This window comes from Pinus tabuliformis, chromosome J, assembly GCF_031772625.1.
Source record: "Pinus tabuliformis cultivar Carrire ecotype Pingquan chromosome J, CPIR1, whole genome shotgun sequence".
NCBI classification, from domain to species: Eukaryota; Viridiplantae; Streptophyta; class Pinopsida; order Pinales; family Pinaceae; genus Pinus; species Pinus tabuliformis.
This window is the reverse complement of record NC_142295.1, coordinates 1,213,949,352-1,214,237,709: the sequence shown is the minus strand read 5'-3', so window position 1 is coordinate 1,214,237,709 and position 288,358 is coordinate 1,213,949,352. Positions and strand designations below refer to the sequence as shown.

The window sequence follows — 288,358 nt, the reverse complement described above, 5'->3', positions numbered from 1 at the left end:
GGAAATCTCAAATATATTACCTTTGACTCTCTTGTGAAAAAATGTGCTGAAAGAGAGAAAGCTTTTGGAAAGAAGGCAACCCCTGAATCTTCTGAAAAGGCTGTGTGCCTTGCTCATAAAGAAAAGAATCTTGCTCAAGATTCTTCCAGAGGAAGAGGTGGTCGAAGAGGAAGAGGAAGATATTTCAGAGGCACGGGGGGCAAACAATCTCAAGGAGAAAAGGCAGATTTGCACTGCATACGCTGCAAAATAAATGGATCACATGATGCCTCTACATGAAACTTACCATGGGACAAAATTGAGCAGCAAAGAAACCAACAGAAAGGTAAAACTAATGACACAGACAAAGGTAAAGCACCTGAATCCGCTCACTATGTTGTGGCACAATGTAATATTGGATTAAATGAAGATTTATTTAATGCTTCACTTGCTTCTTGGAAAAATGATTGGTTGCTTCATTTAGGAGCAACTTGCCACATGATTCATAGAAAAGATTTTTTTGAAGAATTTCCTGACAATGTTGATGGCGTAGTATACTTTGCAGACCAATCAAAAATCAAGCCATTAGGGCTTGACACAATCAGGCTTAAATTGTCTAGTCTTCCACACTTTCTTCTGTATCATGTTCTATATCTCCCACAACTCAAGAGAAACTTGTTGTCCTTGGTCCACATCCGCTAGCAAGGTCACTCCATTCATATGTTTGATGGCAAGCTTGAGGTGAGAAAAGCATCTGACCACTCACTTGTCATGAGGGTAATAGAAGAAGAAAGGCTTCTCAAGCTGCAAGGTACCTCTACTCGTGCACAACATTTCTCATACAATTCTCATTATGACGAAGGTACACTTCCATCAAGTTTATTATGGCATGCTAGATTTGGACATTTGAACTATGACAGCCTCCGCTTGTTGAAGAAAAATGGTGTTGTTGGTTTTCCTACAATACTTAAGAAATTTAAGCAATGTGATGCTTGCATACTAAGAAAGCATAGCAAACAGTCTTTTCATGATTCACATTCAAGAGCACATAGAAAACTTGAACACATTCATTCAGATTTATGTGGTCCAATGCCTGTTCCTTCTGCAAATGGAAATAAATATATGATGACATTTATTGATGACTACACCAGAATGTGTTGGGTTTATTTATTGAAGAACAAATCTGATGCTTTTCAAACATTCAAGAACTTTCATAAATGGATTGAAAATGATGCACAATCTCATATTGGGTCTATTCGCATTGATAATAGAAAACAATACACATAAATGAATTTGAAAACTCTCTTCACCAACATGGGATCAAACATCAAACAACTGTACCTTATAATCCCCAACATAATGGTGTAGCTGAAAGAATGAATAGGACAATCTTAAATATGGTACGCTCCATGCTCTTCTTCAAAAATGTAAAGGTAATGTTTTGGGCTGATGCTGTTCTATGTGCTGCATATATAAAGAATAGATGTCCATCTAATGTTATTAGAAACAAGACTCCATATGAAATGTGGTATGGGCATGTTCCTTCAGTAAAGCATCTCAGGGTCTTTGGTTCCACCTGTTATGCCTTGATACCAAAGGTACATAGAAACAAACTTGGTGCAAGAAGTCGTAAGTGTAACTTCCTGGGGTATTAAAACACCTCCAAAGCATACCGTCTCTATGATGAAGTCAATAAAAAGTTTTTTGTATCTAGAGATGTAATTTTTCTTGAATCATCCAAAACTGACAATGTTGTTGAGCAACAACTTGATCGCTTGGATAGATTCGCAAATGCAAAATCATTTCAAGAATTTGATAATCAGATTCCACATCTTGAAGGGGGGATTCCTATACTAGATCAACATGTGGAATCTTCTTCTGAAGAACTCTCTCCCCCGCATGAAACTCCAACAACGAATGATGCTTTAAGTGATGTGATTGATAGAATTGGGAGACTCAATCTTGATTCAGTCCCAACTCAATCAACGGAGCAGCCTGGACCATCTGAGAAAGGTCCCCCAAAGTGGCTGACAAAGACACTTGAAAGTGTTCATCCTGATGAGGTTGGAAAGACAGGAACTAAAAATTCAAACCGCAAAATGGAGGTGATGTAGATGACTCTAATTCACCTGTTGATATGGATGTTTCTTATGATTGTGAATTGAACTCGTCTACAAATTTTGAACCAACTTCCTTCAAAGAAGCTGCTTCTAATGATGAATGGAAAGAAGCAATGCAAAAGGAGTATGATGCCCTCATAAAGAACAGCACTTGGAAGCTGGTTGATCCTCCATTAGGAACCAAACCAATTGGCTGCAAGTGGGTCTACAAGAACAAGTATAAAGATGATGGCTCACTTGACAAGCACAAAGCCAGGCTTGTGGCACAAGGTTTTGCATAGAAGGAAGGGGTCGATTATGAGGAGACTTTTGCCCCCACAGCAAAATGGGCCACCATCTGGACACTCTTTGCCTTAGCAGCTCAGAACAGTTGGAAAGTCCATCAAATGGATGTAAAAACTGCTTTCTTGAATGGAGATCTAAAAGAGAATGTTTTTATGTCCCAGCGTGAAGGATTTGCTGTGAAAGGACATGAACATAAATTAAGCAAACTTGTGAAATCCTTGTATGGCCTTAAACAAGCACCGCGAGCCTGGTATGAAAAACTAACTGAGCATCTTCTGAAACTCAATTTCAAACATTATGATCTTGATGATGCAACTTTATTTGTCAAGAAAGTTGGAAAAACAGTTGTATATATTGTGGTATATGTAGATGATCTTTTGATGACAGGGAACAATGAAAGCTACATTGCATCCATAAAGAAGGAATTGGGGAAAAGTTTGTGAAATGACTGATTTGGGCTATGTTCATTACTATCTTGGTATTGAAGTAACTCAACATCCAAAGTCCATATTTCTTTCTCAAAAGAAGTACATTGGAGATTTGTTGAACAGGTTTGGCATGACAGAATGCAATCCTCTTACTACTCCAATGGAACAAAACTTAAAGCTCACGTCTATTGAAGGAAAAGAATTTGAGGATGCAACAAAGTATAGACAGCTTGTAGGAAGTCTCAACTACCTAACTACTACCAGACCAGACATTTCGTTTGTTATTGGAATCCTCTCCAGGTTTATGCAAAAGCCTTGTGAGGGACATTGGTCTGCTGCAAAAAGAGTTCTAAGGTACTTGAAGGGAACTCAAGACTTTGGAATCAAGTATACACGGGTGGACGACTTCGGCTTGATTGGATACTCTGATTCATACTTCGATGGAGACAAAGAAACTGGGGTATCTACTTCAGGATATGCTATGAGTCTTGGATCAGGTGCTGTCTCCTGGAGATCACGCAAATAATCAGTTCCAGCAGATTCCACAACAGAAGCAGAATACGTGGCAGCAGCTGAGGCAACAAAAGAAATTGTGTGGCTCAGGAAAATGCTTGAATATTTGCAGGTATAACAAGTACAATCAACTCCACTCATGATTGACAATACCTCTGCAATAAAGTTGGCCAAGAACACAAAGTTCCATGATCGAACAAAACACATCAATATTAAATATCATCTGATTCGACATCATGTTGAGGCCAAAACAATCCATCTCCGTCATTGTTCCACTAATGAGCAAATTGCAGACATCTTCACCAAAGCGCTTGGAAGAGAAAAGCTTGAACGATTCAGAATGATGCTTGGACTCACCAACATTCCTTCAGATTAGGGGGGGAATGTTGACACCTAATCATCAGGATTGGGTGAATGTAATTAATGTAAATAAATAATAAGAAATATGAACAGTCATCGGGAGATGAAGTGAACAGTCTCTCCCTCATGTATATAATAAAGACCAACCTGAAGGAATAGAATATGAATTGATTTGGTGGAGTTACTGCCTGGCCTGACATTTGTGTTGAAGGTGTGAAGATCGATCCAACAAGAGTTCAAGCAATGAAGACATTGTCCATCCCAAGGTCAAAAAGGTACATTCAATCTTTCTTGGGTAAGATTAACTTTGTCAGGAGGTTTATCCCAAACTTCGCAGAGCTAATGAAGCACATCACTTCCATGCTGAAGAAAGGATCAGAAATAAAATGGGCGGATGGTGCAAGAAGCTCTTTTGAAGCCATCAAGCAAGCTATCATGGAAGCTCCCACTCTAATCAGCCCAGATTATACCAGGGAGTTTTATATCTTTTCTTTTGCCTCTTATGATACACTTGCAGCAGTTCTATTGCAGAAAAACGATGAAGGTGTAGAGCACCCTGTGGCCTTTTTCAGCAAAACTCTGAGGGACGTTGAACTAAGGTACGACCTTATTGAAAAATAAGCTTATGCTCTCATAAAATCTTTAAAGGCATTCAGAATTTATATTCTGCATTTCAAAGTGGTGGCGTATGTACCTTCAGCCTCAGTAAAAGATGTCCTAACTCAGCCAGATATTGATGGAAAGAGAGCTAAATGGATTGCAAAATTCATAGAGTTCAACATAGAGGTGAAGCCCACCAAGCTTGTCAAAGGCCAGGGCTTGGCTAAGCTTATGGTTGAGGAAAATTGCAGTTTGTTAGACATCAATTGCGTGGGTTCAAATTTAGGTGGTGAACGGACAGAGGAAGCAACAGAAGAGCAAGAGCAGAATCAGTCTTTGGCTGAAAATCTAGCCACCTATGAATGGTATTCCAGTATAGTTCATTTTTCGCAGAAGCTAGAAGTCCCTCCAGGGCATAGCTCAAGTCAAGCCCGGGCCATTAAGCTCAGATCAGCCAAATTCTGCATTAATGAAAACCTGCTCTATTGGAAAGACCCATCAGGGATCCTCTTGAGATGTCTAGACAAAGGACAATCTGTGGAAGTCACGCACCAGTTCCATTCTAGCATCTGTGGAGGGCATCATTATTGGAAAACCACAGCCCACAAGATCCTGAGAGCTAGGTATTATTGGCCTACTCTGTTCTCTGATGTGTTTTCTTTTGTGAAGTCTTGTGACAAATGTCAGAGGTTTGCAGGAAGACAACAACTAAAATCTCTGCCCTTGAAGCCAGTGCACACCAATGGTCCCTTCCAGCAGTGGGGCTTGGACTTCATAGGTGAGATCAATCCACATTCCAGTGGCCGTCACAAATGGATCTTGGTAGCCACTGATTATTTTACCAAATGGATTGAGGCTATACCCACTAAAAATGCTAATCATCAGGTTATCATAAAGTTCTTGAATGAGAATATTTTCACTAGATTTGGTTGCCCAACTAAACTAGTCTAGGATAATGCAGCGGCTTTCAGGGCAGAAGAATTGGTGGATATGTGTGAATCCATGGGCATTCAATTGGTGCATTCTACCTCATATTATCCTCAAGGCAATGGCCTGGCAGAATCATCTAACAAGAGCCTTGTAAGGATAATCAAAAAACTGCTGGAGGACAACAAAAAGAACTGGGAGTCCAAGTTAAAGATTGCACTGTGGGCTGACAGAGTTACCAACAAGAAGTCCATAGGAAATTCTCCATTTAAGCTGGTTTACGGCACTGATGTTGTTTTTCCTATCCAGCTGATTCTCCCTGTGGCCAAAAGAAGAACAGGATGAAGAGAACGACATGGCGAGAAGAATGAGTAACTTGGTTGAATTACAGCAGATCAAAGAACAACTGGTTGAGAAGTCAAGAATTTATCAGAAAAATATCAAATAAACCTTTGATAGAAGGGCAAAAATGGACAATTTTCAGGTTGGTGATTGGGTTCTCAAATGGGATGCATTGAAGGAAAAGAAGGGCAACCATGGTAAATTTGATGTCTTATGGACGGGACCGCTTGTCATTGCTCAAGTTCAGATGAACAATACTTTCATTCTGTAGAATTTGGAGGGGGAAGGTGTTTCTTATGGCCCAGTTAATGGGTGGTTTTTGAAACTTTACTTCATATGAGGCTTTAAGGCCTTAATATTGTAATAGGGTTTTTCAATTTTTGTTTTTTATGCAAATAAAATCCATGCCCAATGGAACACTAGGAGATAAGTTTGTTTTGGTTGTTACTGGAAAGACAGTAGTCTGCAGTTCTTGAAACCTCACAGGGAGGCTTTCATCCCCAGAAGGAGCCAGTGTTAGCCCTGAGGTGCAGTGCTGCTATTTTAATGGAAATGTCCCCTGTTTTAGCTCCAATGGTCCTATTAGCCCTGAGGTGCTGATCCAAACGGATCCTAGAAAACCCTCTAAGTCTTCAAAATCTTCTAAACATTCAAAACTGTCGCCTAAGAAAAACCCTCCAAAAGGCGGAAAAACACTATCGGGAAACGAAAACATAGAGAAAACAGTGAAAAACAGAGCAACGGAGGCTTGAACAATGAATGCATAGCAGCCGTCAGATCTGGCCGATCAACGGTCCAGATCTGATCGGCAAAATCGCAATCGGCACAAGCAGATGGAGGATATCGACGCATATCATATATGAGTTGCGATGGCGATTGGCGGAGTCAATGAGGACCATTGATCAAGCGCGTAGATCGACGGCCCACGTTGCATCGCAAAATCGCAATCGGCCAACACAACAAAGCACTCACCAAACGACCTGGGGTTATCGCGATATGCAATTGCGATTAATCGCATCAGAGCTTCAAAAAGGAGTGGGATATATCTATATATATATATATATGCAATGCGATTAACCGGACCTGATGGGAATATAAATACTATTGTAAAGGATTTGAGATCCACCAAATAGCATTTTTTTATATATTTTCATATATTTCGTTATTTAACGAAATACAAAGGAAAAACACCGATGTGATAAAACCTAGACCCAAAGAGATTTGGGAATGAAAATGTATATTGTTTCAAGTCCGGAGGAAGCCATTTTTACGTTATTTTCAATGTTTTAAACGAATTTTCAAAATACAAAGGGAAGCCCTGGAACAAGGCCGAAGCGACTTGCGACAACAATTGAGGACGGACCCAATAGGAGAATAGACTAGATTTAAGGACTTTTGAAGTCTGGATGAACAGTGTTTGTGGCGGATTTTCACAGTTTGAATGCATTTCTCTATGTTAACAGAAAGCGGCCGTTTCAAAGATTTCAAAGGCCCGATGCACTCATCCGTGGCAGAATAGGTGGCCACCTCCCCTTAAGGCATTATGCAATGATTATTTAACGCTAGAAGAGGGATTCGAGCGGACAGAGGCTGGGAGACAGATGGCCGGAAGGGGAAAAGACACAGCACAATGCAGCCAAACTAACAGAAGTGATCATGGAGCATCGCTGGCACGAGCGAGCCACCTGACAGCGTGGCGAATTTACCAGAATTTGGTTACTATGTTGTTAGAAAAAGAGACCTCTAGGCTCATGTATGTCGAGTTATGGCATCAACTAGTTAAAAAGACAGAAGGGATAGATTAAGATTTCTGGAGCCTCAGAGGGTTCGAGAGTGTTGTAAAAAGCCTATAAATCGCTGAAAGTTCGAAGTAATAGGGGTTCAACTTTTGGAGACTGTGGAGACTCTACTCCTCTCAACGTCTCATCTTCCTTCCAGTAATACAAGCTTCTTTTGCTGTTATATGTTCAATCGCCATCTTTCCCTCTGTTCTAAGCTTGCACTTGAATGGGTTATTCATGTTTTCTTCTCTGTCGAATGCCAGATAACTATGATCTTATCTCTGCGTTGATAAATTACATTTGTAAGCTTCATTTGCTTTTTGTAGCTAGCCATGCATATGTGTTTATGTATGTATCTTCTGGTACACTTAGGATTCTCCATCTATTCATTGAATCTTTAAACTATTCAGCATTAGTGGTTGAAAGCCTTGTCAAGCTGAGGGTGTTCATGCATGTTTTGAGTGAAAATAGAGTTGAAACAATCATCTGACATGATCCAAACCCCAATCCATTCCAATAGTTCAGAGAACGATATTGAATATTTATATGTTTCCAGGCATCTCCGAACTACAACCTAGGAGAGCTTCCTGGAGTGCTAACAGGGCTAATAAGAAAAATTTAAGTAAATTGCTCTTAAGCATAGAACATACCATTGTTAACTAAAATTAACATTGTTAAAATTGGAAACTAGGGCCAAACTTCATGTGGGTCATCTTATTCATGGCTGATAATATTTTTATTAGATTCTTCTCGTCGAGAGGTGTAGGATTGATCTAAAGATCATCTGATTCCGATAAGTATTTATGGAGATATGAATTTATTTTGATTATGGAATTATTATCAAGCCGACCTACAACTCATGTAGGCTCAGAAGCCCAACAGTCACATCTATTCAAACATCAAAAATTGTGTATAAATATAGGAGGACTTTTCCTCATTTGTACTCACTCATCTCATCACATCTCTCTCTCTCTCCTGCGCAGAAAAGAGGCTCTTCTCTACTGCGCAGAAAAGAGACTCTCTCTCACACATGTGGAAGGAAGCTGCTGAACCTGAAGCTGCAACTGCAGATCCAAACTTTGACCAGCGTTGACCATCAAAACTCCTCTTCTAAACTGCGTCGTAGGTCCATCTGGACCTCCTCTGAAGGCCACATTTTTTGATGGTGGAATCAAGCCGATCCGACGGTCGGTTTGCGAGATATCGACTTCCCTAGTTTTGATGATGAAGCTGCTAATGCTGATGCTGCTAATCTAGGGTTTGATACTGCTAATATAAATCAGATTTATTGTACTATTTCTCTCTGCTGAATTATTGAAGATAAACGAAGATTTGATCAAAGGGTTTCCCCACACATTGTGGGGTTTGTCCCTGGCTAGCTGCCACATCTTGTGTCTCTTGTCTTGGCTTGTTTTTTGTTGATCATTTAATGTTCTATATGCACTTTACTTATGCACATGTGATTGCTAATCTATGAATAATAGTAAGAAAGAAAAGTAAATTGCTCTAAGCATAGAACATACCATAACCGAACATGGTATCAGAGCTGAGGTGAAGACAAAGCCCGAGCAAGAGCAAGAGCAATCGCCAAAGAGAAGATTGGCAAGGCTATCCTAAAAGAACCATGGGTCCTCATCGCTCTTTCCTGCCGAGGAAAAACTCCATGAGAAAGCTGACTATCACGGATGGAAGATGTCTATCGATCTAACCCCAGAAGATCAAGGAGTGTTGGACCATGTGAGAGGCAATATTGTTGAACCCCCATCAAATGCATCTGGTGCTGCTAGGAACAAATGGAAAACTGGAGAAGTCAAAACAAAGAAGATCATCCGGGACTTGATTGACAAGCACTTGGTGGCCTACATCTCCGACCGGCACACCTCCAAGGAAATCTACGATAGACTGGATGTATTATATGTACCTGACCTCAAAAATAACCTGGTGTCCACCTTGGCAATGGAAGACAAAGGCTACAAGGTAACCTTCAGCAATGGCAAGGTACGTATATGGAAAATAATGTTAAAGATGCCTTCACTCTTGGGTTTCGAGTTGATTCATTATATCAGGTCGGTGGAAGTCCGCTGGGTGTCATGTCTTGTGACACATCTCTTCAGTCCAAACTTTGGCATCGGAGGTTTGCCCACCTTCATTACAAATCTCTACCCGATGTAAGACAAATGGTAACAGGGATGCCCGAATTCCGAGTAGAGAAAGAAGGTGTATGTCTAGGATGTGTCGAAGGAAAGCTCAAAAGGGGACCATTCCCCTCAACCCAAAGCAAGACCTGCGATATATTACAACTGGTTCACTCAGACATATATGGTATGATGCCTGTGAACTCCTTGGGAGGATATTCATATTACCTTACTTTTACAGATGACTATTCTCGAAAGATGTGGATATACTTCTTGAAAAATAAGGATGAAGTGTTCTCTTGGTTTTGACACTTCAAAGCCTTGATCGAGAATCAAACTGAAAAGAAGATCAAAATCTTAAGGACTGATAATGGGACTGAATATGAATCTAACGAGTTCCATGATTTTTGTAAAGAGGCTGGCATCAAGAGGGAGACTAGTACACCATATACTCCTGAACAGAATGGTGTGATCGAAAGGAAGAACCGTACGATTGTGGAAGCGGTCTGTGCCATGCTCCATGATCAAAGACTTCCAAAGTTTCTATGGGCTGAAGCTGCAAACACCGTTGTATATGTGCAAAACTGATGCCCTCATCAAGCATTGGGTTCCAAGACTCCTGAAGAAATGTTCATCGGTAAGAAACCTGACGTATCTCATTTTCGAATTTTTGGAAGCCCTGTATATTTTCATGTGCCGAAAGAGAAAAGGAATAAATTGGGTGCATCTGGAAAGAAAGGAATCTTCGTGGGCTATAGAGAAAATACTAAGGGCTATAGAATCTATGTAGCCGGTCAAAGGGAAGTCGTGATTAGTCATGATGTCACCTTTGATGAAGATATGGCTCTTAGCAAGGTGGACAATCTCCCAACTTTGAGGAGCTCTCAAGAAGCGGACACCAGGGAACTGAAAGAAAAGGATGATGAAACAATGCCTGATGTGGAAGAACCCATGGATCCGATTGATCCTCCTCCACATGAGCCCTCCTCTTCTAGGAAGAGGCCTTCATGGCTTAGGGGGCTACTTGATGATGTTGAAGGACATGTTGCACCCCGAGGAACCTTTCGTGAAAGTAAGAAACCTAACAGGTATCAGGGATACCTAACCATCATGAGCACGATCATACAAAATGAGCCTTCATCATTCTCAGATGCCGTCAAGCATCAAGGATGGAAGGATGCTTGATCGAAGAATATGAGTCTAATATGAAGAATGTTGTCTGGGAAGTAGTTCTAGACCCCAGGACAAGACAGTTGTCACTTCTAAATGGCTTTACAAGATAAAGCATGCAGCAGATGGAAGTACGGAAAAGTATAAGGCTCGTTTTGTTGCTCGTGGCTTCTCCCAGAAGGAAGGTATAGACTATGATGAGATATTTGCACCTGTTGCCAGATATACAACCATTTGCTCGATCATAGCCCTTGCGGCTTCACAAGGATGGAACCTATGTCAGATGGATGACAAGACCACGTTCTTGCATGGTTCGATTAAAGAAGAGGCCTACGTGGAGCAACCCGAAGGATTTGAGATTTATGATCGAAAATCTCATGTATGCAGGTTGAAGAAAGCTCTCTATGGGCTAAAGCAAGCACCTCGACATGGTATGAGAGGATTGATAGATACTTGATGAAGCTAGGATTCACTAGTAGTGAAGCCAATCCTAACCTTTATTTTAAGGTTGAAAATGAAAAACCTCTCAAACTAGTGCTGTATGTGGATGACCTCTTCCTAACAGGTGCAGACCCTCTTATTCACAAATGTAAGAGGGAGTTGGCTTCTGAATTTGAAATGAAGGATCTAGGACTGATGCATTATTTCCTAGGACTTGAAGTATGGCAGAAGCTAGGGGAAATTTTCCTATCTCAAGGAAAATATGTGGTGAAGATATTGGAAAGATTTGGTATGGTAGACTGCAAGCCTGTAACTACCCCGATGGAGCTTGACTTCAAGAAGTTAAGCGGTAGTGTTGCTGGACCTGTTTTACGAAATGCTACCGAGTATCGGCAACTCGTCAGAGCATTAATGTTCTTAGTGAACTCCCGTCCAGACACATGCTTTGCAGTCAACACATTGAGTCAACATATGGTTGAACCTCACCACATACATTGGATTGGTGCCAAGAATCCATTGAGATATCTTTGTGGCACAATCACTATGGGTTAAGATACACTGCCGGAGTTGTAAGACTACTTGGATATACTGATGTTGATTGGGCGGAAATGTGGAGGACTGTAAGAGAACTTCCTGGTGTTGTTTCTCCTTGGGATCTGCTTCGATATCCTGGATGAGCAGGAAGCAGAAGTCGGTGGCTTTGAGCACTGCCGAAGCAGAATATATTGCTGCTAGCATGGCCTCCTGTGAGGCAGTTTGGTTGCGAAAGCTCTTCAGTGAGCTGTTTGGATTTACATTGGATACCACCGTGATCCTATGTGACAACCAGAGTGGGATTCGTTTGACATAGGATCTCATATTTCTTGATCGCTCCAAGCATATCGATATCAGGTATCACTATATTCGAGATATGGTGCAGCGGAGAGCTATAAGGCTCTAACATATCGGTATAGATGAACAAGTCGCCGACATTCTAACAAAGCCTCCTGACTTTCCGAGAACAACTTAGTGTTGTTCAAAGCCCCTCCGATGAGGGTCTTGTATGATGCATTGAGCTCTGGGAGCTCCGGGGGGGTGCGGGATGCTTCTTGGAGCGACATATGACCATAGGGTGACTCACTATCCTCCGGTGGTGTACATGTACACCCCGTGGAGACTATGTAGCAGGATGATTGGTTCTCCTGTGAGGTCTGGATGATGTGTTCTCCATGACGACTATGTAGCAGGATGATTAGTTCTCCTATGAGGCCTGTATGATGTGTTCTCCATGGCAATTGTGTAGCAGGATGATTAGTTCTCCTGTGAGGACGGGATTGATTAAGTTCTCCTATCAAGGCATCCTATGCATGCAGTCAAGGACTCATGGGAAGTACCTCTCATCTGATCAATGAGCAGGGAAATGAAGTTAGGGACCATAGTAGTACCGATGGACGCATCGTTGTATCTATCGTACTCCCTATGCTAGGATGACCGCCATTGATCTGGGATCAATGATACTGGTCTGGGACCAGTGGTAGGAGTTGTATCCACTATGACGCTGACTTTGGGTCGGTTGAGACTGGTCTGAGACCAGTGGTACACTCTCTGAGACTGCGATACTGATCTGGGACTAGTGGTACGCACTCTAAGACTGACTTTGAGTCAGTGGAGGATGATACTAGCTTGGGACCATTGGTAGGAGTTGTACTCACTATGACGCTGACTTCGGGTTGGTTGAGATTGGTCTGGGACCAGTGGTACATACTTTGAGACTGACTTTGAGTCAGTATGATACATCTTCGATCATTTCTTCTTCTTCATAATTCGGACAAAAGCAGAGCAAAACAGAACAAAGCAGAGCAGAGCAGAATAGAGCAGAGCAGTACAGATAAGTACAGGGCAGAACAAGACAAAACAAAACAGGCAGAATAGAGCAGAGCAGGGCAAGGGTCAGACTGTACAAGGCAGTGCATTTGATGGATGAATAGTAGCGACCGACAGACAAATTGCAGATAAAGTTCTCCCTAGTTGAGAGGGAGTGTTAAAATTGGCAACTAGGGCAAAACTTCATGTGGCTCATCTTATTCATGGCTGATAATATTTTTATTAGATTCCTCTCGTCGAAAGGTGTAGGATTGATCTAAAGATCATCTGATTCTGATAAGTTTTATGGAGATATGAATTTATTTTGATTATGGAATTATTATCAAGCCGACCTACAACTCATGTAGGCTTAGAAGCCCAATAGTCGCATCTATTCAAACATCAACAGTTGTGTATAAATATAGGAGGAATTTTCCTCATTTTTACTCACTCGTCTCATCACATCTCTCTCTCTCTCCTGCGTAGAAAAGAGGCTCTTCTCTACTACGCATAAAAGAGACTCTCTCTCACACATGTGGAAGGAAGCTGCTAAACCTGAAGCTACAACTGCAGATCCAAACTTTTACCAGCGTTGACCATCAAACCTCCTCTTTTGAACTGTGCTATAGGTCCATCTGGACCTCCTCTGAAGGCCGCATTTTTTGGTGGTGGAATCAAGCCGATCCGATGGTTGGTTTGCGAGATATTGACTACCCTAGTTTTGATGATGAAGCCACTAATGCCGATGCTGCTGATCTAGGGTTTGCTACTGCTGATATAAATAAGATTTATTGTACTATTTCTCTTTACTGAATTATTGAAGATAAAAGAAGATTTGATCAAGGGGTTTCCCCACAAATTGTGGGGTTTGTCCCTGGCTAGCCGCCACATCTTGTGTCGCTTGTCTTGGCTTGTTTTCTGTTGATCGTTTAATGTTTTATCTGCACTTTACTTATGCACATGTGATTGCTAATCTATGAATAATAATAAGAAAGAAAAGTAAATTGCTCTAAGCATAGAACATACCATAAGCGAACAAACATGGTATCAGAGCTGAGGTGAAGACAAAACATAAGCAAGAGTGAGAAGAGCGATCAGTGAGATCTATTGATCAAGGACAAGATTCAATGGCCTCCACATCCTACTTCAAATCTGATGACAAGCTTCATGGTAAGTTTGATTATCATGCATGGAATATGTCTCTTGATTTGACTTTAGAAGAGCAAGATGTACTGGACTATGTGTAGGGAAAGATTACTGAACCTCCTTCAAATGCATCGGCCGCCGCTAAGACAAAGTACAAGAAGGTGAGGTCAAAGCCAAGAAGATCATTAGAGATTCTATTCATAAGCATTTAGTTTCTTACGCCTCCGATTTGAACACATAAAGGAGATATATGACAGGTTGGTTGGCATGTTCAAAACTAGCAATGCAAACCAAGTCCTCTTTCTCAAGAACAAATTGAAGGACATAAAGAAGGGAAGAGGTGAAGATATTCAATCCTACTTCATGAGGATTATCGAGATAAAAATTGATCTACTTTCAATTGGAGAGGTTATTGTTGATAGGGAGCTCACTCTCATTGCCCTTGGAGGACTCCCTCGTGAATGGCACGTGTTCAACACTACTATCCTCAACAACAACAGGATCACAGGTTTTGAAGAATTATTAACTCGATGTTCCCAAGAAGAGAAAAGGACGATGGAAATGGGAATTCATTCAAATAGGAATGATGCTACTGCATTATCTGCTCATGCTAAAAAGAAAAACAATGCAGGTTCAAAGAAGCAATGTCAAGGAAGACCAGAATTCAAAAATGGAAGGAAGGGAAGATGCTTCATTTGTAACAATTTTGGCCACTATGCTAGGGAGTGTACTAATAGAAGGGATACACCTCATGATGATGACAACCACAATTTTAGGGGCAACAACAATCAAAGGAATGGCATATTCAACAACAAAGGAAAAAGGAATGCTCCTGCTACTCCAGGTATGATGAATCTAATGTTGTTAATAACAAGCAAAAAGAATTTTATCTTATATCTTCCCTCTCTACTTTCTTTCCTCCGGATACCTTGGAAAATTGGTTGATTGATAGTGTGCCTCAAGGCACTTCACTGGGTATAAGGAAGCTCTTTCAAATCCGATAGAAAAGGATACAAATTTGGAAATCATTCTTGGGGACAATGCCACCTATCTTGTGAAGGGAGTTGGGAATGTTACCCTTCAATTGAATCAAGGTAACACCATTCATTTACAAGAAGTTCTATATGTACCTGATCTAAAGAAGAACCTGGTATCTATCTCAGTGATGGAATACATAGGATTCAAAGTGGCATTCATTGATGGAAAGGTACGTGTTTGGAATAGTAGTTCCAAAGATGCATTTACTCTTGGATTCAGGGTTGATAGCTTATATCAAGTTGGAGGAAGCCCATTGGGAGTTATGTCTTGCGACACATCTCTCCAATCCGAATTATGGCCCCAGAGATTTGCTCATCTACATTATAAAGCTCTACCCGATGTGAGGAAGATGGTGACAAGTATGTCCGAATTCAAAGTAGAAAACGAAGGTGTTTGTCCGGGATGTGCTGAAGGAAAACATACTAGGGGACCAGTCCCCTCAAGTGTTAGCAAGACTACCAACATATTGCAATTGGTTCATTTTGATCTATATGGTATGATGACCGTGACATCTTTGGGAGGGTATTTATATTATGCTATCTTTGTGGATGATTTCTCTCACAAAACTTGGGTATATTTCTTGAAGAAGAAGGATGAAGTATTCTCGTGGTTTCGTTCTTTCAAAGCCTTGGTCGAAAATCAAACTGGGAAGAAGATCAAAATATTGAGGACTAATAATGGAATTGAATATGAATCAATTGAGTTCAATGACTATTGTAGAGAAACTGGCATTAAGAGGGAGACTACTACCGCATATACTCCTGAGAAAAATGGTGTTGCTGAAAGGAAGAATCGTTCTATTATAGTAGCCACTCGTGTCATGCTTCATGATCAAAGCTTTCCGAAGTTCATATGGGTAGAAGCTGCCAACACTATCGTGTATGTTCAAAATAGATGCCCTCATTAAGAGTTGGACTCCAAAACTCCCGAAGAAGTTTTCACCGGTAAGAAACTTGATGTTTCTCATTTTAGAATTTTGGTAGCCCCATATATTTTCATGTGCCAAAAGAAAAGAGAAGAAAATTGGATGCATTTGTGAAGAAAGGAACATTTGTGGGCTACAGTGAAACTTCTAAGTCATATAGAATCTCTGTGCCTGGTCAAAGAGAAGTGGAGATAAGTCATGATATCACCTTTGATGAAGATGTTGCCCGTGGAAAGATTAGTAACCTTCATTCCAAGGAAGGACAAAGAAACAGATACACGAAAACAGGGAGAACCACAGGATGAACCGATGCCTAATGTTGAAGGACCAATGGATCTCATTGATCCACCTCCTCATGATCCCCCCTCCTCAATAGGAGACCCTCATGGCTTAGGGAAACTCTCGAAGATGCCGAGAGACATGTTGCTCGAAGGGGGGCATTTCGTGAAAGTAAGAAGTCAAATAGGTATCAAGGGTACTTAATTTCCATAAGCACCATTGTTCAATCTGAGCCTTGCACATTCGAAAAAGCTATGAAGCACCAAGTTTAGAAGGATGCTATGAACGGAGAGTATGAGTCGATTATGAAGAATGATGTCTGGGATGTGGTCCATAGACCCAAGGACAAGTCCATTGTCACCTCAAAATGACTCTACAAGATCAAGCATGGAGATGATGGAAGTGATGAAAAGTTCAAGGCCAAGTGCTCAAGGCTTCTCTCAAAAGGAAGGTGTGGACTACGATGAGATATTTGCACCTGTTGCCCAATATACCACCATCCGTTCGATTATAGCCCTTGTTGCCTCACAAGGATGGAATCCACACCAGATGGATGTCAAGATCGCCTTCTTGCATGGTTCAATTAAGGAGGAAGTCTATGTAGAACAACCTGATGGGTTCGAAGTTCAAGATCGTTAAACACATGTATGTAGTTTGAAGAAAGCCCTCTATGGGTTGAAGTAAACTCCCAGAGCATGGTATGAGAGGATCGACAACTATCTAATGAAGCTGGGTTTTACAAGAAGTGAAGTTGATCCGAACCTTTAGTTTAAGGTTGAGAATGGAAGACCTCTCATCTTGGTACTTTATGTGGACAACCTCTTTTGGATAGGTGCAAACCCTCTTATTCATCAATGTAAGAGGGAGTTGGCTTCCGAGTTTGAAATGAAGGACCTAGGATTGATGCATTATTTCCTAGGGTTGGAGGTCTGCAAAAACCAGGTGAGATTTTCCTTTCTCAAGGAAAATACATTGTGAAGCTACTTGAAAGATTTGGGATGGTCGACTACAAGTCCGTGACTACTCCAATGGAACTTAACTTCAATAAGTTATGTGGAAGTGTTGTGGGGCCCAATTTGGGAAATCCTTATGAGTATCGTCATCTCGTGGGCGCCCTGATGTTCTTAGTGAAATCTCGTCCAGAAATATGTTTTGCAGTGAATACATTGAGTCAATTTATGGTCAAGCCTCATCAAATACATTGGATTGCTGCCAAGAATCTCTTGAGATATCTCCGGGGCACAATCACCTATGGACTGAGATACACTGCCGAGAATGTGAGGCTCCATGGTTATTCTGATGCTGATTGGGCTGGCAGTGTGGTGGATCGTAAAAGCACATTGGGATGTTGCTTATCTCTAGGTTCTTCTTCGATATCCTGGTTGAGCAGGAAGCAGAAGTCGGTTGCTTTGAGCACCACTGAGGCCAAATATATTGTTGCTAGTATGGCCTTCTATGAAGTTGTTTGGTTAAGGAAGCTCTTTAGTGAGATATTTGGACATGTGTTGGATACACCGTGATCTTCTCCGACAGCTAAAGTGGGATTCTTCTTTCTGAGAATCCCTTGTTTCATGACCGCTCCAAGCATATTAATATCAGGTACCACTTTATCCGGGATATGGTACAATGGGGAGCAGTAAGGCTCCGTCACATTGGGATTGATGATCAAGTTGCAAATATTATTACGAAGCCCCTGGGGAAGGTTAAATTCTTAACCTTCCGTGAATAGCTTGGAGTCGTGGAGAGTCCCTATTATGAGGGTCTCGATTGATTTGGATATTGAGCTCTAGGAGCTCCAGGGGGCTTGGGGTACTTCTTGGAGCGATGAGCGACCATAGGGTGAGTGCTTCACCTTCCCCTATTAGTGCACGATGTATAGGGTGAGTGGTTCACATTCCCCCATGATACCCATGATGGTTGAGATATGCATAGGATGAGTGGTTCACCTTCTCCTATGGCATATGAACAGGATGAGTGATTCACCTTCTCCTGCCGGTACATCCTATCCATGCAGTTTGGGACTCATGGGAAGTACTTCTCATCTGGCCAATGAGTAGGGAAATGAGGATAGGAACCATAGTACTATCGATGGACGCATCGTGTACTACCATACTCCCTATTCTAGGATGTTTGATATTGACCTGGGATCAAGGGAGGCGGACTTCGGGTCAGTGGAAAGTGGTATAATACACTCTCGATTATTGGAGATTGACTTCGGGTCAGTGGAGAATGGTATGACACATTCTCGATAATTTCTTCTTCATTATTTCTTCATGGTTTAGCATAGCAGAGCAAAGTATAACAGGGATGTCAGAGATGGTACAAATTGACAGATGGTTTGGCAGGTGGAGTTCTTCCTAGTTGAGAGGGAGTGTTAAATTTGGCAACTAGGGCCAAACTCCACCTTGGACAGCTCATATGATGAAGCTAATATTTTTATTGGATTCCTCTTTCCGAGAGGTGTAGGATTGTTCTAAAGATCGTCTCATTCTGACATGTATAAATGAAACTATGAATTTATTTCATTTAGGGACAAATTGTCAGGGTCGGCCAACAATCTAATGTAGGCTCAAAAGCCCAAAAGACACATCTATTCATCCTCAACATTGCATACAAATAGGAGCATCTAGCTCATTTGGACACTCATCTCTCACACATCTCTCTCTCTCATCTGATTGGGTGTACACATTACTAGGTAGCCTCTCTCTCCACACGTGCGAAGGACAAGACTACAATTTTTTGTTTTGGGCATTGACTGAATTACAGGAGGGCTTGACCAGCGTTGACCGGGCATCAGTTGACCGAATTTGACTGCATTTTTCTTGGGGTATATTCTGTTTGGGCAGGCCGCATTTCTGGGCACAGAAATCGAGGCATTCAGAGTTGTTTGACCAACGTTGACCGCAGGAAAGTTGATCGTAGGTTTCACCTTTTTGTTGATCGAGTTCGACTGATATTTTCTAGACTGTTTTGGGCTGATTTGGATTGCTGTTGGAAGTCGAGTTGACTGGGTTTGACCGAGCTGATTTGAAGGAGAAATTCTACCACATTGACCAACGTTGACTTCTTGGTTAGGCCTTCCTGTTGACTGCTATTTGACTGGACAAATTTTGGCTGTGATTGGGCAAGTGAATTTTGTATATTGCACTCTCTCTCTCTTTGCTAAAATTTTGAAGAATAATAAGAAGAATTGATCAAAGGCTTCCACACATTGGGGTTTGTCCCTGGCATGCATTACATCTTGTGTCCTCTTGTGTTGACTTGTCTTCTACTATTTTTATTTATGTTTTATTTGCATTTACTGTCATCTTAATGTGATTGCTAGTCTGGAAATTGATATTGGGCTAATAAGAAAAATTGAAGTAAATTGCTCTTAAGCATAGAACATACCATTGTTACCTAAAATTAACAGAAAAGACCTGCAACAATCGAGCATTGTTTGCGGTAGGGTAGGCGATGACTTATAGCGGGTGACCTATGGGTGGTAGTTTTAGTGGCGTTGCAGAAGCAGTGGCAATGTCGCGGAAAGTCAAAAGGCAATAGGGGCTGCTCTGAGTCGGAACAACAATTGAAAAAGTTCAGTCGGTGGCGAAACAATGGTGAGGTCGAAATACAACTCTGTACGGATTTGTTCGGTGAACCGATAGCGGTGACATCATTAGCTAGCTGCAGTCGCCACAAAGAAGGGTTTTTTTCAATTGTCAGGGCTGGTAAGCAAGCTGATGATGGTCTACGGTGGTAGCCCGCGAATGCGCGTGTGATGTGAGGCCGCATTTCTTTTTTGTTTTTATTTATGTAAAAAAAATTATGACTTTTACTTATTTGGTTTCGATTTTTTTTTCTTATTTTAATTTTCGATTTTTTTTGGTAATGTAATTTTTTTAAATAATATTTTTTTATATATTTTTATTTTTTAAATCCTTTTATTTTATTTTTTTATATCTTTATTTTATTTTAATATATATTTTCTTGCTTTTTTTTAAAAATCATCTTTCTATATTTCCTTTTCAAAAAAAAATTCTGAGTCTTTATCTTGATATATATATATATATATTTTTGTAATATATGATTTTTTTTCCTTTTTCCTTTTCCTTTTTATTTATTTTTTTAATAATTTTAATGGCCAAAAACCTAAGATTGCAGAATGGAAAAGCTCCAAATTTTGTGTAGCGAAACACTAGAATTGCACAACAACAAGGTTGACGGAACTTTGATGGCCAAAGGCTAGATCAAAGAGCATAGCTCCGTGGAGCGGCCAGAGGATCGAACTACTCTGATACCAAATGAAACGAACAAAGTTCGTTCTTCACATTAAATACTCCAGAAGACTTGGAATATGTAGATCTCCATTTAGGATACAATAATATATATTAAATGTATGAATAAGATTGACGATACAGTTGGGAGTGAGGGCCCTATATATATAGCTAGGAAGTACCCTTTCACGAAGAGTGATGTTTGTAGAGACATGCCTCTTTGTTTAACTAATTATTATTTAATTACATATTATTATGATTATTATTTATTATCTATATTTATTACTTTTACATAAATTATGTTCATAACATGCATGTTAAGACATTCATAGTGAAGGGCTTTGATGATGACGACATCGTCATCTGCTCGGTAATTCAGTTTAATAAACCTCTTAAATTTGTTTAAATAGGAATCAGTTCCTAACCCTAAGACACTAGAAGAAATTTAATTCTGCTGTAAGTGTAGGCACGCACACCACTGGTAGTTCGCACTTCCGATTTTTCGAAGTCTGGTTTTGTAAGTGTAGGCACACACACCACCGGTAGTTCACACTTTCGATTTTTCGAAGTCCGGTTTAACAATTTCAGCATCACTGATAAGCCCGACCCAAGCCTCAACACCAGTTTCGCCCACGATGTAATGTCCATGTGTCACAACAATGTCATCGGGGTGGATCTCGTGGTTCCAATAGACAACAGCGATCAAAAGTTCGGAAAACCAAAATAATTAATTAAATATTAAATCATAAAGTGAAAACATTATAATTTTTTTTTCTTTTAAATGTGTTCATTATCTTTTTCCACAATTCTTTATAAATGTGGCCATCCTTGATTTCACAAGTATACCACAAATGATAAGAATTTAAGAAATGATTCTTTTCCAAAATATTTATATAAAGTCACTTTAACAATGTTAAAAACCAATTCAAAATATTTATATAAAGTCACTTTAACAATGTTAAAAACTAATTCAAGTTAAAAAATCTACGGTGTAATACATGAGATTCGTACATCCATATGTTTTATTTTCGTAAATGTTATAGCAATAAAAAAAGATATGGTGAATTTCTTTGGGCAAAACTCGTTTGATTGGAAGGACAAATTTATAAAAGTTATTTTAGTTTTTTATTAAATTTTAGAATTGTTTAAATATATTATTAATAACTGTATAAAAAAAATATAAATATAAAAAACCCATTCAGTTGAGCTTCAAATAACATATAGAAAACCCATTCAGTTGCAGAATAAAATAAAAAAATTGAAAATGAACACTCAATAGATAATGTACCACTGTTGTTTAGACCAAACTTGATTACAAAAAAGTTTGATTTTATGAAAACCACTCACTCCACATTCCATTTCCAAACTTCTTTTATACGAATATGGCAAATTGGTATTGTTTGACTAATTATTTCACTACAAATTTATATTTTCTGGAATTTAACCATGGTCCATCAAAATATTTCATCTCTTGAAAGCATCTAACTGAAGCCTTTGCGCTGTTGCTGACTCTGCTCTATTCCAACTGCACTGCTTCCAACTCTGCACTGCGTTGCCCAATATCTGAGCACTACCAACCACTATATCTTTCACTCTGATATCTAGCTACACCATCTGCCATTGATCCATCCTGCTACCGAAATATTGTGGGCTCCCGTAGCAAGGTCTTGATTCAAGAGGTGGACCTCCTCAAGAATCCTGCCCATCCTATAGCTATCTGGGGCTCCAAAACGAAATCACCCCTCCTCACTCTTAGAGGTATATCGGTGATCATGGAAAAATCTTCCTCCAATATGGAGGAAAACCTATTGATCTCCGTGTGAGCTGCTGCCTGGTCATCTTTCTCCTCTTTGTCCTTCTTTTTGAGAGGACATTGAGTGTTGTAGTGGCTAAGATCACCACATCTAAAGAATTTGACCTTGGAAAGGTCCTTCTTCCTCCTGCGCTGCTCTTGTTGCCCCTTTGATGCAAGGGAAATATTCTCCTCTTCTTTCACTTTCTTCGTCCCATTGCTTTTGCTAATGCCACTGATGGTTCTCTTCACTAAATCTTGCCTCATCTCCTCCTGCTTCAAATCAACCCACATTCGATCCCACTCTCGCAACTTGCCTCTGCCCATAATACTCTGGACGAAGACCTGCCAGTCAGTTGGTCTCGAACATCCTGAATCCTAGTGAGGAAGGGATATATGCACTCCCATTTCTGCATCCTTGTACATCTCATCTTCTCCTCAAGATACATCTTCCACTGCTCAAAAGATCCCTGGTATAACATAGCAAGAGCTTCACACATCTTCCTGGCAGTATATTTATCGGCTATGTGAGACACCACATGATCTCGAACCCGATCAATCTCCTTCTTGTAGTTCTTCAGCGGATCTGCATCCTCGAGCAATGTCACATGGTTTGGGTTCGAGTTCGGGTTCGAGTTCGGGTTCGACAATGATTAAGTTCGGTTTCAATTCGAATTTTTTGATGAGGTTCGCTATTAGGTTCGTCTATATATATAAACATATATTAATTTAAAATGAAATATAGGATAAAATAGTAACAAATCAACATCAATAAACATAAAATATTCTATCACAAACTTGGAAACTGCAAGGATAAATTACAAGCTTGAGTTGTGACATGCAGTTATGAGTTTTGATGTATGGACTTGGTCAATGGCTATGAGGCTCTATGAGGTTTGTCGAACCTCAAAACATTTTTGAGGTTCGCCAAAAGTCAAACCTCAAGGTTAAAGTTCGATGAACCTTGTGACATAGTCCGCGGGTACAGCTACCACGCTATCGATGTAGGCTTTGAGATCATATTCATCTAGAAGACAAGAAATTCTTTCCTTCTAGATCACGTAGTTGGAGGCTCCGTCCAACTGATCTTGATCTCTTAGCCCTGTTGATGCCATCTCTGCAAAAAGTCGAACTCCTCCTCTTCTCCTCTCACAGCTGCTGACTGGCTCTACGCACTCCCTACTGGAGTGTACAAATATACTCACAACTATTGCCACTCTACAATGAAAATCGAACTTTTGGACTAGAAGTTCCCTGAGGAAGGAATTCCCTCAGTGTGTTCTCTTTCTTCCTCCTGACGCTATTTTTCACTAGCAAACTGCTGCAAAATTAACTACGTCCCAGCTGAAGATCTGCTCTATAAAGAAAATATTGCTACTCCCTCTACCTCTGGTAATCTTTGATCTAGAAAATTTGTTCTCTATCAACTCTCTGAGAGAAATAATTTTTTCTTCAAAAATTGACCCTCCTGGCCAAAGGAATTGCATTGCCCCTGAGGATTTCGAACTGATGCCTAGGCAGAGCTACGAAATTCCTCTTTCCTTCTGCTACTGAGCTCTCCGTCTTATAGTCTATTCTCTGATACCATGTCAAAATTCTGAAACTCGGAATCCTCTTGCAGCAACTGATGTTATTTCTTCTATTTGTGAATTTAATTAAACAAATTATTTGTTGTGTGCTACGACAAATATTGAAACAAATACACTACAACCTTCACAAATAAAATACCGCGGAAGAAAAAATGTTGGAAGAATAGATGCACACACACACAAATACACAGTTATTTTTTGGACTAAGTCCCCAGAAAAGCCCAACTTGGGAAAACTGATGCAGCAGTTGAGGGTTTTAATATTATGCAATAGTACATCTGAGTACAACACAATGGATGCTCAAATATAGCAATCCATAAAGAGAAATGACTTACAATAAATCTAGTGAGAAAAATCTCACTCCCGCTGGAGATCTGACACTAACCTTGGCTCAAGTTGAGTTGCTCGTTGATTCCTCTGTCCAGTCACTGCATCAGCCTACGTAGTACTGCATCCCACAACTTGGAATTGCTTCCCTCTCGCTATCCCCTTTGAAGCATTGTGTTGCCTCTGCGTGGCTCTATACTGCCTCTCTGCAGTGCACTCACTAGAACTAGAAAAACCTCCTTTGGCCTTACTATCCCTGCCCCTCTCTCACTGCTTCGAGTTCAATAGCTCTCTCTCCATCAACTCAACACTGCTACTCTAGAATTCGATTTGCCAATGAAATTGAACTGTTGGTGTGTGTTCTCCAAGCCCCATCAAGTTTCTTATAATCTCTCGTTGAGACATCAACGGCCATGATTAAAAATTAATCGATGGCTAAGATTAACTAGAACTCGATCCATGCCTTTTTCTAGAAGATTCTCACCATGAATTAATTAATAGCCTTTAATTAATCATATTCCCTACGTTTAGACTTAAGAAACATTAAAAACTGATCAATTATTTTAATTAAGTCGTCTCTCTGTGGAATTTCAAGAAACAATTTCTGGGTTCTGGAGAATACATGTATTCTAGCCTCTCCACCAAATTTTGTGGCTATAACACATCCGATGCTAAAAAAATAGCAGGCATAAGTTTCAAGCACATTTTTATCTGGAAAGAGCATATATTTTAGGCCCAAGAACTCAAAAGGTTCATCAAAAACCTTAGAAAAATAGTGTCGGAAAAGAAGAAATTGTCCTCCTTCCTAGAATTGTCATTAAATTTTAGTATTAGTTCTTTATTTATTTTAATGCTGACATTTACCTTTGTACTTTCATAATTTACAATTTTAACATTAAAAAGTTAAAGACACCCATTTCAAGACGTTTGGTGATAGAATCAGACCCATTGAACTTTACATAAAAAAAGATAGAAATTGTCATTTATGTTTACCATTTTTAATTTCTTGATCATTTTAAACCATTTTTCAAAATAATATGTTTTTTTTCCCAAGGAAAAATTGTAATTTTGATTAATAAATAACAAAATTACATGTTGTACTGGCTAAAAGCAGCATCATCAAGTCAGTGACCAAATGATAAGCAGAGATGAGCAGAAAAAACAAGATAATGTACATGGTGGGGGAAGCTATGCTTTTCGCCCCTTCTTTTTCTCTACCTTGCGCCATTCCCCTTGGGATGGCAACGAAGAGCCCAAAGCAAGATGGAGTCCCGCATCCATTTTGGCGTTGTCCTTGTCAGAGTTTGAGGTATCTAATGTATGAAGGCGCTTATTCCCACTAATGTCCCCCTCGTCAGGGAGAAAGTCGGCCTGTACACTGTGGTCCTTAGCAGCTGATCAGTCTTGTGGAGATCCCCCATGTGTTTCAGCTTCCATTGGAATCTGACTTTCCTCTTGTGGGGATGCTTCCTCCGGGGCTTCATCCTCCTCCTCTTCAGGTTCAGGTGGGGGGTATTGCCATCCTTTGGATTTTTTCCCTAGATTCTTTTTTCTTCTGGTATCCTTTTTTGCTTCTTGGCACAAGTTGTGTAAATGCCCTGTTTGTCTACAATTCCTACATTTGAAGGCTGTGTTCTCATAATCCAAACTTTGTGTCAAAATTCGCTGGTTGTGGATTAAATGGATGCTGTCTGGAAGGCCTTTGTTGAGGTCAACCTCAACACATATGCGTGCATAGGTGAAAATCCTTTCCTCTATTCTTCGGGAGTCCTTTTTTATGAATTGTCCAAGGCTGTTGCCAATACCAGCCAGAACTCTGTCCTCCCAGAAGTGAAGAGGGAGGTTGTGCATTTGGACCCAAACTGGCATCTTAGAGACAATCATGGTGTTTTCGTCGAACTTCGGGAACCAAGGAGTGGTGAACAGGCGGGTTGAACCCCAAAACCATGGTCCTTCCTGTAGTATTTTGTCTCTAGTTTCCGGGGATGGAAATTTAACAACAAAGAAACCTTTGGAGCAGAGGTGGATGTCGCAATCTAATGACCAATTTGTTAAAATCCAGTGGAAGAGATCTACTGGTTTGGGCCAGAAGCAGTTAAATCGACAAATAATAGCTAGAGATTCAAAGGAAGCGCATTGCTCATCATATTCTAGCATATCAATGTTTAATTCTGGGTTGTTGTTCAGCTGCTCCACTATATAAGGGTTGGGAGCATTTCCTGTCTGTTTGGATGGTTCAGAGGCTGTCTTTTTCCCCTGTAGAATGTTCTTGAAAGATAGACTCTCATGTGCTTGCTTCTGTTTTGAACCTGAGCCTGTCTGTGTGCTGCCTCCCAGCCCTGTTCTACCCTTCGTTGTAGCCCCCCCACGCAATCTCAGGTTACGAATAATGGTGGAGTCTGCCTGTATGTGATACTCCTTCAAGGGTTGGTGGTTCTGTAGTATTTTGCCTTTGAACATCAAGATCTATGAGTGGCCAAGGTATCTGTATTTCCCCATGATGCTTTGCTTCAAATCAAAAACTTTGTCTGTGTTATAGACCTAGAGTAAACCAGAGGCCCCTGCAAGAGTTTTTATAAAAATTTGAAAGCAAAATGGGCTTACCTGGTTCCCATAACCCATCTGTATCTTCCGGAGCAAGGAGGCTGCTTCCCCTTTGGAGGTTGGGGGTATCCGAGCTGCAGGGGGAGAGTTGTTCGTCGCCAAAGCTCGGTCCGAACAGTGTGTGATGGGCCTAACAGCTCGCGAGTAAGCCAAAAACCCAGGGCTACGCGTGCAGTGGCCATGGATTAGGCCACCTGCCGTCACTGTGTTCATAGGTGCGGTGATCTCGTGGAAGGTGTAGGAGCCGGCTTCCCAGCATCCAGTCTTCGAGGACTGGGGGAGTGACCCACCGGAGCCCATCTTTAGAGCCCAGAATCCGTCCAGGGCTCTCCATAGGTCTCCTTGCAGCCTGTCGTGGGTAGGTGAAATCCAAACCTGACAGACAGTGTAGTCGCTGAGCAAAACCCCATTTGAGTTCGCTTCCTGTGTTCGAATCTTGCCGAAAAATGTTGGCTGCCACTATCGCCTGGGAGCTGCGATCTGCTGGGTCGGCATGCAGATGTACCAGGAAAAACTTGGGGGGCTTTCTGTGAGGTGGCCATAGGGAGAGTTGGGAAGAGAAACCGCACAGACCCATCCCAGCCCTTGCCACCATGAAAGGGGGTCTTCATGTCTTTCCTTCGAGCCCTCCAATGAGTCGAGGAAGGTGGCTGAAAACAGGAATTCTTTGCGCTAAGAAACCCTAGCTCCATGTTTTCACCTTCCTTTTGTCGTTGAGTTCTGCTTTCAAAATAATATGTTGTTCATATACATATGCATTTTTTCAATGTTGTGCTTCCAATTTCCAAAAATTTTGGAGATCACATTTCCATGTTGTACTTGTTTCAAAAATTTGTACATGTTTCTATGTTGTGTGCATTTAAGTGAGAAACTTGCAGAGGGGCATCTTTTATTTTGGGTTTCGCTGCGCTAGGGTTACATTGTGCAAGGGTTCGGACCCGCTGCCCGTGTTCTGCAGTACCCAGTTTCTTGCTCACACACATCGCTACCATTGTCCTTGATGCCACCTTTTGACTGGCCAGTTCCATGTCAGGCCCTCCTGGGGAAGGGGGATCGCCCCCCTCCTTCAAATCCATTTTAACGACGTCCATCGCTCGAATGCAGGTTCCTCAACAAGCACAGGAAACACTAAAGGCAAACAACCTGAATCATCGACACTGGGAGCCCAATGGAAAACACGCTTGAAAGGTCGATGCCTCCCTAAGGCCACAAAAAATCCCTGAGTAGTAATCCTGAATCATCTCCTAGTGAAATCTAGGCAGTTCATGCAAGATCATGCCATCATTTGCAAATTCATGGACATTTGGCCCCGAGAAGCAGACATACTCCGTTCGATCCAACTCAAATGGCAGCCGAAAGCCCCATTTGACCTCCACCCCCGAGCGAAGGGCTTCTTCACAATCATCTTTGAAAACTTGGAGGACTGCTAGCGCATTCTGGACAATGGGCCCTATTTTATGATAGTGTTGGCCTATTTATGCACCATTGGGAATCTTGTTATAACCCAGAAAACGAACAGTTCCTTCCAACTCCCATTTGGGTGCGACTGTATTCTCTGCCAGAGGACTTTTGGGAAATGGACATTCTGGAATCGATTGGCAACTCAATCAGTGATTTTGTTCAAGTCTCAAAGATCACTCGGCGTCGGAGGTTCTCTTCTTATGCCCGCATCTGCATGTACATGAATATATCCCAACCCCTACTGGACTCCGTCACGAGTATAGACACCTATTTCGAGATTGCCCCCACCAGGTTGCTGCCCCACCTTTTGTTAAGATATGGTATGTTCTATGCTTATAACAGTTTACTTCTTTTTCTTATTATATTCCACCGATTAGCAATCACATGTACATAAAGTAAAGTGCAGATAGAACATTAAACGATCGACAGAAAACAAGCCAAGACAAGAGACACAAGATGTGGCGGCTAGCCAGGGACAAACCCCACAATGTGTGGGGAAACCCTTTGATCAAATCTTCTTTTATCTTCAATAATTCAGCAGAGAGAAATAGTACAATAAATCTGATTCATATCAGCAGTAGCAAACCCTAGATTAGCAGCATCAGCATTAGCGGCTTCATTATCAAACTAGGGCAGACCATATCTCACAAACCGACAGTCGGATTGACTTCATTCCACCACCAAAAGTTTCGGCTTCCAGAGGAGGTTCAGATGAACCTATAGCGCAGTTCAGATGAGGAGATCTTCTAGGCCACGCAAGTCAATCTTTGCTTCTGCAGTTGCAGCTTCAGTTTCAGCAGTTTCCGGCTTCAAACTAGGGCAGTCGATATCTTGCAAACCGTTCGTCGGATTGACTTCATTCCACCACCAAAAGTTGCAGCTTTCAGAGGAGGTTCAGATGAACCTACAACGCAGTTCAGATGAGGAGATCTTCTAGGCCACGCAAGTCAATCTTTGCTTCTGCAGTTGCAGCTTCAGTTTCAGCAGTTTCCGGCTTCAAACTAGGGCAGTCGATATCTTGCAAACCGTTCGTCGGATTGACTTCATTCCACCACCAAAAGTTGCGGCTTTCAGAGGAGGTTTAGATGAACCTACAACACAGTTCAGATGAGGAGATCTTCTAGGCCACGCAAGTCAATCTTTGCTTCTGCAGTTGCAGCTTCAAATTCAACAGCTTCCGGCTTCACATGTGTGAGAGAGAGAGACCCATTTCAGCGCAGTAGAAAAGAGACTCATATCTGCGCAGTAGAGAGAGAGAGATGTGATGAGATGAGTGAGTCTAACTGAGTAAAAGTCCTCTTATATTTATAAACAACGTTGGTGGGTGAATAGATACGACTGTTGGGCTTCTGAGCCTACATGAGTTGTAGGTCGGCTTGATAATAATTCCATAATCAAAATAAATTCATATCTCCATGAATACTTATCGGAATTGGATGATCTTTATATCAATCCTACACCTCTCGACGAGAGGAATCTAATAAAAATATTATTAGCCATGAATAAGATGACCCACATGAAGTTTTTCCCTGGTTGCCAATTTTAACACTCCCTCTCAACCATGGAGAACTTCATCTGCAATCTGTCTATCGGTAGTTACTATTCATCCATCAAATGCACTGCCTTGTAGAGCCTGACCCTTGCCTTGCTCTGCTCTATTTTGCCTGTTCTACTTTGTCTTGTTCTGCCCTGCACTGATCTGTATTGTTTTGTTCTGTTCTGCTCTGCTCTTGCATTGTTCTGTTCTACTCTACTTTTGTCCGAATTATGAAGAAGAAGAAATGATCGAGGATGTATCATACTGACTCAAAGTCAGTCTCAGAGTATGTACCACTGGTCCCAGACCAGTCTCAACCAACCCAAAGTCAGCGTCATAGTAAGTACAACTCCAATGGTCCCAGACCAATATCATCCTCCACTGACTCAAAGTCAGTCTCAGAGTATGTACCACTGATCCCAGACGAGTCTCAACCGACCTGAAGTCAGCGTCATAGTATGGTACAACTCCTACAACTGGTCCCAGACCAGTATCATTGATCCCAGATCAATGGAGGTCATCCTAGCGTAGGGAGTACGGTAGTTACAACGATGCGTCCATCGGTACTACTATGGTCCCTAACTTCATTTCCCTGCTCATTGATCAGATGAGAGGTACTTCCCATGAGTCCCAGACTGCATGGGTAGGATGCCTCGACAGGAGAACACATCAATCCTGTCCTCACAGGAGAACACATCAATCCTACTACAATTGCCATGGAGAACACATCAATCCAGGCCTCACAGAAGAACACATCAATCCTGCTACAATCGCCATGGAGAACACATCAATCCAGGCCTCGCATGAGAACTAATCATCCTGCTACACAGGAGAGCAAATCATCCTGTTCCACAAGAGAGAGAATCATCTTTTCCCACAAGAGAGCGAATCATCTTGTTCCGGTGTGCACCACCAGGGGAGGGTGAGTCACCCTGTGGTCATATGATGCTCCAGTAGGAACCGCAAGCCCTCAGAGCTCCCAGAGCTCAATGTATGCAACATGCAGAACCCTTATACAAGGGTTTCTTGCCGACTCCAAGTCGTTTGGGAAAATCACAGATTAGATCTTTCCTCGGGGCTTTGACAAGGTGTATCAACCTGTACATCATCTTAATGTGATGGAGCTTCCTTGCTCATCGACTTACCATATCCCAGATGATGTCTATCTGTTGGAGCAATTAACGAATACGGGATTCCTCAATAATCGAATCCCACCTCTGGTTGTTACAGAAAATCACAGTGGTATCCAATGTAAATCCAAACAGCTCACTGAAGAGCTTTCGCAACCAGACTGCCTCACACGAGGTTATGCTAGCAACAATATATCCTGCTTCGGCGGTGCTCAAAGCCACCGACTTCTGCTTCCTGCTCATCCAGGATATCGTAGCAGATCCCAAGGTGAAACAGTACCCGGAAGTGCTCTTACGGTCCACCACACTGCCTGCCCAATCAACATCAGTATATCCAAGTAGTCTCACATCTCCGGCAGTGTATCTTAATCCATGAGAGATTGTGTCCTGAAGACATCTCAGAAGATTCCTGGCATCAATCTAGTGAGGCTCAACCAAATATGAGCTCACAATGATAACTGCAAAACATATGTTCAGACGGAGGTTCACCAAGAACATCAATGTGAATGAGTTTTTTTTTTTTTTTGAAACTCAGAGGCATTTCCCAAGTCTGGTCGGACATCACTACCATATAACTTCTAAAAGTTAAGATCCTCGAGGTAGTCACAGGCTTGCAGTCCATCATGTCGAATCTTTCCAATATATTTACCACATATTTTCCTTGAGATAGGAAAATTTCCCTTGGCTTCTGCCACACTTCAAGTCCTTGGTCCTTCATTTCAAATTCAGAAGCCATCTCCCTCTTACATTTGTGAATGAGAGGGTTTGCACCTGTTAGAAAGAGGTCATCCACATACAACACTAGTATGAGAGGCTTGTCATCTTCAACCTTAAAGTAAAGGTTAGGATCGGCCTCACTCCTAGTGAATCCCAGCTTCATCAAGTAGCTATCGATCCTCTCATACCATGCTCGGGGTGCTTGCTTCAGCCCATAGAGAGCCTTCTTCAACCTGCATACATGAGATTTTCAATCATAAATCTCAAATCCTTCAGGTTGCTCCACATAGACCTCTTCTTTGATAGAACCATGCAAGAACGCGGTCTTGTCATCCATCTGATGTAGGTTCCATCCTTGTGAAGCCACAAGGGCTATGATCAAGCAGATGGTCGTATATCTGGCAACAGGTGCAAATATCATAGTCTATACCTTCCTTCTGGGATAAACCATGAGCAACAAAATGAACCTTATACTTTTCCATACTTCCATTTGCTGCATGCTTTATCTTGTAAAGCCATTTTGAAGTAACAATTGTCTTGTCCAGGGTCTGGGATCTACTTCCCAGACATCATTCTCCATAATAGACTCATATTCTATGGTCATATCATCCTTCCATAGTTAATGCTTGACGACATCTGAGAATGATGAAGGCTCATTTTGTATGATCGTGCTCATGATGGTCAGGTATCCCTGATACCTGTTAAGTTTCTTACTTTGACGGAAGGTTCCTCAGGGTGCAGCATGTCCTTCAGCATCATCAAGTATCCCCCTAAGCCATGAAGGCCTCTTCCTAGAAGAGGAAGGTTCATGTGGAGGAGGATCAATCAGATCCATGGGTTCTTCTACATCAGGCATTGATTCATCATCCTTTTCTTTCGGTTCCCTGGTGTCGACTTCTTGAGAGCTCCTCAAAGTTGGAAGATTGTTCACCTTGCTGAGAGCCATATCTTTGTCAAAGGTGACATCATGACTAATCACGACTTCCCTTTGACCGGTGGTGAACATTTCTTCAGGAGTTTAGGAACCCAATGCTTGATGAGGGCATCGATTTTGTACATATACGGCGGTGATTGTAGTTTCAGCCCATAGAAACTTCGGAAGTCTTTGATCATGTAGCATGGCCCGGACAACTTCCATCATCGTGCGGTTCTTCCTTCCCACCAAACCATTCTGCTCAGGAGTATGTGGTGTAGTAGTCTCCCTCTTAATGCCAACCTCATGTATGCCTGAGTAAACCAATTGTAATATATCGGAGGTCTTGCTTTGGCTTGAGGGGAATGGTCCCCTTTTGAGCTTTCCTTTGGCACATCCTGGACATACACCTTCTTTCTCTACTTGGAATTCGGGCATCCCTGTTACCATCTGTCTTACATCGGGTAGAGCTTTGTAATGAAGGTGGGCAAACCTCCGATGCCAAAGTTCAGACTAAAGTGTTGTGTCACAAGACATGACACCTAGCGGACTTCCATCGACCTGATATAATGAATCAACACTAAACCCAAGAGTAAAGGCATCTTTAACATTATTTTTCCATATACATACCTTGCCATTGCTGAAGGTTACCTTGTAGCCTCTGTCTTCCATTGCCAAGATGGACACTAGGTTCCTTTTGAGGTCATGTGCATTTAATACATCCTAGAATTTCTAGCCTTCTTGAATGCTTGTCCTCTTCCTTGATTCCCAGCTCTCCTCTTACCTTTGCTGTTGAATTTGTCATTCATTTGATTGCCATCAGAGGGATTTCGAGTTCACCACTGCATACTGTACCATGCTTCTCTAATCATGATTATCATCATGCTGCCCATGTCCATGATTTTATCCATCATGATGCTCATGAGCTTATACATAATGACTTGCTTTATCGCAAATGTAGCATTGTCATTTTCTTCTAGCCTTAGGTCTAGCCTTTCCTTTTGATTTAGTCCTGGAATTATTTCTTTTCTTTGCATGAGAAGAAAAGGCAGCAGGAGGACCTTTAGGCATGGGCATTTCTTGCTCTTCTACCCTTGATTGTTCTTGAATGCATCTAGCCATTAATTCCTCGAAACTAGGAATTACATTATTGTTCAGAAGAGTAGTCCTGAACACATACCATTCAGATGGTAATCCTCCGAGAGTTGTGAGTGCTATTTCTCTCTCAGTAATGGTTTCCCCAATAGATAGGAGATCGTTCTTGATCTCGGTGATTCTTAAGAAGTATGCTTGCATACTTTCATCTCTACCCTTCTTGATTTCCCTCAACTTATTTCTAAGAAACAAAACTTGATTTGCATCATTAACTTTAAATAAACTCACCAGTCTGTCGTAGATTTCCTTGGAGATGTCTAGATCAGAGATGTAGGCCACCAAGCGCTTGTCGATAGAGTCCCGGATGATCTTCTTTGTTTTGACTTCTCCATTTTTCCATTTGTTCCAGGCAGCAGCAGATGCATTTGATGAAGGCTCAACAATGTTGCCTCTTACATGGTCCAGCACTCCTTGATCTTCAAGGGTTAGATCGATAGACATCTTCCATCCGTGATAGTCAGCTTTCTCACGGAGCTTGTTTTCGGCAGGAAAGAGTGTTGAGGACCCCATAGTTCTTTTAGGATAGCCTTGCCAATCTTCTCTTCAATGATTGCTCTTGCTCTTGCTTGGGCTTTGTCTTCACCTCAGCTCTGATACCATGTTAAGATATGGTATGTTCTATGCTTATAACAGTTTACTTATTTTTCTTATTATATTCCACCGATTAGCAATCACATGTACATAAAGTAAAGTGCAGATAGAACATTAAACGATCGACAGAAAACAAGCCAAGACAAGAGACACAAGATGTGGCTGCTAGCCAGGGACAAACCCCACAATGTGTGGGGAAACCCTTTGATCAAATCTTCTTTTATCTTCAATAATTCAGCAGAGAGAAATAGTACAATAAATCTGATTCATATCAGCAGTAGCAAACCCTAGATCAGTAGCATCAGCATTAGCGGCTTCATTATCAAACTAGGGCAGACCATATCTCACAAACCGACAATCGGATTGACTTCATTCCACCACCAAAAGTTTCGGCTTCCAGAGGAGGTTCAGATGAACCTACAACGCAGTTCAGATGAGGAGATCTTCTAGGCCACGCAAGTCAATCTTTGCTTCTGCAGTTGCAGCTTCAGTTTCAGCAGTTTCCGGCTTCAAACTAGGGCAGTTGATATCTTGCAAACCGTTCGTCGGATTGACTTCATTCCACCACCAAAAGTTGCGGCTTTCAGAGGAGGTTCAGATGAACCTACAGCGCAGTTCAGATGAGGAGATCTTCTAGGCCACGCAAGTCAATCTTTGCTTCTGCAGTTGCAGCTTCAGTTTCAGCAGTTTCCGGCTTCAAACTAGGGCAGTCGATATCTTGCAAACCGTTCGTCGGATTGACTTCATTCCACCACCAAAAGTTGCGGCTTTCAGAGGAGGTTCAGATGAACCTACAACGCAGTTCAGATGAGGAGATCTTCTAGGCCACGCAAGTCAATCTTTGCTTCTGCAGTTGCAGCTTCAAATTCAACAGCGTCCGGCTTCACATGTGTGAGAGAGAGAGACCCATTTCAGCGCAGTAGAGAAGAGACTCATATCTGTGCAAGAGAGAGAGAGAGATGTGATGAGATGAGTGAGTCTAAATGAGGAAAAGTCCTCTTATATTTATACACAACGTTGGTGGGTGAATAGATGCGACTGTTGGGCTTTTGAGCCTACATGAGTTGTAGGTCGGCTTGATAATAATTCCATAATCAAAATAAATTCATATCTCCATGAATACTTATCGGAATTGGATGATCTTTATATCAATCCTACACCTCTCGACGAGAGGAATCTAATAAAAATATTATTAGCCATGAATAAGATGACCCACATGAAGTTTTGCCATGGTTGCCAATTTTAACACCTTTGAAGCACTGTGTTGCCTCTGCGTGGCTCTGCGCTGCCTCTCTACAGTGCACTCACCGGAACTGGAAAATCCTCCTCCATCCTTACTATCCCTGCCCCTCTCTCACTGCTTCGAGTTCAGTAGCTCTCTCTCTAGCAACTTAGCGCTACTACTCTGGAATTCGATTTGCCAATGAGATTGAACTGTTGGTGTGTGTTCTCCAAGCCCCATCGAGTTTCTTATAATCTCTCGTTGAGACATCAATGACCATGATTAAAACTTAATCGATGGCTAAGATTAACTAGAACTTGATCCATGCCTTTTCTAGAAGATTCTCACCATGACTTAATTAATACCCTTTAATTAATCATATTCCCTATGTTTAGACTTAGGAAACATTAAAAACTGATCAATTATTTTAATTAAGTCGCCTTTAGGTGGAATTTCAAGAAATAATTTCTGGGTTTTGGAGAATACATGTATTCTAGTCTCTCCACCAAATTTCGTGGCTAGAACACATCCGATGCTAAAACAATAGCAGGCATAAGTTTCAAGCACATTTTTATCTGGAAAGGGCATATATTTCAGGCCCAAGAACTCAAAAGGTTCATCAAAAACCTTAGGAAAATAGTGATAAAAAAGATGAAATTGTCCTCCTTCCTAGAATTGTCATTAACTTTTAGTATTAATTCTTTATTTATTTTAATGTTGACATTTACCTTTGTACTTTCATAATTTAGAATTTCAACATTAAAAAGTTAAAGACACCCATTTCAAGACGTTTGGTAATAGAATCAGACCCATTGAACTTTACATGAAAAAAGATCGAAATTGTCATTTATGTTTACCATTTTTAATTTCTTGATCATTTTAAACCATTTTTCAAAATAATATGTTGTTCATATACATATGCATTTTTTCAATGTGGTGCTTCCCATTTCCAAAAATTTTGGAGATCACATTTCCATGTTGTACTTGTTTAAAAAATTTGTACATGTTTCTATATTGGGTGCATCTAAGTGAGAAACTCGCAGAGGGTCAAATGCATCTTTTATTTTGGGTTTCGTTGCGCTAGGGTTACATTGTGCAAGGGTTCGGACCTACTGCCTGTGTTCTGCAGTACCCAGTTTCTTGCTAACACACATCGCTACCATTGTCTTTGATGCCACCTTTTGACTGGCCAGTCCCATGTCAGACCCTCCTAGGGGAGGGGGATCGGCCCCCTCCTTCAAAGCCGTTTTAACCAGCATCCATCGCTCGAATGCAGGTTCCTCAACAAGCAAAAGAAACACTAAAGGCAAACAACCTGAATCGTCATCGCTGGGAGCCCAATGGAAAACATGCTTGAAAGGTCGATGCCTCCCTAAGGCGACAAAAAATCCTCGATTAGTGATCTTGAATCATCTCCTAGTGAAATCTAGGCAATTCATGCAAGATCATGCCATCATTTGCAAATTCATGGGCATTTGGCCCCGAGAAGCAGACATACTCTGTTCGATCCAACTCAAATAGCCGAAAGCCCCATTTGACCTCCACCTCTGAGCCAAGGGCTTCTTCACAGTCATCTTTGAAGACTTGGAGGACCGCAAGCGCATTCTGGACAATGGGCCCTATTTTATGAATAGTGTTGGCCTCTTTATGCGCCATTGGGAATCTTGTCATAACCCAAAAAACGAATAGTTCCTTGCAGCTCCCATTTGGGTGCAACTGTATTCTCTGCCAAAGGACTTATGGGAAATGGACATTCTGGAATCGATCGGCAACTCAATCGGTGATTGTTTTCAAGTTTCAGAGATCATTCGGCGTCAGAGGTTCTCTTCTTACGTCCGCATCTGCATGTACATGAATATATCCTAACCCCTGCCGGACTCTGTCACAAGTATAGACACTTGTTTCGAGATTCCCCCACCAGGCCGCTGCTCCCCCTGACTCTCTCACCTGATGGCTTGTAGGAAGTCCTTAGGCAGCATCCTCCACCCGACAAAGTACCTCCTTCCCAAGCGCCATCAGGCCTAGCTCAGAACGCACCAGGCCCTTCTACGTTGACCCCTAATTGCCCATATTAGTCGATCCAAGCACGAAAGAGTAGCCAACAACACTTGTTGAGGAACCTCCACCCCAAGCGGCAATGGCGGTTGAGGTCGGTCCAAAAAACCCTAAGCAAAAGCATCCAAGTAAACGTAAGTCCTCGAACATGTAACCAGCAGGAAAAGAAATACTATAGGTTCTCGCCCAAGTTCGCCATGCCTTGGAGCATGATGCAAAATTGGACCAACTCAACTTTGATGAACTGGTAATGGTTTCCTATCTTCGCATCTGGGCCAAGGATCGATTGGCAGAAATCCCCGATGACCAGCTAGATCAATTCCACCAAATCTACAAGGACAAGGAGCAGCGCCAATGTCAATTGGATACCCCCCACTTAAGATGACCCTTGCCATCTGAGAAGGTGATGCATCTAGTAGAAGGGTGGAATCTGGATCGAATTCCAGGAAGAAAGGGAGGCTGTGAAAATTTCTGAATCTACACATCAGAAATCTTACTGCAATCACTGGTTTATCATCTCCTAATTGTTTTTACATTCAACAAGTTATTTAATTATATAAACCACGATGAAAACACTATTGCACACTACACATACATACATATAGATCATGAACTGAAAATAGAACGAGACAAATACACAAGGGACACCGTTATTTTTGGATAAAAGTCCCTAGAAAAACCCAATGCGTGAAAACCGGTGCAACATATAGAGGGTTTGTATTATTAAGTAAGTAGAATCTAAGTTCAACAGGTTCCCTCTCACACTGGCTAACCTTTTAGAGAAATCTTGGCAGCAAGAAATACATATGAGGGTTTACCTCGTTCTCTAAATCACCACTGATCCACTAAATGGCTGACTCCGGCAAGCACTGTGAAAATCCCAGCACAATCTGTTTTGTGTGGGCCAGCGTCTTGCCTCTAGGAAACTCCATCACTTCTCTGCTGGATCGATTTGTTCTCAAGAGCTTTGACTTCAGCCCTCCCAGCTCAAAACATCGAACTCCCAGAAAAATATAGAACTTCCTTCTTTATCTCGCATTGCCACTGCAAGAATCCTCTTGGCATGCGTCAGCTCTGCGTGAGCCCCTTCCTAAGCTACGTAGGCCTCTGCACTGCCTCTCTGATGCTACTGTTGCCTCTTTGCTTGGTACTCGTTGGCTTGAAACTACCCTCCGATCCAACTCTCTGCTACTGCCCCTCTCACTGCAACTTAGATCAGCTATTCAATTTCTTCAGCAAACCTCACCCTAGAAAAATCGAATTGACTGATCTCTCAAGTGTATCTCCAACTGACCCTCAAGCCTTCTCTTATACTTTTCCTGTTGATGAAGCAACAGCCAAGATTAAGTCCCTAATCAACAGCTAAGATTAAAATAGACAGAGACTTGATTGACGTCTCTTATAAAGTTCTCACCCATATTTTTATTAATACCCATTAATATTTTTTTTTCTAAGTTTAGACTTAGGAACCCATTAAAAATATTAATTATTTTAATAAGTCCTCATCTAGGTGGAATTTCTTCAAACGGTTTTTGGGTCTTAGAGATCTCATGTGTTCTAGCCCCTCCACAAAATTTCGGAGCTAGAGCACATCTGATGCTACCCAGAATCAAAACTCCTTCTTAGCAAGGAATGTGCTCTAGTAACACTTCTCAATAGAAGTACTACATCGATCCACTGCATCGGTTCTCTGTGCTGCTGATGCTTGGCCTGATGCCCTTCATCCACTGTACTACTGCAACTTGGACTATTTCCCATGATAATGCCACTGTCACTGCTACATGTGTACTACAGCTCTCTCTCAATATGCTGCATCATGCTGCCCATAGCACTGCCACTACTAACTACTGCACTGCAACTCAGTTGTTGAGAAGTAAGTAATTGAAACTTCACCCAAAAACTGACATGCTGGTTGGTCTCGATACCTCGTGATGCTGAATCTACCTCTGCTGCTAATCTGTGCTGACCCTCTGTTGCTGCAAACTGCTCTGTGCCTCTCACACTGCTACAACATCCACTGCGTTGCCTCAAACTTTGGCACTCTAGCTCTACCACTGTCGCTCCATCACACCTCGCTCCAACTGACACCCGTCATTTTGCTATTGTCATTAAGGGTTCCCGTAGCCATATGCGACCCAAAAGTTTGGGCACCTTAAGGATCCTAACCCCCATGAAGTCCTCTCCACTACAACTCCATGTCGCCCCACCTCTTCTACAGAGGCGCATGAGCACTCATGGCACAATCGTCATCCTCGCCTTCCCTATCATCTTTCACTGGAGTAGTCTTCAAGTCAGAAGCCTCCTCCTTGCCCTTCTTCCAGGAGCACTAAGTGGTGAAATGTCCAAGTTCCCCACACTTGAAGCATCTGACCTTAGAAATATCCTTCTTCTTTCTCTTTTGCTGCCCTTGTTGTCCTGTTGATCCAAGAGCTGCATCCTCCTCCTCATCCTTCTTGACCCGGGCTCCTTTGTCGCTACTCCCTGCCTTGGTCAGCCTCCTGATCTCTTCTTGTCAAAGAGTTGCCCACATCTCCTCCCAACTAGGGAGAGTAGCTCTGCCCAAGATACTTTGGATAAATGTCTCCCAGTCTTCGGTGACTGCATGCAGGCAGTCTTGGCCATGAACTCAGGGTCTGGTGTAGATCCCATGGAAGTCAACTAGTCGCAAATCCCTTGCAACCTAAGGAGGAAGGGATCGATCTCTTCTCCCTTCTGCATCTAGCACTATCTCATCTAATTTTGTAATAGCATCTTCCGTTGGATAAAAGTGCCCTAGTACAAGGTGGTGAGCGCCTCTCACATCTCCCTTGTTTCCTTCTCAGTAATGTGTGGTGCTACATGATCCTTGACCTCATCTAGGATCATGCACTTGGCCTTCGCCTGGGCCTCCTCGTACTTCTTTAATGGATCAATGTCGACTGGAACAACAACTCAACTACTTTCAAGGCATAGTCCTTGATGTGATGTTTGTCTAGGATTGCCAGGATCCTAGCCTTCCAGATGACAAAATTAGATGCTCCATCCAATCTGTCCTGATTCCTTAGTCCATTGACCGCCATCTCTACTAAAAAAAATAGGACTGGTTCTCTTTTCCCTCTTCGTCTGCTAATTCAACAAGACTCGGATCTGGATTTCTTTGGCACTAGAAATCCTCTAAGGAACAAGCTCCTCTAGACTCCCTCTGAGTCCTAATTTCCTTCACGAAAATCCTCCCGCCAAATGTTGAATCACTCCTCTCCAATCCTCCTTTGCTGTTGCAACTCGGATCTAGATTTCTTTGGAAAGAAATTTGTCAAGGCAATGACTCCCCCTACCTTGGCTTTGTCTCCACAGACACTGTTCTACACTAACAACAACAACGTTCCACTAGCTCCTCAAATCGAATCTGCTCTGCTCCTCCAGCCTCGGCAACAGACTATTTCGAGCCTCTCAGGCTCCGCACTAGTCCAGAGAGCTGAAGTAATCATTACATGAGCTCCTCTTGGGTTCTGCGTCACCCTCTGCAAGCTCGAAATGCTGACATAGGCACTGTGTGAGCCTCTGCGTCACTTTTCTGGCTCTGCGTCACACCTTCAGCTGCTCCTCTGCCTCTGAAACGACGCTGTCACTTGGGACAACTGCTTCTCTGCAGCAAATTCTCTGGATCTCCCAGCTGGTGTCTTCAGTCTCCTATGATCTGCAATGCTCTGATACCATGTGAAAATTTATGAATCTACACATCAGAAATCCTACTGCAATCACTGGTTTATCATCTCCTACTTGTTTTTACATTCAACAAGTTATTTAATTATTTAAATAGTGATGAAAACACTATTGCAAACTACACATACATACAGATCATGAACTAAAAATAGAACGAGACAAATACACAAGGGACACCATTATTTTTGGACAAACGTCCCCGGAAAAACCCAATGCAGGAAAATCAGTGCAGCATATAGAGAGTTTGTATTATTAAGAAAGCAAAATCTAAGTACAACAGGTTGCCTCTCACACCGAAAAACCTTTCAGAGAAATCTTGGCAGCAAGAAATACATAAGAGGGTTTACCTCGTTCTAAGTCACAATCGATCTACTGAATGGCTGACTTGGGCAAGCACTGCAAAAATCCCAACACAATTTGTTCTATGTGGGCCAACGTCTTGCCTCTGGGACACTGCATCACTTCTCTGCTGAATCAGTTTGCTCTCAAGAGCTTCGACTTCAGCCCTCGCGGCTCAGAACATCGAACTCCCAAAAAAATCTCGAACTTCCATCGATTATCTCGCACTGCCACTGCAAGAACCCTCTTGGCCTGCATCAGCTCTGGGTGAGCCTCTTCTGGGTTACGCAAACCTCTGCGTTACCTCTCTGATGCTACTGCTACCTCTTTGCCTGGTACACTTTGGCCTGGAACTCCCTTCCGATCCAACTCTCTGCTACTTCCCATCTCACTGCAACTCAGATCACCTATTCGATTTTCTCAGCAAACCTCGCCCAGAAAAATCGAACTGACTGATCTCTCTAGTGTATCTCCAACTGACCCTCAAGCCTCCTCTTATACTTTTCCTATTGATGAATCAACGACCAAGATTAAGTCCCTAATCAATGGCTAAGATTAAAACAGACTTGATCCATGTCTCTTAGAAGCTTCTCACCCATATTTTTATTAATATCTATTAATATTTTTATTTTCCTAAGTTTAGACTTAGGAACCCATTAAAAATATTAATTATTTTAAATTTTAATAACTCCTCATCCGGGTGGAATTTCTCCAAATGATTTCTTGGTCTTGGAGATCTCATGTGTTCTAGCCCCTCCACAAAATTTCGGAGCTAGAGCACATCTGATGCTACCCAAAATCAACAGTAGCAACCCACTAGCAAGGTGATTCAAGAAGCAGGGGCAATGTCAGTCAACACAGGACAGGCCAACGTCCTAACAGAGTACTATCAGCACTCTATCCCATCCCTTCCTCAATGAAGTTAGTCTCTTGGAACATAAGAGGCCTCAATTCCAAGGGTAAGTTGAGGTACTTGAAAGATCGGATCCGGAAAGAGAAACCATATATCATTATACTTCAGGAAACAAAAGTAACATGGGAAAATCTTAGCGAAATCACAAGCAAAAGCTGGCCCACGGTGGAATGTATGGCATTGGATGCAAGGGGTTGTGTCAGTGGGCTGGGAATCCTCTACGATTCCAAATTTATTTCCTTCCAGAACTAGATGGCCTCCCACAACACCCTTTCAGGTCAGTTTGAATGCATCAGCTCTGCTGAAAAAAATATGGCTTAGCGAAATCACAAGCAAAAGTTGGCCAACGGTGGAGTGTATAGCATTGGATGCAAGGGGTTGTGCCAGTGGGCTGGGAATCCTCTAGGATTCCATATTTATTTCCTTCCAGAACTGGATGGCCTCCCACAATGCCCTTTCGGGTCAGTTTGAATGCATCGGCTCTGCTGAAAAAATATGGCTTACTGGTGTTTATGGCCCGACGCTGCCAGGGGAAAAGATGGGTTTCTTAGGAAACTTGAGGTACCTAAAAGATATGTTGGGAAGTGCTAGTTGGATTCTAGCGGGGGATTTCAACTTGATCAGGGACCTGGGAGAAAAGAAGGGAGGATTCAGAAGGCTAGACCAAATCTCCTTATCTTTCCAAGAGACAATCCAAGATCTGGGCGTCGAGGACGCAAACTTTGTGAATGGAACCTACACATGGAACAATCGGCGGGGAGGTAAGCACCAGATTGCTTCGCGACTGGATCATTTTCTCATTTCTGATGATATTCTTCAGCAGGATCTCTTTTTCCAAGCCTCGATCCTCCCCTATCTTGGATCGGATCACTGGCCTATTTGTCTGGAGATCGATTTACGAATGGCCCCTCGTAATCATCCTTTCGATTCGAGTCCTTTTGGTTGGATAGGCCGGATTTCATGGCTAAAATGGAAGCATGGTGGAAAGAAATTAGAGTCAGGGGTAGGAATTTAATGGAAACTTTCCAACTCAAACTGAAGGAACTAAAAGGGAAAATCAAGGAATGGAATCGCCTGGATTTTGGTAATATACATCAAGAAAAAACAAGGTTGGAAAACTCCATGTGGTCAATCCAACAATGAATCATTCAGGAAGGGCGCTCAGAGGACCTGGTTGCCCAAGAGGGGGAGGTTCTAAATGACCTTGAAAAACGACGAAAGTAGGAGGAAATCTTATGGAGGCAAAAATCCAGGGTTCAATGGCTCAAGGTGGGGGAGCGCAATACAAAATTCTTTCATAGAACTATGATAAAACATAGACAGTTCAACCAAATATTTTCTCTCAATGGATCTGATGGAAGGAGACTTGTGCAGCACAAGGAGATAACGGACAAGATGATCGAGTAGTTTACAGAGCCGGTCGTAGACAAAAGCGATTCCATTGATCGCAACAAGAAATGCATCTCGAAATTGATCTTGGAGGATCAGAATGAGGCCCTCATGCGAGAGGTTTCCTATGTTGAAGTGGAGGAAGTAGTCTGGGCTCTCCCTTCAAACAAGGCTCCAGGCCTAGATGGGTTCACTTCTGAGTTCTTCAAAGAAGGTTGGCACTTCCTCGGTCTAGAAATCCATGCATTGCTAGAAGACTCGCACTACTCTCAAAAACTATGGTCAAGGCTCACTGCTACATTTCTCACATTGATCCCAAAAAAAGGCATGACCCTGGATCCCTGCGGGTTGCGCCCTATCGCCCTCTGCAACGTGATATACAAAATTATCTTAGGTATTCTGGTCCGGTGGCTAAAGCCTCTCCTAAAAGAGATCATAAAGCCAGAGCAGTTAGGTTTTGTGGAGGGCCATCAGATAATGGATGGCATCCTGATCGCGCATGAAGCTGTTCACTCCTTATCCACTTCAAAATTGTCAAGTATGTTGATTAAATTAGATCTACCAAAAGCTTATGATCCCCTGAATTGGAGCTATATTTTGTCAATCCTGGAAGCTTTTAGATTCTCCTCCTCGTGGATTAACAAGGTTAAGTCCATGATTGAAACCCCTTCCTACTCCATTATTGTGAACGGGGCTCCTTCATGCCCCTTTAGAGGATCTCAAGGTCTGAGACAGGGGGACCCTGTTGATTTCTGGTAGCATCAGATGTGCTCTAAGTCTTAAATTTTGTAGGGAGGCTTAGACACATGCATTCTCCAATACCCATAAACCATTTTGGGAAATTCCACCCAGGGACAGTTTTATTAAAATAATTAACTATTTTTAATGGGTCCCTAAGTCTAAACTTAGGAAATTAAAATAATTAATGGGTATTAATCTAAACTATGGGTGAAACTTCTAGAAGAAGGCAGAGATCAAGTCAATATGATCCTAACCATTGATTAGGATTTAATCTGGGCCATTGATTGATCAGTGAGAGGATTATAAGAGGAGGCTTGATGGGCACTTGAGGAACACATCAGAGAGAGATCAGAAGATCGAATTTCTCAGAGAGAGCAACACAACAATTCCCAGAGAGAGTTCCAACTGATTTCTTGCAGTGAGAGCAGGGATAGTATTCGAAGGGAAGTTTTCCTAGTCAGAGAGTACAAAGCAGAGAGGGAAGAACGACATCCAGAGAGAGTCTGACACTGGCCACATGGAGCTGACACAATGGCAGCACAGAGCTTGAGAGGGAGATCGAATTCCTATTGAGGAAATCAAGTTTTAGAAGCCACGAACCAGGGTTTGAGACTGGGAGGTTGAGGGCTGAAGTTTCCAGTTAGTAGAGGGTATGAAGGAGGTGCAACGTAGTCCCTGGCTACAGTGACGCAGGAACTGCGTGAGAGTGATGCAGAACTGCGGAAAGGCAGGGTTGAGGGGCATCTCCAATGCAGACTAGTGTCAGTTCTTCAAGTGAGAGGGTGAGATCTTCTCACTACTTTTTTTTCCAGTTTCTCTCTGTATAGGATTTCCAATTGGGCATCCAACGAATTGTACTCAGAATTACAACTGCATAATAATAAAACCCTCAGCTGCTACACCAATTTTCCCACACTGGGTTTTTCCAGAGACATTTGTCCAAAAATAACTGTGTAGATGTGTGTGATTATTATTTCTCTCCTGTGTTGTACTTAGTTTCCGCAGCTGCAGTGTATGTGTTTCAGTATTTTCCGTAGAAACTGCAAATAACTTGTTCAAGTAATTTAACAAGTAGGAGAAATATTATCAGTTTGCTGCAGTAGAAATCGAGTAATCGATTTTTCACAGACCCTATCTCCCCCTTCCTTTTCATCATCACAGCAGAAGGCTTGAGCAGGCTTATAAAGGAAGCGGTGGAGTCCTGATCCCTTCAAGGTCTAAAACTCTTCCGGGCAAAACCTCCAATCACTCACCAACAATTTGTTGACAACAACATGTTGTTTGGCAAGCCAACCCTAAGGGAAGCCAGAAAATTTGGATCTATTCTGGAGGACTTCCAACAAGCATCTGGGACATTGATCAATATGACAAATTTGATATTTTCTTTTTCAACACTAACCCTCATGTGCAAAGTCATCTCATTCGATCTCTTGGTTTCAGAATTGGCTCTCTTCCAAGCACTTATCTCGGAGTCCCTTTGGTGGCTAACTCCTTGAAAGTCTCGCACTGGAAGGACCTGTTAAGTCGTATCAACCGGAAGCTCTCCAGCTGGACCTTTCAAGTCTTAAATTCTCCAGGGCGGTTAGTTCTTCTGAAAGTTGTTCTCGTCACTATCCTGATTTATCAGCTCTCGAACCTTTCGGATCAACGTAGTATATACAAAGATCTCACAGAAAAATTTCAGAATTTCCTGTGGTTTGGTCCGCAGATCAGTCGAAAATGGGCCTTGATATCATGTGACAAATTATGCAAACCAAAAGTCTATGGTAGCCTCGCACTAAAGGATCTGGAAATTTTGTCCCAAACTCTCAGCGCTAAAGTTTGGTGGCGGTGGTTGCAAGGCGGACAGGAGATCTGGAAGGTGGTGTGGTCCTTTAAATATGGCATAGATGCTTGGCAAGACCCCCTAAAAGCTCATATCAACTTGCCGAGTGGATCCTCCATCTGGAATAGGGCTAAAGACAACCGAGCACTGATTTAGGACCATGGTTTCTGGGAGATCAGAAACAACAGTAAAGCCATATTTTGGGAGGAGGCCTGGATGCAGCACCCCAAACTTAATCTGGAGGACAGTCTATGTGATATTCAAGCCTTTACCACCCATCTGGGAGCGGAAAAAGTTAGACACCAATGCATTGACGAAGTGGAGAGTTTGGAATTCTTCGGATCATTGGCTAGTGCAGGATCCGCCCTTGGATTGGGAAGCCCTCACCCTGATCCTGCGTCAGTGTCCTATTATGAACAATGATGACCCAGAGAAGCTTCGTTGGGGGAACCTTCCAAAAGGTATGTTCTCTCTTAAAGAAGCTTATTCGATTCTTTCTACCTCATCTGACCAGGTTCCTAACCCATTATGGAAACGGATCTGGTACTCAAAGTTGTGGCCCAAGATTTCATTTTTTTTTGGCTCATCGGGCATGGCAAGCTCCTTATGTGGGATAAAATTAGGAAAAAAGGCTTCTGCGACCCCTCTCGGTGCCCCTTGTGCACAAGAGAGGAGGAATCAGCTGACCACTTACTAAACTTTTGTTCCAAATCTCATGAGATTTGGGACCGACATGCTTCATTGTTCGGGGTAAGTGACCGGTCAGACAATAGTTTGAAGGAATCATTAGAACAATGGCGATGGAAGCTCTTCAGGAACCCCATTGTTAATAGAGCATGGTGCATCTCACAGGGATTTTTCCTCTGGAACATTTGGAAAACTAGAAATAGGGCAATATTCCACTCAGAGAGCATCCAGACTGACCAGGTTTGGAAAACGGTGATGAGAAACATCAAGGAAACTATTTTAATCTCCCATTGGTTGGATGAGGATTGGAAGGCGGCAAACAGGGAAATGGAAATCTTTCTCGCGCTAGATCTTAACCTGAACTCTTCCACCTCTGGGCCTGCAGGCCCAAGTTCAATGAAAGTCCGCTCTCCCAATTCTTTCAGTTGCCTGCCATGGGGCTTCCTCAAATTGAACTTCGACGGAGCCTCCAAGGGCAACTCGGGTCCTGCTGGCCTAGGGGATTACTTTGGAATGAGAAAGGGCAAGCTGTGAATGTTTATGCAGCCTCATGCGGTAGCACCACCAACAACGTGGCCGAGTTTCTGGCGTTGGAAAAAGGATTACAAGTTGCAGCGGAACTAGGGGTAACTAAGTTGCATGTCACGGGAGATTCTCAAATAGCGATCGCCATGCTACAAAAATTGATAAATGGGTCCCCCCAGACCGAGTGATTAAGAGTTGGAGGTTGGAACTTATCGGTGAACATATTCTCTCAAGGCTATCTTCTTTCGAATATGTAATCACCAAGCATGCTGATCGGGAGGGCAAAAAAGCGACAAACAAGTTAGCAAACTGGGGTAGTGATCATTAGGACCAAGAACTCGTTAGGGATTGGCCCCCAAGATGAAACTCTTGAGGATCTCAGTAGGATTGTGGCCTTGGAAGAGGCCTCCCCGATGAGGTAACAAGTAGAGAGGATGGCGTTCTCGAGGGAACACGTGGGCATTCATGTTAGGAACGTGGCCTCAGGTGGGCAAACTAGTGTCCCTGCCCCCCCCCATAACACCTTGAGTATGGGAGAGAGTAAATTCTGATGTACAAGGTTTCATGTCACCTTGGGTTTCGATGGTGGTGGCGAGAGTTTGAACGTTATGGAGGGTGGCGAGGGTGTTCGTTGGGATTCTGCGTATGCACAAGTATTGGTGTCTGTGGTGTGGGCATTGTGGGAAGAAGCGGGAGTTGCAGAGGTTCCCCTATCCGGGCGAGGAGATGGCATCGTCATCAGCGTTTCCTCCCCTGCTTTCAGGTGTGCATCATTGTTAATTTCTGAATTGGGCTTTGTCACTGTGAGTGTGCAAGGAAAGAAGGGTATGGTTGTCTGTTTGGGGTGGTATTCTGCTGTTTCTATTTCATCTTGTGTGGTTTCAGTCTGGGTTGGGTGGGAACTAGTTTTTTTCTGGAACGGGAGAGTAGTAGTGGTCCTCTTCGGTCCATTTACAGGCTTCTGTGTTGCTGGGTGGAGCCATTGGAGCAACAATCTCGGGCTCTAGTTAGTGGGGCTCGCGGGTGGTCACTTCAGGGGAGGTGCATATTTTTGGCTCATGGTGGGTGGTTGTTTTGTGTACTGCGTGTTCTCGGTGTCGTGGGGTGTGGAGGTTCAGCCAGGGCTAGTGGTGTCTCCTTCTATGTGGGAAGTTTGGGCGGTATCGGGTAGGCGGTTGTTTGTTCATTCCAATGGTGTCGGGAATCCAACCATGTGCCTTGTTCCTCGCTCAGGGCATGCCTCCACCTAGGTGCAGTCCAATTCGAGCAGTTCTGGCGCAGACACGTCCAGGTCTAGGCTCGAGATGGCGAGTGGCAGCGAAGACTCGGTTCAGGGTGGTCGAAGTGGTGGTGGGTCAAGTCGCACGGCATCGGGGGGCAGAGGAGGTGGGTAGTAGGGGCACTCTGGGTGCGCAGGGCCTGCTGCTCGGGGTGGTAGGCACGAGGGCTCAACGTTGGGTCGGGGTGGTCACACTTCGCCTGTCCAACAGCAACGGGCTCAGCTCGTCGTGATGTTTCTAGGCATCATGTGCCAATGCGTCATGGTGGTCATGGTCAGCGACAAGTTTGTTGTGTTGAGCAATGTCGAGACTTGATTTAGTCAATTTTGGAGCGTCTAGAGACTTCGAAGCAGGTTCGATAGGAGGAGCATACTGAATTGATAGCAACTTTGAACAAAATTCATTACTTCCAGTGCCATGTCCAGGAGCGTGTAGTGGTGGTCTGGCGAGGCCAAAATTTGTTATCATAGAAGGTTGAGAAGTTGAAGGCCTGGATGGCCCATTTTGAGGAGCGTGTCCAATGCTCTTTTCGTCCTACGTCGCCTCTTGGAACAACCCCATACAACCCAACCTCCATCACTTCTGACAACTAGCATGGATATAGTTGTTTTATATGTTCTATCTGTTTACTGGTGCCTATGGCCTCTTAAGTCGTGGACTATGTCTCTTTATGTTTTTTTGTTTCACTATCATCTCCATTCAGCAGTGGTCAACAAACCTGGTCGGGTGAGACTACCTGCGTTTTTCTTCTGATGTACCTCTTTTTGGAGCCATGAATAAAATATTGACTTACAAAAAAACAATGCAGCTTTTACTTTATTTTTACAATAGCTTCCATATCTATAGTAAGGATGGAACGAAGCAGTAATCTTAATAGTTAAACTAAATAGTAAATACGGACCTGACAGCTTCAGGGGAGTACCCAATCCCATAATAAGTAATTGAGGTCCAAATAATTGACTCGAACAAGGACTGTGGAATCTTCAGAAGAATTCCTGGAAGAATGTACGCCCATGCTGGGTAGAGATAAAGATCCCTTTGTTTGAAGAAAACTGGAAGTCGTCTAATTGTCATCCTTAACTCTGGATAGCCAGCGAACATTATGCACATGAGTGAGAAAAAAAGAGCGCCAAGATAATAATTTCCATGCTCAAGGTCAACTTTCATGTGTGTCCGGAGGAACGCTGTCATTGCAATAAATGCAACTACGACAAGCTGCAATGAAAGATTAAGGCATAACTGAGTTAGCTAAAAGTTATACTTCTCTGGTAATCACTTAGATAATCAGGACAAGATGAAATACCTGTGTCATTTTGAAGACGTGAACAAATGAGTTTCTCTTCATAAGTAGCCACTCTCGATCAAGACATGCTTTGAACAACTCCCACTTAGTAAGTGAGTAGTTGCTGAAAGACAAGGCAGTTTTGTCGCCTTTGGAATTATCAAAAGGTTTAGAAAGTTCTTCTTTCAACTTCTGGCCAACATGAAACTGGTTGAATTTCTGCAAAAATTTCTCTGCTGAAATGTACCTATATGGCTTTTCACAATCCTCCCAATACTGTTCTTGATCCTTTCTAGAGGTAACCTGCACCATGTGATTGAAAGATGTGAGACAATTAATCTGACCGCAAGTCATAAAAAGTAGCATGAAGATAGCTATATATTCACCTCCTGCAGAAAATCTGCGATGCCCTTACGCTCTGGACACATGAAGCCACAATACTCAAAAAACCCGAGAACATGATCACGAGGCCCGTGGTAAACTATCTGTCCTTCTGACATTATGATAATATCATCAAAAAGATCAAATGTTTCAGGTGCTGGTTGCAGAAGCGATATGACTATTGTAGCTTGCTTGATGTGTGCAACCTGTTGAAGAAACTTTACAATCTGAAAAGTAGTAGAGCTGTCCAAGCCAGTTGATATGTCATCCATGAAAATAGTATTCATTGGAGACATGATCATTTCTCCTGCAGATAGAATGGATACCATTGAATCTCATTCAAAATTAAACAAAAATCAAACTTCTAAAAGAAAAATACAGAGATGCAATTTCATTCATTACCAGTTGTTACTCTTTTTCTCTGACCGCCAGAAATTCCTCTTATCATGGCATTACCAATTATGGTGTCTGCACAAATATCCAGACCAAGGATCTACAACAATAACATGCAGGCAGTTAAACATAAGAACTGCAACATCCTAAAGAAGAACACCAGAATAAATGAAAAAGCATTTAATGTGCGTGACAGTGCAAAGATTGCTATCAGACCAGTTAAAAGTTTTATTTAAAAGAACTAGAACATGACATAATGTTGACTGTCCCTGAATGAAGCATGGGATGAAAATTAAATGTCAGGGGCAAGAGCTTTTTACCTTCAAAATATAATCTGTTTTAAGACTTTTTTCTGAACCCTTGATTGAAGTTGCCTGAAAACAAAAGGGGGAACATGTGAATAATCGAATTTACAAAATAAAAATAATGTAGTAGATTTTGTACATTTGGGAGATGCACCATGCACTATGAGATGAGTGCCTCTAGATGCCTCTCACGCCCTGACTGTCAAATCTCAATAGTCTCAACAAAGTGGTAGCCAACCTAGCATTATGCTGGCCAGGTTGTGAGGGGGCAAAGAAAACACCACCATGGCTGGCCACTGAGTCCCCCAGTGTAGTCACTAAATGATAAAGCTCCAACAGTTACTTTGCCAATCTCAGAATATGACAAACAACAGGAGAATGATGGCAGGAAAATTAATGTCCCTAAGCTTGAGCTGCAGAACAAGGGTTGAGGGGGTGACCAGAGAATGACAAGGATAACCCACCCCGCTTGGGCCTCATCTGAGCTGTATCTTAATCTTTGTTGTTGTTTATCATAATTTTTCAACCTTTGTGGCATGTTAATTTTGAATTTCTAATTAAGTGGTAATATTTTGTACTTAGCTCATCTAGGAAATTTTGTAGACTTTAATGGCATTCATTGCATCTTGTTGGTAGCTTGTGCAGTGGTTCCACCCTTGTGGCCATTTTCTGAGCCCTCTTGATGTTTTCGGAAAGCTCCTTTGAATGTACCCTCCTGTAGGGGTTTACAGGGTTTAGTCTATGATAAAGAGAAGGGTTCAAGGGTTTGAAGTCTAAGTAACTCTTCAATCTTCTCAACATCTTTTTTAAGTTCTAGGGGTATTTGTTTTTCCTCAAGTTCTAAACTTTCTCCTTTAACCATGGAAGTTCAGATTTGTAAGCCCCAATCTGATTTGGGAGGTGGCAAACCCTTCGTATTGAATCCCAATGTTATCCTAGGGTATAAGGAGGATCCTCAGACAAAATTTCTCCCAGCAGAGAAAGCGAGCAAAATCTCTAAGCCTGCTATAAAGTCAGCATACCAATTAAGATCTAAGAAAGAGAACATTGCCAACCTAAGGTCTTTGGAAGGGAGTTTTGCCTTTGATCAAGATGACCTATCTGTACAGAGAAAATCTCAGATATCCAAAACAAGTCTCAAGCTAAACAGAAGGTTAGGGAGGGAAAGCAACAAACAAGTTGTGGGGCCCTTAGAGCAGGCAAGACTCCTAGAATGACTTCCAAATGAGTAGTTCTGTAACTTTACTCCAAAGGGGTTGGTGGCACCATAAAACAGCAAGCCCTGAAAAGAATGTAAGCTGCATATAAATCTGACGATTTGTCACTCTAAGAAACCATATGTGCTGGCCCGAAAGTGGTGGATTTATTGTCTTCTTTCCTCAAAGAGTGGAATTTATGTCCATCGGATGCTGATGGATTTTGGGGTGGGTTGGTTACAAGTTGGAATCCTATCTTTGTTGCTATTTCTTCATCTATTTTAAATGCAGGCACAGAGATTGAAGTCAGGTCGAAAGAATTGGAGTTGGGCAGAATCATTAACCTATATGGAACTATTACCCCTCATTTCAGCAGGGATACATGTTAGTTTATGGATTTTTGGTAGAATTGGACAAGTGTTCTAGTCTCAGATGATGCTAAGAGGCTAGGGAACACATGATCTCCAATACCCAGAAATAGTTTTGTGAGATATGGCTCTAAAACAGCTTAATTAAACTAATTAGCCAATAATTAAATTACTTCCTATGTTTAACTTAAGGAAGTTGGTTAATTAAAGTTAATTAATTAAGGATGTTCGAAATTGCTCTAGAAACTTCTATTGATGAAGTCTAATTTATCTTAGCCATTGATGGAGATTTAATCTTAGCCATTGAAGTCTCAACGAGAGATCGTAAGAGCAGCTCGAAGGGATGGAGAGTGAGACATCAAGTAGTAGTTAACATGGCGGATCAAGCTAAATGGTTCACAACTTCAGTGAGGGCACAGTTTGAACCAGAGGGAGAGCATGAGAGAGGGAGCAGCAGAAAATCAAAGAGTAGGATTCCAGAGATTTTTCTAGTATTTCTCTAGTGTTGGATTGGCAGGAGACAGGAGGTTGAATTATCTGCAGAGAGGGTCATGGAAGCTAGTGCGAATTGCCAAAAACCTTAGTGCAAGTTGTTCGAAGAACCACAGATCAGTAGCCAGAGGCTGGATCTATTTCTAGGAAGAGGTGCAAGTGGTTTCTAGTGACAAAGGGAGGTAGGATGGCTCACTTGGAGCCAATTTCTAGGCAGTACGAACTTTCCCAGGCCCAGCGGTGTGAAGTCCAAGCTGCGGTGCAAGTAGCCAATGTGGGGTTCGAGCAGGAAAAGAGAGGTCGATTTATTTAGCAGAGGAGTCTAAGATCTCCAGATTATTTTGGCAAGATATTTGCTGGAGGATTGCCAATTGGGCATCTAGTGTTTATTTCTGGTAGCATCGAATGTGCTCTAAGTCTCAAATTTTGCAGGGAGGCTTGGGCACATGTATTCCAAAGAACCCAGAAAGCGTTTTGGGAAATTCCACCCAAAAATAGTTTTATTAAAATAATTAATTATTTTTAATGGGACCCTAAGTCTAAACTTAGGAAAATAAAATAATTAATGGGTATTAATCTAACTGTGGGTGTAACTTCTAGAAGAAGACAAGGATCAAGCATAAATGATCTTAGCCATTGATTAGCTTCTAATCTGGGTCGTTGAATGTCAACGAGGAGATTATTTAAGGAGGCTTGAGGGTCATTTGGAAAGACACATAGAGAGTTCAGAAGTTCGATTTTCTAAAGCAGAGCAGCTGCTGGGAGAATTTCGATAGTGAGTTGTTGCAATGAGGAGCAGGGAGAGTTTGGTTGGAGAGTCTTCTCCTGAGCCAGGATACGTAGCAGAGAGGCAGAGAGACACTAGAAGGAGGCAGCGTAGTACCCAGGAGGGGTTGATGTTGAGCCAGAAGGGCTCACGCAGAGGCAACGCAGTTCTCCAAGCAGAAGTCCAAAAATTTACTAGGGTTTGACATTTTGAGTCGGGAGGGTTGATGTTAGAGCTTCGGGGGAGAAAATCGATCCAACGCTGGGGTGAAGCAATGCCTTAGAGGTTGACGCAGGGCCCACACAGGGGCAGCATAGAAATAGCTGGGGACATGTTGGTTCAGCTGCCGAATCAGCCGAGACTTGCTGGGTAGAGTGAGGTAATCTCACAAATTTCTTCTGCCAGTCATATTTCTCTGTAACTGGATTGTCGGAAGGGCATCCAGAAGTTGTATTTAGAAAACTACTGCATAATAATAAAACCCTCAGATCTGCTGCACTGGTTTTCCCGCATTGGGTTTTTCTGGGGACGTTTGTCCAAAAACAACTGTCATTTGTGTGTATCTTTCTCTATTGTTCAGTTTCTTGTTTCGACATATTATTTAAATGTAGGCTGTAGTGTATGTATTTCGATGTTTGTCGTAGGAAACTGCAAATAACTTGTTCATGTAAATCTAACAAGTAGAAGAAATATCATCAGTGTTGCAGTAGGAATTCTCGGGTTTAAGGAATTTTCACATGGTATCAGAGCGAGTGCAGGTGAAGCAAGAAGAATAGTGCCAAAGAACCCAACGCTAAGCAGAAAAGGAGATCGAAAAAAGCTGCAGGAGGCAGCAATTCGAATTCCCAGAGGTGTTTGCGAAGTCCAATCCGGGAGGGTAAAATTGCGAGGCAATCTCTCTCTAAGTGAGTCAATAAAGAGAAGAGCTTCCAGATCAAGATCTTGTCATGCAAAAAGGCGTAGCAGTGAAGCCTCAGTGTGAGGAAGAGCTGATGGGACGCAGTTTTTCCGCAGGCCATTTTGCTAGGCAGAAAGACGTCAAAAGAGAAGAGAAGCATTGTGAGGGAATTTTTTCCTCAGAAGACTTCCTGCCAAGAAGTCCGTTTTCTTATTGGCTGAGCAACAGCAGTAAGAAGCAGAGAGGAGCAGTTCGACAATTTTCGTGGCAGAGATGGCAACCAGTGGATTGAGGGATCAGGATAGACTAGATGGAGCATCCAACTATGTCATCTGGAAGGCAAGGATGTCATTCCTTCTAGATGAGCATGCTCTCAAGACATATGTCGAAGACGTGGTGGTTGTGCCTGCAGATGCAGATTTGCTGAAGAAGTACAAGGCTAAAATGGTGAAGGCAAAGAGAATAATCCTTAATGGAGAGAAGGATCATGTAGTCTGTCACATCGCTAGCAGAGGAACTACTAAGGAGATGTGGGATGCATCGTCTACGCTGTATCAGGGATCTTCTGAGCAGCAAAGGATGTACTTAGAGCAGAAGCTGAGATCTACTCAAATGCAGAAGGGGGAGTGCGTAGATCTGTTCCTCACGAAGCTTCAGAAGACCCGAGATGAGTTATCAGTTGTGGGGTCTACACCTCAAGATTTCAAGGTTGCTAGACTGGTCCTCAACTCCGTTTTAGATGAGTGGCAAGTCTTTGTCCAGAGTATCTTGGGCAGGGCAACTTTGTTGAATTGGGATGGGATGTGGGCAACTCTCAAGCAAGAGGAGTTGAGGAGAGACTTGGTCAAGTGTAAGCTTGATGAAAGCAGCAATAGTGGGTCGAAGCCCAAGAAGGAGGATGAGAATGCAACCCTTGCATTGAAGGGGCAGCCGGAGCAGTGGAGGCAGAAGAAGGACATCTCGAAGATAAAGTGCTTCAGGTGTGGCGAGATGTGTCACTACGCAACACAGTTTCCTCTCAGAAAGAAGGACAAAGATGAGAAGCACAATCCGAAGGCTACACCTACGAAGATTGAGGAGGAGGAGTTCGCCATGACAGCTTAGATACCTCCAGGAGGGAGGTGGGCTGATTTAGAGTTGTAGTTCGAAAGAGCTACAGATGGGCAAGATCCTTGAGGAACCCACCTCTCGAATCAATTCCTTTCTACGGGAGCCCAGATTAGAAGTAGCAGGATGGACTAGTGTCAGATGGTGTCGAGGAGTGCCGGAGAGACAATTGCAGTGGCTAGGAGCGCCAGAGGCTGAATGACACAGAGCAGAGTTGGCAGCAGTGCAGATGGCACAGAGCAGAGGTCAGCAACAGCGCAGTAGATTCAGAGGGTCAGTGCAAAGACTAGCAGCAGTCAGGCTCTAGCATTCACATGGTATCATATTGAACATAGTTAGCTCAGTAATTTGGGTTGTTTTTCCGTTGCTGATACAGTAGCAGTAGCAGTTTGCAGTGGACATGCCAGCAGCAGCACGGATGCAAAAACTCAGAGGGAGTTGCAGTATGGATGCAGTGTTGACAGTGGTAGGGTCAACAACAGTATAAATGCAACATTTGCACAGTGATTGTTGGGCAACATGTCAGACATCAGCAACACAGAGAGAGATGTTATAGAACAAAGTAATGCTTCAGTGGGTTGCATTACTAGAGCACATTCCTCGCTAAGAAGGAGTGTTGATTTCTAATAGCATAAGAAGTGATCTAAGTCTCAAATTTTGCAGGGAGGCTTGGGCACATGTATTCTAAAGAACCCAGAAAGCGTTTTGGGAAATTTCACCCAGAAACAGTTTTATTTAAATAATTAATTATTTTTAATGGGACCCTAAGTCTAAACTTAGGAAAATAAAATAATGAATGGCTATTAATCTAACTGTGGGTGTAACTTCTAGAAGAAGATAAGGATCAAGTAGAAATGAACTTAGCCATTGATGAGCTTCTAATTTGGGCCATTGAATGTTAACGAGGAGATTATTTAAGGAGGCTTGAGGGTCATTTGGAAAGACACGCAGAGAGTTCAAAAGTTCGATTTTCTGAAGTAGAGCAACTGTCGGGAGAATTTCAATAGTGAGTTGTTCCAGTGAGAGGAGGGGATAGTTTGGTTGGAGAGTCTTCTCCTGAGCTAGGATACGCAACAGAGAGGCAGAGAGACACCAAAAGGAGGTAGCGGAGTACCCAGGAGGGGTTGAAGCTGAGCCAGAAGGGCTCACACAGAGGCAACACAGTCCTCCAAGCAGAAGTCCGAAAATTTGCTGGGGTTTGACATTCTGAGTTGGGAGGGTTGATGTCAGAGCTCCGGGAGAGAAAATCAATCTAGCACTGGGGTGATGCAGTGCCTTATAGGCTGACACAGGGCCTATGCAGGGGCAGCGCAGAAATAACCGGGGACACATTGGTTCAGCTGCCGGATCAGCCAGGACTTGCTGGGTAGAGTGAGGTAATCTCACAAATTTCTTCTGCTAGTCGTATTTCTCTGTAACTGGATTGCCAGAAGGGAATCCAGAAGCTGTATTCAGAAAACTACTGAATAATAATAAAACCCTCAAATCTGCTGCATTGGTTTTCCTGCATTGGGTTTTTCTAAGGACGTTTGTCCAAAAACAACTGTGTCATTTGTGTGTATCTTTCTCTATTGTTCAGTTTCTTGTTTCAGCATATTATTTAAATGGTGTAGGCTGCAGTGTATGTATTTCAATGTTTTCCATAGGAAACTGCAAATAACTTGTTCATGTAAATCTAACAAGTAGAACGTCGACCATATCCTAATGATGCGATTAATCCAAAAGACATTTATATACAATATGGATCACAAAAGTATCAGATCAAACAAGTAGAAGAAATATCATCAGTGTTGCAGTAGGAATTCCCAACTTTAAGGAATTTTCACGTCCAGATTATTGTACTCTCAAATTTGCAGCATAATAATAAAATAAACCCTCATTTGCTACACTATTTTCCCTTCAGGGTTTTTCTAGGGACTTTTCAATCCAATAATATTGGTGTCTATTTTTATGTGTGTGCATCTATTTCTTAGTTCCTAATTTTACTTTCGCAACGTATTTTTATTGCGAAGAATTGTAGTGTGATTTATTCGTTATTTGTCATAAAACAAATAAATTGCTAATCAGCTAGAAGAATAAATTCTAGTTACTACAATTTAATGAAATTTTATATGGTATCAAAGATTTATTGATTAGATCAGAGGCGAAAGATCGGCAAATCGTGCAATTTCAGAGGGAGATATGAAGCACATGGTTCAGATCTGTGCAGGCTAAACCATGGGTGTGAATTGCAGAGGTAGAGGGTTTAATTTCCAGATCCAGTTCGAAGGAAAAGTTCGAATAGCCTCAAAGCAGAGTTTGCAGGTAGTGTGCTTGCCAGAAAGCAATTCTAGTGAGCAGATCAGTTGATTTGCAGAGCAAATCTGGGCAAAGAAGATTTGCAACAAGGGTTGCAGATGCAAATCTGCGTAGGGCAGGAAGAGAAAAGCACACAGAGGAAGAATTTCTAGAAATTCTTAGAGGGTTTCCAGCTCTAGCTCCAAGGAGGAGATCTGTGATTTCCAGTAAGAGAAGATTGTGCAGAATTGCCAGTCTATCTAGTGTGTGCTTCAAGAGCAGCAGATCATGTGTCATTCTGGAGAAGGACTTCCAGAAGCTAGAGCAAGCTACCCAGTAGTGGAGTAGTAGGTAGTGAGAGTCGAAGGACTTCCAGAGGCAAGCATGAGAAGATCTACACATTCCTAAGGGAGTGCGAGTAGCAGAAAAAGGCCAAGCAGGTAAGAGAAAAAGATTTCCAGATCTAGTCTCCAATTTATTTGATTTTTGCAGAAATTACCACAACACGACTTAGGGATCAAGACAGACATGACGGAGCCTCTAATTTTGGTGTATGGAAGGCCAGAATGCAATTCCTATTGGATGAGCATGGTTTGAAGTAATTCATGGAAAATGTCATGGCAAAGCCAATAGATCCACAATAGTTGGCAACCTTCAAGAAAGAAATGGCCAAAGCTAAGAGAATGGTCCTGAATGGTGTTTGGGATCATGTCATCTTGTATATTGTAGAAAAGAATATGAAAAAGGACATGTGGGATGATGTCATAAATTGGTACTAGGATTCGTCTAAGAATCGTAAAATGATTCTCAAGGAGAAGTTGAGGACCACTAGGATGCAGAAGGGTAAGGGCGTTACTTCTTATCTCACCGGACTTCAAAATGTATGGGATGAACTTGGAGTCATTGGAGAAAAACCGTTTGATGATGATCTAGTGCGCAAAACTCTAAATGGGTTTTCCAAGGAGTGGCATACTTTCATCCAAGTTATTTTTGGGCGAGATGCACTCCTAGGATGGGATCACTTATGGAGTGACTTCACTCAGGAGGAGTTGAGACTCAACCTTACAGAAGGTATTATTAGCGGTAGTAGCAAAGGATCAAAAGTGGAGGAGGAAGAGAAGAACATATCGCTTGCAAGTAAAGGGAAGGCGAAGAAGGGTCCCAGTCAGGGATAGAACTCAAAGGGAGGTGAGAAGAAGAAAAAGGACCTGTAGAAGGTCAATTGCTTCATATGTGCTGAATTTGGTCACTGCGTCACCTAGTGTCCCAATAGAAAGAAGGACAAGAAGGGGCAGGAGTAGACAACAACCTTGACAGAGATAGATGAGTTGACCTCCAGGTTGGAGGAGTTCCCATTGATAGTAGTTATTGTTCATTTGTGGTAGCATCAAATGTGATCTAGCCATGAAAATTGGTGGAGAGGCTAAGGCACATAAGATCTCCAAGACCCAGAAATCATTTGGGGAAATTCCAACCGGTTGGAGAGATATTAAAATAATTGATATTTTTAATGGGGTTCCTAAGTCTAAACTTAGGAAAATTAAAATATTAATGGGTATTAATATAAAACTGGGTGAGAATGTTCTAAATGACATGGATCAAGCCAAATCTAATCTTATTCGTTGATTAGGGACTTAATCTCAATCGTTGAAGACTCAACAGGAAAAGTATAAGAGGAGGCTTGAGGGTCAGTTGGAGATACACCAAATTGATCAGTCAATTCGATTTTCTGAAGTGGGGTTTGGTGAGAGAATCGAACTAGTGATTTGTTATAGCGAGGGGTAGTTCGACAAAAGGCCGAGAATACATAGCAGAGAGGCAGAGATAGTGCCAGAGAGACAACACAGAGCCTGGGAAGGCTGATGCAGATGCTTAGGAGGCCAACATGGGTTATGCAGAGGGCCAGGGGATTGACGCAGAGAGTCAAGTGGCTGACGCAAAGGCAGTGGTAGCTATAGAGAGGCTATGTAATATTCCTAATAAGCCATGGCTAATTGGAATATTCAATTTTTGCCTTCTATAGTTATTTGTATATAAAAAGTGAGGAAGGGGGACATAACTCACTTTAGAATAAAAAGTCGCTTCGTAGGTAGCACAACGTTGTGACTTAAAGGGGAGCCAAGGGGGCCAAAGGGGGATGCAGAAATGGAGCCCACGCAGACACATGGAGAGACTGTGCAGGAGGGAAGAACATGTGGCAAGAGGAGAAGCACGTAGGAGGAGGTGAGCCTAGGGATTGTGAGAGGCAGAAGCTATAAAATAGAGAGGAGCCCCCTCATTTTGGATCATTCAGTTATGTGCATTTTGAACTAGTCGTTTCGACTTCTGAAAAAGCTGGCTATTTAGCTAGTCTGCAGCACTGTTTAGTGCATTGACTGTCTCCATTCGGAGCAGTGAAACGGGAATCGGCGATTAATCGGAAAAATCGCGATTCAGACTCGGCTTGGCCATGAAACGATCCGAACTGAATCTTTGCGAGTCGGCTCGGCCATGAAACCCTAGAAACCACAGAAACCTTAACACCTGCTTCTCCATTTTTGTTTCCTTCTGGAATTTCGTCTGATCTGGGGACATTTAAAATGGGTATTTCGAGATTACTGTTCTCTGACCGCTTGGCCTTTCCTCTATAATTTTTCCGTTCGGGTTCCGGTTTTGGGGTTTTGATCTGTGGTTCTTCAAGGATTTCGCCGCAGCCGACTCTGATGTCGCCACCGGTGAGGGAAATCGGGGCGAACGGTCCAATGGCGAGTGACAAGCCGATCCATGTCAGTAAGATCTGCCAAATGCCGGGCAAAAGGCAGCCGTAACTGAAGATTAAGATTCCTGTTGCTATGCAAAATGCTGCGTGTTTTCTGTCGATTGAAGCAGATTGTTGGGGAGCGGGTATGGAGGATGCCTGCAACTGAAAACGTGGCCTTGGGTCTTCGTCGTAGTAATCCATATCTAAACTGAAATATCAGACGAGCATGTTAATATATCACTGATTGATCCGAGCAAATGCACTGGTTTTAAATCAGCGGGGAGTCGCTTTGGCAGATCAGAGACCTTAATGAGCGATAGTTTTAAATTCAACAGATTTTTTCAGAACTGCGTGGGTTTGCTTTGGCAGATCAGCATTCTCACTGAGTGATAGTTTTAAATTCAATAGATTTGTTATCACTCAGGTTGTCCCTTTTGACTCCTAAAGGGATACGGCCGAGGTAACCACAAACCAACTTTGGACTGCAGGCCCTAGCCTACCTGCAGTCAGAGAGGGCTCTCTCTTTATGATTTAGCTTTGTTGAAAGGGATGATTTTAGGCTAGATATGATGCACAGGGGTTTTGATTGAGTTTTGGTGGGAAAACTGACACTTTCAGGTAGAGAGGCAGAGTACAGTCTGAATCTTTCAAGCCATTGGGCATGGAGTCGAAGAGGGGAACTGCTGGTGTGTTTCCTTAATAACAGTGAGGGAACATGGAGCAAGATAACTGAGCTTGAAGCAATTTTCAGGTTTAAGGGATGAACTGAATGCTAAAGAAAGAGAGGCAGTTAAGAATCTCTCCAACAGATTAGCAAAGAAGGTAACAGGGCGCTACCTAGGGGCAGTTAAGAATCCCTAGGTAATTGGCCAACACAGGTGAATTGGGGTAAACATGAGCCAGAAGGAATTCAATATTCATAACCAATTCATTCAGAGGAAAACATCAAGAAACAACAGAAATTGAGCATAGAGAGTATTTAAACTAATTCTAGGCTATTCCTTTTTTCTGCTATTTAGATAATGGCAAACACATAAACAGAGATAAGAGGCACTTATTGCTTCAGGCCGCAGCGCAGGAATTCCATCTTCAACTCTTCAAAACATTCATCAACAACAGATAGTTCGCTCTCCAAGCTTTAAGCAATCTTTGATTACAGAAAAATTCAGGTATACACAGCGAGTCCCTAGTGAAAATTCTCAATTAACCAACCCTTAAAACTATACAGAGGGTGGTATATATAGGGCAAAAACTCTCTGCAGAGTTCCTTTATTACATCTTGACCTAATTTGGTCATAAAACATGACTACTTAGCCTAATCCTATCCAGAAATAAATGCAAAAAATATCTCGGGCCGTGCTCAGGGCCGATGTATCAAAACTGAATAAATGATGCTGTCCTTGGTGGCTTGCTGCAGTGTTTTCTGCAATAAATGAGTATGGGTTTCTTCTTTCTTGTTGTCCTGGTGCTTTGAATGCCTTGATGGTGATTTGAAGGCAAGGATGGGCTGATGCCTATTGATTTGACTTTTTGGGGGCTTCATCAATGTTCAGGTGCCTCGAGCCCCTAAAAAATCTTGACTGATACTTTCTGGTGTCTTTTCTTCCACTGATACTCTCTGACAAAATCTGGACTGCTGATTTGATGTGCTGCGGGTCTAATCACCAGTAAATGGCCGTTGTTCGGCCTCTGTATCATCTGGAATGATCTTTTGCTCCTTTTGGTATGCTCTGTGAAGAAAACGGATCATTTTTGCGCCTTTTCGGGCTTCCTGGGGCCGCATGGTGAGAAGATTCCTTAAAGATTCCCTGAAGATTCTCCATTTCGGCCTAAAAAATCCTGCAAATCGCTCATCAAAAACTGCCTCAGAATTGGATTTCGGGGCTCCGAAGTGCGACTTTCGTGCCTCTGCGCCCAAAAAAGTGCTGATGATGTCAGCATGATGTCAGCATTGTACGGCGGGTGACGTCAGCAGGGCGACGTGGCGGGATGATGTCAGCATGACGTCATCACGTACGGATGATGACATGGCAGGTACGGTGGCGGGGACACGTGGCAGTGACGTGGCAGGAGGCCACGCAGGCAGGTGACTCATCGGGTGACTGGACAAGGGGTGACGTAAGCAGGGACTGTGCAGGGGGTGACGTGGGGTATGACGTCACAAGGTGGTAAGCGGTTTCTGGCGCACCGCTTATGGGCAAAGGTGGTTTCGGGGGAGGGGGCTCCGCCACACCCCAGAGCCTGACGCGTGGCGGGAGTACGGCGGCAAAACCGCCGAACTCCCGGACGCTAAAGCCCGGGCGTGTCGGGGATGGGGATGCCCGCCAGCCGTTGATCTGTGGGGCGGGCGATCCAACGGTTGGCGGCGATCGCGAGGTAACGGCGGGTTAGCGGGTGGGAATATTCGCAGGAATATTCCAAGTTTGATATATCGCGGCGGATGGGTTTTAGACTTAGGTTTAGTGGGTTATGGGTTTTAATAAAGGGCGCATTAATGTATTTACAGTCGGACTTAGGGATATGAGTGAAATATGGGTTTTTGACATGCGGGGTTAATATATTATGCACAGAATGAGGGGAAAAAGGCGCAAAAAATGGGTTTTTGAAGGTTTTTAGGGGTTTTTGGTTTAGGGAAGAGGTTATTATTCTGACCAGATGTCAGAGTAATCCCTGGACACGGATGGGCTAAAAACAGTCCCAGATGGACTGTGATTTCCCTGACTTAGTGAATAATATGGCTATATTGCCAGGGAGGGGTATTTACATAGGGGAGTTTTATATACATGATTTAAATAGGGGAAAGGGGAAAATTGTTAGGGAGTTATATAATAAAGTTAATAGTTAATATGGAGATGAAAAGAGGGCGCTAAGGTATGAGACCTTAGGCCATTTTGGGGAAAAGAAGACTCACAAACACTGAGTGAGCAATCCTTGAGTGAAGCAGATGTTCACCAAGGCACATGTCATGGAAATGATGAAACTGAGAGGCTCAAGCAGATCTTGACCTCTTGGGGGATGAGAAGAAAGGGGAGGTTAGTGAATCTCCAGCTTGAGTACCTCCAATTGAAAAACTGCCTCAAACCGAAAAATGGATTGCTTATCAAAATTGGAACACAGCAGTGGCACTTAGACTAGCACCCTCTTATGGACACTTCTTTGGCCATCTGTATCAAATATGGAGCATTGCAGCATGCATAGTACGACATATTTGGCATGTAAAAATGTCGATCATGAAAGATGATTAACCTGCTGCAGCAGGAGGCTAACAAGATTTTTTCAGGACTACTTGTTCATAGGTAAATGTAAGTATCTGAATCGGAATCCAAGATGGCGCTGAGTTGAGAGGGCTCAGCCTTTAAGGGAGCTGGCGCCGACCTCTGAGGGCAGACAATCTTTGAATTTGAAGAACTAACAGGTTATTATACGTACGCGAAGTGTAGTTCATATGGGAGATCTAAAGCCATCTGGCTATTCGAGCATTGTCTATCATATGTATATGTGTCGTGTTGAAAAAATAAAAAGACCATGAGGTTAGGTTAGCTTTCACTCATGTTATTATTATTCAATAGTATTATGCACGATTTATTTTTTTAAAGCTTCGTCAATATATTTTTATTTATAGTTAGAGATACTACACGGTGAACTTTTCATATTAAAAACAAAACAAATAGTTTGGGAAATCATGTATTCAACGAGGGATAACCATGAGACACCATTATTAATTTATTATAAGAAGTCAAAAATTATCAAAGTGAGATTACTCTAAGATTATGCAAAATAAGGCAATTATAGCAGAAATGTTTGCAAATCAACCGCCTCTATTTGGCTCTGAAACAAACCCACTCAAAAGTGCAAAAATGTGCTCCATAGTAGCATTTCATAAACCCATTAACTTTGTTGAAGTCACAAATGCAAGAAAACAGTCTAATAACAGATGTTACAAAACCCTCAATCTTAAACCAAGCATGTAGTGCTTTAGGTTGTGAACTCAGTGCTTTGGATCATGTTTGGACTCATAACATATATGAGATACTTATTTATTCATGATATTTTGGACATCTATTGATATTATGCATTGTTTGGACATGCCTTTACCCAAGATTAATGAAAAACGGTTTTTTTAATTCAATATACAAGGTTGCACGAAACGGGGAAACGGGTACAAGTTTCTGAAACGGGAAGCGATACGAAACGTGACCTCCCCAAATTTTGGAAACGAGGAAACGCGAATATATATATATTAGGACATTTAAGAAATATGTGCAATCATAAAGCATATATGGTAACATTCTAATTTATTACATAATGATAAAATTGTCAATTGTCAATGCATAAACTATAATTATCTAAATTTACATCACATTTACTAATGAATAATCACATAATGAAAATAGAAATATCCAAAATCAGCCACGAGAAATTTCTAATTTTTTGTCTCGTGCTTGTCATAGTCGAATGACCTTAGTGCTCTTGATTAAATACAAGTTTCATACCCTAGTACCCTACATTCTCTTGATTATTGGGAGTCTCCCCTGCATAGAGGGCTTTGTTCTCTCCATTAAATACAAGTTCCATACCCTAGTACAAGATAAAATCCAATGGAAACATTGCAATCCCCCCAATCCTGAAATCCTGAAAAACAGATAAGTCTGCTGGATTTTGAGTGAGACTTAAAATTCTACTTTCTCCATATGAGATCCAATGAGGGTGAAACCACTCTCAAACATCCTGAGTCATTTCATGGTAATGTTAAAAATTTAAGTAAAATGATGAAAATGAAAAATAAAGGAGAATATCACTTTTACTTTAAGAATTTAACATTACCATGAACTGCATAGCAACACTAGGGAAAAAGTTCACTTTTATAACTTTAGACAGGCATCTGGAAGCAACTAGAAGTCACTAGGCTAATGTAAGAATAGATTTAGAAAACAAATAATAAAAAAATAAAAAAACACAAGTAAATGTTGAAACGTGGGTCGTACGGCCCTGAAACGCGTTTCAGGCCGTACTGGCCACGTTTCAGTTTCGTGAAACGTGGCAGTATGGCCTGAAACGCGTTTCAGGGCCGTACCAAACGCGTTTCAGCGTTTTGTACTCGTTTCCGTACGGAAACGCCCTCCTACCCCACGTTTCCTGCAACATAGTCAATATATGTGTATATTTTTATTTAATGAATTCAACGATTTTTTTCCGATTTTTTCCCGATTCGATTAAAACTCTTCTCTCTTTTGCCTCGCCGATTTATTGCCGATTCCGAGTCTGGTAACATTGGTTCGGAGATCTCACCCTTAGCCCCGGGGGACTTCGTGTGCCTGCTCGGGCAAGGTATTTCTATTGGCATTTCAGCAGTAGATACATCAGCATTTCAGCAACAGTAGTGGCAGCGTTTTGGAGGACTGCACAACACTAGGAGAGGGACGCAGTTCTGAAGGACTGCGCAGTACTGTGAGAGGGACGCAGTTCTGGTTTGGGGGTTTGCAGGGTGTGTTGTGCTAAGAGATAGATCAGGGGATCAGCCCTTGCAGCTGGAGAGTTTTTGGCAGGAGTTTCAAGCATATTTCTGGAGGGTTGCATTCAGTGGCAGCGCAGAGCACTGGGAGACTGTGCAGAACCCCAAGGGGGGGTGATTTTCGGCAGTCGGCCATTCTAGGAGAGCTTTCTAGGTTTTTTTGGGTTTCTTGAGTAGAGCCCGAATCCAGAGTTTCAGCTTTTTTCGAGGAGGGGAGCAGCCCCAAATCATCATTTGTTTCCTAGCAGCAACAACAACATCCACGCAGAGAGGCCATTCTTGTCATTCTGAGAGTATTTCTTCACTTGCCTTGTGCAAGTCGAGATGCCATCTGTCTAATCACCTCTTGTACTCATTATATTGCTCAGTATAATAAAATGGCTTAGCATTTCTCGCTGCATTTCTTGTGTATCTGCTTATATTTCTGGTTTACATTATTATTTGCTGTTCCACTGTTATTTTATCACTTCTCGGTTATTATATCATTTTCATATATTTGGTTGGAGTTTTTTCTGGGGTTTGAGGAATATTCTGGGTTAGGAATATTACAGTGGTATCAGAGCATAGATCTGGCTTAGCCTGTGGAGCTAGCAATCTATGACACCAGGGAAAAACCCTACATTTGTTACAGAGGTAGGAGGTATAGAGACACTGGACGTAGGTTGGAGAATACCTACAGGGAGGGAGACTGTGTTCCTGTGGTGGACGCAGAACAGGTGGAGCCTATGGTAGACACAAAACAGGGAGAGCCAGTAGCGGACGCAGGACAGATGGCCGACGAGGACGGGAAGAGATTTGCGGATAAGCTCCTCAAATCAGTGTAGGATCTGTCGAGGTAGAGTGAGGTGATTACGCAGAGATTCACGGCAGTTGAGGCCAGACAGCGTGAGAGCCCACGAGTTTTTCAGATTGGTGAGTGATTAGGTGCATCCCATCACTTGCCAAAGCAGCGTGATACTGCACAGCAGGTGGCCTCACATGCTCCTACACGCTCTACCATGCCCACTTTCTTAAGAGCAGACACGGGGGCCGTAGCCCAGCAGGAGGCAGAGCCCGAACATATGGGCGATTATTTTGCAGAGTACCAGGCCTATGGGCAGGAGTTCAGGGAAGCCCTCTCATTCAGAGATTTTGTTCAGCTCCAGTGGGATAGCAAACCCCGCGACCATCACAGAGGGTACCGGCATTACCATGATGGCGACACCCACCGTGCAGCGAGTAGATTCCACTTGCCTATGTTTGATGGCTCATCAAATAGTTCGGCAAAGTCTTGGGTGGAGAAGCTGGACATTTATTTCCAGCTTAACCAGATGTCGGAGGTAGAGGCCATCAAGGTGGCAACATTGCATTTGGATGGCGAGGCCCAGGATTGGTGGTTTCATGGGATGGTTACACTGGGGCACTCCACAGTGACGACATATGCCGAGTTTACCAGGTGATTGATGGAGCGATTTGATCGGACGGATCCAGAGCAGCATTTCGTTGAGCTGACGAGGCTCAAATAGACAGGGAGCCCAGAGACCTACATTGCAGATTTCTTGAGGGTCTCCGTGATGGTGCCAGACCTATCCACGACACGGAAGGTCTATATGTATGTTGAGGGGTTAGCAGAGCCACTTTGGAGTCTAGTCTGATACACTAGACCAGCCACACTCCAGGACGCTATCAACAGGACCCGGGACTTATAGGATGTATTACCCAGGACCCGGACACCTTACCCGCAGAGACAGACTTTCCAGTCTAAGGGGAAGGGCGTGAGGATTCCACCTCCAAAGGGGAATCCAGGACGAGTACAACTTGATGATGATGCCAGGAGGGAGCTGAAGAAGAAGCGGTTGTGCTTCATATGTCAGGAGCTGTGGGCAAGGGGACATAGGTGTGCTGCTGGTAAAGCGCATTTTATTGAGGTCTTCTCCGAGAGCAGTGGAGAAGAGGATGACGAGGATGATGGGGAGGCAGGAGATAGCCATGCCATACAGGGACCTTTACCACCTCCACCACCAGCAGCAGGAGGTGCATCATTTGCACCTACCGGAGGGGCCCTTGCAGCATTGCAAGGAGTACCCAAGTATCTGACGTTGCACGTACGAGGGACAGTACATGGCCAGCGCGTATCAGTTTTCGTTGATAGTGGGGCAACCCACAACTTCATCGACGCACAGATGGTTGAGCGGAGAGGTATTCAGACAGAGAGGTTCGATGGGTTTTCAGTATTGGTCTCAGGAGATCAGACCATGACGTGTGCTTGTTATGTCCCAGAGCTTTCAGTGACGATGGGCATCTACACATTGACTGACCACTTTTTCGCGATCGATATTCCGGACACCAACATGACACTGGGTGTTCAGTGGCTTATTACTCTAGGGAAGGTCACGATGGATTGGAAGACTCTAGAGATGGAGTGGGATGATGAGAAGACAGGGAGGCATGAGAAGATACGGGGACAACACACATCCGCCTTAAACTATGTCGGCTCATCGGATGGAGGTAGTCTTTTGGAAGGGAGACATAGAGTGGGCAGTGGAGCTGCGTGCATCAGAGGCAGGGACTACAGGGCAGACGGTACATCCAGAGATCCAGTCCATCCTTGATCGGTATGCCATAGTGTTTGGGGAGATTCCACTGGGACAACCACCGGATCGGGGGTTTGAGCACACTATCGAGCTTGAGCAGGGCATCGAGGCAGTGATCACCACCCCCTATAGGCATCCCAAGGCCTATCGGGATGAGATTGAGCAGGCTATCTAGGAGTTGTTCGCTTTTGGGCACATTCGACCAAGCACAAGTCCTTTTGCTTCTTCTGTGGTGTTGGTGAAGAAGAAGGACAGTACGTTGAGGATGTGCATTGACTACAGGGCCCTAAACAAGAAGGCCCTGAAGAACAGGTATCCCATACCCAAGATCGATGAGTTGATGGACGAGTTGAGAGGGGCATGTTTCTTCTCAAAGATTGATTTGAGATCGGGGTATCATCAGATACGCGTGAGGGAGCAGGACATTCCCAGGATCGCCTTCAGGTGTCACTATGGGCACTTTGAGTTCTTGGTTATGCCTTTTGGGCTAACCAATGCCCCAGCTACATTTCAGTCCTGCATGAATCATATCTTCCGTAGTCACTTGAGGAAGTTTGTGTTGGTATTCTTCGATGATATTCTCATTTACAACAGGACTTCGGAGGAGCATCTCCAGAACATTGAGATAGTATTACGTATCTTACAGGAGCAGCAGTTCTATGCCAAACTCTCCAAGTGTGAGTTTGGGTTGACGAAGATGTTGTATCCGGGACCCATCATAGGGGTGGACGGAGTGAGGGTCTACGAGGAGAAGATTAGGGCCATCAGGGAATGGCTAGAGCCGAGAAACGTGACGAAAATTCGAGGATTCATTGGCATTTGCACTTACTAACAGGAGTTCGTCAAAGGTTTCTCACAGCTTGCTGCACCCCTGACAGATTTGACGAAGAAGGGGGCATTCAGTTGGTCCGATACAACGCAGTGAGCCTTTGACAGGTTCAAGGAGGTTATGAGCAGCTACCCAATTGCTTGCATTGCCAGATTTTACGCAACCTTTTGTTTTGGAGTGTGATGTGTCGGGAGAGGGGATTGGCGTAGTATTGATGCAGGGAGGCCACCCTATAGCCTTCGAGAGCAGGAACTCCTTCCGCACGAGAGGTTGTATTCTATATACGACAAGGAGATGCTGGCCATCATAGATGCATTGGCTAAGTACCGACAGTATCTGGTGGGTAACAGGTTCAGGGTGAGCACTGATCACAGCAGCCTCAAGTTCTTTTTGGAGCAGAAGCAGCTACAGGAGAGGCAGCAGAAGTGGATCAACAAGATCCAAGCATATGAATTTAACATTGAGTATGTCAAGGGTAAGAACAACGTGGTAGCAGATGCCCTTTCACGTAGACCAGCCACGTTGTCTCTTATGAGCTTGGATACAAACTGGAGGGCTCGACTCTTAGTAGATTACTCCAAGGACAGGTTTGCATGTGAGATTCTGGACGGACAGGTGGCAGATGACAGGTACAGGGTGATCGATGAGATCATCTATTACAGGGATCGGATCTTCTTGACTGAGGGGTCTCAGCTCAAGAAGAAGATACTCTAGGCATCACATGACTCACCATTGGCGGGCCATCAGGGGTTTACCAAAACCTACAGGGCCATCAGAGAGAGGTTCTCATGGAAGGGCCTCAAGGAAGATGTACTCCAGCATGTCAGGGAGTGCGATGTTTGCCAGAGGAACAAGGGGGAAATGAGCCATCCTGCAGGATTATTGCAGCCTCTTCCCATTCCGGAGGAGAAATGGGAGAGTATTTCGATGGAATTCATCACAGGGTTGCCCATGGTACAAGGCAAGGATTGTATCTTTGTCGGCGTTGATCGGCTGACGAAGTACGCACATTTCTTTGCCATATCCGCACATTATATAGCAGCACAGGTGGCCGAGCTGTTCTTTAGAGAGATCTTCAGGCTACATGGTCTTCCTAAGACCATCGTCAGTGATAGGGACAGCCGTTTCATGGGCGGGTTTTGGTAGGAGCTTTTCCGATTGGTGGGGATGGAGTTGACACCGAGTACCAGTTATCACCCAGAGACGGATGGGCAGATAGAGATAGTTAACAAGTGGCTGGAGGGCTACTTGCGTAACTATGTCAGTGGGCAGTAGTGAGCATGGTTGAGGTGGTTGCATCTAGGGGAGTACTGCTACAACACTTCACATCACATGTCCATTGGTATGTCACCATTTTATGCCATATATGGGTATCATCCTTTATCTTTTGTTGACGTGATGTTTGGTGATAGCAGGGCTCCTAGAGCCAAGATTTAGATCCAAAAGAGTCAGGATATCCTCCGAGCTCTCAAGGATAACATGGCTACAACACAGAACTAGCAGAAGCTGTATGCTCACAGGGGTCGGGTGGAGAGGCAGTTTGAGGTAGGGGACATGGTCTACCTATGATTACAGCCATACAGACAGTCGTCACTGAAGTAGAAGGGGGCTGAGAAGCTCAAGCCCCGCTTTTATGGGCCATACAGGGTGATACACAGGATTGGACAGGTTGCATAGGAGTTGGAGCTGCCCCAAGGCAGCAAGATTCATAACATTTTTCATGTATCATGCCTAAAGAAGGCATTGGGGCAGCAGGTGACAGTGAAAGATGAGCTACCACCCATGGATGACGAGGGGCATTTGGTATTGCAGCCGGAGGCTATCATTGATACCAGGGAGAGGCAGCTGCGGAGTAGGACGGTCCAGGAATTCTTGGTGAGGTGGAAGAATTTGTCGGATGAGGATGCCACTTGGGAGAGTGAGAAGATCTTGCAGCATCCATCACTTCAGTTGCTTGAGGACAAGCAACATTTTGCCGGGGGAGACTGTAATATTCCTAATTAGCCATGGCTAATTGGAATATTCGATTTTTGCCTTCTATAGTTATTTGTAAATAAAAAGTGAGGAAGGTGGACATAACTCACTTTAGAATAAAAAATCACTTCCTAGGTAGCACAACGTTGTGACTTAAAGGGGAGGCAAGCGGGCCAAAGGGGGACGTAGAAATGGAGCCCACGCAGACACATGGAGAGACTGCGCAGGAGGGAAGAACACATGGCAAGAGGAGAAGCACGCAAGAGGAGGTGAGCCTAGGGATTGTGAGAGGCAGAAGCTATAAAATAGAGAGGAGCCCCCTCATTTTGGATCATTTAGTTATGTGCATTTTGAGCTAGTCGTTTCGACTTCTAAGCACGCTGGCTGTTTAGCTAGTCTACAACACTGTTTAGTGCATTGAGTGTCTCCATTCGAAGATCTCACCCTTAGCCCCGGGGGACTTCGAGTGCCTGCTCGGGCAAGGTATTTCTATTGGCATTTCAGCAGTAGATACATCAGCATTTCAACAGCAGTAGTGGCAGCATTTTAGAGGACTGTACAGCACTAGGAGAGGGACGCAGTTCTGAAGGATTGCGCAGTACTGTGAGAGGGACGCAGTTCTGCTTTGGGGGTTTGCAGGGTGTGTTGTGCTGAGAGATAGATCAGGGGATCAGCCCTTGCAGTTGGAGAGTTTTTGGCAGGAGTTTCAAGCATATTTCTAGAGTTTTGCATTCAGTGGCAGCGCAGAGCACTAGGAGACTGCGCAGAACCCCAGGGGGGTGATTTTCGGGGTTCGGCCATTCGAGGGAGAACTTTCTGGGTTTTTCTGGGTTTCTTGGGTAGAGCCCGAATCTAGAGTTTCAGATTTTTCCGAGGAGGGGAGCAACCCAAATCATCATTTGTTTCCTAGTAGCAACAGCAGCATCTACGCAGAGAGGCCATTCTTGTCATTCTGAGAGTATTTCTTCACTTGCCTTGTGCAAGTCGAGGTGCCATCTGTCTAATCACCTCTTGTCCTCATTATATTGCTCAGTATAATAAAATGGCTTAGCATTTCTCGCTGCATTTCTTGTGTATCTGCTTATATTTCTAGTTTACATTATTATTTGTTGTTCCACTGTTATTTTATCACTTCTGGGTTATTATATCATTTGCATATATTTGGTTGGAGTTTTTGTTGGGCTTTGAGGAATATTCTGGGTCAGGAATATTACAGGCTAGCAGAGCTAACGTAGGCCCAAGAGGCAACACTGGGTGATTTTCGTGGGGCAGATTGAGTGCTGGTGAGCTAACGCAGAGCTGAAGGAGGGTGATGCATTCTCTAGTGGGTGACGCAGTTCCAGAGGGAAGCTTGGAGCAGCTTTCGTTGTCCAGCTAAGGAACAGTCACTGTGGGGTTCATCATCCGGTCGCTGATCAGCCGAAATATCTGTCTCTGAAGAGAGGTACTATTGCTGAGGGCATTCTTTGTTGGGTGAGCCATTTTTGGAACCCTAGTTGTATTTAGAAACTACATAATAAGAAAACCCTCATATCTGTTGCATCGGTTTTCCCGCATTGGGTTTTTCCGGGGACGATTGTCCAAAAATAACGGTGTTCCTTGTGTGATTGTCTCAGTTATTTCAGTTGTTGATCTATATATGTGTTGAGGCTGCATTTGTGTTTATTTTGGTATATATATTTATAAATAACTAGTTAATGGAAAGAACAAGTAGGAGATAATAAACCAGAAAATGTAGTAGGAAATTTTGACGTGTCAAACTTAGAAATTTTAACAGTTATAAATCCAAATGGAGGAGCGTGATGCTTCAAAGTTGTAGGATCAGGCAAGATCTATGGAGAGAACATTATTCTTCACATGGATGAATTCCTTTGCTACGGGATCCCGAAGTATAGAGTAGTAGGATCAGTGTTCAGCAGGTGCAGTCAGATCTTGAGGGGCAGTGCAGAGCTAGTTGTAACCAGATATTATAGAGGCATAGTAACATTTGGGCGAAGTCAAATGCTCGATAGACAAAAGAGAGCTAGTTGTAGTCATAGACTCAAGGGGCAGTTGCAGAGCCAATTGTAGGGACACAATAGATCTATAGAGATTGAGTTTCCAGTTGCAGTTGCAGGAAATTGGTGTGATTGGAGGAGGCAGTGTGAATTGCCCAATTGCATGTCGCAGGTGCAATTCCAGCAAGAGCAAGATTCCATGAGGGAGTTTCCATCCTAGAGAGATTTTCCATTTCTGTTTTAGAGGGAGGTTAGGTCAGATTAGACTCACTTCTGCATTAATTGTAGCAACAGTGCTATATAGCAGTAGAGAAATTGCGGCAGCAATGTGAGATAGATCGTAGTATGCACAACAATTGATGGACAGTGTTTTCCAGTTGACTTCTTCACAGTGATTTCTAGTGACAGGGAGTCAAATCAGTATGAGATGTGAAGAAAGTAGGTGAAACTGATGGCAGACATCAACAACGTGTAAAAGAGATATGATGGGGAGAGAACACCTTCCTTGCTAAGAGAAAGTGTTAGTTTATGGATTTTTGGTAGCATCAGATAGGCGTCTAGTCTCAAATGATGTTAAGAGGCTAAGAAACACAAGATCTCCAATACCCAAAAATAGTTTCACGAGATATGGCTCTGAAACACCTTAATTAAATTAATTAGCCAATAATTAAATTATTTCCTAAGTTTAACTTAGGGAAGTTGGTTAATTAAAGTTAATTAATTAAGGATGTTCGAGATTGCTCTAGAGACTTCTATTGATGAAGTCTAATTGATCTTAGTCATTGATGGAGATTTAATCTTGGCCATTGAAGTCTCAACGAGAGATTATAAGTGTATCTCAAATGGATGGAGAGTGAGACATCGAGCATCAGTTATCTTAGTAGATCGAGCTACCCAGTTCACAGCTTCAGTGAGGGCGCAGTTCGAGCCAGAAGGAGAGCATCGGAGAGAGGGAGCAACAGAAAATCAGAGAGTAGGATTTTGGAGAGTTTTCCAGTGTTTCTCCAGTGTTAGTTTGGCAGGAGATAGGAGGTTGAATTATTTGTAGAGAGGAACGCAGAAGCCAGTGCAAATTCCAAGTGGTTTCCAGTGACAGAGGGAGGCAAGACAACTCACTTGGAGCCAATTTCTAGGAAATACGAATTTTCTCAGAGCCAACATTATGAATTCTAGGCTGCAGTAGGAGCAACCAATGCTGGGTTAGAGTAGGATAAGGGAGGCATATTTATTTATAAGAGGAGATCTGCGATCTCCAGATAATTTTGGCCAAATATTTGCAGAAGAAATGCCAGTTGGGCATCCAGATTATTGTACTCTCAAATTTGCTGCATAATAATAAAATAAACCCTCATCTTCTACACTGATTTTCCCATCGGGGTTTTTTCGGGGACTTTTCAGTGCAAAAATATCGATATCTACTTTTATGTGTGTGCATCTATTTCTCAATTCCTTATTTTGCTTCCGCAACGTATTTTTATTGTGAATAATTCAAGTGTGATTTATTCATTATTTTCCATAAAACAAATAAACTGCTAATCCATTAGAAGAATAAATTCAATTTAAGGAAATTTCACAATACATATATGCACATTTTCATTTTGGAAGCACCATTGTAAGCCCAAATAATTCAAGTCAAAAGCCTTGTAGGCCATGTGGAGGCTTGTATTATGGTATCCTTGGACTATTATGGTTGGCTCAGCTAGTTCTACAAGTACCCATTCTCAACTCCTTTCGTCCAATATAGGACTAGAGGACTTATGATGGATCTTCTAGGAATCATGGTTTAGAGGAATCATTGGTTTTGTAGGAGTGATCACACATTGTAAGACTAGTCCAATTAGTATCCCATGTGCACTTATGCCTTTCCCACATGGTTGTTTTAGCGAGTCCATATGCATTCTTTGGCCATGGTATATTCTTCATGTGATAGTTCTTCAACATGTTAGACTCATGTTTTCCAACATTTCACAATTCCCAGGACAATTTGCGAAGCCCAATGCATAGGGTCCCAGGGGTGAAAAATCAACAAATGCTCATCATGCTCCAAAAAATATGCACATGCCATGCTACGTGAAAATTTTGTCGAAATATGAAGGCAACAATGAGATTTTCTCAATCAAATTTGGGAATCCTCCTTTTGTGGCAAGGGTGGATTTAAGAAGTCATTTTAGGGTTCATTCATAAACAAGTGGGACATGCTTTATGTCAAAAATCATCTAAATTCCATTTGAACAAAACCCATGTGCCTAAATTCTCAAATTATTAAAGGCATTGAAGATCTATCATTATGGCTCATTAAATCAAACGGATGACCACACATGTGGGTCTTTTGAGTGCTTTTTAAAAATCCAAAAGTGATAATTGGACAAAGTCAATGAAGGAAAAGGTCAAATTACTCAATCAAAAATCAAATAAGCAAGCAAAAGGGTAAAAATGATCTACTAATCAAGTCAAAGGACCAAATCGACCTTAAAAGGCAAGCCCTGGGGCATCTAAAGAGAGACGTTGAGTGAGGAAAGCAAATCGTTGGGCCTCCCAAGGAATCTAAAATCTATTTCAAGTCAATTCCAAGTGGAATGTTTATTGGAGGTTTTATAACATGTTGACCATGCCTGTGTCAACAATTCCAAGACGCAGAGTACTTGTCAGAAGGATAAATTTTTTCAAACTTATCATCATCATGAAGCTTCCAACTTGTCAATGTAATCCCAAATTCTATTATTTTTATTGTAAAATTATTCTAGTATGGCTATTAAGCCATGTAACAACACCTAGGTAAGATATGATTCTTCCCAAAGGGTTTCACTCTAGGAAGTTTTTTAACCTAACCAAATTATTTATGTTTGTAAACATGAATAATTGGCAGCGTTTTTCTCCAAAATATACCCCAAAGCTAGGGTGGAACTCATTGTTATCTTTTGTAGCATCGGATGGTGTTCTAGTCTCAAACTTTGTGGAAAGGCTAAAACATAGGAGATCTCCAAAACCTAGAAATCGTTTCTGAAAATTCCACTTAGACACAACTCAATTAAATTAATTGATCGATAATGCTGATTATAACCCCATTTTATGGGAATCATCAGAATGCAACGGAACCAAGAACAAACTGTGCGAAACTGACCCTGATGATGAAATATTCCAAGCGAACTCCATCAGACCCCATAAAAATCCTCCAAAACTCTCTGAGCCCATTGATGATGTAATCTACCTCCCACAAACTTGGCTGTCACAATTATTGGAAATCCATTCTAATTACGTCATAAGGGAAACTGAAAATAGGGACATTAAATCTTTAATTTAGCTCTTATAGCTAAAATTTTAAGAATGATAGCTTATAATGAAGGCCTTTGGGGGAAGATAATGAAATCAAAATAAATAATTTAGGCTCAATAAGATAAATTTTTCCCAACAGAATAATATAGGCCTCGCAAGAGAAATCCAGCACAACAAAATCAATTCGGCCCAACAATACTTTCGACCCAGTAAAATAAATTTGTCCCATCAAGATCACTAATTTTGGCCTTGCAAACCAATGGATTTTGGCCTAGCAAGTCAACGTGCAATTTTTTCTTTTTCTCTCCCTAAATTTATGGCTCCAATGATATTAATCTTCAAACCCTCAGGCTGGTAGAAAAACCATCTCTAATACCCCTGTAATATCTTGTTTATTATTTTAGTAAAATTATTAAAAAAAATTACGTGGCAAATTCCATCCAAAACACCATACACATATGCAAAATTTAACACAATAGATGTTGCCAACAAATAAATCGAATTTGCAATAAACCCTGAAAGCAAATGAAAATGGTGCAGCAATAAACTCACCTTTATTATATTAACTGGAATAGTACAATACATGCCAATACATCCACAATTAGCTGAGTTGGGGAATAGTTGAGATTACCTCCAAAATTTTGCTGCAATTTTGATGTTGGACTCCCACAATAATATGCAACTAGAAAATATGCCCAGTTTGGAGGTTTGGATGATCCTCACTCTAATCCTCACATCTGCTTCAAATCTAATCTCTAGCTGATGCCATTGAAGCTCTGTGAGATTTCTAGATGAAATCTCCTCAACAATGGGTTTGGTTTTCATCCAACTCACACAAGGAAACCCAAGTGTTTTCATTCTAGGGCTTACTGAAGCTGAGAACCTTGCTCCCAAACCTCTTCAACAAGAAAAATATTCAACTCCAAGATGTCCCAAATGATTTGCTTCCCCTTTTTTAAAAGATCTAATGGATCCCTCTCCAACCTTCTAGAAGCACTTTATTTTATCATTTTATTTCCATTCTAGAAGGTTCTCCCCTTTACTTTATTAAAATTGACTTAATTTATTTAATTTAAGTCACTTTTCCCCTTCTGGCCTTTTTCTTTAATTAAGCACTTTTTCCCTCTATTATTTAATTAAGTGACTAATTAAAGTCACTTTTAATCTAGGAAAATGGTAAATCTGCCTCTACAATCTCTCCGGCCACTGAAAATCACTTTTTATCATCACATCCTATAGATCTCTTCATTCCGGTTTCAACGAGCTATTACACTAAGGTGTTCCTCCAAATAATCTGCAACCAATAACACCCCTAGTATTTTTTAATTAATATATGTTGATTATAACCCCGTTTTACCGGTGTATAATCATTCTCGCATGAGAGGACACTACTTTCAGGAAATCGAGAGGAAGAGAAAAACATGGAGCTAGGGTTTCTCAGCGCAAAGAGTTTTCTGGTTTCAGCCACCTTTCTCGACTCCTTGGAGGGCTCGAAGGGAAGACTTAAAGACCCTCTCTCATGGCGGCAAGGGCTGGGATGGGACTGTGTGGCTACTCTTCCCGACTCGCCCTATGGCCATCTCACAGAACGCCCCCCCAGCTTTTCTTGGTTCATCTACATGTCGACCCAACAGATTGTGGCTCCTAGGCGACAAAGGTAGCCAACAATTTTTGGCAGGTTTCGAACACAGGAAGTGTACTCTACTGGGGTTTTGCTCAGCGACTACACTGTCTTTCGGGCTTGGGGTTCACCTACCCTCGACAGGCTGCAAGGAGAGTTTTGGAGAGCCCAGGGCGGATTCTGGGCGTTGAAGATGGACTCCGGTAGGTCACTCCCCCTGTCCTCGGGGACTGGTGGCTGGGAATCCAACTCCTACACCTTCCAAGAGATCACCGCACCTGTGAACACAGCGGCAATAGGCAGCCTAATCCATAGCCACTCCACGCATAGCCCCGGGTTTTCGGCTTACTCACGAGCTGTTAAGCCCATCACACTCTATTCATATTGAGCTTTGGCGACGAACAACTCTTCCCCTGTAGCTCAGATACCCCCAGCCTCCAAAGGGGAAGCAGCCTCCTTGTTCCAGAAGACACAGATGGCTTATGGGAACCAAGTAAGCCCAAATTGCTTTCAAATTTTTTTAAAAACTCCTGCAGGGGCCTTTGGTTTACTCTGGGTCTATAACACAGACGAAGTTCTTGATCTGAAGCAAAGCATCATGGGGAAATACAGATACCCAGGCCACTCATAGATCTTGATGTTCGAAGGCAAAATTCTACAGGACCACCATCCCCTGAAGGAGTATCACATACAAGCTGACTCCACAGTTATTCTTAACCTGAGATTGCACGGGGGGGCTACAATCAAGGGCAGAATAGGGCTAGGAGGGGGCACACAGACAGGCTCAGGTTCAAAATAGAAGCAAGCACATGAGAATCTATCTTTCAAGAACATCCTAAAGGGGAAAAAGACAGCCCCTGAACCATCCAAACAGACAGGAAATGCTCGCAACCCTTATATAGTGGAGCAGCTAAACAACAACCCAGAATTAAACATTGATATGCCAGAATCTGATGAGCAATGCGCCTCCTTTGAATCTCTAGCTATTATTTGTCGACTTAACTGCTTTTGGCCCAAACTAGTTGAGCTCTTCCACTGGATTTTAACAAACTAGTCTTTAGATTGTGACATCCACCTCTGCTCCAAAGGTTTCTTTGTTGTTAAATTTCCATCCGCAGAAGCTAGAGACAAAATACTATAGGAAGGACCATGGTTATGGGGTTCAACCGGCCTATTCACCACTCCCTGGTTCCCAGAGTTCGACACAAACACCATGGTCGTCTCCAGGATGCCAGTTTGGGTCCGATTGCACAACCTCCCTCTTCATTTCTGGGAGGACAGAGTTCTGGTTGGTATTGGCAACAGCCTTAGATAGTTCATAAAAAAGGACTCCCAAAGAATAGAGGAAAGGATTTTCACCTATGCACGAATATGTGTCGAGGTTGACCTCAGCAAAGGCCTTCTAGACAACATCTGTTTAATCCACAACAAGGGAATTTGGACATAGAGTTTGGAATACGAGAACGCAGCCTTCAGATGTAGGAATTATAGACAAACAGGGCATTTACACAATTTGTGCCCAGAAGCCAAAAAGGATACCAGAAGGAAAAAGAACCTAGCGAAAAAACCCAAAGGATGGCAATACCCCCCACCTGAACCGAAAGAGGAGGAGGATGAAGCCCCGGAGGAACCATCCCCACAAGAGGAAAGTCAGATTCCAATGGAAGCTGAAACACAAGGGAGATCTCCACAAGATCGATCAGCTGCCAAGAACCACAGGGTACAGGCCGACTTGCTCCCTGACAAGGGGGACATCAGTGGGAATAAGCGCCTCCATACATCAGATACCTCAGACTCTGACAAGGACAACGCCAAATTGGATGCGGAACTCCATCTAGCTCTGGTCTCTTCATCACCATCCCAAGGGGAATGGCACAAGGTTGAGAAAAAGAAGGGGCGGAAAGCATAGCTTCCCCCACCATGTACATTATCTTGTTTCTTCTGCTTGTCTCTGCTTATCATTTGGTCACTGACTTGATGATGCTGCTTTTAGCCAGTACAACATGTAATTTTGTTATTTATTAATCAAAATTACACTTTTCCTTGGAAAAAAAAACCCCATTTTACGGGAATCATCGGAATGCAACAAAACCAAGAACAAACTATGAGGAACTGACCTTGATGATGAAATATGCCAAGAAAACTCCTTCGGACCCCATAAAACTCCTCCAAAACTCTTCAATCCCACTAATGACATAGTCTAGCTCCCATGACCTGGCTGTCACAAATCCTGGAAATTCATTCTAACAGCATCATAAGGGAAACTAAAAATGGGGACATTACATCTTTAGCTTGGCTCTTATAGCTAAAAGTTTATGAAAGCTAGTTTATAATGAAAGTATTTGGGGGAAGATAATGAAATCAAAATATATTAGAAAGATTTCCAAGGAATTTTGTTTAGCCAGGAAAGGAAAAGTGAGTAAGGTGGTTCTTTAGTTTGTAAGGCTTTAGTATAGGCTTTCCCCCTTAATGAAAAATGGGATGCATGGAAGATTGGCCGATGGAACAAAGTCTGGATAGGAAAGACCCCTGGATAGACAGAAAAAGGAATTATAGGCTGTCTAAAGCCTTGTTAACAGTTATTCATCATAAGGGGATTTACAGTATACACACTGGCGTATGCAGCATCAAATGTTGGTAGCAATGTTTGGTCCAGGGGTGGAAGCACAGCATAGAATCTAAACTTGCAAGGAGATATTCGAGAGGAGTGGAAACACAGTGTAAGAGTTCTCAATTCCAGTGTAATATGATTGGTTCAAAATAAAGATCAAATCAAGTAGTCTAAGAACCAGCAGTCTATAGAATACACTGCAAAGCTAGGTGATGCAGCGAAGTTGGAACAAGACCAAGCAGAGGCTAGACTTTGGTGTTGGTAGATTATCTGGAAGCTGGGAAGTCCCTTAAAGGAAAAAATATTTCTATCACTTGCATTAGATAATAAAATCCTTAAAGGAAAAAATATTTCTATCACTTGCATTAGATAATAAAATCTTGTCTTGTGACAATTGTCAAAAAAGGGAATATGCAGGGTCCAGGAAAATGCATTCTGTGCAAGAGAAGCGTGGAGATAGAGGATCATTTGTTCGTTCACTGCTCCATTTCTAGCGCAGTTTGGTTGGAAATACTACAGATTTCAAGTGGAAAGAACAAAATGGAACTCAGGACTCTGCTAGATTATTCTCATTCCTGGATTGTTGACAATTCTGAAAAGGCTTTTAGGGCCTTCGCCTGTTTGTGGCATGAGGCATCTAGTTATCAAGGAATAAAATGATATTTCATGGCATTAAGCTGAGTTCAACAGAAGTTGTTCATAAGATACGATGAGCTGGTGAAGGTTGTTGGTTGAAAAAAAAAAACAAATTGCAAGAATTTTTAAGGAGCCTGCTATTGATCATGGAAAGTCTTGGGGCTTCTTTGATGGAGCCTGCCAAGGAGATCCAGGGCAATGCGGGGTTGTAATTCTGTTTTCAGATCAATCTCATCATTTTCTATTGAAGTTTGCAGCTGGTCAAGGTATCAATAAAAGAGCAGAACTTAGTGTTTTATGACTTCTCCCGAATACTGCAATAGAAAAAGGGTTAACAAAGCTACAAGTATTTGGAGATTCTAAATTAATGATGAACTGAGTAAACAATCAGTACAGAATACATAATTTTCTACTTGTTCCTCTGATGAACCAATTCCTTGAGGTCAAGAAGAAATTTCAGGATATCTCCCTTTGCCATGTCTTTTAGAGAATTCGACACAATTGCAGACCAGTTATCTAAAGAAGCTCTTCTTTTGCAAAAGGGACTTCTTTATCAACAGGAGTTCAGACAAGGGACCCTCATTTCAGCTTCTGAATGGAATCCCTTCTGTAGCAAGGGGTCTTCATGGTCAATGTTTTTTTTATCTTAAGTTTTATGCTTTTAGCTTCTATTACTTCAAAAAAACCTACGGTCAGTTTGTAGGAGGATATGCTCCTTTTAGAGTCTGCCCTAAAGGAGCCATGGAAAATTGTAATAAGCAGTGATAGGGTAGATGCTAGTTTTTAGCAGCAGGATAGTCAAAAGACTGCTTTACTTTTTGAGCCTGCAAAGGCAGTTTGATGTATACTTTGATTTCATACTTCAAATATCGAATATAATGATATTTTCATGGGAAAAAAAACAAATTTGTTAATAATAAGATCGAATCATTTTTTTTGAAAATTTTTAAAAAAGAAATCATACATATCCTTTTACAGGCTTCCTTATACTGAAATGCAACAGTTCCAGGTAACTCACCTTCATATACGTGTCTACATCTGTCTCTGGAATAATGCCAGCTTCTTTTTCTCTTTTTCTTATTTCCAACAGAAGATCTACATGTAGGCCAAAAAATGAGTTCTTAGACCTGAGAATAAAACCTCAACTAAAAAATTATCATAAAAAGGTACAACCAGTAGAATAAAATATGACATAAAAGATGAGATCAAGTGGAAAATCCTCTATGGAAAATTACACACCCTGCCCGGTATCCACTCCTTGACAACGAGCCGAGAAATTAAATGTTTCCCTAACTGTCATCTCTGGCATATGCAGATCATGTTGGCCGATATAAGCTGATGTCTTCTGGGGGACAAACTCGTTGAGCTGGAATCCATTGTATGAGATATTTCCCCTTGTCTGCCAGCATATGCATTAAACATTGGTGAAAGTCTTTGAATAAAACCAAAAGTTTATACATGGATGAATATGACCATTCAACATTCTAAAAATTCCAATAGTAGTCTCCAATAAAAACCATCACCATAAATCATGAAAATTTTCAAGCAATAACCTTCAATGTAGGATCCAGTTTTCCTGCAAGAGCCAGGAGCAAAGTTGTTTTCCCACATCCTGGTGGTCCTACCAGAAGAGTAATCCTGCATCATGTTCACGAGTATCATAATAAGATTTATTTGTATAAATTAGTTGGATGTTAAAAACAGCATGAAGTTCATGTGGACAATCTTTTCTCTGTGACAATTTCTACTTATATGTAACATTTGCATGAGATCCAAGTTTGCATGTGATAGAAGAATAAATGGAATAGGAAGTTGAAATAGTATGTAGAGTTTTCCTTAGATCCAATTAAAGCAATAAAATATTTGAAAAATTCAGATGTTTCACAAGACAAGGTTTTGCATTGTTTATGGTTAAAACATACTGGTAATTCAGAGTGTCAGAAAGCAATTTGAAATAGCCCAGTATAAGCTATAACTAGATTTATTTGAAAGGATAAATTGTCAAATAAGAGTCACTTCAATGTCAAGATATATGGTAAAAACAGGTTAAGGCATGATAAAACACTCACCATGGTATGTCCATAACCAAGACTTGCTCACAAATTAATGGTCACTTCATTGAATTGAAATATATTGGAAATGGCAGTCAAAATTTTAAACTGCCAATAAGAAAAAAGAAAAGAAGAAGAAGCAAGGAATGTTATCTTAACATGATAAAATAAGTTTGTGTTTGTTTTCCTATTACTAAATATTTAATTGAAAAAAATGTATAGAATCGCCAACCTAAAAATGTTTCATTAGAATTAAATCTCTTTCAAACATTTATTTCCACTAAAATGTGGCACTCTAAGGCCAAATTCGAATTTGAGTGGAAAGAATCATGGGATCATGAGGATATGTGTCACATCTCCTAATTGTATTGTAACTCTAAGAAGACATGTGTCTTATCAGTTCCTATTTTGATTAGGACTTTAGAGGTAGAGGGAGAAATTCATGGACTCTCATTAATGAGATGGTTTCTCATCTTTTTGTATAAATAGGAGATCTTTCTCCTTCATTTGTTAGCTTGGCTTGGCTTTTAGTTATTTAGCTTGGAGTTTGTAGTTCTTCCTTGATGGCTTTTGAAAGCTTTGGAGAGCTTTGTTGTACTTTGTAATTTTGAAGAATTTGAATAAAGCTTTGATGTTCTCAACATGGAAGGAGATGTGAAGTAGATGTCATGGAGCATATTAGAATGTAAGGTAGAGTAGATTTCATTTTGTAATTTTTCTTTGATTTCATTATGTCATTTGATTGCTTTCAAGTTTGATAGATTAGATTTTCCATTCATGCAATTTTAATTCAAGTAAGTGTATTCAACCGGTTGATTGTATATTAGTTTTTTCTTTACATGCTTTTGTATCAAATAGTGACATGAGGTTTACCTCTCTGCTGACTTTTTTTTTTAGCTTTTCAATTTCAGTTATGCTTTGATTTCAGTCTTATTCATTTGCTTTGTTAGTTAGTTTAGATATTAGATTGCTCAAGTTGTTGATGATTACCTCCGAAAGCCATAGCGGGACTAATGGCGAGGGATCAGACTATGAATTGATGTGATTTTATTTTAAGTTTACTTTTCTGCAATTAGATATCATATTGTTCAAGTTGTTGATGATTACCTCCGAAAGCCATAGCGGGACTAATGGCGAGGGGTCAGACTATGAATTGATGTGATCTGATTTTAGTTTTACTTTTCTGCAATTAAATATTAAATTGCTCTTATCATTAACGGTTATCTCCGAAAGCCATAGCGGGACTAATGGCGAGGGATCTAATTATGAATGTGTAATTTGATTTTAGTTTTACTTTCCTTGTAATTTTTGATTTCTTTGAGTGCAATAGCTTAACTTTTATTTCTGTATTTAGAGAAGCAACAGAGACAGTGATTTCATGATCAATATTTTATCTTTTGCTTGATTGAAGTAGCTGCATACTTACATTTTTGTTTAAGTACTAATTCCATCAATAACATGTTTTAAGATCTTTTGGAGTGCTAAGTTTTGGGAGTTACCATTAGGGACATAGACCTTGTCTTGAAATCTACATCCATACTTGACCTTTAAAAGTATTCTTAAGACCTTAGAATAGGATTTCCATTTGCATTAGATACTTTAGGAGATCAGAAAGAACAAAACCCCAAAACAAAATAAAATCTATAAAACAACGAAGTAAGAAAAAGGTTAACTAAGCACATATGGTGCACCACACTTCATCAGTTTACGATACCCGGATTGATAATTTATGTAGAGAAATTTAAGACATTGAATTGACTAAACATTTTTGGCGCCGTTGCCGGGGAAGTGTAATTAGGAGACCTTATTTCTTACATCTAAAAAAAATTAATAATTCTTGAGTATGTTCTCCTCCTGCACTTTGTGTGATCTGGAGGATCAAAAAAAGAATTGTTAACAAAAAAAAATTAATAATTCTTGAGTATGCTCTCCTCCTGCACTTTGTGTGATCTGGAGGATCAGAAAAAGAATTGTTATGTAAAAAAAAAAAAAAATGAAACCCAACTGCTTTGATAGGTTCAAACTGTCCAAGATTGACTGGTTATGGTTTGTAGTGGTCCTCAAAACACTGTATCCTGTTTTAATAAGGTTTTGCAACTTAGCTGCGGAATGTGGCCTGATTCCGCAGCTAGTCGAGAATTCCGCAGCTGATTTCAAGGTTTAGCAGGTTATAGGCGTCCAATGAAGAAACCGACCACATGGGCATCTCCAGAATTGTCCCGACATGGATCCTATCCTACTCACCCAGCTCAGATCAATAAAAAAAACTAGCCTAAGACCTCAGTCAAAGTCCTGTTTTTAGCATGTTTTTCTTGAAGTCTTTTGCTGCCTGAAATTGAAAATCATTAATCTTTTTTATAAAAATTTACAATTTCAGAGAAAAAAAAAAAGAATAAGAAAAACAATCAATGGCTATCTTGAATCCTAGCTTTCACTATGGCTTCAACAAGAAAATCTGCATCCCTGTTCAAGTTTTGACCTTAAAATGAACTTGCAAAAACATTAAAAAATAAATAAAAAAATAAAATTGTTCTAGCTGTTTTGACCGATACCTGCTCAGAACTCTCATGATCTAAAAGAAAATAGACCTAGGAAACTTGTTCGTGATAATATTAAGGCAGCAAGATGTGTGTCATTTGTTGATCAGATTCCCCAAGTCCCATTATATCGACCTGACACAGTATGCACCATTGCTTGATGCTTATGCTTTGTAAGCATCAGATCCGTATGCTTCTATATAATAGAGGAAAGCCTTACTGTGAGAAATGGGTTGTAATTATCATGGGATAGATCCAGGGTTTGAATATTTACACCGGCGGAGAATAAGAGAATGTGTTTTAAGGGCAGAATTATCTCAATGAGATTAACAGGCCTTATGTGCCAGGAAAGGTTGACTATGCTGATGTTGCCCTTTGTAGACCTGACTTCACACCTCCTGGACATTCATATCCTTCACCCTTAGAGTCATCTTCAGTGGTAGGGTCATCTTCACTGTATTGGTACTGATTCGAAACTTTACAGGTCGAATGCAACAACTCAAGAAAAACGTAAACAGAGAAAAACATCAAAATTTGAGAGCACGATTTGGCCAAACGGAGACGAATCTGGAAAAAATAAAACATGGGTTTTTTCCCCAGTAGGGTCAATTAGATAACCTAGAAACCATTTTAAAATATTCGTGGTGGTTTGGGAGAAATTCTCAGTTCTTTGGAGCCCATTTTTGCAGGCCGCGAGGAAAAAAACGGGATTTGAATTAATTAACTGACAGTTGATTTTCGGCTGCTTCTGATTTGAAATCAATGTCATACTGATAATTAACTATATGTCTTCCACCCTTTGCCACCACGTCTCCTGCCTTTTATTGCCACCTGTTGACACCTGTAATCCCAATTGAAGACGGCTCTGCTTGTGAATTAATTCCATTACGTGAACCGGTTGAGTACGCCTTTGTCATCTTCAAACGAATTTCTCCACTCCAACTGTTTAACAGCTAAATTGGATAACTTGACCAAGTGAATATGACTCTTTTACATCCATGTTGCTTGGACTATGATAGTGGAGTTTGAGTGCATAATTATTCTATGTGGAGGAGTGATCGCTCTCGGTGGTAGAACTGCATGGTATAATGCGCTGAAATTTGATTTTATAATGTGTTAAAGAGGAGAATGTGAGTGCATTTCAAAGACATGAATGAAATCATTATCATATTTATTTACTCATTTTCTACTCTTAAAAAAAAACCATTCGCATGAACTTTATAAACGAATGAGTGGTGAAGAAGATAATTAGTGGATTATTCATTCAGCATAACTCTGTTTTCAATTGGTGATTACAGTAATGGGTAGCGTGGTACTTTCAAATTATCGCTGGTGAAAATGTGAATGAGGTAGACAAAATTGGCCAATCCGGATGATCATCCATATTTTATAATTAACAGGGCATAGACAATACAAAATAGAAGCATGACAGCAAAGGGAAACAGGTTGTTTTATGATTTAGAAACTGGAAGGAGTGGAGGTTTTATCATGATGTGCCTTCAGTTGTTTATCAAACTATAAGTTGAAGCTTTGTTTCTCATTTTCCTTAGCAGTCTGGTGTATTTCAGAAGTTTGATATAACTGCTACAACAGTGTAATCTTCGAAGTTTGGTCCTGAAAATAAGTTATGACAATCCTAATACACTTAAAGGCTCATTAAATATTATCTTGTTTGTTTTTCAAGTGAGATTTTGGGACTGTTTGCATGCTAATTATGGGTTGATCTGAATCATATCAAAGTCTGGTGCATGCTAATGGTATTCTTGAAATCATTGGTTTTCGTTTAATATTAAAAATAATTTATCATTTCTGCATACTAGCTCTTGCATAAGCATCTTTTAGTCGAAGTGCTCTAAAATTGTTCCATGCCTAATTGCTAAGTAACCAAAAGATTAAATTCATCTTCAAGGTTTATGATTCAGAAGGCAGTAGGAAAGTGACACTTCAAGTAAAAAAAATAAAAATAAATAATATGAGCAACAAAAGAGTAGGTACCCTGGTTTGCTCCATATGCCACTACCATTCACAGAGTTCCTACATGCAGACAATGAAGAAAATAACTTAAATCAGAAAACTGATGGTTGACTATTTCAGCCACTTTCCGCAGCTGGTTCAACTTTTCGCGGCTATTTTTGTTAAACTCTAGGTTGTAGGTGTCATCAAGAAAAACAAGCCACATGGGTAGCTGGGAAAATGTCAGTATATGGATGGTGTCCTATTCATTTGATCCAATTCGATGAAAAAGACCCCGGTCAAAGGGAAGTCAAGTTGTGTGTTATCACTGAGTCGCCACACTAAGTCACCACATGTCAAAAAAAATAAAAATTGAATCAATGAAATGAATAAGTTATTTGCTCACTTTTCTGAAGGTATTGATTAATTTTGGACTGATGATGAAAGATGAATGGCTAACTTTTTATTCAAGATTTTTAGCTACAGAAACCGTCGAATTCTGCAGCTAAAGACCAATTCCAAAGCAGGTATAAATTCTTTTGATTTTTCCTTTGAGAACTTGTTTCATTAATACAAATTCTTAGTTTTGTGTGTAAATATCATAACTAGAGAGATTGATCACCTCTCTCCTTTGATAATCTTATGTTCCATTGCAGAAGAAGTATTAGTTTTTTTTGCAGGTTCCAGGAGGAAGGACAAATGAATACAAGAGAATGTTGTCTCTCTAAGAGGCCAATTTGTTTCATAAGAGGATGATCAGCAACAAAGAGGAAATATGCTGATGCAAAATAAGATCCAAACACTTGAAAAACTTTCAGATACTATTTTCTCCATCACATTCATCCATCACATCCATACCTCATAATAAACCCTTCACCTCATTTCACTTCATACTTTCCATTTACATTCACATACGTTTTCCATCTCTTTTTGTCCATTCATAATCCACAAATAAAAGCAAGAGGTTCATTCACATGCTTATTGCCCATTGCCATTTCTACTCTCTATTGCCATCTTCCATTTTCATCTTCCATTCCTTGTCATTTTCATTTCGCAAATAAGCCTTGCTTCAATGCAAATTATTGAGTCCATAGTCCTTTGAGTCTAAGTTCTTTGTAAAGACACCTTGAAGCTTGCATACCTTAATGGCAAGTTTTCATGCTGACAAACAATGGGAATACATTAATGTCCTTTGTTCGTTAGATCTTCTAGGCGACTCGACATCGGCAAATTCATTCGTACCTAGCAAGATGTGTTTGGGTATCTTGACTCTCGTTGTCATCAATGATGAGAGTTCTCATGTTGACTAGTGGCATCCATTAATGGCTACTAAGTCAAAAATTTCCTACTATGTTCGACATCAGAACATTTTTTTCACATGGTAGGAATTGTGCCAATGAGTTTTGAAGACATGAAGACTATTATTTTCAGCATTTTGGAGCAGATTTAGCAAGTTTCAGTAGAAGCAATAAAAAGTCATCTTATCTCTCTATCCATGACTCCTCTTGTTCAGCCACTTGAAGGAGAATATGATTAGAATTTTTCAGCCACCACACATACAACTCATCCATTCCAAAGGGTAAGTGAAGGTACGTCATTTTCTAACTTTTGACCATAGAATTCCATAAAAAGCTAGAATGATAATTGTTGGAAAAACATTTCTCTTCCTCATTTCATAAAATTGTTAATACCATCAGTTGGGGGGGAATACATTCATCTTCATATGCCATATCCATATCATATTCAGGAGTCCACATACTTCCAACATATATTAACTATTACATTGTTATTATGAGCATACAATGGCTTTTCAAAAAGTGCTTAAAGGATAAATTGGATACAAACAAAATCATGGTTGTCACACAAGAACCAACAATCATGCAATCCAATAAAGATATACTTTGCAACAATAATCAAAATATCATTATGCAAAGTTCAAAGATCAAAATAGAATGCAACAACAACAAAAAAAATTGGTTGTAATACAAGAACCAACCATGTTGCTATTCAAGTAAAACACTTTGCAAAAATATGAAGTTATCAAATGATATCATGCAAAGTTAATCCAAAGCTCAAGGATCAAAAGAGTCAATGTAATATATATTGCATGAGGACATGCAATAACTTCAGTTGAGGGGTATGTTGGGTCTTGAAAATGTCATTCATTTCCATTACACTTTCAATATTATGTCCATTATATCACCTCCATTTCACCTCCATTTCATTACTATGTCACCAAATTCATCCCACTTTCATTATCATTGGGCCACATTTATGTTTTTCCAATCTTTATTAATTCTAAGCCTTTTAAATGAATTTGTTGTTAAAAGTTAGAAAATAATGTGCATATGATTATACCTAACAAATGGGTTGAGATTGTTGACATGTGTAGGTTGAAAGAAGACTTCTAGAAGACCCTTATGTGGCGCTCTAAGGCCAAATTCGAATTTGAGTGGAAAGAATCATGGGATCATGAGGATATGTGTCACATCTCCTAATTGTATCGTAACTCTAAGAAGACATGTGTCTTATCAGTTCCTATTTTGATTAGGACTCTAGAGGTAGAGAGAGATTCATGGACTCTCATTAATGAGATGGCTTCTCATCTTTTTGTATAAATAGGAGATCTCTCTCCTTCATTTGTTAGCTTGGCTTGGCTTTTAGTTATTTAGCTTGGAGTTTGTAGTTCTTCCTTGATGGCTTTTGAAAGCTTTGGAGAGCTTTGTTGTACTTTGTAATTTTGAAGAATTTGAATAAAGCTTTGATGTTCTCAACATGGAAGGAGATGTGAAGTAGATGTCATGGAGCATATTAGAATGTAAGGTAGAGTAGATTTCATTTTGTAATTTTTCTTTGATTTTATTATGTCATTTGATTGCTTTCAAGTTTGATAGATTAGATTTTCCATTCATGCAATTTTAATTCATGTAAGTGTATTCAACCAGTTGATTGTAGATTAGTTTTTTTCTTTACACGTTTTTGTATCAAATAGTGACATGAGGTTTACCTCTCTGCTGACTTTTTTTTTTTAGCTTTTCAATTTCAGTTATGCTTTGATTTCAGTCTTATTCATTTTCTTTGTTAGTTAGTTTAGATATCAGATTGCTCAAGTTGTTGATGATTACCTCCGAAAGCCATAGCAGGACTAATGACGAGGGATCAAATTATGAATTGATGTGATTTGATTTTAAGTTTACTTTTTTGCAATTAGATATCAGATTGCTCAAGTTGATGATGATTACCTTCGAAAGCCATAGCGGGACTAATGGCGAAGGGTCAGACTATGGATTGATGTGACTGATTTTAGTTTTACTTTTCTGCAATTAGATATTAAATTTCTCATATCATTGACGGTTACCTCTGAAAGCCATAGCGGGACTAATGGAGAGGGATCGAATTATGAATGTGTAATTTGATTTTAGTTTTACTTTCCTTGCAATTTTTTATTTCTTTGAGTGCAATAGCTTAACTTTTATTTATGTATTTAGACAAGCAGCAAAGATAGTGATTTCATGATCAGTATTTCATCTTTTGCTTGATTGAAGTAGCTGCATACTTACACTTTTGTTTAAGTACTAATTCCATCAATAACATGTTTTAAGATCTTTTGAAGTGCTAAGTTTTGGGACTTACCATTAGGGACATAGACCTTATCATGAAATCTACATCCACAATTGACCTTTAAAAGTATTCTTAAGACCTTCGAATATGATTTCCATTTGCATTAGATACTTTAGGAGATCAACAAGAACAACACCCCAAAACAAAATAAAATCTATAAAACAACGAAGTAAGAAAAAGGTTAACTAAGCACATATGGTGCACCAAACTTCATCAGTTTACGATACTCGGATTGATAATTTATGTAGAGCAATTTAAGACGTTAAATTGACTAGACAATGATTAAGAACTTGGTTTCTTGATCAAGGACGCACAGAAACTCAGCTTCATCTAATATTGAGAGAAAGAAAAGAAAAGTGACCTTCAAGCATTTATACATCAAAGCAAACGATGCAAGCTTATCGAGACAAATAATCTCTAGGACATTTCATTCATATAACATTGGCCCATACATTAAATTAGCTAAACTGGCTCAATTCCACATTTCAATTATGCAGCAACTAGCCCTAATTTTAGCAGTATGCAACAACAAGAATAACAACATCAAAATTTACTTACAACGTTATAGATTATATCCAACCATCATTTCTTTTACAAGACAAAGCTCCAAGAGAAGATAAATAGCCCAAATCCATACGTCAAAATTCATCCATCTCCAAAAAATCCAAGGAAAAAATGTGAACTTCTCTAATATTAAAGAGATCCCAAGTCAAGTGATGATCCAAATGAATGTATCTAACATCAATATATAGCTTCCTAAGGAGTTTGAATTAGCCTATGGGCCTACATTAGCCCCTAATGATAAAATAATGTGAAAATAAAACCCCTATTGGTGACAAGCCCACCAAACTAGCTCACAAGTGTAAAAATAAGCCTTACAAGGGGCCAAATAGTAATATGTACATGTCGTAGGGCCCTCTAAAGGCCTAATAATGTCTTAAAGTGCCACAATGAGGAATAAATTCCTTGGGATATGATGGAAAAGGGGTTGGCCCCTTGTTCTCCAAGTAGTAGACCTGTGGTGCTCCCAGTTTGTTTGAGGGCACATAAATGACCCCATGGGTCTCCATATGAAATGAAGATGCTTGTAGATCCTTTGCAAGGGTTCGAGTGGTGGAATGAATGATACCATGACATCATACAAGTCTTGGGACACCTGCCAAGAGTGTGGGGTTCTTGTGGGGGCCTATTGAGCATAATGTACCAAGCATATCACCAACATACCAAAAGTGGATTGCTAGTAGTCTTTGAGCATTGATGAAGATCCATGGAGTGTTGTCTACTGCTATGGAGGTAAATGGATCTCTATACACACCCTATATGTGCCAATGTAGACCTCTAGGGGTTAGGATCCCGTATAGGGAGACCAAACCCAAATGGAAACCACATGTAATCTTGCATAAGGTCCAATGCATCCCCTAGGCTTCCAGTACAACCAGTCATTAAAATAATTGGGTAAAAGAGTTTACAAATCATGGATAACAAAGTGGGAACTTCATAATGGCATGCCTTTCCGTAGTGGGCTTTGGCATGTGCTAGTGTCTCCAAGCTCCAATGGAGGTTAACCAAGTACCTTATTAGGTGGTTTCAACCCTTAAATGGGATAGTATGTCCAAGGTACATCCCTCTAATGGGGGTGGAAAATGATAAATAAGTGGAATGGAATAGGGAATGAGAGGGGAAATCCTAGGCCACATATTGGGGCATAGGGGTAGTTGAATAAGGGGAAACACGCACTTGGGTATGTAATGTGTAGGAGGGAGCAATCATGGTACATGAGGTGCCTCGACCTTGATTTTTCCACCCTTCATTATATGACTTTTGCCTTCTATGAATTTTCTTTAATTAACTGTTCGAGGCTCAAAAGACAAGAGCATGATGTGTATGACATAGCAGTGATTATCCCTTTTAAGGTAGGGTGGTTCATTGCCCTCCAGGGGTTGGGACAATCATGGGTTCTTGAATGATAATGGAGGCTCATCTAGGGCCTATGAAACTAGGGTGATGACTATGTATGGGGTAGAACTCATGTATTGGCTTTTGCCCATGTGCTAATTATTTTTGTCCCAATCATCTTTTTCATTTTATGGTACAATTTCCTGTTAAATGTGGCCAATTATGATTTTTTCTTTTTCTTTTAGCTGCTTCAACCTATGCGGCATCATTCTAGGCCTGACCCAAGGTGGGGACAATGGGATAGGGAGGTTGGCCCTATGTGCACCTAGAATGGAAATGTGGACCCAAGTGGGAGAAATGATGAATGGGGGTATAGTGAGTGGAAAGGGAGTAATATATATGGATAAAGGAGCGGGACCACACACCCAAAGTTGAGTTTTCTAAAGTATTACCACCCTAGAACCAAATCGTCAATAAAAGAGATCCCACGTGACTAAGATCCAAGGGTAACATCCAAAAGAGATCAAGGGGGAAAAGAGAACAAACTAAGCCCACTCTTTCTACCAAATCCCCCCATCAATCCATACCCAGAAGTATCCGTGATAAGTAAACCCAATACTCAATTACTAAATGACAAGACATACCTTTAGATTCGAGAGTCCCACCTTCAAGCATACGATCAATACAGGTGGGTGAGGGACCACATGGCTAGCTCAGGTGGCATAGAAATTGCACAACGAGCTAGTAGGAGGCTGCGAGGGTTTGTTGGATGCCAGTTGAGGCTCATCATGAAGAAAAAAATCTCCTCTGAATATCACCCACGAAGTGGTGGGTAACATTTGGCTCCAACTGGGATGTGATCTCTCGAAGAAGTGGGCGAGGTTGCTTGAATGGGAGGTCACGAGAAATCCAAAAATCCCTTGATCATCGTAGACCTGTTATATGCACATGTCAAAGATCAAAGCCACATAGCAACATGTTTTTCACGGTGTCTTATGATCACCCATGCTTGATGTTAGGTCATAAACCAACAAGAAATAAACTATGCAATTTTTTTTCTTTTTTTTTTTTTTAAATACAATCTAATCTATCATGAGAAACATCATATGCAGTCAATTCCAATGCAAAATTCATCATGCAATGCATCCTACCCTAACATGCATATAGTACAAAGTCAAGTGTCTAGGAAAATTGTGATGCGACTTATTTTGACCGGTTGAGACCAAAGTTCGTCGTTGAGTTTGGCAATGTAGTAATAGTCATCCCCAACTTTCCCATGAATCATGATGGGAACTAACTCTATGTCCACTAAGACCAAGTCCCCTACTTTGTATTATTTCTTTGGTTTCCACCTTTTGCTTGGTTTATGACTTGGTCTTTTAAGGATACATACCTCTTGCAAAGGGAGAATGGGAGAATGATTCTCGGTGTTATTGTGCTTCATAATAGGGTCTAGGCTCAATTACATGAGATAGATAGGTAGGTTCTCTATGAAGGATGAAAGGGGTCCCATCATATTGAGGGATGGTAACATATGATAAATCCATTTGAACGTGGTCCCCAACAGTGGCTCCCCATTTCCTAGATAGCAACATCCCCCAAACATGAGGAATAACAATGACAACAATGTCCATGAGAAGGGATATGTCAGGGTTCATTGCCAGAGAGACCTTAAGATATTTAATGATACTGTCCACTTCCACAGGTTTGGAGTTAAATCCACACACCTTCTTATATGGTCGGGTGATGCCGAGACCCAATTGCTTCATAACAGCTAAAGGCATGATGTTTGTGGAAGCCCCTGAGTCGAGCATACATTTATGGAGATAAAGGTCATTAATAGACAAAGTGAGAATAAAAGGTTCGTGTCTAGGGTTATGATTGGGAATGTGAATGTTTTGCAAGTCTTTAGGTAATTCTTTCTCTTCAAAACCCAAGGACTTCTTAATTCGTTGTTGTTGCTCGGGAAGTTTCGCAATTTCCTTTAGAGGGATAGATACAGTCATCTTTCCAATAGCAACATCCATGTCAATGTTAAGCCCAACATGTTTTCCCTTTTCTTTCTTTTTGGTGTTTTCTCCCTTTTGAGGGCCCTTTTTTGGTTCAACTTTAGTTTGGGAATCCTTTTTCGGAGGATTCCTTGAAAGGGATTTCTCTTTGGGAGGTTCTTTAGAGGGGACATTTTTGGGAGGATCTTGCTTGGGAAGAGAGTCTTCTTTGTTATGCTCTTTGGAGTTTGCAGGGTCTTTTTTATTGTCTCTTCGGGAATATTGGACCCCTTTGAATCTTCCACTACACTCATCAGTGTTTAGAATAGGCTCCTCTTTCTCGTCTTTGGTTATGACCTCATTGATGGGAGGATGAGTGTATGAACCTCCAAGTAGAATGTTGAATATATCGGATTCTACAAGGTTAGTTTGCTCATTTGTTTCATCATCATCACTCTCACTATGCTCATCTTCAGAGGATGAATCTTGGTCCACTAGATTGGTTGGAGCCAAGGTGTTTGGGACTTGAGATGAGCTAGGCTTATCCTCCTCACCTTCCTTTTTTTGAAAAGGCTTCCCCCTCTGAACAAAATTTGATTTTTGGGCTTTCTCTAAAGTGGTGATATTGTTCATAACAATTTGATCTTGTGAATGGACTTCCTCGGTAAGATTTTCCATTTTCTTGAGGATAACTAGAAGGGTTTCCTCATGTTGATCCTTTGATTTCTCCTTCTTAGTCTTAGTTCTGGCTTTAGGGAGTATTGAAGAATCTAGGGCATTGATTTCATGGGATTCTTCTTAGCATGATAACTATTAATGTTCATCTTATTAGAATATTCTTTAACTTTAGTGTGTCTTCTTTAGCTCATTAAATAGCTATCATAACAAAGAGACAAGAACACAAGATGTTGGCTCCAAGCCAGGGAAAAACCTCTCCTCCTGAGAGTAAAACCCTTGAATCTCTTCTTATAGATGTTTAGATGATGAATACCAAGACCTTGACAAAATAGACACAAGATTACCTCCAAGATGTTTGTCACTATCCTCTGCTCTATTTGGTCCACAATTCACTGTACTCCTTCTCCTTATGTCTTCGTTGTCCAGTCATTGTTTTCGATTCTTTCTTTTCTTGGCTACCACAGTTCTTTGTTTATGTTGTTGTCTTGAGACAATCCTTCATGCTCTTTGTTGGTTATGACACTGATAAGACATGCCACGACTGAGAGTTGTTGTTTTATATATCTTATATGGTCCACCACCGAAAGTAGAACGTTGTTGTTGTATATATCTTATACAATCCACCACCGAAAGAAAAATGTTGTCGTTGTATATATTATACAGTCCACCACCAAAAGTAGAACGTAGACACTGTGTATATATATACAGTCCTTTGATGACTTCTGAGAGCTATCACAACATATAGATGTATACTTCCGAGAGACTTCCAAGACCTTTACACGATATATGTATAATAGGCAGACTTCCTGAGATATTACTTGAGCTTATTGTGTATGTGTATCTTTTCTTCGCTGATTGTATGAAGAATGCTATGAAGACTTGTTTCATTTGACTCAATGTCACTCCTTATATATATGGTTCAACAATGGTGCATTGAGCTGACGTGAGTGCCTTAAAGTTGGGTCGACATATCATCAAGGATATCACTGTCTTTTTGTAGAGCCGACTTGCACGAGGATAGTGACATTGTTCTTGGAGCATAAACCTTTGACCTTATGACTTTTATAATACTTATAATGAAACATAAAATCCTAAAGACATCAAAGAAGAAGTCTTTGACCTATGGTAAACACATCTTGCTCATGAAACCCATGATGCAAGGAATAATTTTTTTTTTTTCTTCTTTTACATAACATTATAATTACAAGTCATAATGAAAACTGAACCTAGTTACATTTTCTTCAACACTCTGTCTTAACTAGGGAGGTATTCATTAAATGGTACAAGGCTATTCAACACTAAAGATATATCATAAAAAGATTCAGACTAGTAATCCATCAGTATAGCATCATTATAACCAACATTGTCACATAACAAGGACTTGACTAACAACTCTATCTCTTCATAGATCAGAGCACAATGTTGGCGAGACCAATGATTTATAGACACCTTTATCATTGTCTCTCAAGGTACATACCCACCCGGGTGTTCACTGAGTATGACCTTCTAGGACTATTCTTGTCTTGGGTTCCCAACCCTCAAAGAATATCGGTCCTCTTGCCTACTCTTGTCTTGGATGCCTTACACATCCTCAAAGAGTATAAGATGCCAGATTATTACCCAATCCTCTCATTTTTTTCTTCCTAAGTGAATACAACAATGTTGTGTCTATCTCTTGCTCTTAATTGAGGAAGACATGCCCAAGTTTCCTCTGACAATAAACTTGTCCAAGATCCTTTGTAATTGGGAACTTGTTATAACTCCCTCTTAGCTAGGGACTTGTCCATTCATCAACAACTTCTTCTTTGTGGGTCCTTTAGCTGCTTGATCTCCTTATTTTCTTTGATGTCATGAAGTCTTTGTTTGAACTTCTTCTTGGTAAGGCATTGGTCATCGATCATTTCCTTCCTGGCTTGTCATGTAATTTCTCCTTTGTGGAAAGTGGCCTTCTTGATGCATGTCAGGTTATTTCATCATCTGGCTACTCCTTTATCATTTGTCTATGCTTCATAATAATTATCACATAGATGCTTAGTTGTACTTGCTTGTTCCCATTATTTGATTTAGTATCCCTTCATGAATTCATCCTGATATTGCTCCAACATTAAATAATTCTTTTGTTGGATGGCTTCTTCATCATGACATCTTTGTAGAGTTGAATCAGTTATCTGCACCTTAATATCTCCAAGGCCTTCATAGGTGTCAAGGGTCCTTTGATCTTTTTCTTCCTTTGTTAGCATTGTCATGCCTTCTTTTGGGAGACGTATTTAATGGATCTTGTCAAATAGCGATTCTTTATGACCATGGTGTTCTTCACATGCTTGATCTCTTTCTTCATTTGCTTCTTCTTGATTTATTTAGATAACAACCTTATACTTCCTCATTAGAACACTTTCTTCTTTACTTGCTCCTTGGACTAGTTAGCATTTCTTCTTCATTTTCTTCTTAGTCAGCAATCTTATACTCAATAGAGTATTTCTTCTTCACTTGTTTCTTAGACTAGTCAAAAACCTTATACTCCTTATGTGAGAATTTCTTCTTGTTGACCTTTATTGGATGTAGTACATGTTCTTGAGTATGTCTTCAATGAAAGAGATCCTTTTGTATTTGATCATGTTTTTCAAGATAAAAGTATTGATATGCAACCATACGACATGACATAATAAAACTTAATTTGAAGCATACATATCTCATTTTACCTTTAGGTTGTCTAGGCTTCATTCAACAACTTCCTTGATTGAAAATAATTTTAACTCCTTGAACTGCTCTTACACCATCATATTAATGAACTCCCCAAGTTGGATTATCTCTTGAAACACTTGCTTCATCCCGGGGTTAGTGAATCTTCTAGTGAAGATTCCATCAAAGAATCTTGAGGATCTTAAAGATCCCTATTCAGCAGATGTTTCCCTTTTGCATGATGAGCCTTCTTCAAATGTTTGAATTTTGTAAAGTTGTAATCTACAACTTATCTTCTTTCATGGAAACCCTAAGTTGTTGAGGTATCTAACTTATCTTTCATGAGATATTGTTTCTAATACTTCCATGATGTTAGTGACACCCTATCCTCTTGAGAGTAAAACCCTTGAATATCTTCTTGTAGATGTTTAGATGATGAATACCAAGACCTTGAAAAAATAGACACAATATTACCTTCAAGATGTTTGTCACTATCCTCTACTCTGTTTGGTCCATTATTCATTGTACTCCTTCTGCTTATGTCTTTGTTGTCCACCACCAAAATAAGAACGTTGTCGTTGTATATATCTTATACAGTCCACCACCAAAAGCAGAATGTAGACACTGTGTATATATACACAGTCCTTTGATGAATTCTAAGAGCTATCACAATGTATAGATACAGACTTCCGAGACCTTTACACGATATATGTATAGTAGGCAGACTTCTTGAGATATTACCCGAGCTTACTGTGTATGTGTATCTTTTCTTCGTTGACTGTATGAAGAATTATCTGAAGACTTGTTTCATTTGACTCAATGTCACTCCTTATATATATGGGTAAATAATGGTGCATTGAGCCGATGTGAGTGCCTTAAAGTTGGGCTAACATATCATCAAGGATATCACTGTCTTTTTGTAGAGCCGACTTGCATGAGGATAGTGACACTATTCTTGGAGCGTAAACCTTTGACCTTATGACTTTTATAATACTTATAATGAAACATAAAATCCTAAAGACATCAAGAAGAAGTATTTGACCTATGGTAAACACATCTTTCTCATGAAACCCATGATGCAAGGAATAATAATTTTTTTTCTTCTTTTACATAACATTATAATTATAAGTTATAATTAAAACCAAACCGAGTTACATTTTCTTCAATAGGGAGGTCATCAAAATTCATTTTTGAGATACAAAGGTTTTCCTCAACTTGCATTGCCATCTCTTTAGCTTCAAGCAATGTGGAAGGTTTCTTGTCTCTTAAGGCATAGCCCCAACAACTTTGACAAACTTATCAAGGATGTTGGCATCAAAAGGCTTTAGGTGATCAGGGATGTCCCATATGACCCCGTAAAATTTTTGAATGAATTCCTGGAGGTCTTCCCTTCCCTTGGATATTTGATCAAACTTCTCGATGTTGAAGGTTCCCTGGGCATTGTAAGACCACCTTTTCATGAATAGGTCTTCAAACTCACCAAAGTCACTAATGCATCCAGGGGGAAGACTAAGGTACCATTCTCTAGCTTGTCCCTCAAATGATAAAGCAAACAACATCATGATTCTATCTTCATTAAAGAAAATCCTAGGGGACAATTGCCAATAAAATTCTTCAAAAATGTCACGGGCACTCATAGTGGCATCTCCTTTGAACCTGGGTAACCATCGGTTGTACCTTTCAGGTAATGTCTTGGGATCATCACTCATCTTCAAAGGAGAAAATACACTAACCAAATGTCTTTCATTGTTGCTCATCTTGTGGTTGTCAATGCCAAGGGTATCTATCATTTTCAGAGTGGGGTGACTAACTTTTTCAAATTTAGGAAGGAGAGCGATGCCAATAGGTGATGGCTCGCGCTTCCTTCTTGTAGCAGCCCTAGTTAAGAAGGAATGTTGTCACATTCAAGCAAACTAGGGGTTTTAACAATGAGTAGAGTCGCTAAAGGAATAATGAGAATGTCGTCAATGAATCAATTCCTCAATGATTCACTAGGGAGGAAAACTTGCTTCCTCCCCAGCAACGACGCCAAAAATGTTACCACTCAAACCAGCAGGGGACCTAAAAGGGGTTCCTAAGAGGGAAACTACTAGTTTAAGGGCAATGGTGGAGGCTTAGCCCATTGTCACCACAACTAAGTCTCCCTGCTCTTTATGGAATTTCACCGATGGGAGGAGTCTCAGTAGTGTAGGGATCACTTATAAAGCATATGCTAATGGATAGGTGGAAAGTGAACTTGGAAACCCTTCCCTAAGGATGGAGTGAAGAATGGAACTTCCTTGCTCACTAAGCAAGGGACTTGTTTCCACAGGGGTAAGGGGTGAGGATTGGAGGTTTGAGGCAGAAAGAATATGCTTATAGATGATGTTCTCAATCCCTATAATCCTTGGGAAACTTGGATTCCAAAATAGTCCTTGACAAATTGTATTTGTTGAGAAGTGGGACCATATGGGGCTAAGTGGACCCATTCCAGGACCGGGGATGGAATGTAGCAACCAATGATGTTCCTATCTCGGATAAGGTGAAAGGAAAGGACCAAAAAAAGAATATTTACTTCGAAAGGTTGAATTGATCCTGTTGAGATCTAGCATTGGGGATGCCTAGGTAAAATTCAATCCTAGAGATAGGGTTTGGGATTCCCAGAGATTCCACTGTTAAAATTTCCTCAAAATTGGAGGAGAGGGAGGGGACCCACCAGCACAGTAGCATGTACGAGATCACAAATTTTCCTTGGGTCAATTCCTGTGAAATTGATGCCCTAAGTGACCTAATGGGGCTAAACCTGGGAAAAAATGGTAAAAAGGTGAAAAAGGTGAGGGGGATGACCACCCGTTTTAGGGATCAGTGTCTAATTCACTTGGGGATATGGACTCAAGGATGATGATGAGTAAGAACTTGGTTTCTTGATCAAGGAGGCCCAGAAAGTCAAATTCATCCAATGTTGAGAGAAAGAAAAGAAAAGTGACCTTCAAGTATTTATACTTCAAATAAAATGATGTAAGATTATCAATACAAATAATATCTAGGGCATTTCATTCATATAACATTGGCCCATACATTAAATTAGCTAAAACATGATCAATTCCAAATTTCAATTATGCAACAACTAGCCCTAATTTTAGCAGTATGCAACAACAACATCAAAATTTACTTACAATGTTATAGAGTATATCTAACCAACATTTTGTTTACAATACAAAGCTCCAAGATAAGATAAATAGCCCAAATCCCTACGTCAAAATTCATCCATCTCCAAAAAATATCCTCCAAGGAAGAATGTGAAGTTCTATATGATTAGAGAGATCCCAAGTCAAGTGATGATCCAAATGAATGTATCTAATGTCAATATATAGCCTCATAAGGAGTTTGAATTAGCCTATGGGCCTACATTATCCCCTAATGATAAAATAATGTGAAAATAAAACCCCTATTGGTGACAAGCCCACCAAACTAGCTCACAAGTGTAAAAATAAGCCTCACAAGGGGCCAAACAATAATATGTACATGTTGTGGGGCCCTCCAAAGGCCTAATAGTGTCCTAAAATTCCATAATGAGTAATAAATTCCTCGGGATATGATGAACAAGGGGTTGGCCCATTGTTCTCCAAGTAGTAGACCTATGGTGCTCCCAATGGGTTTGAGGGTGCATAAATGACCCCATGGGTCTCCATATGAATCAGAGATGCCTGTAGATTCTATGTAAGGTTCTGAGTGGTGGAATGAATGTTTCCATGACATCGTACAATCCTGGGACACCTGCGAAGAGTGTGGGGATCCTATGGGGACATGCTGGGCATAATGTACCAAGCATATCACCATCATCCTAAACGTGGATCGCTAGTAGTCTTTTCGCATCGATGAAGATCCGTGGAGTGTTTTCTATTGCTATTGAGGGCGGTGTCTCTCTATGCACACCCTATATGTGCCAACGTAGACCTCTAGGGGTTAGGATCTTGTATAGGGAGATCAAACCCAAATCGAAACCACTTGTAATCTTGCATAAGATCAAATGTGTCCCTTGGGCTTCCATTACAACCAGTCATTAAAATAATCTAGTAAAAATGTTTACAGATCATGGATAACAAAGTGGGTACTTCATAATGGCATGCCTTTTTGTAGTGGGATTTGGCATGTGCTAGTGTCTCCAAGCTCCAAAGGGGGTTAACCCAGTACCTTATTAGGTGGTTTCAACCATTAAAGGGGATAGTATGTCCAAGGTAAATCCCTCTAATGGGGGTGGAAAGTGATAAATAAGTGGAATTGAATAGGGAATGAGAGGGGAAACCCTGTGCCACATATTGGGGCATAGGGTTAGTTGGATAAGGGGAAACCCACTACTAGGTATGTAATGTGTAGGAGGGAGAAATCGTGGTACATGAGGTGCCCTGACCTTGATTTTTCCACCCTTATTTATATGCCTTTTTCCTTTTATGAATTTTCTTAATTAACTGCTCAGGGCTCAAAGGATAAGAGCATGATGTGTATGATATTGTAGTGATTACTCCTTTTAAGGTAGGGTGATTCATTTCCCTCCAGGGGTTGGGACAATCATGGGTTACTAAATGATAAAGGAGGCTTATCTAGGGCCTATGGAACCAGGGTGATGACCATGTATGGGGTAGATCTCATGTATTGGCTTTTTCTCATGTGCAAATTATTTTTGTCCCGACCATCTTTTTCATTTTATGGAACAATTTCCTGTTAAATGTGGCTAATTATGCATTTTTCTTTTTCTTTTAGCTACTTCAACCTTTGGGGCATCATTCTAGGCCTGACCCAAATTAGGGGAAAGGGGATAGGGAAGTTGGCCATATGTGGACCTAGAATGGAAATGTGGATCCAAGTGGGAGAAATGATGAATGAAGGTATAGTGAGTGGAAAGGAAGTAATATATACAGATAAAGGAGTGGGACCACATACCCAAAGTTGGGTTTTCCCAAGTAGTACCACCCTAGAATCAAATGGTTAATAAAGGATATACTATAGGACTAAGATCCAAGGGTAATGTCCAAAAGAGATCAAGGGGGACAAGAGCACTAACTAAAACCCCTCTTTCTGCCAAATCCCCCCATCAATCCATACCCAGAAGTATCCATGATAAGTAAACCCAATACTCAATTACCAAATGACAAGACATACCTTTAGATTTGGGAGGCCCGCCTTCAAAAATACGATCAATACAAGTGGGTGAAGGACCACATGTCTAGCTTAGGTGGCAGAGAAATGGCACAACAAAATAGTAGGAGGCTGCAAGGGGCTGCTGGCTGCTCGCTGAGGCTCATCATGGAGAAAAATTTCACCTTGGATATCACCCATGAAGTGGTGGGTAACACATCCCACACCTTTTCTTAATACAAGATATAATGGGACACCTCTCCTTGCTTCCCTATGACTTGGATATCTTCCTTGGTTCAAGCCATCCTAAATTTGATATCTATGCTTCTAATTGCATACAAGAGGGTAAGATCCATCTGTTAGAAAACTAGAAAGACAAAAAGATTCTCTTATGTTGATAATTACTTGTAATATTCTTGTAGTCTTATTAAATTTTTTTATGTTCTTATTTTATCTTCTTTTCATCAAGTAATCATAAAATCAAAACATGAAGATCAACGACACCAGATATAGCCACTCAGCCAGGGCTAAAACCACTAGGGCAAAACCCTGTCAAACACTTACACTAGCAAATTCAAATCAAACTTGAGATAATCCAAGACCTTCGACCAGACCAAAAGACCTTCCTCCTCCACCATGTCAACTTTCCAAGATGATGAATCAAACACAAATGTCAACACTGCTTCAATCCAACTTCAAGTCATAATTTCAACCCCCAGCTTTTAGAATTTCGGCCCTAAAATAGATTTGAAATTTCAGCCTCCCTAAGAGCTTCAGAATTTCACGTGTGAGTCAAAGAGAGAGAAAAATAACTTCTTGCTTGAAAAATTACTCCTTCTCGTTCGCTAGGATTTTCTCCTTCTTCTTGGGAATTTCTCTCTTAATTTTTGCCTCCAGCTACTGCAAATCAAACTTCTTGGTTGGTGCTTCAAATAAGGTCGAATAGTTCCCAAAATATAGTGAATTTGTGAGGTCGATGATTTAGAGATAAAAAAATAGACTCAAAAATGAAAGTGCTCAAAATATCCTAAAACTAATGCCAACTCGTAGTGCTCATATTCCTGATTCCAATGCCTCTTGAATCGTCTCAATATGACATCATATGAGGAAGTTATGATGTTTTGAAGTTTTTTCCCAACAACTAAAATGTCAAGTTGCAGGGTTGACTCGGTTGCTGACTAGGCAGGTCGTACGATGATACCAATAGCTGACTGGGAAAACATAGTGGGTAGGATGGGCCAATCTTATGAAACCATGTGGAAATGCCATACTGGTTGAGGTGTCACATGTGTTAATCTATGTTGTCATTGATGTCAATATGGCAGTGTTTGTGAAGGCAAATTCTTGTGACATGTGTGGTTGCCCATTAATGCCCAATGATCATAATACTACTGCTCATGGAGGATCCAAGGATTGAATACAGACGTAATAGAAACAATGGAACCGAGGAGGAAAGATATCAAAAGCCATCAGAAGAGAAAGAGAAAAAATTAAGAGGAAGGGTTCATCGGAAGCCATTAAAGAAGTAGGTTATCGGAACAAGAAAAGTAGGTTATCGCATATGCCCAAGGGTAAGTGCTATCGGAAGAAAAAAGAGGAACATTACATCAGAGGAGTAGAGCTATCGGAAGAGTGGAAGAGTGAAGAGAAGTCACAGGAGCGAGAACCCAAGAGTAAGAGCCATAACAGAGGAGTTAACTATAATAAACTGTGAAAACTCTTTAAAGACCACAATGCACCGGAGGAATTATATCGGCGGGTTATCAACGACTTTATCACTTTATTATGTGTCACATTGAATCTCCTGACCGTGATATGTATTACAGACCCAATGGTTCCATAACAATATGCTCTATTGTTATATCACATCCGCCATTGCGGAACTGCCGCATCGAAAGTTATGTATCACAAAGAAATGTCACACCAAAACCTGCAATTTCGATATTACTGCGGACCCGACGTGACCTCTATAATATGACTCAATATGATATCACATCCATCGCATAATCACAAACCATAAAGTTTTATTATGTGTCACCTCTTAAAACCTCCGATCACAATATGAGTTACGGACCCGACTATTCCATTACAACACGCCCTAAGAAATATCGCACCGGCTGTATCAGAATGTTCATATCCCAAGTCTTAAGGGGATGTCACGGCAAACCCTCCGATTGCGATAATATTTCAGGCCCACGGGACCATTACAATTCGCCTTAAAGAAACATCGCATCTGCCCATTGGAATTGTCATATCTCAAAGTCTTAAAGGATGTCACATCGTCAATTACGATAAGAGTGTGGACCTCGGATCGCCAATTGTGATAAATCCAACATACCGTCGATTGAGATGGAGCTATGGACCTGACGGATTTGTTAACGATTGTTTAAATATTATATCGCACCCGCTCTGTCGGCATTAGGGAAATCAACTATGTTATGAGATTGCTTGTAAGAGACCTCCAAAATTTGCGATTGCGGGACTTTCACGAATTGCGATTGCGGGATTTAGGAAGATTGCGATTGCGATTTATAGCATAGCATGTGGGGCATCCATGTGGGCCTTGGATGAATATTTAAAAGGGCCTCTTCGATATATTATGTAGTAAGAGACCTCCGAATGTTGCGATTGCAATTAGTGGTGACGTGGTATGTGGGGACCACCAGACTTCTATTATAATATGGGTAGAGCCTCTCTTATAATGTGATTTTCGTAAAAAGGCTAAGTTATAACTGATTGAATATTAACAATAGGCCCTCCGATATATTTTAATATACCACCTCATGCACAAGTCGGCCCCTCCACTGATGAACGCGTCTTTTCGTTTATTGGAAAAACTCATATATATATATATACAAGTTGAAACGCTTCACTCGTGGTAGGCAATTCGGGCATCGATTATAGAGAGAAGAAGTAACAATTCACAACTCATGAACCCAAAGAAACAGAGGAAGCTGAAGATCGAGTGGGATGGAAGAAAGATGAAGGAACAATAGGAAAGAAGGAAGCCAAAGGATGAGAAACTTTGTTGATTGGGTTAACCTTTGAAAGGCTCGACCAGTAATGAATTAAATAAGTACAAAACGCAATCTAAAGAACAGTTCTGTGAAGGGAAAAATAAAGTTTCATCTGACATCGTTTGAAGGGAGCAGTAGCCAACACGAGCATTGAAGAGTTTGTGAGTTTGTTTCCGGGAAGTAAGAGATCACAACAACAAGAACAAAGAGAAGTAGTCACTCCTAAAACAATTACCACAATAGTAAAGAATGGAGGGTTGAAAATAGAGAATTGTCTTTGTGCAGACATTGAGGGCTTAATGCAGCTTATCAAAGATATCTTGTTGAAAATCATCAGCAGATCTTGGAGACATTGTTGGAGATCATGACAGCTATTTAAAATCATCATGAGGTAACTTCTGCAGACTCTGTTTGGGCAATATGAAGAGTTCTGAAGACTCCTTCATATGAAGACAGGTTGTCATTGATGTAGCAGTGAAGTTGTAGATTGATAGAATTCAGTGAAGAAGATTCTGGGAGCAGAGAATTACTATCAAACATATCTAGACAAAATATAGCATCGGGTTAGAGCCCAGAAGGTTGGAGCCTCGAACAAACAAGGTCCGTGCCTTGACAAGATAGGGTCAGAGCCCTTGGGGTTGGTGCCTTAGAATTGAAGGGATTGGTTTCCTTGGAGCTGGTTCTCCTAAATCTAAGGTTGGTGCCTTGACAAGACAAGGTTGGTGCTGTAGAGGTTGGAGCCTCACAAAAGACGAAGTTGGTGCTTGGCAACGAGTTGGAGCCCTATATATATTGTACTTGATTTTTTGTAAAGATTATATTAATAAAATCATTTATTCCTATTGGTCATTTTGTGTTCTAAATATAGTTGATTTAACTGGTAAAAGTAACAATTGAAAAGAAATACCAATTCACCCCCCCCCTCAGTATTTCCAACAATTGGAATCAAAGCTAGTACCTTCACACAAGGCCTAACAACTTGAAGGTTGATAAACTAGAACACAAATGGAAAAGCTAGGGAAGAAAGTCTCCTATCCTTCTAAAGATGTGTCTCCCTCAACCATCGAAGTTGAAATCAATCAATTTGTAAAGGCTCCATGGTTCAGTGGAAACTTTGATATATGGGAAGTAAGAATGAGGAATTTCTTAAAGACTCAAGGCATTTAAGTCTGGAAATCGGTGATTACTGATAACATGATGAATGAAGAATCCAAGGAGTACAATACAAAAGCAAGGAAGGCAATCCTGAATGGGCTACCAGATTCTATAAAGAACAATTTAGAAAATTGTTCATCAACAAAGGGTATATGGGACAAACTTCATGACCTTCACTTAAGAGGAGCATTGACCATGAACACTAGTCAAGAAGATGATGGAAATCATGAAGCAAATCTAGAACCCCTCATGGAAACTGAAAATGAGAATGATGCCATCAAGGACAAAGAAGATCTAGAAGATGAAGAGAATGAAAAATATTTCGAAGAAGATCATTTCACTAAACTTATGGCTGCCATGGAAGAAGTTATCAGTTTGAAAAAGGAAAAATAAGAACTTAAGAACAAATCACAAGCTGGTGACAAAGAACAAACAAGGAAGTAAGCTGACCTTGTCAAGCTTCAAGTGCAAGAAAGAGATGAAGAGCTTGTCAAGCTTAAGGAGGAATTTCATCAAAACAAAAGAAAGTAGCATGAAGAAATCATATCCATGACAAATAAATTGGATAAGGCAAAGAAACAAGAAGATACATTGTCAAGCCACCTTGAACAAAGGCATAAAAAATTGAACAAACTTGAAGCAGAGATTGGTCAATATAAGGAAGAGGTCTCCTCTCTTAAATCTCAACTAGAATAAGCAAGAAAGCTAGGACAAGGAGCAGAGAAGAAAATGGAAGAATTGATAAACATAGAAGGGCAGGTTGATGAAGTAGAGAAGGAGAGAAACACCATGATATGCCAACTAAAAGAAAAGGATGAAGAAATATTCAAACTAATCCAACCTCAACCTTCTCAAGGTCGAAACATGTGAAGCTACAAGGATCATGGAAGAAATGGAGAACAGTCTAGCTAAAGAAAATGAATAAATCTTCAAAATGAAGTCAGATATCATCTCCCTTAAAGTAGAAGCAAATGAAGCAACTTGTATCAAGGAATATATTGAGAAACAAATTTCTAAGAAGAATAATGATTGTGAAAAATTGGAAGAAGAGATTGTCTCCCTTAGGAAAAAGGTTGAAGGGATGGAAATTTTTTTGAAGAGCTCCCAAGCCTTGGGTGACATGCTCAGCCATCAAAGATCCCCATTTGATAAATCAGGTCTTGGCTATGAAGGAGAATCCTCAAGCAAGAATGATAATGCTTCAAACTACAAGGATGTGAGAAATCCAGAAAGAAATATTGATGCTCCCAGTTCCAGCAAAAGAAAGGATAAGAGTCAAGGAAACAATGAAGGAAATCCAATTCCAAGAAGAAATCCAGATGGTGTCAAGGATGTAAGAAGCAATGAATATCATCAAAGGACCTCAAGGAAGAAAGACTTCAGAAGTACATCAATAAAATATCCATCTCCCAAGTGCCAAAGTTTATTTCTTGGTTAGTTTTATGCTTGTATAGACTTTGGACACATGGTAAAAGATTGTAGGGCATATCACAAATATAAATATTATGGTCCCCCACAATCTCCGAGAAGCAATGTTGCAAGAAGAAGTCATGAATTCTTATTCATGAAAAACATAGAATGCTTAAAGTGTCATAACATTGGTCATATGGCATGTGATTGTAACTTAACTTGGGTTCTTGCACAAGCTAGAACCATGCCAAAGAATAAAGTTAGACAAGTATGGAGAAGAAAGCAAATACAATTTGAAAATCTCCTGAACTCTCCAGCCAAGAATACATGTTGTTGACTTGATGAAGATATCCTTGATATTCCGAGTGTTTGATGATGGGATTCTGCCAAAAAAAGATCATGCATATAGTTAGGGGGAGCTTGTGATTCTTGATCATTATTGGAGAAGCTATCCGTGAAAGGGTCCTTATAAAATCCTTGATGAGCTATATTAACAATCATTCTTTGATAGATCATTTCTCAAGAACACTCAATTGAAAAAACATGACTCTTATCTATCCAATGGACTGTTGTTAAAGATGTTTTCCACTTGATCTCTAAGCAGAAATTGGAGCAAAAGAGAAGGCCATCTAATGCTAATAAGTGAATAACTATGTTGCTGTAATTACAGAAGTTGAATATTTCGACTCAGGGATTTGATGTGAGTACAGGTAAATTATGGACATGAATAAAGGCAATCTTTAAACAAACATATACATCTGGGAATGAAGCTTAAAGCAAGAGCAGTTGGCAACATCTAACAAAACTGAAGCATTGCAAAAATATTTCAATCATTAAGAAGAATTTAAAAGACAACCAGAGATGTGATATCAAAATCTGCTAGTGAAGATAACTTGCAGAGATTTTTTACAAGAACGCAAGGAAAAGATGGCTCATCAAAATAAATATAGAAAAGAGAATGTTGTGCAGTCGAATATAGCTTAGTAACTTAAGGAGAAGCACAAAGATACAGAGGAATTCGAATCTGAAGAAAGATAGTAAGAAAGACAATTTCAGTGGCTTTTTCTCTTGTTTCGGACTATGAAGACCTCTTAAATCTGATTATGGAGACAACATAATATGGATAACAATCCTTCTATCCTGAGCAATAACAAGAGCACCATGATAGGGTGAGAAATTTGACAAGAGGAGTAGTTCGATAGGGGGAGTCCTTGTGCACTCCTTTGCCATTAATGTCAAAGGGGGAGAAAAGAAGAATATTGCCATCAATTACAAAGGGGGAGATTGTTAATCTAGGTTGTCATTGATGTCAATATGGCAGTGTTTGTGATGGAAAATTTTTGTGACATGTGGTTGCCCATTAATTCCCATTGATCATAATACTACTCTTGGAGGATCCAAGGATTGAATACATATGTAATAGAAACATTGAAACTGAGGAGGAAAGATATCGGAAGTCATCAAAGAAGCATGTTATTGGAGAAAGAAAAGAAGGTTATCGCATATTCCCAAGGGTAAGTACTATTGGAAGAACAAAGAGGAACATTACGTCAGAGGAGTAGAGCTATCGAAAGAGCGGAAGAGTGAAGAGAAGTCACAGGAGTGAGAACCCAAGAGTAAGAGCCATAATGGAGGAGTTAACTGTAATAAACTGTGAAAACTCTTTAAAGACCACAATGCATCGAAGGAATTATATTGGCAGGTTATTGAAGGATTTATCAATTTATTATGTGTCATAGTTAATCCCCTGACTGCGATATGTATTACGAAACCAATGGTTCCATAAAAATATGCTCTATTGTTATATCGTATCCACCATACTGGAACTACCACATCAGAAGTTATGTATCACAAAGAAATGTCACACCAAAACCTACTATTGCAATATTACTGCGGACCCGAAGGAACCATTATAATATGACTCAATATGATATCGCATCCATCGCACAATCGCAAACCTTAAAGTTTTATCATGTGTCACCACTTAAAAACTCTGGTCGCGATATGAGTTATGGACCTGACTATTCCGTTACAACACACCCTAAAGAACTATCGCATCCAATGTATCAAAACATTCATATCGCAAGTCTTAAGTGGATTTCATGTAAAACCCTCTGATTTTGATAATATTGCGGGCCTGCGGGACCATTACAATTCACCTTAAAGAAAAATCGCATCCGCCCATCAGAATTGTCATATTGCAAAGTATTAAAGGATGTCGCACCACCGATTGCGATAAGGGTGTGGACCCCGGACTGCCGAATGCAATAAACCCGACAGACTGCCGATTGTGATGGAGCTATGGACCCGACGGATTTTTTAATGATTGTTTAAATATTATATTGCATCCACTCTGTCGGTATTAGGATAATTGGCTATGTTATGAGCTTTCTTGTAAGAGACCTCCAAAATTTGCGATTGCGAGACTTTCATGATTTGCAATTGTGGGATTTCGGAAGATTACAATTGCGATTAATAACATACCATGTGGGCCTTGGATGAATATTAAAAAGGGCCTCTTCGATATATTGTGTAGTAAGGGACCTATGAAAATTGCGATTACAATTAGCGATGACGTGGCATGTGGGGACCGCCAGACTTCTATTATAATATGGGTATAGGCTCTCTTATAATGCGATTTCCGTAAAAAGGCTAAGTTATAATTGATTGAATATTAACAAAAAGCCCTCTGATATATTTTAATATACCACCTCATGCACAAGTTGGACCCTCTACCAATGAACGGGTTGTTTCGTTTATTGGAAAATCTCATCTATATATATATATATATATATATATATATACACAATTCACTTGTGGTAGGCGATTCGGGAATCGATTACAGAGAGAAGAAGTAACAATTCACAACTTGTGAACTTGAAGAAATAGAGGAAGATGAAGATCGAGCGGGAAGGAAGAAATCCGAAGGACCATAAGGAAATAAGGAAGCCGAAGGACGAGCAACTCTGTTGATTGGGTTAACCTTTGAAAGGCTTGGACCAGCAACGAATTAATCAAGTACAAAACGCAACCTGAAGAATAGTTATGTGAAGGGAAAAATAAAGTTTCATTTAACATCGTTTGAAGGGAGTAGTAGCCAGCACCAACATTGAAGCATTTGTGATTTTGTTTCTGGGAAGTAAGATATTGTGACAACAAGAAGAGTGAGAAGTAGTCACTCCTGAAATAGTTACCACAATAGTAAGGATCAACAGGTTGAAAACATAGAATTGTATTTGTGCAGACATTGAGGGATTAACGCATCTTATCAAAGATATCCTGTTGAAAAGCATCAATAGATATTGGAGACATTGTTGGAGATCATGACGACTATTTAAAATCATCATGAGGTAAATTCTGCAAACTCTGTTTGGGTAATATGAAGAGTTGTGAAGACTCCTTCATATGAAGACAGGTTGTCATTGATGTAGCGGTGAAGCTGTAGATTGTCAGAATTCAATGAAGAAGATTTTGGGAGCAGAGAATTACTATCAAACATATCTAGACAAAATATAGCAGTGGGTTGGAACCCAGAGGGTTGGTTCCCTAAAGATTGGAGCCTTGAACAGACAAGGTTGGTGCCTTGACAAGATAGGGTCAGATCCCTTGGGGTTGGTGCCTCAAAATTGAAAGGATTAGTGTCCTTGGAGTTGGTTCTCCTAAATCCAAGGTTGGTGCCTTGACAAGACAGGGTTGGTGCCCTAGAGGTTGGAGCCTCACAAAAGACAAAGTTGGTGCTTGGCAACATGTTGGAGCCCTATATATATTGTACCTGGTAAAAGTAACAATTGAAAAGAAATATTGAGTCACCCCCCCTCTTAGTATTTCCAACAACATGTTTATTGGTTGAAGGGTTGTGAAGTGGGCCAATGATGAGGCACCATGTGGCCCAATGGGAAGATGCCACATGGCACTCAATTTTCATGCCAAAGTTTTAGTGAGTCGGCAGAATGCCTTGGCAGGGTTTGACCCCATGACCTCACCACTATAACTACAATGACTTACCATTACACCAGTCAATTGGAATTTAACCATATGGTTCAACGACATTAACTTAATGTTGAGTTCAGGCGTGTTTGAGGGAAGGGGTCGAGCGGTTAGCCCTAGTCCCTGGTTACATTTGCATACCATGTGCCCAAAGCGATGGGAGCCCAACTAGTGGGGGTAGGCGGTTAGCCCTGACCCCCAGTCTTATATGCCACCATATGACCACAAGCAGAGGCAAAAGCTGTAGGGTCGAGTGATTAGGCCCCAACCTCGGTCCTATACAATACTACACAACCAGAGAAAGCGCTAAGCTGGTTGGGGCGGTTAGTTAAGACCTGACCACTATTCCCTTTGAAAACACATGACCTACACCCGCTGCTAAGGAGCTAAGGCTAGAGGAGTGGGTGTGTAGCCCAGGCCTAGCGACATGGCGCTCACGTGCCCGAGAGTGGGGCTAAAGTTTCGGCGCTAAGGCCTTATGGCACATTTAAAAAGGGTGAAAAATTGCACCATTTTCAGGTGAAATTATCGCTCGACAGTTAGTGAAAAGGAAGTATTTATTGCCTAGATAGCAAGTTTTTCCAATTTGCAAGACAATTAGAAAAAAAAAAACTTCCAAGAGGCATAATTTGGTGGATTTTCAGTCTTTTGGAGCTCACGAAGAGCCTAGACAGGGGTTTTTGACTGTTCTAAACTCAATGGAAGCATCAAATTTCTGATTTAAGCATTGTATGATGGAAGTTTTGCATAGCCAAGTCCTTTAGTGTTATAGACAAAGATTGTTTTGAGTCCATATAGAGACCTTCATGAGCATGGAAAGAGCCTAGATAGGGGTTTTGAAGCTTTCCAAATGTATCTACAATAGTTGTTACTTCAATAGAGCATATATTTTCAATATTTTGTCAGAGTTCTTATGGGAAAAGCTTTTCAACACTTCATTATGAAGTAGTTGTATGTTTCTGCTTTATTTATTTCAGGTGGAGTACAAGGACCTATTGTGAGAGAGTCCTTTTCTATTGACACCATCATGACTTGTTGTAGGGAGTCATATTTTTGAGTGAGATTTCTTTGTAGAATAATGTTTCTTTGTAGGAAAACAATGTCACTCCAGAGTCAACAATTTGTAATGTGCTCATTTGCTGTTGAGATCAATAAAGTGGCCTAACCATTGGAGTAGGGCTCGAAGACGTAGCCAAGGATGGGTGAACTTCGTTATCACTTGCTTGTTTCTTCTCTGCATGTTTATCATATTGAGTTGAATATGAATTTGTTTCACTTTTAAGTTCCTGTGAAAATTTAACCACTCATATTTGAAGGGGTTGCAAAAATAATTTTACCTTTAAAGACCCAAGTTTATCATACTTGAAAAACTGTGTCAGAGGAAAATCAAAGTTTAATTTTCAGGTCACATGGTATCAGAGCATGTTCTGACCAAATTGCAAGTATGGGTGAACTTTTGCATCATGCAAGGCTCCTAGAACTAGAGGAGATGAATTCTTCTCTCCAAGGGGAGAACATGGAATTGAAGAGATTGATCGAAGCAGAACATGATGAAAAGAAGAAACTGTGCATTATTTTGTAGAATGTCATTGAAGAGAAAACTGGGGAATGTTCATCTACCGAAGCTTCTCCCAAGACTGAACAAGTTTGTGGTCATGGAATGGCTGGTGATTGTACCCTTTTTCAGATGAAGAAAACTGCTTATATGTTAAACCACAAGAGTGGCTTTCTTGAGTCTTCATCTACAAAAGAGAAGGAGGAGGAGATGGCTAAGCTTCAAGAAGAGGACCAAGAGTCACAAGCAGAAAAGGAGGTAAAAGATACTTCTTGTTCAATTTATTCTCTTGATAATGATCATGCTTCTTTTGCATCATTTGAGAAACATACCAAGGGTATTGGTATGAAATTATTGACCAAAATGGGATATAATGGTAAGGGTCTTGGAATCCATAGTCATGGAATTATTAATCCCATTAAGGTAAGAGCACAACCTTGACATGAAGGATTGGGATATGTCTAAGAAGAAGTTGGAGAATGCTCCACAGACGTAAGGTCAAAGAATTCTTCAAGTGTGCAATTTGTGAAGAAAGAACTCCTTCAAGCTGAAGGAGAATCATGTCATGATGATGGTGTTGAAGGTAAGACATCTCCAAAGAGAGATGAGCACTTCAAAGGAAGAACTAAGTTAAGTTCTCTTCGCAAGGCTCATAATCAAAAGGACCATCATAATAGGTATAAATGTCCTGATTAGTGATCTAGAGGAGAAATATCTCCAAATGCATATCAAGATGGGTGATGACGAGAAGTATAGTGTTACTGGATTGGGCACGATTACTTTTTAGAGGGAGCATGGGGCTCCACTCACCTTGAAGAATGTTAGGTATGTGCCCAAGCTGATGAATAACTTGGTATCCATAGCCATTCATTAGGATAGAGGCTATGATGTGATCTTCTCGAAAGGAAAGGCATTCCTTTGACACATAGCCACGGGTCAAGTAAAGAAGATAGGGATTCATGTGAAGAATATCTATAAGATAGAGGTAAAGGAGTGTGTTGCTTTGAGCACAAAAGAAGAAAGGGGGCAGAGCAAAGATGTTGGCGAGTGGTGGCACAGGTGATTGGCCACTTACATCATGGGGCTTTGAAGATATTGCAACATATCTCTACCTGTCTTCCCAAAGGTACACTTGAGCAAGTTGATACGTGCAAGGGGTATACTTTGGGAAAATATAACAAGTCTTCCTTTCATGACAGAGATAGTCGAGCAGAGGCTATTCTAGAGCAAGTCCATTCAGATGTGTGTGGACCATTCTCGACAGCATCCACGACCAAACACAAGTATTATGTTATATTTGTTGATGAATTTTCTTGAAAATGATGGATATTTTTCATGCAGAAAAATGATCAAACTTTCACAAAGTTTTGTGAGTTTAAAACATTGGTTGAGAAAGGGTTGGGAAAGAAGGTTAAAGCTCTATCGAGTGATAACGGTGATGAGTATGTATCAAACGAGTTTAAGAACTTCTGTGCAGTAGAAGAGATTAAATGGGAGTTGACGACACCCCATAACCCTCAACAGAATGGGGTGACCGAGAGGAAGAACAAAAGCATAGTAGGGGTAGTGAGAGCGATGTTGCATGATTAGGGCCTACCACTACACTTGTGGGCTGAGGTATGCAACACAATGGTTTATGCTTAGAACCGTAGCCCACATTAGATACTTGAGATCAAGACACTAGAGGAGGCTTATTTTGGTAAGAGGCCAGATGTTTGTCACTTCAGGATTTTTGGGTCATCGGTATATGTCCATGTGACCAAAGATGCACAGAAGAATCTTGAGCCAAAAATAGATTTGGGGATATTTGTGGGGTACATTGATACACCTCACAACTATTGGGTGTACTTGTCGACCAACAGGATGACAGTGGTTTGTAGGAATGTCAGATTCGAGAGGAGAAGGCCATGTGAGTTTCCCTTGAGAGGGAGCTTGAGCTAAATGTGGATGAGGAGATTTTAGGTCCTAACGTTGACGAGCCTCAGATTGATGTGGAGTAGCCACATGCAGAGGATCCGAGAGTGAAGGCATCCACTCAGGTAAAGTCTTCCAGAGAGAGAAGAAAGCGCACCAGAGAGGCTGACGAATTGTTGGATGATGCACGGGAGAATGTGGGAACACCCACTTCTCAGCGCAGGCAGAGGAGGTCACCTGATAGGTACATTGGATACATGGATCATATGGGTGAATGTGTTGTGATAAAGGCATCTTCCTTTAAGGAAGCAGTGCAACAACCGGTTTGGGTTGATGCCATGGTGGAGGAGTGTGACTCCATAGTCCGTAACAATGTTTGGGATGTGGTCCCGAGACCAGAGGACAAGTCAGGGGTGAGATCCAGTTGGATTTACAAGGCACAGCAAGCTGCAGAAGGTAGTGTGGAGAAGCATAAGGCTAGATTTGTGGCTCGTGGATTTTCAAAGGTAAAAACAAAATTACCGATCAAACGGGAACTATTACCTCAAAACGGGTACCCGAGCCCAAAAATCCCCAAAAAACATGAAAAAACACCTTGAAATTGAAAAGTGTTGATGCCAGAATAAAGTTTTGTTTTGTTTTGTTTTTGCTTTTGTTTGTTTTTGTTTTTGTTTGTTTTTTTGTTTTTGCTTTTTTTTGTTTTGTTTTTTTTTTACTTTTTTCCTTTTTTTGTTTTTGTTTTTGTTTTTGTTTTTTTGTTTTCTAGTTTTTGTTTCTTTGTTGTTTTGTTTTGTTTTTTTGTTTTTGTCTTTGTTTTTGTTTTTTGTTGTTTGTTTGTTTGTTTTTGTTTTGTTTTGTTTTTGTTGTTGTTGTTGTTGTTGTTGTTGTTGTTTTTTTTTTTTTTTTTTTTCAGAGTAAATTTTCAATATTTTTTTAAAAATTATAGTAAAAAACAATAAAAGTCATTTTGTTTGGTGCAAAAAACACCTTGAAAATCGAAAAGTGTTGATGTCGGAATAATGTTTTTGTTTTGTTTTGTTTTGTTTTGTTTTTGTTTTCGCTTTTGTTTTTGTTTTTGTTTTGTTTTTGTTTTTTTTTTTTTTTTTTTTTCCAAGGTGCATTTTCAACACTTTTTAGTAATGACGTTAAAAACAAAATATCGTGACTCTGAAAAAATTTAAATTTCCAATGATTTTCAAGCATGACATTAACGATAAAATATTACATCTTTAAAAAACCCTTAAAATTCCAATGATTTTCAAGCATGACATTAAATTTAAAAAATCGCTTCTTTGAAAAACCCTAAATTCCAACAATTTTCAAGCATGGTGCTAAGAAAAAATATTTATAATTGTTTTCAGCCATAACATTAAAAATAAAATATCACGACTTAGAAAAACATTAAAAATCTTGACAATTTTTCAACTATGGAATTAAAACAAAGATTATGACTATAAATCAATCTTAAATTTTCAAAATATTTTAAGCATGACATTATGGAAAAAATTTATGACTAAAAAAACTTTAAAAATGAACTCCTGAATGAAAGAGTTATTATACCAAGAGTAATTTTTTAAAATGTCAAATGTATAGCGATTTTGAAATCTTAGCCTAAGACAACTTGATACATTGCGAAAAAAATTTAAAAATCAACTATCAAATTGACACGAAGTTTAGGTGAGCTCAACCTATTGTAATGAAAACTTAAAGACCAACCATGAAATTAACACATTGTGGGGCAGACTCGATTCATTATAACGAAAAAATTAAAATCAACTATCAAATTGCACATTATGAGATCAAGTTGCTAGAATATATCGACACGTACCATATATATATATATATAAGAAAACAAAAAATCAGATATGGAAAAAAAAATAAAAAAATAAATGTAATAAAACATAAAAAAAAAACATGACAAAAAAATCAAATATAAAAAATATATAGTAATGACATAAAAAAAACTATAAAATGTAAAAAAAAATTAACCATACCATGTAAAATAAAATTAAAAAAGAGAGAGAAAAAAAACAGTAAAAAAGACAAAAAAGAAAAGAAAAAAGAAACAATTACAAATGTAAAATACAACATTAAAAAAATTATAAACTTAAAAAGAAAAATAAAATTCCCCCGAGACCCTGACGCCCAACTGGCCAAAGGTGGCAAGGGGATGATTCATGAAAAAAATAAATTAAATTTCATAAAATATATAAAAAAAATCCATAAAAAATGGAAAAAAAAATCAAAATTAACTTGTAAAAATGAAAAATTTAAATAAATAAATATATAAAACAAAAAATAAATATAAAAATATAAAAAATAAACAAAAAAATTAAAAAATATATATAATATAAGAAAATATAAATAAAAAGTCCCGAGGGATAGCTCAAATGGTCGAGTTCCCGTTGCTAAGCACTTTCCTGGTTGGTTGGTCACGGGGTCAAATCTCCTCGACGCCCTCGGGGTTAGGCCTGATATGGCCAACCAGCAGATCCCTTCGGGTGGAACTGCCCCGCTTCTCTATGTGGACGTAGCGGCCACTCAGTGCCCGTGAACCACATTGAAATATATATATATATATATATATATATATATATATATATATATATATATATATATATATATATAAATTTAAAAAAGACCATTTTTAAGTTAAAAAAAATAACAAAAAAATAAAAAACTTAAATTATAAAAATAAAAAAACAAAATTTAAAAAAAAACATTCAAAAAAATTCAAAACAATTAAAAAAGAAATTATAAAAAAAATTAAAAATAAACCATTAAAGAAACAATTAAATTATAAAAAAAACTATTTAAACAAAACAATTATAATTATAATTATATATATATATATATATATATATATATATATATATATATATATATAACACATTAAAAAAAATTATGCCCCCTTGCCTCCCCTCTCACCTCCCTCACCCCCCTCCCCTCTCACCTCCCTCACCCCCGTCCTGCTCACCCTTCCCTCTCTCACCTCCACTCCCCACCCTCGGTCCTCCCACTCCCTCCCTCACCCCCCACGACCCTCCCACTCACCCCCTCACCCTCCTCCCCTCCCCGCTCAGGCTCCCGGCTAGCGGCCTCTTGGCCACTAGCTGGGCGCCTATGCGAGGAGGGGAGGGGGGTAAGGGGGGTGAGGGGAAGGGTCGTGGGGGTGAGGCAGGGGGGTGGTGAGGGGACTGGGTGAGGGAGGTGGGTGGCGAGGGGAGAGGGGAAGGGAGGGAAGCGGAGGGCTGAGATTGGGGAGGGGAGGAGAGGAGGGAAGGTTGAGAGTGGGGAGGCGAGCGGGGTGAGGGAAGGGGAGGCAAGGCACGAGGGTGAGGGAGGGGAGAGAGGAGAGGTCGGGAGAGGGGTGAGGGAGGGGAGAGAGAAGGGATCAGGAGGAGGGTGAGGGAGAGCAGGGACACCTTTTTTTTTGGTTATGTTTTTTTTAATGTGTTTTCTTAATTGTATTTTTTTTTTTAATTTTTATTTATTTTTTGTTTTATTTTTTATTTATATTTTGTAATTTAATTGTGTTTAGATTAGTTTATTTTTATTTATTTTTAATTGTTTTATTATTATTATTTTTTTGTTGTTTTTATTTTTAAAATTGTTTATTTATTTATTAATTTTTTTTTATGTGGTTTTTTTTAAATGTTTTTTTTTTTTTGTTTTTTTTTTGTAATTGTTTTTTTTCTTAAATTGTTTTTATTTTTTAATTGTTTTGATTTTTTTTAATGTTTTTATTTTGTTATTTTTTTTTGTACGTTATTTCTTTATTTTTATAATTTTAATTTAAAAAAAAATAATTCTTAAATTTTTATTTTATTTTTTTAATTTTTTTTGGTAATTATTTTAATTTTTTTTTTCTTCGTAATGAGGTTTTTTTTTAATTATTTTTTTTTTAAACTTAAAAAAATGTTTTTAGATTTTTTTTTTTTTTTTTGTGGATCAATTTGTTTTTCTTTCTTTTATGTATATAATTTTTTTTTTAAGTTTTTCAATATTTTTTATTCATTTTTTTATTTTTACGAGTTAATTTTGGTTTTTTTTTTTACATTTTTGTACCTTTTTTGTTTTTTGTTTTTTTTTCCCTTTTTATATATTTTTTTTTGTATTTGATTTTTTTTTGTCATCTTTTTTATTTTTATGTTTTATTACTAACATGTTTTATGTTTTTATATTTTTATGTTTTATTACTAACATGTTTTTATGATTTTTATTTTTGCCATGCTTTATGTTTTATGTTTTATTTTTACATTTTTATAGGTTTTTTGTTTTTATTTTTATTTTTTATATATTTTTTTGTATTTGACTTTTTTTTTGTCATGTTATTATTATTATTATTTTATGTTTTATTACTAACATGAAAATCACCAACATTAAAAAAATCATCCACACTTAATTCATTAGAAAATTTAAAGTGTAAAAACTAAGCCCTCTAAACAAAAAGGGTTGATGCTCAACAACACTTTTCAAAATCAAGATGAAAATCACTAACAAAAAAAAAGGTTCACACAGGATACATAAAAAAATTTAAAGTGTCAAAATTAAGCCCTCTAAAAAAATGTGTTGATGCTGCATCAACACTTTTCAAAATCAGCATGAAAATCACTAACATTTAAAAAATGTGTTGATGCTGTATTGACACTTTTCAAAATCAGCATGAAAATCACTAACATCGAAAAAAATGTTCATACTTGATACATAAGAAAATTTAAAGTGCCAAAAATATGCTCAAAAAAAAAATTTGTATTTTGGCATCACCACTTTTCAAAATTGGGTGATTTTTTGCTACCTCAAAAAAACGGGTACCAGTTCACTTTCTTTTTTGATCGGTAACTATGTTTAGAGGGGATTGACTATGATGAGACCTTTGCTCCTGTTGTAAGGTACTTGTTAATCATATCTATATTGGCACTATCAACACATATGGGTTGGAAGATACATCAGATGGATGTAAAGACAACCTTCTTTAATGGAACAATTAAGGAAGATGTGTACATAGAACAACCTGAAGGTTTTGAAACCTTCGACCATGAGTCACATGTGTGCCGACTCAAGAGAGCATTGTATGGGCTGAAGCAAGCACCCCGTTCTTGGTGTACAAGGATAGATAGCTACATCACTGGGTTGGGCTTCACGAAGAGTGAAGCAGATGCGAACCTATGCCACATAGTGGTGGAAGGTAAAATATTGATCATTGTACTTTATGTTTATGATCTCATACTGACAGGTGATGATCAATTTATCAAGTCTTACAAGGAGGACCTTGCAAGAGAGTTTGAGATCAAGGACATGGGGCTCATGCATTACTTTCTTGGCATGGAGGTATGGTAGGGAGATGGGGAGTTGTTTGTGTCTCAGGGCAAGTATGCCAACGAAATACTCAAGAGATTCCACATGGAGAGAAACAAACCCCTGGAGACTCCTATAGTAGGTAATTGATGGAAGAATGATGCTACTTTAGGGGAAGTAGTGGAAGCTACTGTTTATAGGCAGCTTGTGGGTTCACTCATGTACTTGGTGAACACACGAATGAATATGTGCTCTACAGTTAACTAACTTAGTCAAGTGATGGTTAGGCCTACCAAGCTTTATTGCAAGGCGGAAAAGCATGTGTTGAGATACCTCAGGGGAACTTCTTAGTATGGATTATGGTACAAACATACAAAGGGAGTGAAGCTTTAAGGCTTCACTAATGCAGATTGGGCAGGGAGTCCATCCGACTAGAAGAGCACATTAGGATGGATCTTCAGTATTAGGTCAGCGACAGTTTCTTGGTACAACAGGAAACATAGATTGGTTGCACTCAGTTCGAAAGAGGCAAAGTAGATGGCTACAAGTTAGGCAACATGTGAGGCCATCTGGATGAGGAAGATACCAGTTGGTTTGTTTGGTCAACAGATTGATCCAACCATGATTTAATGTGATAATCAGAGTTGTATCAAACTATCTGAAATTCCAGATTTTCATGATCGGTCTAAACATATTGATATCCGATATCATCATCTCAGAGATTGTGTATTGAGGTGGATTATGTTGTTAGAGTACATTCCCACGGAGGAGCAAGATGCTGACATTTTGAAAAAGGCATCATCAAGATGTAAATTCGAGTTTCATAGAGACAGGATCAGGGTAGCTGATAATCCTTTTCCTGTTGAGAGGGAGTGTTGAAAAATGGCAACAAGAAATTCCAGTTTAAATTTGTCCTTGAATTTAAATTGTGAATTAAAATCGAATTCTATTCTCATAGCAACTTGTAAATAGTTAATTAGGTTGAATTAACTTAATTAGCTTAAGAATTTCGAGTTGGAAGTCTTTCTGAAGTCATGTATATGTTCTCCCTAAGTTTCAGGGGTCCAGGATGAGTTTAAATTGAGTAGTAAATTAAATAACTTAGTTTACTCAATTATGTTCAATTAAATTAGTTCCAAACTATTTGTGGAACTAATAGAGAGTTAACAATCAGTTAGTACACTAGTGCATCCAAAAGTGTCACTCTAGTTAATTGAAGATTCCCTCATCGGAAACTCATGCATGTCGATTCTGAGAAAGACCCAGTTGAGACTAGAGTGCATGGATAGTGTACTATTAGTTGTATGATTTACTGAGTTGTAAATATCATGCATGCAATCAGAGAAGGACCTATGTTTGGATTGCACAGTTTTGGAAGCATGAATTCCCTTTAAATACGGTCTATTCATCCTAGGAATTACACAAGAGATTAGGGGCTTGGAGAGCTGTAGAATTGGCTAAGTGTTGGCCAAGAGCTTGCTTGTGAGCTGAGAGAGTTGAGCATACTTGTGCGGAATTTTTCTAGTGAGAACAAGCTTTGTATCTTCACTCATATTTTTGATATATGCAATATAGATAGTGGGGTTTTGAGAAATGGCTTTGCCCAGATACATCTTGTGTTATGTGCCATTGATTTATCTTCTTCTTGTTCATTTTGTTTCCATCGATCTATTGGCTTCTGTTGGTTGAAAGTAGAAGTAGATTCTTGTCCTTTGATTTAGTACATTGTATGAGCTTGTGAATTTACAGGAAAATTCTACAATGTCCTCCCAAGAATCTTGTCACTCTAAGATGATTCATCTATCCTTATTAATTAAACCAAATATATCCACCAATCCAAGCATGCTTCAAACATTCAACCTTCTTATGGAGATATCTGCACAAACACAACCCCAATTAGTAATAAAATTTCAATATACATGTTTAACACAAACCTTTGGGGTTCTTAATCATTCTAATGTTTCTTGTATCATCATCATATCAAACATGTTACTCAGAGGCTTCACTTCTTCAACTTTTCAGCAACACCAAACTTAGCCTTAACACTTTCTTCCAAAAACATCCAAGTTTTGTTCACAGCTTTATCAATCATGAATAACCCTCGGTATTGCTTCATCTATTCTCTGATTTCAAACATCCTCATGGTATTTTCATTAGGTTGTTCACGTCTCTTTAAGTTCCCTCTCACCTAGGGAGACATACACTTTTCTTTATCCAAGTAATTAGAGGACAAATTCATCAACTATCTTATTCTTCTAGTCACACAGGCTCTTCCTTTTTGCATCAACACTTCATCGGAGAATTTAGACCTTGAAAAATTTCATCATTCCTTCACATGGTAACGTGTTCATGTCATCAAATTTCTCATAACTCCCTCTTACCATCATGCTCCACATCATTATCAAATTATTATCAAATATGAGGTAAGCATGTTCATTAGTTTGAAGACTATGTACCTATAAACCTTTAACAACAAGCACCACCAAAAACAAATATATATGTACAAGAGCTTGAATCATATCATTACAATAGGAGCATACTAAATCCGATTTTAGACATTGAAGACCTAAACCTAGTTAGGTTTTATCAATCAGGAAATTCATCCATTCGAATTCTTGTAACAATATTTAGTAGGGTTTTGTCATACACCACAAATTTCATCATTAAACTAGATCATGTCAATATTCGAAAGCATTATACATCTAGGGTTTCATTATCATGCCCTAGAATATTAATATCTACTAGGGTTTTGTTACAAACCCTAGATTTCAAAAACTAAATCATGAATATAAACAATCAAGTTAACATACCAATGTTTCATTTCTAGGGTTCCATTCATTAGAGAATTTTTGAGGTCTCAAATGGGCCTCCCAAATATTATAAAATAATAAAATAAGATTAGATTACATCATCAAATTTTAGAGGGAAAAAAGAAAAATCTATTTTTTCAATTCGTATTTTCAACTTATCTCCCTACGATTTTACTCAAATTTCGAGTGGGAGAACTCGTTGGATGTGGAATTTAATTGCTCATCCAAGGAGTACCCATGTTGCATAACTTCAATCTATTTCTCATTTTTCATGTAGTATGGTACATAAAAAGTATTCAACATGTGTATTTCTTAGATGAATAATTAAATTCTGCATCTAACGAGTGCTCCCGCTCGAAATTTGAGTAAAATCGTAGGGAGATAAGTTGAAAATACAAGTTGAAAACATAGTTTTTATTTTTTACTCCAAAAATGTTGAATCATCCCCCATTGTTAACATCATCATCTTGAATCCTATTGGTTCTTATAAAGTTGATTTTGGTTGTACATTTTTGTTTTGAGGCCCATTTTTGACCTCAAAATTTCTCTAATGATGATTTCCTAGAGACTTATATATTCCATACTAGGGTTTTATCGTAAACCCTAGACACAAACATCAAACTCCAAAATTAGATATACAACAATTTTGATCAAGATGGGGTTTCAATTATATAGAAGCACTTATACCCAGAGATCCATGATCCAAACTTGTGCAGGAATGCAACAAAATACATAAATACAAATATACCCAGAGATGCAACAAAAATAAAACTTCATTTATTAATATCAAAGAAGTGAAATATGCTTATATACAAAAATGGAAATAAACTAGCTTAGGTGATGGTAGCTTATCTCTGAGAAGCGATCTGGTAGCTACATGCCTTTGAATTGTGTTACAGTGAGGCTCGAAGGCCTATTTATTATTTAGAAATAATGGAAAACCCTAAACATCTAGAAACCTAACCCTACGAGATGAAGCACCAAAAATATGGGCCCTGTTTGGGTAAATTGGTACATCATTTTCCTGGGGTTGTAACTTTGGCATACGATCTTTGTTTGACGCACACCATACCTCGTTAGAAAGATCTATCCAAGGACTAAAAATTTCAACTAAAAACATGAGTTCAATAATCACGTTGCCAATTTTCCAAAAAATGTTGTTTTGGGCCTCAAAACGGCTCCAGAAGTTCAAGGCCCGAAAAACTACCAAAAATAGTAAGTTGTGCTACAATTAAGGAGACTAAAAAACTAAAAGAAACTGTGGTGGGGGTCTTAGTGGAATAGGTGGGTGACTACCAATATCCACCTGGATCAGTCCTCCCCCCTTAGGAAGAAATGATCCCCATTGAATTAAGTGCCTCCATGAGATGGGGAAACTTCCACTGAACCTGGTCCCCGGTGAGCGACTAGCCTTGGTGCAGGAGTTGTCCAAATTTAACAACCCAATATAGTTGGATCTAATGTTGGAAAGTATCCTTTATCTGTGTACCCATGATCCGATCAGTTGTGGCCTATTCTATGCAGTCTGGGTTTAACTCTGTTGGTGTGAGTTGTTCTGCAATGTCTGATGTGTCCAATAATGGTGGAAAGTATGGTCAAAGGCAATCCAGATTGAACATTGGGTGCATACCAAGGAATGGTGGAATGTTGAGCTCGAAAGTGTTGTCCCCTACAACCTTAGTGATGGTTTAAGGTCCATATTGGAGTGAGTGAAGCTTACTGTGGGGCCCAGAGAGGCACTCCTTCTACAAATGTAACCAAACTTTGTCACCCACCTGGAACGTGTGTGGCACCCGATGCTGATCATGATGTTGCTTGTACTTAGCATTAGCTCTATCCAATATGTTGTGGACCTATTGGAAGATGTGATGAATGTGCTCAATGAAGTTGTTATCCCTGTCAGCTTCATACTAGACATGAGTCGAATCTGCCAGAGTAGCTACAAATGATATGGCCACATCAATGGGACATAGTGGCTGGAATCTGAATCCCACCTGAAAAGGGTTTTGGCCAGTTGAGCTATGTAGAGATCTATTGTAGTTGTGCTGGACATAGGGGATGCTTTTACCCCATGTGCATGGATTCTTCGAGTTGTAGATGGGCATAACGTGTACGATCATATTATTGACGACCTTTGTTTGGCCATCATTTTGGGGGTGGAAAGTCATGGACTTAGTGAGCATGGTATTGGACCGACATCAACGAGAGACTTGACCAAAATGTACTTAGGAACCTGTTTTCCTGATTTGAGATAATGGATAGTGGGATCCCAAACTGTACTGAAACCCATTCAAAGAAGAGCTTAGCAATGGCTTATGTTGTGATACTCTTCTTATAGGCCACCAGAATGGCCATCTTAGAGAATTTGTCGGCAACCATGAAAATGTAGTCGTTGCCATGCTTAGTAGAAGGAAGACCTGACATGTAATACATGGAGATGGATTCCCAAGGTCGATTAGGATTATATAGGTCTTGCTTCTTGATGGTCGGTTTGGAAATGGTGCAGGCAGTGTAGGATCTGATGTACTTCCCAACATCTTGTCGAAGGTTCAACCAATAAAAATACTTTTGCAGCACTGCCACTATTTTCTCTACCCCGAAATGTCGAACGCTTGCTTGAAGGAACACAAAGGTGTTGGCATTATGATTCAGGTGTTGTACTTGATGGCAAACGCTTTCAGGTGGTAAATCAAGAAGGACGCAGGAAATTTTGTTCAGCAAGCGCGTCCCCGCAGGTATTCCATTCAGAACCCGCGTCCAGGGACGCCGGCCAGCCGTTCAGAAGGTGCGTCCGCCCAGTGCACACATTTCAAGGTAGAGAAAAGCTCGTGGGGGCTTCTTGTGTGGTATCTAGCCGACGGTTGCGTGTTTCTATGGTGTCGGCTCGTGGTATTGTTCCACGCTTTGGGGAGAAGCTTGCCTATATAAAGCAAAGGAGTTCATTTGGATTAAGCATCATCTTGGTTGATCATCTCTTGGTGTGATCTAGTCCATATCTTTAAGGGTAAATCTTCTAATGGACTACGATCTGTATGGCGCATGATCAGATCTGTGGATCTGAGTGTTTGGGTTGGTTCTGAAGTCCTCTTATCTTCTATATCTAAAGGGACGCAGATTCAGTGAAGGGAAAGTGCGCCGGGACGCAGTACAGTGAAGGATCAGGTGCGTCTCTGAAGCGAAGGACGCGGCGCGACTGTGGTATTGGGTGCGTCTCTGAAGCGAAAGACGCGGCGCGATAGTGTTGATGTGTGCGTCGGTCGCAGACAAGCAAAAGGAACAGTGCGTCTGCACGCAGGACAGCATAAGGTATACTGCGTCCAGTCGCAGGCCACAGAAAGAAAATATGCGTCCCTGTCTTAAGATGATCTGTTAACTGTATATTTCTGTTCATAAGGTGTTCTGGGTTGTTTCTGTAATTACTGATCTGATATCTGTAGTAGACTGTATCTGTTGTATACTTGTTGATCTTTTTGAAAAGAAGTAGGGGGTTGTAGCTCCCTTCCAGGAGAAGTCTGGAAAACGAGAAAGAGTTGTAGCTCTTTGCAGGTTGCAGCCTGCGTGCTGGTAAAGGACTGCACCAGTACAAAATCATTGTAAAAAGAATTTCTTGAAAGAAGATAGAGACATTATTGCAGCAGGTGGTTTTTCTCCCGCATTGGGTTTCCACCTTACATCTTGTTTTCTTTGGTGTGACTGTCTATTTTCTTTATCCATGCTCATTGTTTTATGGTACTGATATGCAAGAATATTTCAAAAGATCAAATAAGGAAGATTTGGTAAATTGCTAGATAATACTGATTCACCCCCCCCTCTCAGTATTATTTCCAACAATTGGTATCAGAGCCAGGTCCTTCAGAACAGCTTGATCGCTTGAAGGTAGATCGTTCATCATGAGCAACTACGAGAGAGAAGCATCAATCAGGCCACCCGTCTTCGATGGAACAAACTTCAATTATTGGAAGGTAAGAGTTACTGCATATCTTCAATCTCTTGGTACAGAAGTTTGGAACATTGTAGAATCAGGCTATGCCTTTCCTTCAGTTACTCCTACAGATCCAGCTGAGAAAAAGCAGTATGAAACAAATGCAAAAGCAGTCAGTACTCTATTAGGAAGTATATCTCAAACAGAGTTCATGAAGGTCATGCACTTCAAATCAGCAAAAGAGATATGGGACAAAATGATCACTAGCTATGAAGGAGATGAACAGGTAAAAGAAGCTAAACTTCAAACTCTCAGGATTCAATATGAGACTCTCAAGATGTATAATGATGAAAGTGTGGCTAATTATTTTCTTCGAGTAGATGAGATTGTTAATTGTATGAAAAATTTGGGTGAAGAAATAAAAGAGACTATAGTAGTTCAAAAGATTCTAAGATCTTTATCCCCCAAGTTTGAATCTAAAGTATCTGCAGTAGAAGAAAAGGAAAATCTCCGTGTTCTCACTATGTCTCAGCTGCATGGAATTCTAACTGCTTATGAAATGAGAAAGGGAGGTCCATCAGACAGAAGGGAAGCTGCTTTTAAAGCATCAGGCAAAGAAGATCACTATGAAGGATGTCATGTTCCAGAAGAAGAGGAAGAAGAATCAAACTTTGTCAGAAATCTTCAAAGGGGTTCTGGAAGGTTCAGAGGTAAGCTACCTTTCAAATGTTTTGCTTGTGGAAGAGTAGGTCATTATGCTGCAAAATGCTCTTATAAGGATAAAGGAAAGGAACCAGTTAGATGGAACAAGAAACAGGGTACAAATAAGAAAAGCTACTACACCCATGAAGATAGCGATGGCTTATCAAACAGTGATGAAGATGAACAAGGTAACAAATATAGATTGTTAATGGCATTTGAAGATGATAATTATGAGGATGCTATAGATGTGGATAACCTTTATGATGAAATTACTAGACTCAAGAGATGTATAGAAGAAAAGAACATGATTATTGATACTCTACAATTTCAGATTGATGAAAAGGAAAAACATCTTGAAAAATTAGAAGGTGAAATTGTTGGTCTTAGAAAAGAAATTGAGAAAACAAAAACTATTAATCTCAAGTTTGTCAAAGGATCTGAAACGTTGAATGAGATTATCAGTGTGCAGCGATCTCCTCTAAATAAGACAGGTCTGGGCTACAATGGAGAAACTTCTCAAGCTTCCACTTCAAAAAGTTATCTTGATGCCGCAAGAAGAAATGAGCAAGAACACAAGGAAGATCATCAGGTAAAGCAGGGACAAACTTCAAACTATCAGGGGCAATCCAGCTTAAGGGTGAACAAAAGTCACAACCAGCCACAGGTAAAACCTTCTCAATTTGGTTCAAGAATAGATGAAAATAGAAATTACAATCAGTCGGCTGGTAGATTCAATAATCGCAGAAACTTCTTCAATGGACAATGCTTTTCTTGCCATAACTTTGGTCACAAAGCAGCCCAATGTGTTGCGTATAAAACAATCATGACTAGGGAAGCTCAAAAACAAAGAAGCATGACAGGGAATACAAAAAGGACCTATAACAATTTTTCAGCTCTTGAAAATGAAGTTGAATGCTCTATTTGCAATAATTTTGGACATGAAGATTTTGAATGCAGAAGCAGGTTTCCGGAAAGAAAGGTACAAGAACAAAAAAGGGAACAAACCTCAGGCACCAAAACATGGAAAATAAAGGAACCTCAAACAGAAAGATGTGGGATAGCATTCTATGCAGAAGGACAAGAAAATCTATGGTACATTGACAGTGGATGTTCAAAGCACATGACAGGTGATAAAGAAAAACTTGAATCTTATTCTAATTTAGAAAAGGGAAAGAAAGTCTCTTTTGGAAATGATACTCCTGCAACTATAAAAGGAAAAGGTATTGCTCCTTTAAAAGAAGATGTTAAGGCTGGAAATGTTTTGTTTGTTGATGGACTAAAGCATAATCTTCTAAGTGTAAGCCAGATGTGTGATCAAAGAACCGAGGTTATATTCAGATCAAATGGATGTCTTGTTCGTGATCTTGATACAGGTAAAACAGTTCTCAAAGGAAAAAGAACTTCAAATAATCTATACATTTTTGATGAAGAACAACAACAATGCTATTTAAGCAAGGATGAAGAGCACTGGTTATGGCATCGAAGATTGGGACATCTAAGTTTCTCACAAATAAGGAAAGCTTGCAAATATCAGGCAGTTCGCGATCTTCCAGATATCAAAATTCCTGACAACACCATGTGCAGATCATGTCAGTTTGGAAAACAGACTAGAACTAACTTTCCAGAGAAAGAAGGATCAGCCAGTATGCCTCTGGAGCTAGTACATACAGATGTATGTGGACCATTCAGAAAAAGAACACCTAGAGGAGAGGAATACTTGATATTATTTATTGACGATTTCTCCAGGTTTGTTTGGTTGGGACTTATGAAGCACAAAGATGAAGCTTTCGAAAAATTCAAATCCTTCAAAGCCTTGGCTGAAAATGAATCAGGTCACAAGATTAAGTGCCTCAGATCCGACAGAGGTGGAGAATTTACTTCAAATGAATTTTTCGATTTCTGTGATGAACATGGAATAAGGAGAGAATTTTCTACAGCTAGAACTCCTCAGCAAAATGGAGTAGTGGAAAGAATGAACAGAACAGTCCAGCAAATGGCTCGTGCTATGCTTGATGAATCAGGAACTCCTGCAACCTTCTGGGGTGAAGCTGCACATGCGGCAGTTATTATTCTCAACAAGACAAATGTCCGAGTGAACAGCACTCAAACTCCTCATGAGCTCTGGAGTGGTAAAACTCCTTCAGTAAAGCACTTCAAAATCTTTGGGAGCAAATGCTATATCAAAAATACTGAGGAGCAGCTTGGCAAACTTGATCCTAGAGCAGATGAAGGAATTCTTCTTGGCTACTCTCCACATAGCAAAGCATACAAATGCTACAATAAAAGACTTGGCAGAATTGTTGAAAGCATTGATGTAGTGGTTGATGAGAAAGGATACATTCCTAGGCAAATACATCGTGAAGACATTGAAGAAGATGAAAGCTACCCTCAAAGACAGAATGATGAAGAAGAAGAACCACAAGAACAATTTCAAGACGGACCTCACGAAGAAGCAGAAGAAAGAACAAGAATAGAAGAAAAGACTCCATCCAGATATGTTCAAAAGAACCATCCAGAATCTCAGATCATGGGACAAAAGGAAGCAGGTATACAAACTAGAAGAACAGTTGCAGAAGCTTCAAGTTATTTGGCATTACTCTCCTCTACTGAACCACAAAATGTGAAAGAAGCATGCAAAGATGAATGTTGGGTGAAAGCAATGGATGAAGAACTTGAGCAAATCGAAAAGAACAATACTTGGGAGCTGGTTCCTAGACCAAAGGATAAGAATGTTATCGGAACAAAATGGGTTTTCAAAAATAAATTGAATGAAAATGGAGAAGTAATTAGAAACAAAGCCAGACTTGTTTGTAAAGGGTATGCACAGCAAGAAGGAATAGACTTTGAAGAAACTTTTGCTCCTGTTGCAAGACTTGAGGCCATCCGAATGTTTCTTGCTCTCTCAAGTTGTCAGAACTTCAAAGTATTTCAAATGGATGTGAAATCAGCTTTTCTGAATGGAGACTTGGATGAAGAAGTGTACATTGAACAGCCAGATGGTTTCATTCTTGGAAACGATCCAAATCTTGTATGCCGATTAAAAAAGGCTCTCTATGGTCTCAAACAAGCTCCAAGGGCTTGGTACTACCGGTTGGACAAATATCTTCATCAACAAGGTTTCTCAAAAGGTTCAGCAGATAGCAATCTTTATATAAAAGTTGAAAATGACAAATTACTAATACTTGTTGTGTATGTAGATGACATTATTTTTGGCAGTAATGAAGAAGCTATGAGTCAAAGCTTTGCCTCAGTCATGCAGAAAGAATTTGAGATGTCCTTGCTAGGAGAACTGACATACTTTCTTGGTTTGCAAATCCAACAAAAGAAAGGAGGAATCCTTTTATCTAAAACCAAGTATCTCAAGCAGATTTTGAAGAAATATGGCATGGAAGATGCAAAACCAGTATGTACACCCATGGTTACAGGATGTAGTCTCAGTGCAAATGACGAATCTGCAGCAGTTCATCAACCAACCTACAGATCTATGATTGGAAGTCTACTATATTTGACAGGTACCCGACCAGACATCATGCATGCAGTTGGAATAGTTGGAAGGTTTCAGGCAAACCCAAAGGAGACTCATCTTCAAGCAGTAAAGAGAATCTTCAAATATCTTCAAGGGACTCAAAATTATGGCCTATGGTATCCTAGAGATACAGATCTCACTCTTCATGCTTATACAGATGCAGATTGGGCCGGAAGCGTGGATGACAGGAAAAGCACAAGTGGTGGTGCATTCTTTATGGGTTCTAGACTGGTATCTTGGTTCAGCAAGAAACAGAGTTCAATTGCCTTGTCTACAGCTGAAGCGGAATATGTTGCGGCTGCATCTTGTTGCACCCAACTTCTTTGGATGATGCAGACTTTGCAGGATTATCAAATCACTTGTACACCTCCTATTCCTATCTTATGTGACAACACAAGTGCAATCAGCATCTCAAAGAATCCGGTTATGCATTCAAAAACCAAGCACATACCAATCAAGTACCATTTTCTCCGGGAACAAGTACTTGAACAGAAGGTCAAGTTGGAGTATGTTCCTTCTAAGGAACAAGTTGCTGATATTTTCACCAAACCGTTGCCCAGGGACACTTTTGAATACCTCAGGCAAAAGCTGGGGGTTGTTGATGCATCATCTCACTGTTGACCATCTTCCTATTGATGGTATAGGCTCAGGGGGAGCACATAATGCATTGTTGGCATTATGGAGAAGGAGATCTTGGAAATAGCTGCAATATGTCTCTGTCTTCTTCATGATGGATTTCTGGTTACAATTCTGGAGAAGCATGAGCATAGGGGGAGCATACCCTTTGCTCTTGATGTCAAAGGGGGAGAATGATGAAGCTGAAGATTATGTGGTTGCCATCAAGTCCAAAGGGGGAGTTTGTTGGCATTATGATTCAGGTGTTGTACTTGATGGCAAACGCTTTCAGGTGGTAAATCAAGAAGGACGCAGGAAATTTTGTTCAGCAAGCGCGTCCCCGCAGGTATTCCATTCAGAACCCGCGTCCAGGGACGCCGGCCAGCCGTTCAGAAGGTGCGTCCGCCCAGTGCACACATTTCAAGGTAGAGAAAAGCTCGTGGGGGCTTCTTGTGTGGTATCTAGCCGACGGTTGCGTGTTTCTATGGTGTCGGCTCGTGGTATTGTTCCACGCTTTGGGGAGAAGCTTGCCTATATAAAGCAAAGGAGTTCATTTGGATTAAGCATCATCTTGGTTGATCATCTCTTGGTGTGATCTAGTCCATATCTTTAAGGGTAAATCTTCTAATGGACTACGATCTGTATGGCGCATGATCAGATCTGTGGATCTGAGTGTTTGGGTTGGTTCTGAAGTCCTCTTATCTTCTATATCTAAAGGGACGCAGATTCAGTGAAGGGAAAGTGCGCCGGGACGCAGTACAGTGAAGGATCAGGTGCGTCTCTGAAGCGAAGGACGCGGCGCGACTGTGGTATTGGGTGCGTCTCTGAAGCGAAAGACGCGGCGCGATAGTGTTGATGTGTGCGTCGGTCGCAGACAAGCAAAAGGAACAGTGCGTCTGCACGCAGGACAGCATAAGGTATACTGCGTCCAGTCGCAGGCCACAGAAAGAAAATATGCGTCCCTGTCTTAAGATGATCTGTTAACTGTATATTTCTGTTCATAAGGTGTTCTGGGTTGTTTCTGTAATTACTGATCTGATATCTGTAGTAGACTGTATCTGTTGTATACTTGTTGATCTTTTTGAAAAGAAGTAGGGGGTTGTAGCTCCCTTCCAGGAGAAGTCTGGAAAACGAGAAAGAGTTGTAGCTCTTTGCAGGTTGCAGCCTGCGTGCTGGTAAAGGACTGCACCAGTACAAAATCATTGTAAAAAGAATTTCTTGAAAGAAGATAGAGACATTATTGCAGCAGGTGGTTTTTCTCCCGCATTGGGTTTCCACCTTACATCTTGTTTTCTTTGGTGTGACTGTCTATTTTCTTTATCCATGCTCATTGTTTTATGGTACTGATATGCAAGAATATTTCAAAAGATCAAATAAGGAAGATTTGGTAAATTGCTAGATAATACTGATTCACCCCCCCCTCTCAGTATTATTTCCAACAAAAGGTGTCCTAAGTGGCATATAAATTCATCGTGGAGGTGAAAATTTGGTCCTTTCTTACATTCCAAGAGCATCTGGTATGTGCTACCGAATTCTAGATCGCTCTTGTAAATATTTGGCCACCTCGCAGTCTTGTGCCCACAAGAGTCAATCACAATGGTCAATGCCATGATCGGTGGTCGGCTGAGGCAGTCTGCAACATTGTTGGTGCTGCCCTTCTTGTACTTAATTTTCGAATGGAATGGTTTGAGGTATGTGGACCATTTCTGATGGCGATTGTTCTACAACTTCCCTTATGTCTGTATGAATTGCAGGGGTCAGTGGTGTGTGTGGATGATCATTTCCTTCCCCATAATGTAATGCTTCCATTGTATAATGGCCTGGAAAATGGAATACATATCTTTGTCATAGGTGGGATACTTTCAGTCTGTATATGAAAGTGTCTCACTATGATATGCCACTAGATGCCCCTATTGAGTAAGAATTGGACCAATAGCATAGTCGGAGGCATCTATCTCAATCTCAAATGATTTTTGCAGGTCTGATAATGTGAGCATTGGTGTAGAGAATAGGTGGTGCTTCAACTCAACAAATGGCTTCTGTTGGGATTCAGACCAAAAGAACTTTTCTTTCGCTCCTCCCTTGGTGACTTGACTCAAGGGCCAAGTGATATGAGAGAACCCCAACATGGACCTGCGGTAGAAGTTGGCAAGGCCCATAAAGATGCAGAGCTTTTTTAAAGTGGTTTGGGCTGGGAAATCCTGAACGACTTGTATCTTGGGTGGGTCCACATGCACACCCTGCTCATCAATGATGTACGCTAGATATTGAACCTAGGTCATACCAAAGGTGCTTTTCTCCAAATTGGCACACAACTTGTGTTGCCGCAGGGTTTGGAGGACCTATAAAATATGGTGGAGGTTCTCTTACTAACTCTAGTTGAAGATCAAAATAGCATCCAAATACACCACCACGAATGAGTTGTTGAAGTGTCTCAGGATGTCGTCCATCAACCTCACAAAGGTTGCGGAGGAATTTGTCAACCCAAAAGGCATGACCAGCTATTCGAAAATGCTCTCCTTGGATTTGAAGGTAGTCTTCCACACATCAGAGGGTTTGATCGATACCTGGTGATAACCAGACTTCAATTCAATCTTTCTAAAATATTTGGCCCCCTTAATCTAGTCTAGAAGGTCATCAATGCATGGGATTGGATACCTATTCTAGACAATAATCTTTTTCAGAGTCTGATAGTTTGTACAGAGTCTCCAGGTCCCATCCTTCTTCTGTACCAGCAAGATCAAGTTCCCACAAGGTGATGAACTTGGCCTAATGTGCCATTTATACAACAACTCATGAATCTACCTCTTGATTTCATCATTCTCTAGAATAGAGATCAGTCCATTGGGTAGAAGCGCGACTAGGGTCAGATCGATGGAGTGCTTGACTTGACTATGTAGAGGTACCCCTGTGGGTGACGTGAATATTTCCCTGTACTCCTCCACAATCTTGTCCGTCTACTACTATCGTACAGAGGAGCCCTGTCTCGAGGCTGTGGCCACAATTTTCTTCTTTCCCTAAGGGTGAATCATAAGGAAAAAAATTTCCTGGTCTAGGAAATGACCTTACTGCATTGACTGGTAGTGATAAAATAAATGGCGGTCGGCAGTGCTATCTCCGATATCCTATACAACTTATCACCCAAAGTAATAATAACCGTGTGAGGCCTAGAACCATACACAACATGTCACTTCCACTATATGGTTTCCCTAATAATACATCACAAACTTCAAGAGGACCAACATCACACAATACCTCATCCGTGTAGGGCTTAATGTTGTAGGGAAGGCACCACTGGTGGTTGATGCAGAGATCTCACACTTGATGAAGCTACTCGATGGTGTACAACTACAGGTGTGGTGTGGTCGGTAGGACCAACTGCTTCATGAAATCTGCTGAAATGAGGTTCTTTTGGCTTTTGCTATCGACAATGAACTGCAGCAGGGAACCCTTCACCCACATCTATGAGTGGAAGAGCCACTCCCCCTCCTCTGGATCTTCGGGCTCATCCTTCTGGATCTTGGTGATGGTAACAACAACACTGGCTCCACATCAATAATCTGCTTCCCTTTTTCATTCCCATTGTTAGTTTCTGACTTAGAGTCAGAACATGCATATGATTAAGAATCCTTCATCTTGCCACAAATAACTGCTTGGCTCAACACTCACTTGTGTTGTGAGTGGGGCTCTTATGGAGCTCACACCATTTTCTTGTGTCCTTCTTTGTCTTCGTGGTGTTTTTCTTTGCTTACAGCTTCAACAGGTTGTCTTGGGTCGCCATGCCTTGGCTTTTTCCTTTGTTCAGTGGCTTGGGGACACCTTTCCCTTACATCGGGTTCGTAGATCAAAAGTATCACTTCTTCTATTTAAATTTTAGCTCGATCTTGACAACGTATCGATAGGTGGTGCCAAGTGAGGAAATGTCCAGGAAATCCATCTTGTCTTGGATGTATTTGTGTAGATATCCACAGTACTGGAGTACCAAATGTCACTAAGAATCCTTGATACCCAGCTTCGTGCGAAGGGTATGGAAAAAATTTGTGAACTCCAACACATCTTGGTCCCTTCCCTACCGCATCGTGGTCTACTTTATGTATTTATCTTCATAGATACTGATAGGGAAATATTGTTCCTTGATGGCATCTCTGAAAGAATTCCAAGTGGGTGTGACCGAAAACAATGAGGATTCCCTCTCGTCCTTTTGTTCACAGTAGGTTTCCCACTAGTGCTTGATGTGTTGGAAGAATTTGAGAAGTGTAAAAGTAATATTTTCTCGATTAGAAAATTCATGAACTGAAAATTATCCTTCCGACAGATTTAACCATCTATCTATGAAGTATGCATATATCTAGCCTTCAAATATGGGAATATAAAAGTTAACTTGTACCTTAAAAGGAGTGGTGCCTCTAGAGTGGTTGTTGAATGAAGATGTGTCGCCTGTGGGTAGCCGCTGAAGGATTTGGGAAAAATTATCCATCATTGCGTTCCTTTGTCGCTCGAGGGCTTCCTCGAGCAATATTTTGAAAGGATCTCCTACCCCCTCATCTTTATTTTCTTCCACCATGGGAGGTTGTCAGGGTTTGTGAGGCTGGTCTTACAAAGGTTCAACCAGTTCGAGCCCTAACTCCTTATACCCTGACCTCATTGGGGACATGCAAAGAAAAACAGAGAAAGAGAAGAACACTCTGATACCACTGATCTGGAATTATGAGGGAATGCAACAAAATAGAAAAGTACACATACACATAGAGATGCAATAGAAATAAAACTTCATTTCATTAATATCTAAGAACTGAAATACGCTTACATACAGAAATGGAAATAAACTAGCTCACACGATGGTAACTTATCTCTAAGAAGAGATGTGGTGGATACATGCCTCTGAACTATGTTACAATGAGGCTTGAAGGCCTATTAATTATTGAGAAATAATGGAAAACCCTAAACATCCAAAGATCTAACCCTAGGAGATGAAGCGCCAAAACTATGGGCCCCTTTTCAGTAAATTGCTACATCAACTTCCTGGGGTCATAACTTTGGCATATGATCTCAATTTGATGTGCATAATACCTCATTAGAAATATCTATTCGAGGACTACAAATTTCAACTACAGAAGTGAGACAAAGTCTCATGTTTTGCTATTTTCCAGAAGAATAAAAAAATGTCGTTTAGGGCCTCAAAATGGCTCTGAAATTTTAGGACCCGAAAAATACCAAAAATAATAAATTGTGCTATAATTAAGGAAACTGAAAAACTGAAAGAAACAGTGGTGGGGGTCCAAGTGAAATAGGCGGGTGGCCATCAATATCCACCTGGATCAATCCATTTCTAGGATTTTATATTGAAGATTACAAGGGTTTAGTCATAATCCTTAATATACCAAACCTTAAGAAAAACTAGGGTTTCTAGACATCAACAACACACCTTAAACAACTAGGGTTTTACCATTAAATTCCTAAACATTAAGAGAGTGGGATTTCAATAAGAGATATAAACTTTATCCCTAAGAAGATTAGGGTTTCATCATTAGTATACCCTAAGCATGAAAAGGCTAGGGTTTTAAAGTGAACCGTAAAGGTCAGGGTTTCACTAAAATGAGCAAACAATAACAGATAGAATGATAAGGGTAGATTCATTCTAAATATTAATCACCTAAACAAGAATCTTAATGATTCAAAACCATAGATATGAAAGAGTTAGTAATATGAATCAAATTTCAAAATGAAGAATATCCATGCCTTCTTCTTCAACAAGTTAAATCAAATCAAACATACCTTGAGTTGTTATTTAACAAACCTTCTAAAGTTTCTTTAAGTAACATGCTTACTTTTAAGTCTTTCTTTGAAGGTTCCTCCATAATCCTTATGCGTTCCCACAAACTTTCCTTCTAAGGAAAATACAAAGATCTACATGTGTGGAGGAAAACAAACATGACAGAGGAAACAAAAAATAATATACTTATCTTTTGGTAAAATAGTGAAGGCTCCCTCTTAATCCAATATTTCCAAGGGATACCTATAACTTATAAAAAAAAACTAAGAATTTCTAAGAAGACATATTAGGTCAAAACATAAAAGACAAACTTTACAAAAACCTAAAACAATAATCTAGAAGGACATGCAAGGAAAGACTTAATAGTGTAAGTCTTTGACTTCAGATTCTTCAGTATTGTTCTTCTTTGGTGGAGCTTCATCAAAAACATTTGCATGTTCTCTTTCTCTCTTTTAATTCCTTGGATTTTCAGGACATTGACTCTTGTAATGTCCCATCTTATGACAATTGCAACACTTTTTAATAGATCAACTTTCTTCTTTGGTCCTTTGAATTTGTTGTATCCTCCCTTCTTCTTGTGATTAGCATAGTGTGATTTGGAGGTGTTGTCCTAATCTTCTCCTTCTTATTATTTGTTAACGAGATGTGAGTTTTTTATTAACTACAAGCATTTCACAATTGTTTGATTGGTGGTGTGTCCTTCCAACTACTAATACCTAACGAGATAGAGCTACATGATTTTGGTAGACCTAATAGTGCAACAATCACAAGTTCCTTTTCTGGTATAGCTTCATCAATGGCTTGTAGTTCATCTCTTATTTGAGAGATCCTCACAAAATATGAAGAAACAATATCATCTTTTGTCATCTTCATTGTTCTTAGTTCATTCTTGAGACTAGCTATTTGTCCAATGTTCTTGATGGTGAATAGTTTGGAGAGAGCTTCATACATCTCTTGAGAAGTATCTATGTTGGATATGTAGGGGATTAGATTGTCCTTTACTCCATCTACTATTAGATTCATGGCCAAGATGTTTGTTTCCCTATACTTTTCCTTTCCTGCATCATCTGTTGGTTTCACAACTTTTCCTAGAACAAAATCCAATACTTTGTGCTTAGCAAGGATGAGATCTATCCTCTTCTTCCATGCCCTATAGTTGGAGGCTCCTTCTAGCTTATTTTTAGTCTTCATTGTCATGTCTTCTTTTATTGATATAGATAGTAGGCCTTCCTCTTCTTATATGATCCTTTTTCTTTGACCCTTTCAATAGATCTTCAAGTTGCCTTTTTCTTTCCTTCTTTACCTTAGCTTTGATACCATGTTAGAAAATTAGAAAGGCAGAAATATTCTCTTATGTTGATAATTACTTGTGATATTATTGTAGTCTTATTAATTTTCTGTATGTTCTTCTTTTATATTCTTTTCATCAAGAAATCATCAAATGAAAACATGAAAATCAATGACACCAGATATAGCCACTGATCCAAGGCTAAAACCCATCTATAGGGGAAAAGCCAGTCAAAATCTTCCACTAACAGATTCAAATCAAACTTGAGACAATCCAAGACCTTACACAAGACCAAAATACTTTCCTCCTCCACCAAGTCAACTTTCCAAGATGATGAACTAAACACAAACAAAACATTGCATCAATCCAACTTCAAGTCAGAATTTCAGCCCCCAACTTAAAGAATTCCTACCCTACTACAAATATGAAATTTCGACCTCCCGAGTAGCTCCAAAATTTTGCATGTGTGAGCCAAAGAGAGAGAAAAACGACTTCTTCTTTCTTAATAAATGTCTCCTCCTTCATGTGAGAATTTTTGAGTCTACACATCAGAAATCCTATTGCAACCAATGGTTTATCATCTCCTACTTATCCTTTACATTCAAAAAGTTATTTAATTATTTAAACACGATGAAACACTATTGCAGACTACACATACATATAGATCACGAACTGAAATAAAATGAGACAATCACACAAGGGACATCGTTATTTTTGGAAAATCGTCCCCGGAAAAACCCAATTTAGGAAAACCGGTGCAACATATAGAGGGTTTGCATTATTAAGTAGATTTCTGAATACAACTAGGGTGCCAAGTTCTGCTCACCTAACAGAGAATAAACTTGGCAGAAGTAACTCTATCCGTAGACATATATTTTGGTGAATCCAATAACTGGATGATCAAACCCCAAATATGACAATGTTGTTCCCAGTGCTAGGCAGCGATGGTTGCTCCAAGCTCTACGTTGGAATTGCGTCACCTCCTCTAAGAGCTACATCACCCTCTCAGTGAGCCTCCATTGCTCAGAAAGAAGATACGCTGAACTTCTCTCTCTCTCTACCCCACAGAAAACGCCAGCGCTACCTATAAGGACCTACGTCAGTCCCTCTGGCTTTTGTGCCACCCTCTCTAAAGCTGCGCTATCTCTCCTGGTGCTGCTATGCCTCTCTGCTATGTATTCTCAGCCTTCGACTGAAGTCCCTTTGCCAAACTTCCCCTCTCACTGCAACTTAGATCACTAGCTCTATTTTCTCAACAAACCTCGCACCAGAAAAATTGAACTCTTTGATCTCTCAGGTGTATCTCCAACTGACACTCAAGCCTCCTCTTATACTTTTCCTACTATGAATCAACAACCAAGATTAAGTCCCTAATCAATGTCTAAGATTAAAACAAACATGATCCTCATCATTGAGAAGTTTCTCACCCATATTCTTATTAATACCTGTTAATATTTTTATTTTCCTAAGTTTAGACTTAGGAACCTGTTGTGGCCACCAACAACCCCCTCCTTATTTAGTATTATCAATAACACTAGGTAAGTGGGGATAAAAAATTCAAAAAAACCAATTAAGGCTTATGTATTTTACTCCTTAAGAAACATCGCATCGTGCAAAGAATGAGAGGACATTTCATTATGAGTAAAAATGATAAACTGCGAGATTGCGACGCGAAATCCATCACATCACATGCATTAATAAACACTCACATTGGAAAACCTTAAAAAATTGCCGATATGCCATATCGCATATCGCATATCGCAAAATTGTAGGAAAGACACATAACGATTATAACAATACTGCAACCCGCGATATTGCGATCTGCGATCTTGCGATAGCGCGATAAAGCGACCTTGCGATAGCACAGCACGGTGAAATTGCGGTAATGCGATAACAGAGAAATGCGATACAGATCGCAGAAACATTCCATTGCAAATTTTCTTGGCTCAATATTCAAGAAAAAGTTTTCCATAAACCAAGAACTGGATACGCGCTTTAATGATAATTAATGAATTATACGACAGTTGTTAATGAAAGATGATTTTGTGTTTTTCGAAGAGTCAGTTCATGTCAGGTGGCGCATTTTTGCATATCCGTAGCATTTAAAGCTTTCCTGTCGATTTTTATTATCATTACTCTCTCCTCATGTGTGAACCACAGGAACGAAAAAACAAAATATACACGAAGCAATGTGCAGGAAGCTATGAGGAAAAAGGGTAAAACTCCAATGTTCAAAGACAGAGAAAAGACACCCGCATGCAACAGAGCTGCAGATTCACAAAACGCTGCTGAGCCATCCATTACAGATCTTTCATTTACATCCATGGTTGAATGAGTATTGAATGATGCTGATATCAACAGGTAGTTTAATGACTCAAGGTCAAGAGCTCATGAAAGCATTATTTTTGAAAATTTTGAAGCTTTATACTCGGTGAAGAAAAAGGCGCTAAAGGCGAAAAACGCATCAGAGAAGCCCGGATCAAAGAACAGAGGCAGTTTCCGATGCGCGATTAGTGCCTAGAAAATTGCTAATCGCGCATCGCTGAGAAAATTGCTCAAAAAGCAAAGCCTCTAACTGCTCAGTCATTTGTAAAAGCCCGAAAAATGCAAGAAAGCAATAGTAAAGAACAAACTGGAAATAGAGAGCTAAAGAAAAAGGCAGAAGCAATTCAAAGGTTAACCAAGTTGAACTTGAATTATTACTGGGCATACACAGTACTTCTACATAGTCAGAGTATGACTCTCGAGTATATCATCAATTTTGCTGAAAAGTTGGTGCCAGCTCTTACCATTTCTGTTTTCTTAGCTCAACCAAAAGCGGAAGATAGTCAGCCGACTCTACCCAGGAAAATACTGAATGCTTGCAACATTAAGGAGCAAATGCAGAAATAGTTAGATATTAGATTTAATTTTTAGAAATAGTTTTGCTTAGAAAAAGGGAAGTCATTTAAACCGTATCTTGAATATGTGTAATTAAGTTATTTAGTTAGTAGTATTTAAACCCTTCTCATGCATTTAGTGAAGGGTCCAGAAATTTATGAAAAACTTGTCCTCAGAACATGCACTTTTGCACCCTTAGAGGAGGTTTTGGTGAATGAATGGGTCAAGATTTGTTGATGTTTGCATTTGATATCTGCTACTGATGTTTCACTTCTGTACTCTTAGTGGATGTTAGAGCAAGGAGAGATAAATCATTGTTTCTTGAAGCTTATGAGTAGGACTAGTCATAAATGGTACTTTTATCTCTTGACCATTTATGCTTATATGTTAAAGTGATATACAATTTTTAGTTGTTTATGTATTATTGCATGAATGCGTGAGTTATCATTTGACACTTTTGTACGGTGATAGTTATTTATTTATGCTTAATGTATGAACAACTCATTATGCGATATGTTTTTCACAACTGTTTCATATAAATTTTTATGCGAAGTGGTTCATCTGTATTGATTTCCTTTCTTATAATCGCTGAATGATCTTTATTACCAGTTGTTATTTGAAATCTCTTTAGATCGCATAATAGAAAAATTACATCTCGGGTTAGTATAGACTTAGATATGCTGCTTATTAGATCACGATAGCATAGAATTAGATTAAAGTTAGAATTAGAATATCTTAGATAGGAACTGTTAGATCAGCAACATCAAATTCTACACACACACACTCATAGATTGGGAAACTAGTCCCATTATCCCCAGTCGGACCCGCTATACCAAACGGATAAGGAGCTGCCAACCAAGGTCCAGACCGGGCACGTATCCCCCTTGTTGTCGACCCGATTTTCGAGGCTTCAACATATTTGGCACTAGAAGGAGGGCCCGAACTATGAATGGCAAGTAAATCCAAATCTGAATACCATTTTGAGAGTAAATCGCCCTCACCATCTCCCCCGAATTCTCCATTACACTTAGATCTAGAGTTAGAAATCGCTCGAGTATCAACCGCTGCTATGCACCCTTTCATTTCAGAACAATCTACTGTTGAACTTCCTGAAGTCGAATCTCTGATTCACAAAGTTTAGCGATTTTCCATTTCTCCTCAAAGGTCTGATAAATCTCAAGGCAGCATGACTTCACAGTATAACCCTGCTCATCCCCTGACCAGGCTAAAGAGTGAAAGGTTTGGCATTCAGCCAACCGAATTACCTCTTCCCACCAGGAAAAGAGCGAGGAAATCACCTAAAGAGTCCGACAGTGAGACTCTTTCGTCAACATCGTCCATCTCAACTTCTTCACCGCGAAGTCAACCATCCACTCCACCACTCCAGATCATCATCCATCCGTCCACTGGAACCCCACAACTCTTCTTCAATCATCTACAATCGTAGTATCCTCATCCTCCTAGCCACAGGGATCATCTTCTGCACTTTCCTCTATTAGCAGTTCAACAATGGCCCAGTCTCCATGGAATAACCCTGGGGCAGTCTTAATGCCTGCACCCTTGAGTCAAATACCGGCCCATCCTGAGAAATGGCTGCCTAAATTTAATCCCGAGGCAGGGATGCTAGCAGAAGAGCACATAAACAACTTCATGCTTTCCATTAATCTCAATGGGGTTACTAATGAAGATGCTATTGTTCGGATTTTTCCTTATACTCTGCAAGGAACAGTCGGGTCATGGTTTTTTTCATTACCCTCCGGATCCATCACAAGTTGGGACATCTTCCAGGAGAAATTCCTGACCAATTTTGGCGATGACAGATCTACGGCAACGTTAATCAACGACCTATCCAACCTTAGAGCCGAAACTAGAGAGCCTATCAAGGATTTTAATTTACGTTTTAATGAAATCTTCAACAAAATTCCTACTGCTTCCAAGCCCAGCGAAGAAGTACGATGTGAATAGTATATCACCGCTCTACCATCGAACATAGAAATATTCGTGGACAGGGCCAATAAAACAACCTTAGCCGATAACATGAAAGAAGAAATAGCAGTAGAGAAACGAATAATAGCTCTAGAAAAGAAATCCGCGATAGAGGAACGTAAATCCAAAAAAGTCACCTTCAAGGAAGACTCCAAGAAGAAACAAGCAAAAGATCCATTCGATTTGGAAGGATTGCAGAAAGTTCTAAAGACCATGTCCAATGAAATGGTCGACATAAAAAAGCAAGTAGCAGAAACTTCTTCAAAAAAGCCCTACAGAGCTTTTAAAATAGGTCCTTCAACGGATTCAAAGCCACCCAATGCCATTTCAAATGCTGAATCCGAGGAAGAGGAAGAGGAAATTGCCATTGAAGGGCAGACTGATGATGAAGAAGTTGTGGAATTACAAGGAATGTGGGATTTCATCCTCCCACAAGAGGAAGATCAAGAAGTATTCCCAGTTAGCACACGAAGCAAAAATCAGCTTGATCCTCCCCAAACTATCCCTAAGACAAAGAGCGCAAGCTCTACAATAAAGGATAAAGTCGCAACAAAGAAAACGACATCTAAAGCGACTCAAACCAGCCCAGTCCAAACAGACGAAACAACTCCATCTAAAACACTGATCGTGTCAGGTGAAATAGAGTACAATATTATAGAAGACATGAAGAATACTAGGGCTAACATCACCCTTTAGAAACTGAGCAAGTTGAAGCATCAACAAAAGATAATGATGAAAGAATTACATGCTGTGCCAGTTGCACCTTTGCCTGTCGCTGTACTTTCTCAAGATTCCCATAACATGGGAAGACCTCCAACTAACGCGATCAATAAGATTGATCCAAATGACATCGCTCTAATTGGAGGAAGATCAAGATGTCACACTCCCCCGTTTCTCCTTACTTATGAATTATTCAATAAAAATGTGCACAATTGTTTGGTAGATTCTGGTGCTTCATCGAATATTTTACCCAAATCCATATGTGCCAAGTTAAACGTTCAACCACAGAAATCTGCTGTGTGCATAGTTCAGCTAGATCGATCTCAAGTCGAAGTGATCGACGAACTAAATCAAGTAACCATAAGGTTGTCATCCAACCCAAAGGTATGTCAAGTTATTGACATTCTAGTTGCTGATATTCCAGAATTCTATGGCTTAATTCTTAGCAGGGATTGGTCAGAAAAACTTCATGGATACTTCGCAACCGACTGGTCGCACATGTGGCTGCCCTACAACGGTAAACCGAATCAAATAAAAGTTGAACGAGAGCTACACCAGAAGTACATAGTAACAGAGCTAGAGGGGGAGAATGAACCAGTAGCGTATAACAACAGCATTATTGGAAATTACTCGATAGATTCTTTCCTCAAAAATTTCAATGCTCATGCGTCACCCTATTTAGAACACTTTGTTTTGTCCCAAGTCGAAAATTTTTCTCGAACTGATGCCAAATGTATCAATTTTTTAGATAAACCTGTAAATAAATCTTTGTTTTGGAAATTATTTTTTGATGGTTCTAGATCTAATGAAGGAGCATGAGCAGGATGCATTTTGATTAGTCCAGAAGGAGATAAAATCATGCTTACATGCAGACTCAAATTTGATTGCACCAACACTACAGTAGAATATGAGGCTTTAGTCCAAGGCTTGTACAAAGCAATCGGGTTAGACGTCAAGTATATTCAAGTTTTCGGAGACTTTGAGATTGTGGTTAAACATGTACGTAACACAATACATTGCTTATCAGGTCATTTAAAACATTATCAATCCTTAGTTCAAGATTTGACTGAGCATTTCATAGCGTTTAATATTTCTTCAATCCCCAGACTCCAAAACGCAAGTGCAGACCTTTTGGCTAACGTAGCTTCTAATTTTATTCCTTTTGAAGATTTTAGTCCATATAGATTCTCAATAGAATTAATCTTTAGACCATCCATTCCTGATAACATCACAAATTGGAGAGTATTCAATGATGATCCCGATATTTTAAATTTCCTCACATCTGAAGGATCCTACTCCAATCAAATAATTGACGAAGACCAGCATGATCGACAATTGCAACAAGATAGCACTAACAATACTATACCTAAGTCGGTGGTCAAGTTAGAAGACTTGTACGATTTGAAAGATCGGTTTAAGAGGTCTACCAATTCAAAACTCCAAAGTTCAACCCTGAACTACGAATTAGTAAACCTAGGAACCGATGCTAAACCACAAAACATTAATCTAGGCCTCGGCCTAACCCCTGAAGAAAAACTAGCGTATATTCGTCTTTTGAGACAATATAAAAATGTTTTTGCCTGGAATTATGATGAGCTGAAAACATACGACACTTCCATCATCCAACATACTATTCCCATGATCGATAATGAAAAACCTGTCCAACAAAAGCTGAGAAAGATCCACCCAAATTTAGAAAATCAGATAAAAACTGAGCTCAATAAGTTATTGAAAGCCAGAATAATCTTTCCCGTCAGACATTCCAAATGGGTCTCCAATATGGTACTTGTTAGAAAGAAAAACGGAGATATTAGGATCTGCATTGACTTTAGAAACCTTAACAAGGCCTGTCAAAAAGATAATTTTCCTTTACCACCTATGTAATAGATACTGCAGGCAGTGGCGGGCTCAGAATTAATGTCTTCCTTGGATGGATTTTCAGGATACAATCAAGTGTTGGTACATCTTTATTATCAATTGAAAACCACATTCAGAACTAAATGGGGCACGTACGCATATCGAAAATTTCCATTTGGTTTGATTAATGCTGGTGCCACATTTCAGAGAGCCATGGACATCGCATTCAAAGGTTTAGTCAATAAATCTATAGTAATTTATTTGGATGATATAACAGTGTATTCAAAGAAGCGAAGCGACCATCTCAAAGACTTGAAACAAATCTTTCAATGGTGTTTAAGGTATGGAATTTCACTTAACCCAAAGAAATCTTTTTTCGCACTAAGTGAAGGGAAACGTCTAGGATTCATAGTGTCAAAATCTGGTGTTCACATTGATCCCGACAGAATCAAAGAAATTTATGAAATATCCCTACCTCACAACAAAAAATCCATGCAATCTTTCCTTGGTCAGATCAACTTTGTAAAGAGATTCGTTCCAGATTTTCACGAATCGTGTCTCCTTTGCAAACCATGATTAAAAAGAATTCAAATTTTAAATGGGGCCAAGATGAACATGAAGCATTCAACCTGATCAAACAAGCTATGATTAATGCTCCATCTTTAGAAACTCCGAATTTTTCAGAGCCTTTTATTTTATACACATTTGCCTTAGATAAGTCATATGCTGTGGTACTAACTCAAGCAAATCAAGAAAAAGCAGAAGCTCCAATTGCGTTTTTCAGTTCAAATTTACAGGGTGCTGAATTAAATTATTCCAACATGGAGAAACAGGCTTATGCCGTTTTCAAAGCAGTCAAATACTTCAGACCTTTCTTACTTAAACCCATACTAAGATTATAGTAACGTTTCCAGCGGTAAGGAATCTTCTAGTATAGAAGGATGTGGGTGAGAAAAGGGCCAATTGGGTTACTGCCTTACAGGAATATGACATTGAGATTAAACCAGCAAACATTGTAAGAGGTCAAGGCTTCTGCAAAATGTTGGCTGGAGCATCACAAATTTATGAAATTCCATCTGAAGAGATACAAATGTGCGAGGTAAGCATAAACGATACAGAGTCATTATACACTAATATCATTTATTATCTTAAGAACGGGTATGCTCCTTCACACCTTGATCATACTAAGAAAAGAGCTCTTAGGTTGAAAGCCAAACAATATCAGCTCATAAATGATATTCTTTTTAGAAAAAATTATGATTCTGTTCTTCTTAGGTGTCTTAAGAAAGCTTAAGCTGAAAAAGTCTTGCAGGAACTCCATGATGGGCCGACAGGTGGACACTATGCTGGAGATGCTACTGCACATAAAATCTTACATGCAGGATATTACTGGCCCACGTTATTTAAAGACTCGCACAGTTATGTGAGGAGATGTAAAATCTGCCAAACTACTGTTGGATGACAAAAGAAGCCATCCTTGCCACTACAGCCGGTAAACATCGAGTAACCTTTCAGTCAGTGGGGATTGGACATAATAGGTGAGATCGTTCCTCACTCTTCTAAGCAGCATAGATACATTCTCACATCAACAGATTATTTTACTAAGTGGGTAGAAGCAGTTCTTCTCAAGACGACTAATTCTGAAAATATCATTGAATTCATAGATCAATTTATAATCACCAAGTTTGGATTCCCATCCTCTTTAATGTTTGATAATGCATCATACTTTTCTGGAAATGCAATGACTGAATTCGCACTTAAAAGAGGATTCAAACTTAAATATTCGGCCAATTATTACCCGCAAGGCAATGGGTTAGCTGAGTCCACAAATAAAAACCTAATCAGGATTATTAAAAGAACAGTTGACCAAAATCATAAGAATTGGCACAAGGCTTTGATATATGCTTTATGGGCAGACCGAATAATGCAAAAAGCTTCTATCGGCACTTCTCCCTTTAATTTAGTTTATGGGAAAGAAGTGGTTCTTCCGACTCACTTAGCAATTCCCTCTTTGTCTTTAGTTCAATACATTGATGAAGTACCCACTTCCTCCTTATAGCTGAGACAAATGGAAATAATCAAATTAGAAGAACAACGAGAACAGGCTAGGAAAACGCATGCTCATCATCAAGCACTAGTAAAATCCTCTTTTGATTCAAACATAATGACCAGAAAAGATTTTCAGATGGGAGATTTAGTTTTAAAGTGGGATAAGGCTCATGAAGAAAAGGGCAAACATACAAAATTTCAAAGAATGTGGCTTGGTCCTTTTCAAATTGTAGAATTCATAGGTCCATCAACGTTTGTATTACAGGATTTAGCAGGTAAGAGGGATCCTTTGCCTGTTAATGGACAAATTCTCAAGAAATATTTTCCATAGAAGATTATTCTTCTATTTTTTGTAGAGTAGTTGTTTTTCTTTTTCATAATAAAACCAGTTGTGAGTGGTTACATTAGGCATTTACGAAAAAGACAGCAATTCTCTTTCAGATTTTGAACTTTTTTCTTGTATAAATAGCAAATGTTTTGGAAAACTGATCTTTATTATTGATAGATACAGTTAAAGACTCTAGCTCAGATATGATACTAGTTTCAACTTCAAAAAGTTTGATGAAAACAACCTTTAGTGAAGAAATTGTTTTATCTCAGTACAATGAAAGGTATCAATAACAAAATAAAGATTCTTTGTAGAACAGCTGTTTCCAAAAACTCTATTATTGTCGTCCAGAGCTATCTTAAGGAAACAATGACTTCCTCCCTGCTAAGGAAATCACAAATTTCAGAGGAACAACCCAAGGATACACTTTATCTTGAAGAATAAGAGGTCTCATCACGAGCCAGCTTATCATTATCACAGATATTATAACTTGCTGACTTTGCCAATATTGTACACCACAACAGGGTAATGACTCAAGATTGTTGCAATCAAAATACAAGGGGTCTCATCATGAGCCAGCTTGTTCAGCAAAGTTATAAATCAAGTGAATGACTGTGTCATAATTTGGCTACCAAACCAAGACACTATTCTTTAAGAATAAAAAAAGAAAAAGAAAATCAAAGCAATAAGTGTGGATATGGATTTTTCTTTGAAAGTTGTAGGCTGCCTTAAGTAGGATACAAGATCATTGCTAGGTAACCGGTAACCCTATCGAGGCTATAAACGCCTGCTGGCAGCAGAGACTCTACCTACGACAAATGAGCATATTTAAAACTGGTTTACAGAGGAGACTTTGTTTTATCTTTACAAGACCAAGTAATCAAAGCGGAAAATGGTTGAAACAAAATATCATTGACATGTTAGAGCATAATGTACTTTATCTTTCTATAATAAAGTTTAATTTTCTGTTTTGGAAGTTTAGAAAATTCAATAGAAAAATAGAGATAACTGGTTCTTCCAAGTGAATTGCCAATTGTTGTGGCCACCAACAACCCCCCTCCTTATTTAGTATTAGCAATAACACTAGGTAAGTGGGGACCCTTAGTAAAAAATTCAAAAAAACCAATTAAGGCTTATGTATTTTACTCCTTAAGAAACATCGCATCGTGCAAAGAATGAGAGGACATTTCCTTATGAGTAAAAATGATAAATTGCGAGATTGCGACGCGAACTCCATCGCATCACATGAATTAATAAACGCTCACATTGGCAAACCTTAAAAATCGCCGATATGCGATATCACATATCGCATATCGCATATCGAAAAATTGCAGGAAAGACACATAACGATTATAACAATACTGCGATCCGCGATATTGCGATACTGCGATCCGCGATCTTGCGATAGCGCAATAAAGCGACCTTGCGATAGCACAACACGATGAAATTGCGGTAATGCGATAACAACGAAATGCGATACTGCGATACAGATCACAAAAACATTCCATTGCAAATTTTCCTGGCTCAATATTCAAGAAATTTTTTTCCATAAACCAAGAACTGGATATGCGCTTTAATGATAATTAATGAATTATACGACAGTTGTTAATGAAAGATGGTTTTGTGTTTTTCGAAGAGTCAGTTCACGTCAGGTGGCGCGTTTTTGCATATCCGTAGCATTTAAAGCTTTCCTATCGATTTTTATTATCATTACTCTCTCCTCATGTGTGAACCGCAGGAACGAAAAAACAAAAGATACACGAAGCAATGTGCAGGCAGCTATGAGGAAAAAGGGTAAAAATCCAATGTTCAAAGACAGAGAAAAGAGGCCCACATGCAACAGAGCCACAGATTCACAAAACGCTGCTGAGCCATCCATTACAGATCTTTCATTTACATCCATAGTTGAATGAGTATTGAATGATGCTGATATCAACAGGCAGTTTATACCCGATGAAGAAAAAGGCGCTAAAGGCGAAAAACGCATCAGAGAAGCTTGGATCAAAGAACAAAGGTAGTTTCTGATGCGCGATTAGCACCTAGAAAATTGCTAATCACGCATCGCTGAGAAAATTGCTCAAAAAGCAAAGCCTCTAACTGCTCAGTCATTTGTAAAAGCCCAAAAAATGCAAGAAATCAATGGTAAAGAACAAACTGGAAACAGAAAGCTAAAGAAAAAGGCAGAAGCAATTCAAGGGTTAACCAAGTTGAACTTGAATTATTACTGGGCATACGCAGTAATTCCACATAGTCAGAGTATGACTCTCGAGTATATCATCGATTTTGCTAAAAAGATGGTGCCAACTCTTACCATTTCTGTTTGCTTAGCTCAACCAAACGCGGAAGATAGTCAGCCGACTCTACCCAGGCAAATATTGAATGCTTGCAACATTAAGGAGAAAATGCAGAAATAGTTAGATATTAGATTTATTTTTTAGAGATAGTTTTGCTTAGAAAAAGGGCGGTCATTTAAACCGTATCTTGAATCTGTGTAATTAAGTTATTTAGTTAGTAGTATTTAAACCCTTCTCATGCATTTAGTGAAGGGTCCAGAAATTTATCAAAAACTTGTCCTCAGAACATGCACTTTTGCACCCTCAGAGGAGGTTTTGGTGAATTAATGGATCAAGATTTGTTGATGTTTGCATTTGATATCTGCTACTGATGTTGCACTTCTGTACTCTTAGTGGATGTTAGAGCAAAGGGAGATAAATCATTGTTGCTTGAAGCTTATGAGTAGGACTAGTCATAAATGGTACTTTTATCTCTTGACCATTTCTGCTTATATGTTAAAGTGATATACAGTTTTTAGTTGTTTATGTATTATTGCATGAATGCCTGAGTTATCATTTGGCACTTTTGTACGGTGATAGCTATTTATTTATGCTTAATGTATGAACAACTCATTATGCGATATGTTTTTCACAACTGTTTCATATAACTTTTTATGCGAAGTGGTTCATCTCTATTGATTTCCTTTCTGAATGATCTTTATTACCATTTGTTATTTGAAATATCTTTAGATCGCATAATAGAAAAATTACATCCCGGGTTAGTATAGACTTAGATGTGCTGTTTATTAGATCACGATAGCATAGAATTAGATTAAAGTTAGAATTAGAATATCTTAGATAGGAACTGTTAGATCAGAAACATCAAATTCTACACACACACACTCATAGATTGGGAAACTGGTCCCATTATCCCTAGTTGGACCCACTATACCAAACGAATAAGGAGCTGCCAACCAAGGTCCGGACCAGGCGAGTATCCCCCTTGTTGTCGACCCGATTTTCAGGGCTTCAACAAACCCCATTAAAAATAATAATTATTTTAATAACTCCTCATCCAGGTGGAATTTCTCCAAATTATTTCTGGGTTTTGGAGATCTCATGTATTCTAGCGCCTCCACGAAATTTTGGAGCTAGATTGCATTTGATGCTACCCAAAATCAACACTCCCTCTTGGCGAGGAATGTGTTGTAGTAACACTTCTTAACAAAAGTACTACACTGATCCACTGCATCGGTCATCTATGCTGCTGATGCTTGGCCTAATGCCCTTCTTCCACTACACTTCTACTTCCTGTATTGTTGCCCATGACTTTGTCGTTGCCAGTGTTACATATGTACTACAACTCCCTCTAAAAATGCTGGCTCATGATGCCCATAGCACTGCCACTACTAACTGTTGCACCGAAACTCAGTTGCTAAGAAGTAAGCAATTGAACCTTCACCCAAAAAATGGCATGCTGGTCAGTTTGTATGCCTTGTGATGGTGAAGCTTCCTCTTCTACTAATCTTGTGTTGATCCTCTACTTCTACTACGCTGCTGCAAACTTCTTTGTGCCTCTCACACTGCTACAACATCCACTGCGCTGCCTCAGACTTTAGCACTCTATCTCTGCCACTGTCACTCCATCATACCTCGCTCCAACTGACACTCGTTATTTTTCTATTGTCGTTAAGGGCTCCCGTAGCTGTATGTGATCCAAGATTTTGGGCACCTAAAGGATCCTACCCCATCATGTAGTCCTCTCGACTACAAATCCATGTCGCCCCACCTCTTCTCCAGAGGCACATGAGCACTCATGGCACAATCACCATGCTCGCCTTCCCTGTCAGCTTTCACTGGACACAGCTTTGAGTTAGAAGCCTCTTCTTTGCCCTTCTTCTGGAGGCACAGAGTGGCAAAATGTCCTAGTTCCCCACACCTAAAGCATATAACCTTGGATATATCCTTTTTCTTCCACTTCTGCTGCCCTTGCTGTCCTGATGATGTGAGAGATGCATCTTCCTCCTCCTCCTTCTTGACCCAGGCTCCTCTACCGCTACTCCCTACCTTGGTCAGCTTCCTAATCTCTTCTTGTAGAAGAGATGCCCACATCTCCTCCCAACCAGGGATAGTCACTCTGCCCAAGATACTTTAGAAAAAAGTATCCCAGTCCTCAGTGACTACATTTAGGGAAATCCTGACCATGAAATGAGGATAAGGTGTAGACCCCAAGAAAGTCAAGCGAATCCCTTGCAACCTGAGAAGAAGGGATCGAACTCCTCTTCCTTCTACATCTGGTACTATCTTAGCTGATTTTCAAATAGCATCTTCCATTGGATGGAAGAGCCCTTGTACAAGGTGGTCAGTACCTCCTACATCTCCCTTATTGTTTCCTTCTCAGAAATGTGTGGTACTACATGATCTTTTACCCTATCTAGGATCATGCACTTGGCCTTCGCTTGGGCCTCCTCCTACTTCTTTAACGGATCAACGTCAACCGAAACAACAACTACTCTCAAGGCATAGTCCTTGATGTGATGTTTGTATAGGATTTCCAGGATCCTGGCCTTCCAGATGACAAAATTGGATGCTCCATCCAATCTGTCCTGATCACTCAACCCATTTATTGCCATCTCTTCTAAAAAAATAGGATTGGTTCTCTTCTCCCTCTCTTGTTGTCAATCTAGCAAGACTTTGATCTAGATTTATTTTGCGTAAGAAACCCTCTAAGGAACGAGATCCTCTAGGCTCCATATGAGTCTTGATTTCCTTCATGGAAATCCTCCAACCAAATGTCGAATCACTCCTTTCCAATCCTCCTTTTCTACTGAAACTCAGATCTAGATTTCTTTGGCTAGAAATTTGTCAAGGCAGTAACTCCCTCTACTTTGGATTTGTCTCAACAAACACTGTTTTGCACCAACAGAAACAATGTCCCATCAGTTCCTCAAATCGAATCGCATCTGCTCCTATAGCCCCAACAACTGGCTAATTCAAACCTCTTAGGCTCTGCGCTAGCCCAGAGAGCTGACGTAGTCATTGCGTGGGCTCCTCTCTGGCTCTGCGTCACCTTCTGTAGGCCCGAAATGCTAACGCGGGTACGACATGAGCCTCTGTGTCACTCTTGCAACTACTCCTCAACCTCTGAAACAACGCTGTCACTCAGGACAACTGCTTCTCTGCAACAAATTCTCTGGATCTCTCGACTGGTGTCTTTAGTCTCCTATGATCTGCAATGCTTTGGTACCATGTGAGAATTTCTGAATCTACACATCAGAAATCCTACTACAATCAATGGTTTATCATCTCTTACTTGTTCTTTACATTCAACAAGTTATTTAACTATTTAAACAATGATGAAAACACTATTGTAGACTACACATACATATAGATCATGAACTGAAATAAAATGAGACAATCACAGAAGGGACATCATTATTTTTAGACAACTGTTCCTTGAAAAACCCAATTTGGGAAAACTGGTGAAACATATAGAGGGTTTGTATTATTAAGAAAATTTATGAATACAACTAGGGTGAAAAATCCCGCTCACCCAACAGAGAATAAACTTGGCAGAAGTAACTCTATCCGGAGGTAGATATTTTGGCAAATCCAACAACTGGATGATCAAACCCCACAAATGCCAATGTTGTTCCCAGTGCTAGGTAGCGACGGCTGCTCCAAGCTCTGCGCTGGAACTACATCACCTCCTCTAGGAGCTACATCACCCTCTCAGTGAGCCTCCCTTTCTCAGAAAGTCGATATGCTGAATTGCTCTCTCTATGCCTCACAAAAAACCCCATCGCTGCCTCTAAGGACCTGCATCAGCCCCTCTAGCTTCTGCATCACCCTCTCTGGATCTGGGTTTTCTCTCTTGGTGCTTCTCCGCCTCTCTACTATGTATTCTTGGCCTTGGATTGAAGTTCCTCGAATGAACTTCCCCTCTCATTGCAACTTAGATCACTAACTCGATTTTCTCAGCAAACCTCACCCCAGAAAAATCGAACTCTTTGATCTCTTAGGTGTATCTCCAACTGACCCTCAAGCCTCTTCTTATACTTTTCCTGTTGACGAATCAATGGTCAAGATTAAGTCTCTAATCAATGTCTGATATTAAAACAGAATTGAACCTCATCACTTAGAAGTTTCTCACCCATATTCTTATTAATACTAATTAATATTTTTATTTCTCCAAATGATTCCTGGGTTCTGGATATCTCATGTATTCTAGCCCCTCCACAAAATTTTGGAGCTAGAGCACATGCAATGTTGCTCAAAATCAACACTTCACTACGATTTTCTCCTTCTTCTTGGGAATTTCTCTCTTCTTTCGATCCTCCAACTACTGCAAATCAAAATTCTTGGTTGGTACTTCAAATGAGGTCGAATAACTGCCAATATATAGTGAATTTGTGAGGTTGAATTCCCTTGACAAGGCCAACTTGTCTTTCTTTGAGGCCAACTTGGTGGAGTAGGCCTACATGACCTAATTTGCATCAAAATAAATTTCTTTCTTGATTGATGAAGCCTAAGAAGGGACTTTTACATGATGACAAGGACAAGGACTCAAGAAATAAACCCTAGAAGCTTACAACGGAGGCTTTTAATTATTAATCATTAACCCATGCATTAATAAGTCAATTTCCTTTAATAATATTTTTTGTTTTTTTCCTTTCTTTTGACCAATACAATTATGAAGACTGATACTAGTTACATTCTTCAACACCATCCATGAGATAACAAGGTAGGTTCTCTTTTAGGGTGTGAAAACCCATTTTAGCACCTTAATTATGATCTAAATAATGTACATTTAGTTTGTGAAGATCTTATAAGGGGTAATTTGATGTAAAGGTTTAGCACCTTTGAATACCTTCATTGTAACCTAACTTTGCAATATTAATAATTGATATACCTTCCATAATATTCTTGTCAATTTTAGATTAAAAAAATGCCAAATTCCCTTCTTGTTATTTTGAGCACCTAGAAAAAGTCAAATTTGTAAAAAGTCTAGACTACAACATTGTATTAATAATTAAATTTCACTTCACCACTTTAAGGATTTGAATTGTTGGTCAAAGGAAGTGGTAATATTCCCCGACCAAAGTATATTTATTTCCAAATTTTGTGGATATTTATCCCTTTGATAGAGTGGGGTCATCATGGCCATGTAAGTGAGTAAAAAAAGTCCACCTCAATATTGATTGTCTACATTGAGTAAGAAATAAAGTTTACTATTTCCATTGGAGCTAAAACCTCTTACATGTGGATATGGAGCATTAACAAAAGGACCAAAGCAACATTGTTGGCAAGGTAGCCACTATAATTTGATGTGTTATCATTTGGATATCATTTATAATAGACTTGGTATAGCCTATTAGAAGCTAAGGAAGAAATTGTAGGAAATCATTGTTGACCTTGAAGGACGTAAGGAATTATCATTAACCTAGGAGATCAAACAACCCACAATTATGAAACATAACGTCTAGAAATCTATCAATGGATTCAGCTACCGAGGGAATGAAACGAATCCAAAGCTATTATACTTAGTGACTCAAATATCATTATTTGAGCTCTCTTTAGTGACTATTCTACCTCATCAACTATCATATCCAATATTATGCAAAGTGCCTCATCCTAGTTACAACACTTAAGAAGGTGAAAAGTGATGAGATGTGAACTATTATATAGTATTTTATATTCTCATGTACTGCACATATATATTTTATACTTAAATTTTAATAGTTAATGGTTAGCTCGAGTGGTTGAGTTCTTTAAACTCCATGCATGAGGTGTTGGGGTCAATCTCTTAGGTGGGATACCTTTTTTTTCATTCCTTACATAATGTATCTACAAGGTTAGGTACCATAATAGCATTGATGGGTTCACATTGGGTACCATTTGCAGAATGCAGGGTAGTGCCTAGGATTTTTCCTATGAGGCTTTCCTTGAAAAACATTATCTATGTACTTTCTTAGAAGCTTTTATTTTACAAATTTATTATCTTTCATTATTGCACTTTCATAGAGACTTGGTCAACTTTGATCACTCTCCCATAATGCTATACTCCTATATATAGTAATACAATGGAGAGTGAAGATATGCATACATTGTTGCAATCCCACGTGCATACTTGTCTTTCCTCCTTTACTTGTGTGAGCACTTTTATATTGTTAATTATGCTCATACGAAGAAGACACCTAAATCTAGATTCAAATGTCATGGAAAATCTAGGTGGTACAATGGAATAAGAACTAACTCTATAGATGTAGGAGGGCCACCAAAGAGCCTTTTAACTTATTCCATGATCAAAGGGAAAATAAATGTAATCTCCCAAAGGCAGCAAGGGGTTGAGGTCATTGAAACAATTTATGAAAGGGAGGCTAAGATTACATTTGGGGATGTTTGAGGTCTAAAATGGGCCTCCTCAGAAAAATGTACAACCAAAACAAACTTTATAAGAACCAATAGGATTCAATATGATGATGTCAACCATGGGGGATGATTCACCATTTTTGGAGTAAAAATATTAAAAAATGATAAAATAATAAAACTACTTTTTCATCTCGTATTTTCAACTTATCTTCCTAATATTTTACTCGAATTTCAAGATGGAGTACTCGTTGGATGCAAAATTCAATTCCTCATCCAAAGACTACACATGTTACATACTTTCGATGGACTCTGCTACACGAAAAATGAGAAATACATGAAACAACGTGATTGCAATCACGTTTTTCATGTATTTCTCATTTTTCGTGTAGCAGGGTCCATCGAAAGTATGCAACATGGGTACTAATTGGATGAGGAATGAAATTATGCATCCAATGAGTGTTCCCGCTCGAAATTTGAGTAAACCCATAGGGCGATAAGTCAAAAAATACAACTTGAAAAGGTAGTTTTTTCCTTTTTTCCCTCTAAAATTTGATGATGTAATCTAATCTTATTTTATTATTTCCACTATTGTTTTATAACTTCCTTAGGAGGTCCATTTTAGACCTCAAAATTCCCTAATGAAATGCCCCTCATCATGCCACTTAACCTACATACCATCACATGCTAGGCTTAGATGTCTAATGTTTTCATGTGTGTGATACTTGTCACATCCATAGAGAGTCTTTACTCCCCGATCTTGTCCGTCGTCAATGTTGTAGGTTTTAACCTTGTACAAAAATTACTTGCAAATGAATTCTTCAAACAGAAAAATAAACAATGGCGAGAACAAAAAAATAAATATACACAAATATTTTCCCCTGGATCCCAAAATTTTGACTACCATATTGATTTTTCATTATATTCCTTTCAATGTTAGAATAGATATATATATATATATATATATATATATATATATATATATATATATATATATATATATATATATATATATGTTGAAGCATTCATAAACCCCAATCCATAACCCTGGATTAGAACATAACCATAGTTCCCTTGACCGGATCTACAAAATACCATGGGAAGAAAATCATCATGCCCAAAACCATGTGCAAAACCCATGCACAAAACCATGGGTAGGTTTGCCCACCATATTTGGGTCCGCCCCCCATCCTTAGGTTTGCATAAAAGAAGGATTTCCCAGGGCGCTGCCCTAGACCCCATGCCCACTGCCTGCCCTTGTGCCCGATGCAACATCTAGCACATGATGCTAGTCGTGGAAATAATATAGCACATACCCAACAAATGTATTATGAGATCTTCCTTCCTTAACTCACCCTTATTGTCTCCCTCCCCTCATGGCCTCCATATCTTACCTATCACCATCAATTTTGGTTTGGGATTATGTGATTTTGGTTAGATATCATTTTGTTTTGCCTTATTTAGGGAAGTTATAGCTCTAAAATGTTGCCTCAATTATTGCAATTGGAAGGTCCAACTAGAATCTCAACTGGCCAATTTGGATAGGAAGTGGCACTCACACAACACAATATAGGAAGGGTGATTGCAACTTATGGTGGATAAAGAGATGGGACCAACACCTCCATAGCTAGTATCTCAATGGAGAATATGTTGTTGAAGGCATCTCTTCCAACTCTAAGAGACTTGTTAGTGAAAATTACTAACTTTGTGAATTTTTTTATTCTTAATCCTATATGAACATCCTCATGATAGACAACATAATAACCTATCAAAAAACATGGTATTGAAACCTAAATATAATCTATGACAAATTCAATAATAAAGTTTTTAATTCTCTATAATTAGATTATGTTTTGTGATATATTTCCCTATTATTAGATTGTTTGACATAATACACCTACTATCTTTAGTCTTAATAAAAAGGAAAAAGAAAAAAACTTTATTGTCTTTGCTTAGATATTTCACATTAATAACTAGATAGGTTGAAATTATAAACTGTATTTTTTTTTAAGCTAGCTAAAAACTTCTTAAAAAAATATTTTTATAATATATATATGATTTTTATTAGATGGAAATATTTTGAAATTTAAATTTAATGTGAGTATAAATTAGACAATTTAAAAGAGACTATTTTTCATACTCTTTTAATTCAAGATGTTTTAGAAATTATCTAACATCTCATTTCAATTTAAAACTTATTAAATTTATTAATATTTTAATAAAATATTTAAGAACCATATATTACTATTAGGAATTTTTTTTTTTTTTCTAAATATGTCTAAATCTATTAATATAACAAAATGGTACAAGGAGGCACCGACCTCTGTAGTTCAGATATCAGAATAAGCTCTGTTTAACAACCTATATCTAAAAGTGACTGCCCACAGTGGGGAAACCAATCCAAAATTGAAATGGTTGCTGCCCACGTAGGGGTTACAACCTGGAACAGTTTATCGGACTTCACATTAAAATTTAACAATAATTGCATACAATAATCAACAAAATAGACCGCTGACAACATTTTCACAAAGGAAATGACAAAATCAACCACTGATATGGAAATCCATGAGCTCATGACCTGGCAGGAGGGTAAGCAAGGAATGGCTATGTGTCGTTGACGGTAGGTTCGAGGAGGTTCTTTGACGAACAAACATCTGTATTCCTCCATCTCATCCTCTGCAACCTGTTGAACTCTTGGGATTTCATCCTCCGCAACCTGTTGAACTCTCGACGCTTCCTCCACTGTCTTGGAGCGGGTTGAGGTATTACCTCCATGATCTGCGCCTTTGCGTTCTGGAGCGTCCTCCTGTCTTCTGCGTTCCCCTGAGCTGCTGCCAGGGGATTTCCTTTTGCCTGCAACTATCTTCTTCGAGATATGGCTAGCTGGGACGTACGTGCTTTGAGGTATTTCTTCGAATGCTACAGAAATTGTGGCAATTATGCACGGCCTGTCCAGAGTACACCGAAACTAAAATTGGGTTGAATGGCTGGGAGGTTGAGGAGCCTCTGCAGCACACCTCGAACCTACCGTCTGCGCGCGTCCTCGTCCGCTGCGGGTCGCAGGATATCGTCTTGTAAAGTGAGTTGCAGAAGAGGGGGAAGAACCAACAGAGGGGGTAGATTCTAAGCAGGACAGGGAGGGAGGCTGTATTTCTCTGCCTCTGCTGCCACCCCTCCGGCAGCGCATCTGATGGCACAGCCGAGGCATGCTAATCTGGCTTGAATTGGATAAACTGGGACGAGGATGAGCAGTGACAGGGGTGGAATTGTTGGAGGGAGCCGAAGGAGTAAAGGTATTCAAATCAGTGCCAAGGTTAAGGTCTAAAATATCAGAGCGAAGGCTATGAAGGAGGTTGTGCGAGAAATGGGCATTCTCGTCCAATTCAGTGCAACTCAGTAGCTGGCATCTTCTCCTCGATGTAGTGCGCAGGCTCAGCTCTACGGCAGTAGGGAGACATATAAGATTCAGAGGAGAAGGAGTATGGGGGAAGTGATCCAAGAGCGTCATATTAATCAATAGAGCAAGTCTACCTTGTTCTGCGCACTGCAATAAATCTCCATAAATTCCTGTGGTAGAGTTATGGAGGGAAGCATGGGTGACCAGTTGGCTTCACCAGTTTCCGTCCCTGTTTTGCTGCGCTATGACAATGCATTTAATCACCCACATCTAGGAATTACTATTAGGATTATTATTTACTGTAAGCATTTCTATTTCGACCTTGGGTGGATGGGGATTTGTTAGTTTTTTTTTTTTTTTTAATTTAATTGGAGGGTGGGATTCAATTCGGGCGAATATGCCTGGCATATGCTTCGTCTGAGTCGTAGATCGACACTATGGCGCCAGGGAGACCAAAGTGATAGAAACAAATTATTTAGTTTTGGGGCGGTGAAATTTGGTTGCTGCTCATAATGTGGCCCTGTCCCTTGGGAGCCTCTTGAGCCTTTGCAAGGCTTGGATCCGGGTTATTATATCAATTTCCTGAAAAAGCCACCTGACTGTATGGGGATTTGGGGGGGTTTTAAGGGTAGGAATCTACTCGACCTCGTTGGTGCTATTGACTTTCTCTTTTAATTCAGATAGATGGGAGGTGCAGTAGATTAAAGTTTTTCTAGCCATTTCACAAATCTTGAAAGTAATTTTTTTGGTATGGAGTTGAAAGAATTAACCAGAAAGAAAAAGGCCTCTGATTCCAAATCTTCCATCTCTAATAACTCAGATTCTGAACCAATTCCAAATTATTTTTTTGTACACTACTTATGTAAAATAATCCTTAAAAAAAATAATGTGAATAAGTTCTCACTGCCATTTAAAATCTAGAAGCCTCTTCACCATTGTAAATGTCTTGTTTGTTCCAAAGCATACATGTGTGCACGTCGAACCACTTTGCTTTCACTTTCACTTTTGTTAAATGGTAACAGAGACAATGTTATCATGAAATTACTATATTGCTACATTAATAATTGTGGTAAGGCAGTCATTTCATAGCATGACCAGGTGGTGGGGCTCAAAGAAAAGCAAAGGAAAGGAAAAGAAAGGCGGTGAGGCGTTGATTGTAGTGAACTGAGCTTCAATGTAAAATAAGAATGATAAGAGGAGGTGGCCAGGGAGAGTCAGTCTATAACACATTAAGGATTATATATTTAATTTTATAAATCTTAGCAAGTGAAAATCAAGTATGCTTCTTGTATGATTGTTCAAAATATTTTTATGTTAAATTTTAAATTAAATTATAGAGTAAAGATATTATTTTTTAATAAAAAAATTATAAGAATTTGTAATTCAATATATATATCTATATTTTTTTTCTTTCAAATATTCAACTAAATAATTAAAAAAAACATTGATTTAAGAAATCGCAAAATTAGAACTACATTCTTTAGCAGAGAAGAATAAAACACAAATGGCATCATCCAATAAAATGAACAGTCCCATGTCAGCTATCTACATATTTTTAGAGTTTTGGGGATGATGGTTAATACAAATTTTAATTCTAAATCTCTTTAGGATTAAAATTTGTAAATATTTTAACCTCGATCAGGGTGTGTGCCAGAGGTTGGCACGGACGACGGATATTTATGAAGAGTAAAGGCAAGGTACCACCCACCACCCCCCACATGCTCAAGGCGATGGGTGCAGTGGCCCTTTGCATGAGTACATGCAAGGGTGGTGGTAAAGGTGGCAAGCACGATAGGGACGAGGAGGGAGGTGCAACAGTTGATGTAAGATAGGTGAGGGCAAATTGTATTATGGTTTGCGGAGTTTGGATCTGGAGCATCAGAGCAGGAAGGCACTGACATCATCCAAGGAGTGAGAAAGTGTATGTATCTTGGCCCTACACCCCTCTTGCAATGACGACATGGTTTTTTTTTTTGCTGGAGGGATCAGGAAAAACTTGGGAAGGGGAATTGGGGGAAATGTTGGGGAAAGTTTCAGAGGCACTGCGTGGCTATTGTTTGGCTCTGCGTTCTGGCTATAAGGCATATGGGTACTGATCTAGCCAGTGGCTGTGAGGCCCCTTCTAAGAGTAGCATTGAGACCTCGAGCATTACTTGGGGTGGAATGAGAGAGGTTGGGTACTGGGGATGGGTAGATTACAACCTGATAGTAGAGGCTCAGGATAAATAGTTAAATGTATGGGTTGTTGGGAGGACCATCGGAGGCAACCTTGGCAAGACTTGGCGAACGAGGAGTAGGAGATATGCAGAGAAACCTATTAGGATCTCAGGGGGGAAGAATGGGTATAATAAGAGCAGAGGAGTGGTGCAGGCTGATTGGGCAGAGGGGAAAGGGAAGGCTTACCAGAGCACGGGGATACTTGGATGGCTGAGAAAGGGGACCGCCAACCATGTAGGGTATGAGCAACACCGGTAAGGGAGAAGAGAGAAGCCCGACATGATAAGGATACTAGCCTCGTCTTATGACTGGGATGCCACCAAACTATGCCTTGCTCTGAGAATAATTGGGTCAAGATAAGGAATAGGGAGAATTTTGGTAATAAGAACCAAAGACAGAGGTTAACACCTCTTTTATGTGAACAAGTTTCAAACATAGTGGAGATGGCTCATCTAGTGAGAGGAAGGGGTCGCGGAAGACGAGGGAGGGAGCCTGCAAAGGCCAAAGATCTGAGCACATCGGAACTGTGAAGAGGAAGGAAATCTGTCGAACATCTCATTAGTGAAGCCGCCGTGACATACCGAGAGGGAACAGATGTAGGAATCTGTAATCTGTTGGAAGAATAGGAGGAAGAAATTAAGCAAAACAGTGAAACAGAGGAGGAGATAGAGAACTGGAGGACATTAGTCCCAGATCATGGGAATACCAGAGGAAGGATAACCCAATTCAAACAGACCTTATATCTCTACTAGCTTATGAAAAGCATGCTGGGGAAGGCCATGGAACACATATCAGTGGGGATGGTTCTATCCCTCCAAGACATGCCCAACTACAAACAAGATTTTCAGCGAATCCAATTCTAGCTCCACAAGCATGACATCCAACTGGATCCAATTCAAAGGCACATCCCATGCATCATTGAATTGACTGAGATGCCTAGGGAAACTATCAAAGATCTAGCATCGGTGGAATCGACATCAGAAGAGTAGCAGGTATAGTTAGTTAATCTGGTTTCTTTTTGTCTTTATGCGGGTAGCATTTATTTACATTATGCATGCTTATGATAGATAGACATATAGCATCTTGTCATGAAAATGAGACATACTTAGCTTGGCTAGAAAGACTGAAAATTTATTGTTTTTGGATGGCTTATAACGAGGATAGGTGGCCAACAGACTTGGTTTCCCAATGGGCAAGTTGAGGCCACCTAGCATATATATGTGGTGTAAATTTTCCATTTATAAATAGAAAATGAAGGGTCCTGCCAAGCTTAAGAAATAAAGAAATTTGTAAATATTCTCTAAGAGAAATTGTTCTCATTAAAATTTAAAACTTCCAAAAATTTAATAGAAAATTTGATTGACTTCGTAAAAACACTGACACATCAAACTCGTCACTCATCTCCCTATGAAATGAACCCGAAGACCATTTGTTTCTTAGCATCAACGACATAGATTTCAAATTGCTTTCATATGCGACACATATATTTCGAATCATTTTATTTTAAGGGAGAAAACACTGATTTTATTTAAATAAACCTCATTTAAGTATTAATATTTAACGAAATATTTCAGACAAATTTGTATACATGTTTTTTTAATTCATTCGTAAATTCATATGGTGGATATTTGATATGAAAATTGTTATTGCAGTTAATTTTGTATCTATTTTGTTTGAATTTCACAATCATTGTAATGTTGTTTTTTTATTACATATTTTTTTGAGTTTACAAAAAAACCAAAATAATTAGTAAGAGGTTATGAGTGTAATAGTAAAAATTAAATATAATTGTGCTCCAATGATAATTTTGAAAAATAAACAACAAATATTTACTAAACCAAGGAAATGAAGTTATTTTTCTTTCTTCATGTCCATTATACTATTTCCCAAAAAATAACTAAACATAATGATTCATAGTTAATTTGTTGGGTCAATAACTTGTTGTATGTCATGACCTGGTTATTGAGCCGAGAGACTCATTCTACAACCCAGTATGAGGGGATGTGTAAGTTTGTTTATCCATCCGGCCCCCTTTAAAATAAAAATAAAAATACAAAAATATTTTCTAAATAGAAAAATAATATCGGCTATATTAAAAAAAATGAATATGCTATTAAGTAATAATAAGTAAAAAAATGTGTTAGTAAGTAAGATGTTTAAATATTGTACTTTTCAAAAATATTTTAACCAGGGATTAAATAAACTATTTGAAGATCTATGTCAACTAATTTATGTTGATATCAACTTCATATATATCTATATATAGAAAAAAATTGTTAAAATAAAATATTTTAATGTTGTATATAAAAAAATATTCAATGTGGATTATCAATAAAATATTTTAATACAAATTAATATTGACATATACTTAAAAATACATTAATAATAAAAAAACCATTTTAATTTGCGTTATAAAATGTCTCTATGTACATGTTATATAAAATATTTTAATGTCAATTATGTATATATTATATATCATTTTAAAAAAATTATGTATATATCATGAAAAAAATAAGTTTTTATGGTTAAAACGTTTATTTGGTCCTATATATATTCTATTTATCATTCAAAAATACAATTTAAACAATGAAAAATAACATTGTATTTTGCACTCTAAAGAAGTTTGCATGTGAAGAAATTTGATCCCTCTTGGCTCATGTTAGATCCATACTTAAGATGGATCTATGCTGGTAGTATTGACATCTAAGAAAGCTATAAGGAAGGTAACATAATTCTTGTTATCATTATCTCTATCCATTAGGGATCATGCTCTAATATCTATTCCTTCATGCATTTTTTCATGGTTTGAGCGATAAATTCAACTATTAATATCCTAGAAAATAATAACATACTTGATGGTATTCATTAGTAACTCCTTTTAGCTTTTCGTTTTTATGGATTTTAGGAAGCTTCAACTCATAGATTTCTTACAGTATATAATAAATAGTGGATGAAATTATTCTAGATATGCATGTACCTAGAGCCTTATAAAGTAAGTAGGCTCTCTTCATGGCTATTAATTTGTTTTAATCAAATTATCACCCTTCAACAAATGTCTCTAGGTTTACTATAAATTCTTATTTTCTAATGAGATCTAAATTAAACATGACTTGCACTGTTAAACACGATGGTGTATGCTCAAGATATGGATCTAATATTTAGTGCTCATGGATCATATGGACATAAAAAATAAATAAACTCTTATACATATAACTACAATCTTTTTCCCTTTGACATTGTATTTAAATATTTATAATTGTCATTTTTATTTTTTTTAACACTTTATCATTGTTATGGCTCAAAATTTATGAGCTATTATATTTTTCCTAGGATCCATGAATTATTATCATTAATTTTTTTTTTCTATTTTAGTTATTATTATTTAAGACTTTAGTTATTTTATTTAAAAAATATTTTGTTCTTTATTTTTTATTTGATATTTTCATTAAAAAATAATAATAATAAAATTAAAATTAATGTAATTTAATATATTCTAAAACCTCCCATGCCATGGAACTAGTGTGATGATGGTATTCAAACTATTGTAAAAATAAGATTTGGACTTACACCAAATGAAATTAAAATTGTTCTTTAACAATTTCTGGTTGGATTGTCGATATTTCTCTAATCGCTAGTAATAAAGACATAATATGACATTTATAGCCACTAATCCACTTACCAAAATAAAAAAGACACTTTTAATTCACAAAGCTTTATTATTATTAATTATTAACATCTATTTATAAAGATTGGATCAATTATTTTATTATCATTATTTATTAGACACTTTGGTTTATAATATCAATCCCTTGGGTGTATTAATCTAAGGGTTCATATTCTTAGGGTATAATATTATTCATAGGGTTTATAATATTAATCCTAGGGTTTAATATAAATCCCTTGGGTTTATAATCATTGTTAACCATGGTCCAATGTTATATTGTGACAAAAAATTTCTCAATATGAAAATCAACCATGGTTAACCATGTTCAATCATGGTCAACCGTGGTCCACCATGGTCCAATGTCACATCGTGAGAAAGATTGCCTCAACATTAAAATCAATCGTGGTCAATATGGAAATCAACCATGGTCAATTACAGTCAGTCATGGTCAACCATGGTCCAACATCACTGTGTGACAAATATTGTCTCAATATGAACATCAACCGTATGTGAACCATTGTCAACCATGGTCAATGACGTTCAACCATCATCAACCATTGTAAACCATGGTCCAACATCGCATTGTGACAAAGATTTTCTCAATATGAAAATCAACCATGGTCAATAACCATGGTCACATTGTGTCAAATATTGTCTCATGGTCCAACGTCACATTGTGACAACCATGGCCAACCTTTGTCCAACATCTCATTGTGACAAGTATTGTCTCAATATGAAAATCAACAATGTTCAACCATCATCAATCATGGTTAACCAAGGTCCAATGTCACACTATGAGAAATATTCTCTCAATATGAAAATTAATCATGGTCAACCATGGTCCAATGTTGCATTGTGACAAAGATTTTCTCAATATGAAAATCAACCATGGTCAACAATGTTTGTTTTACGGTTTTTAATATTTATCTTAGAGTTTATATAGCTTGGTTTTACAATATTAATCCCTTGGGTTTAATATTAATCCCTTGGGTTTTTAGTATTAATCCCTTGGGTTTATTAGTGGCTTGGGTTTATAATATCAATCCCTTGAATTTATTAATCTAAGGGTTCATATTCCTAAGGTATAATAATATTGATAGAGTATAATATTATTCCTAGGGCTTATAGTGTATTAGGTTTATAATGATAAATTCATTGGGTTTAATAATTCCTTATGTTCATAATAATGCCAATATAGGTTTGTGACAAAGACTTTCTCAATATGGAAAGAAATCATGGTCAACCATGAAGAACCAAGGTCAATCATGGTAAAAAATGGTCAATCATGGTCCACATTAGTCAAACATGGTCAACCATGGTCAACCATGGTCCAATGCCACATTGTGACAAAGATTGTCTCAATATGAATATCAACCATGGTCAAGCAAGGTCCAACGTCGTATTGTGAGACAGATTTTCTCAATATGAAAACTAATCATGATCAACCATGGTAATAAGCATGGCCACATTGTGACAAAGATTGTCTCATGGTCTGACATCACATTTCAAAAGCCATGGTTAACTATGGTCAACCATGGTTCAACGTCGCATTCAACTATGTCCAACCATGTTCAATCATGGTTAGCCATGGTCAACCATGATCGAACATCACATTCTGACAAAGATTGTCTCAATATGAAAATCAATCATGGTTAAGCATGGTCCACTCTCACATCGTGACAAAGATTGTCTCAATATGAACATCCACCATGTTCAACCATGGTCAACAATGGTCAACCATGGTTAATCATGATCAACCCTGGTAAGCCATGGTCAACCATGATCCAAAATTACATTATAACAAAGATTGTCTCAATATGAAAATCTACCATGGTCAACCATGGTCAATCATGGTCAATCATGGTCATCCATGGTCAACCATGGTCCAATGTCGCATTGTGACAAATATTGTCTTAATATGAAAATCAACCATGGTCAATCATGGTCAACTAGGGTCCAACATTGCACTGTGACAAAGATTTTCAACCATCATCAACCATCATAAACCATTGTTAACCATTGTCAACCATGGTCAAACATCGCATTGTGACAAATATTGTCTCAATCTGAAAATCAACCATAGTCAACCATGGTCAATAACCATGGTCACATTGTGTTAAAGATTGTCTAATTTTCCAACGTCACATTGTGACAATAATGCTCAACCATGGTCCAATGTCGCATTGTGACAAAGATTGGCTCAATATGAAAACCAACCATGGTCAACCATCATAAATTATGGTCAAACATGGTTAACCATGGTCCAACGTCGCATTGTGGCAAAGATTGTCTCAATATGAAAATCAATAATGGTGAACCGTGGTTAACCATGTTTTTTTAGGGTTTATAATATTTATCTTAGGGTTTATATATCTTGAGTATACAATATCAATCCCTTCGGCTTAATATTATTCCTTTGTGTTTTTAGTGTTAATCCCTTGAGTTTATTATTGCCTTGGGTTTATAATATCAATGCTTTGGGTTTATTAATCCAAGGGTTCATATTCATAGGGTGTAATATTATTGATAAGGTTTATAATATTATTCTTAAGGTTTAATATAAATAATTTGGGTTTATAATATAAATTCCTTGGTTTTATTAATCCCTTGTGTCTATAGTATTAATCCCTTAGGTTTATAATAATTCCAATATGGGTTTGTGATAAATATTTTCTCAATATGGAAAGCAATCATGGTCAACTATGCTCAACCATGGTTAACCATGGTCAATCATAGTCAACATTGGTAAAACATGGTCGACCATGGTCAATTATGGTGTACCATGGTCCAACACCATGTTGTGACGAAGATTGTCTTGATATAAATATCGACCATGGTCAACCATGGTCCAACGTTGTATTATGAGAAAGATTTTCTCAATAACAAAATCAATCATGGTCAACTATGGTCAACCATGGTCTAATGTCACATTGTGACAAAGATTGTCTCAATATGAAAATCAACTATGGTCAATCATGGTCAATCACAATCCACCATGGTCAACCATGGTCCAACATCGTATTGTGACAAAGATTGTTTCAATATGAAAATCAATCATGGTGAATCATGGTCCAATGTCACATTGCAACAAATATTGTCTCAATATGAACATTAATCATGGTCCAATGTCGCATTTTGATAAAGGTTGTCTCAATATCAAAATCAACCATGGTCAACCATGTCCATCCATGGTCAATAACCATGGTAATACATGGTAAACGATGGTCCAATGCTGCATTGTGACAAAGATTGTCTTAATATGAAAATCAATCGTGGTCAACTAGGGTCCAATGTCGCATTGTGATAAAAATTCTTTCAATATGAAAATCAACCATGGTCAACCAGGGTCCAACATCACATTGTGACACAATTTCTCTCAAAATCAAAGTCAATCATGGTCAACCATGGTCCAAAGTTGCATTGTGATAAATATTGTCTCAATATGAAAATCAACCATGTTTGTTTTAGGGTTTATATTACTTGGGTTTACAATATTAATCCCTTGGGTTTATAATATCAATCCCTTGGGTTTATTAATCAAAGAGTTCATATTCTAAGGATATAATATTATTGATAGGTTTTATAATATTAATCTTAGATTTTAATATAAATCCCTTGTGTTTATAATCCTTTGGGTTTATAATATAGATTTTTTGGGTTTATTAACCCCTTGAGTTTATAATATTAATAATCACATATCTTTATAATTAATTAATCCCAAGGGTTTATAATATTAATCTCTTTGGTTCTCAATATTAATCACTTGGGTTTTTAATATTAATCCATTAGGTTAATACTAATAATCCCTTAGGTTTATTAATCTTAGGGTTTATATTCATATGCTTTAATATTAATGCTAAGGTTCACTGTTATTCCTTTGGGTTTATAGTTCCTCGGGTTTTAAATATTAATGCCTTGGCTTTCTTAATCCCTTAGTTTTATAATATTAATCATGAGGTTTATAATATTAATGTTAGGGTTTAATGTTTATCTTAGTGTTTATAATATTTATCATAGGGTTTATATCCCATGGGTTTATAATATAAATCCCTTGTGTCTATGACAATTTTTTTTTCAATATGGGAATCAAGTATGATCAACAATGGTCAACAGTGATCAATCATGGTCAACATTAGTTAAACATGGTCGAACATGGTAAATTTTGGTCTACCATGGTCCAATGCCACATTGTGACAAATATTGTTTCAATATGAATATCAACCATGTTTTATAACATTAATACAAAGGTTCAATATAATCCCTTGGGTTTATAATCATGGTCATCCATGGTCCAACATCACACTGTGAAAAATATTTTCTCAATATGAAAATCAACCATAGTCAATATGGTCAACCATTTTCCAACATCACTTTGTGACAAAGATTGTCTCAATATGAAAATCAACGATGATCGACCATGTTTGTTTTAGGGTTTATAATATTTATATTATGGTTTATTTACCTTAGTCTTTCAATATTGATCCCTTGGGTTTAATACTATTCCTTTGAGTTTTTAGTATTAAACCCTTACGTTTATTAGTGCCTTGGGTTTATAATATCAATCCCTTGGGTTTATTAATCTAAGGTTCATATTCCTAGGGTATAATATTAATGATAAGGTTTATAATATTAATCTTAGGTTTAATATAAATCCATTGGGTTTATAATATAAATTCCTTGGGTTTATAATATTAATAATCACATACATTTATAATTTTTTTGTTTTTTATTTTTTGTGTAAGCTTGGCGGTACTTCCTTTTTCTATCAATCATTTATAGGCACGTAACAAAAAATATGTCTGGTGGCCTCAACTTGCTCTAGGGAAACCAGGTCTGTTGGCCATCGATCAACATCATATGTCGTCTAAAATTTAAACAGTTTGAGAATATCCTTCCATGTAAAATATACTATTGTATATACTGTATGCTTAATCCTTTGACTTTCAAAGTAAATTCTATTCGACCAAATAAACATAAAAACAAAAAGATATTTCTTTTTTCTACTCTACTTCAGTCATCAGATGACTCAATAGGGGTCGGGTCCTTAACACTTGACTCGGGCACTTCATTCTACAACAAACTTTGAATTTGTTTTTCAATTCGGCCAAAACAAACATTCTGATGATAATGTTGTACCTACATCGCCTGAATCTCCCTCTGGATTTCCTTTAGGCTTGACTCCTCTTGTCATGCTTGCATTGGTTCTTCTAGGTCCCTGTGTGTTGTCATGGCCCTGGGCAGTAGGTTCTTCATTACCCAGTAAAGCTGGACTGTCTGTCTAAACAACGTTTGTCGACCTCTGGTGTGTCCTGGATCTATGAGCAGGGGATCCCATTCCTTTATTGGAAGAAATTCTTTCCCTACCTTGGCATTTAGCTCTGCCTCCCATGTTGAAATTATGGTTTTTAACCTATGCTGGAGTTCCTCTATGGTATGTATTCATTAGGTTTTGCATGCTTTCCTTTGCAGTTTTCCTGCCCCTCTTTTGATGGGTCATGCTAGTTGAAGCCACCAACGACTTCTTTTTATTTTCTGTTTTTTTGCAGGCATGATGACCCCCTTTTCTTCCCAGCCTAGCTTCCACCTTCACCATTTTATTTTCCTTCTGAAATTCTTCCAACCTCCACCCCTCTCTAATTCTTTCCTGCTCTTGGTAACAAAGCGTCAGAGTTAGAGTGGCAAGAAAGTTAGATAAACCAGTCTCCTTCTGAGTCATTCAAGGTGATTTCCAGGTGTAGACGATGATCCCTTCTTGCGTAGGCCAGGTTCTCCCCTCGGCTTCCAGTCTCGTCACTTGCTACCCGTTTCCTCCTCCAACCTTGCATGCATGCAATGACCGCCTTCACCACCTTTCCGCCTTCAATACTTGCCAACCTACCCTTTTGTTTTCCCGACGCAGCCACCACCTTCCTTTCTCTCCCGGTACCTCCTGCCATGCTCGTGTGGGGTTCTTGGATGGGCCACCCACGTACCTTGTCCATTTGTCCTTCTATCATGTCAATGATCCAATTCCGGATCCCCTCTCCCATCACACCCCGATCGGGGGACACATACATTTATAATATTAATCTATTGGGTTCTCTATATTAATCCCTTGGGTTTATAATATTATCCCATTGAGATTGTAAAGCCAAGAGAATAATATTAAACCCTACGAATATGAACCCTTGGATTAATAAAATCAAGAGATTGATATTGTATACCTAAGGGGATAACAAACCAAAGGGAATAATATTAAACCCCAACAATATTTATGTTTGGGTTTGTAATATTAATAATCTCTTGGGTTTTTAATATTAATCCTAAGATTTTTTAATATTAATGTGGTGGGTTTATCAATTTCTTAGGTTTGTAATATTAATGATCCCTTCAGTTTTAATATTAATTCCTTTGGGTTATTATTATTCCACTGGATTTTCAATATTTATTCCTTGGTTTATTGATCCTTCGAGTTTATAATATTAATTCCATTGATTTCTTCATTCCTTGGGTTGAGGAACACTCTACAACCTAGTATGATGTGTAAGCGTGTCTGTCTGTCATCAAAGTTGAAATTTTTCTCATGTCGACCAAAAAAAAAAAAAAACCAAAAAATTAAAAATTATAATTTAAATGTTTTATATACTTATTCAGATTTAATGTATATGATAAAATAAGTATTAAATGCATAGGATAATTGTATTGGAATGGATCATAAATTTACCTTCGACAACTTTTTTTACTACATTAAAATTCCAAATTAGGTAAAATTTTAACATCTTTACTCTTTACTAAAGTCAAAATAATTTCCTAAAAAAAGTAAAAAGGTTATTTCAACACAAAGAATCCAAAATCCTACTCCAAAATCTCTTAATATTTCTCTTAATTAAATATTTGTAAAATGAATTAAGGAAAACCATATTCTATGGATATATTAAAATCTCTAAAGACAAATATTTCCACGTCAAAATTGTAATATTTGAAAACTGTGTTATCATGCTATGTAAAAAATATCATTAAATCTAATATTAATCTTATAAATTTAATAACTTAGGATTAATACAATATTAAATTTAATATAATATTAAATTTGTTATATTATAATATACATTAATATATCATGATATATATTAACTCTAGATATATATGGGAGGGAAGAACAAAGACATAGTGATAGAGGTGGAGAGATAGAGGGAATGAGAGGAAGGGAGAGAAAGGGAGAGATAGGATTTGAGAGACATGAGGAGAGAGGGAGGGATAGATAAATGGAGTTGGAAGGAAAGAGAGGGAGGGAAGAAGAATCATATAGAGAGAGAAAAGTGGAGAGAGAGATAGAGGGAGTAACAAGGGAGAGATGGAGAGAGAGTGTATATATTTTGGGTGAGATAGAAAAATAAAGAAGTAGATATAGAGAGAAGAGGGGGAGAGAAGGAGAGATATTGACATAGTTGGAAGGTGGAGAGAGAGAGAGAGACAAAGACAAAGAGATAAGGGGGAAATATAGAAGGAGGCAGGAGAGAAACGGAGAGAGACGAAGGAAGAGAGCTTGGATGTGAGAGAGGAAGGGAGAGAAAGAGGGAGCTAAGAAGTAAGATAGAGAGAGAGAAAGGTGGAGAAATAGAGAGGGAGTGATAAGGGAGATGGAGGGAGAGGAAGAGAGGAGAGCATGAGGGAAGAGAGATAGAAGGGGGGGGAGAGGGAGAGAAGGGGAAGAAAGAGAGAGAGGGAGAGGAAGAGGGAGGGAGAGATAAATAAATATGGAAAAAGAGTGTGTATGTTTTGGGGGTGATATAGAGAGAGATAGAGAGAGATAAATATATAGATGGAAGGTGAAGAGAGGGAAGAAGAGAGAGATAGAGAGAGAGAGAGAGATAGATAGATATGGAGGGAGAAAGCATGTATTTTTGGGGAGAGGGGGTGAGTTAGAGAGACAAAGGAGAGATGGAGGGAGATATAGATATAGATGGATGGGGAAGAGAGGGAAGACAAATTCTTGTACTAGATGCATTGATTTCAGTGTAGATGATGATTTCTAATCCTATTTGATTGCTTACATTGAAGGAGATAAACTGAAGGACATGGGAGAGGAGGAATGAAGAGAGAGAAGGAGAGGAGTGAGAGAGGGAGAGAAGGGTAAGAGAGAGAAATGGATACACAAAGTGGAGGGGGGAGAGAGCGGGAGAGAGAGAAGGAAAGAGAGAGGGAGAAAATGACAGGGTTGGAGGGAAGCGAGAGAGAGAGAGAGAGAGAGAGAGAGAGAGAGAGAGAGAGAGACGACTTGAGAGAGAGGAGGAGAGAGGGAGGAAAATGAGATGGATTTGGAAGGGGAGAGAAGGAGGGAAGAAAAAACATATACTTAGAGAAAAGTGGGGCGAGGGAGAGAGAGAGGGGGAGTGAAAAGGAAGAGATGGAGAGAGTGTGTGTATGTTTGGGAGCGAGATAGAGAGACAAAGAAGGAGAGATGGAGGAAGATATAGATATAGATGGAGGGGGGAGGGAGAGAAGAAGTTTTCTTGCACTAAATGCATTGAATTCATGGTAGATGGTTATTTCTAATCCTATTTGATTGCTTGAACTGAATGCATTAATTTCAGTGTAGATGTTGATTTCTAATGATATTTGATTGCTTGTACTAGATATATTGATTTCAGTGTAGATGTTGATTTCTAATCTTATTTGATTGATTGCACTAGATGAATTGATTTCAATGTAGATGTTTTCTACTTCTATTTGATTGCTTGCACTAAATACATTGATTCCAATGTAGATGTTGGTTTCTAATTCTATTTTATTGCTTGCACTATATGCATTGATTTTAGTGTAGACGATGATTTCTAATTCTATTTGATTGCTTGCATTATATGCATTGATTTCAGTGTAGATTGTGATTTCTAATCCTATTTGATTTCTTGCACTAAATGCATTGATTTTAGTGTAGATTGTGATTTCTAATCCTATTTGATTGCTTGCACTAGGTGCATTGATTTTTGTGTAGATGTTGATTTCTAATCCTATTTGACTGCTTGCACTAGATGCATTGATTTTAATGAAGATGTTTATTTCTAATCGTATTTGATTGCTTGCACTAGATGCATTGATTTCAGTGTAGATGTTGATTTCCAATCTGATTTGATTGCTTGCACTAGATGCATTGATTTTAGCGTAGATGTTGATTTCTAATATTATTTGATTGCTTGCAGGCCTGGAATTTGATGTTCCATAGAACGTTTTTTCGATTTTTAAACGTATTTGATGGGTGCTTTTTTTTTAAACGTATAAAATGACAGTTAAAAAAAAATCACCAACTGCAAATTTGACGTTCAGGTATCTAGGTTGCCCGTCATAAATTTTAGGGGGGAATGAGGGAGTACAGGCTCAGTCAACTTCACCTTAGCGGCTCAGCTGTAGATAATTTAAGGGGGAATGAGGGAGTACAGGCTCAGTCAACTTCACCTCAGCGGCTCAGCCGTAGATTATTCCATACATGATCCACACCATTGAATACTTGCAGAAGAAAGGAGGGCTTCGTTGTAAACGTTAAATGATTTCTTTTGTAAAATTAAATAAAGGTCAATAATTCAATTTTAAGGGCTGAAGGCACAAATTTCTTATTTTCTAGGGCAATAAATATTTTTTTAGCAGAGGAAGAACCGCCAAAGAAGACGACAATTTTGCCCCAATTTTTTGATTTGCGGAATCACTCTCCTCCTCTCCTCCTCTGATCTTCGAAAACAGTAGAGGTGAGTTTTTTTTTGTTTTGTTTTTGTTTTTGTTGTTCTTATCATTAGTTTTACTTTTGAATCTTTGTTCTTATCGTTAGTTTTAATTTTGAATCTTTGTGGTTATGCATTTAATTTGCAACCCTTTGAAATGTGTGGATTAAGATTTAATTTAAAGGTTAGCAAAGTGTTGGTTTAAATTAATTTTATAATTTGGAAAATTATGGATTTAAATTTAATTTAAAGTTTCATAGGCTGGATTTTGTTTCATGTGTGCCTGCCGTGGCATTTAAGTAGGAACACTTGCATTTAAATTTAGATTTTCATTGTATTTTTGAGTCTTTTTGGCAATGTATTTGAATTGAATCATTTGTTGTCTTTTACTTTTCAAATGATACAGTACACAAAATTTCTACCTTTAAATGTGTTTACATTGGTCTTTAGAGATGTACAATGGCCGTGTTCAGCTTCATGTGGGAGTTATTTATGGGAGGTACTTGATTTCAGGAGTCAGATGATATGCATTGTCTCAGGTTTGAAGCTTGTGTTTCTGCATAAATTGATTTCCACTGTAGTCTAAGATTTTGATTCTTGCTATTTTCCAGCCAAAATTGTGGCTTCGTTATAGGACAATCCTTAACATTGTGCCTTTGGCCCATCCCATTATTGTGCCATCTCAACATAGTGAAGAAAAATATAAATTAAGTGCGCCCTTGCCACTGAGATACGGTCAATGATATTGATTTACCATCCTATTTGTGGTATAAGGAGATTTTGACTCACCATCCTATTTGTGGTATAAGGAGATAGAGTTGAATGTTAGTTAATTACTATACCTTTCGGAGTTTTTTTATTGGTTTGAATTTGTACAAACAATTTTGATTCATATTTTCTAATTTTATTACAAAATTTTAAAATATTTATAGTTTAAAATTTAATTTTAAACATATAAATTAATTTGTCTTTTTTTTTTTAAACTTAAATATTTAAATTATGCTAAGTCCATGGTCAAATTTATAATTTGATTTTTTAAATATAATTTCATTAAATTTGAAAAGGAAACCGTAAAAACTTAAAACATTGTTTTTCATTTCACATGGATCCTTGTATTGATGACAAGAAAGAAATTCTAATTATTGAGAGTGATATATATACTATTTTTTTTGATTTGTTTTTTTTTTTAAATTATACTGTTTCATGCGGTATTTACGTTGAAATTTTTGTATGATTTTTTATAATTAAGCATGATTATATAATTTCTTATTAAAATAATATTTTTCTTTATTTAAATTTTAAAGAGTTTTTTTGGGGTTAAAATATTGTATATTACTTTATGAAATTAGAGATATATCATATACTAACTAATGCTTAGAGGGAGGAGGAAGCAAAACTCGACCTCTAAAGTAGTATGACTCTATTATAATGTGACAACACTGGACTCTTTGTCTAAGGATGGGCGGGTTTTATAAACTCTCTTATCTGGCCTTTTGCTCTCTTGTAACAATACAATTCACAATTTAGAGTTGGTTTCATTTATCACCTTTCAGTCTTGTTGAAAAGGAGGGATCAGACTCTAGACACAACATACATTCCAACTTCCCAAGTTAAACAAATGCTTTAGTCCATAAAGTTAGCATTCTCTTCTTTATTTACTCCTCTTATATTGAAGTTCATTTCTACATTACCCCTAATTCTAGGCCGGGTCGAGACTTAAAGAGGTATTACACTCATGGCCTCCAATATTGACACAGTCACAGACTCATATATGACACAACTAGGCTCTAATGAATGAACTTTGAGCAAGATTTTTTTATCCAGCGTTATTTTCTGGAACCTTAAATGTTCAACCTTGACAAGTAGTGGCTCATGTAACAATATGCTTTTGAATTTTGGAAAAATAATAATTTGTTGAATCTTTCCCATATATTTTCAACCTACTTTCATATCTGCACAAAGTATGATGGTTTTAGTCTTTCATATCGGAAAGAGTTTTCTCTGAAGCCCTCCTACCTTTGAAGCATGAAAATTTATTCCTCAGGAGGTCTCAAATTGCAAAAGTTCACCACAATCCATGGGCATGTTCTTACAAAAAAATCGACTTAGCATTTCTTTGCACTATTGTTCATATATTTAATAAAAGGCTCCTCAATTAGTTGTAAAAATTATCATAATTCTGCACTTGTGGTCAAAATAAATAACCTGCACTGCCTAGAATCATGCTTATCAAAAGTTAGCAATGTTAGTTCAAACCTTTTACAATGAGAATGATACTTTTGTCCACTTCATTGTTGTAACAAATTATTTATTCGTCCCATGTTGTAGATGGAACTTAGCAAATTTGAGAGAGATCACATGCACAAAGTTTAATACAAAAACATTAAAAGTACTAGTTTATGTCTTGATGGTTGCATTAACAATATATATAATTATTGTTATTTTAAACACAAGTTATCATAGATTTTAGCTAAAAGATCAAAGGTGTCATGATTGGGCTTGGCCAATAAATCATTTGTGATGGGAAATGGTTCTTCTACAACTAGTTACTTCCATTTAGTATTTTTCTCTTGATGCAGGTTTTCCATGTCTAATATGCTTAGAGGGATGCATAACACCATCTCATCCAATGATAGTTGAGGATCCTCATCATCCTAACTATGTGACCTTCTTTAGTGCCTTTCACATATTAAAATTTAAATATATAATCAAAACTATTAACCCAAAAAGCTGAAAAGCCTTATAAAACCTTAAAAGTGTGGATGTATGCTATTTCGAAGCACATAAGCTAACTTAGGAAAAAACAAGGCACTTTCAGAGAGATTAGTGAAATTTGAGATGCAAGAGTAGTTGAAAGAGAGTTTCCCTATAAGAGGAAGTTGACACTCACAACTTTGCATAGAACGTATAATGAAAGGCATGAAAAATATAAAAACATCATTAAATTTTCATTTGACGGGCAAAGGGGATTTGAAATTCCAGGCCTAATTGCTTGCATTAGATTCAAGGATTTCAGTGTAGATGTTTTCTAATATTATTTGATTGTGTGTATTAGATGCAATGATTTCAGTGTAGATGGTGATTTCTGATTTGATGTAACTCAATGTATGATGGTACATTAACTTAAAGTGAATGGATTAACAATGTGCATTGATTTTAGTGTAAGAACAAAAAAATGATTGACAATTTGTATTGATTTTTGTGTTATAGTAATTCAACATATTAATATTGGAGAACAAGAGAGAGAAGCAAAAAAATCATTAAAATATTTTGAAGGAAATAAATTATTTCAAACATTAGAAATGAAACAAATGATTTCAATAGTAACCTTGATGCAGTACATTATTAAAACTACTCTTCAAAATATATTTAGTAATACCTGGAAGGACACTATTAAGAATTATTAACCGTCAAAAGTTGTGATACCTAAAATTAAATGAAATATAGGTGTAGTATAAATCCTCTTGCAAACTATCGACAAGATTGTCTCCCTGGCAATGAGATATAAAGGTTAATGATGTAACCATAATCAAGCTTGATTACCTTAGCATCATAGACCGTAATTACACCTGTAATAGTAAGCACTCCATCTCATTATGATGAAACACTTGACTTCCATTTACACTAAGCTTAGATAAGGTCATTGCTTTCCACATAACCAACTAATTACTAACATTCAATTACATACACATATAGACATATAACACAACAATTGTAACATTCATGGACATTATCATCCAAATCCAAACGCATAAACACACAAACCAATCAAAGCATCCAAGCGCAAACGTACAAACCATTCAAGGCAAGCAAAAAAACAAAAACAGAGTTAAAGAAGAGAATGATATAGTCATGCCAAACAAAGAAAACATAATGTAAATTTCAAGGTATGAAATTTATCTCAAACAGATACACAATAATGATAATCTAAAAATGTGTCATTCAACTAGAACCAACCTAGATCCATCTAACTCTGGATATGTCATGCGCCGAGACGGATCAAATCGCTTGAGGTGCAAACATTTCCTCAAATTCTACACTCTAAAAAGAAGGTTTGCACCTCGAGGGATTTGATCCCTCTTGGTGCATGATAGATCCAGAGTTAGATGGATCTATGTTGGTAATATTAATAATCTTTCAGGTTTATGGTTCCTTAACTGATCCAGGTGGATATTGGTGGCCACCTGCCAAGTCCACCTGGACCCCCACCATTGTCTTTCTCAGCATTTTCAGTTTCCTTAATTGTAGCACAACTTACTATTTTTAGCAGTTTTTCGGGTCCTGAACTTCCGGAGCCGTTTTGAGGCCCTAAACGACGTTTTTTGGGAAATCTGGGGGCAACATGGGTCCATGGACCGATGTTGCCCTTCCCAAAGTGGTAGTGCTCGGATAGATCTTTCTAACGAGCTATTGTACGCGTCAAACAGAGATCGTATGCCAAAGTTACGACCCCGGGAAGTTGATGTACCAATTTACCCAAACGGGGCCCACAGTTTGGCGTTTCATCTCCTAGGGTTAGGTTTTGGAATGTTAAGGGTTGTCCATTGTTTCTCAACAATAAATAGGCCTTCGAGCCTCATTGTAACACAGTTCAGAGGCATGTAGCCATCACATCTCTTCTCAGAGATAAGCTACCATCGCCCTAGCTAGTTTATTGCCATTTCTGTTTGTAAGCATATTTCAGTATTTTCCATTAATGAAATGAAGTATTATTTCCGCTGCATCTTTGTGTATATGGTTATCTCTGTAATTTGTTGCGTTCCTGTTTAAATCCGGATCAGTGGTATCAGAGCGGTCTGCTTTTTCTCTGTTTTTCTTTGCATGTCCCCAACAAGGTCGGGATATAAGGAGTTAGGGCTTGAACTGGTTGAACCTTTGCAAGACCAGCCTCGCAAATCCCGACGGCCTCCCATGGCGGACGAGAAGAAAGACGAGGGGGCAGGAGATCCCATCAAAATCTTGCTCGAAGAAGCGCTCGAGCGACAACGGAACGCGATGATGGACAGCTTTGCGCAGATCCTTCAGCGGCTACCCAGAAGCGGCGCATCGGCTTCCAGTAGCTCCTCTGGAAACACCACACCCTTTAAGGTACAAGTTAATTTTGAAATCCCCATATTCGAGGGTCAGATAGACGCCGATGCCGTAGATAAATGGTTAAATCTGCTAGAGGGTTATTTTTCTGTTCATGAATTTTCGAGTCGGGAAAAGATTGTTTTTGCTCTTCTCAAAGCAGCCCCCCACGTCAAGGACTGGTGGGAAACCTACTGCGAGCAGAAGGATGAAAGTACTGGCTCACTGTTTTCAGCCGCACCCACCTGGGATTCGTTCCGGGATGCCATCAAGGAGCAGTACTACCCTGTCGGAAGCTATGAGGATGAATACATAAAGTGGACCACGCTGCGGCAGGGAAGGGACCAAGACGTGCCGGAGTTCACCAATCTTTTCCATACCCTTCGCACAAAGTTGGGTATCAAGGATTCGGAGCAACATTTGATACTCAAATACCGTGGCTGCCTGCACAAGTACATCCAGGAAGAAATACAGTTCTTAAACATCCCCTCGCTCGGCGCAGCATACCGGTATGCCGTCAAGGTCGAGCAGAAGTTTAAACAAAAGAAGCGAGACTTTGGATCTGCGAATCCAAAGCAGGGGAAAGGTGCCCCTAAACCACAGAACAAAGGACAAAGCCAAGGCGGGACAGCCCAAGACAACCAGCCGAAGCTGCAAGCAAAGAGCAACGCCGCGAAGCCGAGAAAGGACACTGGAAAATGGTGCGAGTTCCATAAGAGCTCCACTCACAACACAAGTGAGTGTCGGGCCAAGCAGTCACTGGTGGCTGAGCTAAAGGTTTCAGAATCAGATGCATGTTCCGACTCTGAGTCAGAACCCGATAAGGGGTATGAAAAAGGGAAGCAGATCATTGATGCGGATCCCAGCGCCACTGTTGCTACCGCAAAGATCCAGAAAAATGAACCCGAAGATCCAGAGGAGGAGGAGCGTCTCTTCCACTCCCAGATGTGGGTAAAGGGCTCCCCGATACAGTTCATTGTTGATAGCGGGAGTCAAAAGAACCTCATTTCGGCAGAGGTCGTGAAGCGGTTGGGCTTACCGACCACAGCACATCCACAACCATACACCATTGGGTGGCTTCACCAAGGGCGAGATCTTCGCGTGAGCCAGCAGTGTCGCCTTCCATACAACATCAAGCCCTTCACGGATGAGGTATTGTGTGACATTGCTCCCCTTGAAGTTTGTGATGTATTACTAGGACAACCATACTTGTGGAAGCGACATGCTGTGTATGAATCAAGGCCCCGTGCTGTTATTATTACATTGGGAAATAAGTTGTTCAGGATACCAGAGGTAGCACCACCTGCCGCCATCTCTTTGATTACTGCAAAACAATGCAGTAAGATCATTTCCAAAACCAGGAAATTTGTTTTCCTGATGATACGCCCTCAAGGGAAGAAGAAGACAGTGGCCACGGCCTCCAAACGGGGTTCCTCTGCACGGCAGCTACAGATGGACAAGATTGTGGAGGAGTACGAAGACATTTTCACCTCCCCGGCAGGGGTTCCTCTGCACTGTCAAGTCAAGCACTCCATCGATCTGACCCCAGGTGCGCCGCTACCCAATGGACCAATTTATCGGCGCTCCGTTCTGGAGAACAATGAAATCAAGAGCAGATTCAGGAGCTCCTGCAGAAAGGTCACATCCGTCCGAGTTCTTCGCCCTGTGGGAGCCCGATAGTGTTGGTACAGAAGAAGGATGGGACGTGGAGACTCTGTATTGACTATCGGGCACTGAACAAGATCACTGTCCGTAATAGGTACCCGATCCCGCGGATTGATGACCTCCTAGACCAACTAAAGGGGGCGAAATATTTCAGCAAGATCGATCTGAAGTCAGGATATCACCAGGTACCAATTGAACCCTCAGATGTGTGGAAGACTGCCTTCAAATCCAAGGAGGGCCTCTTCGAATGGTTGGTCATGCCTTTCGGATTGACGAATGCTCCTGCAACCTTTATGAGGCTAATGGATGACATCTTGCGGCCATTCACCAACTCCTTTGTAGTAGTATACTTGGATGACATTCTGATCTTCAGCCAGAGTTGGGAAGAGCACCTCCACCACATCCGACAGGTTCTCCAAACACTGCGGCAACACAAGCTATGTGCCAATTTGGAGAAATGCACTTTTGGCATGACCGAGGTTCAGTATCTGGGATACATCATTGATGAACAGGGGGTGCATGTCGATCCAGCCAAGGTCCAAGTCATTCGGGATTGGCCCTCTCCAACCACTCTAACAGAGCTCCGCAGCTTTCTAGGTCTTGCCAACTTCTACCGCAGGTTTGTGTTGGGATTTTCTCATATTTCTTGGCCCTTGAGTCAAGTCACCAAGGGCGGGGCGAAAGCAAAATTCTTTTGGTCTGAATCTCAACAGAAGTCATTCAGGGAGTTGAAGGATCGCCTCTGCACGGCACCAGTGCTCGCGTTACCAGATTTACAACAACCATTTGAGGTCGAGACAGATGCCTCTGACTATGCTATTGGGGCAGTCCTTACTCAACATGGACATCCAGTGGCATATCACAGTGAAACACTTTCAGACACAGTCCGGAAGTACCCCACTTATGATAAAGAGATGTATTCCATTGTACAGGCCTGCCGACAATGGAAGCATTACATTTTGGGGAAGGAAACGGTCATCCACACAGACCACCGACCTCTGCAGTTCATACAGACCCAAGGGAAATTGCAGAATGATCGCCATCAGAAGTGGTCTACATACCTGCAACAGTTTCACTTGAATATCAAGTATAAAAAGGGCAGCACCAATAATGTTGCAGATTGCCTCAGTCGACCACCGATCATGGCGCTAACCACCGTGCTCAACTCTTGCGGGCACGAGACTTCTGATTGGCCACTTCTCTACAAAAGCGACCCAGAATTCGGCCACACATACCAGACACTCTTGGAGGGTCGGCAAGTTGCAGATTTTCACCTCCAGGATGCCCTATTATGCCACCTCGGTCACCTCTGTGTTCCTTCAAGCGAGCGTGCCAAGATGATTTGGGAAGCACACTACAGTCGGGCTGCTGGGCATTTCGGGGTCGAGAAAACAGTGGCAGTACTGCAAAACTATTTCTATTGGCCGAATCTTCGACAGGATGTTGGGAAGTACATCCGATCATGTACTGCCTGTGCCATTGCCAAACCGACCATTAAGAAGCAAGGCCTCTATACCCCGTTGCCTACCCCTAGTCGACCTTGGGAATCCATCTCCATGGATTACATGTCAGGCCTTCCTTCCACTAAGCATGGAAATGACTGTGTTTTTGTGGTCGTCGACAGGTTCTCAAAGATGGCCATTATGATGGCCTGCAAGAAGAATATCACAGCAGAAGCCACTGCTAAACTCTTCTTTGAACGAGTGTGGGTGCACTTTGGGATCCCACAGTCTATCATCTCAGATCGGGACAGTCGGTTCCTCAGCACCTTTTGGTCCAGTCTCTGGTCAATGCTGGACACCAAACTCACGAAGTCCACAGCCTTCCATCCTCAAACTGATGGCCAGACGGAGGTTGTCAATAGGATGATTGTGCACATTCTGCGCATGTATAACTCAAAGCATCCACGCACATGGGACGAGAGCCTCCCCTACGTTCAGCACAGCTACAACCGAGCTCTTCACAGCTCCACTGGCCATAGCCCTTTTCAGGTGGGTTTGGGATTCCAGCCACTATGCCCCATTGATGTGGCCATGCCACTTGCAGCTACTCACATGAATTCAGCTCATGTCCAGTCCGAAACAGATAAGGCCACCAGCTTCATTGAGCGAATCCAACATATTCGCCAGCAGGTCCATGACATTCTTGAGAAATCAAATGCCAAGTACAAGCAGCGACATGATCAACATCGGGTGCCACACAAGTTTCAGGTGGGCGACAAAGTCTGGTTGCATTTGCAAAAGGAACGCCTTACTGGAGCCTATCGAAAATTGAGACCACTCCGATATGGTCCTTACACCATTACTAAGGCTATGGGAGACAATGCATTTGAGCTCAGCATTCCCCCATTCCTTGGCCTGCACCCAGTATTTAATGTGGACCGCCTTCGGCCATACTTTCCACCATTGTTAGACACATCCGACATTGCAGAACAGCTCAAACCCACAGAATTAAATCCAGATTGCATGGAACAAGCTGCAACTGATCGGATCATGGACACACAGATCAAGAACACTCGCCAACAGAATATCCAACTGTATCGAGTTGTCAAAGCGGGCCAACTCCTTCAGCAGGGCAAGTGGCTCACCAGGGAACAAGTTCAGCAGAAGTTTCCTCATCTCATGGAGGAGCTCAACGCAATGGGGACCATTGCTTCCTAAGGGGGGAGGAATGATCCAGGTGGATATTGGTGGCCACCTGCCAAGTCCACCTGGACCCCCACCATTGTCTTTCTCAGCATTTTCAGTTTCCTTAATTGTAGCACAACTTACTATTTTTAGCAGTTTTTCGGGTCCTGAACTTCCGGAGCCGTTTTGAGGCCCTAAACGACGTTTTTTGGGAAATCTGGGGGCAACATGGGTCTATGGACCAATGTTGCCCTTCCCAAAGTGGTAGTGCTCGGATAGATCTTTCTAACGAGCTATTGTACGCGTCAAACAGAGATCGTATGCCAAAGTTACGACCCCGGGAAGTTGATGTACCAATTTACCCAAACGGGGCCCACAGTTTGGCGTTTCATCTCCTAGGGTTAGGTTTTGGAATGTTAAGGGTTGTCCATTGTTTCTCAACAATAAATAGGCCTTCGAGCCTCATTGTAACACAGTTCAGAGGCATGTAGCCATCACATCTCTTCTCAGAGATAAGCTACCATCGCCCTAGCTAGTTTATTGCCATTTCTGTTTGTAAGCATATTTCAGTATTTTCCATTAATGAAATGAAGTATTATTTCCGCTGCATCTTTGTGTATATGGTTATCTCTGTAATTTGTTGCGTTCCTGTTTAAATCCGGATCATTAACTTTATAATGTTAGAGTTTTTGATATTAATCTTAAAGTTTGATATACTAATATATCAACTCAACTTATCATTCAATCGGTTCAAAACGCGTCGGCCAAAAATTTCTCTTATGTGATTTCTACCAGAAGGCTTTGCTTAATTCATTATGGATCATAGAAGCCTGATTACAGAAACTAATATATTAATTTAGCATATTAAGTTTATAATATAGCATATATTAAATTTAAACCTACCATTTATATCAACCACATTTATTAATGTGGTTGTACTAGTTACTATTATGTTATAATTATAATTATATATATATATATATATATATATATATATATATATATATATATATATAGATATATATATATCTATATATATATATATATATATATATCTATATATATATATATATATATATCTATATATATATATATATATATATATATATAAACTTTTTAAAAATATATTCCAATTATTCAATAATAATAACAAAAATAAGTTTTCTGTATTCAATTTTTAGTGATCCATAATGAATTAACCAAAGCCTTTTGGTAGAAATCACATAAGTGATTTTCTTTTTTTTGGCCGACTTGTTTTGAACCAACAAGTGTGATTCATCACCAGGACCAGATGAAGAGGCAGACCATGGCAAAAGCTTAAATAGAGAGCAATGTAGAGGCATAATTTCTAAGTAACGGTTATATTTTAACAATAATATTTAAATTATGATATTAATTTATTAATATATTCAAAACAAATATTATTAAGTAATGGCTATATTAAAGGGCTAGTTTTTGACAAATAATATTTATATAATGATATTATTTTATTAATTTATTAAAAATATTAATAGATAACGACTATATTAAATCGCTAGTTTTTGAAAAATAATATTTAAATAATTATATTATTTTATTAAAAATATTAATAAATAATCGTTATATTAAATGACTAGTTTTTTTTGCTAATGCAAGAGTCGAGCCTTCTATTTCAAATAACCAAAAAAAGAGAAATTTACATATAATACAAACAACCAAAGGCTAAACCATTTAGCCTAGGGTTTTACTCCCTAATCCAAAGGTCGAAGTAACCAGATACCCATACAACAGAGCAAAACTAACCCGGATTCGAAAAAGAAATTCCCCCCAGCTAAACAGAATTTTAGTTCCGCGGAGAGAAAAAAGCAAAGCGTGAGTGGCCCGCCCGGACACCCTTCAAGACCCAGACCCACCAACCTGCACGTCATATCATGGCCGTTGATAATCCTCACCAGATCCAATGGTGGAGGATCATATCGCATGAATAAAAGCTCCGAGAATTACCACCCGATGAGGGAAGTATTCTCTCACCTACCGTGGCCACATGTAGAGTGGTGAGTGGAATTGCGTTCAACTCAGAGAAACCGCTCTCGGCTCTAAGGGCACGCGATAAACCGTAAACCACCCCATGGCTAGTATTGCCATCATGGGTAGTAATGCAGAGGGTTTCACGTCGTCTGAGAAAGCCGAGACTCTGGTCCTTCACATCACCCCCACTCCTCATTCACTTGATTCCAAGGAAGAAGGAAATCTTCTTACCACCCTTGATATTCACCGTCCGAGCATCCGAGAAACGCTTTCTGTCATGCAAATTCCAACTAAGACCCCTGTGATCACGCTTTCCTGGGCTGAGAAAGCTAGCAGAGACCTGTATCCCCATTGCAAAATCATCTCTGAAACACCACTTCATATTGGACCCAGTTTCTGTGGCTAATGACCAACTCTATTTTGGTATAGCGTACTGTCCTCATTCGCCTGATTGAGATAATTCTCCCTCAAACTACCTTGCGGCATCTCTTGCCATCTAAACTTGACACTGCTTTTGGTGCAAAGAGCCCCTTTATTAGCTAGAATATCCGCCAATTTATTGGCCGTTCTTCGCACATGAGTGAAACTTACGGTTCTCAAGTGCAGAAGGTGGAACTGTATCCTTTGAAAGACCTGAAGTAACCTCCAGTGTCTTGAGACCTTTTTCGGTGTCGACCCACAACATATTCTCTTGACCGAATTGATGATTAGCTTAGAGTCAACTTCAATTATGATGTTCTGAAGATTGTCCTGCTTTAGGATTTCTAAACATTGTTCTAGTTCTATAAGCTTTGCCATATTGTTTGTGGCTCTTCCTAGATGGCAATGATAAATAAAATGGATGCACCCGTTTTCATCCCTTAACACCCCACCATAACCAGCAATACCTGGATTGCCTTTTGAGGCTCCATCTATGTTGAATTTCATAAAACCTTGAGGGGGAGGATGCCAGAAGTCTTTCTTAGTGACCATTTTCTTTACCTTCGTGTCCATGCCCTGAGGAATAAGCCCCTGCATTCCCAACTGAAGAAGTATCTGCATATCAGCTTCTGAAGGGGGATTTTTTAGGTAAGCTTGCATTAAAGTTCCCACCGTCTCCTTGATCTGAGCCATGATGCTATGGTAGGAACTTTTTTTGTTTTTGAAGATTCTGTTGTTCCTTTCTTTCTAGACATTCCATATTATGAAGCTTGGAGTTAAAGCCCAAGCTTTGCTGACTATTTCATAATCAAATAAGTTTCCTCTCCAGTTATTAAGGGTATTGGTGATGCTCCCTCTATCCCTGTCTGTCTTTTTGAAAATGAAGGCAAAAGCATCCCACAAGTTGGAGGTGAAAATGTAGGTATTGAGTAGGTGCTCCATCGTTTCCTCTTTAGACTCACAAAGTTGGCATCTAGATGGTCCTAGCACACCCCTCTTTCGAATGTTCTCCCAAGTAATAATTTTCTTATGATGTACCAGCCACATGAAAAGTTTGGTTTTCATCCATCCTTGGTGCCTCCATAGGTTCTGCCAAACCCTATCCGGTTCATTAGAATCCAGCTCCAGGATTAAGCGCTTTGCCTCCTTAAGATTAAAGGTGCCTTCATTATTATTGCCCCATCTAAGTTGGTCATGATCCTCTGAAACCAGTATTTTCCTTTGGTCCAACATTGTTAGAAGTGCATCAGCTTTTGCTTTCAAGGGGCTGTCATCCCTGTAATCCATATTCTTCCAGGTACGCCATTTTCCTTCATTACTTGTCTGATCCCAAAAATCTTTTACCCTAAGTAGCCCTTTGGTGTCAGTGTCATTCTTGAGATCCACAAAGTCCTCTCTTAGTAGTAGAGGTTCTTGTTGCCATTTATCCTCCCAAAACAATGCTAGATCTCCCGCTCTGATTTCCCAGAAACTATTTTTTTGAACTATGCTTCTATTCTCCCACACTTTATTCCAGATGTAGGAGCCTTTTATGTTGCCAGACATCCTTATGAGGTCACTGTTTTGCCAATTGCTAGTGTATTTTTCTTTCCAAATACAAGCCCACTGAGCCTCTGGATCTTTTACCCATCTCCACCATAATTTTTCCCCTAAAACTTTGTTTAGCACTTCTAGATCATCTAGAACAAGACCTTCGTTGTTTTTAGGTCTGCAAATAGTATCCTAGGCAACCAAGGCCCATTTCTTTTTCTCCTCCCCCTTACCCCAAAGAAAGTCTCTTTGAATGATTCTAAATTGATGTAAGACTCCTTTTGGAGCTGGAAGGGTTGAAAGCATGAAGATGGGGATTGATTGAAGGACACCTTTTGTAAGCACCAGTCGGCCTACCAAGTTCAAAGATCTAATTATCCATTTCCAGGTCTTGTCCTGCATCTTGGTAATCATTAGCTCCCAAATACTCTTGTGCAGAGGTTTGTCAGTTAGTGGAACTCCCAGGTATTTGAAAGGTAGCACATCTCTTTGAAAGTCCAAAATTCTGGAGATATTCTGCTAAATAGCAATATTAGTGTTAAAGAAGAAAATCTTAGACTTGGAGAGGCTTACCTCTGTACCCACTGCCATGGCAAAGTCACTCAGGATTCGTTTATAAGCTAGCGCCTCTTTTACCGTGGGGATGCCCTAAAGCATGGTGTCATCTACAAATTGCTGATGGGTCAAAGCCTGTCCAGTCTCGGAGAGTCTGAGACCCTAGATAGTACCCACTTCTTTAGCATGCTTGATAGATCGACCAAGTCCTTCCATCATAAGGATGAAGAGAAAGGGGGAGAGAGGATCTCCCTGCCTGAGGCCTCTTGAAGGTTTAAAAGTCTTAGATGGAGAACCATTAACCAGAATTGAAAAACTAGATGAAGTCACCAGGGCCATAACCCACCTTACCCAGTTGTGGTCAAATCCAAAGGCTAGAAGGACCTTCCTGATGTAGGTCCAATTCAACTTGTCATAAGCTTTGGCAAGGTCCAATTGCATAATCATTCCTGCCTTCCTATTACTTAACAATGAATGAACCACCTCATGCGCTTGGATGATGTTATTGAGGATTTGTCTGCCCTCCACATAACCTGTTTGCTCCACAGAAACCAGAGTGGGAAGAAGGGGTTTGAGTCTATTGGCAATTACTTTGGATATTATCTTGTACACCACATTGCACAAAGCTATGGGTCTGAATCTGTCTGGAGTCAGAGCATTGTCCTGTTTGGGGATCAGAGAGATGAAGGAAGTATTGAGCACCTTCAGAATGGTTCTACTCATCCTGGAGTCCTCCATGACATTCAGAATATCTTGCTTGACAATGTTCTAGCAAGCTTTAAAGAAATCGACATTGAAACCATCAGGGCCAGGCTCTTTTCCATTCTACATTTCTTTGATAACATCACTAACCTCCTCTTCATTCACCGGCCTATTGAGATTGTAATTATCTTCTCTTGTTACTAGCTTAGGAATGTGCTTAGTGAAGTCCCTGATAAAGTGAGCTCTATCTATGATGGTCTCCTCTGCAATACTTCGAAAGTGTTGAACCAACACAGCTTCTATGTCTTCATGGGTATTGAGTAATTGACCTTTGGAGTCCTTAATCGTTGAGATCCTATGATGCAACCTGTTCTCCATTATAGATCTGTGGAAAAACCTTGTGTTTCTCTCCCCTTCTTTTAACCATTGAAATCTTGATTTTTGTCTCCAAAATATATCCTCTTGCTTACATAAGTTCTCCTAGTCCTGATGAAGCTTGGTGGATTGATTATTCCTTGCCTTGTAAAAGCCATTTGTTATAAGGGCCTGATTGAGTTCCTGCATTTTATCTTCGACAACTTTTTTCACTTCAAAAATATTGCCAAACTCATTCTTATTCCAATATTTGAGTCTGAGCTTGATATGTTTCAGTCATTTGTGTAGTAGAAACATTCTCGTACCCTGAATCTGTAGATCCTCTGTCCACCATTTTGCAATGTTGCTGAGAAAATATGGGTGGGTGAGCCAGATATTCTCAAATCTAAAAGGTCTGTTCTTGGGGGTGCCAATGCCCTGAACCTCAAGTTGGACAGGGAAATGGTCCGAGCCACTGAAGGGGAGAATTATTATTGCCATATCCATGCCTATGAGCATGAGGTCCTCTGAGATAAGGAATCTGTCTAACTTTGAGGCTACTTGAGACTCTCCTCCTCTCTTATTGTTCCATGTAAAGAGGCCATTACTCGTATCTGTGTCAACTAGCTTCATGTTATCTAGAAAATTCTGAAATTCTATAGTCTTTGCTTAAAGTTCTGGTCCCACCTTTTTTCTCCGTAAGGGATTTGATCATGTTAAAGTCCCCACCCATTATCCATGGTATTCCTGTGTATCTATCTCTTAGTTCCACAAGAGAATCTAGAAGCCTGAGTTTATCATTAGGTCTTTGAGGGCCATAAACATTTGTAATTAAATACATCTCCCTGTCTCCCACAGGCTGAATAACCACTGATAAATAATTCCTTGATGCCTCAGCATCTATTATGCCAATATTTTGGGGGTTCCAAAGAGTAAGGATACCTCCTGCTGTTTTTTCTTCTTTGACTTCTAGAAACTCATATTTATTGAGCCATTTACTGTGTATTTCCTTTATTTTTTGAATGGAACATTTAGTTTCCTGGATAAAGATCATGTCCAGAGCTTCTTGTTTCATTCTATTGTTGAGTATCCTTTGTTTCCTTTTACTTCCTAGACCTCTGATATTCCAAGATGTTAACTTCATTATGAAAGATTTGTAAAGGAGTAGCTGGTTAGATCTTTCATCTTACCTGAATCTATCATTAGTTTTCCACATTCCATCAATAACTCATTTAGTTTTTTTCTGCCCCTTTTCTTTCCTGGATTCCTGAGAGCTAGTCCTAGTGTGGTTTTCATAATTTTCACCCCCTTTTTTCCCTACCTTTCGGTGTGTCTTTGTCCTTCTAGCTCGTTAGTCTGAGTTCTCCATAGGAACAACTGCTGCACTCTGTTAAACTCTTCTTGAGGTAATGAGTCCACCCCTCCCATGGTCCCCTATTTCAAGAATCCTTCAAGATCTAGGTGTTCTCTGTCAAGAATATCTTGCAGTTCATGATCCTCCATTTCCATCTCACTCGGGGTCATTTCGTAGTCCATTTCCAGTTCCTCGTTGTTCAGCATAGTCCCCTTCTGTTTATGAGTATCCTGTGTTTTCACACTATTTTCTTCCTTATCTTTATCCCCCAGGCTTCCCTCCATTTCCTGATCTACCTTTGTTGTCTCTTCCTCTTCTTCTAATACTTGGAACCTGTTCGGACTGGCTTGTTGCCCCTCTGTTTGATTTCTCTTTGGCCCCCTTTTACCCCCCTTTCCTCTATATCCCATTTTGTGAAAGCTTTCAGTGTCTTTCACTGTAGCTTTACTTTTGGTCTCTATTTTACTAAGAGGGAAATCTCTAAATAGGTGCCCATGTTCATGGCACCTTCGACTTCTGAAAAGAATATGTTCATAATCCACTGTTTGCACCCATTCTTCGTCAAAGACTTCCATGATGACCTCATCCGGTAGAGCTCCAGAGAGGTCCATCTCCACACATATTCGGGCGAAGGAAGTGTATTTTCCCCTTCTGGTTGCCTCAGATGCTTTGACAAAACGCCCTAATTTATTTCCTATTGCAGATAAAGATTCAGTTTGCTAGTAATCTAGAGGTAGGGAATAGAGTCTTACCCAGACTAGGACCGAAGTGAAAGTCTCGCATTCTGGTACAAAATTCATCATCCAAGGCTGCATATAAAGGCCTGCAGCTGCATAGAAATAGGGCCCTCCTTCAAACACCCTGTCTTTGTCCTCTATATTTGTGAAGACTACCGTGAAGAAACCTTTTGATCCAAGATGTAGGTCTATGCCTCCTTTAGGTTTCCAGTGGTATTTAATCCACGCCTATAGTGCCTTCTTAGTGGGCCATAGTCCCATGAATTTACAAATGATAGCATAGGTCCGCATGTGATCCTGCACCTGCAGTGCAGGATCATTTAAAACTACTCTAGGTGTGACCTCAGCCTTAGGCTTACATGGGCCCTTTTGCATTTTGTTTTCTGCTTCCTTTTTCTTGTCCTCTTCCTCATTTTCTTTTAATCTGTTGTCCTCCCTTGAATTGGTCAAATCGTGTGCCTCGTCAATGTTCCTCTTCCCTTCTCCTGAAAGACCTCTAGCTGTCTCCAACGGTTTCTCCACTGGCTACTGCTTGGCTGTAGGAGGGAGTGGAACTCCCTCCTTTGCGCCCCTCCATGGCATTCAACACATGAATATTCTTGAAACCTTATTCTTGAAACCCTAACTCTTACAGTGTCGCGCTCTCCCCTATATTAAATGACTAGTTAACAAAGAATAATATTTAAATTAATTTACTAAAACAAATATTAGTTTTTGAAAAATAATATTTAAATTATGATATTAATTTATTAAAAATAAATATTAATAAATAACCCATCACTAATTTAAAAAGAAATAATATTTATATTAATTTATTAAAAGAAATAAATAAAATAAAAGTGACACTGTAAGATTCTCTTACATGTCACTATAAAGATTTCAACCTTTGTCACGTACTGTTAATGAAATAAAATTGTATTTTTAAAAAAATGCCAGAAACATGAATTCAACGTTCAGGAATCCGGGCCATCAAAATTAAAGTGTAAATTATATCTATGCTCATTGAAAATGCAATCAAGACATTAACCCTTTGTCGAGTAAAGTTAATGAAATAAAATTATATTTTTGAAAAATTAAATAAAATTATATTTTTGAAAAATTGTGACAGATATGTGGCTTAATATTAATGAAATAAAATTATATAGATATAAATTTTTTTTTGATTAATCTCTAGGATTTGGTACAAAAATTTTAGATCTGAAATAAAATTATATTTTTAAAAAATTACCAGAAATACGAATTCAATTTTCAAAATCATCAAAATTCAAAAATATATTATATCTTTGCTTATTGAAAATGCAATAAAAACATTGAATTTGTTTAACATTCTCTCACCTTGAAGGTTTGATTAAACCACTGGCATCTTTCAATATGGTAAATTTGGTCTTCTCAGATGGGGAAAGATGCATGATCTCCAGCATACCCTGCAATTCAAAATTCAAAATAAAATTACCAACACAGCAACGTGATTACACAAATCAAATCAATACAGGAAAGTAAAGTGTTATCACACCCTACCATTGCATATAGAAAGCTATAAGCTCTAAGACTAAACATCTAGTTCATGCCCTGGAAAATCACATGTACCAAATTTAGTATATGCAAAGAAAATGAACAAATCAGTCCCCTCACATCCAAAATATTTCTGGTAACATTCCAAAGTGTTGGAAGAGCTCTGCTACCAATGTGACATTGAGCATCCACATTCAAATCTTTGTATCTTACTTCCACAGTGGGTAACTCTATACCCACCCTGCACATCAAACAACAACACCAGTTCATGAAGTGTGACCTTTTATATCCCTATAACATTTATTTTCAAAATAGAATATCTGGTTTCCATAAGTTCCGTTTATAACAATGTAAAACAAGATTCCAGGCACTTAAGTTCCGTTTATAACAATGTAAAACAAGATTCCAGGCCTGCAAAGTGATCCTTAAACAGTCAAAAAGTTCTGTATATGGTTTTATGTGGTTACTAACCATGGATTGAGTCTTTATTCAAAATTTAGATAGATTACACATATTAGACAATGTTATTTGGGAAATCTCTAACAATATTATTAACTATAAAAATCTCCAATTACTCAACCATCTATTTTTTTTTTCAATAAATAACCAAATTATATTATTACCTGTCCATTCTATTCCTGATCTTTCTGAAAAACTTTTCATTATCCTGCTCTGTGTCAGTGATCAGCCTCTCAATGAGCAGGTGCCTCTCCTGAGGCGTGAGGTGACCCGCATCCACAACACGGCTATTTATGACCTGGCCACCCTCTGCATCATATTTATATTCCTTCAGTATTGATGTTCTCATTCTCTTATAACTTGGAAGCTTTTCTATGGCTGCCCAATGCACAGCCTCTTCTTCTGTACTCACATCATACTTATCATCTGTACTCGCATCTTCTTCTCCTCCAAATTGAGATGATTGAACGTTGAAGATATCACTGATATTACTGCTCATTCTGCTTGTGAAGCTTGGGCTCTTATTTCTTACTTCTAACAACTCTCTACCTTGTGCTTCTCCAACAACTTGAATTATTTTGATGGGATTGGATAGGATATATATCACTGTTCTGATTTGATTATATATATAGATAGATATCACTGTTTATACTTCAAGAACAAAAATGAGATTATGGCAAATAGATTCCATTTCTAAACACTAGAACTCTAAATCCAGAATAAACTGCAATTTGCATTTATTGTACAAGAAAAAGCTTTGATGCAAACAGCACGGTTGAAGTTATGAGACTATTTCTGCACTCTCCATGGCTAAATTTGCCAGAGAGGATTCTCATACGTCATGGCTACGTCAGGGCTGAGATCAATAGTTTTAAGATATGACTTTACCAGCATAATGTGAAACTATTTAAAATTAAGAGCACACAGAATCTTGAATGAAAAAGAAGATAGCCCTTTTAAATCATATTTTGTGACTCTTTGGAAAGTGTTTGGGACTCCTGATTTTTTTTTTTTTTTGGGTATTTCACTTCACAAATTTTACCACCTTTAAGCATTTCTAATCGAGTAGTGTTATAGTGTGGTCTCGTTTTCTCCATAGTTACCAAATTCGAATTTGATTCGGTATGGAAAAAATTCGACTACAAAAAATACAATACAGAAAAAATTCGGAAATATAGATCTTCCAAAATTAAATTATTTTTAGAATTAAAAAAAAAATCTATAATTACAATATATTTTACAAAAATCATTCAATCAAATCCTAAATTTTAATATAAGACTTAAAATGATAACATTATTAATTAATAACTAAAACAACCTAAATGTCTCTTTGTAGATTTTTCAAAGAGTTGTTTAGAGTGTAGATAGAAGCACACCCAAACTTTAATTCATGGTTTCGATTTCTTTACTATGGGAAAGAAGAGAAGTATGAAATTCAAATAGAAAAAAAGGAGATTATATATTTTATAAATATTTATAAAAAAAAAATTATTATTCTTTGTTATAAGAAATTATTATTTTTAACTAGTATAAACTTACTATTTTCTACAATATTTTAATATAAAATTTATTGTTTTTTACAACTGTAATTTTTTTAATATGCAATTTACTATTTACTATATTTTTTAATATAGAAAATTCTATTTTTAATCTTTAAATATTTAATTTTTTATTAACAAAAATCCTTACCAAATTAGATCGTAACTGTAATTTTTTAATATTGAATATTGTGTTTTTAATGTTTTGAGTAATGTAGAAATTTCTATTTAAGTATTAAACTTTTTATTAACAATTTTAGATGGTAACTACATTTTTTTTTCTTAAATTGGAAATTTATACTTTTAATGTTTTGAATAATAAAGAAATTTCTATTTAAATATTAAATTTTATATTAAAAATATTTTTTATAAAATTAAATGATATAGAAATTTCTATTTTTAAATATCAAATTTTATATTATTAAAAACACTTTACCAAATTCCATCCTAATTGTAATCTTATTCTTAACCTACAATTTACACTTTATTATAATTTTTTTTTAACATAAAAAAATTATTCCCTAATTCCATCCTAATTCCATCCTAATTGTAATATTTTCAACCTACCATTTACAATTCATTATAATTTTTTTAATATAAAAACAAATTATTTTAAAAAAATAGCGTACCGAATTGCAATTTCCGAATTTGCAGTCGAACCGAATCATACTATTGTATCTATGATTTAAAACATAGTTTGATTTAAAACATAATTACCAAATTTTAAAATTCCGCAATATATCTCTTACATATATTTAAATATATCATTTTTCCAATGTTTTAAATCATTCAAAGGTATAATTTATAATATTGAAAATGATAAAAAAAATGTTTTAAAATTATTTGGATTTGCACATAAAATTATATATTAGACTTTTAGTTTTACATTTAAAATAGCAAGTATGATAATAGGTTTTAAGAATTTTTGTATTGCTACACCATAAATTATATGATAATTAATATAGAGTGAATTTCCAAAATATTCCACATTACAATAAACCATCTAAATTTTATATTATCAAGTATTTTAGATTGATAATGAAATAATATATTAAATATTTGTAAATATTTTTTAAAAATATATACTTAGAATATCAATTACTAAATTTCAATAAAAAATCCATTTTGAAAAAAACAAAATTTTCTATTTACTCAAATAATTTATACAATTTTATAATTATCATAAGTTTCTAAATATTTCATTTCTTGTAAATTTCTTGTTGCATAAAACTACATCTACCATTATCATTTATTAACGTTAATCGTATGCCATTAACAGTAAATGGAATGCTCGAATTTGTAACTATTATTAAAAATCTGCGAAGAATCTAATATCTTGAACTCAAATATCAAATGCATTTTACCGAATCCGAACTCGAATTGCCGTTTTAATTCGCAAATCGAATCGAACTGTCGAATTTCCGATTTCTTTTCGGCAATACGGCCGAATTTGGTAACTATGGTTGAAGTTATGAGACTATTTCTGCACTCTCCATGGCTAAATTTGCCAGATAGGATTCTCATACATCATGGCTGAGATCAAGAGTTTTAAGATATGACTCTAGGATTCTCATACATCATGGCTGAGATCAAGAGTTTTAAGATATGACTCTAGCAGCATAATGTGAAACTATTTAAAATTAAGAGCACACACAGAATCTTGAATGAAAAAGAAGATAGCCATTTTAAATCATATTCTGTGACTCTTTGGAAAGTGTTGGGACTCCTGAAATTTTGTTGGGTATTTGACCTCACAATTTGTGCCATAGTTACCAAATTTGAATTCGAATAGAATTCGAATTCGATTCAGAAAAAATTCGACTACAAAAAATACAATACAGAAAAAATTCGGAAATATAGATCTTCCAAAATTAAATTATTTTTAGAATTAAAAAAAAATCTATAATTACAATATATTTTACAAAAATCAGTCAATCAAATCCTAAGTTTTAATATAAGGCTTAAAAATGATAACATTATTAATTAATAACTAAAACAACCTAAATGTCTCTTTGTAGATTTTTCAAAGAGTTGTTTAGAGTGCAGATAGAAGCACACCCAAACTTTAATTCATGGTTTCCATTTCTTTACTATGGGAAAGAAGAGAAGTATGAAATTCAAATAAAAAAAACGGAGATTATATATTTTATAAACAAAAATAGGAAAAAAAATTATTATTCTTTGTTATAAGAAATTATTATTTTTAACTAGTATAAACTTACTATTTTCTACAATATTTTAATATAAAATTTATTGTTTTTTACACTGTAATTTTTTTAATATGCAATTTACTATTTACTATATTTTTTAATATAGAAAATTCTATTTTTAATCTTTAAATATTTAATTTTTTATTAACAAAAATCCTTACCAAATTAGATCGTAACTGTAATTTTTTAATATTGAATATTATGTTTTTAATGTTTTGAGTAATGTAGAAATTTCTATTTAAGTATTAAACTTTTTATTAACAATTTTAGATGGTAACTACATTTTTTTTCCTAAATTGGAAATTTATACTTTTAATGTTTTGAATAATAAAGAAATTTCTATTTAAATATTAAATTTTATATTAAAAATATTTTTTATAAAATTAAATAATATAGAAATTTCTATTTTTAAATATTAAATTTTATATTATTAAAAACACTTTACCAAATTCCATCATAATTGTAATATTATTCTTAACCTACAATTTACACTTTATTATAATTTTTTTTAACATAAAAAAATTATTCCCTAATTCCATCCTAATTGTAATATTTTCAACCTACCATTTACAATTCATTATAATTTTTTTAATATAAAAACAAATTATTTTAAAAAAATACCGTACCGAATTGCAATTTCCGAATTTGCAGCGGAACCGAATCATACTATTGTATCTATGATTTAAAACATAGTTACCAAATTTTAAAATTCGGCAATATATCTCTTACATATATTTAAATATATCATTTTTCCAATGTTTTAAATCATTCAAAGGTATAATTTATAATATTGAAAATGATAAAAAAATGTTTTAAAATTATTTGGATTTGCACATAAAATTATATATTAGACTTTTAGTTTTACATTTAAAATAGCAAGTATGATAATAGGTTTTAAGAATTTTTGTATTGCTACACCATAAATTATATGATAATTAATATAGAGTGAATTTCCAAAATATTCCACATTACAATAAACCATAGTTACCAAATATTCGAAAAAATTCGACTACAAAAAATACAATACAGAAAAAATTCGGAAATATAGATCTTCCAAAATTAAATTATTTTTAGAATTAAAAAAAAAATCTATAATTACAATATATTTTACAAAAATCACTCAATCAAATCCTAAATTTTAATATAAGCCTTAAAAATGATAACATTATTAATTAATAACTAAAACAACCTAAATGTCTCTTTGTAGATTTTTCAAAGAGTTGTTTAGAGTGTAGATAGAAGCACACCCAAACTTTAATTCATGGTTTCCATTTCTTTACTACGGGAAAGAAGAGAAGTATGAAATTCAAATAGAAAAAAAGGAGATTATATATTTTATAAATATTTATAAAAAAACAATTATTATTCTTTGTTATAAGAAATTATTATTTTTAACTAGTATAAACTTACTATTTTCTACAATATTTTAATATAACATTTATTGTTTTTTACACTGTAATTTTTTAAATATGCAGTTTACTATTTACTATTTTTTTAATATAGAAAATTCTATTTTTAATCTTTAAATATTTAATTTTTTATTAAAAAAAATCCTTACCAAATTAGATCGTAACTGTAATTTTTTAATATTGAATATTATGTTTTTAATGTTTTGAGTAATGTAGAAATTTCTATATAAGTATTAAAATTTTTATTAACAATTTTAGATGGTAACTATATTTTTTTTCTTAAATTGGAAATTTATACTTTTAATGTTTTGAATAATAAAGAAATTTCTATTTAAATATTAAATGTTATATTAAAAATATTTTTTATAAAATTAAATAATATAGAAATTTCTATTTTTAAATATTAAATTTTATATTATTAAAAACACTTTACCAAATTCCATCCTAATTGTAATCTTATTCTTAACCTACAATTTACACTTTATTATAATTTTTTTTTAACATAAAAAATTATTCCCTAATTCCATCCTAATTGTAATATTTTCAACCTACCATTTACAATTCATTATAATTTTTTTTAATATAAAAACAAATTATTTAAAAAAATACCGTACCGAATTGCAATTTCCGAATTCGCAGCAGAACCGAATCATACTATTGTATCTATGATTTAAAACATAGTTACCAAATTTTAAAATTCGGCAATATATCTCTTACATATATTTAAATATATCATTTTTCCAATGTTTTAAATCATTCAAAGGTATAATTTATAATATTGAAAATGATAAAAAAATGTTTTAAAATTATTTGGATTTGCACATAAAATTATATATTAGATTTTCAGTTTTACATTTAAAATAGCAAGTATGATAATAGGTTTTAAGAATTTTTGTATTGCTACACCATAAATTATATGATAATTAATATAGAGTGAATTTCCAAAATATTCCACATTACAATAAACCATCTAAATTTTATATTATCAAGTATTTTAGATTGATAATGAAATAATATATTAAATATTTGTAAATATTTTTTAAAAATATATACTTAGAATATCAATTACTAAATTTCAATAAAAAAATCCATTTTGAAAAAAACAAAATTTTCTATTTACTCAAATAATTTATACAATTTTATAATTATCATAAGTTTCTAAATATTTCATTTCTTGTAAATTTCTTGTTGCATAAAACTACATCTACCATTATCATTTATTGACGTTAATCTTATGCCATTAACTGTAAATGGGATGCTCGGAATCTAATATCTTGAACTCAAATATCAAATGCGCCGTTTTAATTCGCAAATCGAATCGAACTGTTGAATTTCCGAATTTTTTTTGACAATACGGCCGAATTTGGTATCTATGGTTTTCTCCTCTTAACATTGGTAAGTATTATGTTATTCATTCTTTGTTTCTGCCTTTCCCATGTTATTGATCACTGCCATATGTCACGTATTATAAGATTCTCTTCAGGATCGACTTAATATTTAAACCAATTTACACTGCCACATGTGTTACCTATTATAGTACTCTCTTCATGTAGGAATTTTAACGTGATAACTTATAAACATAATATACAATTTATTTTGCACGTGAGTGCATGCGTGGGGCGGTAGGCTGTCGTACTCCTCAGTCAGGATCGATTCTTGCCGGTGCGGCGCGCTGTTGTTGCAGTGTTTCATTCAATAATGAGGTATGTGTTCCTATGTGTTTTCATGTTTGTGTTTGACGTATTCTGCTAGCTTCTGTGATATTGAATGATGAAATCTGCTTGCTTTGGCCATATTCGTTTTGGGGATATCGCTTCGGCGATATATGATATATTGTGATTGTTCATCAAGGATTATTGTGATTGTTCAGGGGGACACTGGAAAATAATATACCCTTTATTTTAAAACATGCAACCTCATAATATTTCCCTTTATTTTAAAACATGCAATCTCATAATATCTCTGCTCGCTTTTGCGATATTGTATGATGAAATCTGCTTGCTTTGGCCATATTGGCTTTGGGGATATCGCTTCGGCTATATATGATATATTGTGATTGTTCAGCAAGGATTATTGTGATTGTTCACCGTGCATTCGCTCCCCCACTGGAAAAAAATATACCCTTTATTTTAAAACATGCAACCTCATAATATCTCTGGTTTGGAATCCTATGTATAATAATAAAAACAATGTCAACCCATTTTTAGTATATAAATGATTTATGGTGTGCACTTGGGTGATGCAGTATTTCATTCAATGATGAGGTATGTGTTTCGATGTGTTTTAATGTTTGTGTTTGTATTCTGCTCGCTGCTTCTGTGATATTGTATGATGAAATCTGCTTGCTTTGGCCATATTCACTTTGGGATATAGCTTCGGCTATATATGATATATTGTGATTGTTCAGCAGAGATTATTGTAATTGTTCAGCAAAAATTAGCTCCCCCACTAAAAAATATACCCTTTATTTTAAAACATGCAACCCCATAATATCTCTAGTTTCGAATCCTCTGTATAATAATAAAAACAATGTCAACCCATTTTTAGTATATAAATGATTTATGGTGTGCACTTGGGTCGGTCGTATTGTTGGGAAGGTTTTTTCTTAAAATATATTTTTAGTATAGCTTAATATTATTATATATTAAAATATTTTATTAATAAATTCTATTGTATTTTTTAATTAGGAATAATTTTAAATATTGTATATTAATTTATGTTAAAAATTAAATTAATTAATTATTTTTTATTATTATAATATTAATAATTTAAATATTTTATTATATAAAATTAAAGTATTTTTCATTTTAATATTTTTTTTTATAAAAAACATTTTCAAGCCATTTATTTATGTAACATATTGTTATAAAAACAAGGTTAACCCATTTTTAGTATATAAAATATATTGTTATAAAAACAAGGTTAACCCATTTTTAATATATAAATTATTTATAGTGTGAAATGGGGTCCATCGTATTGTTGGGAAAGTTGGTTTGTTTGTTTGTTTTTTGTTTTTTAAATATATTTTTAGTATATCTGAAAATTATTATATATTAAAATATTTTATTGATAAATTATATTGTATTTTTTTATTATTATGAATAAGTTAAATATGGTATATTAATTTTATATTAAAAACTAAATCAATTTTTTTTTTTTTTAATCTTTCTATTATTATAATATTAATAATTTGAATATTTTATTATATAACATTATTTTTTTAAATATTTTTTTTTGCATATGTATGAGAAATGAAGTTGATATGTATATAAATTTGTTAATTTCTAATTACTTTATTTATTCTTAAAGTTGATATCAAAATTCTATTACACCATGTAGACATGGAGAATAAGTTGAATATTTTTACTACATCAACTACAAATCCTATGACTCATGCTAAGTGAAATATTTTTACTACATTAGGTTATAAGGTTGAGATTGATGATGTTTTATAATGCTTTTAATTAAAACTAACCAATTAAACAAGCATATTCATTTTTATTTTTTATTAGCATTTCTCTTGGATCCATTGTTTTTTATTACAACCGACATTTTATTGCGTTAAGAGGCGCACTCTACAACCCAGTATGACTCCGATGTGTATGTATGTCCATGCTCAAAGTTAAATTTTAGCTAATGTCGGCCAACATAAAAAAAATAGAAATCTAAATAATGTTTATGTTCGTCTCTCCAATAAATAATAAATAATGAAATAGAAAAAATTGATGTTGACCCAAAAAAAATGAAAATAACCATATAGATAAAAAAAAAAAAACTAGAATATCCCCGACGGGGGTGGAGAACCACTGTCACTCTTCGGCGGTTGATGTATGAATCTTGGCATAAGGCAAAGGTGGTGGAGGACAGACATATTACATTCCCATAAGGCAACGGTTAATGCTACTGAGTCCGCTCGTGTGAACTTTCATTCCTCGCCTACGCAAGAAGGATTAAAGGGATCCATGGCATCCATATGCTGGTGGTTATTTAATGTGGGTTACGCCACATTGGGAGTGCTATTGGATTTCAATGGGTTTGGAATTGGTCTGTGGCTCTGATTTCCTGGGTTGTGCAGGTATGGTGGTGCGCTTACATCTGATGTTCCTTCTTCTACGGGTTTTGTAAGATAATAATCATAATCTTGCCATTTTGGGTGAATTCTACCTTTTCTCGGTTTGTTTAGCTGGTTGGTCAGGTGGAGAATTGATTGGTTTTGGGATTTTATCTTTTGGGCCTGGGTAGTTATGTACTTTGGCATTCTAGGTGGTGTTGGGTTAACCCTTTATGTGTTGTGGATGGTGTTGTGGCCAACGATACTTGGTGTCCTGTAGATGTTAATTGCACTCGGTGTGGGTTTCTAACATTGGCCATAATTGAGTTCTCTAGCTTTGGCTTTGCTTGGTTCTCCTGTCTGGGTGCTTTTGGTCGTAGAATTATCATTGAGGAAGTTTGGTGACTCTAGCATCGCTTGGGCTTCTGGGAGTCGGAGTGTTTTGTTTTTCTTGTGGATAGTTCGTTGGTTCACTGTTGGGTTCTCCTGGTGAGAGGTTTTCAGGTAGCTTTGGCTAAGGTCTGTAGCCATTGCGTGGTGAATTAGGGTGCAGGATAATGGAACGGTGGTGTAACTCCGCTTCTCTTGGCAAAGGAGTGGAGTGTTGGGCTAATGGTGGTGGTCGACTGGCTATTAGTGCTTCTTGTTGAATGGGGCATGGTATTGAGGCTGCCTTGGAGGTGGTGGAAGTCAGTCGGGGATCGATGCAGGTCTCTAGTGCTAATAGAGGCTCCCAAGATGAAGTATCTCCCTCGCTCCGTGCGTTCTCTTATGCGATTGGAGCCAGATTTGACCAGTTTTCTTGAATGATTGCCTGTGTCGGTTGGTACCAGGGGTGGCAGAGTGAGAGTTGTTGGTGTTAGCAGGGGTCATCTTATAGCTTCTAAGCATGGTAAAGATAGTGGGGGTGGTGAAGTTGGTGAAAGGAGAAGGCAATTAGCTAGTCCTGCGGGTGGAAAAGGTAGTAGGGCTCTATCGCAGGGTGACCGTGGGGGTAGAAGAAGGGGTGGAAAATCAGGCCGTGTTCGAGGATCGAGTGCTTGCAGGTGGGGTGGTGGGACGCGACACATGGTCTCTAAGGGGCGTGCAGCTTTTGGTCTCCTTAGGAGCTCTCTAATGCATTTGGAGATGCTTTAGTCCATCTTGGCTACTTTGGAATCTCATGAAAAGGTTCGTAAATAAGAACATGAGGTCGTTATGGACAAGTTAGAGCAACTCCAATACTTTTGGTGCCAATTTTGTGAACGAATGGTGGTTTTCCAACGTGGGAAAAATATTTTGACTGAGAACATCGAGAAGTTGGAATCCTGGCTTGCTCACTTTGAACAACATGTCCATTGTCTCTACTGCCCACCTCCTTCTTTAGGGATGGAGCCAGATAATCCTACCTTTATCACTTTAAATGACTAATTATGGTAACTGGTGTCTTGTTAGTTCTTTTTATTTTTTGGCATGTAAGGCCTATATGGCTATGGGTCTCCCAGTTGGCTATTTTGTTTTTTGTTTGTAGTATGGTTATAACATTGGTCAACAAACCTAGTTGGGGTGAGGCAACATGCATTTTGACATCCTTGTACATACCTTTCGATTAATGAAAAATCGTCGACTTACAAAAAAAACTACAATACAATTATCTAACGTGTTTAAATAAAAAAATTACAATAAAATTATCTCATGCTTTTAATAGTTCTTTTATTATATATTTTGAATTTGAATGGATCATAAATTTACCTTCAACAAACTTTTCTACCACATCAAAATTCCAAATTGGGTAAAATTTTAAACATCTTTACTCTTTACTAAAGCCACTACCATTTCTTAAATCAAAGTAAAAAGGTTAATTCAATACAAAGAATCCAAAATATTGCTGTAAAATCTTTTAATATTTCTTTTAATTAATTATTTGTAAAATGAATCTTTAAAAGGAAAACCATATCCTATGGATATATTAAAATCTCTATACACATAAATATTTCCACGTCAAAGTTGTAATATTCAAAAATATTCATTTGATGTAGTTTTATTATAAATTTTGTTATCATGCCATGTAAAAAATCATTAAATCTAATATTAATATTGAAAGATTAATATTCATATTATTTAACTTAATAATTTTTAATTAATACAATGTTAAATTTAATTATATATATATATATATATATATATATATAATTTTTCTTTATATATATATATATATATATATATATATATATATATATATATATATATATATATATATATATATATATATATATATATAAACTCTAGATATATATGAGAGGGAAGAACAAAGACAGAGTGATAGAGGTAGTGAGATAGAGGGTGTGAGAGAAAGGAGGAGAGAGGGAGGGATAGAGAGATGGAGTTGGAAGGAGAGAAAGGGAGGGAAGAAGAAAGACATAGAGAGAGAAAAGTGGAGAGAGAGAGGGAGTGACAAAGAAGAGATGGAGAGAGAATTTTTATGCTTGGGGATGAGATAGAGAAACAAATAAGGGGAGGGAGAGAGAGAGAGAGAGAGAGAGAGAGAGAGAGAGAGGAAGGAAGAGAGCGAGGATGTGAGAGAGAGAAGGAGAGAGGAAGGGAGAAAAAGAGCTTGGAAGGTAAGAAGAAACATAGAGAGAAAGGTGGAGAGAGTGAGAGGGAGTGATAAGGGAGATGGGGAGAGATGGAGACAGGAGAGAAGGAGGGAAGAGAGATAGAAGGGGGGAGAGAGGGAGAGAAGGGGAAGAGAGAGAGAGTGAGGGAGAGGAAGAGGGAGGAAGAGATGGGCATATATGGATAAAGAGTTTGTATGTTTTGGGGTTGATATAGAAAGACAAAAGAGAGACAAAGGGAGATAGAGATATAGATGGAAGGTGAAGAGAGGGAAGAAGAGAGAGATAGAGAGAGGGAGATATAGATAAATATGGAGAGAGAGAGAGAGCATGTGTGTTTTTTTTTGGGGGGGGGGGTGAGATAGAGAGACAAAGAAGGAGAGATGGAGGGAGATATAGATATAGATGGATGGGGGAGAGATAGATAAATATGGAGAGAGAGAGAGAGAGAGAGAGAGAGAGAGAGAGAGAGAGCATGTGTGTTTGGTGGGGGGCTGAGATAGAGAGACAAAGAAGGAGAGATGGAGGGAGATATAGATATAGATGGATTGAGGAGAGAGGGATGAATATTTCTTAGACTAGATTCATTGATTTTAGTGTATATGGTGATTTCTAATCCTATTTGATTACTTTCACTGAAGGAGATAAAATAAATTAGAGGGGAGAGGAGGAATGAAGAGAGAGAGAAGGAGAGGAGTGAGAGAGGGAGAGAAGGGTAAGAGAGAGAGAGGGAGACACAAAGATGGAGGGGGAGAGAGGAAGTGATAGATAAAGAGAGAGGAAGGGAGAAAGTGATAGGGTTGGAGGGAACAAAGAGAGAGAGAGAGAGAGAGAGAGAGAGAGAGAGAGAGAGATGGGGGGAGAGAAATGGATATAGAGTAAGGATGAGAGAGAGGAGGAGAGAGGGAGGGAGAGAGAGGAGAGATGGAGGGACAAAGAGACGGAGTTAGAAGGGGGAGAGAGGGAGAGAAGAAGAAATACATAGAGAGAGAGAAGTGGAGATATAGAGAGGGAGTGACAAGGGAGAGATGGAGAGAGTGTGTATATGTTTGGGGGTGAGATAAAGAGATAAAGAATGAGAGATGGAGGGATATATATATATATATATATATATATATATATATATATATATATATATATATATATATATATATATATATATATATATATATATATATATATCTAGCGATCTGCGGTATAGATCTGGCGCTTCTCCAACTCTCAGTGCGTGGGTGCAGTAAGAGGCCATTCTGGCCGAACAATGTCAGGTTGGAAAACTGAGAACGGGGAAGTTTGAACACGCTCTGCCGTCTCTACCCTTTTTCAGATAACCATATCATTCCTCGGCAAATTCTTGCTAGGCTTTCGGTATAGATCTGCAAATTCTTGCTCGGCTTTCGGTATAGTTTTTTATGATGAAAAGAATCCTAAATTAAATTAATACCTTATCCCACGATTGGGAAGAGATCTTTCTTTAGCTTTCAGTATAGATCTGCGGTATTGAATTGAATCTACGGTATAGATCTGGCGCCTGCTCGCATTTACAGTTTATAGATATGCGGTATAGATCTGGCGCTTCTCGAACTGTGCAGTAAGAGGCCATTACAGTTATATGGCCGAACAATGTCAGATTGAGGGTTATACCAGGTTGATGTTTTTCACGGCTAGGTCTTAGATCTGAGGCTAGATCTAGGCAGCTAAATCTAATTTTCTGTGGCCAGATCTGGATCTAATCTTATCTTCTGTTTTATTTGTCTGCGGCTGGGTTCTACGGGCAAGTAAAATATGGCTCCGAGCTTCGCAAAAATCACTGGTGGCTCATCCGCCTCTGAAGGGCAATCCCCTGCCCATATCGTGAGTGAAGCCCCAGCTCCCACTATCCAAGTAGTCCAGGACTCACTCGATGAAGCTTTGAAGTTCTCCGAAAGTTCCCTAATTTGCCGGTTCAATGGTTTTTGGCCACGGCTGATAGCACTCCACAATTGGATCTCGGAGGTATGGAAGCCTGTCATTTCTGATGAAATTAATATCTACCCCTATGCTAGGGGTTTCTTTATAGTAGATTTTGAAAATCCTGAAAGCAGACAATGTATTCTAGATTCCGGCCCTTGGTTTTGGGAAAAATCAGGCCTATTCATGAAGCCATGGAACCCATCATTCGATCCCTCTACAGCAGTGATAACCTCAGCACCAGTTTGGGTGAGATTGCCAAGCCTACCCTTGCATCTCTGGAATCTCTCCTCGCTAAAAGCCATTGGAAATGCAATTGGGAAATTTTACTGCAGGTGCCCAGAAACAGAGGAATATGCCAGAACCACCTATGCACGCATCTGTGTGGAAATGGATTTCAACGCCGAATTCCCAGCTGAAATAAACCTAACAAGTAAAGACTATGTGTGGAACCAGAAACTTGATTATGAAAGTGTACTCTTCAGATGTCGATCGTGCTTTGAGACGGGGCATCTAGCCAAAAATTGCCCAAAAGCCTCTGAGAAAAATTTTGCTAGAAAAAACCACCATAGATCCACATGGTGGGAAGGAGCACAAAAATAACACTACACTGTCATCAAAGAAGAATATTCTAGAGAAAACTCTGAGTCACAAGAAATCAGGGAAGAAAGAAACAACTCTCAAAAAAAGCAAGGAGAAAGCCCGCCCCAACAAATCAACAATTATGAGGATTCGAATACCGCAGAAAATAAATCTCCATTTAACAGCAAAGCAAATCTCCTAAACCAAACTTCTTCTCCGACTATTTTCAAAAGAACGAACACAATAGATCGCTAAGCTAAGACACCAATGTCCCAAGAACCAGAAGAGATGAAGGAGATGCAAGATAAAGGAAGTTGGAAGACCGTAGAGAAAAAAAAGAAAGCTACAACACCAATCTCACCAAGAAAGACGAGGAGCCACACAAATAAAAATTAAGAAAATTGTAGGTCCGATAGACCAATTTGGTCTCAGTGGACGTTAACCATCATCATCATCATCATCATCATCATATATATATATATATATATATATATATATATATATATATATATATATATATATATATATATATATATGAAGGGGGGAGAGAGGGAAGCGACTTCTCAAAATATATGCATTGATTTTAGTGTAGATGGTTATTTATAATCATATTTAATTTCTTGCACTATATGCATTTATTTCATTGTAGATGGTGTTTTATAATCCTATCTTATTTCCTACATTAGATGCACTAATTTCAATGTAGATGTTGATTTCTAATGATATTTGAATGCTTGCACTAGATGCATTGATTTCAGTGTAAATGCAATATCTAATCCTATTTGATTGCTTGCACTAGATGCATTGATTTTAATGTAGATGTTTACTAATTCTATTTGATTACTTGCACTAGATCCATTGATTTTAGTGTAGATGTTTATTTATAATTATATTTTATTGCTTGCACTAGATGTATTGATTTTAGTGTAGATGTTGATTTTTAATTATATTTGATTGTCTGCACTAGATGCATTTATTTTCGTGTAGATGTTGATTTCTAATCCTATTTGATTTCTTGCATTAAATGCATTGATTTCAGTGTAGATGTTTTTTTTATAATCATATTTGATTTCTTGCATTAGATGCATTGATTTTAGTGTAGATGTTGATTTCTGATTTGATGTAACTAGATGTATGATGGTACATTAATTTTAAAGTGATTGGATTAACAATGCACATTGATTTTAGTGTAAGCACAAAAAATTATTGACAATGCACATTGATTTTTGTGTTATAGTAATTCAACCTATTAATATTGGAGAGCAAGGGAGAAAAGGTAAGATGTTTACTACAATAGCTCGAGTTAAAGATTTGAATGGTTTATGATTTCAACTGCACTTTTCATATAATCAATATGAAAATATGATAAAACTAACACTGGTGACAATAAAAATAGTTGAGATTGATCACAATGAAGACTATTTGTAATTGACTACATTATAATTATTCACATGTTTTTCCATTCAACACTATTACATTGTCACTTTGCATTCAAAAATTTTATTTCGTCATTTTTCATAATTATAGTTATCAACAATATCTGTCATCTCAATAGATTGAGGTAACTCAACAAATTAAAAATTAAAAATACTCTTCAAGATATATTTAGTAATACCTGGAGGGACAATATTAATAATTAATTAGTTGTCAAAAACTGTGACACCTAAAATTAAATGAAATAAATGTGCAATATCAATCCTCCTGCAAGCTATTGACAAGATTGTCGTCTTTCTTCATCACCAACTAATTACTAATAGACAATTACATACACATAGAGAAATATAACACAAAAACTATAACATTCACAAACATTACCATCCAAATCCAAACACATAAACACACAAACCACTCAAAGCATCTAAAAGCGATCACATACAAACCACTCAAAACATCCAAACATGGATGTACAAACCATTCAAGGCAAGAAACATAAACTAAATTAAAGAACATAATTATATGGTCATGTTAGGCAAAGAAACATAATATAAATTTTGAAAGTATGTAGTTTATCTCTAACATATACATAATAATGATAATCTAAAAAATGACATTGATGCCCTCAGCTGGAACGGACCTAGATCCATCTAACTCTAGGTCTATCATGTGCCAAGAGGGATCAAATCCCTCGAGGCGAAAAAATTTCCTCAAATTATACACTCCAAAAAGAAGGTTTTCACCTCAAGGGATTTGATCCCTCTTAGCACATGATAGATCCAAAGTTAGATGGATCTAGGTTGAAATTTATTTTAAGAGGGACAAGTGTCAAATCCATGTTGAGCATAGACGAAATCACACATCGCCCTCAAATTGGGTTGTAGAATGCCTTGACAGAAAAAGGTGTTGATATAAACTTCATTTCATATATATCTATATATATGTTGATGGTGCTAGACCTTCCAACATGTCAAGGGGATCTCCCTGGTAAGAAGTCCCAATTAGACCTCAGACCATTTGGTGTAGGAGTCCCATCAGTGGGTCGCAAGGTAATGCCTTGACCGTGTTTTCACACAGATGCAAGTAAGATAACTCTGTCAGTAGCAAGGGTGTGACCGTTGTAGTGAGTCAAGGAAGGTGCATGAGAGGTTCTAACACAAATGGGGATGGGTTGAGTTTTCCCCTTGACAACCTGTATCAGTACTCAGTGGGGAAGGGAACAAACGAACGAAGATGCATCACAAGATGGAAAGTAGAGCAGTCGACAATCCAAAGTGATGGTTAAAACAAAAACACGTTTGCAATAAGATTCATATAATTGCATATGAATAAGTTCATACAAAAATACGTAAGTTAAACAACATCTATCATTAAGGCAACCGAAACAGTCCAACTACAATAACAACATATGCGTGAAAATGTGTTGGCTCTTATTATATAAAGAAGTGTAAGTTCCAATCGTACAATACATCCATGTAAACCTGCTAGTCCCATCACTGGAACGTTACAACCACATCTGCCTGCTCCTCCAAAGAGATGAACTAGCTCCGTGCAGTGGAGAAGCCAAGGTGCATTACAATACTATCCATGCTCTTTCCAAGATAGTATTATCAGAAGCTTGGATGACAAAAAAGCCTATACAATGAGTTATGAGGGACTATTTATAGCAAAGGGTGGGGTGAACCTTGACATTCCCCTTTGTGACCATTCAACTACCCTCATGACTCTTCACTTACTCTATGACTATTACATCCACTATTGATACTTGACTTACACTTGACATGACTCAACGTTACAATGCACATGTACGCATGTGAACAATGACTTGAACAAGACAAACTAGACATCATTATGAATTAGACAACTATAGAAGTCCAACTACTCGACATCCTCATGCTAATCAACAATAACATATTGATGCCAAGATTGGTAGTCCTTGATAGTGTCCATGTGTTCTACTGTGATATCTGTCTAAAACCTAAACTTTGCCTCCATAGCATCCGGGTACACTGCTCGGGTTCCTCTGTTCAACTCGTCTAAAAGCATGCGCATTATTGTCTTCAATGTGGTTGGACCAACAACATACTTGCACATGATGTTTGCATTGATAAGCAAGTTTGGACTGGTGGTGATGCGCATCAACTCATAGAAGTATGATTCAAGCTCCTGCTGGACTTGCTTCTTTGTCTTCGTCTAGGTGAGAGTCCCAAGTGATGGGATCGCATGTGTGTGAACCACAACATCCATGCTCTTGAATACTCATGCATGGGAAGCCTGTATGCTAGTGATGAGTTGTGGTAGGTCCTCATAGTTCCAGAGCTGACTCCGGATATGTGCTTACAGCTCGATCACATTGGCCCTCGTCATCTTTGGCAAGTGAAGCGAGGCTCCCTTGTACTTCATCGTCCATTCTTGCATGTTATCAACAACAACATGTATGTTCTTAATGATGTGTGCTCTTCTCGCACATCACTGCTGCTATATGTGGAGATGGACGGCTACTTGATGCACGATACCAAACTTGGAGTTCAATGCTCACATAACTGTGTCAATCGAAAATAATTCATCTAGTATTTCCTTCTTCAGTCCAACTTAAGCAGACATTGTCACCAAGTCTCCTCCTGCTTGGTCACCGTAGTTCCTTTGCCATTAGCTCATTCTCAACTATGAGTAAATGAAAACTTGAGCTAGTGGCTTTAGCATGCACTCTAGTTGCATATGCTAAAGTAGCTGGATGCTTGTGCAAATTAGTCATGATCACTTGTTCTTCAACTTGCGCAGAGGATGTTTGGTCCTTCGAAGTCGGTACTCTATGAGACTGCACAACTCTGTGATGAAATCTGTCAAAGGAGATGTTGTGCATGTCGGCTTCTGGCTGATCACCAAGTATCTCAGTGCCTCCTTGGTCATTTGAAACTCGCTCATCATCTGGATGCATTGAAGTGGGTGAATCGATCTCTTTGTGGTGAGGCATGAGGTCAGTGTCCTGTTCCAACTCCTACTACTCCATGTCTACATCCAACTATTCAAGCGCATGTTATATCTCATTAGCAAAGTCTTGCTCCTGTGATGGATCACTCTGTTCACTTGATGCCAACTATTTAGATGAATCAACTACTTGCACGAGCACTGCTTCTTCTGTCTGCACATGATGCGCCCCATGCTATATTTGCTGCTACTGCGCTTCCCTCTCTTGTTGGCGTAGATCTTGTTCTTTCTAGAGTTGCTCCCTTAGCTCATGCAACTCTTATGCTTCTTCCATTCTCTTCTTATCCCTATACCATCATGCAATTCTCTTGTAACGCTGTTGTCTCTTTGCCTAAATAGCCATAACTTCTTGTTCTACAAGTGGATCCGCTCGAAACTTGAATCTTTTCTCTCTTCCATGTGATCGAAAATATTCCTCTTCCCTTTGTTGCGCACAAGTATGCTCGGATCTGCTACCTCTGTTGTTGCTGCTACTCTCTGTGATGGTGCTTCATGCTGCTTTTCTAACCACTCTACGGCGAAGCCGACATGTTCATTGGGTTTGGAGGAACTATATAAATACCTCCATGAGTCTTCCTTGACCCAATGAAATGCCCCATGGATCTAGTTGAACTGAACTCTCGTGCAATCATCCTTCAAAATACAATGTGGGGCATATGGGTTGAAGCTTCAGAGGTCAAACGGGTACTTCTTCATCTATTCTGGTTCAACATCTACTTGTTTGATACTCTAGATCCCATATAACCCAATCCACAATGGAAGAGTGGGCCAAGGTGCCTTCTTCTTCTTCTACAATCTAACTGTCAATCTTGCCTATTAGAAAATTATATATTACGGAGCAATGGAACACATCAAATATTGTAGAAATATAAACACAGAAAACACACAAAACAAGAGAGACACAGATATATGTGGTTCAACCAGTTTGGGCTACGTCCACCCCGAACAGCCAGTCCTTCCTTTCTATTATCCAACAAAAATGAAGAGACACAACCTACAACAAATTCGTTGTAATATCCTCTGTTTTCTCTCACAGTCTCACCTCTCTGTTTCTCGCTCACATAATACACATCTATATCTCAGCCTCCAATACAATACCCTCATACAAAGAGAGGGGTTGCCTTCTAGGGCAAAAACCCCTAAACTAAACATAAGTTCTACCGTCAGATCATCTGCCTAATGAACGACCCAGATTGACTAGAAATTACTATACTTTTACAAGGCAATTTTACATTTGTTTTTAGCTTCGGGGGCGCTGCAGGGGTGTACAAACTTCCTGGGGTATACATCCGGCTGAAACAAAGACCTTTGAACAATCATGCTCCACACACAACAATCTCCCACTTGGAGAATGATTGTAGCAACTCCACTGCTGCTTCATTTGCTGGACAATGACTCCTCTTTGGACCTGGCTGTTTTTCATCTTCATCGTCATCCTTGAAGACCAATTGAAACTGAGCATGTTCTCAGTTTCTCCCTGGTTACAACTTTTGTTAGCATATCTGCAGGATTCTTGCTAGTGTGTATCTTTTCCAGTTTCAACTCTCCATCTTCCAACACTGATCGTATGAAATGGTACTTGAGCTGTATGTGTTTAGTCTTGGAATGAAATGCTGAGTTCTTTGCAAGATGAATGGCACTTTGACTATCACTGTATAACATGCCCATATCATGCTCCTTACCCAATTCACCCATAAACCTTCGTAACCAAATCATTTCTTTACTAGCCTCTGTAGCAGCAACATACTTTGCTTCCGTTGTTGAAAGCGCAAAAACACTTTGGATTTTTGAAACCCAACTGACAACTGTTCCTCTAACAGTAAATACATATCCTGTAGTGCTCCTCCTGTTATCTCTGTCACCTGCCATATCTGTATCAACATATCCTTGTAGGGAGATGTTTGAACCACCAAAGAATAATGCTTTATTTGTGTTACCTTTCAAATATCTGAGAATCCATTTCATTTCCATCCAATGTTCCTTTCTTGGATTGTTCATGTACCTGCTTACAACTCCCACTACATGTACAATATCAGGCCTTGTGCAGACCATTGCATACATTAAGCTTCCAACTGCTGATGCATATGGAACTTTAGACATATAATCCATGTCTTCTTGGGTCTTTGGGCACATTTCCTTGCTAAGTTTGAAATGGCTAGCAAAAGGTGTACTAACTGGTTTTGCATTGTGCATGTTAAATATTTTCAACACCTTTTGTATGTACTCATTCTGAGACAATGTTAATTTACGATTTTTCCTGTCTCTAGTTATTCTCATACCAAGGATTTGTTTTGCAGCTCCCAAATCCTTCATTGCAAATGAATTTGCCAATTTTCTTTTGAGCACATTTATTTCCTGCATGTTAGATCCTGCAACAAGCATGTCATCTACATAAAATAACAATATAATATAGCTGCCATCATTTTGCTTTTTCAAATAAACACAATGATCAGAGTGACATCTAGTATAACCTTGTTCAAACATAAACTTGTCAAATTTTAGATACCACTGCCTTGGAGCCTATTTTAAGCCATACAAGCTCTTCTTCAACCTGCACACTGGTTTCTCCTTCCCTTTCACCTCATATCCTTGTGGTTGTTGCATATATATCTCTTCCTCCTAATCCCCATGGAGAAAGGTTGTCTTTACATCTAACTGCTCAAGATGCAAATCTTCAGCTGCTACAAGACTTAAAATGGTTCTGATTGAAGTCATTTTAACAACAGGAGAAAATATTTCATTAAAATCAATACCTTTCTTCTGTGCAAACCCCTTCACCACAAGTCTAGCTTTATACCTCTATTTTCCTCCATCTTCTTCCTTTAGCTTGTAAACCCATTTATTCTTCAATGTAGTTTTTCCTACAGGCATCCTGACTAAATCCCAAGTCTGGTTATGCATTAAGGAGTCCATCTCTTCTTCCATGGCTACCTCCCACTTCTTCCTGCTTTCAACCTGCATTGCTTCTTCATAACATTCGGGTTCACCAGAATCAGTCAACAATAAATAATATAATGAAGGAGAGTATCGTTCAGGGGGTCTACTTATCCTGGTAGATCTTCTAATACCACTTTCAGGTGTTTGGGTGCCTGTTGCTGTTGTGGTGGTTGCTGTTGTTGATTATTATTATTTTCAGGCACCTTTACATTTTCAGTGATTTCATCAAGAACTGCGTATTCCTTGTTTTCTTTTTCCTGTTTCTTTTCTTGCAACTGATTCTTATACAAGACCTTTTCATTGAATATTACATCTCTGCTCCTAATGATTTTGTGATTTTCGTAATCATATAAGCGATAACCAAAATCATTAACACCATATCCAATAAAGGTACATTTCTTTGACTTTTTCTCAAGCTTTGTTCTATTTTCTTTATCAATATGGACAAAGGCCTCACAACCAAAAGGCTTTAAAAAAGAGTAGTTTACCTTTTTACCTGTCCATGCTTCCTCCAGAACAACACCATCCAAGGAGCTTGAAGGCCCTCTGTTTATTAGATAAACAACAGTATCTACAGCAGCTACCCAAAACTGTAAAGGCAATCCTGCATGCAATCGCATGCACCTTGCACGCTCCATGATTGTTTTGTTCATCCTTTCTAACACACCATTTTCTTGTGGTGTTCTTGTAACTGTCTTCTCTCTGCAAATTCCATGTTCTAAACAGTACCTATCAAACTCTTTGCTGCAATATTCACCTCCATTGTCTGATCTAAGACACTTCAATTTCTTTCCTGTCTCAATCTCAACCAAATCTTTCCATTTCTTGAAAGTATCAAATACATTAGATTTAATCTTAATACAATAAATCCAAGTTTTTCTAGTTGCATCATCAATAAAAGTAACATAATAACGAGAGCCACCGAGAGATGATACTTGAGCAGGTCCCCATACATCTGTATGCACAAGCTCTAATTTTTCATTCTTCTTTTCTTTCCCAACTCTGAGAAATCTGACTCTCTTCTGTTTTCCATAAATGCAATTCTCACAGAAGTCCAAATCAAGATTCTTCAAACCCGACAACAAATTCCTTGAGTGAAGAATCTTCATCCCCTTTTCACTCATGTGTCCGAGCCTATGATTCCATAATGCTGCATCTGCTCCTTTGGAAGTTAAAGCATTAACAGAGTTAGAAATCCCATTGCATAAATACAATGTACCAACCTTTTCGCCTTTTGCTATTACCAGGGCTCCTTTGGTGACCTTCCAAGCTTTATCTGTGAAAGTTGTCACACAACCTTCACCACCTAACTGCCATGTTGAAATCAGATTTTTCTTTAGATCTGGAACATGCCTTACCTCCTTTAATAGCCATTGGTTTCCATTCTGCTGTTCCACAAGAACCTTACCCATTCTAACGATTTTACAAGGTTTATCATCACCCAGACGAACTTGTCCAAAATCTCCTTGAACATAGTCATGAAAGTATTTCTTATCAGGTGTGGCATGGAATGAAGCCCCTGAATCTACCACCCAGGAATCAGTAATATTTTCGAAAGAAAGAATCAAATCATCTTGTAACACCTCACCTGTCACATTTGCTTCATGATTGTTTTCTTGTTGTGCATCCCCTTCTTTTCCCTTCCGAGATCTACAGTATTTCTTTAGGTTTCCTTTCTTTCCACATTTCCAGCACACTATCCTCGATCTGGACTTGGATCTGCCTTTCCTTGATTTACTGCGATATCCTTAGCTCTTTCCTCTTTCCATTTTTCTTCCTCTAGACTCTGCACTCAAAGCATTTCCCGATGTCTCACCAGAGCTTTTCCGTCGCATTTCCTCGCTAAGGATAGCACCAACAACATCATCAAACTTTAAAGTACTAGATCCAAAAACGGAGTTACTAATGGCCATTACCAAACCATTCCAACTTTCTGGTAATGAGCACAAGAATAACAGAGCTCTAAATTCATCATCAAAGTTTACCCCTACAGAACTTAACTGACTTGTAACTGTATTAAAATCATTTAAATGGTTTGCAACAGATCCACCTTCCGACATATTCATATTAGATAACCGTTTCATAAGAAATACCTTGTTTGAGGCCGAGGGTTTTTCATATAGTTTCGACAACGTCTGCATCAAACCCTCTGTCATGGTTTCCTTCGAAATGTTGAAGGTGACTGACGCAACAAGGCACAACCATATTGTTCCGAGTGCCTTTCTATCGAGAAGGTTCCATTCTTCGTCTTTCATACCCGTCGGCATCTTTGTTTTTCCGCTCAATGGTAGGTATAGATGTTTCTGATACAGATAATCTTCCATCTGCATCTTCCACATCGAGAAGTTTTGGCCGTTAAATTTCTCGACCCTAAACTTACCATCTTCCGCCATTGCTCCCACTCGAACCAGGAACCCTTCTTTCCTACGAGTTTATCAGCCAAATAGACCTTCGACTCTGATACCAGTTGTTAGAAAATTATATATTACGGAGCGATGGAACACATAAAATATTGTAGAAATATAAACACAGAAAATGCACAAAACAAGAGAGACACAGATATACGTGGTTCACCCAGTTTGGGCTACGTCCACCCCGAATAGCCAGTCCTTCCTTTCTATTATCCAACAAAAATGAAGAAACACAACCTACAGCAAATCCGATGTAATATCCTCTGTTTTCTCTCACAGTATCACCTCTCTGTTTCTCGCTCACAGAATACACATCTATATCTCAGCCTCCAATACAATACCCTCATACAAAGAGAGGGATTTCCTTCTGTTAACACCCAGGTTGTTCCCTATGAATCCCAAGGGAATACGGCCGGGGTAACCACTAACCAATCTTTGGATTACAATTTCTAGCCTAACTGTAATCAGAGAGGGCTCTCTCTTTATGATTTGTCTCTGTTATGACAGTGTTTTAGGCTAGCTATTATGCTCAGGTTTTTGTTTATGTTTTGGTTGAAGGGTGTCTTTCAATGCCTAAGATGTAATGTTTAGACAGTTGTATTTCATTGGGCAATGGAGTCTAGAGCTGTAAAATGTTTGAAATGCTTCAGTGGGAATGTTCGGACTGCAGGGCCTATTGGGTATCTCAACAAACAAAATTTAAAGTTTAAGTGATGATGTATGATGATGCATGTTTAGCCAATGAAAAGCAATTAAGAATTCTCCATTAAACTAATGCTGTGAAAGTGAAATATATTGTTCAGGAGCAAACTTGAATTCCTGAAACAAGGGTCATTGTGAAATATATATTCTGAAAGTGTATCAATTAAGAATTACACTTATCAAGATTATAACTGAGGAAAAACATTCATTAACAACATAGATTGAGCTCAGGGTATTCCATGAATAAATCCTGAAGGCTATTCTTTCTCTTTGCTGCTAAATACTTAGAACTTAGAAACATTTATGGGTTGTAAAAGATTGAAACACAAAACGAAGAGAGTTACAGAAAACTTATTGTATATGAGATGCACAGGGTTCCTGCCAACTTCAACAAACACCGTGAACGCATTCAAACAACTCAGAACTTCAGAAATTCCATTACTTCTGTTATTAAACTTTGTGAAGATTACAGCATAGGAACTTCTTCAAAAGAAATCAACAACAACCCCTGCAAGCTTATGCGAGGGGCAAATATATACAAACTGTAATACAAAATATCTAAGGCGTTGAGTCATCTGAGAAATAAATATTTCACCAACTTTGTACAGAACAACAGATAGAAAGTTATTGTTGCCTTTAATACAACATCAATGCTCATTTCTATCAGTCAGAAGATATTTTGGCCTTTGGAGGCCACTGAGTCGGTTGGAAAGATCTGCTTTAAATGCTGGAAAATGCGCTTTCGTGGATGCTCAGCTGTAACTTTTCGGCCCTGTCACCTGTAGCTGTCCCTCTTGACCTGCTGACCGAAAGTTCTGCTGAGTTGGCTCAGCTTTCACCTTTTATGCATGTTGATTTTATTAACTTTTCCTGTGCATGCCACCTTGTATTTTCGACAAGAAAAATTTAGTGAATGGCTTCCTGATCTATAAGATCATCTGTATTGCCTTAGTCCACCATTCCTGAGTGGGCAGTTGATGCCTAAGAATTGCATCCATAGTCTCATCTGCCTCTGTGTACTTATAAAAGTTAGGAGGCACTTCAAACAGGTGATTAATTTCATTCATTATAAAGAATAAATTCTCTACTCTGTTGTAGAGACTTTGCCCTGTAGCTGGCTTTGTTTCCTCTGAGGTGCTGGGCCTTTCAGTGATCTGACTTGTGGCAAATGTATTGACCCTCTTGGCATACTGCTCATGGGTAAGCAGTTTTCCTGCACTGTTCCGTAAGCCAGGGAGACCTCTGTTTTGTAATACCACAAATTTGTCCATAAATCTGTTCAGCTCGGTCTGCATGTCTTGGGTCCTTCTATCTAATGTCTGCACTAAGCTTCTCAGTGTAAGGACCCTCTTTATCAACAAAATAGTCTCAGTCCTGTTAGAAATTCCCATAGTTGCTAACTGAGCACTTGTTCTATTGTTGAGCACATTGATCATCCTGGTGGCAATTTCAGGCATATTGCCTAGAGATGCCCTTGATCTCTGAATCTCCTTCTGTGCTTTTGCAATGAGCTCCAACTGCTCATGGATTGTGTCAATATACTGCCATTGGTCAGTAATAGACTGGCCAATATTGGCCCATAGCACTGTCTTGATCTCGGCCACCACTTTATCCAGTTGGAGCTCCTTTATCCTGTCTTTGAGGGCTTTTATTTCCCTGCCCTTTTCTGCCACGGTCTGCTTGGATTTGTCATATCTTTCATTTACCTTGGCTAATTTCTCCCTGGCCTCATTTAGTTCTGTCATTTGTGCTTCCAAGGCCTGAATCTCATTTCTCAGCTTTTGCATGTCCAGGCTTGGGGCCTGCTCTGTTGTTGCTAGTGGTGCTGAGGTGGATGGTGTTGCCTGTTCTGTTTGTTGAGGAGGAGGAACAGTAGTTGGAGCAGTTTCCTCAAGGTTTATTATTTCAGGAGGAGGCTGGGAGGTCTGACCTTCTTCTTTTTGCTTCAAAGCTGCTTGTAATGCTGCCTGTGAAGCCTCTGATTCTCCCAGCTTTTCTTGAGTCTGGATTAGCTGCTTATATAGTGATACCAACAAAGCTGTGGCATCTTGATCATGCCTCTGCTGGGAAACTTCATCTGTTTGAGGGTGAATAGTGGCTGGAATTTTTATCTTTCTCTTCAAAGCTGCCATGTCTGCATCCCTCAACTTCAATATTTCTTGTATGCCCTTGATATCCTTGGGATCATGCCCAATCTCTATAATTATATCTTCTAAGGACCTTATTCTGTTGTCCTTTGCTTGAGATGATGCTCTCTCCAACTCAAGTTGGGCAGCTGTATTATTAAGGGTATTTTCTAGCCTATAATTGTCCAATGTTTTGTCTGCCAAGGAGGCATACACCATCTCACCCGTTTGCTTATGTAATTCAATTTTTTCCATTGGGTGGATGTCCTTGGCAAGGACCTCAAGCTTGGTCCTTATATAATCTGCAGGGGACTGGGGCTATGCTACAGCTGGCAAGAAATGACTCATGATCATTTTGCCTTCAATAGCATCATACGCAGACATCAGTCTTTGCTGGTTAGTGGGAGCCATTTTCAACAAATGATTGTATAGTTGTATCTTTATTGGCTCATTCCTCCTCTTTATGTCTATGAACTGCTGTTTGATTCCTCCTTCAGCTTCTCTTTGGTGGCTTGAGGAGCTGACTTCTCCTCCTATTGTTATGTCTTGTCCCTGCTGGAAGGAGCTAGTAGATGCTTCTCTACTAGGTGGGCCCATGCCCAGAGACTGTCCTATTGGCATTTCCTCCTCAGAGAAAGGATTCAATCTCTGTCTTTTCTCACCATGACTTATTGATGTGGTTAAGGGAGTCTCTCTGTCCCTTTTCCTGCTTATATCCTCCTTTTGTGGAGTTTGGAGGATTGATGCTTCAGCTGATGTTTCTTGCCTAGGAGGCACCGTGTTTTGTGCCTGCTGTTCAGTGAAAATTGGGGCCTCAATTGCCCCTTCTTGCTGTGGGGGCTGCTCTTTGTCATGCTGCCCTTCTTCTTGATGTAATTCCTGTTGTTGCTGTTGTTCTACCGGCTGCTGTTGTTGCTGCACCTTCTCATGAGGTGGTTGTTCGGTCTCCATTTCCTTTTCCTGGCCTTTGCTAGATATATTTTCAGTGGCTTTGGCTGCTTGCTGATTTGCAGTCGAGGAAGATGCAACTGCTCCCACTTGTGTGCTTAGAAGGGAAAACACCTGTGAACAAAGTTCAAGGTCAGACATCTTCTTTAGATTCCTCACCGCTCTTTGATTCAGCTCTTCTTGTGTAACAGGCTCTTCTAAGGTTCCTCTCCTCCATTTTACTTGGTTTGCATATTTTTCAATGTGAGGAATCTTTACATGATCATAGCCAGACAGCTTATATTTGAGCCTTCTCAAAGCTATGAAGTGATTGGGGTCATAAGGTTTCCAAAGGAAACTGGTTTGAAGGCCAAGGGACTCAAGCATCCTGTCTGCTTCTTTCCAACCTTCCTCCCTTTTGTTATAGACAAAGTGGCCAAGTTGGTTCCTGACCTTCAACTGTGCTTTCTTGCCTTTGCCTGAAAAGTGAAGCACATCAACATTGCCAAACTGCCTGAAATATTCTAGGGCAAACAACCTCATAGGCACAAATCTGGGCAGTCTGTAGGGAGGCAATTCACACCCATATATCCTGATGACGGTGTGGTTCTGGTAAAAGTACCAGTCCCCAATGCTGTATGATTTGGATAACTGAAGGATCCTTTGCATGTCATCAGTGAGCCTTGGAGGAGGTGAGCTCATCAACATAGACATAGCTGGGTGGATGAAGAGATCTATGAACTCACAATAAGTATAAGGAGACTCGGATCTACAGTGGAAAGCAGAGGACCAATAGACCACTAATCTTGGATTGCCTTGGGCATCCACTCTTTTGATTGGAAAAGAGAACTTCTGATGTTGATGATATAAGATTAAGTGGTAAATGTAAGAGGTGTATCTGAACACTCTTTCTCTTGCAAGGTTCATTAATTGCTCATGTATTTTGTCTGCTATATAGGTGGCATAGTCATAGCAGATAGGAGACTTGCCAGGGGCAAACATGAGCATCATTACCAGCACAGTTTGATCAAAAAACTCAATTGAATTGTAGCCCAAAATGGGACTAATCATGTCTGCAAGATCTCTGCCAAATTGGTTGAGGTATACTTGATTGATAGGAGGATACTTCACAGAGCCAGAGTCAATGTACAGCTGATTTAATTTGGCGACCTGAGCATCTGTCAATCTGGCTCCTTGATTTATCAGGTCTACAAGTGATAGAGGGACTAGTTTCTTCTCAGTCCTGAAGCAGAGCATATCTTTGATAGCTTCTGGGGTGATATAGAACACAGCTGCGCCTGAAGGGTCAAGAACTGCCCTCTAAGTAGGGTCATAGTTTTCAGCACATAGGTGGATCAAATCAGGGAACTGATTGACCTGAGGAAGCTTGAATATAGGGAGAAAAGAGTCCCATATGCCCAGCACATCTGTTCCAGTGTCATGTTTGGCCTTCAATTCATTGAGCAGGTGGATGTGGAACTTGGTTCTCATTAGCATTTCCTCTGAGATTTGATATTCCATGTCTACCAGAGGTTGCCACTCCAATTCTCTCTGAGGGGCATTCAATGGAGCAATGTTCAACGCTATAGGAGCTACTGGTGGATCCATGGTTTCTCCTAGGATTATAGATGGAGTTGCTATGCAGAGCAACACAAAGGAGTTTTCTTTGACGGAGAAATGTGAATTATTCAGGGATAAAGGATAAATGATCAGCTGCAGCAATTGAAATACTGCTTTAAGGTGTAGATAAGACTAATGTCTGGTCTTAATCTCTCTCTTATAGCAAGTAGGTATAATTTGAGTAACTGGTTCGCGATTGCGCGAACAGAGTGCAGTCTTTTGGTGAAATTTAGGCAAACAAGGCTCAGCTGATGATTTTCAACATTACAGTTGCAAACGGGGACTAGGCACAGGGATTTTGCCGGCAATTTGCAAGTTTCTTTGTCTCTTAAGCTTTTTTGAGGGAATTTACAGACAAATCAGGTGTATGAAGGATTTACGAGGATAAATACCTGGTATATAGCGAGCAACGGTCACGAATGCAGGTAGAAATGACGCGCCGAAGGTCTCCAGGTCGAATTTAGCAAGGTGGTGAACGTTTGAACGTAAAAACCATGCAGAGAAAGCAACAGCGTTTTGGCAAAAAGTATGAAAAACGCGAAAATTCGGCCAAAATATGGATTTTTTGGGACATTGGCACCCTTTTTTGGATGACGTCAGCATGACGTCATCGGGTGGGGTCAAGGCCGGATGACGTCAGCATGACATCATCAGGTGATGTGGCAAGCTGTGATTGGTCCACGGGGATAATGAGGTGGCAGGCATATTAGCACAGGGGCGGACTAGGGCGCTGACGCGACGACGGGGTGGCACTGACGTGGGTCTGACGTGGTGATGACATTGGCCGGGCGGATCGACCGAAACCGGAAGTGGTTAGCGGTTTCTCATCGCACCGTTTTTGATACGGAAGCGGAATTGTCAGGCGTACCTCCGATAAGCTGTGGGGGTGATGCGTGGCAGAGGCTTGACGTCACCCTCTGATAGATATCGGAAGGTATCTGTCGGACGTCGGGGCCGGTTCGATATGGATGAGGGCCGTCGGATCAACAGGGTCCGATCCGACGGTTGACGGATCAGTGAGGTGATCGGACAATACGGAAGGGGGCGGGATTAAATTAATATTTCTTTTCGGCATTTGTGTTGGCGGAAACCTTTGGGATGTGGCGGATTGTAATGGTTTTTCAATGCATTTTCAAATAAAAATGATATGGCGCCGATACTTTGGATAAGTGAAAAAAAGTGGGTTTTTTGGTGTGCTTTTTGCAAATGCAGTGGGTTATAGGTAAAAAGGGTTATTCATAAGGTTTTCTTAGCAAATAGAGGGTTTAATGGGTCAAATGGATTCAGAAGGGAGAAGGGGGGTAAGGCTTAGGTTTCTCAAGCTGACCAGATGTCAATTTGATACCTGACAGAGAACATATGGCTATAATGCCAAGGGGAGGGATATTTATAGAACGCTTGGGGGTTTATACACCATGGTGTTATAATAGTAGGGAAAGGGTAACATAGGGGAATTATATAATAGAAGTTAGAAATTAATGTGGATGAAAGAGTGGATGAGGGGTAATAACACTAAGTTCGTTTGAAAATCACTTAGCTTAGGGAGTAGATCAAAATGAAAAGAATTTTAGACAAGAAATGTGGCTTTTAAAGGACTAAGAACCACCATAAAACCACCAATTCTTCCATGAATCTCAACTGATGAGGGGATGTTAGTAATGAATGGAAAAGGGGAAAATTGGGAAGTTAGACATGCTTCTTTGTTTTTCTGCAACCTGATGGAGAAGAAGACCTTCTCACTCCATTGATTTTGCTTTGTGAAATAGGTTAGCACACCTTCAATTATAAGGAATGACAATTCTGCAACCCCATCTGCCTACCCATCTATTTGCCTAGCATTTTTTGTTTCTTCTTGGAGGGTGCACTTAGACTTGCAGACCCTTATTTGCCTTTTTCTTTTCTCTGGCTTTTCCTTTTGATTTTCTATCTAATGCTACCCTTATTGCTTCCAAGGTCCTAGATTAAGCAGTTGGGAGCCTTACTTCTCTACCTAAGCTACTTGTCTGCCAAGATTAAACAGTTTGGACAGACTTCTTTCTCTATTCTACAACTGAAAATTTAAAACATGGCATGATCCAGATTAGGCTGTTGGACCATCCATCAAAATTGAATCACCATAAAGCTTATACACACACAGTGTCTTCTCTTGGAAATATGGGATCTTTGCATCATCAAAGTAGAGCATATTTGGAGCTTTCTTTGCCAATCATGAAATATGAAACTTATTGGTATAGGTAGCCAACAGTGGCTCCACATGGGGATGGTTTTTCCATTTGAAAGACCAAGAACAGCAGGTCAGAATGCCTTGGCCCTTGACTGTTTTTACCAAACTTGAAGTATGCTGCTTTGAAATGCCAAAATTGTGTTCTTCCCACCTTGGTGGATCTCTAAACCTATTTGCCTTTTGCTGATAGTTAATAAAACTTGAGAGGCTTCATTTTTACATTTTAACCGAAAGTAATATATACACCTGAATATGTACAAGGGAAACTCAGGCTGGACTTATGGGTAGTGGTCAAAATAGTGCTTCAGCATCCTGCCATTCACAGGACCTTCATCCAAATCAGTTTCATTAAGACTTTTAAAGAAATAGGTATTGTTTGCTTGTACTGCTTGAACAGCAAATGGTCCTCTCCAAAGGGAATCAAATTTTCCATGTTTTCCCTTATCCTCTCTTCTTGAGTCCCACTTGAGGACTTTGTCTCCAATATTAAAGTCTTCTGCCTTAGTTCTTCTGTTAAAAGCTTTCTTTAGATTTTCTTGTAAAACTTGAACTCTGCTATACACTTGATCTCTAGTTTGCTGCAAACATATTATTTGATTTATCCTTCTCTGCATATCATTTGGTTCAGCTTGACTTTCTTGAAGAAGTTTTAGGACAGGAATCCCTAGTGATGAAGGGAATTTAGCTTCTAATCCATAGACTAACTCATATGGGCTGACCCCAATTGATCTCTTGGTTGTTAGTCTATCTGCCCATAAGGCATTCACCAGCTTCTTATGCCAATTCTTTTTGTTCTCTTCTAGCACTTTCTTTATGATGTTTACCAGGCTTTTATTTGATGATTCAGCAAGGCCATTTCCTTGGGGATAGTATGCAGTAGAATGGCCCAAAGTAATGTGAAATTTGTGGCAGAAATTCACCATCTTCTTAGATCTGAAAGCAGCAGCATTGTCTGTTATTATTTTGTCAGGGCAGCCAAATCTAGCCAATATGTTATTCTCCAAAAACTGAATGATTATTGAATCATTTTCCTGTCTGCATGGAACAACTTCAATCCACTTAGTGAAGTAGTCTGTAGCTGTTAGAATCCATCTGTGTTGGCCTGAAGATGAAGGGTGAATTTCCCCAATGAAATCCAAGCCCCATTGTTGAAAAGGTCTCTCTGTTGCAATAGGCCTCAAGGGAAGTGGCAGTAACTGTCTCTTTCCCTCAAACACTTGACATTTATGACATGAGGTAGTAAACTTTTTAACATCAGAGAACAGGGTAGGCCAATAGTAACCAGCCCTCAGTATTTTATCCACAGTGGACTTCCAATACAAGTGTCCACCACAGTCACCTGCATGAAATTCTTTCATGATATTGTTAGTCTCATCCTCAATTAAGCAGTTTAGCAATATCCCTTCATGGTTTTTCCAAAGTAAATTTCCTTCCATGACACAAAATCTTGAAGCTTTCATTTTTAGGAACCTACACTTAGTTCTGGACAATCCTGGTGGAGCACACAGGTTTTGCAATACATAACATATATCAGAGTACCAAGGGGATTGTTCAAAGGCTACATTGATCTTTGGAGTCGCCAGCTCCGGTTCACTGTCCAGCTGGTTGATGTCTAAGGCTTGGAAGTTTGCTTCTGTCATTAGTTTGGCCAAACCTTGCCCTTTTATTAGTTTTGTAGGCTTTATCTCAATATCAAATTCCAAAATGTTGGCAATCCACTTTCCTCTTCTGCCCTCTAAATTTTCTTGGGTGAGAATGTCTTTAACAATGGGACTTGGTACATAAGCTATAACATGTGAATAGAGGATGTAAATCCTAAAGTCTTTGATAGCCTTGACCAAAGCATAAGCTTGTTTCTCCATGATTTGGTATTTTAGAGGAGCATCTCTAAGAGCTCTACTAAAGAAAGCAATGGGTTTCTCATTTCCTTGGTCATCTTTTTGTAACAAGACAGCAGCAATTGTGTGTTGGGAAGCAAAAGAGAATATGATAAATTCCCTATCAAATTGAGGATTGGTTAGGACTGGGGTTTGGGTAAGGGCCAATTTTATTCCTTCAAAGGCTTGATTGGCTTCAACTGTCCATTTCACTTTTGAATCCTTCTTTAGCATATTATTCAGTAATCTGATCAGTTCGGCTAGGTTTGGGATAAACCTTCTCAAGAAATTGATTTTTCCCAAAAATCCTTGCAATTCTTTGATATTTCTTGGGTGGGGCATTTGTAAGATAGCTTGTATCCTGTCTGGATCAATCCTAATGCCATCTTTAGAAATGATGTGGCCCAATAGTTTACCTTCCTCTAAACCAAACAGGGATTTCTTGGGATTCAATGAAATTCCATATTTCCTGCATGTTAAGAAGATCTGCCTCAAGTGTTTCAAATGTTCTTGGTCAGATTTTGAGAAGGGTGTGAGGTCATCCAAATAAATGACAAGGAAGTCATGAATCTCTTTGGAAAAAGCAATATCCATTGCCCTTTGAAACGTTGCCCCTGCATTTTTCAATCCAAAAGGCATTTTTACATATTTGAAAGTTCCCCAGGGGGTTGTAAATGCAGTTTTGTCCTGATCATCAGGGTGTACTAGGATCTGATTAAAACCTGAGAATCCATCAAGTAATGAGATCCTTGAGGCACCTACCACTCGTTGAAGAATGTGGTCCATCTTGGGCAAGGGGTAATTGTCCTTGAGGGACACTTGATTCAAGTTTCTAAGATCAACACAAAGCCTTATTTCACCAGTTTTCTTTCTTGTGGGGACCAAATTTGAAATCCAATCAGAAAACCTGATTGGTGCTATGATGCCTGCTTTAAACATTTTTTGCAATTCCTTTTCAATTGAAGGGAGAAGCATGGGGTTGATCCTTCTCAATTTCTGTTTGAATGGCTTTTGATTAGGCTTGAGAGGGATAGTATGCTGGATAACGGAGGTGTCATAGGATTTTAAATCCTCATAACCCCATGCAAAGACATCCTGAAACTCTTTGAAAAGGTCAATGTATTTGGGTTTTTGGTCAGGAGGCAGAGATGCAGATAGCTTTATTATCTTGGGCTTATCAATAGTGCCAATGTTGCATTCTTCAATGGCTGTATTTAGGGGCTGCATTTTTGGTTTTCTAGGGATGTCATTTGAGTCAAAGATGTCTTCTAATGGAGTTAGTCCTGTTGGGAGAAAATTGTCTTTTAGCTCTATGATTTCAGCCTCTACCACAGCTATTTCCTCATGATTGGTTTGCTGAATTTGTAGTATGTTCTCTTTGTTGAAAATAGTTGGATTTAGCATTTGTTTTGCTGTTTTGGGTGATATTGGGTGGTTAGTCTGTTCACACTGTATTTGTGATTGACTTGCTCTTTCAGGTATTTGTGATTGACTTGCTCTTTCAGTGTCAATATTTAGCCCTGCAAATTCTTGTTGCAAGGTCAAGAAGTTGTTTATTTGTGCATCATCTTCAAATACCTGCCAGTCTCTGACATTGTTTGGGACAGAAGGTCTATGCTTTACCTCAGCTGTAAAACAGTGGTGGGGCTCAAAAGGTAGCTTGCAGGTACTTGCAAATGTGGCTAAACTGTGGGCATGCAAGTTATGGGTTCTGGGAATCTTGGTAATTTGAAATTCAGTGAAGGACTGTAGTAGTTCAGCAGCAGCAGATCTATAAGATCTCAGTCTTTTGTCATTGGTGACAAAGTTGCCCTTCACTTGTTGGATGACTAAATCCGAATCTCCCATGATTGAGACTTTTGTGGCTTGTAAGAATTTTACTAGCTTGAGGCCTAGTAAAAGAGCTTCATATTCTGCCATATTATTAGTACACCTGAAATTCAGTCTATAGGCTCGGCCTTCTGCATGACTGTCTTGTTTATTATGTATCCAAACTCCAGCCCCTGCCCCTAATTTGTTGACTGACCCATCAAATTCAAGGAACCATAGGATCTCTGGTTCCAGGGAGAACTTAGTGACCTCCTTATGTGTTGGAATTGTAAGTCGAAGCTCTGGTTTGCCATCTTGTTTGTTTTCTAGGGCAGTTTCCTCACTTGATGGGACCTGTTCACTTTCTTGAGCAGCAGCTGTGTTTAATGTTTGCTTAATCATTGTTTCTTGGGTAGCAGTTTGCTCATTGGTGTCTTCCTCTTGTATGAGTGTCTTGGGTTCAACCTCATTATCTGGGAGAGTTGTATTATCATTGAAGAGAATGTATGAGTCTATGTCTGAATGGACAACATATATGGGAAAGTTTTGAGGCTTTTCTTCACTGCTGACCATGTATTTCATTAATGTTTCTCTGTACAATCTCTTTGGTTGCCCAAAGACAGTGATGGTAGCATATGACATATCTAATTGTAGGGAACCTTGAAGTTTAGCCCCCCATGACCTTGATAACAACATCCCATACTTGGGTGGGATGTCAGCAACTACCACATCCATTAGAATTGTTTTGTTTGGGTACTGAACAAGAGACACACATAGATCTTTTATTAGGCCTAAACACTTGACTTGGCTGGAATCAAAGGAGAACAGGTCCTTGTATGGTCTGGTAATATCCAGGTTTAGTCTTTCCATGACTGATTTGGGCATCAGGTTGTGAGAGGCACCCGAGTCAAACATTGCATTGTGTAGTATTTTGTCATGAACATGCAGGCTGACATAGAAAGGTAAAATGCCTACACCTGCTGTCTTTCCATCCACCTCAGGGCCAAAAAGTAGCTCTGGGGTATCGTCCAACACATTAACATCATCTTTGTTGCTAGTAAGTTGGAGGGATTTCCTGATTTGTTGTTTGTAAATGCTGTGTTTGGCCAATTCTGAGAGAGGAATTGCTATCTTCAATTTACTAATTTCAGTTTCTAGGTCAAAGGATTTTTCGGATTGGGTCTTTTGGCTGTGGATGACATTTCTTTCCTTGTTCACTAACTCTTCTTCTTGATTCTTATCCTGATTTTGAGGCTTGCCCTTCTTGCTCATCTCTTGAGGGGTGATACTTGGGTTAGGGTGCAAGGATGATGCTGCCATGGGCTGCTGTTTTGAGGGAGTTGGTTCAGTGATCTCTTCAATGGTTACTTCTTTTGCAAGTGAATCTGTTGGGTCAATTGGCTCTGTAACTATGGTTCTTTTGGGCTGCTGATTATCTTTTATCTTTTCAGGCTGTGTTACATTTACAGTTCTACTCCTAAGCTTGTATTGCTTATGGACTTCATAAACAGCTGTGTCATAGCCTTGTTTGAAGTCAAATGACTCACCTGATTTGATTGGGAACAACTTGATTACCTCATCCTCATGGTCTTCTTGTGTCAAAAAGACTTGACTTTCACCATCTAGACCCATTAAATTAATCTGAGAATCTTCATTGGGTTCACTTGATGTGGAAGTTTCAGCATAGTTTTCTTGGAAAGGGGGTCTTATGTCTTGGTCAGCACTGGCCTTGCCAACGTTTGGGTTTTGAGTTCTTCTAAAATTTGGATTCCTAGGAGGGTTGTTTTGTGGTGTTTCCCATGATGACTTTCTCTCAACTGATTCTACTCTGTCACCCAGTCTCTTCATACCAGTGAGTATTGCATCCAATTTTTGATCAAAAGCTGAGGGTTCCTCTTTAAAAGTGGTCCTTTTTTCCAATCTTGCCCTGTTTCTTTTGGCAATCAGGTTAGCCTCTACTGTGACAACAACTTTTTGAGCCTCTTCTAGGGTTTCAGGGGCTCTTTCCTTCAATTGATACGCCATGTCAGGGTCAAAACCATCAGGGAATTTGTACAAGGCTAAATCAGGAGGAGGTCTTAAATTTTGTGGGATTGCGTTGTATACATTGTTGAATCTTGCACAATACTCCAAAACAGTCTCTTGGGGACCTCTTTTGATAGTGTCATATTCACCAAGTATGTGCAGAGGATCCTTCTTCTTCTCCCATCTGCTAGTAAAGGCTTGATAAAGCTCATCAGGAGTTGTGATGGAATTTGCATTCAGGGATCTAAACCAAGTTCTTACATCTCCAGTCAGACTTTGAACAAACATCCTCATTCTCACACTGTCATCATCTATTTCATAGGTCTCAAAATGGTCTTGCATCCTTTTGGCATGCTGAATAGCTGTAAAGTGGCCAGTGGAGTCAAAATATGAAATTTTAGTTTGGTAGTCTTGGGGTAGAGCTGCAGCATTAGCTGGTAGCTGCAAGGGTGCATATCTGTTAGCCATATTCACAAGGTTTGGGGGATTTACAGGAGCAACTGGGATAAAAGGAACGGTGTGTACCACAGGGGTAAGAGGTGTAGCAGCACCTAGAGTGTTGTGCAAGGGGATATGTGCAGTGGGTGAAGATGTGAAAGGAGGGCTTTGAGATGTAGATGGTGAACTGGGGGAGACAGGGGTAGACCTAAATAGAACCTTGATTGGGGTTGGAACTAGTTCAGGGTGGGCTGTCTCAAGAGTCAAATCAGTAGGATTTTCCTGCCTTTGCTGCTTCCTAATGATTCTAGGGATTATATTAGGATTCTCAAACACGACTGTTGGATTTGGGTCAGGGTTTGACCTAGTGTGCCTATTTTCCCTTTTAGGAGCCAGCTTCTGAACTTCTTTTTGGTATTTTCTAAGATATTTTAGGATTGTGTAAGGGACTGATTAAGCCTTTTTAGAACCACTGTCTATGAATAGACAACGGTTTGAAAAGTATGCTTGGTCCCCAGTGGAGTCGCCAATTATGTTAACACCCAGGTTGTTCCCTATGACTCCCAAGGGAATACGGCCGGGGTAACCACTAACCAATCTTTGGATTACAGTTTCTAGCCTAACTGTAATCAGAGAGGGCTCTCTCTTTATGATTTGTCTCTGTTATGACAGTGTTTTAGGCTAGCTATTATGCTCAGGTTTTTGTTTATGTTTTGGTTGAAGGATGTCTTTCAATGCCTAAGATGTAATGTTTAGACAGTTGTATTTCATTGGGCAATGGAGTCTAGAGCTATGAAATGTTTGAAATGCTTCAGTGGGAATGTTCAGACTGCAGGGCCTATTGGGTATCTCAACAAACAAAATTTAAAGTTTAAGTGATGATGTATGATGATGCATGTTTAGCCAATGAAAAGCAATTAAGAATTCTCCATTAAACTAATGCTGTGAAAGTGAAATATATTGTTCAGGAGCAAACTTGAATTCCTGAAACAAGGGTCACTGTGAAAGATATATTCTGAAAGTGTAGCAATTAAGAATTACACTTATCAAGATTATAACTGAGGAAAAACATTCATTAACAACATAGATTGAGCTCAGGGTATTCCATGAATAAATCCTGAAGGCTATTCTTTTTCTTTGCTGCTAAATACTTAGAACTTAGAAACATTTATGGGTTGTAAAAGATTGAAACACAAAACGAAGAGAGTTACAGAAAACTTATTGTATATGAGATGCACAGGGATCCTGCCAACTTCAACAAACACCGTGAACGCATTCAAACAACTCAGAACTTCAGAAATTCCATTACTTCTGTTATTAAACTTTGTGAAGATTACAGCATAGGAACTTCTTCAAAAGAAATCAACAACAACCCCTGCAAGCTTATGCGAGGGGCAAATATATACAAACTGTAATACAAAATATCTAAGGCGTTGAGTCATCTGAGAAATAAATATTTCACCAACTTTGTACAGAACAACAGATAGAAAGTTATTGCTGCCTTTAATACAACATCAATGCTCATTTCTATCAGTCAGAAGATATTTTGGCCTTTGGAGGCCACTAAGTCGGTTGGAAAGATCTGCTTTAAATGCTGGAAAATGCGCTTTCGTGGATGCTCTGCTGTAACTTTTCGGCCCTGTCACCTGTAGCTGTCCCTCTTGACTTGCTGACCGAAAGTTCTGCTGAGTTGGCTCAGCTTTCACCTTTTATGCATGCTGATTTTATTAACTTTTCATGTGCATGCCACCTTGTATTTTCGATAAGAAAAATTTAGTGAATGGCTTCCTGATCTATAAGATCATCTGTATTGCCTTAGTACACCATTCCTGAGTGGGCAGTTGATGCCTAAGAATTGCATCCATAGTTTCATCTGCCTCTGTGTACTTATAGAAGTTAGGAGGCACTTCAAACAGGTGATTAATTTCATTCATTATAAAGAATAAATTCTCTACTCTGTTGTAGAGACTTTGCCCTGTAGCTGGCCCTGTTTCCTCTGAGGTGCTGGGCCTTTCAGTGATCTGACTTGTGGCAAATGTATTGACCCTCTTGGCATACTGCTCATGGGTAAGCAGTTTTCCTGCACTGTTCAGTAAGCTAGGGAGACCTCTATTTTGTAGTATCACAAATTTGTCCATAAATCTGTTCACCTCGGTCTGCATGTCTTGGGTCCTTCTCTCTAATGTCTGCACTAAGCTTCTCAATGTAAGGACCCTATTTATCAACAAAATAGTCTCAGTTATCAACAAAATAGTCTCAGTCCTGTTAGAAATTCCCATAGTTGCTAACTGAGCACTTGTTCTATTGTTGAGCACATTGATCATCCTGGTGGCAATTTCAGGCATATTGCCTAGAGATGCCCTTGATCTCTGAATCTCCTTCTGTGCTTTTGCAATGAGCTCCAACTGCTCATGGATTGTGTCAATATACTGCCATTGGTCAGTAATAGACTGGCCAATATTGGCCCATATCACTGTCTTGATCTCGGCCACCACTTTATCCAGCTGGAGCTCCTTTTCTAGCTCCTTTATCCTGTCTTTGAGGGATTTTATTTCCCTGCCCTTTTCTGCCATGGTCTGCTTGGATTTGTCATATCTTTCGTTTACCTTGGCTAATTTCTCCCTGGCCTCATTTAGTTCTATCATTTGCGCTTCCAAGGCCTGAATCTAATTTCTCAGCTTTTGCATGTCCAGGCTTGGGGCCTGCTCTGTTGTTGCTGGTGGTGCTGAGGTGGATGGTGTTGCCTGTTATGTTTGTTGAGGAGGAGGAAAAGTAGTTGGAGCAGTTTCCTCAAGGTTTATTATTTCAGGAGGAGGCTGGGAGGTCTGACCTTCTTCTTTTTGCTTCAAAGCTGCCTTTAATGCTGCCTGTGCAGCCTCTGATTCTCCCAGCTTTTCTTGAGTCTGGATTAGCTGCTTATATAGTGATACCAGCAAAGCTGTGGCATCTTGATCATGCCTCTGTTGGGCAACTTCATCTGTTTGAGGGTGAATAGTGGCTGGAATTTTGATCTTTCTCTTCAAAGCTGCCATGTCTGCATCCCTCAACTTCAATATTTCTTGTATGCCCTTGATATCCTTGGGATCATGCCCAATCTCTATAATTATATCTTTTAAGGACCTTATTCTGTTGTCCTTTGCTTGAGATGATGCTCTCTCCAACTCAAGTTGGGCAGCTGTATTATTAAGGGTATTTTCTAGCCTATAATTGTCCAATGTTTTGTCTGCCAAGGAGGCATACACCATCTCACCCGTTTGCTTATGTAATTCAATTTTGTCCATTGGGTGGATGTCCTTGGCAAGGACCTCAAGATTGGTCCTTATATAATCTGCAGGGGACTGGGGCTGTGCTATAGCTGGCAAGAAATGACTCATGATCATTTTGCCTTCACTAACATCATACGCAGACATCAGTCTTTGCTGGTTAGTGGGAGCCATTTTCAACAAATGATTGTATAGTTGTATCTTTATTGGCTCATTCCTCCTCTTTATGTCTATGAACTGCTGTTTGATTCCTCCTTCAGCTTCTCTTTGGTGGCTTGAGGAGTTGACTTCTCCTCCTATTGTTCTGTCTTGTCCCTGCTCGAAGGAGCTAGCAGATGCTTCTCTACTAGGTGGGCCCATGCCCAGAGACTGCCCTATTGGCATTTCCTCCTCAGAGAAAGGATTCAATCTCTGTCTTTTCTCACCATGACTTATTGATGTGGTTAAGGGAGTCTCTCTGTCCCTTTTCCTGCTTATATCCTCCTTTTGTGGAGTTTGGAGGATTGATGCTTCAGCTGATGTTTCTTGCCTAGGAGGCACCGTGTTTTGTGCCTGCTGTTCAGTGAAAATTGGGGCCTCAATTGCCCCTTCTTGCTGTGGGGGCTGCTCTTTGTCATGCTGCCCTTCTTCTTGCTGTAATTCATGTTGTTGCTGTTGTTCTACCTGCTGCTGTTGTTGCTGCAGCTTCTCATGAGGTGGCTGTTCGGTCTCCATTTCCTTTTCCTGACCTTTGCTAGATATATTTTCAGTGGCTTTGGCTGCTTGCTGATTTGCAGTCGAGGAAGATGCAACTGCTCCCACTTGTGTGCTTGGAAGGGAAAACACCTGTGAACAAAGTTCAAGGTCAGCCATCTTCTTTAGATTCCTCACCGCTCTTTGATTCAGCTCTTCTTGTGTAACATGCTCTTCTTAGGTTCCTCTCCTCCATTTTACTTGGTTTGCATATTTTTCAATGTGAGGAATCTTTACATGATCATAACCAGACAGCTTATATTTGAGCCTTCTCAAAGCTATGAAGTGATTGGGGTCATAAGGTTTCCAAAGGAAACTAGTTTGAAGGCCAAGGGACTCAATCATCCTATCTGCTTCTTTCCAACCTTCCTCCCTTTTGTTATAGACAAAGTGGCCAAGTTGGTTCCTGACCTTCAATGTGCTTTCTTGCCTTTGCCTGAAAAGTGAAGCACATCAACATTGCCAAACTGCCTGAAATATTCTAGGACAAACAACCTCATAGGCACAAATCTGGGTAGTTTGTAGGGAGGCAATTCACACCCATATATCCTGATCACGGTGTGGTTCTGGTAAAAGTACCAGTCCCCAATGCTGTATGATTTGGATAACTGAAGGATCCTTTGCATGTCATCAATGAGCCTTGGAGGAGGTGAGCTCATCAACATAGACATAGCTGGGTGGATGAAGAGATCTATGAACTCACAATAAGTATAAGGAGACTCGGATCTACAGTGGAAAGCAGAGGACCAATAGACCACTGATCTTGGATTGCCTTGGGCATCCACTCTTTTGATTGGAAAAGAGAACTTCTGATGTTGATGATATAAGATTAAGTGGTAAATGTAAGAGGTGTATCTGAACACTCTTTCTCTTGCCAGGTTCATTAATTGCTCATGTATTTTGTCTGCTATATAGGTGGCATAGTCATAGCAGATAGGAGACTTGCCAGGGGCAAACATGAGCATCATTACCAGCACAGTTTGATCAACAAACTCAATTGAATTGTAGCCCAAAATGGGACTAATCATGTCTGCAAGATCTCTGCCTAATTGGTTGAGGTATACTTGATTGATAGGAGGATACTTCACAGAGTCAGAGTCAATGTACAGCTGATTTAATTTGGTGACCTGAGCATCTGTCAATCTGGCTCCTTGATTTATCAGGTCTACAAGTGATAGAGGGACCAATTTCTTCTCAGTCCTGAAGTAGAGCATATCTTTGATAGCTTCTGGGGTGATATAGAACACAGCTGCGCCTGAAGGGTCAAGAACTGCCCTCTGAGTAGGTTCATGGTTTTCAGCACATAGGTGGATCAAATGAGGGAACTGATTGACCTGAGGAAGCTTGAATATAGGGAGAAAAGAGTCCCATATGCCCAACACATCTGTTCCAGTGTCATGTTTGGCCTTCAATTCATTGAGCAGGTGGATGTGGAACTTGGTTCTCATTAGCATTTCCTCTGAGATTTGATAGTCCATGTCTGTCAGAGGTTGCCACTCCAATTCTCTCTGAGGGGAATTCAATGGAGCAATGTTCAACGCTATAGGAGCTACTGGTGGATCCATGGTTTCTCCTAGGATTATAGATGGATTTGCTATGCAGAGCAACACAAAGGAGTTTTCTTTGACGGAGAAATGTGAATTATTCAGGGATAAAGGATAAATGATCAGCTGCAGTAATTGAAATACTGCTTTAAGGTGTAGATAAGACTAATGTCTGGTCTTAATCTCTCTCTTATAGCAAGTAGGTATAATTTGAGTAACTGGTTCGCGATTGCGTGAACAGAGTGCAGTCTTTTGGTGAAATTTAGGCAAACAAGGCTTAGCTGATGATTTTCAACATTACAGTTGCAAACGGGGACTAGGCACAGGGATTTTGCCAACAATTTGCAAGTTTCTTTGTCTCTTAAGCTTTTTTGAGGGAATTTACAGACAAATCAGGTGTATGAAGGATTTACGAGGATAAATACCTGGTATATAGCGAGAAACGGTCACGAATGCAGGTAGAAATGACGCGCCGAAGGTCTCCAGGTCGAATTTAGCAAGGTCGTGAACGTTTGAACGTAAAAACCATGCAGAGAAAGGAACATCGTTTTGGAAAAAAGTATGAAAAACGCGAAAATTTGGCCAAAATATGGATTTTTTGGGACATTGGCGCCCTTTTTTGGATGATGTCAGCATGACGTCATCGTGTGGGGTCAAGGCCGGATGACGTCAGCATGACGTCATCGGGTGATGTGGCAAGCTGTGATTGGTCCACGGGGATAATGAGGTGGTAGGCATATTAGCACAGGGGCGGACTAGGGCGTTGACGCGACGACGGGGTGGCACTGACGTGGGTCTGACGTGGTGATGACATTGGCCGAGCGGATCGACCGAAACCGGAAGTGGTTAGCGGTTTCTCATCGCACCGCTTTTGATACGGAAGCGGAATTGTCAGGCGTACCTCCGATAAGCTGTGGGGGTGACGCGTGGCAGAGGCCTGACGTCACCCTCTGACAGATATTGGAAGGTATCTGTCGGACGTCGGGGCCGGTCCGATATGGATGAGGGCCATCGGATCAACAGGGTCCGATCCGACGGTTGACGAATCAGTGAGGTGATCAGACAATATGGAAGGGGGCGGGATTAAATTAATATTTCTTTTCGGGATTTGTGCTGGCGGAAACCTTTGGGATGTGGCAGATTGTAATGGTTTTTCAATGCATTTTCAAATAAAAATGATATGGCGCCGATACTTTGGATAAGTGAAAAAAAGTGGGTTTTTTGGTGTGCTTTTTGCAAATGCAGCGGGTTATAGGTAAAAAGGGTTATTCATAAGGTTTTCTTAGCAAATAGAGGGTTTAATGGGTCAAATGGATTTAGAAGGGAGAAGGGGGGTAAGGCTTAGGTTTCTCAAGCTGACCAGATGTCAATTTGATACCTGTCAGAGAACATATGGCTATAATGCCAAGGGGAGGGATATTTATAGAACGCTTGGGGGTTTATACACCATGGTGTTATAATAGTAGGGAAAGGGTAACATAGGGGAATTATATAATAGAAGTTAAAAATTAATGTGGATGAAAGAGTGGATGAGGGGTAATAACACTAAGTTCGTTTGAAAATCACTTAGCTTAGGGAGTAGATCAAAATGAAAAGAATTTTAGACAAGAAATGTGGCTTTTAAAGGACTAAGAACCACCATAAAACCACCAATTCTTCCATGAATCTCAACTGATGAGGGGATGTTAGTAATGAATGGAAAAGGGGAAAATTGGGAAGTTAGACATGCTTCTTTGTTTTGCTGCAACCTGATGGAGAAGAAGACCTTCTCACTCCATTGATTTTGCTTTGTGAAATAGGTTAGCACACCTTCAATTGTAAGGAATGACACTTCTGCAACCCCATCTGCCTACCCATCTATTTTCCTAGCATTTTTTGTTTCTTCTTGGAGGGTGCACTTAGACTTGCAGACCCTTATTTTCCTTTTTCTTTTCTCTGGCTTTTCCTTTTGATTTTCTATCTAATGCTACCCTTATTGCTTCCAAGGTCCCAGATTAAGCAGTTGGGAGCCTTACTTCTCTACCTAAGCTACTTGTCTGCCAAGATTAAACAGTTTGGACAGACTTCTTTCTCTATTCTACAACTGAAAATTTAAAACATGGAATGATCCAGATTAGGCTGTTGGACCATCCATCAAAATTGAATCACCATAAATCTTATACACACACAGTGTCTTCTCTTGGAAATATGGGAACTTTGCATCATCAAAGCAGAGCATATTTGGAGCTTTCTTTGCCAATCATGAAATATGAAACCTATTGGTATAGGTAGCCAACACCTTCTAGGGCAAAAAACACTAAACTAAACATAAGTTCTACCGTCAGATCATCTGCCTAATGAACGGCCCAGATTGACTAGAAATTACTATACTTTTACAAGGCAATTTTACATTTGTTTTTAGCTTAGGGGGCGCTGCAGGGGTGTACAAACTTCCTGGGGTATACATCCGGCTGAAACAAAGACCTTTGAACAATCATGCTCCACAAACAACATTGCCGAGATGTGATATGCTACTTCTTGCATGACCAGTACGTTCAAGGAGAACTTTAGAAGAACATACATATGCTTCTCCACACTGAACATTCGGATGAAAGTGTTGGATGATGAGGCATACCATCGGCAATGTCTAACAATGCCTCCATCGCTTCCTTTGACATGCAAGGTGGATCCTGTTCGAATATCATCCTGTACACTGGGGTGACAAAATGGTCGGACAACCATATTATTACTCCTCTAAAGCTGCATTTAGAAAACAACTTGAAATACGTGTTCACAAAAGTCTCCGCTGGTGACCATGCCCACTCCAAGCCTGGGAACTCATGTCGGACACAGATTGCATCTAGGATATAGGTGGACATGTAAATCTCTACATGCATACCTTCAGGTGACTGTCGAGCCTTCTTGACTTGTTCCTTTAGCTGATGATCTAGTATGTGGACCTAGTTGCATGGTATTCCTTCTCTATCCAGTTGGTCCAGTGCAATCACCCAGCTCTGAGGAAAGGTTTCAGTGCTTTCTTGGCCACACAGTTGACATGCGAATATGACCAAGTATTGGTACGCCTTTCTCAATATCTTCTTCTTGTAGATCTGATTGGGTATCATCCTGAAACAAGCTGGCTCCTTTACCCAATCCTTTTAGAATGTCTTTGGAGTTAGATCTGCTATTGGGCAAGCTAAATGGAGGACTCATGACAGTCATGAGCTCTAACATCTAATATGTTATGAAACCAGCTCAAGAAAAGATAGAAAAGATAGATCAATGCCTTAGAATTCAGCCTCTTCGAGGGGGCAACCTCCTTTACATTACATAAATGAACAATTCTTGGATGATTCAAATGACAAAACCTCCTTTCTATATATAGGAGTCTAAGGAGTCACAATATAATCCAGCCGACCTAACAATAATAATATAAAGCCACAAAAATAACAATAGAGGGATTCTATGGGCACATTAATAACAATATGGGGGTAATGGGGCACAACAATATAAATAAGGGGTATAACTACAATAGTAATGGGGTAATCACTAGTATTATAGGGACCCAACATGCCCCTCTCCTTCAAAAAAGTGTTGTCCTCAACGCTTGAGTAGTTCTGGATACTTCTGCATAAAATTCTCATCCTCCCATGTGGAATCTTCAGCGGATAAGTTCTTCCACTTGATAAGATACTCTGAAATTGATCGATTTCGTAGCTGTCGAGTTCTTGTTTCTGTGACTGCTTCCGGTTCCAATATAATTTTTCCTTCCTCGTCAAGTTCTGGCAATATTGTTTGAACTGGGAGCTTGTCGCCTATAACCTTCTTTAAACATGAAACATGGAAAACTGGGTGCAATCGAGAAGCTGCAGGAAGCTCCAATTTGTATGCCATAGTACCAATCTTTTGCAACACCTTGTACGGACCATAATACTTTGGTGATAATTTATTATCCTTCTTAGCTTGCTTGAGGGACATTTGCTTATATGGTTGTAGCCGTAGGAATACCCAATCACCTACATCAAAACTTCTTTCACTGCGATGTTGATCTGCCTGTTGTTTCATTCTATTCTGTGCCAACACGAGGTTATCCTTTAAGAGTTGGAGGACTTGTTGTTGATGTTCGATGTGATGTTCCACTGCCTGAACCTTAGAATTTTCTCTTAAATATGATGTGATGGATGGTGGTTGATACCCATAAAGTGCCATAAATGGGGTCATTTTTGTTGCTGTATGGAAGGAAGTGTTATACCACCATTCAGCCAGAGGCAACCATTTGACCCATTGTGTCTGTTTATCAGATACAAAGCAACGAAGATATCCTTCCAAACATTTGTTTACTATCTCAGTTTGCCCATCAGATTGAGGATGATAAGATGAGCTATGAGCTAACTGAGTACCAAGACAAGAAAATAATTCTGTCCAAAAATTTCCAGTGAAAATGGGATCTCTGTCACTTACAATAATCTTTGGGTTTCCATGTAGCTTTTGAATTGTTTCCATAAATGCAGTAGAAACTGTACTGGCTTTAAATGGATGTGATAATGCACAAAAGTGTGCATACTTGGTAAGTCTGTCAACTACCACCATGATGACACTCTTTCCCTCAGACTTGGGTAAACCTGTGATAAAATCCATTGAAACCTCCTCCCAACGTTGGCTTGGAATGGATAAAGGTTGTAATAGACCCGGTGTCTTAATTGTTTCAACTTTATTTTGTTGGCAAACCAAACATTCTGCCACAAACTTTTGAATATCTGATTTAAGGCCATCCCAAAAAAATTCCTTCTTAACCCTGTGGTAAGTTTTTAAAAATCCTGAGTGCCCTCCTAAGGGAGAAGTGTGCAATTCCATAAGAATCTTTTGTTTTAGCTGGGAATTCTTACAGAGGTATAAGCGATCTTTGTACCATAACGAATCATTTTTCCAGCTAAATGTATCAGACGTACTGGAATCTTGTTGTAGCTTTCGAATAAGTGCCCACACTTCTTCGTCATTCTTCCATTCCTCCCTTGCTTCGTTTATCCAATCTGGTTGGATAATAGAAATGGCGCACAACAATGCTTCCACATCCTCATCCTTTCTTGAGAGTGCATCTGCCACCACATTTTGCTTCCCTTTTTTGTAGATGATTTCAAAGTCATAACCCAACATCTTTGTGACCCACTTTTGTTGCTCTTCAGAGGATAATCTTTGTTCTAAAAAGTATTTAAGGCTATCATGATCCGTTTTTACCTTGAAGTGTCTTCCCATTAGGTAGGGTCGCCATTTCTTAAGTGCATGGAGTATTGCCAACATTTCCTTCTCATAAATAGCTTTGCTTAAAAACTTTCCCTTGATTGGACGACTTTCAAAAGCAATGGGTCTTTCATCTTGCATTAGAACAACACCAATTCCATTTCCTGAAGCATCACATTCCACAATAAAGGTTTTTGTGAAGTCCGGTGTAGCTAAGACCGGTGCTTGGCACATTGCCTCTTTAAGATGTTCAAAGGCCTTTGTTGCTTCCGGAGTCCATGAAAATGCATCTTTCTTCAATAATGTTGTTAGAGGTGCTGCTATTCTCCCATAATTCTTAACAAACTTGCGATAATACCCTGTCAACCCAAGAAATCCTCGCAGATGCTTTATGGATGTGGGGATTTTCCATTCCTTAATGGCTTTAATTTTGCTAGGGTCTACCTTAACTCCTTCATGAGATACAATATGACCCAAATATTCCACCTCCTGGACTCCAAAGAAACATTTGGATCTTTTTGCATATAATTGTTTCTCCTCCAATAGTTGTAGCACCCTGTCAACATGTTCAACATGATCCTTCCAAGACTTGCTGTAGATTAGTATATCATCAAAAAATACTAACACAAATTTTCTAAGGAATGGTTTGAAAATTGAATTCATCAAACCTTGAAATGTTGAAGGTGCATTGGTAAGGCCAAAAGGCATGACCAAAAATTCATAATGACCCTCATGAGTTCTAAATGTCGTTTTCGGAATGTCTTCAATCTTCATTCTGATTTGATGATATCCTGAACGAAGATCCAACTTGGTGAAGTAAATTGATCCATGCAATTCATCCAGTAATTCATCAATGACAGGAATGGGGAACTTATCTTTAATAGTGAGCTTGTTGAGCTCCCTATAATCCGGACACATGCGCCATGATCCATCCTTCTTGTGCACCAATACTACTGGAGCAGAGAAAGAACTTTGACTCGGTTGAATTATACCAGCCTCTAGCATTTCTGCAACCATACGTTCAATTTCACTTTTTTGGACATAGGGATATCTGTACGGCCTGATGTTTGGAGGAACACTTCCTGGAATCAGATGAATAGCATGATCATGATCACGCATAGGTGGGAGACCTTTGGGAGTCTCAAATACCTTGGAATGATTGTCCAGGACTTTTTGGAGATCTGGAGAAATAGATGATTCCAATGTGGAAACATCTAGCGAACATAATTGTGCAATTACACCTCTTTGCTCCTTTTTTAGAAGCTTTGTCATACCATTAGAGCTGATTATCTTTCCTGGTTTCCCTGCAATACCCCTTAATTCAACTTCCTTTCCTTCCACAGAAAATTTGATGAAAAGTTCTTGAAAATTAAAAGCTATTGTACCCAAGGATTGTAGCCATTGGACTCCTAGTACAACATCAGCACCTCCCATTGGAATGGAAAGCATTGGGCTAGTCAATACATATTCTCCCATGGATAGCTTGATATTATGGCACTTTCCAGAGCAATTTATTGTTCCTCCATTTGCAATCATCACTTGACACTCTGGTGCTGGATATAGGAAGCAATTCAATTCTTTTGCTACCCTACAATGAATAAAATTGTGGGTGCTTCCTGAATCAATCAACACTATTACCTTTTTCTTCTTGATTTGTCCTTCTATCTTGATGGTTTGAGGAGTGGTAATTCCCGCCAATGCATTACAAGATATGGTCGGATTTATTTGTTCTTCATCTAGGCTTTGTTCCTGGAGTATATCCTCTTCTTTTGACCTTTCTTGCTCCTTTTCTTCTTCCTCTTCACAATCTATGTAGAATAATTTCTTCTCAGCACACTTATGACCTTTAGTGTATTTGCTATCACAACTGTAACAAAGCCCTTTTGCTCTTTTTTCTTCCAATTGTTGTGGTGTCAACCTTATAGGTTGTGGAAGACTAGGGGCAACAACACTTCCGTCTTTATAGTTGTGAGTGGTATGCTTCCTGGTTGCCATAATTTTGCTTTCCATTTTTCTTGCTAACCTGAATGCCTTCTCTAATGAATCAGGTTCCCAAAGGCGAACATCATGTTGGATATTATCCTTTAAAGACCCTATGAACACATCAATCCTATGCTCCTCTGGAATATCTTTTACCCTTATGTTCAATTTTTGGAACTCCTCAATGTGCTCCATTATTGAACCCTTTTGTTTGAGACTTATCAATTGGCTAAAAAAAGTGTTGCTTTTTGTATCCTCATAATGTGCTATCAATTCTTCCGTAAAAATTGCCCAAGTGATAAATTGTTTACGAGAGCAAAGCCATTGATACCATACAAACTGATTTGGTTCCAAATATAAAGTTGCCATACGTACCTTTTGTGTGTTTTGCACATTATTGAGATCGAAGAATTGCTCCATCTGTAATATCCATGTGGCGGGATCCTTGCCATCAAACTTCCTCATATCGATTTTTGGAATATGGTGGGTCTTCGATCCAACATTAGAGTCTATGGAATCATGATTAACATTTCTTTTGTTCTCATCATGAGTTTCCTTTACTACCTTTTCACCATTAGTAAGTATTTCTTGTAGAAAATTTGTCAAATCTGTCTTCAAATCTGCCATGTCTGTCTTCAAATTTGTCCTCAAATCTGTCTTCAGATCATCCATCTTAGCTTCCATCCCTTTATCTTAGATTCCACGCCATTTATCTTAGCATCTGTTAGCTTTTGTGAGCGTGACATTTGTTGCACTTGTTCTTGTAATTTTGATATATCATGTAGCATTTCTTCCTCTTCTTCATGAGTCATGCTAGAGCTTTCAGGTTCCTTACTAGGTGTTTGCATTTTCTTTCCTCGGGGCATCAGTTACCGATAATAATGCTTTACTATGCCCTTTGAATTCCTTCAAACCAAGCTTATGCAAAAATAAAAAAAAAAACTACACACCTTTTTTTACTTTGTAGAAGCCTGATATTGAATCTGATGTATCTCTGTAATTTTGAATCATCCAGTTCTGAAATTGTGACCTGTAGTAGCCTTCTATGTCCTCTTTCCAATGCCACAAGTCTGAACCAAATTGGATTCTCCAAGAAAGAGTTATGCACAATCTCCCGCAGTGACCTGATTATAGACTAGTTCAGTAGAGCGAACTTGTATGACGTGCCACGTGTCACTGTTTCAACCTTTGACTCTAAAAAATATATAAAAAAAACTACAGTCCGTCCTCTTTCTGTACCTTCTTACGAAATTTCAATCCGATGCTCAGAAAGAAAGTTATGACGATTTTCCCCAGGTCACCTGTTTTGAATGTAATTCAGGAGTCTGCAAAAAGACCAACTTCCTCAGATCATATCTCCAAAAATATCACGCGAAAAACTCTGAAATTCGGACCCAAGGTTCAGCGTGATTTCTTCTCAAATGGGTTTTTTTTGCGACTTCTGAAACGTCACAGAAAAAAAGTTATAGCAAAAATTCCACGATGACCTGTTTGGAGCAGCGAAACCCTAGAATCCAAAGCTCTGATACCAAATGTTATGAAACCAGCTCAAGAAAAGATAGAAAAGATAGATCAACGCCTTAGAATTCAGCCTCTTCGAGGGGGCAACCTCCTTTACATTACATAAATGAACAATTCTTGGATGATTCAAATGACAAAACCTCCTTTCTATATATAGGAGTCTAAGGAGTCACAATATAATCCAGCCGACCTAACAATAATAATATAAAGCCACAAAAATAACAATAGAGGGATTCTATGGGCACATTAATAACAATATGGGGGTAATGGGGCACAACAATATAAATAAGGGGTATAACTACAATAGTAATGGGGTAATCACTAGTATTATAGGGACCCAACATAATACATCTCATCATAATATCATGCCCAGAAGGTCACAAGCTTCATCCCGCTGACACTGATCAAGGTCATTATCTCAGGGTTAGTGTGAGAGACGATCTAGTGAAACATGTTCGCACATGGGAACGAGGGGTATCTGCACGCAATCTAGTATAAGCTGGACTTGTGAATGTTCACGTACACCTGATGGTCTCTGAGGTATTCCCAAAAAGTGCCTGCGAATGTTTCATTAACCTCTTGCCACTTCATTTTGATGTCCTTGTCTAGATACAACTTCGTATCTTCATAGATAGTCATACTAGAGGACATTTTCTCAATTGTTGCTCGAGCTGCAACTCCATCAGTGTCCTGGGATTTTTTTCTCTTGGAAGCCACTGAGACAGATGAACACTAAAGGATTTGGACACAAGCAAGATGCATGGCAAGAGGTATGTCAGTGAAAACAAAGAAAATCCGGGGAAGGACACAACACATACCTAGGAAACTAATGAGCAAGATTATGTAAATTTTACTAGGAGGCTGGATGAATGGCTGACAGAACTATGCAAAAGGAAGTCTGGGGGGTAGGACTGGCTTCTGGATCTGTGAAATGTGCAATCCAGTCAGGCTGCTAGCTGTTGGGATTGCACAATGCGTAATTCCAGCTTGGAAGGACTGCTGGCCCAGGGACAGATTTGTGCAATATCTTGGGCCAAGTAGCCACTGTCCTCCAGAAATGTGCAAAATAGTATTGGAGGCCAGTGTTGGGTAGGAGTGCATATTTCTGGAGAGGAAGGAGAGCCTTCCTTCCCCAAATTGCGAAATGCAGCCTTGGTGAAGGCAGAGTCTGGGCACAGGTTGGCCCGACTCGCCGACGGGAAACTGAGAGCAACTAAGATAGTGAATGCATGGTGACACTAAGTGATAATAGAAGTGATTGATAGTGCATGCAAAACATGAATGAAAGATTCAACAAATAGATCAACAAGCATGTGGGTGAGGCATTTCACCGGTTCGACGAACGTCTGTGCAAAACAATTTCATGCATGCGAAAACAACAAAAACTGAAACAAAGCTAGGAGAAACTAGTATACATGTAAAAAATAGTAAGAATTCAAAGAAATCAAGCAAACAACACTCACACAAGCGAATACACAAAAAGTGACAGAAATGATAAAAAAGACAAGTTGGGCCACTTACCCGTGAATAGTTGAGCCGATGTGTCGAAGAGTCCTGGATGTGCTGTGGGATGTCAGAGCTCCAAGATCTATGTGAATGAATGAGCTCTGATGCGTCAAATAAATAAGTTTGGTCTCATGACGCGCATGCCACAAATCTAAGAAAAATCAACACTTGGAGGGAAACTTCTAAAACAACTTTGCATGTAACCCTCGACTACTAAAAATAGCTCCCTGGATCATGGGATTCCTTTTGGATGTTGCCTCTTTCTATTCTGGGAAGAGAAAGTCATGCATACATGCAAGTCAAGTCTCTTCGGTCCCAGATAGAACTGGTCAACCGAACTGCTCATGCATGCAATTGCTAAAATTCTCGGGAAAAGTGCGCATTTATAGCTAGGAGATGGCATGTCTGCCCAGGAGGTTTGTGCAATTTTTGGGTTGAGAAGCTGATTGCTACTCAGATTTGCACAAATCCTGGGTTGAGCAACCCTGCTGGGAAGATTTGCGCAAATCCTGCTGGTAGTGTTGGTTGGCAGGATTATGCAATCATGGAGCTCAGCAGGTTGCCAGAGAGGATTGCACAATTTCTGGAGGAAGGCTGGTTGCCCTCCAGAAATGCACAATTTTCAAGGAGAAGCTTCTCAGCCTACAACTAGACCAAGTCTGGGTGAATGACCTGTGAGGGGAATGGATCAACTGTGATCGATAGGCTGCCTTTGTGCGAGGAAAACACTGAAGCTTGAGTACTTGAAGAAGCAAGACAAAGTGATGTGTAAGGCTGGTAGGGAGGCTCCAAAATAGGTCAAGGCAAAATTTTGGAGGGTGGTTGTAGCCTCTACAACAATATAGAAAGAAAATTTTCAAAGAAAATATTTTAATGTGGACAATATGATCCATAGATAAGACATATATATTAATGTCAACTATGTATGTTTTATATATTGTTTAAATTTTTTATGTATATATTATATAAAGAAATTGAAAAAAATAAGTTGTTATGTTTAAAACACTTAAAGTAGTTCCACTATTTTAAATCTTGATTATTTTACACCCTTTTTTTGTCAATTTTCCTTGAAATCCATCAAAAGGAATTTGGAGTTACAATTTTAAGTATGTAATCTATATAGCAATAAAAAAAATTATATATATATATATATATATATATGTGGTTTGCACCTAAGAGATTTGATCTCTCTCGGCACATGTTAGATTTGTGCTTAAAATGGATCTACACTGGTTGATATTATAATATAATGTAGTAAAACTATTTCACCTTAGTCATAAATAAAATATATCAAAGTCTAAATGCATAATATAATTTCATATCAACTTTAAAATGACATAAAGTAATTAGAAGTAAAAAAAATGTCAATATCAACTTCATTTCCTATATATATATATATAATTTTAATGTTGTATATAGTATAAAAGTCATTGTGAAAAAAATTTACAAGATAAAAAATAAAATAAACAAGTGTAATATGCAGTGTCGTTGTTTAGTACGCGTTTCTTATGCTAAAAGTAATTGATAGCAGAAGTTATTATAACCAAGATAAAAAAATTACTAGTACTATGTAAAACATTGTTCATATTTATAGCGATTTTTTAACATATTTTTCTAGATACAAAAGTTATTTTATACTTGCTATGTTAAATGGAATGAGAAACAAATAAACTTTTATATTGATCCTATGCATAAAGCTATTTTTATAGAGGTAGATGAAATTGTTTTGTAAATAAAATGTTAAAATATATAGATTATAAATAAATTAAATTGAAGTACTAGAACATTTTTAAATTAATTATGTTGATAGGCATCTCCCAATCAGAATCGACAATTTAATCATTTTGTTAATTGATCTTTTTGATTGGATGGTCTCAATTCAAAGATGCTAGTATATTCTTGTTGTCGTCACTAAATCAATGAATGAAATTCGCCACAGTAACTTTCTTGCATGTCTAGAACACATAATTAGACCATACTTAAATTATTTTTTTACAAAGCATGATTAAAAATTTACCGTGCCTCTCGTTGATAAGCACGTATGTATGATTAAGAAAAAATAAAATAAAAAATTTGGTGTCAAACACTCGTCTTTCACAGTGCCTTTGAAAGTGGTCTCTTTGCATTCTAAAACGTAATATGCATAGTTGAAGCATAAGGACACGTTTTGATCCATTACAATGAAATGCATTTATGCCCAACAATCGTCCATAACCATGACAATGAGGTATGTAGGCATAAATTCGAGTAATAAGGGCAAGTTTCATGCATTACAATGACGGTTGAGGCATTTGTGCGCGACAATCATTAATAACCAGCACAATGAGGTATGTAGGCACCAATCGATGAAACATTTCTTTAATTCAGTTAAGTGCAGTAGAAATATGAAATGTTCTGGCTATTCGTATTCTCCTCTATCAGCGGTTTTGAGTTTTTAGTTACATTACAAAAGTTCGAACCTCATAGTATGTCCCATTCCATATATTATAATGAAACGCTCCATGGATGCATGCATTTCTTTGTTAGCACTTAATGTTGTTGGAATTGTTGAAGGATAACTGGAATGTTGGCTTCTCTCGGCTTCTATCTGGTAAAAAAGCTGGAAAATCTCATTGCATTTTTAATTGTTTCCAAGCTCTCGCGGCTGTCTCTGATAATTTGGTGTAGTTCGTGTTTGATTGAATTATTCCCTAATATTTTTTCAGGTTTTAGCATTGGAGAAACGCTTTCTCAGTGATTGTCAAACGCTCCGTGGATGCATGCATTTCTTTGTTAGCACTTAAGGTTGATGGAATTGTTGAAGGATAACTGGAATGTTGGCTTCTCTCGGCTTCTATTTGGTAAAAAAAGGTGGCAAATCTCATTGTGTTTTTAATTGTTTCCAAGCTCTCGCGGCTGTCTCTGATAATTTAGTGTAGTTCATGTTTGATTGAATTATTCCCTACTATTTTTTCAGGTTTTAGCATTGGAGAAACGCTTTCTCAGTGATTGTGTTTTTAATTGTTTCCATGCTGTCGCGGCTGTCTGTGATAATTTGGTGTAGTTCGCGTGTTATTCAATTATTCCTTACTATTTTTTAGGTTTCAAAGGTGTTTAGAAATCGATCTTACAAGTATGTACACTTTATCTTTTGACGATATTTTTCCACTTTAATTCAATTGAGATGACTAACCCGTAGAAAAAAAAGAAGGGAATCGAATGTCTATAAAATCAAATCGCACATATATAAGCTTCCCCTTACAAAACCTTTGGTTAAATATGTTTTTAACACATAAATGTCTTATCTGCACATATTTCCTTATAAACCATTGACAAAGGAAAATGCCTGCATAAACATACCTTTCTGCCCTTCCGTACAACCTTGTCACGTTTCCTAAGGTTTAACCTCATTGCAATCGGCCATGGGTCCTTCCATGGTCATATGTATATATATGTATCTTCATCGCCCCTTCCGCTCCGATATGCAATATCGGAGTGTCAACGTATGTTTTAGCATTAAAACACTTTAATAGAAATATATGGATTACACAAGAAATGTGCTCCGAATCATATATATAGCGGATTTGAAATTTTATAGATTGGCCACTATACACCCATCGATTCCGGGTCTCCAAGCCTTTCCATTATGCACTCCGATCTGCGCTTCCTCCGATTGCCATTTGGGATCAGATCCTGACCATCGATCCGATCCGCGATCCAATGGTTGAGATTAAGTCACACGATCGCATATCGCTCAAGCTCAATGCCAGACTCCTTCCACTCCCATACGCCAATTCGATATGTTTACAGACCCGAAAGGTATATAAACAATTCCCTATATTATTTCAAGTCCGACAGTTTAGATTAACTCGCGCAATCGCATATCACTCAACCTCAATGCCAGACTCCTTTCACTTCAATGCGTTGATCCGATATCTTTATGGACCCCATAGGGATATAAACACATATATAAGCTTCCCCTTGCAAAACCTTTGGTTACAAATGTTTTTAACACATAAATCTCTTATTCACGCATATTTCCTTTTAAACCATTTACAAAGGAAAATGCCTACATAAACATTCCTTTCCACCCTTCTGTACAACCTTGTCACGTTTCCCGAGGTTTAACCTCATCGCAATCGACCATCGGTCCTTCCACGGTCATACGTATATATATATATATATATATATATATATATATATATATATATATATATATATATATATATATATATATATATATATATATATGTATCTTCATCACCCCTTCCGCTCTGATATGTGATATCGGAGCATTAATGTATGTTTTAGCATTAAAACACTTTAACGGAAATATATGGATTACACAGGAAACACGCTCTGAATCATATATATAGCGGATCTAAAATTTTATAGATTGGCCACTATATGCCCATCGGTTTCAGGTTTCCAAGCCTTTCCATTGTGCACTCCGATCTGTGCTTCGTCCGATTGAGATTTGATCAGATCTTGACTGTCGATCCGATCTGCGATCCGACAGTTGAGATTAAGTCGCGCAATCCCATATCGCTCAAGCTCAATGCCAGACTCCTTCCGCTTCCATACACCGATCCAATATTTTTACGGACCCGAAAGGTATATAAACCATTTCCTATAATATTTCAAGTCCGATGGTTCAGATTAACTTGTGCGATCGCATATTGCTCAACCTCAATGTCAGACTCCTTTCGCTTCCATGTGCTAATTCGATATCGTTACGGACCCCATAGGGATATAAACACATATATAAGCTTCCTCTTGCAAAACCTTTGGTTACATATGTTTTTAACACATAAATATCTTATTCGCGCATATTTCCTTATAAACCATTCACAAAGGAAAATGCTCGCGTAAACATAATTTTCCGCCCTTCCATACAACTTTGTCACGTTTCCCGAGGTTTAATCTCATCGCAATCAGCCAACGGTCCTTCCGCTCTTGGAGCGTTAACATATGTTTTAGCATTAAAGCACTTTAATGGAAATATATGGATTACATAGGAAATGCGCTCTGAATCATATATATAGCGGAGCTCAAATTTTATAGATTCGCCACTATACGCCCATCGGTTTCGGGTTTCCAAGCCTTTCCATTGCGCACTCCGATCTGCACTTCCTTCGATTGCAATTTGGGATCAGATCTTGACTGTCGATCCGATCTGTGATCCGATGGTTGAGATTAAGTTGCGCGATCACATATCGCTTAAGCTCAATGCCAGACTCCTTCCGCTTGCATACACCGATTTGATATCTTTACGGACCCAAAATCTATGCATTGTTGCTTCACATATGAGCTCTTCAAACTGAACTTCATCTCCTTCTTGCACAACATGTTGTTCTTGTGTTGTCACAGTTTCAAATATCAATGTATTATCAAATTTTTTCTCCTACAATAAATCAATGCTTCTCTCATTTAACAGACATTCTCCATCCCCCTTTACTTCAGAGTTTTTTTATCTTATGAAAGATACTTCTCCATACTTTTAACAACTTCAAAAGATTGGTCATCCTCTGTAAAACACTCCTCTGTTAGTGTTCCTTCTCCCAAGGTTTAATCGTCTCCACAGGTTCCTTCCTTCTTAACATATTTTAGTAGATGTCCTTCCTTCTTATTCACTTCTCAATAACTTGCATGGCTATTTTCACTGTGTCTATCATCATGGTGGATTCATGATCCTTTGGTATGTTTTCAGTTAACATAGTCTCAACAAAATGGAAAATTGTGTGTGGTAAATTATGTATTTATGTTACTTTTAATTTAATTCAACATTAAATTATTTTGTTGATATGAAATGCCTTTTTTTCTTTTTACTGTTGGGTGATTTCACTATTTCATCATGGATCCAACTATTTGGAGTTCTCTTCCATTCGAAGTTCTTCAACTTGTCTTGTTGTGGCTCCCTTTATCGGTTGTGATAAAGTTTGGAACTGTATGTAAAAAATGGAAGAATTCTTTGTGGGACCCCTCTTTCTTTTTACGTTGCAAGAATGTCTCCACGAACCAATTTGGATTTCTTGTTTGTTTCCTTGATAGTGAAGAAAATTGTTTTGCTACACAATACCTTAAACAGAATGGCCACATATATCAATTTCATTTGGGATTCATAGATTCAAGATACAGAGTAGAGTGTGTTGGTGGACCAATGGTGGTTTTATCCTTACCAACAGAATGCTCCCAAACACACAACTATTTTGTAGCGAATCCATTTACAAAGTCATTTAAAAACATAGCGCCAGTACGAATTGGAGACTCGGGGTTCTTTTCATTATTGGAAAAGGTAAGCAGCATAAAATATGTTTGGGTTGTTCTAAAACATATCTATGATAGAATGCAGTCTGAATTTTATGTTTGTAAGAGTCTTGATAGGGTATGGCAAAGGGCTTCTGTTCCATTTGGTGGCACTTCACCCCCCAAGAATCTAGTGTTTTATAAAAGTAAATTGTTTTGGCTGTATCTCAACAAGTATGAAGATTATCCTCGGTACGGGTATACAATCTACTGGTTTGATGTAATAAAAAATCAGTGGGGTTTTTCATTTGTTCCAATCAGTGACATACGTTGTATGTCGTTAGCAATATTGAATCAGTTGATATGCCTTGTCAATGACGAGTCCACTTCTGTATGGTCAATTGAAGAATTAGATCATTTGCAATTTGGTCAACCATGTTTTGAACGAAGAATTGACTACTTTGAATATGATTGGGGTTTCAGATGGAAGTTGTTGGAAGAAATTTCTACAGATATAAATAGCAAATGTCCTAGCTATCTTCCGTTCCAAACAGTCCATGGTCTAGTTCTTATGTGCAACTACACTGAAGTTCCTTTCCTATTATATGACATGGTAACTCGCATGTGTTTTCCAATAGATATTGATAATTCAACTAACGAGCAGATGTCTTGGTTTTGGTACCCAGCACAACAGGACTGCAATGATCTGATTGAGTATGGAGATGTTTTTGCAATTGCTGCCCGTGTGGATTTTGTTGATGAGATTCCACCATTGGATATGGTGATGGATTCTTAGGATATTAGTATTCTTAGGAGTTCTTATAAATATTTCCATTTTATATAGTCTCTGTGGTTGTGGAAAATATTTCCATTTTTTGCCTCTATACATACTATTTGTCTTTATGGTAGTACTTTAAAATTATGTTTGTATCGATCTTTGTGATGTAAAATATTTAATATTGTTTCCGCTAAAATTTTCTTATTTACATGTAGATGTTTCTCAATGTTATGCTTTTTTCTTTGTTTGTATAATTATAATATATATGATTTATGTTATACATTATATTTGTAATGGTTCTTGTTATTGATTCTCAAACAGTTTTATATGTTTATGTTCATTTTAATATTTATATTTATATTTTTTTTTCCCGTGGAAAAAATCGTAACTTTTTATTAAAAAAAGAAAAGTTACACTAGCAGATGCATTGAAGCATTTCCATAATCTGCCCATTGGGCTCGAGTGCTTCCGCACCCCACGCAACGTTAAGGAACTAACGTGCAGATAGAAGAAAAAAAAAGGGAAATAGAGAAAAAAAGAGAGGGCAAGAAAAACTGAGTTTCGGTTTTACACATCAGGTTTTTCTTCCCTTTTTCTTTTCGACCTTGCGCCACTCTCCTTGGGTGGGCTCGATCGAAGCTATGACTAACTGTGTTTCTGCTTTCTGAGAACCTGCTTCCTTATCTGAATCTGAAGTATCTGACTGGTGATGTCGTTTGATCCCTCCCATGCTATGATCCTCGTTTCCCTTTTCTACCTGATTTGGGTGAAGCTGTGAGACCTTGTTGTCTAATGTGGTTTCCTTCTGGGTCTCCATTTCTTGGGATGATTCAACATTCTCTGCAGGAGTATCTTCTTCTTCTGCTTCTGATTCTTCATCTTCTGCATTAGGGGGAGAAAATTGCCATCCTTTCCTCTGCTTCCCTTTCTGCTTTCTTTTGTCGTTTGCTTTCTTGGCTTCTGGACATGTGCTTTGCAGATGTCCTGTTTGCCTGCAGAGCCTACATCTGAAAGCTGTGTTTTCATAATCTAGTGCTTGCAACCAATTTTGTTGTTTGTAGATCAACCTTATATTGTCTGGAAGCCCTTTGCTTAAATCTACTTCCACACAAATGCGTGCGAAAGTGTAGACCCTTTCATCAATCCTCTCCAGATCTGTTTTGATGTATTTCCCTATGTTGTTCCCAATTCCTTCCAAAACTTGTTCACTCCAGAAGTGGAGGGGAAGGTTGTATAAGCGGACCCAGACCGGTACTTTGGATACAGTCATTTTGTTTGGGTCAAAATCTGGAAACCATGGAGTCATGAACAGTCCCGACGTTCCCCAGAACCAAGGTCCAGCATTAATGATTGTATCCCTGACTTCCCTGGATACAAATCTGACAATAAAAAACCCCTTAGAGCATAAGTGTATATCACATTCCATGGTCCAACTGGTGAAAATCCAGTGAAATAGATCCATGGGTTTTGGCCAAAAACTGTTGAAACGACAGATTAGGGCCTGCGTTTCATAGTCCTTTACGAAATCATCGATCCCTGAAGAATCAAAGTTAAGGGCTGGAGTTTCCCCTAGCTGATCTACTATATATGGCCTGGGTATATATCCGCCTTGATCTGGAGAGGCCCCTGAATCTCTGTTGCCTTGAAGAATATTTTTGTAGGAAGAAAACCCTTTGGGTTGATGCTGAGAAGCTGTCTTCTTCCCCTTGTCTCCTCCTGAGAAGCTTGGCTGTCCCTGAGGCATAGCCCCTCCTCTCAGCCTGAGGTTTAAGACAATAGTTTCTCCTGGACTAATCTCATAACTTCCCAAAGTTCTACTATCCTGGAGAGACCACCTGCCTCTGACCAAATGTTGCGTCTGAACAGGATATCCGGACAGTGCCCAGATTTGCTGTTTCAGCTGCATGATAGTGCTTCCTGCATGTACCCACACTAAACAGGATTTCCCCTCAGGGGTTTTAATAAAAATCTGAAAATGAGTTGTTGTTACCTGAAGGCTAGGTTTTCGCTGAGTTCCTGGTCTGCCTAAACCGATGTCGCTGCTGATTGCCTGGTACTGTGGGCTGTCTTCCAGATCTATCCTCTTATTGGCCCTTTCTGCCCTTTGCAGATCAAGATCTGCTTCCCCTCCGCTCAGTTGATGCACAAATCCACCGATCTGCTGCCTGGGATTGGTCAGATCGGATAGATCCATCCCGGATCTGCAAGATTTGGCCCAGTCCATTGTGAGAGGGGGCAGATCTGCAACATGCAGACCCCCTTCTTTGATTTCAAATAGCGGAGCAGTGTGAAAAACTACAGGCCCAGACCCTACCACGTCCCGGGTTCCTTCTCTTCTTCCCCTGCAGAAAATAACGTGCATCACGATAAGGTGAACCTCCTCTGCATGCAGATAAGGCATCATATTCATACTTCGCTTCTTTCCCAACGCTCCCTGCGCAAGCTCCAGCCCATGAACCATCAGAAACTGGCCCCAACATCGAGCCCTGGACCTCAGGATTATCTTGCAGCAGCGAGTGAAAAGCAAAAAATCAAAATCTTTGCTTGCCGTCAGTGCAGATCCACTCAGTCTTTGTTCAGAGGGATCAGAAAACTTCATATCCACAACACGATCCACAACGGCAGCGGGGATTTCTCTCACGCGATCTGCACTCGTGACATCTAGGGTTTGATCGCCGTCATATTTCGCATTAATCTTTAACCCCGCCGAGCGATAATGGCCCTGGGCATCGCCGCCGCAGGTGTTGCAGTCACTGGAGAAATTCATTCCCATGGCGCGCTCGCTGATCTCCCCGGTTCGCTGCGTCTTTTCCCTAACCAACCTAACCAGTATTTCTATTTTCATCCTATTTATATTTATATTTTGATAATATATATAGTTCTAAAGTTTTAGATTCTTGTGTTGCAATAGTATGGGTTCCATTTTGATTATAATATGATACATGGAAATTTAGACTTCTTTTTTTGTTTGAGCCATTTGGAAGAATTCATTTTTTTTTTTTGCCATTTTGAAATTTTTTGTTTTTGTTTTTAGGCATTTGGAAAAAGGCTTATACATTTTCATAAGTTTATAAGGTTGGAAAAAAAATAAGATATACACTTTTTATGTTCCATGTTTATGATTTCATAGTGAATAATTATTATTCATTGTAGACATGTCATCTGAAGGCATCACAATCACGTGAGAGGTCTAATGAAAGTCGTCATTTGTGGTATCAAAAAAATAAGGATGTGATAAATGAGCGTAGGAGAGCTGCATATAAGAGAAAAATGACTGAAGCCACTCTTCAAACTGATTCTATAGTTCCTTGTAAGTATTGTAGTATGGATGATATAATGGAAAGAACATTTCTTGTTCATAGTTCATTATCAGGATATGCTCCTCCTCAACATAGTGTGTTGTTGTTCGATGCTCTTCTGAAAATGTTCATATCATTGGGGAAACAATTTGCAATCGGGAAGAATTCCATATCGATATTGTGCATGAAAATGTCCACCCTAACCCTTCCGTGTGTCCAATTGCATGTTTTGATGGCCAAAGGTTGCAAATAGGCCTTGTTCGAGGTAATGATGACATTTTGTGTGATGATTTGAATGATAGTTTACTTGGACATTTGTTTGATAATTTGGATTGAGCTACTCAAAAGAAAAGATATTCAAATCCCGCTTCTCAAAGTAATGTGGTCCCACCAAGAGAATCAGTCATCCCTGATGGCATTTCGGGTGGCACAATGGAGGTAACACAATTATATTTTGGTTTTTGCTGCAATAGTGGTTGTTCAGCTTCATTCTAGACTAATGTAAATTTTTAGTTTTTTTTAGTTGCTTTTCGTTTTTTAAATTTCTAATTGCTTGGGCAATGAATTTTATGGCTTATTTTATTTTCTTTGAATAGGGCAGAAGTCATTCCAAGAGAAGCATAGAAATTAACTTCTACTGATGTTAGAAGTGAAGAGTAACTATCTCATAGCGTTTATCCACATCGCCAAACAAATGTAAATCTTGAGTGGATTTGATATTTTTCTCATTTTCTGATTTACAGTTGCCTTGAAATTGTGTTTTCTAACATTTCATGGAGAAACCATGATGTTGTCTCCTTAGGTTGGGCAATTGGAATCCAAAAGATAAAATTATAAGCTATTAGGGATGTATTTGATTTATTTTATTTTTTTGAATCTTTCTTTATTGGACATTTAATTTTATAACGTATTTTATTTTTTTGAAATGGGAAAGAAGTCATTTGAATGGAGGCAAAGAAACTACCTGCAAAACTTTTTCGTCCACTATTCTTAGAAAGGGCAACCATCTGATAACCCTCATCCACATGAAGACAGAAATGTGGCAGGTGCCTCTCCTGAGGCGTGAGGTGACCCACATCCACAACACGGCTATTTATGACCTGGCCACCCTCTTCATCCTATTTATATTCCTTCAGTATTGATGTTCTCATTCTCTTATAACTCGGAATCTTTTCTATGGCTGCCCAATGCACAGCCTCTTCTTCTGTACTCACATCATACTTATCATCTGTACTCGCATCTTCTTCTCCTCCAAATTGAGATGATTGACCGTTGAAGATATCACTGATATTACTGCTCATTCTGCTTGTGAAGCTTGGGCTCTTATTTCCTACTTCAGTTATTTCTTCTCTTAACATCTTTACCTTGTGCTTCTCCAATAACTTGAGTTATTTTGATTTGATTGGATATATAAATATATCACTGTTTATACTTCAACGAGAAAAATGAGACTGTTGCAAATAGATTCCAAACATTAAAATTTCTAAACACTAAAAACTCTAAAATCCAGAATAAACTGCAATTTGCATTTATTGTACAAGAAAAAGCTGTGATGCAAACAGCATGGTTGAAGTTATGAGACTATTTCTGCACTCTCCATGGCTCAATTTGCCAGATAGGATTCTCATACGTCATGGCTGAGATCAAGAGTTTTAAGATATGACTCTAGCAGCATAATGTGAAACTATTTAAAATTAAGAGCACACACAGAATCTTGAATGAAAAAGAAGATAGCCATTTTAAATCATATTCTGTGAATCTTTGGAAAGTGTTGGGACTCCTGAAATTTTGTTGGGTATTTGACTTCACAATTTGTACCACCTTTACGCATTCTTCTGATCGAGTAGTGTTATGGTGTGGTCGCGTTTTCTCCTCTTAACAGTGGTAAGTATTATGTTATTCATTCTTTGTTTCTGCCTTTCCCATGTTATTGATTACTGCCATATGTCACGTATTATAATATTCTCTTCAGGATCGACTTAATATTTAAACCAATTTACACTGCCACATGTGTTACCTATTATAGTACTCTCTTCATGTTGGAATTTTAACGTGATAACTTATAAACATAATGTACAATTTATTTTAAACAATGCAACCTCATAATATCTCTGGTTTCGAATCCTCTGTATAATAATAAAAACAATGTCAACCCATTTTTGTATATAAATGATTTATAGTGTGCACTTGGGTCGGTCGTATTGTTGGGAAGGTTTTTTCTTAAAATATATTTTTAGTATAGCTTAATATTATTATATATTAAAATATTTTATTGAATTTTTGTATATAAATGATTTATACTGTGCACTTGGGTAGGTCGTATTGTTGGGAAGGTTTTTTCTTAAAATATATTTTTAGTATAGATTAATATTATTATATATTAAAATATTTTATTGATAAATTTTATTGTTTTTTTTATTATTAGGAATAATTTTAAATATGGTATATTAATTTAGGTTAAAAATTAAATTAATTAATTATTTTTTATTATTATAATATTAATAATTTAAATATTATTTTATATAAAATTAAAGTATTTTTTCATTTTACTATGTTTTTTATAAAAAAACATTGTCAACCCATTTATTTATGTAATATATTGTAGGGTATTATAAAAACAAGGTTAACCCATTTTTAGTATATAAATGATTTATAGTGTGAAATGGGGTCCATCTTATTGTTGGGAAAGTTAGTTAGTTTGTTTGTTTTTTAAACATATTTTTAGTATATTGGAATATTATTATATATTAAAATATTTTATTGATAAATTATATTGTATTTTTTATTATTATGAATAATTTTAAATATGGTATATTAATTTTATATTAAGAATTAAATTATTTATTTATTTTTTTATCTTCCTATTATTATAATATTAATAATTTGAATATTTTATTATATAACATTTGTTTTTAAAATATATTTTTTATATATGTATGAGAAATGAAGTTGATGTGGATATAAATTTGTCAATTTCTAATTACTTTATTTATTTTAAAAGTTGATATCAAAATTATATTACACCATGTAGACATGGAGAATAAGTTGAATATTTTTACTACATCAACTACAAATCCTATGATTCATGTTAAGTGAAATATTTTTACTACATTAGGTTATAAGGTTGAGATTGATGATGTTTTATAATGCTTTTAATTAAAACTAACTAATTAAATAGGCATATTCATTTTTATTTTTTATTAGCATTTCTTTTAGATCCATTGTTTTTTATTACAACCAACATTTTATTGCGTCGAGAGGTGCACTCTACAACCCAGTATGACTCCGATGTGTAAGTATGTCCATGCTCAAAGTTAAATTTTAGCTAATGTTGGCGAACATAAAAAAAATGTAAATCTAAATAATGGTTATGTTCGTCTCTCCAATAAATAATAAATAATGAAATAGAAAAAATTGATGTTGACCCGAAAAAAATGAAAATAACCATATAGATAAAAAATAAAAAAAACTACAATATCCCCGATGGGGGTGGAGAACCACTGTCACTCTTCGGCGGTCGATGTATGAATCTTGGCATAAGGCAAAGGTGGTGGAGGACAGACATATTACATTCCCATAAGGCAACGGTTAATGCTACTGAGTCCACTTGTGTGAACTTTCATTCCTCACCTACACAAGAAGGACTAAAGGGATCCATGGCATCCGTATGCTGGTGGTTATTTAATGTGGGTTACACCACATTGGGAGTGCTATTGGAATTTCAATGGGTTTGGAATTGGTCTGTGGCTCTGATTTCATGGGTTGTGCAGGTATGGTGGTGTGCTTACATCTGATATTCCTTCTTCTACGGGTTCTGTAAGATAACAATCACAATCTTGCCATTTTGGGTGAATTCTACCTTTTCTTGGTTTGTTTAGCTGGTTGGTCGCGTGGAGAATTATTGGTTTTGGGATTTTATGTTTTGGGCCTGGGTAGTTATGTACTTTGGCATTCTAAGTGGTGTTGGGTTAACCCTTTATGTGTTGTGGATGGTGTTGTGGCCAACGATACTTGGTGTCCTGTAGATGTTAATTGCACTCGGCGTAGGTTTCTAACATTGGCCATAATTGAGTTCTCTAGCTTTGGGTTTGCTTGGTTCTCCTGTCTGGGTGCTTTTGGTTGTAGAATTATCATTGAAGAAGTTTGGTGGCTTTAGCGTTGCTTGGGCTTCTGGGAGTCAGAGTGTTTTGTTTTTCATGTGGATAGTTGGTTGGTTCCCTGTTGGGTTCTCCTGGTGAGAGGTTTTCGGGTAGCTTTGGCTAAGGTCTGTAGCCATTGCGCGGTCAATTAGGGTGGAGGATACTGGATCGGTGGTGTAACTCTGCCTCTCTTGGCAAAGGAGTGGAGTGTTGGGCTAATGGTGGTGGTCGACTGGCTATCAGTGCTTCTTGTTGAAGGGGGCGTGGTACTGAGGCCGCCTTAGAGGTGGTGGAAGTTAGTCAGGGTTCGATGCAGGTCTCTGGTGCTAAGAAAGGCTCCCAAGATGAAGTATCTCCCTCGCTCCGCACGTTCTCTTATTGGATTGGAGCCAGATTTGACCAGTTTTCCTGAATGATTGCCTGTGTCTGTTGGTACCAGGGGTGGCAGAGCGAGAGTTGTTGGTGTCAGCAGGGGTCATCTTGTAGCTTCTAAGCATGGTAAAGATAGTGGGGGTGGTGAAGTTGGTGAAAGGAGAAGGCAATTAGATAGTCCTGCGAGTGGCAAAGGTAGTAGGGCTCTATCGCAGGGTGACCATGGGGCTAGAAGAAGGGGTGGAAAATCAGGTCGTGGTCGAGGATCGAGTGCTTGCGGGCAGGGTGGCGGGACGTGACACATGGTCTCTAAGGGGCATGCAGCTGTTGGTCTCCTCAGGAGCTCTCTGATGCAATTGGAGATGCTTCAGTCCATCTTGGCTACTTTGAAATCTCATGAAAAGGTTCATAAAGAAGAACATGAGGTCATTATGGACAAGCTAGAGCAACTCCAATACTTTTGGTGCCAAGTTCGTGAACGAATTGTCGTTTTCCGACATGGGAAAAATATTTTGACTGAGAACATCGAGAAGTTGGAATCTTGGCTTGCTCACTTTGAAAAACATGTCCATTGTCTCTACTGCCCACCTCCTTCTTTAGGGATGGGGCCAGATAATCCTGCCTTTATCACTTTAAATGACTAATTATGGTAACTGGTGTCTTGTTAGTTCTTTTTATTTTTTGGCATGTAAGGCCTGTTAGTGCTTGAAATTTCACCTCAGGCTGAGAAAGGTAAACCTCAAGGCAACATCAAACCATTTAGCCTCGTAGCTAGCCCTACGGGGCAGGAGAAGGCTCTCTCCGGTCTATCTCGGTAAAATCTTCAATGGATGAGATGACCAATATGGTAACACTGATTTTAGGCTAGTAAACTGATCAGAAGGGTTGATTTAGGGTTTTTAGGGTTTTTGGTGGCAAATTGAGGGGATGGCAATTTTGGGTGCGGGGATTGGACACAGTTTCTGCAGGGGGTTCTTTGGGGCGAGGTAGGAGACAGTATTGATGCCTTTGATTGAGGTGGATGATCAGGAATGACAGGTGAGGAGCCAAGGAGAGCAAACAATAACTTTGAATTCCCCTTAGACAGTAGAAAACATTGAAATTAAACAAATTTAAAAGCAGAGCATGGCAAGCATGAATTCTTACTTTAACACTTCATTTGTTTAATGTGCAGAAGTAAAAGAAAGGAAATGATTCACATAACACACTTACAAGAACATTGAGAAACACACCATCAACACATGAGTCCACAAGAATCCCAAAAAGGACTGCAAAACCCTGGTCTTCCTTAGCCAAAAATTGCAGAGATACAGTGAATAATACAATGATAGCTTCTCCCTCAAGAGTCTCAACCATGAAAATGAGCAAGAAAGTACATAATATAGATGATCTAACCTCTTTCCCTGCCTCCATGGGTCAAACTCACTATCCTAGGAGCTGTTTAAACCACTTCTAAACTAAGCACTACAAACTAGGCAGTCAAAACAACTTGCCTCTATAAACTTGGAAACCAATTCGTTCATTTAATATTTACCCTTTTCATGAATGAATGTTCTAGAAGTGTTACATAAGAGTAAAAGTGTCTAAAAATTACAATAATTACATCAAAGAGGATCAAATTTCATCCCAAAAAGTCAAACTGAGTCAAATCTGCGTTTTCTGGGCTGTACAGTGCATTTCTGGACAAAACTGCCTGACAGGTCGCGCGCCACTGCCTGACGGGTCGCGCGCCTTTGGAGACATGTTTGGGGCACTTGCAGGTGGCCAAATTGAGCAATCGTGGCCTTGCTGGAAAGGTCTGTGAGTCTACTTTCCAACCCAACTAGAATTTCTGAATTTGGAGTTCATTTGCCCTGTCAAAGCTCAAATCTCCCAAGACTGCTTTCTGCAATTCAAAAAAGTGGCAGAAAGTCAATTTTTGCATGTATTTTGACTTTCTGGAGGCCTAAAACTTCACCAAATCTCAAGTCCATCCATGGGCATATGTAAATTTGCATGAAAAATCTGGAAATGCTGAGTTTTGGTCAAAAGGAGTTGCCCTGATGTAGGGTCGCGTGGGGGGTGAGACACGTTAATGGGAAAAACCTGTAAATTGCCAAAAAAATGCCAAAATTCACCCAAAATTCTCAAAATTTCTTGGGATTTGTGCTGTGGCTGGGCTATTTAGTGCCTTGATCCTTGAGTGAAGCCTCAGCCAAGATACGGAGGGGATTTGGCCTCTTTCTCCTTTTCAGTGCCTCGGTCAACCGCCTTTGAAACATTTTCATCTTTGCCTTGCACACATTCATTCTTGCCCAGTAATGATTCTTCATGTTCCTTAGCAATCTCTTCTCTTGGTTGGCCTTAGCCAACAGCCTCTCCAAGTGTGCATTGACCCGGATGAGCATGGACTCCCTCTCAGCAGGCAATAAGTCACTGGGCCTCCTTCTGTTCAAGTTTCGGTCTCCTCTAATCCTCCATAGCTCATCAAGGACTTTCTCATCCTCCAACTGTTTGTTGCGCTGCTCCAGGTATGAGATTGTCCATTGTGCTCCCTCTAACTTCCTCTGCAAGGCATCATTTTCAGCTCTGAGATGCTAAATGATCTCCTTTGCCTCTTGGCTAGGAGAACTGGTCTCAAGATCCACAAGCTCAATATCTGGAACCCCTGATGGCCCCTCATGAATCATGGGCTGCTTGCCCCTCCTTGGTACCTGTGCTGGTGAAGAAAGCGAGGCCCCTTCCACCTGATGTGGAGATAACACTTGCTGAGCTGATGATGAAGGCGAGACCCCTTCCACCTGCTCTGGAGATAGTACTCGCCTAGCTGCTGCAAATAAGGCCCTTGGGCCTTTCTGATAGGTAATCAGAGGTGAGGAGCTGACATGTCTAGTGACAAGGATGTCATGCTGCTGATATGGTCCTCCCTCCTCATGAACAACCTTGGGATGTGGCGAGGGTGGTGCTGTGAAAAACTCCCGAGAGATGAACTCCTCCCATGAGATGCCCTGCTGAGTCAACTGATGCAATACTACAAGCTGAATCAAACCATAATGGTATAGGCTCCTATACTGCTGTGCCGGGCTCTTCCTCTGCAACATGGGCACCATCCTCTGAATGTTCTGATAGAAGAAAACCGGGATGTTCATCATCCTCACTCGGGTGAAGTGCATCATGAGGCGAATATGATATGAATATACCTGTGAAAATCTGCCCTCACAGGTGAAATAGTGCATGATGAGCCTCATCATGGGAGCATACTCGCTCCTGAGAAACCTGAATGGAAACACACCTGCCAAATGTCTCATAAATGGTGGCCGGACAAAAGGCTCAAAGTGAACATTATCCAGCACCTTGCGCTTGTTCCACACCTCCCCAACATTAGGTATCCCTGTGGCATGTGAGATCACCTCGGGTGTCAATGTAAAGTCTACCCCTGCAAGGTTGAGATGTCCATCATGCAAGTGTAAGACAAATAGGCGAGCCAACTCTCTATGGTGCTGAATCTGTGAGATCCTCTCACAAAACTCATAGCAAGACATATACTGAAAACATGTGACTACCATAGGACAAGCCTGTAACTCTGCTAAAGAAGTGGGCTCCTCTCTCTTATGATGTCCACCCTTACCACCCTTATGAGGCCTCCTCTGTACCTCAATCTCTGAAGCTGATGACTGGTCATCACTCTGCTCATATGTTTCGGTTTCTGACATGTTTGAGGAGCAGAGTGGACAAAATGTACTGCTGTTTCTGCCTTTAAAAGTGCTGAATTCTATGTTGTTTCAAGGGGACAAGGACATGAGGGAAATGTTAGGGGAGGGACCTTTTTACAAGGAATTGGGAATATATGAATATAACAGGGAATTTAAGGAAAGCATTGCAAACAATTATTGCATATAGGAATACATGTTTATAATCAGGAATATTGGGAAATCATTTGCAAAAATCACTGCATATGGGAATACATGTATAGAAAGTGAACATATGGGAATATGAATACATGCATTAACAGGGGAAGATAGGGAAACATATTTACAAAACTCTTTACATATTCACCAACAAATTCTTGTGTTTACACATGCATATGGTGCAACAAGATTAGGGTTTGAATTTTATTTATAAAATAGTATGGGAAAATATATGTAAATACAAATGTGAGTGGAAAGGGGAAGGAGGGAAACCATTACAAAGGGAAAAAACCTTGAAACAACACAAACCCTAGCACATTTTAACCATTAATATTACAGTCATATGAAGCCCCTTCCACTTGCACAATTTGATTCTTAAACAAAAGCATGAGGGCCTTCAATCATAACCAACAACCAAATTGAAGTGTAGAGGGCCTACCTCAAACAACTTGAAGATTTGGAGGGAGTTTGAGCGATTTTGAGTTGAGTTTGCAGGGGGAACGTTGACGGGTCGCGCACGCCTGACGGGTCGCGCCCGTTGTGAAATCACACTGTGGGAAACCCTCTAACGGGTCGCGCGCACCTGACGGGTCGCGCACCTAGCCTGATGGGTCGCGCGCCTGTCACTCACCCGAACTTGCTCTGCTTTCGCTCCTTTCACCTAATCACTCTCTCAAACTTCTCTTGCAAGTGTCTTGGATGCACAATGAGAGTGAAAGGAGGGAGATTGGGTTTTTATAAGTTTCATTTGAAAAAATTTCATTTTCAAACCCACCTTCTAATGTTTCTTTTTGACACTTTATAAAATTGACTTTTTGGTTTCCTTTGTCCTGAAATTGACTCTTTTAGTGCTTTGACTTGATTCTTTTTGCAGGTAGATCATCTGAGGGATCTAGGCAAGGGAACCAGGGTTGCATATTGTTCGCTGAACACTTTTGAAATTTCATCACTTTTTACAAAAATTTGAAAAATGACCTTGGCTTTAAAAACAAAGTTTTTAAATCCAAGGTGAAAATTAACTGTACAATATTGAAATTTGTGAAGAAACACTTTTAAAATCATCCCTCTGGCTTGCTGGGCACCTTTTGACCTTCAGAGACATGACCTTGTAAACGATCTTGACCAAAACCCTAGACCTAGGAATTTGACCTTATGACAAAACAAGACAAGCTTTGAGAGAGATTAATGACTGAAATGACCTGATCCAGCAATGCCAAGAGGGGGACAAAGACACCAGCTCCTCCATCAGGGTTATGGCATGCCTAATGGGATGCAAAAAATTAACACTGATGAGACACCTACCTATGCAAATGCAAAGAGTTTTGATCACCGATGGAGGGCTCAAGACCGACTCTAACAAGGCCTATACGGCTGTGAGTCTCCCAGTTGCCTATTTTGTTTTTTGTTTGTAGTATGGTTGTAACATTGGTCAACAAACCTAGTTGGGGTGAGGCAACATGCATTTCGACATCCTTGTACATACCTTTCGATTAATGAAAAATCGTCGACTTACAAAAAAACTACAATACAATTATCTAACGTGTTTAAATAAAAAAATTACAATAAAATTATCTCATGCATTTAATAGTTCTTTTATCATATATGTTGAATTTGAATGGATCATAAATTTACCTTCAACAAAATTTTTTACCACATTAAAATTCCAAATTAGGTAAAATTTTAAACATCTTTACTCTTTACTAAAGCCACTACCATTTCTTAAATCAAAGTAAAAAGGTTAATTCAACACAAAGAATCCAAAATATTGCTGTAAAATCTTTTAATATTTCTTTTAATTAATTATTTGTAAAATGAATCTTTAAAAAGAAAACCATATCCTATGGATATATTAAAATCTCTATACACATAAATATTTCCACATCAAAGTTGTAATATTCAAAAATATTCATTTGATGTAGTTTTATTATAAATTTTGTTATCATGCCATGTAAAAAATCATTAAATCTAATATTAATATTGAAAGATTAATATTAATATTATTCAACTTAATAATTTTTAATTAATACAATGTTAAATTTAATTATATATATATATATATATATATATATATATATATATATATATATATATTGATATATATTAACTCTAGATATATATGAGAGGGAAGAACAAAGACATAGAGTGATAGAGGTAGAGAGATAGAGGGAGTGAGAGAAAGGAGGAGAGAGGGAGGGATAGAGAGATGGAGTTGGAAGGAGAGAAAGGGAGGGAAGAAGAAAGACATAGAGAGAGAAAAGTGGAGAGAGAGAGGGAGTGACAAAGAAGAGATGGAGAGAGAATTTTTATGCTTGGGGATGAGATAGAGAGACAAATAAGGGGAGAGAGAGAGAGAGAGAGAGAGAGAGAGGAAGGAAGAGAGTGAGGATGTGAGAGAGAGAAGGAGAGAGGAAGGGAGAAAGAGAGCCTAGAAGGTAAGAAGACACATAGAGAGAAAGGTGGAGAGAGTGAGAGGGAGTGATAAGGGAGATGGAGAGAGAGGGAGAGAGGAGAGAAGGAGGGAAGAGAGATAGAAGGGGGGAGATGGAGAGAAGGGGAAGAGAGAGAGTGAGGGAGAGGAAGAGGGAGGAAGAGATAGACATATATGGATAAAGAGTGTGTATGTTTTGGGGGTGATATAGAAAGACAAAAGAGAGACAAAGGGAGATAGAGATATAGATGGAAGGTGAAGAGAGGGAAGAAGAGAGAGATAGAGAGAGGGAGAGATAGATAAATATGGAGAGAGAGAGAGCATGTGTGTTTTGGGGGGGAGGGGGGGGGGTGTGAGATAGAGAGACAAAGAAGGAGAGATGGAGGGAGATATAGATATAGATGGATGGGGGAGAGATAGATAAATATGGAGAGAGAGAGAGAGAGAGAGAGCATGTGCGTTTGGTGGGGGGGTGAGATAGAGAGACAAAGAAGGAGAGATGGAGGGAGATATAGATATAGATGGATGGGGGAGAGAGGGAAGAAGATTTCTTGGACTAGATGCATTGATTTCAATGTATATGGTGATTTCTAATCCTATTTGATTACTTTCACTGAAGGAGATAAAATAAATTAGAGGGGAGAGGAGGAATGAAGAGAGAGGGAAGGAAAGCAGTGAGAGAGGGAGAGAAGGGTAAGAGAGAGAGAGAGAGAGAGAAGGAAGAGATTTCTTACAATATATGCATTGATTTTAACATACATGGTGATTTCTAATACTATTTGATTGTTTGCACTATATGCATTGATTTTAGTGCAGACATTGATTTTTCAATGATATTTGATTGATTGCACTAGATGCATTGGTTTCATTGTAGATGTTGATTTCTAATCCTTTTGTATTGCTTGCACTAGATGCATTGATTTTAGTGTAGATGGTTATTTATAATCATATTTAATTTCTTTCACTATATGCATTGATTTCATTGTAGATGGTGTTTTATAATCCTATTTTATTTCCTACACTAGATGCACAAATTTCAATGTAGATGTTGATTTCTAATGATATTTGAATGCTTGCACTAGATGCATTGATTTCAGTGTAAATGCAATTTCTAATCCTATTTGATTGCTTGCACTAGATGCATTGATTTTAATGTAGATGTTTTCTAATTCTATTTGATTGCTTGCACTAGATGCATTGATTTTAGTGTAGATGTTTATTTATAATTATATTTTATTGCTTGCACTAGATGTATTGATTTTAGTGTAGATGTTGATTTTTAATTATATTTGATTGTCTGCACTAGATGCATTTATTTTCGTGTAGATGTTGATTTCTAATCCTATTTGATTTCTTGCATTAAATGCATTGATTTCAGTGTAGATATTTTTTTCTAATCATATTTGATTTCTTGCATTAGATGCATTGATTTTAGTGTAGATGTTGATTTCTAATTTGATGTAACTAGATGTATGATGGTACATTAATTTTAAAGTGATTGGATTAACAATGTGATTGATTTTAGTGTAAGCACAAAAAAATTATTGACAATGTGCATTGATTTTTGTGTTATAGTAATTCAACCTATTAATATTGGAGAGCAAGAGAGAAAAGGTAAGATGTTTACTACAATAGCTCGAGTTAAATATTTGAATGGTTTATGATTTCAACTGCACTTTTCATATAATCAATATGAAAATATGACAAAACTAACAGTGGTGACAATAAGAATAGTAGAAGAAAATAGTTGAGATTGATCACAATGAAGACTATTTGTAATTGACTACATTCTAATTATTCACATCTTTTTCCATTCAACACTATTACATTATCACTTTGCATTCAAAAATTTTATTTCATCATTTTTCATAATTAAAGTTATCTAACTCAACAAATTAAAAATTAAAAATACTCTTCAAGATATATTTAGTAATACCTGGAGGGACACTATTAATAATTAATTAGTTGTCAAAAACCGTGACACCTAAAATTAAATGAAATAAATGTGCAATATCAATCCTCCTGCAAGCTATTGACAAGATTGTCGTCTTTCTTCATCACCAACTAATTACTAATAGACAATTACATACACATAGATAAATATAACACAAAAAACTGTAACATTCACAAACATTACCATCCAAATCCAAACACATAAACACACAAACCACTCAAAGCATCCAAACACGATCACATACAAACCACTCAAAACATCCAAACACGGATGTACAAACCATTCAAGGCAAGAAACATAGACTAAATTAAAGAACATAATTATATGGTCATGTTAGGCAAAGAAACATAATATAAATTTTGAAAGTATGTAGTTTATCTCTAACATATACATAATAATGATAATATAAAGATATGACATTGATGCCCTCAGCTGGAACAAACCTAGATCCATCTAACTCTAGGTCTATCATGCGCCAAGAGGGATCAAATCCCTCGAGGCGAAAAAATTTCCTCAAATTATACACTCCAAAAAGAAGGTTTGCACCTCAAGGGATTTGATCCCTCTTAGCGCATGATAGATCCAAAGTTAGATGGATCTAGGTTGAAATTTATTTTAAGAGGGACAAGTGTCAAATCCATGTTGAGCATAGACGAAATCACACATCGACCTCAAATTGGGTTGTAGAATGCCTTGACAGAAAAAGGTGTTGATATAAACTTCATCTCATATATACCTATATATATGTTGATGTTGTTGGACCTGCCAACATGTCAAGGGGATCTCCCTGGTAAGAAGTCCCAATTAGACCTCAGACCGTTTGGTGTAGGAGTCCCAGCAGTGGGTCGTAAGGTAATGCCTTGACCGTGTTTTCACATAGATGCAAGTAAGATAACTCTGTCAGTAGCAAGGGTGTGACCGTTGCAGTGAGTCAAGGAAGGTGCATGAGAGGTTCTAACACAAATGGGGATGGGTTGAGTTTTCCCCTTGAAAACTTGTATCAGCACTCAGTGGGGAAGGGAACACATGAACGAAGATGCATCACAAGATGGAAAGCAGAGCAGTCGACAATCCAAAGTGATGGTTAAACCAAAAACACATTTGCAATAAGATTCATATAATTGCATATGAATAAGTTCATACAAAAATACGTTAGTTAAACAACATATATCATTAAGGCAACCGAAACAGTCCAACTACAATAACAACATATGCATGAAAATGTGCTGGCTCTTATTATAAAGAAGTGTAAGTTCCAATCATACAATACATCCATGTAAACCTGCTAGCCCCATTAGTGGAATGTTACGACCACATCTGCCTGCTCCTCCAAAGAGATGAACTAGCTCCGTGCAGTGGAGAAGCCAAGGTGCATTACAATACTATCCATGCTCTTTCTAAGATAGTATTATCAGAAGCTTGGCTGATCAAAAAGCCTAAACAATGAGTTATGAGGGACTATTTATAGTAAAGGGTGGGGTGGCCCTTGACATTCCCCTTTGTGACCATTCAACTACCCTCATGACTCTTCACTTGCTCTATGACTGTTACATCCACTATTGACACTTGACTTACACTTGAAATGACTCAACATTACAATGCACATGTACCCATGTGAATAATGACTTGAAAAAGACAAACTAGACATCATTATGACTTAGACAACTATAGAAGTCCAACTGCTCGACATCCTCATGCTGATCAACAATAACATATCAATGCCAAGATTGGTAGTCCTTGATAGTGTCCATGTGTTCTACTGTGATATCTGTCCTAAACCTAAACCTTGCCTCCATAGCATTCAGGTACACTGCTCGGGTTCCTCTGTTCAACTCGTCTAAAAGCATGCGCATCATTGTCTTCAATGTGGCTAGACCAACAACATACTTGCGCATGATGTTTGCACTGATAGGCAAGTTTGGACTGGGGGCGATGCTCATCAACTCACAGAAGTATGATTCAAGCTCCTGTTGGACTTGCTTCTTCGCCTTCACCTAGGTGAGAGTCCCAAGTGATGGGATCGCATGTGTGTGAACCACAACATCCATGCTCTTGAATACTCATGCATGGGAAGCCTGTATGCTAGTGATGAGTTGTGGTAGGTCCTCATAGTTCCAAAGCTGACTCCGGATACGTGCTTACAGCTCGATCACATTGGCCCTCATCATCTTTGGCAAGTGAAGCGGGGCTCCCTTGTACTTCATCATCCATTCTTGAATGTTATCAACAACAACATGTATGTTCTTAATGAAGTGTGCTCTTCTCACACATCACTGCAGCTATCTGTGGAGATGGATGGATACTTGATGCACGGTACCAAACATGGAGTTCAATGCTCACATAACTGTGTCAATGGAAAATAATTCATCTAGTATTTCCTTCTTCAGTCCAGCTTAGGCGGACATTGCCACCAAGTCTCCTCCTTGCTTGGTCACCTTAATTCCTTCGCCATTAGCTCATTCTCAACTATGAGGAAATGAAAACTTGAGCTAGTGGCTTTAGCATGCACTCTAGTTGTATCTGCCAAAGTAGTTGGATGCTTGTGCAAATCAGTCATGATCACTTGTTCTTCAACTTGTGCAGAGGATGTTTGGTCCTTCGGAGTCGGTACTCTATGAGACTGCAAAAATCTGTGATGAAATCTGTCAAAGGAGATGTTGTGCATCTCTGCTTCTGGCTGACCACCAAGGATCTCAGTGCCTCCTTGGTCATTTGAGACTTGATCATCATCTGGATGCATTGAAGTGGGTGAGTCGACCTCTTTGTGGTGAGGCATGAGGTCAGTGTCCTGTTCCAACTCCTACTGCTCCATGTCTGCATCCAACTATTCAAGCACATGTTATATCTCATGAGCAAAGTCTTGCCCCTATGATGGATCACTCTTTTCACCTGATGCCAACTATTCAGATGAATCAACTACTTGCACGAGCACTGCTTCGTCTATCTGCACATGATGCGCCCCATGCTATATCTGCTACTGTTGCACTTCCCTCTCTTATTGGCATAGATCTTGTTCTTTCTAGAGTTGCTCCCTTAGCTCATGCAACTCCTCTACTACTTCCATTCTTTTCTTATCCCTCTACCATCACGTAATTCTCTTGTCACGATGTTGTCTCTTTGCCTAAATAGCCATAACTTCTTGTTCTACAAGTGGATCAGCTCGAAACTTGCAGCTTTTCTCTCCTCCATGTGATCGAAAATATTCCTCTTCCCTTTGTTGCGCACAAGTATGCTTGGATCTGCTACCTCTGTTGTTGCTGCTATTGCTACTACTCTCTATGATGGTGCTTCATGCTGCTTTTCTAGCCACTCTACGGCGAAGCCGACATGTTCATTGGGTTTGGAGGAAGTATAGAAATACCTCCATGAGTCTTCCTTGGCCCAATGAAATGCCCCATGGATATAGTTGAACTGAACTCTCGTGCAATCATCCTTCAAAATACAATGTGGGGCATATGGGTTGAAGCTTCGGAGGTCAAACGGGTACTTCTTCATCTATTCTCCTTCGACATCTACTTTCTTGATACTCTAGATATCATATAACCCAATCCACAATGGAAGAGTGGGCCAAGGTTCCTTCTTCTTCTATTGCAGTCTAACTGTCAATCCTGCCGAGATGTGATATGCTACTTCCTGCATGACCAGTACGTTCAAGGCGAACTTTAGCAGAACATACATATGCTTCTCCACACTGAACATTCGGATGAAAGTGTTGGATGATGAGGCATACCAATCTGCAATGCCTAACAATGCCTCCATCGCTTCCTTTGACATGCAAGGTGGATCCTGTTCGAATATCATCCTGTACACTGGGGTGACAAAATGGTTGAAAAACCATATGATTACTCCTCTAAAGCTGCATTTAGACAACAACTTGAAATACATGTTCACAAAAGTCTCCGTTGGTGACCATGCCCACTCCAAGCCTGGGAACTCATGTCATGAACAAACTACATTTAGGATATAGGTGGACATGTAAATCTCTACATGCATACCTTTGGGTGACTGTCGAGCCTTCTTGACTTGTTCCTTTAGCTGATGATCTAGTATGTGGACCTAGTTGCATGGTATTCCTTCTCTATCCAGTTGGTCCAGTGTGATCACCCAACTCTGAGGAAAGGTTTCAGTGCTTGCTTGGTCACACAGTTGACATGCGAATATGACCAAGTATTGGTGCGCCTTTCTCAATATCTTCGTCTTGTAGATCTGATTGGGTATCATCATGAAACGAGATGGCTCCTTTACCTAATCCTTTAGAATGTCTCTGGAGTTAGATCTGCTATTGGGAAATCTGAATGGAGGACTCATGACAGTCATGAGCTCTGACATCTAATATGTCTCATCATAATAGCATGCCCAGAAGGTCACAAGCTTCATCCCACTGACACTGATCAAGGTCATTGTCTCAGGGTTAGTGTGAGAGATGATCCAATGAAGCATGTTTGCGCATGGGAACGCGGGGTATCTGCACGCAATCCGGTATAAACCGGACTTGTGAATGTTCACGTACACCTGACGGTCTCCAAGGTCTTCCCAAAAAGTGCCTGCGAATGTTTCATTAACCTCTCGCCAATTAATTTTGATGTCCTTGTCTAGATACAACTTCGTATCTTCATAGATCGACAGAATAGAGGACATCTACTCAGTTGTTGCTCGAGCTGCAACTCCATTAGTGTCCTGAGATCTTGTTCTCTTGGAAGCCACCGAGACAGATGAACACCTAAGAGATCTGGACACAAGAAAGATGCATGGAAAGAGGTATGTCAGTGAAAAAAAAGCAAATCCGAGGAAGGACACAACACATACCTAGGAAACTAATGAGCAAGATTGTGAAATTTTACTAGGAGGTTGGCAGAACTATGCAAAAGGAAGTCTGGGGGGCAGGACTGGCTGCTGGATCTGTGAAATGTGCAATCCAGTCAGGTTGCTGGCTACTAGGATTGCACAATGCGTAATTCTAGCTTGGAAGGACTGTTGGCCCAGGGACATATTTGTGCAATATCTTGGGCCAAGTAGCCATTGTCCTCCAGAAATGTGCAAAATAGTCTTGGAGGCCAGTGTTGGGTAGGAATGCATATTTCTGGAGAGGAAGGAGAGCTTCCCTTCCCCAAATTACACAATGCAGCCTTGGTGAAGGCAGAGTCTGGGCACAGGTTAGCCCGACTCTTCGACGGGCAACTGAAAGAAACTAAGATAGTGAATGCATGGCGACACTAAGTGATAATAGAAGTGATTGATAGTGCATGCAAAACATGAATGAAAGATTCAACAAACAGATCAACAAGCATGTGGGTGAGGCAGTTCACCGGTTTGACGAACGTCTGTGCAAAACAATTTCATGCATGTGACAACAACAAAAATTGAAACAGAGCTAGGAGAAGCTAGTATACATGTAAATAATAGTAAGAATTCAAAGAAATCAAACAAACAACACTCACACAAGTGAATACACAAAAAGTGACAGAAATGCTGAAAAAGACAAGTTGGGCCACTTACCCGTGAATAGTTGAGCCGATGTGTCGAAGAGTCCTGGATGTGCTGTGGGATGTCAGAGCTCCAAGATCGATGTGAATGAATGAGCTCTGATGCGTCAAATAAATAAGTTTGGTCTCATGACCCGCATGCCACAAATCTAAGAAAATGCAACACTTGGAGGGAAACTTCTAAAACAACTTTGCATGTAACCCTTGACTACTAAAAATAGCTCCTTGGATCATGGGATTCCTTTTGGATGTTGCCTCTTTCTATTATGGGAAGAGAAAGTCATGCATACATGCAAGTCAATTCTCCTTGGTCTCAGATAGAACTAGTCAACCGAACTGCTCATGCATGCCTTTGCTCAACTTCTCGGGAAAAATGTGCATTTATAGCTAGGAGATGGCATGTATACCCAAGAGGTTTGCGCAAGTTTTGGGCAGAGAAGCTAACTGCTGCTTAGATTTTCACAAATCCTGGGTTGAGCAGCCTTGCTGGGAAGATTTGCACAAATCCTGCTGGTAGTGTTGGTTGGCAGGATTGTGCAATCGTGGAGCCCAGCAGGTTGCCAGAGAGGAGTGCACAATTTCTGGAGGGAAGGTTGGTTGCCCTCCAGAAATGCGCAATTTTCAAGGAGAAGCTTCTTAGCGTGCAGATAGACCAAGTCTGGGTGAACTACCTGTGAGGGGAATGGATCAACTGTGATCGACAGACTGTCTTTATGTGAGGAAAACACTGAAGCTTGAGTACTTGATGAAGCAAGACAAAGTGCTGTGTAAGGTTGGTAGGGAGGCTCCAAAACAGGTTAAGGCAAAATTTTGGAGGGTGATTGTAGCCTCTACAACAATATAGAAATAAAATTTTGAAAGAAAATATTTTAATGTGGACAATATGGTCCATAGATAAGACATATATATTAATGTCAACTATGTATATTTTATATATTGTTTAAATTTTTTTATGTATATATTATATAAAGAAATTGAAAAAAATAAGTTGTTATGTTTAAAACGCTTAAAGTAATTCCAATATTTTAAATCTTGATTATTTTAACCTTTTTTTTGTCAATTTTCCTTGAAATCCATCATCAAGAATTTGGACTTACAATTTTAAGTATGTAATCTATATAGCAATAAAAAAAATTATATATATATATATATATATATATATATATATATATATATATATATATATATATATATATATATATATATATAGATATATATATATATATATATATAGATATATAGATATATATACCTTCTAGTGGTTTGCACCTAAGAGATTTGATCTCTCTCCGCACATGTTAGATTTGTGCTTAAAATGGATCTACATTGGTTGATATTATAATCTAATGTAGTAAAACTATTTCACCTTAGTCATAAATAAAATATATCAAAGTCTAAATGCATAATATAATTTCATATCAAATTTAAAATGACATAAAGTAATTAGAAGTAAAAAAAAGTCAATATCAACTTCATTTCCTATATATATATATATATATATAGAGAGAGAGAGAGAGAGAGAGAGAGAGAGAGAGAGAGAGAGAGAGAGATAATTTTAATGTTATATATAATATAAAAGTCATTGTAAAAAAAAATTACAAGTTAAAAAATAAAATAAACATGTGTAATATGCAGTGTTGTTGTTTAGTACCCGTTTCTTATGCTAAAAGCAATTGATAGCAGAAGTTATTATAACCAAGATAAAAAGAATACTAGTCCTATGTAAAAAATTGTTCATATTTATAGCAATTTTTTAACATATTTTTCTAGATAGAAAAGTTATTTTATACTTGCTACGTTAAATGGAATGAGAAACAAATAAACTTTTATATTTATCCTATGCATAAAGCAATTGTTATATAGGTAGATGAAATTGTTTTGTAAATAAAATGTTAAAATCTATAGATTATAAATAAATTAAATTGAAGTACTAGAACATTTTTAAATTAATTATGCTGATAGGCATCTCCCAATCAGAATCGACAATTTAATCATTTTGTTAATTAATTTTTTTGATCGAATGGCCTCAATTCAAAGATGCCAGTATATTCTTGTTGTCGTCACTAAATCAATGAATGAAATTCGCCATAGTAACTTTCTTGCATGTCTAGAACACATAATTAGACCATACTTAAATAAATTTTTTACAAAGGATGATTAAAAATTTACTGTGCCTCTCGTTGATAAGCACGTATGCAGGATTAAGAAAAAATAAAATAAAAAATTTAGTGTCGAACACTCGTCTTTCACAGTGCCTTTGAAAGTGGTCTCTTTGCATTCTGAAACGTATGCATAGTTGAAGCATAAGGACACGTTTTGATCCATTACAATGAAATGCATTTATGCTCGACAATCATCCATAACCATGACAATGAGGTATGTAGGCATAAATTCGAGTAATAAGGACACGTTTCATGCATTACAATGATGGTTGAGGCATTTGTGCATGACAATCATCAATAACCAGCACAATGAGGTATGTAGGCACCGATCGATGAAACATTTCTTTAATTTAGTTAAGTGCAGTCAAAATATGAAACGTTTTGGCTATTCGTATTCTCCTCTATCAGTGATTTTGAGTTTTTAGTTACATTACAAAAGTTCAAACCTCATAGTATGTCCCATTCCATATATTATAATGAAACGCTCCATGGATGCATGCATTTCTTTGTTAGCACTTAGGGTTGTTGGAATTGTTGAAGGATAACTAGAATGCTGGCTTCTATCAGCTTCTATCTGGTAAAAAAGTTGGCAAATCTCATTGCATTTTTAATTTTTTCCAAGCTCTCGTGGCTGTCTCTGATAATTTGGTGTAGTTCGTGTCTGATTGAATTATTCCCTAATATTTTTTCAGGTTTCAGCATTGGAGAAACGCTTTCTCAGTGATTTTCAAACGCTCCGTGGATGCATGCATTTCTTTGTTAGCACTTAAGGTTGTTGGAATTGTTGAAGGATAACTGGAATGTTGGCTTCTCTCGGCTTCTATCTGGTAAAAAAGGTGGCAAATATCATTGCATTTTTAATTGTTTCCAAGCTCTCGTGGCTGTCTCTGATAATTTTGTGTAGTTCATGTCTGATTGAATTATTCCCTACTATTTTTTCAGGTTTTAGCATTGGAGAAATGCTTTCTCAGTGATTGCGTTTTTAATTGTTTCCATGCTCTCACGGCTATCTATGATAATTTGGTGTAGTTCGTGTGTTATTCAATTATTCCTTACTATTTTTTCAGGTTTCAAAGGCGTTTAGAAATTGATCTTACAGGTATGTACACTTTATCTTTCGACGATATTTTTCCACTTTAATTTAATGATATGACTAACCCATAGAAAAAAACAAGGGAATCGAATGTTTATAAAATCAAATTGCACATATATAAGCTTTCCCTTACAAAACCTTTGGTTACATATGTTTTTAACACATAAATGTCTTATCCGCACATATTTCCTTATAAACCATTTACAAAGGAAAATGCCCGCATAAACATACCTTTCTGCCCTTCCGTATAGCCTTGTCACGTTTCCTAAGGTTTAACCTCATCGCAATCAGCCATCGGTCCTTCCATGGTCATACGTATATATATGTATCTTCATCGCCCCTTCCACTCCGATATGCGATATCAGAGTGTCAACGTATGTTTTAGCATTAAACCACTTTAACATAAATATATGGATTACACAGGAAATGCACTCCGAATCATATATATAGCGGATTTGAAATTTTATAGATTGGCCACTATACGCCCATCGATTCCGGGTCTCCAAGCCTTTCCATTATGCACTCCGATTTGTGCTTCCTCCGATTGTGATTTGGGATCAGATATTGACCATCAATCCAATCCACGATCCGACGGTTGAGATTAAGTCACGCGATCGCATATCGCTCAAGCTCAATGCCAGACTCCTTCTGCTTCCATACGCCAATCCGATATGTTTACAGACCCGAAAGGTATATAAAAAATTCTCTATATTATTTCAAGTCCGACGGTTCAGATTAACTCACGCAATCACATATCACTCAACCTCAATGCCAGACTCCTTTCGCTTCCATGCATTGATCCGATATCTTTACGGACCCCATAGGGATATGAACACATATATAAGCTTCCCCTTGCAAAACCTTTGGTTACAAATGTTTTTAACACATATATCTCTTATTCACGCATATTTCCTTATAAACCATTTACAAAGGAAAATTCCCGCATAAACATACCTTTCCACCCTTCCGTACAGCCTTGTCATGTTTCCCGAGGTTTAACCTCATTGCAATCAGCCATCGGTCCTTCCACGGTCATACGTATATATATATATATATATATATATATATATATATATATATATATATATATATATATATATATATATATATATATATATATATATATATATATGTATCTTAATCACCCCTTTCGCTTCGATATGCGATATCGGAGCATTAACGTATGTTTTAGCATTAAACCACTTTAACAGAAATATATGGACTACACAGGAAACATGCTCCGAATCATATATATAGCAGATCTGAAATTTTATAGATTGGCCACTATACGCCCATCGGTTTTGGGTCTCCAAGCCTTTCCATTGCGTACTCTGATCTACGCTTCGTCCGATTGTGATTTGGGATCAGATCTTGACTGTCGATTTGATTCGCGATCTGACAGTTGAGATTAAGTCGCCCAATCCCATATCGCTCAAGCTCAATGCCAGACTCCTTCCGCTTCCATACACCGATCCGATATTTTTACAGACCCGAAAGGTATATAAACCATTTCCTATAATATTTCAAGTCCGATGGTTCAGATTAACTCGTGCGATCGCATATTGCTCAACCTCAATGGCAGACTCCTTTCGCTCCCATGTGCTGATTTGATATCTTTACGGACCCCATAGGGATATAAACACATATATAAGCTTCCTCTTGCAAAACCTTTGGTTACATATGTTTTTAACACATAAATATCTTTTTGTGTGCATATTTCTTTATAAACCATTTACAAAGGAAAATGCCCACGTAAACATACCTTTCCCCCCTTCCATACAACCTTGTCACGTTTCCTGAGGTTTAACCTCATCGCAATCGGCCATCGGTCCTTCCACTGCCATACATCTATATATATATCTTCATCACCCCTTCCGCTCCGATATGAGATATCAGAGCGTTAACATATGTTTTAGCATTAAAGCACTTTAACGGAAATATATGGATTACATAGGAAATGCGCTCTGAATCATATATATAGCAGAGCTCAAATTTTATAGATTAGCCACTATACGCCCATCGGTTTCGGGTCTCCAAGCCTTTCCATTGTGCACTCTGATCTGCACTTCCTCCGATTGCAATTTGGGATAAGATCTTGACCGTCGATCCGATCCGTGATCCAATGGTTGAGATTAAGTCGCGCGATCACATATCGCTCAAGCTCAATGCCAGACTCCTTCCGCTTGCATACGCCGATCTGATATCTTTACGGACCCGAAATCTATGCATTGTTGCTTCACATATCATCTTTTCAAATTGAAATTCATCTCCTTCTTGCACAACAAGTTGTTCCTGTGTTGTCACAGTTTCAAATATCAATGTATTACCAAACTTTTTCTCCTACAATAAATCAATGCTTCTCTCATTTAACAGACATTCTCCATCCCCCTTTACTTCAGATTTTTTTTTTATCTTATGAAAGATACTTCTCCATACTTTTAATAGCTTCAAAAGATTGGTCATCCTCTGTAAAACACTCCTTTGTTAGTGTTCCTTCTCCCAAGGTTAAATCGTCTGCACAGGTTCCTTCCTTCTTAACATATTTTAGTAGATGTCTTTCCTTCTTATTCACTGTCTCAATAGCTTCCATGGCTATTTGCACTATGTCTATCATCATGGTGGATTCATGATCCTTTGGTATGTTTTCAGTTAACATAGTCTCAACAAAATGGAAAATTGTGTGTGGTAAGTTATGTATTTATGTTACTTTTAATTTTATTCAACATTAAATTATTTTGTTGATATGAAATGCCTTTTTTTTTTACTATTAGGCGATTTCACTGTTTCATCATGGATCCAACTATTTGGAGTTCTCTTCCATTCGAAGTTCTTGAACTTGTCTTGTTGTGGCTCCCTTTATCGGTTGTGATAAAGTTTGGAATTGTATGTAAAAAATGGAAGAATTCTTTGCAGGACCCTTCTTTCTTTTTACGTTGCAAGAATGTCTCCACGAACCAATTTGGATTCTCGTTTGTTTCCTCAATAGTGAAGACAATTGTTTTGCTACACAATAACTTAAACAGAATGGCCATATATATCAATTTCATTTGGGATTCATAGATTCAAGATACAGATTAGAGTGTGTTGTTGGACCAATGGAGGTTTTATCCTTACCAACAGAATGCTCCCAAACACACAACTATTTTGCAGCGAATCCATTTACAAAGGCATTTAAAAACATAGGGCCAGTACGAATTGGAGACTCGAGGTTCTTTTCATTATTGGAAAATGTAAGCAGCAGAAAATATGTCTGGGTTGTTCTAAAACATATCTATGACAGAATGCAGTCTGAATTTTATGTTTGTAAGAGTCTTGATAGGGTATGGCAAAGGCTGCTATTCCATTTGGTGGCACTTCACCCTCCGATAATGTAGTGTTTTATAAAAGTAAATTGTTTTGGCTGTATCTCAACAAGTATGAAGATTATCCTTGGTACGGGTATACAATCTACTGGTTTGATGTAATAAAAAATGAGTGGGGGTTTTCATTTGTTCCAATTAGTGACATACGTTGTATGTCATTAGCAATATACATGAATCAATTGATATGCCTTGTCAATGACGGGTCCACTTCTGTATGGTCAATTGAAGAATTAGATCATTTGCAATTTGGTCAACCATGTTTTGAACGAAGAATTGACTACTTTGAATATGATTGGGGTTTTAGATGGAAGTTGTTGGAAGAAATTTCTGCAGATATAAATAGAAAATGTCCTAGCTATCTTCCGTTCCAAACAGTCCATGATCTGGTTCTTATGTGCAACTACAATGAAGTTCCTTTCCTATTTTATGACATGGTAACTTGCATGTGTTTTCCAATAGATATTGATAATTCAACTAATGAGCAGATGTCTTGGTTTTGGTAACCAGCACAAGAGGACTGCAATGATTTGATTGAGTATGGAGATGTTTTTGCAATTGCAGCCCGTGTGGATTTTGTTGATGAGATTCCACCATTGGATATGGTGATGGATTCTTAGGGTATTAATATTCTTAGGAGTTCTTATACATATTTCCATTTTATATACTCTCTGTGGTTGTGGAAAATATTTCCATTTTTTGCCTCTATACATACTATGTGTCTTTATGGTAGTACTTTAAAATTATGTTTGTATCGATCTTTGTGATGTAAAATATTTAATATTGTTTCTGCTAAATATTTCTTATTTACATGTAGATGTTTCTCGATGTTATGATTTTTTCTTTGTTTGTATAATTATAATTTATATGATTTATGTTATACATTATATTTGTAATGGTTCTTGTCATTGATTCTCAAACAGTTTTATATGTTTATGTTCATTTTAATATTTATATTTTGATAGTACATATAGTTCCAAATTTTTAGATTCTTGTGTCGTAATAATATGGGTTCCATTTTGATTATAATATGATACATGGAAATTTAGACTTCTTTTTTTGTTTGATCCATTTGGAAGAATTCATTTGTTTTTTTTTTTCCATTTTGAAATTTTTTAGTTTTGTTATTAGGCACTTGGAAAAAGGCTTATACATTTTCATAAGTTTATAAGGTTGGAAAAAAAATAAGATATACACTTTTTATGTTCCATGTTTATGATTTCATAGTGAATACTTATTATTCATTGTAGACATGTCATCTGAAGGCACAAGCATGCGTCCAAGAAAAAGAACTTTGTCATCACAATCACGTGAGAGGTCTAATGAAAGTCGTCATTTGCGGTATCAACAAAATAAGG

General features: G+C 38.9%; 1 protein-coding gene across 1 annotated transcript; it reads right to left on the bottom strand.

Annotated features, from left to right (window-relative positions):
• Positions 1-49,943: 49,943 nt before the first annotated feature.
• On the bottom strand, positions 49,944-198,705 carry LOC149231506 (pleiotropic drug resistance protein 3-like). Its single transcript, XM_089381656.1, has 11 exons — positions 198,371-198,705; positions 197,868-197,988; positions 197,571-197,659; positions 83,846-83,930; positions 83,532-83,691; positions 83,311-83,387; positions 51,438-51,491; positions 51,127-51,217; positions 50,730-51,031; positions 50,365-50,646; positions 49,944-50,276 (listed from the first exon to the last, which is right to left on the bottom strand). The coding sequence occupies exons 1-11, from the start codon at positions 198,703-198,705 to the stop codon at positions 49,944-49,946; spliced, it is 1,929 nt and encodes a 642-aa protein (XP_089237782.1).
• Positions 198,706-288,358: the final 89,653 nt, after the last annotated feature.

Excerpts from the sequence above, each read along its gene's own strand:
- LOC149231506 (XM_089381656.1), bottom strand. The coding sequence starts at position 198,705 with ATGAGCAGTAATATCAGTGATATCTTCAACGTTCAATCATCTCAATTT. Across the intron at positions 83,388-83,531 it reads AGGAGTGGATACCGGGCAGG|ATCTTCTGTTGGAAATAAGA; the intron begins GTGTGTAATTTT and ends GCCTACATGTAG. Across the intron at positions 51,032-51,126 it reads GAGAAAAAGAGTAACAACTG|GAGAAATGATCATGTCTCCA; the intron begins GTAATGAATGAA and ends TTCTATCTGCAG.